The 288,358-nt window shown below is 38.8% G+C and overlaps 6 protein-coding genes and 2 pseudogenes across 8 annotated transcripts in view; 3 read left to right on the top strand and 5 right to left on the bottom strand.

Moving 5' to 3' along the window:
- LOC132097419 (opsin-5-like) overlaps positions 1–16,366 on the bottom strand; it is a 23,495-nt gene extending 7,129 nt beyond the window's left edge. Inside the window, exons 1-3 of the mRNA XM_059503120.1 lie at positions 16,150–16,366; positions 12,146–12,273; positions 9,957–10,095 (exon numbers count right to left, since the gene is read on the bottom strand). Coding sequence (XP_059359103.1) covers positions 9,957–10,095; positions 12,146–12,273; positions 16,150–16,334 — 452 coding nt within the window. The 5' untranslated portion in view covers positions 16,335–16,366. The remainder of the gene's footprint in view (positions 1–9,956; positions 10,096–12,145; positions 12,274–16,149) is intronic.
- Positions 16,367–57,434: 41,068 nt separating this feature from the next.
- On the top strand, positions 57,435–91,377 carry rasef (RAS and EF-hand domain containing). The gene is made up of 17 exons (XM_059503119.1): positions 57,435–57,846; positions 59,533–59,679; positions 61,358–61,448; positions 66,647–66,742; positions 67,618–67,695; positions 67,783–67,898; positions 68,559–68,627; positions 72,928–73,009; positions 73,194–73,264; positions 74,172–74,451; positions 83,013–83,147; positions 83,277–83,421; positions 83,508–83,589; positions 86,618–86,732; positions 88,919–89,038; positions 89,648–89,724; positions 90,868–91,377. The coding sequence occupies exons 1-17, from the start codon at positions 57,524–57,526 to the stop codon at positions 90,971–90,973; spliced, it is 2,133 nt and encodes a 710-aa protein (XP_059359102.1). The 5' UTR covers positions 57,435–57,523; the 3' UTR covers positions 90,974–91,377.
- A 4,978-nt stretch (positions 91,378–96,355) lies between these two features.
- Positions 96,356–157,853, bottom strand: LOC132097081 (FERM domain-containing protein 3-like). Its single transcript, XM_059502713.1, has 14 exons — positions 157,618–157,853; positions 134,266–134,370; positions 133,211–133,253; positions 131,694–131,772; positions 128,951–129,048; positions 128,343–128,466; positions 127,260–127,347; positions 126,959–127,047; positions 122,842–122,905; positions 110,550–110,638; positions 109,508–109,582; positions 109,354–109,422; positions 107,600–107,724; positions 96,356–98,507 (listed from the first exon to the last, which is right to left on the bottom strand). The coding sequence occupies exons 1-14, from the start codon at positions 157,720–157,722 to the stop codon at positions 97,861–97,863; spliced, it is 1,800 nt and encodes a 599-aa protein (XP_059358696.1). The 5' UTR covers positions 157,723–157,853; the 3' UTR covers positions 96,356–97,860.
- A 341-nt stretch (positions 157,854–158,194) lies between these two features.
- Positions 158,195–169,158, bottom strand: LOC132098211 (G kinase-anchoring protein 1-like; annotated as a pseudogene).
- Positions 169,159–170,144: 986 nt separating this feature from the next.
- On the bottom strand, positions 170,145–179,290 carry LOC132097416 (heterogeneous nuclear ribonucleoprotein K-like). Its single transcript, XM_059503116.1, has 16 exons — positions 179,159–179,290; positions 178,307–178,413; positions 177,515–177,612; positions 177,378–177,434; positions 176,785–176,828; positions 175,994–176,066; positions 175,729–175,842; positions 175,521–175,649; positions 173,897–174,213; positions 173,718–173,771; positions 173,552–173,594; positions 173,158–173,170; positions 172,726–172,761; positions 172,567–172,628; positions 172,322–172,491; positions 170,145–171,122 (listed from the first exon to the last, which is right to left on the bottom strand). Exons 2-16 carry the CDS (start codon positions 178,362–178,364, stop codon positions 171,092–171,094), a joined length of 1,299 nt encoding a protein of 432 aa, XP_059359099.1. The 5' UTR covers positions 178,365–178,413; positions 179,159–179,290; the 3' UTR covers positions 170,145–171,091.
- Positions 179,291–179,402: 112 nt separating this feature from the next.
- rmi1 (RMI1, RecQ mediated genome instability 1, homolog (S. cerevisiae)) lies at positions 179,403–183,755 on the top strand. 2 transcript variants are annotated; one of them, XM_059503113.1, is made up of 2 exons: positions 179,403–179,522; positions 181,969–183,755. In XM_059503113.1, exon 2 carries the CDS (start codon positions 182,000–182,002, stop codon positions 183,710–183,712), a length of 1,713 nt encoding a protein of 570 aa, XP_059359096.1. In that variant the 5' UTR covers positions 179,403–179,522; positions 181,969–181,999; the 3' UTR covers positions 183,713–183,755. The 2 variants fall into 2 exon arrangements, with proteins under 2 accessions (XP_059359096.1, XP_059359095.1); XM_059503112.1 differs by having other exon boundaries at positions 179,463–179,699.
- A 5,345-nt stretch (positions 183,756–189,100) lies between these two features.
- Positions 189,101–230,498, top strand: LOC132097415 (BDNF/NT-3 growth factors receptor-like). Of its 2 annotated transcripts, none has more exons than XM_059503114.1 (18): positions 189,101–189,883; positions 190,959–191,033; positions 191,108–191,179; positions 191,289–191,357; positions 191,700–191,842; positions 194,703–194,839; positions 195,506–195,638; positions 195,908–196,207; positions 196,323–196,343; positions 196,537–196,548; positions 196,636–196,673; positions 198,222–198,321; positions 217,385–217,570; positions 221,808–221,938; positions 222,035–222,207; positions 222,522–222,762; positions 227,361–227,519; positions 229,133–230,498. In XM_059503114.1, exons 1-18 carry the CDS (start codon positions 189,675–189,677, stop codon positions 229,316–229,318), a joined length of 2,385 nt encoding a protein of 794 aa, XP_059359097.1. In that variant the 5' UTR covers positions 189,101–189,674; the 3' UTR covers positions 229,319–230,498. The 2 variants fall into 2 exon arrangements, with proteins under 2 accessions (XP_059359097.1, XP_059359098.1); XM_059503115.1 differs by having other exon boundaries at positions 196,317–196,343.
- A 20,784-nt stretch (positions 230,499–251,282) lies between these two features.
- LOC132098210 (cytosolic carboxypeptidase 1-like) lies at positions 251,283–288,023 on the bottom strand (annotated as a pseudogene).
- Positions 288,024–288,358: the final 335 nt, after the last annotated feature.

The raw sequence follows: 288,358 nt of genomic DNA, 5'->3' as shown, positions 1-288,358 counted from the left end.
AACTCTGTCTTGTCTTGGAGTAAGTTTTGTCTTGCATCTTGTTTGGGTTCTGCCTCTTTTCCTGTGTCTGTGTGTCCTGTCTTGCAGGTGGAGGCTGCTGATTTGAAGGGTCCCGGTGGAGTACCACGACTTGTACCAGGTGTTTAGTAAGTCCCGGGCCACCTCCTTACCTCCACATAGCCCTTATGATTGTGCCATCGAGGTCCTCCCAGGAACTTCTCCGCCCAAGGGTCACTTGTTTTCCCTTTAAGGCCCTGAAAGAGAGGCCATGGACAAGTACATTAATGAATCCATTTAAAGCCGGTCTCATCTAACCTTCTTCATCTCCTGCAGGTGCCGGGTTCTTCTTTGTCAAGAAGAAGGACGGCTCCTTGCATCCTTGTATAGATTATTGAGGCCTGAATGACATCACTATTAAGAACAGGTACCCCTTGCCTCTTATGTCGTCTGCCTTTGAGCTATTGCAGGGAGCCAAGGTCTTCACCAAGCTAGACCTTCGGAATGCCTATCACCTGATTCGCATACGTGAGGGGGATGAGTGGAAGACAGCCTTCAACACACCTACGGGACACTTTGAGTACCGGGTCCTACCATTTGGTCTGACCAATGCCCCAGCTGTCTTCCAGGCCCTGGTTAACAACGTGTTGAGAGACATGGTGAATTGCTTCGTCTTTGTGTATCTTGATGATATCTTGATATTTTCCCCATCTCTGCAGGTACACACTCAGCATGTTCGCCAGGTGTTACAACGGCTGCTGGAGAACCAGTTCTATGTTAAGGCAGAGAAGTGTGTCTTCCATGCCCAGTCGGTTCTGTTCCTGGGGTTAATTGTTTCTGCGGGAGAGATCAGAGCGTACCCCTGTAAGGTAAGGGCCGTTGCCGAGTGGCCAGTTCCTGACTCTCGTAAAGCTCTGCAGCAGTTCCTTGGGTTTGCCAACTTCTATCGGCGGTTCATCTGGAACTTTGGTCAGATTGCTGCACCTTTAACGGCACTCACCTCTCCCAAGGTACCGTTCAAGTGGAATATTGGGGCACAGGAGGCCTGTTTATCTCTGCTCCTGTCTTGTCTATTCAAGACCCTGAATGTTAATTCATTGTTGAGGTGGATGCCTCTGATGTCGGTGTGGGCGCTGTCCTATCTCAGCGGTCACACAAGGATGGAAAGGTGCATCCCTCTGCCTTCTTCTCCCATCGCCTGAGTCCCCCAGAACGGAATTACGACATAGGTAATCAGGAGTTGTTGGCAGTCAGGCTGGCTTTGGGGGAGTGGCGTCACTGGTTCGAGGCTGCTGATTTGAAGGGGGTCCCGGTGGAGTACCACGACTTGTGCCAGGTGTTTAGTAAGTCCCGGGCCACCTCCTTACCTCCACATAGCCCTTATGATTGTGCCATCGAGGTCCTCCCAGGAACTTCTCCGCCCAAGGGTCACTTGTTTTCCCTTTCAGGCCCTGAAAGAGAGGCCATGGACAAGTACATTAATGAATCCATTTAAAGCCAGTCTCATCCAACCTTCTTCATCTCCTGCAGGTGCCGGGTTCTTCTTTGTCAAGAAAGGTGCATCCCTCTGCCTTCTTCTCCCATCGCCTGAGTCCCCCAGAACGGAATTACGACATAGGTAATCAGGAGTTGTTGGCAGTCAGGCTGGCTTTGGGGGAGTGACGTCACTCGGGGAGGGCGCAGCTCGGCCCTTCCTGGTCTGGACGGATCACAAAAACCTTGAGTATATCTGTTCGGCCAGGAGGCTGAGCTCCCGACTGGCTTCGAGGCTCCTTGGGAGGGGGAGGAGGAGCCAGCGGACACCATTTTGCCCAAAGAGGTGGTAGTGGCATCCCTCTCTTGGGACATCGAGATACAGTAGAGGAGGCCCTACTTAAGGGGCCTGTGCCGAAGGGGGGTCCAGCGGGTAATCTGTTTGTTCCCACCAGGTTGCCCTCTGAAGTAATCCAGTGGGGTAACTCGACCTGGCTGGTCTGTCATCCAGGAGTCCGGAGGTCGCTGGCTGCCATCCATCAGTGATTCTGGTGGCCATCCATGGGCAACGATGTCAGGCAGTTCGTGGCTGCCTGCTTGGTGTGCGCTCAGAACAAGACTTCCAATGTGCCTCCCGTTGGTCTGCTCCACCCGTTGCCCATCCCTTCTCGCCCCAGGTCACATTTGGCCATTGATTTTGTCACTGGCCTCCCAGAATCTAAGAGTAACACCATCGTTCTTATGGTGGTGGACCATTTCTCCAAGGTGGCCCATTTCATTGCCCTTTCCATGCTCCCCTCAGCCAAACAAACTGCTCAGGTGATGGTTGATCACATATTCCGGATTCATGGTCCTCCAGTCAATGTAGTCTCTCACTTATAAACAGTAACTTAAATAGCTCTCGTACTCTTTTTGCCACTGTTGAGAGACTGACAAACCCCCCCAAGTCAGATTCCCAGTGAAATGCTCTCAGACAGCAAATGCAATAAGTTTGCTTCCTTCTTTTCTGAGAAGAGCATCAATATCAGGAAGGCGATTAACACATCCTCAAGTAATGCAGAGGTCAGACAGATTCAGTCACAATATCAAAAAGATACTGTCTATTTTTGAAGCAATTGATAGCAAAATTCTGACATAGTGCAGCACCTAAAATCGTCAACCTGCTATCTTGACACACTTCCCACATCTTTTTTCAAAAGTGTGCTAAACTGTTTAGAAGCAGATCTTTTAGAAGTGGTGAATGCCTCACTTCTTTCTGTGACATTTCCAAACTCCCTGAAAACAGCAGTTGTTAAGCCCCTCCTGAAAAAGAGCAATCTTGATAACACTATTTTGAGCAATTTTAGACCAATATCTAATCTTCCTTTTCTAGGCAAAATTATAGAAAAGGTAGTTTTTAATCAGCTGAACAAATACTTAAACTCAAATGGATAACTGGACAATTTTCAATCTGGTTTTCGACTGCATCACAGCACAGAGACAGCACTAAGATAAGATAATAAATGATATTTGCTTAAATTGTGATTCTGGCAAAATATCGGTGCTGGTATTGATAGATCTCAGTGCTGCGTTTGACACTGTCGATCATAACATACTACTAGAGAGACTGGAAAACTGGGTCGGGCTTTCTGGGATGGTACTCAAATGGTTCAGGTAATACTTAGAAGAGAGAGGCTATTTTGTGAATCTAGGAGAGCATAAGTCTAAGTGTACATCCATGACATGCGAAGTCCCACAAGGGTCAATTCTTGCAACGCTATTGTTTAGCCTGTATATGCTTCCACTAAGTAAAATAATGAGAAAGAACCAAATTGCCTATCACAGCTATGCTGATGATACCCAGATTTACCTAGCCTTATCTCCAAATGAATACAGCCCCATTGACTCCCTCTGCTAATGCATTGATGAAATTAATAGTTGGATGTGCCAGAACATTCTTCAGTTAAACAAGGTTCCTCTGGGCTCCTCACCGGCCTTCCCAAAAAGACCATTAGACAGCTGCAGCTCATCCAGAACACTGCTGCCAGGATTCTGACTAGAACAAGAAAATCTGAGCATATCACACCAGTCCTCAGGTCCTTACACTGGCTTCCAGTTACATTTAGGCAGTGTTGGGAAGGTTACTTTGGAAATGTAATAGGTTACAGATTACAAGTTACCCTATTTAAAATGTAATAGTAGTGTAACTTTTTTAATTACTTTAATAAAGTAATGTAACTAATTACTTTTGAGTACATTTTGATTACTTTTATAAATTTGTAATGAATGTTAATTTGCAACTGTTAATCATCTTCAACCATTTTACACCATGCAGGTTTAACCTTACAGTAGTGCTCAATACTGTCAGACTTTCATCATTCTTCATCACCTGAATTAAGATGATCACATTTGAACACATCCACCACACAATCAGACTTTAGTACTGCCTTTTACTTAGAGATTGATCTGAAGTTCAATGCAGATTTAAAATCAAAAGAAATAGTTTATAGATACTGTTTTTGAAACCAAATCTTTGCATAACTACAGGCATATAACTGCATCTAACAATGGTTTGGGGAAAAATAGTTAATAAAAAAAATAAAAGCATATACATCAACTCAAATACGGTTATCTAATAAGCATTTGTCCTATTTTGTGTACTAAACTCCTGAAACATTGGTGTCTTTTTGAAACACTGCTGTCTCTTTGTATATGATATGATATGATGATAGTTTCTCAAAATAAGTAAAAAATGCTCATGAAGTGACTGTTCTAGAGATTAATTTCCATGAGGGGCGGACTGGGAAAAACAATAGGCTGGGAAATCTCACACTCATACACCCACAACCCATTCTGAAACATGGACAACCCTATTTTTTTTTTGGACCTGACATGAAAAAATGTGAATCCTTAGGTTGGGGGACTTGCAAAGTAATTAAGAGTTCTCTACTGAACTGCACCTTCACTTCCATTATCCATCCATCTCTCTCATGACTTTAATACTGAAGATTTTTATTTGACTTTTACCATGTTTTGTAAGTGCAATTTTGTTTTTTTGGCAAATGAATTACCACTTGTATTTATTTTTTACTACAAATTCCATAGTTAAACCACGGTTAGTGCCATACCATAGGCTACATTAATTTTCCTAAGGGTTGTGTTTTTGTATGCACTAGCTCCCCCTAAACCTATGATAAAATATGATGATTTGTCTGCTAACTTACTACTGTAACATTACAAAAGATAATAATGACGTCGTTTATACAGTATTTTGAGTGAGTGTGAGCAATGTGCTGCTGCTGCTTGACTAAGTAAACAAAGACAAAACTACAATAGCATATTTACAGATGAAACTGACCTGTACCTGAAACCCTGAACAGAAGTGTCGCTTCTCTGCTCCAGCTGTGCGCTTACACAGTTCACTCCGGTCTCTCTCTCTCGCATTGATTACTCTGAGTCTGATCCAAACCGTTCGGCGGAGGCGCGGAGAGCGCGCGAGCCCAACCATTGCCAGTCACGACTAACCGATTCATGATTTATTAGAGATTTAATTATCGAATGGCGGATTCGGAAATAATCGCTTTAGTATATTCGGCCTGCAATTATACAATAACAATATTAAAGTAGAAGGCCAAATCGTCTGCCAGGCCACCGGGAATAGTCCCGGTTCTCCCGATGTCCAGTCAGCGCCTGATTTCCACAGACACGCAGAATGTGCAGGATTCATATTCAGTCTTTTTGCGGCTTAATATTCACAGACATCAGTCCATATCGGGTTTTGATTCAAGTGTACTGACCTAATTTTGATTTATTCGTCCAAAATGTGGCATATTGCGTCCGCGTTATAGGCTGAATTCCATTTTTATGACTCGATTCTACGAATGTGTTTTCCACGTCGCGGAGATTATGGGCCATATGTTTTAGTGCAATTTGGGAAAGAAATAAGCTGTATGTGGATGTGTCTAAATATTCAAATATAATCCTCTTTGTAATCGTTACAATTTTCATAAGTAACTGTAATTTAATTACTCATTTTTTCTTAGTAACTGTAACTGATTACTGTTACATTTATTTTGTAATTAAATTACGTAACGCCGTTACATGTAACTAGTTACTTCCCAACACTGCATTTAGGATTGATTTTAAAGTACTTTTAATCATATATAGGTCACTAAATGACCTAGGACCGAAATATTTTGCAGATATGCTCACTGAATATAAACCTAACAGAGCACTCAGATCCTTAGGATTGAGTCAGTTGGAAATACCAAGGGTTCACACAAAACAAAGGGAGTCCTCCTTTAGTTACTATGCCGCCCGCAGTTGGAATCAACTTCCAGAAGAGATCAGATATGCTAAAACACTGGTCACATTTAAATCTAGACTTAAAACTCATCTGCTTAGCTGTGCATTTCTTGAATGAGCAATGTGCAATTTCCGAACTAATTGCACTGTATTTTCACTGTTTTTTTTTTTCAATGTAAAATGATTTTCTGTTTCTAACTGTTTTTAAATTCATTTTAAATAAGTACATTTTTAAATCATTTTAAAAAGTTTAAAAATTGCTTGTTTTATTTTTGTTATTTTTCTTCATGATTATTTTACTTTCTGTTATGTAAAGCACTTTGAATTACCATTGTGTACAAAATATGCTATATAAATAAACTTGCCTTACCTTACCTTGCCTAAAAACAATTGCCCCGCCCCAGACCTATGTGGATCATCTGCCATTTCATACAGTCGATTGATGACTAATATGAGGCAGAACAACAACTTACTGTGTGATGGAGCCTAGAGAATATCCCTAAAATTCAAGATATGGGGCAAAATGTTTGAAATTTTGTCTCATATTTACATCACATAGTTAAGAAATATCACACGAGCTAAGGCTAAGTGCAATAACACACTAATGCAAATGTGATATCTTATACAACAGTTCATTAAGAAGTTAATATTGTGTTATTTTAGAAACAATGTTGTCTGTTTTGTTCAATTTTGCCTACCAGAAGATAAAGACATAATCCATGTTTTGAACGAATTTGGTGAACCATTTGGCACGTTGAACCATTGGCCATAGTCGCGTAGGATTTGAAGTGGCGTTGCACAGACAAATTGGTGTATGACATCAAAGTACCGTGAGAGCGATTGAAAAGCACAAGGAGTCGTCTGTTCTCTAAGCTCATGCAGTACTTTGATGTCACACACTGGTCGGTCAGATGGTGATGACCCGCTTCAAGTCGAACAAGCCTAATGATTCAATGAACCATTCATAAAGTACCCTTTACTTCACTCCTAAATGAATCAGCCATTTGAATATGGAGCCAAAAGAGTCTCAATAAAGATAAATGCACACACTACATTCACATATGCACACATAGGATTCATACATGCACACACATGATTCATAAATACACACACAGGATACACAAATGCGCACAAAACTCACAAATGCACACACAAAATTTAAAAAGCACAGAAGATTCACAAATGCATACAAAATTCAGAAATGCACACAAAATTCAGAAATACACACACAATTCAGAAAATCAAACAACATTGACAAATGCGCTCAAGATTCACAAATGCACAGGACAAGATTCAGAAATGTATTTCTGATGCACACACACATATATCTTGATTTACAAACTGCTTGCGGTCTGTGAACTTCACTGCATTGTGTGTGCATTTTGAGACTCCCCTGACTTGGCTCGACACACAAATGCCTTTTTAAAAAAAAGGAATGATCTGCAACCAATCAGATATCTCCCTTGTTTTAGCCAATCACAAGAATGCACCCCACGTGGGGGATTGTTTACTTATAAGCCAATCCTCAGCGAACAATTCACTTTCCTCACGCAACGAACGACTCACTTACCTCAAGCAGCCGGCGACCCACTTTGCGCAGCCGGACACCCACTTTGCACAGCAGGAGACTCACTTTCCGCAGCCGGAGAGTAACTTTCCTCTCGCAGCGAACGACTCACTTTCCTCACGCAGTGAACGATTCACTTTCCTCACGAGTCACACAGCGAACGACTCACTTTCCTCACGCAAAGAGCAACTCACTTTCCTCAGCGAACGATTCACTTTCCTCACGCAGCGATCAACTCACTTTCCTAAGCGAACGACTCACTTACCTCAAGCAGCCGGCGACCCACTTTGCGCAGCCGGACACCCACTTTGCGCAGCAGGAGACTCACTTTCCGCAGCCGGAGAGTAACTTTCCTCTCGCAGCGAACGACTCACTTTCCTCACGCAGTGAACGATTCACTTTCCTCACGAGTCACGCAGCGAACGACTCACTTTCCTCACGCAGAGAGCAACTCACTTTCCTCAGCGAACGATTCACTTTCCTCACGCAGCGATCAACTCACTTTCCTAAGCGAACGACTCACTTTCCTCATGCAGCCGGAGACCCACTTTTCGCAGTCGGAGAGTCACTTTCCTCTCGCAGCAGACCACTGACTCTCTCTTCATGTAGGGACCGAATATTATAATTAAAGTGACTTCTATATTGCATCCAAAAGAATATTTCGATATATTTAAATATTCAAAAAGGTGTAAAATTTTTTTTACTTTCATTAAAATATTTCAATAAAATGAAATAATTGCCTATTGCAAATTTATGAATCTATGGTTAACTTTTTTTCTGCAGTCACTGGGCTATATGTATTGAGACATTTTTAAATTTATATTTTGTAAAAAATAATAAAAAATAAACCTGAATTGTAATCTAAACATCTGTATTTTCATACAATTTCATAAATAAGTAGGCTATAATATGCCGCACCACAGGCATATCGCGCTGTGTGAACGCGTTCATGTGATTGGCTTATAAGTAAACAATCCCCCACGTGGAGTGCGTTCTTGTGATTGGCTAAAAGAAGGGAGATATCTGATTGGTTGCAGATCATTCCCTGTTTAAAAAAAAAGCATTTGTGTGTCGAGCCAAGTCAGGGGAGTCTCAAATTTCACACACAAATGCAGTGAAGTTCACAGACCGCAAGCAGTTTGTAAATCAAGATATATTTGTGTGTGTGCATCAGAAATACATTTCTGAATCTTGTCCTGTGCATTTGTGAATCTTGAGTGCATTTGTAAATGTTGTTTGCATTTCTGAATTGTGTGTGTATTTCTGAATCTTGTGTGCATTTCTGAATTTTGTATGCATTTGTGAATCTTCTGTGCTTTTTAAATTTTGTGTGTGCATTTGTAAATTTTGTGCGCATTTGTGTGTCCTGTGTTTGTATTTATGAATCATGTGTGTGCATGTATGAATCCTGTGTGTGCATATGTGAATGTAGTGTGTGCATTTATCGAGACTCTTTTGGCTCCATATTTGAACGAATTAAACAATGAATAAATTACTTGATGACTTAATCATTAAGACATTTACCAACACCTACTGGCAGTTTTAATTTATTATTTAGAGTATCGATTCATTAAAGAAATAATTTCATATTTTCATAGTAATAATAATAAAATTAAGAAAATAAATTATTAAAGTTATAGTTCACCCAACCAAAAATGACAGATTTGTCATCAATAACTCACATGGTCCAAAAGAGTATATGTAATAAATTTAATTAAACAAAATATTTCTCGCTGAATCTACTTTTTGTAAATCTTTTGATGCTTTGCACATTGACTTTGATTTATCTTTTCAGAGTAATTTCTCCAAATTTGATGTGTGATTAATCAGATTAATTAATCACCACATCATGTAATTAATTATATCAAAATTGTTAATCGCTTACCAGCCCTTGTTTCAAGTAATTTAAACTATGATAATAGTGTATTATATTAAATGCTAACATTTACTTTTATTTTTGCAATTCATATATGTAATTTTCAATTGATAAATTATAGTTAATGTTTAAATAATTTATCAAACTGCATTAACTTACTTGTCAGAAGCTACCGCATGCTGCGGCTGACTGAAGTTTTGCCGACCGACACCATCTTGTTTTCGCTTACAATACGATCCAGCCAATCAGTCTCTAAACGTACACTTGTGTGTATTATGCAAATCTTTGTTGATGCAGTAGTTGTACCGGGTACCGACTACAGGGACGCACTCTCAAGCTCAGAGGTACACAGTGTATAGTAAAATTTCAGGGTTTTGTGATATGTAAGGGCATGCAACCAAAATTTGAGAGTGAGTTTTTGGGACTTAGAAAAATAGCATCTACTGTACATTGCCAGAATTGTACTGTAAGGACATGACCCCTGTCCCCATAAACTCAAATGTCCCTTTAATGCTGGTGCATATTCGGGTCAAAACGTTGTAAACCACAAAAATCAACACACACAAGCACTTAGAACACCTGGACAACTACAATGCCCAGACAATCATACAGAAAACCCTAGTATTGTGGCAGCGAGGTGCAGTGCCACTAATAGCATATAAATTACACACATTACCTTCAAGCTGACCTTTTGGCTTCCTTTGTCTGTTTTTCTGAGAATCTTTCAGTGCTCCCATTAACATCCTCCTAGGCACTTACCACTCTATGCAGCATGCTGTTCCGTAAGGTTCAGGGCCATAGTGACCCCAATTTGCCAAGGGACCCACAGCAAACACCATGGCATAGCACCACACCCCCACTATCATCAGACAGGCATGAGAGTAGGAGAATTTGTTACCTATTAAAGAAAGTAAAATAACACAAGCATTCAATTAGCACAAAGTACTGATCACTATTAAATGTGTTATACTGTGTTGGAGAACATTACATAACCCCCCCCCCCCGAAAATACATTTTGAAAGCAAAACATTATTATTATTATTATTTATTATTATTTTTTTTACATTTTTTTTAAACAAACCACTTCCTCTTGGCCCAATCCATCTGTTTCCCACATGTGCTTACGAGGGAAATATTTTGTACCAAGGAAGCTATACTGTGGTAAGATGAGATATCAATCAAATATCAGTCATCCTTATTCTTGTCATTTGTAAGAGTTACATTAATATTTTTTTACATTTTAAGGAGACCATAGAACATTAAAGTCATGAATAATTTTTGCCATTTTTGTTGGCAAAAACCTATATTCGAATTTGCATTTTAGCACTAGGTTAGGCCATTTTCACAGCCTCGTTGTGTGTATAGCATTGTGTTTATATTTTGCATCTTGCAAACTGTTCTAACTCAAACTTTCAGTTATTATTATTATTTTTGTATATATATTTATATATAAAAACTGAAAGAGTTGTTGGAAGCTTAACTGTTGTGACGTTCAAGTCATGCATCTGTGTTTCAGTTTGTTTATAGCCAGCCTACATTTAGATTTTTACTTCAGCCGATTGCACTTACAGTAGGCTTCAAAATTCATAAAAGTTGTGTTCATTTGTGAAGATATTCATGATGAACAAAAAAGTTCTGTAATTATCAATAAGCCAATTAAATTCTTTATGGTTTTGTCAAGGGAATCAGGCTGATGGTATCATCTGCGTTGGCCTATAAAACTATGGCTCTGCAGCACTATATAGGGCTTGTCAAAATTCAACATTTCTCTCTTTTTTATTCAAGTTTCAGAATACTAGCCTAACACATTTCTAGCTTGCTAGTTTATACTCTACATGTCTCTTACCATACACAAACATTATAAACAAATCTTCTAGTATTTGATTAAACATTACAAACCTTGACCCTACATAGACCCGTTTGATTGGATGGACCCAACTGTTTATGACACCGTGGCCAGAATGTATAAAGTAAAAAATGCTAAAATACTTTTTTTATTTAGGAAATCCTCTGTTAAGCATATATGGCAGTACACAGGCTGCATACTTATCTTGGTGAGAATTGAGAATTGTGTGCACTTTTTGGTTACTTTCAAGGGCATTTTTAGAATGTCATGCCATGCAGGGCACAAGCAAAACAGTCAAACATGCCTGTCCAGCACAAGCTTACATGGAATATGGAAAAGTAGCACAGTGGGATTTTAAAAAGGCCCCCAATAGTGCTCCCACAACAAACTATAATATACTATATTACTCTATAATTATGACATCTATCAGGTGCAGAGCTAAAGACCTATCTGGCAACTTGACCTCTAAAATAAGGCTACAACTGCATCCCAAATATGTTTACTTCTCTTCCACCTACAGAATCCGTCTGTTCACCTGTTGTCCTACTTGCCATCTTAATCTCTATTCTCAAGCACACCCACATGCTGTTAAACAGCTCCATCTAAATTGTCTCCTCTCTCCCACACACACCTTCATCTTTTCAACAGTCAGTCAAATCCGATCAGTTTCTTCTAGCCCAATGCTCAGTGTGCCTAATAGTTTGCACTATTATGCATTAAGCATTGAGCTCGGAAAAACGCAACTTTGTTCTGCTGGACACTTGTTGTAAAGCTAGAATGACAATAAAGTATTTATACTTAACCTTAATTTGAAATGCAGAAACTGACAAATCTAATGAACTCTAACGAGGCCAACTGCTCTTGTCCAGACATGAGAGTTTGACCAAAAGCAAAACGAACACTGGGCATCTAGAGCCTGATAAAAGGTAGAATATCCAATAGTCACACTGAATGCCATAAGGTAATGAATTTCCCTTTGGGGTGCATCGCAGCAGGACAGAATGGATTCATGCAGCTACATCTGATTTTTAATTAAGATATGGAGAAGGGCCAGGGTAGAAGATAAATGTATTTTGGTGTGAAAGGTGTTGAGAAACAATACCATAGTTTGGGAAGCAGACTTTGAGGCAGCAGACGGACGACAGTGCGGTGAGATTTGTCAGGCTGGATAAGCCGAAGAGGACACCACATACAGCATAGTATAAACATGTCAGCTCTCCAAACAGCCACCTGAGACAATGAGAGAGAAGCAAGTAAAGAAAGCAATGGTCAGTCATTTTTAGGTTTTCAATAAAACATATTTGTATTACAAATATGTCTCAGAAGCCAGATCTGAAATGGCTGAAAAAAAAAAAAAAAAACACTGCCTCAGAGATTTGAAGTGTGGAATCACATGCACATTGTTTTGAAAGCCGGTTAAAAAACAGTAATAACTGAATAATTTCAATTTCAGTTACCATCTAATTTCTTTTGATTGTGATTTCTGTCTTTGTGTTTGTCACAATTTGAACTGCATATTTCACAACTTCTTCTTTATTTCTCATAATTTCTCACAATAAAATTAGATTTTAGCTCAAAATATGATTTTAAATCTTTATTTTAATCATTTGAATTTTACCAATTTATTTCTTGTGATTGTGATTCTTATCTCACAATGTGATTTCATGACTATATATCACAATTGCTAATTTGTTTCTAGTTCTGAAATTATATCTCACAATATAATTTTGTATTTCACAACTCCTTTGATTGTTTTTCTCATCTCACAATGTGATTTTATGTCTTGCCATTGTGACTGTATCTCACAACTGCCATTTCAATTGCTAAATTATTTTACACAATTATGACTTTATGGGCCCTATCTTGCACCCAGCGCAATTGACTTTGTACACTGACGCAAGTATCATTCCTATTTTGCACCGGCGCAAAGCGGACTTTTCCCTCCACAGACGCACGTTGTCAAACTACAGATTGAATTTGCGCTCCCTGGGCGGGTCGGCGCAAAAAAGAAGGCGTGATCCGGCGCAAATAGTCCCTGATGCTATCTTGCAGTTCAATAAAACGTTTGCGCAACTAACCAAAAAAAACCTGGTCTAAAGTCAATGGCGCAATGCGCATGTTATCAGATGCTATTTTAAGCGCGCAATGGCCATAGTGTAGCGTGTGTGCGTGCATTCCTCTCCAGACTTCACAAGGCAATGTGATTAAGTTAGTAAAATAATTTAATTATCTTGGCATCATTATCGATGATAAATTATCTTTTGAGTCTCACATAACTCATTTAAAGAAAAAAATTAAATAAAGCTTGTTGGGATTGATGCCTTTTTATTTAGGTTGTCTTAAAAATGGTTTTGTGAATATTCCCTCTGGTCTGATAAATGTTTTACTCTCGTTTCACTTGCAAGAACCGAATTGGGAAAAATGGCATTTATGTACGCAGTTCCATTTGAATGGAATAATATATTGGCATTTTAAATATATTATTCTGCAGAGGTGGGTAGTAACGAGTTACATTTACTTCGTTACATTTACTTGAGTAATTTTTTGGGGTAACGAATACTTTTCGGAGTATATTTAAAGATGGGTAGGCCTACTTTATACTCTTACTTGAGTAAATTTTTTGGGAAAAATCTGTACTTTTACTTCGTTACTGTGGGCGACGCTCCCCTCGTTACTTTATCTTAATGCAATAAATGCATCAGTTTATTACAAACGCGCCGTCTACTTTTCTCTGGGCAATGAGCGATGCCCATTCGCGAATGATTCATTCTTTTGAGTCAATTCTGTTCAAAGGCTTGATCAAACCAATTGGCAAACGAGTGAATTGGTTCATGAATCAGTTTGAATGAGTCGTTCAGTTCCCTGCCGCACGCGCTGAGCGTCTGAAGTGGTTCACTCGGAGTTGTAACGTTTAAGAACAGAAAAAGCATTGAAAACATGGCTGGAACTGCACTGAATTGAAATCTGCAAAAGTTATATTGCTAGCGATGGAGATCCTTATTAGATGAACACCGCGTGTGCTGTCTACTGTTTAACAGGTAATAACTTGGGCTACATTCGATTACAGTACACGATACCACTGTGACATTAGTTTGTTGTACGTGTGTGGCTTATAACAGAGGGGAGTCAAGTTGAATGCAGCTTCCAAAAGACAAAAAATAGCCGATTAAGATTTTATTAATTTTAATACAATCACACTGGTGCAAGTACGTTCAGGGAGTCATATTATCAGCTGCTAAATTCAGATCTGTGATTGCTTGCTGGCGCTTAGCCAGAGATAGATGCGTTTATACAGGCTGTGCATTATAACCAATCACACATGATTCTTTTGAGCTTATTAAAGCATTGGCCAATCAGAGGCTTTCAGATGAGTCATCGCTAAAATGCCGGTGCTTCCTTCACTCGCTCACTGACTGAATACCTCTTTCTGGCGAATTCTCTCGCAGGAACAACAAAGTGCAGATGTGTGTACGAATCTTTAATTAAGATATTGATTTCACAGTGTTAACAGTTTCAGTGATTTTAATGGGAGTTTCTGAGAGTGATTGAAATCTAGACTGTCAGTGAAAATTATCTTTAATAATGTAAATGTTATTTGCTCTCTTTCTGAACAATGAAAGATTAGTAGCAATATTTATATCACATTAACTTTCAATGTTAAACTCACATTTAATATAAAGTCAGTCGTATTAAAAATATGTTATGGCATGACACCTATATATGTTACTTAAGTAAACAGACAGGGTTTTATAATAAATTACATAAATTGGAGTAAAGGCTGATGAAATATATACATTTATACACGCACACATACATTACATACATTTTATCTATATATCTAAATAAAAATAGGCTCAGTATATATGACCCAAAGTAACTAGTAACTAACTACTTGAGTAGATTTTTTATCCGATACTCTTTTACTCTTACTCAAGTAACTATTCAAGACTAGTACTTTTACTTTTACTTGAGTAAATATTTCTAGAAGTACTTTTACTTTTACTTGAGTACAGTTTTTGGGTACTCTACCCACCTCTGTTATTCTGTCACGCGAAGAAGAATCATTGATTTGCTGTTGTTTCAATCTGTAAATGCTGTCAATTCTCGGCCGACCTCTTTGAAAAATAGGCATTTTAATCTAGATTACACATTTACAAAATTATTATAGGCCCTATGCCTGTTAGACCAAAGCTTATTAGGTCGTGTTTCTCCTATCCCCATACAATGTCAGCTGTGTTTTATGGCCAGACGAGAACATCTGTCTCCTCAGCTCTGCACCGCACCTGGCGCGCGCCTTGGAAGATCCGCCGTTAAAATATCGATCCGCTATGAAATATGCGCGTCTCGTCTTAAAGGGAAGGATATATGAAGCTCTGATTGGTTTATTTCATGTTACGCCCAAACCACACCTCTGAATAATGAAGCTACTTCAGACATGCCTCTTTGAAACTTGCGTCGGGCGCAAGAGTCATTTATTCCGCCGGCATAATAGCAACAGCGCCAAAGACCCGCCCACAAAGTTACTTGCGCTTTGCGCTTGATACTTGCGTTTCAGATCGTTAAAATAGTGCCCTATATCTCAAAATATAAATGATCTCACATTGCCTTTAATTCTTGTGATTTTTATATCTCACAACTGTGACTTTTTTTGTAATTATTGCAACTTTATATCTTTTAATTGCAACTTTTTCTTGAAATGAATAACACAATGAGGACATTTTAAATTATATCGCAGAATTATGTTTTTTTTTTTTTACCCTTTATATTAAAAATGCTTCCATATGTTAATGATTCTAGTACCAGCACATAAAACAAGTCATATTCTGACTGTCATGAAAACAGCAAGGTCTAACACTGTGTCTCAACCATATGCAGCATGATACAATTTCATAAAATGCTGTACTGTTGGTTGCTAGTAGGTGTAGGTATCCTACTGAACTGCAATATCCAGCTGTATAAAATTTGTTATATTGTGGCACAGTGTTAGGCAGTTCTGCTGCAGCTTTGGTCCCGTGTCAATGAAATGACGCATCAGAGCTGCTTTAGACTGTCTCTGTTACAGGGTTGAGCATATTTTAGCACAGACTTCTTATGGCATCTGCCTACTTGTGAGCAAAGGCGGATGGAATCGCCAAGGGAAAGAGAGTAACTGTCATCCCAAGGTCACTAATAGATAAATTTATGATGAAGAATTCCGCCGGCTTGAGAGATGATCTCTTACGATACGCAACAAGGAGCAGGATGCCATTTCCCAAGAGTGACAGAATACCTAAAAAGAGAAAGAAATACATTTGGTGAACAGTCACTACCACAAGCACTCTGTTTTTCCTTGTTGTAACACCCTGCAACCCCAATTTACTGTTTTGTTATTGCTCTGACAGCTTGGCAAGACCTGAAACTGCTATGATTTATTCTGGCACGGATCTGAAGTCACCCTTTAAACTGTCAAGTGTCGTCTCGCTCTGTTTTTCAATTACCCCTGAAGTTTTGATCTAACATCGCTTGATACTTTAACGTTCACAATATAACTGTATCTCAAGCATCACATTTTGGCTAAAAACGTCCAAAATGCATAAACATAAGTGTTGCATGATTGTGTTCCAAAGAGAAACTTAAACTTAAAAAAGTCAATTTAACAGTGAGATGAAATGAAATGAAACACAACTATTTAATTGTGATGTCAAGCCATGAAGGCTACTTTGTCAGTAACGTCTAGTAAAAAAAAAAAAAAAGTAATATTTTTAAAATACATTTATATCATACTAAGTGAAAGCTATTTAAGATATACTGACAGATAACTCGAGACTTATTGATTAAAAAAATTACAATTATACTTAATTTGGCATATGACTTGTGCACAATGCACTTTTCTTAGTAATAAGTGTGTTTTAAAGTCATTTTGATGAGGATTGTATGATCTTTGAATAATATCAGACTTTAAATGCAAAATATTTAAAGTGTACCTGAAGTGTACTTGCAATGGTTCCACTTTAGCACAATAAAATATACTAAGTATATCTTTATTTGGACTTCAGCACTACTTCGGCACAATTAAAGTGCATTAAATACAAATTAGTTCCAATTTAGCAGACTTTAAGCATACCATGTTTAATATACTAAAATACAATTGCAGGACATTTTATTAATCACATAAAACTGTAATTGTAGTATACTTAGGATGAAATAAATGTATTTCAAATACATTTAAGTATCTTTGTTTTTGCACTAGGGACAGTAAACTATTCTAGACATTGGGTCATATGAGATTTTTATGACAAGACAAGGTTGGTTCAGGCTGTAAACTATCAATAATTTATGATGTTTGTAAAAAACATGTGATAATATAACATATTATATCAACATGAAAAAATCATCATGCCATTTCTCCTATCTCTTCCTCAACTTTACTGTCTATCAACTGTTGTAAGTGAATGGACTCACAGAAGGTTGTGTATAAAGAACCCATGAAGACATCGTGCTCCTTTGGGATTTTGGAAACAAAATGGGAAGTTTCCGTGGTATTTCCCATCTGCAGGTAAAAAAGAACAGAAAAGACAAGAGGTTTAGATGAACAGTCGGGAAAGGATGAGGCTAAAGCTGTGGTAGAAAAGGAACAAGTATTAAACATTCATCAGCAAGCTGAGGGTTTTCAGGGCTGAAACATGGGATTTTGTGGTTCAATGAGTTTTTTGGTGAGTCCATTACAATTGAGATTAGCAGCTCATCTCTCGGTGAAAAAAGAGCCAGATTCCCACTCGCAGCTAATGACAACATAGAAATGTCCATTTGTTTTGTGGAACATGTGAAGGAGGGAACGGGAATGGATTTGGGTTTCTTTGAGGATATGAGCAGAAAATAAACGGTCCTAGTTCAATTTGTCCACTGAAATCATTTTAGTGATGTGTTTCTGAAATGTCATTGTTATGAGTCTGGTTCTCCTCTCTGTCTCTCCTTTCCTTTTCCTCCCTCTGCTGGTCATTAACTCGCTCTTTCCCTTTCCCTCTTCAGCTGTTTCTCATTTGTAGCCTTTTCGCTGATCCTTTCCACCTGTTCCCCCTTTAATTCACTTGCTATTTAATGTCCTCTGTTTTCTTGCCAGTTGTCGGATTATTTCATCGGAGTATGATGCTGTTGGCTTTCTACAAACCCTGCTGTTTCCGTCTTGTCTGGTCACAGTCCTGTCTACAGTCAGGTTCAGGTCAGCTACACCTTATCACTGCCTATTAACCTCTCTTCTACTGTTTCCAGCCCTCCCGCTGTCGAGGATCTACCTGAGCAGCGCTCAGAGCATTGCGGCCGCCCAATACGTGGGAACGAGAGGTCAAGGCTCCGCTAGCCGGTCTCCCTGTTAACCTGCTGCATTCCTGCCGTTCACTAATTCAGAGAGAGCCCCTGACCCATTCATCGAGGACCCTCTACGGAGACCGTCCCGTGATCTATCCTTTGTTCTTAGCTATTTGCTGTTTCTGTTCTGAGTGACCTTCTCCCTGCATAACCTGCAGCAACCTGTGTTCCCGTTTTACAGAGACTTGTGTCGTCGCTCTCTCAATAAACTCTTTCATTGCACTTGGATCCTAGCTCTTCCATATTACAGAATAATCCGACCAACATGGATCCAGCTAAGGAAAGAACCATTCACACGGCTGTCGAACTGCAAGGAGCGATGTTAGGAAGACATGATGAGGAACTTACCGCTACTCGTCGTGTGGTCGAGACGCTGGCCGCTCAGCTATCTGATTTATCCTCCCAGGTTCAGCTGCTCCGGAGAGCTACTCCGCCCTCTCCTGGGACGCCTGAGACACCGGAGCCGCGTGTGAATAACCCCCCGTGCTATAGTGGAGAGCCCACTCAGTGTCGTCCGTTTCTCACGCAGTGTGAGGTGGTTTTCTCTCTCCAACCAGCTACCTATGCCCTTGAGCGAGCCCGGGTTGCCTATGTCATCTCCCTTCTGACTGGGCGTGCACGCAATTGGGGAGCAGCGGCGTGGGAGGCGAGGGCGGAATATACCATGCGTTTCGATACTTTCAAGGGAGAGATGTTGCGGGTATTCGACCGTTCGGCCCATGGTGAAGAGGCCTCCCGTCAGCTTTCCTCACTCCGTCAGGGAGGACGATCCGTGGTGGATTACTCCATAGAGTTCCGTACTCTCGCGACCACCTGCGGGTGGAACGAAACCGCCCTCACGGCTCGCTTTCTGGAGGGACTGAGCGCTCAGGTCAAGGATGAGGTCATTGCCCGCGAGCTACCTACGAGTCTCGACCAACTCATTGATCTCGCTATCCGGGTGGAGAAGAGGTTTGATCAACGTCGCCGCGTCAGAGGTGCCGACTCCACCTCCCGTTCTACGGCTGCAGCGACTTCTCCTCCCCGCTCTACTCCGGTTCCAGAGCCGATGCAGCTGGGCGGTCTGCGTATATCAGCGAAGGAGAGAGAACGGCGCCTTATCCATCGACTTTGCCTGTACTGCGGATCGGCCAGTCACTTTGTTTTGAACTGCCCCGTAAAAGCCAACGCTTGCCAGTAGAAGAGGGGGTACTGGCGAGCGCAACTTCCTTGATCTCCTCGTCCACGTCCTGCACATCCATTCCTATAACCTTGAGCTGGGCTGGTACCACCGTTTCATGCAAGGCTTTAATAGATTCTGGAGCGGAGGAGAATTTCCTCGACGAAGCTTGGGCACGTAGACAAGGTATTCCGTTGAGGAGCCGTAAGCAGACCACACCCCTTTTTGCTTTAGATGGTAGTCCTCTGCCCAGTATCGACCTTCAGTCTGTCCCGTTAGCTCTAACCGTTTCTGGTAACCATCATGAGACCCTTTCCTTCCTAATTTTTCATTCCCCTTACGCCCCGGTAGTTCTAGGCCACCCCTGGTTAGCCAGACACAATCCTCACCTCGATTGGTCTAGTAATAGTATTCTGTCATGGAACCTGTCTTGCCATGTCAATTGTCTGTTATCCGCTAATCCTTCTGTCTCTCCCATCTCTGTCTTTCAGGAGGAGCCGGCCGATTTGACTGGGGTCCCGGAGGTGTATCACGATCTGAGGGCGGTCTTTAGTCGGTCCCGGGCCACTTCTCTTCCTCCACACCGTCCCTATGATTGTAGTATTGATCTGTTGCCCGGTACTTCACCCCCTCGTGGTAGTTTGTATTCTCTAACGGGTCCAGAACGCAAAGCTCTAGAGAGTTATCTGTCAGACTCGTTAGCCGCGGGAACAATTGTCGCATCGTCTTCGCCTGCAGGTGCGGGGTTTTTCTTTGTAAAGAAAAGAGACGGCTCTCTTCGGCCCTGTATCGATTACCGGGGGCTAAACAAGATTACTGTTAAGAATCGTTATCCCCTGCCGCTTATGGCATCCGCGTTCGAGCTTTTACAGGGGGCTAGGGTCTTCACTAAGTTAGATTTGCGTAGTGCGTATCATCTGATCCGCATAAGGGAGGGGGACGAATGGAAGACCGCTTTCAATACCCCTCTTGGGCACTTTGAATATCGGGTGCTTCCATTCGGCCTCGTCAACGCACCTGCAGTCTTTCAAGCGTTTATCAACGACGTTCTGAGAGATATGCTTAACGTTTTCATCTTCGTTTATTTAGACGATATTCTGATTTTCTCGCCGTCTCTCCAGGTTCATGTCCAGCATGTTCGCCGTGTTCTCCAGCGCCTCCTGGAGAACCGTTTGTTCGTTAAGGCCGAGAACTGCACGTTTCATGCCCACACCGTCACCTTTCTTGGTTCCGTAATCTCTGCGGGGGGGATAAGCATGGACCCCGGTAAGGTACAAGCCGTTACCGAGTGGCCCATTCCTGAGTCGCGAGTCGCGTTGCAGCGTTTTCTTGGATTCGCCAATTTCTATCGGCGCTTTATACGCAATTTCAGCCAGATAGCCGCGCCCCTTACCGTTCTCACATCGAATAAGACCAGCTTTAGGTGGACTGAGTCTGCTCAGCGGGCTTTTGATCGTTTAAAGCATCTATTTACCTCCGCGCCCATTCTCATGACCCCTGATGTATCCAAACAGTTCATAGTCGAGGTTGATGCGTCTGAGACGGGCGTTGGGGGCGTTCTTTCTCAACGTTCAGACTCTGATAATAAGATTCATCCGTGCGCGTTTTTTTCTCGTCGCCTCTCGCCTGCGGAACGGAATTATGATGTGGGAGATCGTGAACTCCTGGCCATTCGTTTAGCGTTAGACCAGTGGAGACAATGGTTGGAGGGCTCTACCGTTCCGTTCATAGTCTGGACTGACCATAGAAATCTAGAGTACATTCGTTCTGCCAAGAGACTCAATGCGCGCCAGGCACGCTGGTCGTTATTTTTTGCTCGTTTCGATTTTACTATCTCCTATCGACCTGGCTCTAAGAACGTCAAACCAGACTCCTTGTCTCGTCTATTTGACCCCTCTGGCGACATCCCCACGCCCCGGGAGATAATCCCTCCGGGGCGAGTGATTGGTGCAGCTGTCTGGGGTATAGAGAGGCTCGTTAAGCGCGCACTGTCCCATTCTATTGCTCCGCGTAACGTTCCTAAAGAACTCCTTTTTGTGCCGGTTTCCGCTCGTTCGGCTGTAATTCAGTGGGCCCACTCTTCCAAATTAACTGCCCACCCCGGCGTTAGGGGCACGTTAGCTACGGTCTGTCAACGATTTTGGTGGCCCACTTTAGAACCCGATGTACGTCGCGTCGTGGCCTCTTGCGCTATTTGCGCTCAGACTAAGTCTGGTCACTCCCCGCCTGCCGGCCTCCTTAGACCACTTCCTATTCCTTCGCGTCCTTGGTCCCACATTGGCCTTGACTTTATTACCGGCCTTCCTCCCTCGGCTGGTAATACTGTTATTCTCACGGTGGTAGACCGGTTTTCCAAGTCCGCTCACTTTATACCGCTCCCTAAGCTCCCCTCTGCCAAGGAGACCGCTCAAGTACTGGTATCTCACGTTTTTAAGAATCACGGGCTTCCCTCTGACGTAGTTTCCGATAGGGGACCCCAGTTCGCGTCTCAATTCTGGAAGGAATTCTGTCGTCTGATTGGTGCGTCCGTCAGCCTCTCGTCAGGTTTTCACCCCCAAACCAACGGGCAGGCGGAGCGCACTAACCAGATAGTCGGCCGGTTGCTGCGCAGCCTGGCGTTTCGGAATCCCTCCTCGTGGGTCGAACAATTACCTTGGGCAGAATATGCTCACAATTCGCTCCCGTCCTCTGCTACTGGTCTATCGCCGTTTCACTGTTGTCTGGGATACCAACCCCCCCTGTTCTCCTCGCAAGAGACCAAGTCCAACGTTCCCTCCGTTCAGGCTTTTATTAAACGCTGTAAGGGTACATGGAGACGGGTGAGAGCATCCCTGTGTCAGTCTAGGGCTCGTACTCTAAGCAATGCTAACAAACGTCGCGTCAAGAGTCCTAGGTACGTGTGTGGTCAACGGGTGTGGCTTTCCACTACCAATTTGCCTCTCCAGGCACCGTCTCGTAAATTAGCTCCCCGTTTTATCGGACCTTTTCAGATTTCCAAGGTCATTAATCCTGTCACGGTAAAGTTGAGGCTTTCTCCTAAGCTCCGGCGCATTCACCTGGTTTTTCACGTTTCCTGCATTAAATCAGTCGTTCGCGTTCCTTCTCGTGTTTCCGTTCCTCCTATTCAGGCCGTTGGCACGTCTGTCTACACTGTACGCAAGATTCTTGATATGCGTCGTCGCGGTCGTGGCCATCAATTCTTAGTAGATTGGGAGGGTTACGGTCCTGGGGAGAGAAGCTGGGTACCCTCCCGGGACGTCCTGGATCGCTCTCTCATTGATGATTTCCTCCGGAACCGCCAGACCCCTCCCTCGGGAGTGCCAGGGGGCGCTCGTTGAGGGGGGGGCACTGTTATGAGTCTGGTTCTCCTCTCTGTCTCTCCTTTCCTTTTCCTCCCTCTGCTGGTCATTACCTCGCTCTTTCCCTTTCCCTCTTCAGCTGTTTCTCATTTGTAGCCTTTTCGCTGATCCTTTCCACCTGTTCCCCCTTTAATTCACTTGCTATTTAATGTCCTCTGTTTTCTTGCCAGTTGTCGGATTATTTCATCGGAGTATGATGCTGTTGGCTTTCTACAAACCCTGCTGTTTCCGTCTTGTCTGGTCACAGTCCTGTCTACAGTCAGGTTCAGGTCAGCTACACCTTATCACTGCCTATTAACCTCTCTTCTACTGTGTCCAGCCCTCCCGCTGTCGAGGATCTACCTGAGCAGCGCTCAGAGCATTGCGGCCGCCCAATACGTGGGAACGAGAGGTCAAGGCTCCGCTAGCCGGTCTCCCTGTTAACCTGCTGCATTCCTGCCGTTCACTAATTCAGAGAGAGCCCCTGACCCATTCATCGAGGACCCTCTACGGAGACCGTCCCGTGATCTATCCTTTGTTCTTAGCTATTTGCTGTTTCTGTTCTGAGTGACCTTCTCCCTGCATAACCTGCAGCAACCTGTGTTCCCGTTTTACAGAGACTTGTGTCGTCGCTCTCTCAATAAACTCTTTCATTGCACTTGGATCCTAGCTCTTCCATATTACAGTCATTCCTTTTTATGTAATTTCCACCACATCTCATATTATATATATATATATATATATATATATATATATATATATATATATATATATATAATATATTACAGCGATATCGTTGACTTGATTGCAAATGAATGCACAGGCACTATTTAAACTGAACAGAGATGACATCACTGAATTCAATGATGAACTGCCTTTAACTATCATTTTGCATTATTGACACACTGTTTTCCTAATTAATGTTGTTTAGTTGCTTTGATGCAATGTATTTTGTTTAAAGCACTATATAAATAAAGGTGACTTGACTTGACTATGTAATTTGTAAAAAAAAATGTAATTTTTAAAATGTAAGTAACCAGTGCTGGGTAGATTACAGAGTCCGTTACTGATTCCATATAACACAATTAAACTAGGGTTTGTGAAGGAACTGCAGCGAGTTTGTGTTTAACAAAAAAGAAGAATTAGGGAGAATCAAAATATTATGAATATTTTATTATAAAAAAACAAAGGAGGTAAAGATTTTGAGCGATAACGACTTTAAGATCAGTCTGTTTTTCTCATAAAACATTCATAAGACTTTAAATAACATACACAAATCATATGAACTATGTGTATGGCACTTTGGAGCTTGACAGTTACAACACCCTCTCGAATCCACAGATTTTATAACTTAGGCAATAAATAATGATTTGATTTGATAACCCTAATTTGAGAAGCACTGCCTTGCCTAGCTAGTACATATGAAAGAATAAAGATTAAAGGGTGAGAAACAAATATTATATGGCAGTCTGTGTGGCTTTCATGACAAAAAGAAAAAAAAAGTATTTATTTTCAATTAATCCTTTGGTTCTTATAAAAATAAACCCTTGAGACACAAGAACCCATAGATAAACAGTCAAATATGGAAAAAGCATGAAACTAAAAACAGCTATGTATAATAGATCGCCTGGGGAAATAGCTAATACAGTTTAATGGTTATTAAACCAAATATTTCACCACAGATTTGTCCAATCAGAATCAAGTGTCCAGAGTGCCGCCTTTTCCCTCTCAAAAGATAACACTTTTTTTCCACTAGAAGCTCACAGACACTTTCTTTGTTTCCTGTCCTTAAATCCTCCTGAAAACACACACATATAAACACTCATACAGTGCATATGTGTGTGAACAGCTTATTCAGAATAGAGACAGATGTTCATACAATGATATCCATTCAAAGGCAATGACCAAACTGTGCAAACGGCTTACTTTCTGGAGGCTGAAAAATGTCAACTCAGCTGTAATGAAATAGAGGAGTGATGCTTCAGCCTGTGCCTGAGGTGTAGGGACACAGCTTGCATCTCTGTCAGGATAATGAGTCACCTTTACGCAGACACAAACAGATACAAATAACAAGCACAGTTTCATCAGCATGAAGGATTATTATACTGCAAATCATTTTAGAATACTGGATTCTTGATTTGAATAGTGAACTAGAAATATTATAGAATGCTAATCATTTGTGCATTTTTATATATATATATCATTTTTGTTAAAACATTCTGTTAAGTACCCGATTTACAGTAAATGAATAAAAAGCTAAATTTGTATTTGCTGTCAAATGCACATATTGGTGGTTTATGTGTTCATAGTGCTAAACAAAGAATGACATCACTTATGTGCTGACAGCAAAATCCAGCAAAAACACACTCTGTCCAGCACTGTTTCAGTTCATGTTGGCAGAAAACATCAGTATTCTGTTTGTTTGTGTTTTTTCTCTTATATTTTATTTAATGGTTGGCTGCAGAAGGGTACCTATAATCCGACTTAAAAGTACATATTTTTTTTTAAGTAAACTGAAGACAAATGCTCTTTGTAGAATATTCGAATATTTCTTGGGAATTTCATGGAATGTTTTTTTTTTCAAAGGAAATGAGAGCCATAATTCAGCGCCATGTATAAAAACTATATGAAAGAGAGGCAGAATCTTATGTAATGTCTGTTTAAAAAATGTTCATGTAGAATTGTATCATGTATAATTTAAAGAGGAAATTGTTGTTTTTTTTTTTTGCTGTCATAATTAATTATTCTTTGTAAGTACTTTTTTTAGTCAACTTGAATTTTTGAATGTACAACATGTCCTGTAATGTGATCAGTTGATTAGTTGACTTTACTAAATAAATAGCCAGCCAAATGTCTAACTACAGTTAATTAACTCCAAATGACAGATATTTATGAATGTCTGAAATATCTTATAAAATAAATGTCTAGTTGAAGTTTGCTGAATAAAGTGTTGCAAAAGTCAATTATTTACATGTTAAAGAGGCTGAACAAGTCATTTTGTATTTAATGAATAATCTGATTCAAATGAAATAAACAAATACATGACATTTAATTAATCACATTCAATAGTGTGCGTAGTTGCAGTGTATCTTTCTGTTTCTCTCTGCTTACAGTAAATTAATTCTGGATTAAATTAAACCCATAGCCTATGCAGACACTATATAAATAATACTCTTTAATTTTTCTTCATTTACAGTTGATTGATGTGCTGTTTTATGTGTTGTCACTTTTAATACCTTGTTTTAATTCAGAGTTATTTTTATTTAAAAACTGTTGCTAACATAAACTATAACAGTATAGCATCTCCATATTGTCTTTCTTAACCAGGGACACTCAAATCTGATTAGTGAGATCGACTTTTCGAGTTTAGCTCCAGCCCAGATCAAACTCACCTACCTGTGATTTTCTAATGATCTTGAAGACAATGTTTAGCACGCTCAGGTGTGTTTGGTTAGGGTTAGAGCTACAGTAATCTCTGCAGGAAAATGGATCTCGTTGGCTCTAAAACATAATGAAATAATTTCTGCTGCATTATAATCTGACTATGATTCATGTGTCTGCATCAACATAATTTATAATAAATATTACATTTAGAATTAATTTTGATATAGTCTACTGTAATCACCATAATGTTAAATCAAAATCAATGTTCTGGCACAAACTGGCATGTCAAATTGGACCTCTTTCTATGAACTCAAATAGCAAGTTCAGTAAACATATCGGAAATGTGTTCAGGAACAATTGCACATTATAAAGAATGTCTATGGGTAATGTCAACAGTGCAGAACAAATAAAGTCAGATGAGTGTATTAATAAGTTAATAACAGCGTAATATTTTACACAGCAATAAATTCATCACAATTTTAACTAAAGATTTTACTTTTAAGCAAATTATTCATTGGCAAACAAGATATTTTTATTTTGGATTTAAATTTCATTACATAACGCCAGTATGAAGTAAATTCTGCAATCTTGGCCTCTGGCAAAGCAAAGATATTGGATTTGTGTAATAATTTATATTAAAAAGATGAGCTTCTAATATTACATAACAAGTGACAACAAAAAAGGGACATGATGAAATAATCCTAAAATGATCAAATAATCATTTATTCATATTGAAATGCAAGCTAGGGGGCTAGCAAACCCTTAACAAATCTACACATTGTTCTTTATGAAGCTAGTGTTCAAACAACTCTGTTTGATTAGGGGTTTCCCAGACTTTTTTATTTCATAGAAATGACCCTGACCCTGATTTTTGCAAAATGGTACTGCATTGCTTGAAGCATGATTCACTACACTTTCAAAGTAAATTATTGAGTGGGTCGCTCTAAATAGGGCATTTCATTTTCTTCTTCATTGTCTTCGCAACATTTTATTGTGCTGCTTGCTGTTCGTATCATGGCAGTTCGTAAATGAAGTTTCCAGTGAGTGGCACTATAAGGTTAATGCTCTGTCACATTTGAAAGTAGCGTTACACCTACATTAAACTTAACCGATAGTGGTTACAAAAGCAAATGTGAGCTAAAAATACATTTGCTGAAGCAGCTATGTGATTTTAGCTTGCTTGTACAAGGCTTTGAGCTCTTTTGTGAAGTGTTGTGACTCGAGTTTCACAGGACACATACCTGTGAAAGAGCAATGCTGTACCAGGTGAGCCACCAAAAAAGTATCTCAAATGTAAAAAAAAAAAAGCTATACGCATGGACTATAGGGAGTAAGTGACATGACATTCAGCCAAGTATGGTGACCCATACTCAGAATTTGTGCTCTGCATTTAACCCATCCAAAGTGCACACACACAGAGCAGTGAACACACAAACACACTGTGAACACACACCCGGAGCAGTGGGCAGCCATTTATGCTGCGGTGCCCGGGGAGCAGTTGGGGGTTCGATGCCTTGCTTTTTCTGAGAATGGGTCACCATGGCTGAATGTCACGTCACTTTCACTTTCACTTTCAATTAGCATATACATAATTAACTGCTACACACCACTGAACATTTCAACATCTGTAGTCCAATCATGCATTTGTATCAATGTGAAATTTTTAAACCGATCATTCTCCCTTGTTGTTTGTATTTCTTTCATTGATATTTTGCAGAATGTGTGAGTGGAGTCACTCTTTTTTTTTCAAGTCGTCACCTTTAATTATAGAGCATTTTTAACAAATACAGATTGTGTCAAAGCCATTTTACAGTATTAAATAGGAAAATAGGAACCCATTTATCCGTAGTAAACAGATTACACAATGTAAACATTACACAATGACAAGGGGTGATTTTGGATTAATGGTTATCGCTATTGCATTCATGCAGTTTAAAAAATGAATTAGTAGCTGTGTTTCCATCCACCTATTTTTATGTTCATTTTGAAATATTGCATTAAAAATTGGCTTGGAGCCTTCGGAGTCCACTCCAGAGTCTGCTCCAGTCTGGGAGCCCTCAAAATCCACTCTAGAGCCCGCTCAAGTCTGGGAGCCATCAGAGTCCTCTCCAGAACCCACTAAAATCCAAGAGTTATCAGAGTCCACTACAGAGCTTACTCCAGTCCGGGAGCCCTCCGAATTCACTCAAGAGGCTGCTCAAGTCTATGAGTTCATTCCAGAATTTGTTCCCATCTATAAGTCTGCTCCAGTTCTCCCCGATGTGGTGATTTCTGCTGCAAAACTGCCTTAGGTGGCAGCATCCACTTCAACTCTTCTCTGGGCAGTGGCGCCCACTACTGAACTCTCAGGCTGTCTTGTTCCAGCCAAGGAGACTGTTGCTGAACTTTCTGTTTATAACCTCTCTGTGCTCTTCATTGCAGTCCTGCCTGAGCCACCAGGGAGTTATCTCCCTTGTCAACTTCAGTGAGGTGGTCAATGGATGTGCCCTTGCTGACTGCCAAGGTTTTTTCTGCCCTGGTCGCCCGCCCGGGTTGCTGTTCGGCCGGAGCCTCATTGGTCAGTCCCTCCAGTCCCACCCTGGTTGTCCACTGGGGTTCCTGTTTGGCTGGAGCCTAAATGATCTGTCCCTCTGGTTCTACCCTGGTGTGCTTATGCTCTGCCCTGGACTCCTTCCCTGCCGGCCCCACACGGCCTGGCCCGCTACTCATCTCCCTGATCCACCTCCTTCTGCCTTCCTTCAGGATTTCTTTGTCTTTTGTTGGAGCGTCTGGAATCTGCTTCTTTAGGGAGGGGTTATTTCACAGTCTTTAGGTGGTGATCGCAGGACGGCCACCAGAGGGCACTCCCATGTTTGTTTGTGAGCACATGGCCCTTCTTGTTATCTCATTATTGTTTCACTTACTCCATCTGTGTCTCCCTCGTTACCTCACATTTGTCTCCCTATTTATTCTCCTTAAGTTTGCAGTCCTGTGCTTCTTCATTGTCGTATGTGGTCAGATGTGGTTGGTCTTACCGGCTACACATCAATGTGGTTGGTCTTACTCTACCGGTTACACATCAATTAAGTCTGCCATGTCCTGTCTGGGAGCCATATGTGGAGGTACCAAAGATCTTGACAAAGGTGCCATAGGGTATCATGCCCCTGAGAAAGAAAGACTAAAGGACTGGAAGTACTGGAATCATCCATCGTGACAACGACATGTCAGGACACTTGTTCTAAGGGCACTCCAGCCCATAGAAGTACTTGTTCTAAGAGCACTCCACCCTGCTCTGAAGACTGGACCATGATGAGCCAGTCATCGAGATTCCTGTAATGGTACAAGAGGCAAGACATGGGGGAGAGGGACAGCCCGATGGGGAGGACCCTGTACTGCCATGCCTGACCCTCAAACACAAGCCGTAGGAACAACCTGTGTTGAGAAATGATCAAAACATGAAAGTAAGCGTCCTTCAGGTCGATCACTGCAAACCAATCCTGGGGCTGGATGCATGTGATGAAGTGCTTCTGTATTAGCATCTTGAATGGGAGCTTGTGAAGTGTCAGATTCAAAACTCGCAGATCCAGAATTGGTCGAAGGCCACCACTGGACTGTTTTGCCACTGGAATGAATTATGCCTCAAATCATACAGCTTGTTAAGTAGAAGTGTGCACTTATATGCTATAAGTGATCTGATTTATGGTGGGTGATAAAATGGACATAAGAATCCTGTAGATTTACAAGGAGAGACCAAAATATCATAGAGACTTGTTGGTGGCCTCTTTTGACTTGAGGCAGTAAGTAACCACTCACAGAACACAGAGTGACTCCAAAGCAATGCACTAGATACCACTCAGCACTGCAAACCATCATCAACACTTTAGCATTGTGTCAATTGACTTTTGCCTGGGACATCAGCACTCAAATTTTCTTCAGACAATGTTTCCGCAGCGGTCTTATTCCCAGTGGAACGGATACATTTTCCCAGTGTTATCCAATCTCACTCAGTGTAGTAGTGCTTTGCAATGGTGAGTGGAACTACTTGTTCCGAGCCCTGGCCTACACCAAATAGGGGTGCAGGAGGCTTGCACAAGACACTGGAAGGGGCAGCACCCATGGCACTTTGGTGGGGATCCCAATTCTGAAAGGGAACGAAGGTTACCATACGTAACCAAGACCTTTAGTATTTTTTTTGTGAGCTTTTGCAATAATATGAATATTGTAGAAGTTTCTGTGTTTCTTGTGTGCCAAGACATAAGTAGGGACAAAATGTTAATAGTTGTGATGACTTCAGGAAGGCTGATGATATCACAAAGTCTAATGTATTATTGTGGGTGTTTAGCGTCTGCGCCCTTTGGGGAGAATTGCTGATGCGTGACATGGAAATCATTGCGTTAGAGTCCAGAACTTTTCATACTCAAATTTCAGAGTTCCCACTGTTGTTTTTATCAGTTTGTTATTGGTTTGTTTAAGTACAGGCTTTTTTTTTATTAAAGTAGCATTTGATCATTGTGTCTTCTTGGTACTTATAAATTGCCTTTATGTAGAAATTGATTTTATTGCTTTACCTTAAAATATTAAAATCTATCTTTGAATGTTATGTTTTCAACTATGATGAATATAAAAAGATTAATTCAGTAAACCATTCAATATTTATTGTAAAAAAAAAAAACAAGAACATAATTTTTGCTCAAATTGTGCTATAATCTAATCTTCATGAGAAGTCTTGTGTAACTGCAGCGGCATGCAGTGGGTTTGTGACATATGTACTCTGCAGCGTATCTGATCTTTCACAGACCACTGGCCAGTCAACAGGCTGGAGGGATGGATATTCATGCTAGGTTGGTCATGCAATGGCTTATTCAAGTGGGAGGGTATGGCCACTGCGCTGGACCTTTGCAATTGCTCATGTTCTTTTCATGCCACTAGAGAGGTTTTAATTTACAGTATGTTTTTGATAAACAGATATGTTTTATGTTATTACAGTTTCTCAAATGCTTTCACAAACGTTTCCTCCATGTTCCCCAATGTCTAAACACAACACCCTTTTCTAAAGCTACATAAACACAACCACACCTTCTCACTTCAAAACTCAAACTTTCACACCAAAAGAGCAGCTCGAAGCTTTCAAAAATGTAAACACATCATTACACACTACAGCAAAACAATTGAAAACACAATGCTCAATTTATGAGAAGGTTCTTTGTTTCATAACTGCCAATGCAGATTTTTAGAAACTTTACAGTAATGGATGTTCTTAGATCTCTGCAGAGGATTAGGCATTTAGATTTGTGAGTTTCATATGAAGAGTATAAATCTATAGTAAATTCTGCATGTACACTACTGTAACACAACTCAATGCAAAAACAGAATCTATTGCACACAACAGTACTCTTGAAAACATGATCAGGGTGTGAAGTTTTTTTATTTACTTTATTCACACCACACACACGCCACAATCACTGTGCGGCATCATGTCGCTGAGCTGCATCGGGCCACATCACCTCATCCACATCGCAGGCTATATTGTCTCTTGCCAGGCACCGTGGGAAAAACGCCCTGGAATGGCGAATCCATCCTTGGAAGGCCTCCACTGGGATGTCAACACAGGCCAGCTCCATTGCCCTTAGGAGGTTCTCTCTAGTTTATGGTTGTCTGTCATAAACCTTCCATCTCCACGATGAGAAGAACTCCTCTATAGGGTTCAGGAAATGGGAGTAGGGTGGCAGACAGACGTTTAAAAAGTGGTTACTGTTGGTGGTGAACCACTCTCTGATTTGTTTTGTTTTGTGGAAGCGTACATTGTCCCAAATGATCACATAAATGTGATGTGTGGGCCCAGGATGGTGTTATTGGTGGTCCAGGAGGATGTCTTTTAGCTCCTCTAGGAAGGTGAGGAGACGTTGGGTGTTGTAAGACCCAAGGACAGCATGCCGGTGGACAAGCCCCTCCAAACCCATGGCCGCACAAAGAGTAGTATTACCCCCCCCCCCGTTGGCCAGGAACCTCAGTGATGGCTCTTTGGCCAATGATGTTACGGCCTCTTTGCCTTTGTTTCTGCAGGTTGAAGCCAGCCTCATCCAGGAAGAGGTACTCACGAGGTCTGGCCATCACGTCCAACTGTAATATCCTCTGTGAAAATGTGAAAGTGCACAAGTGTTCAGAACAACAGTCAATCAGGTAGCACAGTATTGTCCAGAAGTAATGTAGGTCACTGAGCAACACAGTATGTCCACTAACTTTACTGTGAACATGGATGTAAACTTACTTGCACATAAAGTTGACATTATCGGGAATGACTTTGTCTCTGATCTCCCGAAGTCTGATGAGGTTGTTCTCACGAACCATGTAAATATGGCAACCCTCCCACCTCTATGTGGCATTCTTTCAACTCTAAAGAAAGAAACATGTGTTGTCAATTGACATGTTTTACAATACAGTAACAACTGATTTGAAACCAATAGACTACTTTCACAGGCTTGTAATATTGTATTGTGACAAAGAAAGCAATAGAGTACAATACCTGTTGTGTCATCTGAATGCCCTGATACTGGTGGCCACGATGAACCTACTCAGGTTTGGACGGACTTGTAGTCCTGCATCAGCCATTGTCATGCCATGGACAATGACATGGTCAATGACTGTTGCTAGCATCTCGTCCGTAATGATGGTGCGAGGTTGTCTTGCTCTCCCTCCTGGACCTTCTCCTCTCCCTTGTTGGCCTGCTCCTCTTCCTCCTCTGATTTGAACTCCTCTTCCTCGTTGGCCTGCTCCTCTTCCTCATTGGCCTGCTCCTCTTCTTCCATGGCCAGCTCTTCTCCATTCCTCTTCCCCTGACTCTGCCTTCATCCATTGTGTTTGTTTGGAATCTTCAGCAAACTGTGCACTCTGAACTTGCTTTTATACATGTGGTCACAGCATTAGCAACAAGTGTCTTCAAATTTGAGTCGTTGTGTGTAATGAATGACGCCAGGTGTGTTCATTGTGTTCAAATAACTGGTCATTTGGTTTAGAGGATTGGCTTTTGTGTTTTAGCATTTGAGAAAAACTGTATACACAGCAGCAGGTCAGACTGGTGCGTGCTTGCATACTATGGCTGTTTTACAAGCATACCAAGCCGACCTGCTAAAGGATAACATTACATTATATTTGATGTTATTTATGCCAAGTGTGTCTTTGACTAACTTTGAGTGTGGGCCCTGAGGGGGCACAACTCATAGCTCCTGGTCTCTCAATTGAGGTTTTGAGAGCATCCTCCAGTCCAGTGCTTCCTTTACAAGGAAACTGTATGCCTTTAAGTGGAAACTTTTCACTTCTTGGTGCGGCAACCGCCAGCTTGACTCAGTCTACTGCCCAGTTCAGTTCAGTTCTAGAGTCCTTGCAGACTCGGTTCTCCGCAGGGTTGACCAACTTCACCTTGAAGGTGTACGTGGCAGCCATAGCAGCTTACCACCCCCACTTGGTGGTCAATCTGTGGGAAGACACCCCCTGGTTACACATTTCTCCACTCCACTGGGTTGATTGCACACGTGATTCAGAGCATGTCACGCTGGAGGCATTCCCAAAACATTTTCCGATTCAGTGTCTCGTTCGCTCGGGGAACCATGGTTAAATATGTAACCTAGGGACGTTTTCAACCAACTTTGCTGAAATACGTGTTGTACAGGATCTACTGCATGTCTTCTGTCACCTCATTCAAAATTTATAATTTATTAAGAAAATGTTAATCATATTCTTACTATATCAAACTTTATGAGTCATATTTTTTTTTATATGAGACTCAACAAAAACACATATGCAAACTTTTGTTGTTGTTAATAAAGGTTCCATTCTGACTTATATTGCAGGCTTTACAGGGTTAATAATTACATAACTGAACAGTTTTATTTTCTATTTTATTTACTCCTTACAAAACTTGCCAGCACAATGCCAGGGTGTTGTGCAGTTTTTAGCATGTTGCTATGTTTCTACAGGGTTTTGGGAGGTGTCTAGGTTGATGTTTAATGGCCGACTCCAAAGTCTCTAGGGTTCCTTCATAAACTTAGAAACACTCCAGCACACCAAAAACACTAAACATGAGCAATATAAATAAGGCTTACCAACCCTGATAATTAAACCCAAATGAGGACTCAGGAGCTGTCAAAAACTTTTGGGAAAGAGTCATATAGTAAATTAATATTCCTCAGCAGTTTTTAAAAAGCTGTATAAAAACTTTTTTCAATGCGATCGCAGCTTCTTGAAACTTAGGAGCAGTGTCAGACATATACAGTTTCATACATCTTTTCGTATATATATATATGAAAAGATGTATGAAACTGGCTGCACATGTGATTAGAGAAACACACTTGTGTCAGTGAACACACCGGGCAGGTGATTCTGACCGCTCACTGCCAGCACAGATCACTTAATGGATTTGTCTTCCATTTCTACTGATTCCCCAGTATATACTTTTACCCATAACACCAGTTTTGTCCGATTTTATTGCTGATTTGAATTATGTTATTCAAATGTGAGACAAACAAACAGTTTTTAGGATTTCCATCTTTCACTATTCAGGTACCATAGGAGCTGTAGTTGCATGACTACAAGAGCTGCTACGTTTTAGTGACAGTCAATGAAAGATAATATATTTTGCAGCCAGATGGTGTAGTTATGACATCAGCCTGCTAGGGCTGACTGGACCACATTAACCTGTCAAAACTTGAGCCCTTGATATGTACTTTAAGAATAAAAGGAGGCATTCTGACCAGTTCAAATGCAGCTGCTTCAGAGATACAGCAAACAATACTTGGCAAGACTGCCCTTGAAAAAACAAAGTGCGCTTAAAGGCTTAGTTCACCTCCAGAATACAAATGTCCTGATAATTTGCTCACCACCATGTTATCCAAGATGTTCATGTCTTTCTTTCGTCAACTGAAATGAAATTAAGCTTTTTTTAAAAAACATTCCAGGATTTTTTTCCATATGGAATTCAATGTTGGCCAATGGGCTGAAGGTCCAAAGTGCCGTTTCAATGCTGCTTCAAAGAGCTCTGCACGATCCCAAGGAATAAAGGTCTTATCTAGCGCCTCAAGCACACTTGGGTTATGCAGCAGGACAATGATCCAAAAAACACCAGCAAGTCCACCTCTGAATGAATCAAGAAAAACAAGTTGAATCAGTACTTTCATGCTCAAAAACCCTCCAATGTGGCTGAATTAAAACAATTCTGCAAAGATGAGTGGGCCAAAATTTCTCCACAGCGATGTATGAGACTCAAATTGCCAGTTATCGCAAACACTTGATTGCAGTTGTTGCTGCCCAGGATGGCACAACCAGTTATTAGATTTAAGGGGCAATTACTTTTTCACATAGTGCCAGGCAGGTTTGGACAGCTTTTTTCCCTTAATAAATTAGATAACTATTTCAAAACTGCCTTTTGTATTTACTCAGGTAGCCTATGTGTAATATTAAAATTAGTTTGATGATCTGAATCTTTTAAGTGTGACAAATACGCAAAAAATTTAAATAAAAATAATAATAAAATAGAAAATAAAAAAACAGGAAGGGGGCAAACACCTTTTCACAGCACTGTTTGTAAAGCTGCTTTGCAACCGTGCAAAATTGTGAAAAGCACTATTTGAAGTTTAGTTAAATTATTGAAAAGGTAAAGTTCATTACTATACAAAGCACTGCAACATTATGAATTATTATTATAATTATTTGCAACTCAAAACATTTATTTTTACTTAAACTATTTTTATACTCAACAAGTAGAACTCAAATGCAGTGTATTGTGCAGAATTGTACATTTAATCATAACAGGTCAACAGAGGATTCAACTAAAATAAATGAGTTTTAGTTAAATATTTCATGAATGAAATTGTTTTATTTGCAAATCCCCCATTGTTACATTTGTGCTGCAGGTAAAAGTTGTGTTTGGAAACTCTTCCCTTACAGCACCTGTTAGCAGAAACAAAGTGGATGTTTCAATTCATACCTCACATTGTCTTTGGTTTGCCCAAAAAGTCTCATCTTAAAAAAAAAAAAAAAATTACACTGCATCATCTTAAAATAAATTCAGCATTCTCAGATCTTAAATACATGGTGAGACTTGTGTCTTAAGGCGAGGAGAGACTAACTTATCAAGTCCCCTTCACTGTACATACTGTAGCCTATAGACCGATGTTAAAACCACATTATTAAAATACTTAAGACACTTTTAGGGGGTGAAGGAACAAACAAATATCAATACACAGAATGTGATATTGTCTCTTGTGCCATAGTCTTAGGTGAGAACTCATACCGCAGCCTAGTTTACTTAAATGATTTGACAACGTACAATACAAACAATCCCTACAGAAATACATTATATGGCTTTCATATAGCAACAGGATCATAGGATGAGTTGCTTCATTCATCCCTTACTGTTGTTGGGCTGAGTGAGCATAGACATGTCATTGAGGTTATGAAGTGGCAAAGGCACTTTCAAAGGCTTCATCCAGTTAGTTTATATGGGTATTCATGTGTGAAAATCACTTTTAACAAGTTTCAAACATGTTGTAGATGGAATTTGATGTTTGATAAAAGCATCAAATAGCTACTTTTCGAATGTATTTTCAGTTAGTGCAGACGTCAATATATTTTTAGTATACTTAACATGAAATAAATATATTTGAAATACAATTACGTATATTTATTTTTTACTAGGGCCATGGTGTTACGTTTTGGAATTTGAACTAGTGTTGTAAGAAAAAGAACTGTGTAAACGTATATTATGTTCTAATGCGAGTGTATGTTCTCTTTTTGTGATCCACAGAAAATAACATTGCTTATTGTGCATTTGCTGTACTTAACAATTGCTCATCATGCTTATTTTGCCAGATATTTCATCAAAATTAATGCAATCATTCAACCCCACACGGATGGTGTGGGGCGATTGTGCAACAGAGTCCACTCCAGCAAAACAGAAGCATTACAAACATCAGCACTGTGTCTTCCAATTATTATCAGCACTGCTGAGTCTGGATAAGCCGAAGAAAACAACACTCTCTGTTATGCTGGAGGTGGAAGTCAGGAAAAAATAGGCAGCAGCATGATTATGATTTGTTTGTAGATCTCTACTCTTAGAGGGGGCCGTTGTTTGAAAGTCAGTAGATTTAATCTTTAACTGACTCCTTGTGCAACATAAGAATCACATCCACAGCCAAAAGCCTGTGGATATGCATCATATAACCACAGATGAAAGCTTGATTCAATTTCTTCCAAGATCATTTGGACACATAAGATATTTATTATTCAGAAAGATAGCACAAGCATGCTTGTAAAGAGTACAAAATTTCACAAAGAGAAAGAGTTTGTAATGTTTTTACATATCGAACACAACAGAACACAAACAGTATTTTTTAATATATATATATATATATATATATATATATATATATATATATATATATATATATATATATATATATATATTGAAGATTGCAGTGCAAGTCAGGGATGAAAAGAAACATTATGGCAGTATACATATATACAATCCATATGAAAATGGTTTAGTCCAAGTTTTGGGAGAGAACAGACCAAAGTTTAACTCCTTTTTCACTATAAAACATGACATCAACAGTGATTTCAAACTTGACTTCTCTACAAATACACTGCCAGTACTGTATTCCATAATGCAGTGCACATTTCCTGTTGCTAGTGAAGGGTTTGAGAAGGGACTGAAACGTTCTCATGATGTAATTTTTCAAAGTAATAAGTCACATGGCATTTACAGCTCACATTATTGGCTCACCAACTGTGTTCAGAACTGAGTGCTCATGAGCAAAGATGGCAGATTTCAAATCATTTACTTCCTGTGGGACCTGTATGCGTCAGCCAAGCAGCTGCCATTGGATTGAACGGGAATGTTAATGGCAAGATCTCTCCAGGTATTATTTAGACCTCCTTAGCTCAAAGAAACAGAGCGAAGATTTCATAGAGCCACAGTGTTTACACTCTTCAGGGAAATCAACCTACAAATAACTGTCACTGAATATTAAACTGGAAGAGGAGGTAAGATTTTAAAATATAAAGAAAACTGATTATTGTTAGTGACCATCTTTTTCTGTTATCTGTTTAGAAAATCATCAATACATTCTCACCATACGAGCTAATCTATAAATGTTTAGAAGAGTGATTATTATAACCATCTCAGCATCTTTGTGTCTGTTTCATCAGCTCCCAGGCTGTTTGGGAGGCTTGTTGCAATCAAGTCTCCCAGGTGATAATTTGCTTTTGGAGCTCTTACTGTGGCACCATAATTTCCAGTAATTGCCCTTGGTGGATCTTCCAGAGGAGAAATGCATAAATGCTACTGTGCAAAGCTCTACAGTGTTTCAGAGCACATTAACATCACCTCTGATGCACACTGCGTAGACTTCCAGAGGAAGATTTTATTGCTCAGAGGTTCCTCCTTCTCAGCTCAAGTGACTTAATTAGGATACTTTGTTAAATGAATATTAACTTTGTCTCAGTAGTAAGATAAAAATAAATGAGCCATTTGTTAGCATCTAAATGTGTAAAGCTACAATGAATGCGGAAAGCAGCTCAGTTCATTTGCAATATGCGTCAGTTCCCATTAAGATCTCTGACATTTGACTGCAGACTTTTTATCTCAGCAAACCTAAGCATAATTTAAGATGTTTTTGACATCTTTCTGAAACCACAGCAGAGACTCATGTGAGTGGAAAACAGGAGTCACTTTCCACAAATTGATTGTTCCAGTTTATTAAAGCAAAAAGGGTACAAATCTAATTTCATTTAGAGAGACTAAAATATGTTAGATAAAACAAAAAAAGGTTGTTTTGAGCCCATCCTCCCAACCCAACCCAAAATAATTATGCTATTTATTGTAATACAAAAATTTATTTTTAATGAAATTGTGACTACTAATAAACCTCATTTTGAACATTATTACATGATGAGAAATATATAATCTCATTTATTTTTCAAAATTTTACTAGCCCTAATATAAGCTAAATCTGCAACCTTGTTTCTTACAAAAAATGACAAACACATATAGACTAGAGAGAGAAAAATGCAAAGAACATTTAGTATTTTTCACACTAATTATGATTGCACAATACTATGTTATGACCAGTGACTAGTACATTTTAATGTTTGAACATGCACAACTCCATATGTATTGCTTTTCAGACATAAACTTGCTTGGCAGCGCACCTGATACAGCATTGCACTTGTGATGCGGTTATTTGAAAAATACACACAAATGCACCTAAATAAATACATGAAAACTCTCTGTCTATCTTGATTTACATTTCTGTGTTCCTCTTATTTTTCCACTTCCCCTTTTTAAATATCCCTTCATCTGCATTTAATAATCTTTCATGTTATTGTCTGTCTGCATGTCATTTAATCTTTTTAAAGGTCATCATAGTCTGTAGTCATAGTCTGAAGGTCATTTGTTTAAAATTATGAGCTACTTTCAAATGGACACATGATTTGTTTCCTCAAAAGTTCCAGAGATAATATCCTCCAATCTTTCTCTCTAATCCTGCCTAACTCCATTAATCTCTCTAGAATCTCTTCATTATTCCCACATAAACTCTAAGGGTATGTATTGTAGTGCTTATAAACAGCAGCATTGTGCACTGATTTCCTGAAGTTCTCAGTCTCATGTGGTCAGGGAGAAGAGAGCTGATCTGGGAATATGTTAAAATAGGCAAGCTGATAATTATGAAATCATGAAACTTTATCAAGGTTGGGCTGTAATTGCCTAGGATGCCCATATCAGCATTGCTAATTGCTGTAAGGATTTAACTGTTATTACGGAAAGTGTGATAACGTTCAGTCCCAGTGTTCCATGCAATCAAAATCAATCAGAATGCATTCAAAATGAAGGAAATGTATGGGTGGTCTCATAAAGTTTGTTACAGTTTGGTACAGCAACTCTTCACCACTATCTAGATTTCTAGGATTTCTGTGCATAAACGACATCAAATTTCAGGCAGACATGAAATGTCGAGTGATATGTTCATTTAAAACCATTTTAAACAACATGTTTTAAGAATTAGAAATAATGCAGTTTAATCATGTGAAAATTAATTGAGAGATTGCATGCACATTTAAGTGTGAAAAACATCCTATATGAAAAATTTAACCTAAATCTAATGTTGAAAATTAAAATGAAACTAAATAAATAAAACAGTCCACTACTCACATGCATCTAATAGTGAAAATGTTAAGACACCTTTAACCCTGACCTGTAAAACCTGATATATGAAATTACTGCATAAATAAATAAATAAATATATATATATATATATATATATATATATATATATATATACATCAGGCTTTTATTGCTCATATGATATAGAAGAATATGGAGGCCTGACTTAAGGGGCAAAAAAAAAAAAAAATAATAATAATAATAATAAAATTTAAACTAAAAATAAAAAAACATTCAGAGGCCCAAACTAAGCAAAACATGTCATTTGGTCCATATGGTGATATTTACATGACTAGAAAAGTAGGATAAAATCTTAGCTTGTCATATAAATCAATGAGATCTTTATAACAGCATAACAGACTACTTACAGGATTTTTTTTTCTTCAGCAAAAAGAGATGTACCAAAACCTGACTTTTTTTATTATGTCTTTTTTTTCTAATTTTTTTTTTTCTATAAAGGCCTTGTACTTAGTGGAAAAAAGTATAAAATATCAATCAGATGAGAGAAAGAATGCAGTAGATTGTGTATAGCAGGCTTTTAATAAAGTTTTGCTCATGTTGCTCATTAAGAGGCCTTGGAAATAGGCTTTATAGGGTTAAACATACTTTATATTCATACTTATGTTTTAAACCAGCATGGTATTTTGTTCACCATTAAGTTCTTCATCTAACATGCATGAAGCTCCTGAAAATGCACTTGACATTTAGCTGAAACGATGCTGTCAGCTAACACTACACGACTGTCCAAACACCAAAGCACATGTTTATTCAAAACAACAGAATAAGCATATTAGTGTTGCAGACTTTCTGCTCTGTCACATCTACTACTAAACACTCCAGTTCCCTTTCAGTCGGTCACGTTCTACGTTACTTCAGAAAGAGACTGACGAATGGGATCTCGCCCGAGAGCCCAATCACATTTGAGTGGTTACAAAACGAGCCAATGGTACGCAGAGTACCTTGGTCTACTGAATTTGCATTGCGAGCTCTAGCCCGCAGCGTGGATATATAAGGAGCAGCGCGAGCAGCTCGTATTCAAGCTTTCAAGCTCGTATTCATCGCTTGCTGCTTTCACCAGAGTGTTTACAAGCGGTTGGTCTGGGTTTCCTGCAGTCAGCTTCCGCATTCCCCTGAGCTTTTCAGTGCCAATGAAAGAGCTCTTTCTCTCACAAAAGAGTAACGGGTTGATTTTGTGTCTTTTTAAAGATGTCATTTCGCCCGTGTGTTTCAGGGTGCGGTCGATATATCTCTCCTCATGCCGGCCACGATCGTTGTGTCACATGTCTGGGTTTCAGCATGCTGATACTGCATTCGTGGATGACTCATGTTCTCATTGCGGGTACATGACCATCTCTGCATTAAGATCGAGACTCAATTACCTTATAGGTACAGAGTCCCCTCTGCCATACCCTGTTCTAGCTCCTCTTCTCATGAGAGGGCTACTTCAGCTGGTGGCCAGGGTGATCTGAGGGTCACCGTGTGGGCTTCCCAGACGAGCCAACCTCCTCGGGCCACACCCCTCTCACAAACGCCACAGCCAGTTGAGTTCTGGATGAGTTCCTGGACCCTCTCAGGCTCCTGACATCTCATTCGGGGCTCAGGAGGAAGACCCTATGTCAATCGCCACATCACAAGGCGGGCTTGAGTCCCCGGGAGATGAGGATTCGGCAGCGTTCACTTCACTGCTCTTGATGGGGTATGCTGGGATTCCCCCAGTGGAGTGTTCTGTTGCGATGCAACTGTGTCCTCAGAGCACCTCCGCATGGCGTGGTGGTTCCAAGCTTCCCTCCAAGGCCTGTAAGTTCTCATCTACGCAGTGGCCAAGGCTTACAGAGCAGCAGGTCAGGCCATTTCTGCTCTGTACGCCATGGCCACCCTTCAAGTCTACCAGGCCAGGCTGCTCAAAGAGTTGCACGGGAGCAGTGCTGACCCAGGGGTTTTGCAGGAGGCACGCACTGCTACCGACCTCGCTCTCCGGGCGACGAAGGTTACTGCGCACTCCTGGGTCAGGTGATGTCCACTTTGGTGGTCCAGGAGCGCCACCTATGGCTGAACCTGGCAGACATGAGGGACTCAACTCCCCGATCTCCCAGGCTGGCCTCTTCGGCAATGCAGCAGAGAATTTTGCCCAGCAGTTCTCTGCTGCCCAGAAGCAGTCTGACGCCATCCTGCCCTGGTAGCCTGCTTCTGCCCTCTGCTGCCGACGCAGCTGCCTCAGCCTTCTCATCGCCGAGGACACCCCCCTGCGGTCTCCGCCACTCCCGTGCGGCAACAGCCGTCACTCTGGCCGCAGCGAGGAGACGACTGCAGAAGGGCAGTGCAGCCTGTCTCTGCCCCTAAACCTGCCAAGCGTCAGGCCAAGTGGTATTCCTGAGACGGGTGACCCGGAGTTGGGGACGTCAGCTCATCAGGAGATGGTAGCAGGACCACTCCATCCCCCAGAGGAGGGCCGGGGGAGAACCCTTTGTTCACAAAGAGCTGTTTCCTCTACCTCCGGGTCCCAAGAGGCCACGAACGACAGTTGGCAACGTGCTTCCTCGCTGCTCTCGTTCCCCTCTCCCCTTGCCAGTTTCCATGCAAAGCTGGTCCGAAAAACGCTTCGCCTTCTCATGCCCTCTTTGCTACTTGGAGTCAGACGAGTGCCCACACTCCGCCCCACTAAGGGATGCTATGCCTCGCACACCGGGGCTGTCTACTCCACCTCACTGCCCCACTGTGGGTACGCCTGTAGTCCCCTTGACCCCGCTGGATCGGTTTCTGGGAGCCTGGCTAGAGCTTCCTAGGCCATCCTGCTGGCTCATTCGGCATGGCTACGCAATTCAGTTCGCCTGGTGTCCCCCCAGGTTTCAGGGTGTTCGCGCAACGATGGTGGGAAAGGATGCTCCTGTCATGCACGCAGAGGTCACGACCCTGCTGGCAAAGGGCGCGATAGAGCCAGTCCCTCCAGCCAACATGAAATCCGGCTCCTACAGCCCCTACTTCATAGTACCCAAGAAAACAGGTGGGTTACAGCCATTCCTGGACTTAAGTGCCTTGAACCGAGCTCTTCACAGACTCCCGTTCAAGATGTTAACGCCCAAGCGCATTTTCGAATGCATTCCTCCATTGGATTGGTTTGCAGCAATTGACCTGAAGGACGTGTACTTTCATGTCTCCATTCTTCCTCGACACAGACCATTTCTTCAGTTTTCTTTCGAGGGGCATGCATTGCAGTAGAAGGTTCTCCCATTCAGGTTGGCCCTGTTTCCCCGCGTCTTTACAAAAGTTGCGGAGGGGGCCCTAGCTCCTCTCAGGGAACAAGGTGTCCGTATCCTCAACTACCTTGATGACTGGCTGATTCTAGCTCACTCTCGAGCACGGTTGTGTGAGCACAGGGATCTGGTGCTCAGACACCTCGGCCAGCTGGGCCTTCAGGTCAACTGGGAAAAGAGCAAACTCTCCCCTGTGCAGAGCATCTCTTTTCTCGGAATGGAAATAGACTTGGTCGACATATTCGCGCGGCTTACAAATGAGCAGGCGCAGTCACTGCTGAATTGTCTGAGACAATTTGAGGGCAAGAGAGCGGTTCCACTGAAATGGTTTCAGAGGCTCCTGGGGCATATGGCATCCGCGGCGGCAGTCATACCACTCGGGTTACTCCATATGAGACCGCTTCAGCACTGGCTTCATGTCCTGAGATGGGCATGGCAACTGGGCACGTTCCGAGTGACCGTCACTCCGGCCTCCCTCCGAACGTTCACCCCGTGGTTGGACCCCTCATTTCTACGGGCTGCCGTTCCCCTAGAACCTGTGTCCAGACATGTTGTAGTGTCAACAGATGCCTCTGCCACGGGCTGGGGTGCCATGTTCAATGGGCATGCTGTGTCAGGCTCCTGGACGGGACCCCGACTTCAGTGGTATGTCAATTGCCTCGAGTTGCTTGTTCTGGATGGGTCACGGAAGGTTTAGGTACCTTGCCACCTCAGGTGGTAGCTACCATCACTTCAGCTAGAGCTGTGTCCACCCAACAGGCCTATGCTTTGAAGTGGAACCTCTTCATCACTTGGTGTTCTTCACGGCGTGAGGACCCCTGGAATTGTCCGATCGGGTCAGTGCTTTCCTTTTTTCAGGAGGGGTTGGAACGAAGGCTGTCTCCTTCCACCCTCAAGGTCTATTTGGCCGCCATTTCGGCTCACCATGACCCTGTTGAAGGTAAGTCTCTTGGGAAGCACGATCTGTCCATCAGGTTCTTGAGAGGAGCAAGAAGGCTCAGAAACTTTAGCTCTACTGAGAGCAAGGGCTCGAAAGGAGCCCTCTGCAGTGCCAATAGAACCACTGCGAGGGCTCCCTTTGAGGGCCTTCTCTTTCTATCTTTGAAAACTGCACTCCTGACGACTTTAGCGTCAGTGAAGAGGGTCGGGGACCTGCAGGCATTTTCAGTTGACGAAGCGTGCCTGGAATTCGGGCCGGCCAACTCTCACGTTATCTTGAGACCCCGGCCTGGGTACATGCCCAAAGTTCCCATCACTCCTTTTAGGGATCAGGTGGTGAGCTTACAAGCGCTGCCCCTGGAGGAGTCAGACCCAACCATGGCGCTGCTCTGTGCAGTACGTGCGCTCTGCACTTACGTAGACAGAACTCAGTGGATCTCAGAACTTAGGACCTCAGACCAGCTCTTTGTCTGTTACAGAGGCCAGCAGAGGGGAATGGATGTCTCCAAGCAGTACAGTATGTCCAGCTGGAATATGCTACCCAGTGCACTTTGTGTAAGCTATATGCCCTCACTCGTGCTGGCCTCACGACAGGGTGCTATCACTCACACGGGACACTGGAAGACAGCCATGTGGCGTTTTGTAAGGGACCCCATTCGTCAGTCTCTTTCTGACGTAACGTAGAACATGACCGATTGATGTCTCGGTTACATGAAGGAGGGAACGGAGATGTGACATCCCCTTGCCACATCGCTGTTCCACTGAATGGCCGGGTCACTGGCTCGGCTCGTCAGCGAAGACTTTAATGAGAGTTTCTGGGATTGCTCCTTATATACCCATGCTACGGGGTGGACCTCACGATGCAAATTCCGCAGACCAAGGTACTCGGCGTACCATTGGCTCGTTTTGTAACCACTCGAAGGTGATTGGGCTCTTGGGCGAGATCCCATTCGTCAGTCTCTCTCTGACTTAACGTCTCCGTTCCCTCCTTCAGGGAACGAGGGTTACATACATAATCAAGACGTTCTGAAAAATGAGCCATCAAGTTTATATCTGAAATCAGATAATTATCCTCGCTGTGCATTGGGGATTAAATGCTTATGGGATGATTCCCAATTAAAGAAGATAAAAGTCACATTCATATTTTGTGGCAGGTGCACCACAAAGGCACTATTGAAAGGAAAGGAAGCATTAGCGAATAACACAAATAATAGAAGCTTGAATCTCAGTATCCCCAGACACCCTCTCCAGATCACAGTCTGTCTGATTCCTGAGCCTTTGAATCTTTGTTATGGACTTTCTCATTTGCTCTCAAAGCACCATGCTTTGGGCTTCTCAATGAGATGCTTCGAGTTACATAACCACGCAATTATTAGTGCCAGCGCTGCATGAAACATCAGAATTGTGTCAGCGTCTCTACACTTTTGAAAATGAAGTTTCTAAAGGCGATCAAGTACAGAAACATATTAAAAAAATTCTGAATCCTGACACTCGAGTGAGAGTGTCATGGTCAAGATTAAGAAGAACTAACAGATTTAATTTGTTTCCAAAATGGGCTCTGTTTAATCCCAAACAAACCCTGAGTGAAACTATGGGAAGGTATTGACATCTTTTTTCTCTTTTTGCTTCTTTCTTGGTGTCATATTTATGTCTGACTGTGTAAATGCTGAAAAGAAGGTACTTTAATTACTAGGATTTGGAAAGAAAGTTTGAGGCTAGCATTCAAGCAAACTTATGTGAAGTTAAGTGTGTCTGTGTGTGTGTGTGTGTGTTTGTTTGTTTGTGTGTGTGTACTCAAATCCCTATAAATAATCCAAAAGGGGCATTGGCTATCTGAACAGACAGACAGACAAAAAAAAAATAGACTTAGACTGTAGAAAGAGAAAAGTCTGTTAAAATGCATGAGAAAATCTGACAAGGTCGGGGTCAGAAATTAACAGGGGTGTTAATGTGAAGAAAGAAAATGCCCCTGCATTTTTATGAAATGTGTCAATTTCTGCATTACGTTTAGATCAGCTTACATTGCATTAAAGATTTCATTGCAATTACCAACAATGAGCCTTTTTTTATTTTATAATTCCTAAATTTTATGTAGGCTATTTAAAATGACACACAATCTAATAACATTATGCATTTGTTGTGTAAATACATATAAATTAATATATATATATATTGTGACACGTGTCCCGAGCTCTCATCAGCTTCGCCCTGGAAACAGAGCAGGCACACCAGCGTGTGACCACCAGCCCCAATGCCCACGGGAGAGCACGGACCTACACTGCACCAGTGCACCCATAACCAAGACGCCGAGCACCAAACATAGCTATGTGTTCTGTGCTAGACTAACCGAGACTTGTCATGGCACTTGTATACTGTTGTTGTTCTCTTGTTGGTCTAATTGCTTCTATTGTTCTCATTTGTCACTTTGGATAATAGCGTCTGCAAAATGATTAAATGTAAAATGATTAAATGTAAACGAACCCATCTGAGAACGACTGAGAATCTTTTGCTGAAGACTGGAAGGTTTCTGTATCGATGCCCCCAAGAAGGGAGCTATAGTTCAACAGCACTGTGCCCTTGAACGGGGCACTCAGCCCAGGGTTACTCTAGGGGGCTCTTCCTTGTAATAAAGTTCATGGTGTCATACTGTGATGTCACATGCCACAGCAGAAACAACAGCAACCCTATTCAAGTGCCAATAAATTCTGTTACAGAAGTATATTTAGATTGTATATTTACAGTAAAGACATTTATAGTGTTACAAAAGGTTTTTTTTGCAGCTCCTTTGAACTTGAAAAAAAAAGAATGAGCATGGTTTCCCACAAAAACACTTGAAGTACGGCTGCAGATGGCGATCAACGAGAGTAGCCACTTGCAGTCGGGTGTGGAGTTGAAAACAGGTTAAATTAAACAGAAAGGTTAAATCCATTAAATTGGATGGGTTAAATGCAGAGCACAAATTCTGAGTATGGGTCACCATACTTGGCTGAATGTCACGTCACTTTCACACTTTTCACTTTCATGTCAAGCCGGACAAAAAATGTATTGATCAAATTTAAGTGCATAAAATGCAATATTTGTAAAATACACAGATTTTTTAGAAACATTTTTATGAGCAACAGAAACAGTTTTTACAAAACTGCTTAATACAGCTCCATATTTTCAAGAGCAAAGTTCAACATAATCATATGCTATTTAAATACTAATACAGTGGGGTAAATATGCTTTTATCAGTGTTGTATGATAAACGTGACTCAATACAACATTGCGACTACAATATAAAAATGCTTTTACCTTTCTAAAAACACAGATTTGTTTTCAGATTAACCCGAAACACACGTGATCATTGTCATGTGGTGGATCTGGCCAATCGTGCAGCAGCTGTGTCGTCATCAGCGCTCCTGCAGTCGATCTGGAGAAACTGTGGCGGCTGAGTCAGCCGGCTGCTCTCGAAATGCTCTCGTGGTACTTTGATGCCACACGTGACAGTCATGTGGCATCTGTGCCAAATCGGACAAAATTTCTAACCGGCATGCATTGCTTCAAGTCAGACTGCGATCGGTTTGCGCAGTGCTGCGTGAAGTCGAATGCACCTAATGTTGAATAAACCCCCAAACACACGTGATCGTTGTCATGCAGTGAATCTGGCCAACCGTGAAGCAGCTGTGACGTCATCAGTGCTCCTGCAGACGCTCTGGCTTGTTTGAGATTAGCAAAATCTGCGCAGAACCGATCACCGGTGATCATTGCGAGATGCATGACGGTTAGAAAAGTGTCCGAGTTACGTCGACCTTGCTCTGATGTCATGCTGTCTTGTGCCAAAAAACTCTCGCGACGGCAAGGCGGCTGTGTCGGATTGAGCAGTGGAGCACAGTTGCTCTCCACCGACTGCATTATTCAAAAGCATGATGGGAAACGACTGACTGACGACACAGCTTCATGCTCATTGACTGAGAATGTCAACTGATACATTTTCTCCTTATTCTAAGAATTAGATTACCCATTTATTTATTTATATTTACATACGAACTGAACAAAAACAAAACACTGATCCATTAAAAAAATACATGCACACATACATATATATATCTAAATGGACTGTTTGACCATTATGCCTCATCTTTGTGCGGTTTCATCTGAGAAGTGTCAAGTGTCACATGATGACAAAACAGTGGTAATTTCGATTACCCCCACTTCTCTGCGATACAAAACGCGAACGCGATCTCCTCCATTGCTGACGTTTACAGGCGACAAACAGCGAGATTCAGGAAGTGTCCAACTTCAAAGGTCTTTTTTGACCCCTCCCCTTACTGCAGAGGCGCATCTCAAACAAGCCTAATGATTTCTGAAGGATCAAGTGACACTGACGATTGGAGTAAGGAGACTGAAAATTCAGCTTTGTAACACAGGAACAAATTACATTTTAAGATACATTTGCAGTTACTTAAAAATTTTATAGTATTGCACAATATTACTGATTTACTGTACTTTTTAGCAGTTTTATTGTATTTTTTATTATTTGTGTTTTTAAAAATAAAGTTTTATTGAATTTTATACAACATTTATTCATCTTTGTTAATGTAAGTTAATGAAAATAGTTAATTGTTAGTTCATGTTAATTGTTAGTTCATTAACTAATGTTAACAAACAAATTAAGATTAATAAATGCGGTAGAAGTATTGATCATTAATCATTTGTTCATGTTAACTAAAGTAGTTAACTAATATTAACTAATGAACCTTATTGTAAAGTGTTACCAACTTTCAAAACATCTCACCAAACAAAATATTTTTAACAAATAAATAATTTTTTTAGTTTTTGTAAAGTCACACAACAGAACTTCTTGAGTGAATGTATCTAAAACACACATTTACATGTACATTCAAATACATTTTGAGTAATCTAACATAATAATATAACAATTTTACTTGTCAAACACCCACAAATGTATCCCAAAAACAATCAGCAATTTATTAGATTTTTTTGTAACACTTCAGTATATGGACCAATTCTCACTATTAACTAGTTGCTTATTGTTCATTTTGGGTTTATATAACAGACACCAACATTTACTTTTAAAATGATTAGTAATTCAGTAATATTATATTGCTTGAAATGCTATATTACTTGTAAACTCAGATGAACACTCGCATGTTGCTTGTATTTCTAAGTTAGACTCTGTTGCAATGTTGCAAACTGTATTTAGTACTGAATGGATGACAGTAGGAGAGCCAATCGAGCCAAATTCAAATTAGTCTTCTGACGTTTTACACAGGAGATTTGCTTTTCTTATAAGAGTCATCTTCACACTCAAATGGCTCTGAGTGGCTCTTGGCTATATATAAAGCGTTCAGTGTATAATGGTATAGGAGATGGTGATGCACGTCAGCAGTCAGGAAGCAGTTTGCTATCATTGTTTGTGTCACAACGTCCAGGCTTCATGCCAAAATGTCCATTCGACTGAAGGAACATGTCATGTGCAAGTCATTGCAGCAGCAAAAAAACAAAAACAAAAAAGAATTCATTGAACGAGACAAGCTACAACATTTATCTAGGGAATTAAGCACAACCTAAATGCTTTGCGATGCTGTTATAAGTAACGTCCCACACCAAAATAATTTTTGAAAGTTCAGAATCAGAAAAAGTATTATTTCACCTACTCACTCTTTATAATAACACTAGAGTAAAGATGCTGAAAATTCAGTTTTGCATCACAGAAATAAATGACATATTAGAATATATTCAACTAGAAAATTGTTATCTTAAATCATAATAATATTACTGTTTTTATGTTTGTTTTAGGTTTTTTTGAGTATGTTCTTACATGTTGGTCTATTTTAGCTTTGCACATAAAACAAATGAAGCAGATAAATGGCATCAGGCATAATATGAATTGTAATAATATTTCACAATATTTCAGATTTTACTGCATTTTTATCAAATGTATGCAATATTCAGTGCAAGAATGCACGCTTATACATTCGGAACTATTTTTACTTTGCACATAAAACAAACAAAGCAGATAAGCTCAATCAGGGAAACTCTGGAAGGTTGCATTCCAAAATTTGTCCCAGAGGAACACCGAGTGGAAAAGCCTCTGGTGAAGCATGAGATAATAACACATTCCCTGCTGCTGTGACACTCCAGGTCGGTCTTACCTTCCAGGGAGAGGCTGGATTTCCTCAGCTGCACTCATGGAGGCCAGAGGTGTTCCAGGGCAAAAGCACCAGCAGCCAAACTTCAGCAGGAGAGGCGAGATGTGTCCGTCCTCAGGCTGAGGCAGAAAGAGCGCTGGAGCTCGGAGAGACCCGGAGTGGAGCAAGCTAGCATCTGACACACACACAGACACACACTGATGGAGAAATGTGCGTACACACATGCATCCACACAGGAGTAAGGACCATTCGGACAGACAGTTGCAAAGGTGTGCTGTGCATTGGGCTGGACTCACTCATTCAGCCTGCACACACACACACACACACTCAGTTGTTTTCCCGTGCGGTGTGGAGAGTGGCTCAGTCCAGAACGCTGCCAGTCCAAGCATTGCAAAGGACAAACTGAGGTTTGTTGTCTACCTAACAGCACACTCTCGCTCTCCATTCTCCCTCCCCTCTGTATCTTTCATTTCTAGCTATATCATAAACGTCTCTCCACCTCCTATTTTCTGTCGTTCCACTTTTAAATGTCCCTCCCTTTCCTCCTGTTTCTCTGATTCACTCTGTTTTAGTTGGGTTGACAGATACTTTCCCTGTATTTGACACAATTGTCCTTTTTCTTGCTTTACTTTTATTTTCACGATTTATGTCTAAAACATAAATACTTAATACCACGTTAATCATGGGTATGAGATATAACATTTGGAACATATTCCATATATAAAACAATTACGTAAATTATTCTGTAAAAATTTTACTAAATACAAAATGAAGTCCATTACATTTCATTCCAAGTACATTATGCTAACCAAGACTGCAATTATATATAAATAATAATAATAATAATATGGTGTTTTCTGTTTGAATGTATTTTTCTGTAATTCATGTGGGGGGATCATATAATACATTTTTAACCATTTTAATTATATATATACACACACACAATATATATATATATAATTAAGTAATTTGACATTCTAACATCATTTTCATTACAACTAAGCATATTTAACCCCAACATTCTCATTAATGACAATTTTCCTGTTTGGGAACAATTATTTTTGCAATTAAAATCACCAAACATTAAGCAAATACTAACATTATCAAATACTCATACATTTTTACACATTTTTCATAATTTCAATATTGTTTTATTTACATTAAATTAATTCCAGTGAGAATTTTTTGCATCACTGTATGCTATCATTTATATATTTACTTTTATTGATTGTTTGCAATATTCTGCAGACATGTTCTTGACAGTTTTTGTGAGATTCACCCACCTCACTGGGATGTACAGGAATAAAATAAGCATGACGCCCTTGCTTCAAGTTTAGCGAGGCATCCCAGAAATTCTCTTAGGTATCGATTAAATGTTCGAGAATTGTATAATGCTATGAATCTTAACAGCACATGCATTAAAGCTTGCAAAGCTGAACAGAACCAGACATGTTTCACAGTGACATGCTCTATTTTTAACCATCACTGATGCTGTGTTCAGTTTTCATTTCAGCAGGAATGATGCATGAAATAAGACAGCTGACTCTTCTATTTTTCTTCTTTTTTGAAAAAGAAACTATCCATTTTTTTCTACATCAAACCAATGTCAGATCTGAGCTGTCCAATTTATGCTACAGCAGTGAAATGAGAACGCATTCAAAACAAGCACAAGGTTCTTTTTAAATATGGCTAGAGAATGCCTGTGTGTTTGTGCATGACCAATAAGTTCCTTTAACGAGGTTTATGTGCAGAAATGTTGTTTTGGTTTCAATGCAAATGCATAAATGAAATGTTGTTTCAGTAGTTTTCTCCAGCTGTGCTTATCACCTAATTTTCACTATTAGAGAGTTTGCTCAAGGGCAGTTTGTTCCAATGATGTTCCAGTGAACAGATCACAATATTCAACTTATTTCATGACAATTTAAATAGACTCACTGTTACTTTTAGATACTTGTACATACTTTAACATATATGTGCTTAATTATTTTTTATACTTGGGTAAATTTGACAGGCATGGAAATTGATGAGGGTTGTTTGCCTTAAAGGTTTTGTCTCCATCTGGTGTTTCAGTCATTAAACTACATCATGGCATAAGCTTTTACATGGTCTTTAAATGCATAATTTGTCTCACAATTTTCTTCATATCATGTAAATAAACAAATGCATTTTAAATTTAAATAGATTTTTAAGTAAATATTTTTTAAACATTTTGCAAGCTCAAACATTCACCCTTATACCCAGTGTGTAAAATAATATGTGGAAGTTTATAAACAACTGTAAACCAATGCGTGGTCCCAAACTGCATTGGTCCCTTACTGACAGAGATGGGAAGTAACTGATTACATGTAATACGGATTATGTAATCAGATTCCAAAAATGATGTACTCTTAATAAGTGTATATTACATGTTCTAATGTTCATAACCAGATTATAATTACTTTTTTATTGATTACACAATTTCATATTCACACGATGCCAGTAAATCATAATTAACTATAGGACAGGAAGAGCTAAATAAACTTATCACTGTATCTAAACCAACAACATGTTTATTAGATTATAATTACTTTTTTATTGATTACACAATTTCATATTCACACGATGCCAGTAAATCATAATTAACTATAGGACAGGAAGAGCTAAATAAACTTATCACTGTATCTAAACCAACAACATGTTTATTAGATCCTGTACCCACTAAATTACTAAAAGAGCTGTTACCTGTAGCCGAAGAACCGCTTCTCAATATCATTAACTCGTCGTTATCTTTAGGTCACGTCCCAAAACCATTCAAGCTGGCGGTTATCAAGCCTCTTATTAAGAAACCAAAACTAGATCCTAGTGTACTGGCAAATTATAGGCCTATTTCAAATCTTCCATTTATGTCTAAAATTTTAGAAAAAGTTGTGTCTGCTCAATTGAGCACCTTCCTGCATAAAAATGATCTGTATGAAGAATTTCAGTCAGGTTTTAGGCCCCACCATAGCACAGAAACTGCACTTGTTAAAATTACAAATGACCTGCTTCTTGCGTCAGATCAAGGCTGCATCTCATTTCTAGTCTTACTTGATCTTAGTGCTGCGTTCGACACCATAGATCATGACATACTCATAGATCGATTACAAAACTATACAGGTATTCAAGGGCAGGCTCTAAGATGGTTTAGATCCTACCTGTCCGTTCGCTACCATTTTGTTTACTTAAATGGGGTGTCATCTCATTTATCATCAGTAAAATATGGAGTGCCACAAGGATCCGTCCTAGGTCCCCTTCTATTTTCAATATACATGTTGCCCCTTGGTAATATTATTAGAAAATACGGAATAAGCTTCCACTGTTATGCTGATGATACTCAGCTATATATTTCAACGAGACCAGATGAAACTTCCCAATTATCTAAGCTAACAGAGTGTGTTAAAAATGTAAAAGATTGGATGACAAATAATTTTCTCCAATTAAATTCAGATAAGACAGAGATATTAATTATTGGACCAAAAAACACCACACAGAATCTTGTAGATTACAATCTGCAACTAGACGGATGTACTGTTACTTCCTCTACAGTCAGAAATCTGGGTGTTATATTAGACAGCAATTTGTCTTTTGAAAATCATATTTCCAATGTTACAAAAACTGCATTCTTCCATCTTAGAAACATTGCCAAGCTACGAAACATGTTATCTGTTTCTGATGCAGAAAAGCTAGTTCATGCATTCATGACCTCTAGACTGGACTATTGTAATGCACTTCTAGGTGGTTGTCCTGCTTCGTCAATAAACAAGCTACAGGTAGTCCAAAATGCAGCAGCTAGAGTCCTTACCAGGTCAAGAAAATATGATCATATTACCCCAATTTTACAGTCTCTGCACTGGCTACCTATTAAGTTCCGTATCTGTTACAAATTATCATTACTTACCTATAAGGCCCTAAATGGTTTAGCTCCTGCGTACCTAACTAGCCTTCTACCACGCTACAACCCATCACGCACCCTAAGGTCACAAAACGCTGGACTTTTGGTAGTTCCTAGGATAGCAAAGTCCACTAAAGGAGGTAGAGCTTTTTCACATTTGGCTCCCAAACTCTGGAATAGCCTTCCTGATAATGTTCGGGGTTCAGACACACTCTCTCTGTTTAAATCTAGATTAAAAACGCATCTCTTTCGCCAAGCATTCGAATAATGTATCTCTTAAATTGTGAGTGTAGTTGCATCTGCATTTTTATTCTTTAGCTTGGGTTAAACTAATTTTACTTTGTTGGATCAGCAGCTATGCTAATGATGTCTCTATCTTGTTTCTATGTTTTGCCACGGGATTTACATCCCGTGGTAACTAGGATTTACACAAGCTCCAGTCTGGATCCAGAACACCTGAGAAGAGATGATGCTGACCCTCAGAGGACCCCAGATGATCCTAACCTTGAATCAACAAACAGAACTAACAATTATTGCTACATGTGTGACTGCATCATATAATTACTATTAATTAATAATATTGATAGTTCATCATCTAGCTGACTACGTCTTGTATTATTATTATTATTTTTTATTTTCTGTAAAGTTGCTTTGTAACGATTTGTATTGTAAAAAGCGCTATACAAATACACTTGAATTGAATTGAATTGAACTGCTTCTCCCTGATTCTTTTAAATTGTCCTTTCTAAAAACCCTACTGTGTGTGTCATACCATTTAGCTTTGACTATATTCACAATCTGCAACGATCATGTGTATAAACGCATCTGAATTTGTGTGAGAAAAGCAGCTCTCAAGCAATCAGACCAAGTATGAAACAAATAATTATGTTCTTACTAAACACGGGTGATGTAGCTTTCTCGATGTCTTCATCATATATAGCGACCTTTTAAAAAGTGGTTAAGACCAGTTTAGGAAACCCTGATCTAATGTAATGTTTAAGTCATTTTAGGATGCTGAAAAATTTATTTAAATAAAAAAAAAATGATAAAAATGATTAACCCGCTGTGCTTAGTCACAGCCAATACAGCAGGTGCAAAAAGGGGGTATGCAGTATATGCAATTCATAGGGGTGCCGCAATCATTCTGTGTAAATCTTCTTTAATAAAACATTATAAATAATTATTTAAACATTATAATATTGCTATTTTTTTAATGGTTTTTAGTATTTTTAATGAGCTAAAAAATATATAATAAACTGAGTACATATTAACCGCTCACCCTTGGACACATTATTGGTACAGACAGATTCACATGACCAAAATGAATTGAGGAGGGAAACGCTCTGAGGCGCAGAACAGAAAAGAAAAAGGGGAAAAAGAACAGTGCATTAAGATAAGGGGAGCAGTATCCAAGTGAACAGAAATTGGTTAGCTCTATAAAGATTCTAAATTCACTCAACATTTAACATTGTTTAAGATGGCAAAGTGATTAACGTTAATATCGGTTCATTTCCGAGTATACGTGTGAATGGGCATTTAATTTTCATTTGAGAGGAACTGAGATTATTAACAAAGATACAAACAAGCCACCTTTCGCCGAAAATTGCAGTTTTGAATACAATTTATTATTATTATTATTATTTATTTATTTATTATTATTATATATTATTATATACTTGCCACTTAATAGGCTACTTCGGATAACAAAATGCTGAACTTTGACAATGAGGTGATTTTTAAATGTTATAATAGTAATTTTATATAATCTAAATATAAATCCAAATTCAAAGCTTGTGAAAAGAGCTGTATTACAGAGTGGAAATGGTAAATGAAAAAATGAATTATCTTCTGCTGCTATCTAGTGGTTTTAGTGCGAATATCCTGACATTCATTTCAATACTATTTGTATTTCTACCGGGTGGCAGAAATCTTCCACTTAAGCATGGCACATTGTCAATAAAATTATCTCCAAGTAAAAATAAAAAGCTGTAGATGAAATTACCTAATTAAAAAGTGAGCAATATTTCATATGTTTGAAGAAAATTAGACCTACTTACAAAAAAGAAGACAAAAAATGCATTCTACTGTGTAGAATCAGCCATCAGTTTAGTTTAGTTTATAAAGCACATTTCAAAGCAACAGAATATGCAACCAAATTCTGTACAGAGATAATGAAACAGAATTAACACACTGGATCAAAGCCTTGAAGACAAATGTAAAAATAGAAAGACCCTCAATTAAAAGAAAAAGAATAGGCTACAGATAAGTTTTAGGAAAGAAACAGAAGAGGAAGATCTTGAAAACTGAGAGGGAGACTGTCCATTTTGCCATATATTTTCATTATAACATTCAAACTAAACATATGGCTTACTGTCAGACAAAAATTACATCAGTTTGTAAACTACTAAGAGAATAAAATTGGCAAATGTGTTGCATATGGCAAACTTCATATAAAATGAATGTCAAATAAAATTAACTACTGTACCCTGCTTCGTTTCACAAATAGGCGATTTTTTTTTCTTGATTTTGTTAAACGTGAGTTTTCTTGTAGCTGCTGTAAACACTATATTATATTCTGATGTATTTTATAAGTATTTTGTAAACGCCTCGTGACGCGCCGCTGCGAACTAAACGCCTCAAACAGTTGACTGAGCTTGTTTACTTTGCGCAGTTTGTGTTAGGGGCGTTTATTTCACTCACTGAATTCTTGGAGCCAGTGAGTGCAAAAGCATGATACCACAAGGTCAACACCGTTTGAAAAGCCACTCTCATGATGTTTGCCAAGTAATAAGTCTGTGGAGCAGTCATGGGTTCTGAGGCGCAGAAGGACAGGCTCCGAGAGCTCTTCCGCGCCTGTGATGTGGATCACTCCGGACGCATCGAGAAATGGGAGTTCGTCCGAATATGCTCCGAGCTGCGCGTGCGATCCACCGAGATAGACGCGCTCTTCGCCAGACTTGACACCGACAAAGACGGCACGATCAATCTGGAGGAGTTCATGGACGGCTTTCAGGAGACACACTTGTTGAAGGACGAGGAGATGAGCAGCGAACACGCCGGGGAAAGTTTCTCAGCCGCCTGGGAGGATTTTAAATCCCGCCTCGGAGATCAGCTCAAATTCATCCCCAGGTAAAACACCTGTGCGGTATCTGTCAATTTAAATCCTGAAGGAACGCGTGAAGAAATGTGTACAGTTCCCATTAAAAATTCATTAAAATATAGACCTATCTTTAACGTTCCTAATGGCAATTCTTCAATAGGATTGCAACATAATACAAAACTTTTATTTTTATTTATATACATATATTTAAAAATGTAAGATTTTTTTTTTTTTTTTTTTTTAATGATAACATATTTTAATAATATTCCTAACTATCATCACATTAGGACATTTAAGTTTAAAGGAAATGTTTAGGATTTAAAAACTACTCCCCATTGCCTTGGGCTGTTATTATGAAAGCAGTTACTTTTTTACTTTTCCAGTTCTTATAATGATGTTTATTATCTAACAAAAGGAATGAATATGACATTTTTTGTTGGATTCCCATTGGAATTTCTATTGGAATTTGGAATCAATCGTAAAATATCTTAATGGAAAATTCCTTAGAGGAAGTTGTTACATTTTTATAGGTATTGTTCATATAAAGACAAAAACACACACCAATATTGTAACACATAAAGTCCTAATTATATATAGGGTATTACTATTTATAAATTACTATGATTGATGAAAAAACTATGATTATTTGAGTTAGACAAAATCTCTTTATCTAAGCTTGAATGTGTTGAAAAATATTATTCATTAGCAATAAAATTATACACACACCCACATGCATATACATACATATACACGTATACATATATGTAGTAAAATACTGTTTGTTAGTAATACAATTACACTATATATAAACCATTATTTATATTTATATCTTTGTTTATAAATATTATTAATGTATTATTATTATTGTTGTTGTTATTGATATTGATAAGAACATTTTCCATTACAAAGAACCTTCTGTGTAATAAAATATTTCATTTTATTTTATGTTAATGTTTATTTTAAAAGTATATGATCAGGGAAGCATCTGTTCTGTGTTTAACGGATATTTTGGGGATAGACTGAACTAATCTTATTGAACAGATCAATATTGTAGGATGAAAGATCAGTATAGCTAAAAAGTCCAAATGAAAGAGTATCACATTTCAAAACCAAAGATTGCACTGTATACAGTTACAGTATACCATATTGCAAAACTAAATATATCTGTCCTCGTTTTGTTTATCAGCCTGTGCAAATATCTACAGGTATACGGTAACACACCATTTCAGAGATACGTTAAACTGTTTTCCTAAATGCTGATAAATTGTTAAAAGAATCTTTGTTTTATTTACATTTTGAGATGAGCATGAGATGTTTAGCTGTTGTTGGGTTGATGACGGTCCACACTCAAATTAAGGTTGATGTATCTCATGAGTTGATTCTAGGCAGAGGCTTGACATGAGACACATCACCGTTGTGTCGACAGAACATTGATTAGTCCTGGGCTATCAATACCTCTCTTATTTCACTCATCTGCCATAGCATTTGATGACACGGGTGCTATTTCATAAAAGAGAACAGCAAAGTCATGAGGCTTAAACACATGGAGTTATGACCCCATCTTTTTCAGGTCATGTAGGTGATGTAAACACCATTGGGTTGAATAATGTCTGAAAAACACATGATTGTCCTTAAGCAGAACCCTGTTTTATTTAACTGTGTTTCTGTTCTAGTCGGTGGGTTTTAATGGCTTGGTGTTGTTGTAATGTGTGTAGGATTGACCAGATATCAACGCTGTACCAGAACATCAGTTTGACGGAGCCCAGAATCGTCCCTCAGTATGAAAGAGTTCTTCTCAGTTTCATCAAAGAGAGCCGAATACTGAACTCAGAAATGGAACATCTGGCTCTTGCTGTAAAGAGGTAAACAAACTCATGTATATACATACATACTGGAGTTTTTTTCAGAAATTCCTTGCAGCATGTTTTTATAATAACCATTTATTTTCGTTCTTGAGTTGCTGTATGGTAGTGACTGATTACATCTAATGTGGATTATGTAATTAGATTACATTATTACTTTACATTCAAATACTCATGATTAGACTACAATTGACTACTTTTTTATTGATTACATTACAAAATATAAAAAGGGAGCAAATTATGAATAATTTATTGATCCTTCCTAATTCTTATTTTTATCTGATTACATTTTCTTTTCAAAATCGCTTTGTTTCAGTTTTGTGTAATTGCACCGAGAGACTTGCCACTAGTCAGATGGCTATAATTAAGCTGTTATTAAGCAGCATTAACAAATTAAATATTTAATATATTTAGTGCTTTATTTTAAATTTATTATTATTATTGATGTATAATTTTGCACTTGTTGTCAACAAAGAATGAAATAAATAATCTTTTTCTTCATATTTTATATGAATGTGGTGCAAAACTATCCAATTCAAATCAATGTGCAAATCATCGTAAGTAATATAAAGTAACCAAAAGTAGTCTGATTATTAGGGATGCTCCGATCAGGATATTTGCAGCCGATACCGAGCACCGATTTCTTGTCATGGTGATCGGCCGATATCCAGATGCCGATTCTGATGCTTCAAGCTTTATATAATATATGCAATAATGTTATATAAGTAATCAAAAAATTATTCCTTATACAGTGAACATTTTAATATTCCTTTAAAATGGAGTTTATGCATAACATTATGACGTAACTAAATTATTGTTCAATACAAGTCTGAGCAGGACAAAATAAATAAATAAAACTCCTAAATAACTAATTGGAGTAGTTTGATGCAATTCATTAGGTTTAATTTAGCATTTTCCAATGTTAGAGAGAGGACGAAATAAATAGAAACATTTAAACTCGAACTTGTAAAAGTAACTGATAAGGTTTAATACTGTCCAATATAAGACTGAAGAGAGAAAAAAAAATAGAAACATTTAAACTACCGAAAGAACAAAACGGATTCATTTGATCACGGTCGATAATAGAAGAAAAAAAAAAGCATTCAGATTTTTTGTGGCTGGGTGAATACAAATATTAACTACATTTTTTTAAATATTTTTTTTATATCAGGCAGACATTGATTTTGATTTTGTGTGTGTATTCGTCTGATAGGGGAAGTTGCAGTGACAGAAACGATGAAATTCCAGATAAAGTTTGAAAGGAGTAAAGCCTGTGTTAATGCTACTGAGTCAGCACATGATCAGCGTATTATTTTACTGTTACCCCTTATGGCTCCGATGAGGTTTTGTTCCGTCCTCCACACTGTGCCACCTCACAAAATCCTAACTTAAACATATAGTTCTCCCAGAAATTAACTTCTGGCATATTGGAAAGTATGAAATTCTGTCATATTATCATACTGTGCAGTGTGCTCCAAATATGTATGACTTGCTTTCTTTTGTGGAACATTTTATTTATTTATTTATTTATTTTTGTCCATACAGTGGAAACCAGTAGTAACCAAAACTGTTTGGTTTTTCAAAAGTCGTCTTTTTTTGGTCAATGGAAGAACGAAAGTTTGGTTGTACTGGTTCATTAAGAGAATTGTGTATCATCGCTGCATATGTGTTTGTTCAGAGCCCAGGATCAGACGGCTATACAGCTGAGTGAGATGGAGGAAGAGATGGATCACCGCATCCACACTGCAGAGAGAAACACACGTCTACAGGTCAAGAGAAAACATACGACTTTAAAAAAAAAATTGTATTATTATTTATTATTGAGCATAATTTATTTTATTTATTTATTTGCAAATTAGCGAGAAACTGTTTGTACTGTGAATACTTTACCTCATAAAGTAACTGTATGTAACACCGCTTAATATTATCTCATGAGCATCGGAGAGCTTCTAAAATACATATAAATCAGGGTTCCCGCGGAGTCTTAAAAAGTCTAAAAAAGACTTAAATTCAGAAAGTTAAATTTAAGGCCTCAAAAAGCCTAAAAAACACAATTTTAGGTCTTAAATTTAATTTACCCAAGTCTTAAAATTCTTACCTTCGTTCATTTTGTTAATTGTGATCAAGCGTTGTCCGCCGAAAATAAAATATTAAAACGCCGTAGAACTAATAATAAGTTGGTTGTTTTGTTTTCTAGAAGGCTACGTGATGATGATAATCCCATTGCGTGATCACTGCAGGTATAACTCCTGTAAAGTAGGTGGCGGTATGTAACCCGCCAATAAAGTGAAGGAAGTTGGTTCACTAGCTACCTGCCCGCCGAGTTCGTGCAACGTTAAGTCAGGGCTGTCGTCGAGCGCGTAGTTTTCAAAGATCATGGGGAAGTGTGTGTTTAACATGACTTGGCTCGATAAGGGTGAGTTTTGCAGCTGGTTACAAGCTGTCCCCAGCAATAGATATGAAGCTCGCTGCAAAATATGCAAGAAGATATTACAGCTAGGGACATTGGGTGTGAAGGCGCTCGAGTCTCATGCCAAAGCGGACAAACACCCGCTTGCCATGAAAAACCTTCAGCAGAGTCAAACCATCTCACAGTTCTGTTCGGTATCCCAGCTGCCTAGGCCTACATCATTGTCGATGCCTGGTCCCTCCGGACTCCAAGGCAAAAATGTTACAGCTTCGTCGAGTTGGTCTGATCTTCGGGCTACTTTCGGATCCACTGAGACTTCAAAATCGGAGGTACTTTGGATTCTCCACACCGTGACAAAACATATGTCATATAACAGTAACGATAATATTAGTGACGTTTTCCAGGCAATGTTCCCCGATTCAAACATTGCGAAAACGTTTACGTGCGGACCGAACAAGATCGCTTATATAGCAAGATTTGGTATAGCGGACTTTATCAAGAGAGATCTAATTAACAACATTAGTGGACCGTATGTCTTGATGTTTGAAGAAAGCTTCAACTCATCCACCAAATCCAAGCAACTGGACCTCCACGTTCGTTTCTGGAGCAATGGAGAGGTGTGGTCGAGATACATGGGATCTCAGTTCATGGGACATGGGACAGCGCAGGACCTCCTGAAGCATATCGAAGTAAGTGAGATGGCCTATACTTTACTGTTAATTTGTAAGTCTGTATTTGAACTACCCCATCTAGGGAAATATGCTAAAAATGTAGAGTGCTATATTGTGTAAAATGTGCATATCGTCCTATGGTCTATATGATTTATAACATCTATGCACCATTAGAGCCTATGGAAATAGGTAGTGTTAATTTCGTCAGACGAGACGAAATATGTTCGTTAATGACCTTTTTTTCATGACTAAGACGAGACGATGGCAAGACTGCACCACTGTCCAAAAACGCTGACTAAGACACGCATTAAATTAACTATTAAATTAACACGTATTATTGTTGACGAAAAAAGACGAGACGAAAATTTTTGCATAAAATAAAAACTAAGATAAAATCTCTCTTCATTTTCGTCTACCATCGTCTCTGCTTTTTCATCAGCTGTTACACCTTTAAAAGAGTTAGGATCCCGCTTATTACATTGCTACCTACCAAATAAAACAATAATTTGACACAAAATTATGATTTAAAAGTTTATTGATTTAAAAACGATTGTATTGCTTCCACTAAAGAAAATAGTGCGCTCCGTCTCTACGGTTAGAATCATGTGTGTTAATGGCAACGTTCTGTTTTTCATGGCAACGGTGTGTTATAGTTAGCAGCGATCTGTTATCAAGAAATAAAATGGTGTGTGCGTAGAAAGAATTCGTCCACACGCCACTGCGGCTCAAATAATAATAATAAATAAATAAAAAATCCTGAGCGCAACAAGTTCACCGTCTAGGCAGGCTTTTTGTGTTAAATTATATTTCCTGTCGCTGCGCTGGCATTTATTGTACATGACAGCTTATGTCCCGATGACCGGTCCGTTGCATTAACTTACGATTAAAAGCAGTATCAATAAAGTAAAATATGTGATGTGCAGTCAAGCTCGAGTCCTAAATCAGAAATTGTAAATCATTAGCATTCAACAAAAATCATTCAACAAGTGTATTTTGTCAGGTAAATTTTGACATTTAACCAATGTTTGAGTTATGTGAAACACTTTTTTACTAAAATGTTTATCAGTAATAATCTCAATAATAATGTGTTATTTTAAAAAAAGACTACAATGTTTTTTACTAAAACTAGACTAAAAATATATTGAGTTCTTTTTTGACTAAAACTAGACTAAAACTAAAAGACTTTTAGTTGACTAAAACTTGACTAACAAAAAAAGATATGTAAATGACTAAATATGACTAAAACTAACAAGGACATTTGGCACAAGACTAAGACTAAATTAAAAATAGGTGACGAAATTAACACTAGAAATAGGCCTAATTATTTTTTCAGTCGGCATAGTTTGCACATGGGGTGAAAAAGAGTAGTGCATTCCAGATTCACATTCATATTCAGCCTGCCAGTTTTATAATATTCTTATTCAACATTCAGCTTTCAATACTGTATGTTGGTTCCATCTAAAGTCATTGGTTCCATTGAGATAATTGATAGGCTAGATAATGTAGAGGGAGGTTCAAGTATTAGCCTACTTAAATTTCTTTTAGATGCTTTGTTAAGGACTGTGGAGAGAAGCTCATCAGCCTCTCTTTAATTTCTGTTAATAATTCTGTTAATCTGCATCAGCTCCATACTAGAAGAAAGGTTGCAGTTTATGTAGCTGAATTTATACATGAATGTAATCTTTAAGCTTTTTTCTTCTTATTTTCCAAAAGGAGGCATTGCATCCTTTGGACCGCGGCAGGCTGATTTCAGTGTCCATGGATGGACCGAATGTGAATTTTAAGCTTTTGGACCTACTCCAACAGGACCATGCAGAGAAGTATGGGGGTGCACAGGTTTTAGTATACACGTTTCCTTTGTGCATTGGAACAATACAAAAATGCAGAGAGAAAAAAGACAGGAGTGCCAATATTTTTCAGTCATGACTATGCATATTTGACTGACTTATTTTCTCACACTTTTTTGTAGGTGATGCCATTGTCCAACAGTTTGAATCGTTCCTGTCTGCTGAGGCAAGGATGAAGAATTCCTTGCCTTCCAGCCATTTGAGAGACGTTTAGACACCTTCTTGCGTGAGAGATTAAGAGGTCCCTACCCTGCTGCTTGGTGTTTTTGCCAGAAGTTACTGCTCCTTTCACATGGCCAGGCCACTGTTGAAAGGGGATTTTCTATCAACAAGGAGGTGGAGACCAAAACATGCAACAGGACACAATTGTTGCACAAAGGCTCATATGTGACTTTGTTACAATGCATTGGGATGTCATTCAGGTCCCCCTTACCAAGGAACTTATGGCATCTGTGGGTGCAGCCCGGTCAAAATAAAGACTCTTTCTTGATCAAGAGCGCATCAGAAAAGAAAAGGAATCTCAGAGTCAGAAAAGAAAGCTGGCTGAGCAGTGTCTGGTGGACCTTAAGAAAAGAAAGACAAACTTAGAAGATATGTCTGCCTGTCTTGTCAGGGAGGCAGATACACTAGCAGAACAAGCTGAGGCCACGGCAGGCTCCAAGATGGCTCAGCTTCTCTCAAAGTCCAATGCCCTGAGAAGGGCACACAAAGAAAAACTTGCAGAACTGAAAGCCCTTAAAACTGAGATTGATGCTAAAGGGGATGAACTCAGACATATGTAGGGTTAGGTTGTATGTACTAGTGTTGTGTTGGGAATATGGATATCAGAAGTTCAGTATTTTCATCTGTTTTATTGCTGAGTTTCTTTGATATTTTTCTCTAAGTGTATCAATAAACACTAGAATGTTTAAGAATTTCTGGGATCATTCTAATGTTTCTATTTATGTGTCGTGTTGGTCTTAAACTTCACACATCATGGTCTTAAAAGGTCTTAAAAAGGTCTTAAATGTAACAAACTGAAACCTGCAAGAACCCTGATAAATGCAATATGCAAAATATTTATTTTATAAAACAGGTGCGGTATAGATATTTACACTCTTTACCATAATGATAAGTCACATTGTTTATCAAATTTGATACTGTTTAATAGTACTACTTTTTTGTGATCAAACACACAAGAAGACATTTATAACAAAATTACTTAATATTACACTGACAATGAATTGAGTAATCCACTTAAATACAGTACGCTTAATCTTTATTATTCTTGCAAGAAAATACAATTCTTAAAAATGAATGGGTGTATAGGGGACTATGCTGATATGAAACAAGACATTTTAATGTCTTTTGCAGGCATCCCTCAATTCATATATATATACGGTTTTCTTTTTCATCGACACAATCGAGGATGGAAATTTTAATTGATTAGATATTACTTCAGAGCTGGTATTTATTTCGTTTCTATGGATACAGCGCTCTGTTTATTGTGAGTTAGGAGTTGATATAGGCAGCTCTAAATGAAGTAGATCATGTGAGTGTCTTGGATCACATTCAAGGCTTCATTTATCCATGACATCACTTTTTAGTGCAGACAATCTTCGACAGTCCTGCATGTGTTCTTGTTCCTTATCAGAGACCCATGTTCCATGACTTATCTCGTTATGTAATGTGAAATGAACCGACTGTTTGTTTAACAGCACCTGTTCAAGTTCCTGTGAAAAGTAAAAAGCATTTCTATCCATTAGTGCACTGATATTCCTAAACATTTTGTCACCTTAATTGTCTTGATCTAATGTTTTAAACTTCTGTACAGAGCTTTTCATGTCTTATTTTAATATTTTATATAACTACGATATTTTGACTTGTTTGCAACCATGCAGTCATCGTTTCATCTTATTACAACACATTTGGAATTTTTACATCATCATGATTTGTTTTTTCAGTTTTCACTCATGATGTTACCATTTGTTTTAGAAATGTTATAAAATGCAAAGATTTATTATTTTTACCACCAGCTTATGGATTCTGTTCTGTTCTAGGAGTCTAAAAAAGCTGAGGCGACTCTGAGCAGCATGAAACACCAGTACGAGTCTCAGATATGTGAACTACAACAGAAGATACAGACTCTGCAGATGGTGACTGACTCCTACTGATTCAAAATAATAATGGGCATATATAGATTTAATCAGTATTATTCAGCAGCTTTTTCGCTTACTTACCCTCCTCCATCCCCAGCTCCTCCTTTCGCCACAATCAGGGCTCCTCGTTGAATTAGACTCCGTTTTTCTTGAACAATGTGGTGCAATTAAATATCATTAAGTACGTTAATGATATCTGCTTTGTTCTGTTTATCCTGTTGGTTTGGGGGTTATGGTCTACTAAATAATTATTCTAATAATGTTATTGTTTACTGCAGAGCTGCATTCAAATCTGTTTCATACAGTAACTGATGAACTTTGCATCACTGACATAGTTATTTAACTGAATTCAAACAATTACTGAACTACATCAAGCTGAATTGTGATGCTATTGTCATCTGAAGAGCTGCTTAAAAACTAAATTCAATTAGTTTAAAAATGTATGAGCTCTACAACATCGGCACTGTTATTGAACTTGATTGAATCAACATTAAACTGACTAAATAACAATGCTATTGTCTTATAGAGCTGATTATAGCTGAACTTAACTTGTTTAATGATTGATGAACATTTGCACTGTTATTGAACTGAATTACCTGTTATTGAATTAATATTGAACTCACTTGAGATGAATAATTCCACTATTGTCTTTGGAGCTGATTTATAGTTCATAATTGATGAACTTGCAACATTGACACTTATTGAACTAAATAAACTAAAGCTCTCAATTGTTTCATAAGTGATGAATTTGGAAATATTAACACTTTTATTTTTCTACTTTGAAACAATCTGTATTGTATGTATTTATATATATATATATATATATATATATATATATATATATATATATAATTTTTTTTGTCTTTTTTAAGATCGAAAACCAAAACAGGAGTAGCAGCCTCAAAGAGGAAACTTCAGCACTGAAACGGCAGAACAATGAGTTATTACTGGTATAGCTCCTACTTGAATCTGAATAGGTCATTAAAAATTGTGTATGATGTTATATAATGTGTTTTTGTTTTACATTCTTCTTTCAGCAAAACCAGAAGTTGAAACAGGAGCTTTTGGAGTCCCAAACTAATATTGCGTTCTTGCAGAGTGAGCTGGACTCTCTCAAGAGTGATCTCACAGACCAGAGCATCAACTTTGAACGGTACGTATGTGTGTGTTTGTTTGTCACAGTTAACTAGTTATTGATGAATATGTGATAAACCCTTTGGATTCGGATCTTCAGATCAGGAATTTTTAAGAAGCCAATCAAATATGTACTCTGAAGTAACTCAGACCGTCTCTTCTGACTCAGTCTGACACTCCCAGCTGGATGTGTAATGTCAATACCGTGTCAATAATGAAAGAACACAGACTCTCGTTCCCCTGCGTGAAGGCTCTGAGTGGCTGTAAACCGGTTTTGTGAGTGTTTGCAGTGCTGACATCATCAGAGCAGGATATCCTGGTGTCACGCGTCACACTGCACAGGAATGTCTGGACCTTGTCACCTAGTAACTACAAAACAGAGCATAGTTTACATGTATTATAATGAGTGTTACAGTGTAAAAACATAAGGAAACCCAAATATTTAATGACTGTCTACATTAGGTGAAACCAACGAAAGCTATGTTTAACAGACAGTTGAAACAGTAGAAACCTGCTTAAGAAATCAACTGAAATTGGTAACACTTTAGTCTTTTAGGCTGTTCTTTAGGCTGTTTTTTTAGCTTAAATTAATAGCATATTCTGCATGATCATAGTTTAGGTCTCTTAATCCTATATGTTCAGGTTAATCCTAAATATGTTGATCTGTGTGTTTGTACAGAGATGAGGCTCTTATGAAGTGTTTCTCTGAGGAGAGAGGTAACCTGGAGAGACAGATCGAGGTGCTTCAGTGAGTTGAACACACACAGCACGTGAAACTACTGCTACTGTAGGAACTCTTCTTGCTAACACCAGATATGCCTTAACATTGTTTTTAATTAATGCTATTTCTAAGCCATATTGAGACAGATTCACTTGCAGGTTATTTAAGAAATCAGAAAAAAAATCAAAACACATTCAAACTGGAGATGTCTCCAGGAAAGTCTGCAGTAGAAACCAGATGCACTGACATTATAAGGAATATTGAGACTTATTGAAGTTAAAAATTTAGAAAAATTAATTAATTATTTACACATCTTACAATTTTGATCAGTTCCAAATGTTTATTTATTTTTTTATTTTATTTTTTATTGCATCTCTATTTAAATTTAATAACGCATTTGTGACTTAAAGGGATATATTATCCAAAAATGAAAATTACCTTATGATTTACTCACCCTCAAGACTGTATTGTATCACTCAAAATTATATTGTAGAGAGCACTGGTGTCAAAAGTTTTTACAGTCTACTTAAGGTTCTGGGAAACACAGCAATGAGCATTTGAACAAGAAGAGAAGTTGTAGAAGAGCAAAACACTAACATAATCAAATACTGTTTTCTGATTTGTCTTTGTATTTCAGTATGCTTCACAAAGATGCATGACAATGACAGTATATGTGGCATGCATATGTTATTCAAACAGCCGTTTCAATAACAGATTTGACTTGTGAAATCTCGAAACATGACTACCCATGAACATGATTGTTATTAGCACAGTGTAAAGTGTGTAAAGTGTGAAAATGGAACAAGATGACAGGTTAACAAGTGCGAAAGCACCCAAAAATGATAATTATCCCATCATTTACTCACCCTCAAGTCATCCTAGGATTATATGACTTTCTTTTTCAGACAAATCAGTTATACAAAAAAAAAAAACATGTCCTGGCTCTTCCAAGCCTTATAATGGCAGTGAATAGATGTTGAGATTTTGAAGCCCAAAAAAGTCCATCCATCCATCATAAAAAGTGCTCCACATGGCTCTGAGGGGTTAATAAAGGCCTTGTAGCAAAGCAAAGCGATGTGTTTGTATAATAAAAATATCCATATTTAAAACTTTATAAGCCATAATCTCTTACTAACTATTGTTCATGAGAGAGTGGCGTAGCGTAAGCACTGGTGAGAAGTAAAACAAAACAAAACACCGGTCACGAATGAGAAGTACAAAACTAGGATTTGTAAAAAAAAAAACATGTCAAATAATTTCAATAAAAGCCAAGAGGAGGCTGGTTTTCCTTTGCTGTAAACAAAACTTGGTTCTTGCGAGACTAGCATTTTCTTCCTGGAGCTTACGCTACACCTACGTCATTCGCTGGAATGGAATCTCTTGTGAATGTGTGTATGACAGCGCAAACTAGAGATTATGCTTCATAAAGTTTTAAATACGGATATTTCAGATACACAAATGCACTGCTTGATTTCAGAAAGCCTTTATTAACTCTCCTGATCCATGTGGAACACTTTTTATGATGGATAGATGCACTTTTTTGGGCTTCAAAACTAAACTCTAAACTCTTAAGCTCTTTCAGTTGTTTGAATTGGGTTATACTTAAAAAATAAATCAAAATCCTTAGACTGTGGAAGGGCAAAATAATCAAATGAAGTATCATGAAGTATCAAGGCATTCACTGCCTCTATCATCTTTCCCTTAATCCCCCTCTCTCTCACTCTGCACATTGAGTTTCTCTGCAATATAAAATAAGCACTTTCAATAATCTATATTAATTATGCAGCCATCAATTGTATGTCCCAATGATCACAGTCCTACTACTGAGGACCTTATAAATCATAAAAGCACATATTTTTCTAAGAGTATAGCCAGCATGTTTAGTTTTGCTTAAACTTTAGCTGAAGGATCGTGCTCTGACTCAAAAGCTGAACTGTCCACCCTCTCTTGTTCAACAGCAGGAGCACTTGCAGCACTACTGCTACTGTTGCTTCCTTCGTCACCTTCAAAATAAATAAGTATTGTACACTAAGCTACAAATTGTAGGCTATAAATGGAAAATCAACTTCTGGTCAATTTTGGCACAAAAAAACTATACTTTCAAAAAATATATGTATATTATCATATTATTATACAACAGAGTAAAGATACAAATAAAATAAACTGACTTTCAGGGTTTTTTTAGGTAGGTCTTGCATTAGTTTTTAGGTACAGAAATTAAATAAAGTAATCAAATGTAAAACAGCATTGCATTTTGGACTATAAATGAAAGATTATTATTTATTTAACTTAAAAAAGCTTTTTAATCAAGAGTAGTGAGTGATTTCTTGGTTGTTGCTGTTGGATTAATATAAAGAGTGTCACTTTAAGAGAATGCACTGATACAGTGTATTGAACAAGAGTGAATGATTTGTAGAGGTTTTTTTTATCGCTGTTGTTGTAATGTCTGGGAATCCAGAATGCGCTTCCATCAGCAGAAACATATATTAGCTGAACCCTGTTTGTTTTACGTGTTATTTATAGTAAACGATATTACAGATGCTTTGTCAGATTTAAGTTGAACAGCGTTCCCAGCGCGTGCCGAACCGTGTGTGGTGAACTGAACGGTTCGTTTTTTTCAGTGAACTATCCCATTCCTAACTGGCGAACATGGCTGGGATTTTGCACCAATTTGCTGCGTCTGTGGCCAGGGCTTTTCTCCTTTTTATACGTTCCCTCTCTGCTCCTCCTTTGCGTTTACGGCTCCATTTTTTGCGGGATTTTCTAAGATAAAGCCTTCCTCTGGATATAGCCAATTAGGCAGTGCTTCACTGATGTTTGGTCATGTGGTGTTGTCACTTTCACTCCACGATCGCCTGATTCGTAGATTCATAAGACTGTCAATTAATTCGCAGTTGCATACCTGCCTATTGCACGTCAGCCTGATCGGCTGCACAGCGGCAGCCGGCAGACCAGAATGACCGTCAGGCCACCGGGAAATGTCCCGGTGCTCCCGATGGCCAGTCCGCCCCTGCCTAAGATGCCTTAAGGGTGAGTAAATCATGGGATAATTATCATTTTTGGGTGAACTATCGCTTTAAATGAGCTTTCACACTTGTTAACCTGTCGTCTTGTTCCATTCTCACACGGTACTGTACACAGTTTACACTGTGCTAATAACAATCATGTTCATGGGTAGTCATGTTTCAAGATTTCAGAAGTCAAATCTGTTATTGAAATGGCTGTTTGAATAACATATGCATGCCACAGTCATTCACTGTCAATGTCTTGCATCGTTGTGAAGCATACTGAAATACAAAGACAAATCAGAAAACAGTATTTGATTATGTTAGTGTTTTGCTCTTCTACAACTTCTCTTCTTGTTCAAATGCTCAGTGCTGTGTTTCCCAAAACCTTAAGTAGACTGTAAAAACTTTTGACACCAGTGCTCTCTACAATGTAATCTCAGTTAATTTACTCGTAAAACCCAGTTTTTGTCTGATTTTAGTAATCTCCACTAATTAAATGAATAAAGCACCCAGTTTGGATTGAATGAAACAATGAAACATTTTCACAACATATTTTTTGGAACTATGACAAGAAAAGAAATCCAAGGCATTTCTTCCGGTCCAAAAAAAGTTAAAAGCCTAATTTCACATTAAGGCGATCTCAGCAAAAACATAAAAAATGAATAAAACTTTGCACACTGAATGCATTTCGAACTTCAGCCTTCCTCAGGGCGTGTCATGTATAAAAATGAATGATAGGTGTAAGTATAATTAATTTTACATTGGAAGAAACCAAAAAAAGCCATTACATGGGGACATATAGCCTTGCCATTACGAAGTATAAAGGAGATAAAGAGATAGAAAGAGATACTAATAATAATAATAAATGAATAAAATAAAAAATGTAGATTTTGAAGTGTTTTAAAATGCTTAAATACAGTGAATATTCGATCATTGATGTTTCCTCATCATTAACATTATCATCATCTTTTTTGAAAGTTTTTTATTGTATTTTTGATATTTCTGAAATAGGCCTGAACACCATTAACCTAATTATGAAACTAGTCATTTCAAAGAGTGATAATGTTATAAAATATTGTGTTTTTCAAGAGATTAACACAAAGTTAACATGCATTGTGCTCCTCTCTGCTAAATGTTAAAATACTGGTTCTGGACAGATGATTATTAACTACCAGTCTAATGACAGTTTCACTCCTTCTGTAAAGATCTTTTAAATAGTAATATGTAGCCAATGCTTCATATAAGTGCGCTTTTTTTTTGTGCTTTATAGTTGTCCGATTTTGTTGCAAAATTATATTTCTGCTGTTGATCTTGTCCAGGGCAGCAAACAGAAAGCTCCATGACAGTAATGACAGTCTGCGTGCTTCGCTGGAGAACAGTCAGAGCAAGAGTAAGACTCAGGTAAGATCCTCTTGTGACAGCCTTCCTTTACTCAGATGCTGCTGTTTGAGAGAAATGTTTGCGGATCAGGTTTATACTTTGATGGCTGTGTGTGCTTTTTAAGAGGTGTGGATTAGGGTTCTAGTTTACTGTATATACATTTATGTATATCCAACAGGACAGACGTGATGTTTTTGTCTTACAGCGTGTTAGTGGGATCTCACCTGGAGTTTACATGAGCACCAGAAAGAATGTCTGTTCCTCTTATTTTGATCGGTAAGATATAAAGTTAAGCTCTACATGTACTGATATTGATCACACTTTCTAAACTCTTAGTATTAATTCAGCCCACATACTGTATATAGACTCCATTTAAAATATTTACAGATGCATCAATATTAAAAATGTGGCTAATGAAACAAGCTAACAAATAGTTTTCATATTGTATCTGATAACTGATAAATGGAACATATTAAAAATATATAATAGTTTGTCAAAAAATAAATAATATTAATAATATAAATTCTGATATTTACATATAGAAGTACTATTAAATTATTATAAATATTCTATAAATAAGTGTCTATAAATAATTTTCTATATAGTTCTTTTCTAATATTTGTAATTTATTTTATTGGTTTTCAGTTAATTTTAGTCAATTTGTTGTGTTTTTTGTCATTATTACTATTTTATTTAATAGGATTATAGTGTTTTTTTTTTTTTTTAGTTTCAGTTGTTTTAGTACTAAACATAATGAAACAACTAAACGAAAATGGGAAATCAGGGTTAACACTGACTGATGCAATAAGTAAAAAATAAATCTCACACATAATGTGTGATAATCAGTATGGTTTAACCAATATATTGTATTTAATGAAGAAGTTTGAAATATAGAAAATCAATTGATAGAATGTTTGCCATTTTAAATTGACAGTGATGTGATCATTGTAATACCTGCATACTGAATTATGATTGGTTTCTTCTTTCTTACATCTAATTAACCATGTAACATCCTTTACATGGCAAAGAAAGTGTCACATTGATTCTGACAGAAAGCCGACTCTGATGCAGGTTACCAATTACATAGAACTAAATTCTAAAATGAATGCACAACTATTTCCTCTAGGAAATGCAAATCTAGTTTCTAGTAGCTGTGTTGTTGACACATTGAATACTTCCGCAGGTGCTGTAACACATTTTCGGATGAGGACTTTGATCAGTTTGGGCTGATGGAGGATCTGCGCAGACCGAACTGTGATTCTCTGGCTCTGGCCCTGTGCGATCCCATGCGCAGACGCAGCTGTGAGGAAGACAGTCTTCCCGACAGCTGCGTGGACAGCGGCATGTCTACCCTGCGATCGAATAATGGCTACGATTACGAGCATGAGAGAACGTCCTGTCCAAGTCCTGTGCAAGCAGAGGACAGTAACACCACTGTGTCTGGAGACACTTCGGATACAGAGGTATGATGTCAGGGAATCAGACAATCTCACTTTTCTTCAGAATGGGTTTCATTTCATTCATAACATTTTACACTCTTGTTGTAAAGATGTACATTTAAGTATACTTTAGAAAGAGTACTTGTTATTTAAACAAAGTACTTTACAAGAATATATTTAAGTGTGAATTAAAAGTCATGTTTTCAGACACTTAATTGCAATGATAATTGCAAATGAATGAACATATATTATGACTTTAAATTTAGATTAAATGCAATTAGCTGATCTTTGCTTTTTTCTTAAGTACCGTATTTTTCAGACCATAAGTCGCACCTGAGTATAGGTCGCATCAGTCCAAAAATACGTCATGATGAGGAAAAAAATATATATAAGTCGCACTCGACTATAAATCGCATTCATTTAGAACCAAGAGAAAACATTACCGTCTCCAGCCGCGAGAGGGCGCTCTATGTTTTCAGTGTAGACTACAGGAGCACTGAGCAGTATAAAGCGCCCTCTCGCGGCTGGAGACGGTAATGTTTTCTATTGGTTCAGGTCTCTTTGTTCATTTCTCTTGGTTCATGTCAAATTAATTTTGATAAATAAGTCGCACCTGACTATAAGTCGCAGGACCAGCCAAACTATGAAAAAAAGTGCGACTTATAGTCCGGAAAATACGGTACATATTTATATGTGATTTATTCATTCTATTGTCTGTTGAAATATGGTTAAAGTTTACAGCTGAATGTACTGATAAGCATTTATGTTACAAAGATATACTTTAATGTAATTTCTAATGAAAAGTATGTTTTTACATAGTATTGTATACTTGTATTTATTTGCAATTATGGATTTGTAATGATGAAGATGCAATTTAGTACAATTAAAATATATTTAAAAAAGAAATGTCAAATACTACAGTTAAATTGATAATCAAGTGTGACGTGTTAGTCAACATATCTAAATAAATATAATAAGAGTCCCCATTTTAAGCACAACAAAAGATTATTTAAAAAATAATTATTTAAAATCATATTTTTTAAGGAAAACTTAAAGGGTTAGTTCACCCGAGAATTTAAATTTGTCCAATCTTCTACTCACCCTCGAAGCATTCTAGGTCTATGTGACTTTCTTCTTTCAGAATAATCCAATCGGAGTTAAATAAAAAATTGTCCTTGCTCTTCCAACCCTTTCAATGGGGATAAGCGGGTGTTTGTTGTCAGCTGTTCAGAAGATGTAAAATGAAGTGCGCGCATCTGTAATAAAACGTCCCTCACACAGCTCCGGGGTCAGCGCTGCATGGTTAGTGACGAGTCAGCAGAAGTGAGAAAAAAAGTATTATTTACATTTGAAATCGTACTCGGTTACTAAACGTAACCTCGGTTCTCTCTAGAAGAGCGAACGAGTACTGCGTCTTAGCTAAGACGCTACGGGAAAAGTCTCTTTTCACGAAATACTGAAGCAAAAAATTATCCTTAATTTTGTATTTTTGTAAAGCGCATTTGCAGCAGTACACAGCCATAGGCGAGACGGCTCGTTCGCTCATTGGCTTGTTCTGCGGCAACTGCACAGCCTATCGCTTCGCGCCCTTCTTGCCACTTCCCGCCGAAACGGGTGTGGCCCAACCTATAAAAGGAGCTCAAAAAGGCTGACTCACCTGATTTATTTCATCGCCGAAGCGAACCAGAGTGAATCGTGCGCACGGCAGAGAACGCAGTACTCGTTCGCTCTTCTAGAGAGAACCGAGGTTACGTTTAGTAACCGAGTACGTTCTCTTACGAGAGCTCTCTCGTACTGCGTCTTAACTAAGACGCTACGGGAACCCAATGTAAAACACCGTGCGCGCAGGGATCACACACCAATAAACCTGAAGCAACGCCCAGGATTTACAGTGCACAGTCACCTGAGGGACTCACAGAGAGTCCAGGACAGAAAAGGGAAAAAGCCCTCCGTCCTATATCTAGCAGCATCCGTAGATGCGGCAATATGACATAACACAGCCGAGGCAAGGCCTTACCAATGTGGCAATGCGGGTCTTACGCAATACTGCCCATATAACAGTCGGCAGCGCATAGTGCTTGTGAACTCAGAATTCCCCTCTGGGCCCTGATTCGACTATACCGACAACAGCCTTGCTTGCAAGGCGGGGACCTCCAGGTTATAGAACCTGATAAATGTAGACGGCGAAGCCCAACCTGCCGCCATACATATATCCTGCAAGGAGATCCCAGTAGACCACGCCCACGACGAGGCGACGCCTCTTGTGGAGTGTGCTCTGACGCCCAACGGGCACTGAAGGCCCCTGGAAGCGTAAGCTAACGCTATGGCATCAACTATCCATCTGGATAGAGTCTGTCTCGAAACAGCCATTCCCTTGGAACGTCCACCGAACGAGACAAACAGCTGCTCCGTCTGCCTAAAAGCAGCAGAGCGAGACACATAAGCTCTTAAAACCCTGACAGGGCAAAGAAGACTCGAGTCTCCATCCTCCCCTGACACCGGCAGGGCAGACAGGGCAATAACCTGAGCCCGAAACGGTGTTTTGAGGGATTTCGGCACATAACCGTGCCTAGGTTTGAGTATGACCCTTGAGTCATTGGGCCCAAACTCCAAGCACGACTGGCTCACCGAGAGCGCGTGCAAATCACCCACACGCTTCACAGAAGCGAGAGCCAACAAGAATACTGTCTTGAACGACAGATGCTGAAGGCTAACCGATTGGATAGGCTCAAAAGGGGGACCCTTCATGGCCTCCAAAACCACCGCGAGGTCCCACATAGGGACTGACGGAGGTCTGGGAGGATTCAGCCTCCTAGCTCCTCTGAGGAACCGGATGACTAAATCGTTCCTTCCTATTGACTGACCGGACGCCGTTTCAGAAAACGCCGCGATGGCCGCCACATAAACTTTGAGCGTGGATGGGGCTCTGCCCTTATCCAACAGCTCCTGTAGGAAGGAGAGGACCTCCGTCACCTCACAACTAAGGGGTGAATAACCTCGAGCTGTGCACCAGCTGGAGAACACCGACCACTTCGAGGCATTCAGATGTCGTGTCGACGGAGCTCTAGCCTGAGTGATGGTATTTTGCACTCCCACTGCGAGATCAGCGGGTAACCGTTGAGCGCCCACACATGGAGGGACCACAACTCCTGTTGAGGGTGCCAAATCGAGCCCCTGGCCTGCGAGAGGAGGTCCCTCCTCAACGGTACCGGCCACGGGGCGACATCTGCTAACTGCATCAAATCTGGGAACCATGGTTGGTTCTTCCAAAGAGGTGCTACAAGCAGTATTGAACATCTCGTTTCTCTCACCCGTTCTGTCACCTGCGGAAGGAGGGAGACGGGAGGGAACGCATAAAGCGGGCAGCACGGCCATCTCCGTGACAGTGCGCTTTCGTTCTTGGAAAAGAACGCGGGGCAGTGAGCGTTTTCGTGGGACGCAAAGAGGTCCACCTCCGCCATGCCAAATCTCTCCCACAACAGCCGGACTGTTTGCGGATGTAGAGACCATTCGCCCGTAGGAACATTGCCTCTGGACAGCCTGTCTGGACCCAGATTCTGCAGTCCAGGCACATGCACTGCTCTCAGCGAGCGCACGTTGCGCTGAGCGCAAACCAGGAGGCGTTCCGTCAGCCTGCACAGGTTTCGGGACCCGAGACCGCCCTGGCGATTTATGTAGGACACCACGGACATGTTGTCCGCACAGACTACGACGTGGTGATCCTTGATATGGGGACAAAAGCGCGTCAGCGCGTTCTCCACTGCCAGTGTTTCCAGGCAGTTGATATGATGGAGCTCGGGGAAGTCCCCAGGCTTACACCTGATCGGTACCAGCTGTTCGCTGTCCAAGGTGCTAGAGCCGCAACACAGCTCTGATCGACCTTGAAATGCAGCCGGCCAGACGCCCACGCTCTGGCACCCGAGCCTTCAGCCAGAACTGCAGGGGGCGCATGCGGAGCAGGCCCAGCCGCAGAACCGGAGACGCTGAGGCCATGAGACCCAGCATCTTTTGACAGTGTTTGAGCGACACGGTCGCGCCGCAGCGGAAAAAACTCGCTGCGCGCTGACTGCCCATCGCGCGCTGTGGTGACAGCCGCGCCGTCATGGAACACGAGTTCAGAACTATACCCAGAAACAGGATCGTCTGACTGGGGTTCAGCGAACTCTTCGCCCAATTGACACTGAGGCCGAACTTCTTGAGGTGATCAAGTAAAACGGCCCTGTGGTCCACGAGCTCCGCTCGTGATCGGACCAGAACGTCCAAATAATTCAGCACTCGTATGCCTCTGAGTCTGAGAGGAGTGAGCGCTGCATCCATGCACCTCGTAAACGTACGAGGAGCCACGGAGGACTGTAAACTGGTATGCCTGGCCCTCGAAGGCGAATCTCAAATATCGCCTGTGGTTTGACGCTATCTGTATTTGAAAATACGCGTCCCTCAGATCTATTGACATGAACCAGTCCCCTCTGCGAATCTGCGCGAGGAGTTTCCTGGTCGTAAGCATTTTGAAACTGCGTTTCATCAATGCCTTGTTCAGCTGTCTTAGATCCAGTATGGGCCTGAGACCCCCGTCTCTCTTGGGCACCAGAAAGTATCTGCTGTACAGCCCCCCACCTCGATTTGAGCTTGAGACACAGGCTCTACAGCCACTTTGCTCAACAGTTTTGATATTTCGGCCCGAAGTATGTGTGATACTTCTGTTTTGACCGTAGTTTCGACGTGCGCTGAAAAGCGCGGAGGGCGTTGAAAAAAACTGTAGCGAGTAGCCTCTCTTTATAATGCCTAGCACCCAATCCGAAACCCCTGGCAGCGCTGACCATGCATCTGCATGAATGGCTAAGGACTGGATGTGAAGCGCGCTCTGTTGACCGGGCAACGGCGGCGCTCGGGTGTGCTGCGCATTTGATGCGGGGAGCGCGCTGATCACAGCAGGCTGATCGCTCCTCCTCGACCCCGTCCCGGCGCTTAACCGACTGGGGGAAGTCTGAGCAGGTCCCGTGGGACTCGATATGTCTGCGAGTAACAGTGGGCTGCATATGTGCACATTTACTACTTTCAACTCGCTGTCTGCCTGTGTAGAGCGTACGTGCACGGGCCTCGTTTTTACAGAAGCCACGCGCCGTATCTGACATAGTGTATGTGGGCACTGGGGAGTGGGCACGTTTACTATATGGCGCGCTCGACCAATCTGTGTGCAGGGCTGTGCTTACACGTGGAGATGGGCACTGAGGAGTGGGCATCGTCACTGCATTTATAGCACCATCGGCCGTGGCCGGACGAGCGTGCACAGGTTTTTTTATTTTTTTTTTTTTATTTATTTTTTTTTTTAAAGAAACCAAATGACGCGTGTGACATAGCAATTGTGGTCACTGAGGGGTGGGCACGCTTACTATGCAGTGTGCGCGATCGACTTGAGTCGCTTTTATGGGCGCAGGCCCTGTGTGCAGGGCTGTGCTTACATGTGAGAATGGGCACTGAGGAGTGGGCATCGTCAATACATTTATAGCACCATCGGCCGTGGCCGGACGAACGTGCACGGGTTTCGTTTTTACAGAAACCACATGACGCGTGTGACATAGTGATTGTGGGCACTGAGGAGTGGGCACGTCTACTATGTAGTGCGCGTGATCGACTTGAGTCGCTTTTATGGGCGCGAGCCCTGTGTGAAGGGCTGTGCTTATATGTGGAGATGGGCACTGAGCAGTGGGCATCGTCACTACATTTATAGCACCATCGGCCGTGGCCGGGACACCAGAAATTACACCTTTTTCGGGAAATATCTGGGTAGCCGTGATAACGGTTTTCGTGTGCAGGCAAGCGGGCAACCGTACAGGCTTGCGCATTGCAAAAAACGCTGAAACAGTCACAATCTCTGGAACTGAAACAGCGGCGCGCTTAGGTGAGAGCCCGGCCACAGCGGAACTCGTACACCGGCGCTTCGATGAAGCAGCCATCGTGTGTAGTGCCGACGCAGCGTCATGCAGCATGCGTAGATGGCTTCCCTAGGATGGCTTCGGGGCTCCCGGCCTCACCGTAATCCTCTGCCGCTGTCCCCGCGGCGCGGGGCGACGGCCGGTAGAGCGAGAACGGGGGTCTCGAGCTGCGTTGCTGAAGCTGTTGTGATAACGGCTTTTGTGTGCAGGCAAGCGGGCAACTGTGCAGGCTTGCGCATTGCAGAAAACGCTGAGACAGTCACAATTCCTGGAACTGAAACAGCGGCGCGCTTGGGTGAGAGCTCGGCCACAGTGGAACTCGTACACCTGCGCTTCGGTGAAGCAGCCATCGTTAGTAGCGCCGACGCAGCGTCACACAGCAGGCTTTAGATGGCAACATCGCTTTTGCCGCCGTCCAGCAGAGGGCGGACAAAGGTGCGTCGTTATCGCCTGTTCCACCGGCGGAAGTGAGTGGTATTTCCTGTTTTTAGCATCATCAGTGTGGAGAATGCTAGTGAGACAGACGAACGAGTTCGTGCTGAATATGGAGCGTTCCAAGCCTTCGCCACCTCTTCGTGAAGCTCAGGAAGAAATGAGGCCGGCTTTGAGAAGTACGCTCATCCGAAAAGGAAATACCATCCAGCCGGGAACGAGAGGGGGGGCGCTGGTGCAAACCACTCGCGGCCGAGACTCATCGCGGCCAAAACGAGCATTCGCCCCGGCTCCTTCTCGATGTCAGCTCGTCTGCTGGGCTTCTGAGCAGAAGGCGCGAGATCCTCGGAGCTCGCCCAGCCCTCACTGCCCGAAGCTAGCAGAGAGCGCGTGTCCTCTTCCCCCGACGCGGCCCTGAGATCGACTTCCTCGGACGACGCGTCGGCAAACAGCGGGCGCTGCCCACCGGGAAGCGATGCAGGGGGGGACGGTGAAGCAGGGCGAACCGGCGGGCTCGGTTGAGCTGAAGACGGTTCCGGAATCCGCTGGAAGCGATGCTTTTACGGCGCCTCAGCGCAGCGGAGAATGCAGGCTCAGAGAAAAAGGCCAGGCGAGTCCTCAGAGTCACCATGGCAACAGCTCGCAGTGGGGGCATCCACCGTCAGCGAGCGCGAGTGCTGCATGATCTTCACCCAGGCAGGAGACACAGATGACGTACCGGTCTCCCTCGCTGAGTGGGGCTCTGACGAGCCGCAGGAAGGCATCTTAAAAAAGACGCAAGCTCTTTTACGAGTTTGTGTCGCAGGGCGAACACACACACACACATAAAGAACAGCTTGGATATAACAGGATTGAAAGGATATAGGCGCCGGATAGCGCAGCAGGAACGGCAGTGGAAGGCGGCGATGCCAGCAGCTTCAGAATGGCTCGTCCTGCTGATGTGCTTTCTCAGACGGCGCTTGCTTCCTCCGTGATCCAGCGATGCGTGAGCTTCGCTGAAGAGATGAAAAATCAGGTGAGTCAGCCTTTTCGAGCTCCTTTTATAGGTTGGGCCACACCCGTTTCGGCGGGAAGTGGCAAGAAGGGCGCGAAGCGCCCTTATTGTTCTGATGTTGCATCAGCCGCGCTCGATAGGCTGTGCAGTTGCCGCAGAACAAGCCAATGAGCGAACGAGCCGTCTCGCCTATGGCTGTGTACTGCTGCAAATGCGCTTTACAAAAATACAAAATTAAGGATAATTTTTTGCTTCAGTATTTCGTGAAAAGAGACTTTTCCCGTAGCGTCTTAGCTAAGACGCAGTACGAGAGAGCTCTCGTAAGAGAACTGGATATTTATCTTACAAAAATGCATGGATTCGCTACAGGGGGCCTTTATTCACCCCCGGAGCTGTGTGAGGGACATTTTATTACAGATGCACGCACTTTATTTCACGTCTTTTGAACAGTTGACAACAACATCCGCTTATCCTCAATGAAAGGCTTGGGAGAGCAAGGACAAATTGGATTATTCTGAAAGAAGAAAGTCACATAGACCTAGAATGCTTCGAGGGTGAGTAGAAGATGGACAAATTTTCATTCTCGGGTGAACAAACCCTTTAAACTTTCACATTATTACACTGTCCATTCAAGTGTGTTCAGAAACATATTCATAAATGTATGCTCTCTAGGTACACATTTTTTTCTATTATATTAATGTTATATGCAAGTAGTTTTATCATACTTTTAAGATTTTAAATACACTTCAAGTTTACATTAAGTAGGACAGAGTGTCTTGAACGTCTTAGTGAAGAAAAATAAGTAGTTTTCTACACATTCCAATTTTTTATCTCTAATAAGCAGTTTAAAAATGTGTTCTAATTGCTCTGATGGAATGAACAGAAGTCTCACACTGTTGTTACAGTAGATCTTCTTTAGCAACAAGTCAGAGGCTTTCTTCAGGTAATTTTTTGTACGACTGTGATTATTTGCTAACTTTTATAAACTTTTTTAACACTGACTCTCAAGAATAAAACCTCTTGAGGAAAAAAGCAAATATGAACAGATAGTGAATAAATCAAAGGCATTCCTCTGTATGCTTAACTTGCGATCATTTCAGTATCAGTGAGAATGGCTCAGACTCCTTGTTTAAAATAATTTGTTACATTTATATAGCGCTTTTCTGGGGTACTCAAAATGCTTTACATGAAAGGGGGAAATCTGAATAAGTTGTATGTGCTCACAGGTTCTGGAAGTGCGAGAAGAGGCTGTGATTGGGTCAGACAGCGAATCCATTCTGAGCTGGACTACATCACAACCCGCTCAGAAAAGCGATGTTACTGCATCAGGGAAGAAATGCCTCTCTGCAGTCTTCACAGAGGTACTGGATTCAAGTGCCAGAAGTATCATAAAAGCTTAAATTTGACCCACGGCATTCTAGATCCTGAACTCAAACAAATCTCAGTTCTGAAGTCTGAGAAGTCTCATACACAAATGTAAATGTGTGCAGAGAGAGCAGGATGTTGCAGTGACTCAGCCTCCATCAGAGAAAGCTTACAGGATTGTGCTGGCGGGAGACGCTGCGGTGGGAAAGTCTAGCTTCCTACTTCGCCTCTGTAAGAACGAGTTCAAAGGCAACACTAGTGCCACACTGGGTAAGACAGTGTCTTTTCTAACACTTTACCACACTTGTCTCAAATATAATCTCTTTGTGAAATTGTTTGTGTCTGTTTCCTTGCAGGGGTTGATTTCCAGATGAAAACCTTGGTGGTGGATGGTGTTCCAACAGTGCTGCAGTTATGGGACACAGCTGGACAGGAGAGGTAAGATCCCAGTGGGCAAATTCAATGGTATGAACTTTAAAGACCGTGACACACCAAACAGACATCCAAGAACATGCGTCAGTGAAATTGACTGTGTCGTTGCCTACATTTGACTGTGTCTGGACCAAATGTTGCGCTTGAACACAGCAAAAAATTAAAACAGCTAGCACCTACTGTGCATTATGTGACTGCACAAAAGGAAATATCTCTCCAGACCAGCAGATGCCAGAAGTCTGTATTCATCATTCAAAAAGGGAAACCTAAACTAACCGTTATTTAAATAAGTCTCAAGTGTCCCCATAATGTCTCTGTGAAGTTGCAGCTCAAAACACCCCACAGATAATTTATTATGTAATTTTGAAAATGCCTATTTTGAGTGGAAGCAGAAACACGCTGTTTTCTTCTCTTTAAAAATGCGAATGAACTGCTTCATTTTGTAGAATCTAGAAGGTACCTTTACAGATCGTACCTCCGATACTCTGATAAAAATATATATATGTATATATATATATATGTATATATATATATATATATATATATATATATATATATATATATATATATTATTTAAAATTACCCCTGTGAAGGTAAACAGCTGGGAAAGGAATTGCTTGTTTATATTAGATCTGTGTATCAAGTGATAGCAGTGTAATATACAGTACCTATACTGCTGTCTAAAAGCTGTTAATATGAGCCAAACAAAAAATAAAAACTGAAATCACTCACTGCTCTTGATTGAATGATTTCTGTAGCTCTAATAAGAATACATTTCTTATTTGAATGCTGCTTTTAAATGCTCTAGCATGAAGATAAACATGGTGTCTCTGCTAATACAGCAGTGTCCCTCAACAATCGTGGTTGGGGCTTGCAAAAGTCACATTTTACAGATTCTGCGAAGGGCTCTTTCTGAGACACTGCTTGTAATTTATGGGGATTAAAAGAAAGGAACAGGTGGATTTTTATCATTATAGGGTGGTTGTGTACATTCACTGCCAACACACATTTAAGTTTAAACAACATGTAAAAGTGAATTTTGCATAATAGGTGCTCTTTAAATCTTCTTTCTTCCACATTCTGATGCTCCTTTTTGACTAATTGTCTTGAACTACAGGTGCATCTCAATAAATTAGAATGTCATGGAAAAGTTAATTTATTTCAGTTATTCAACTCAAATTGTGAAATTTGTGTATTAAATAAATTCAATGCACACAGACTGAAGTAGTTTAAGTCTTTGGCTCTTTTAATTGTGATGATTTTGGCTCAAATTGAACAAAAATATACCAATTCACTATCTCAACGAATTAGATTAATTTATAAGACCAAAAAAAAAACACTTTTTAGTGAATTATTGGCCTTCTGGAAAGTATGTTCATTTACTGTACATGTACTCAATACTTAATAGGGGTAATTTTGCTTTAATTACTGTGTGGCATGGAGGTGATCAGGTTGTGGCACTGCTATAGTGGTATGGAGGCCCAGGTTTCTTTGACAGTGGCCTTCAGCTCATCTGCATTTTTTGGTCTCTTGTTTCACATTTTCCTCTTGACAATACCCCATAGATTCTCTCTGGGGTTCAGGTCTGGTGAGTTTGCTGGCCAGTCAAGCACACCAACACCATGGTCATTTAACCAACGTTTGGTGCTTTTGGCAGTGTAGGCAGGTGCCAAATCCTGCAGGGAAATGAAATCAGCATATTCATAAAGCTGGCCAGCAGAAGGAAGCATGAAGTCCTCCAAAATTTCTTGTTAAACGGGTGCAGTGACTTCAAAAAACACAATGGACCAACACCAGCAGATGACATCATCACAGACTGTGGAAGCTTAACTCTGGACTTCAAGCAACTTGGGCTATGAGCTTCTCCACCCTTCCTCCAAACTCTATGACCTTGGTTTCCAAATGAAATACAAAACTTGCTCTCATCTGAAAAGAGGACTTCAGATCACTGGATAACAGTCCAGTTCTTCTTCTCCTTAGCCCAGGTAAGATGCCTCTGACCTTGTCTGTGGTTCAGGAGTGGCTTAACAAGAGGAATACAACAACTGTAGCCAAATTCCTTGACAGGTCTGTATGCCTTGACCCCAGCCTCAGTCCAATCCTTGGGAAGTTCACTCAAATTCTTGAATCGATTTTGCTTGACAATCCTCATAAAGCTGCGGTTCTCTCGGTTGGTTGCGCATCTTTTTCTTGCGCACTTTTTCCTTCCACTCAACTTTCTGTCAACATGCTTGGATACAGCACTCTGTGAACACCCAGCTTCTTTGGGCAATGAATGTTTGTGGCTTACCCTCCTTTGGAAGGGTGTCAATGATTGTCTTCTGGACAGCTGTCAGATCAGCAGTCTTCCCCATGATTGTGTTGCCTAGTGAACCAAAGTGAGAGACCATTTTGAAGGCTCAGGAAACCTTTGCAGGTGTTTTGAGTTGATTAGCTGATTGACATGTCACCATATTCTAATTTGTTGAGATAGTGAATTGGTGGGTTTTTTGTTAAATGTGAGCCAAAATCGTCACAATTAAAATAACCAAAGACTTAAACTACTTTAAGTCTGTGTGCAATGAATTTATTTGATACACGAGTTTCACAATTTGAGTTGAATTACTGAAATAAATTAACTGTTCCATGACATTCTAATTTATTGAGATGCACCTCTATGGATGCATGCCTAAATCCACTGAATTTCTGCTATGATAAGCTGATTAGATATTTGCCTTTACAAGCAGTTGAACAGGTGTTTCTAATAAAGTGGTTTATGTGTGTGTGTGTAATGATCACAAACCCCCTGAAGTTCCACCATGAACCTCTATGGGCACAGTTGTACAGTTGACATAAAGTTGCCAAAACAGTGGCAAAATGTATTTGTGCTATTAATGTTCTTTAAATAATGTTCTGAACTGGTACTGCCACCTTGGAAAGTGCAAAAAAAACCTCAAACTCACATCACATGCACTTTATGAATACCCTAGTGTGTGCGTAAAAACAAAAGCGTACTTTGGTCTTAAGGTTGATTGCTTGGGTGTCTCTTTTATAGGTTTCGGAGCATTGCTAAGTCTTACTTCAGGAGGGCTGATGGGGTTCTCCTACTCTATGACGTCACGTGTGAGAAGAGCTTTCTGAATGTGCGCGAATGGGTCGATATCATTGAGGTATTTCCTACACAAAAACATAATTCTGCTGTGTAGACTTGACCATTATCTAATCTCTCTAGGAATAAACTAGGCCATTTTTACCTGATGCTACTATGCACTTAAGCCTGTTGATAGGCTGGACAGGCCTAGTAGTCTTAAGATAATGAGATGAATCTTGTAAACATGTCTACATAGATTTATTTTAATGTGAGAAGCAATCTCCTACATTGTGTGGAATCAGGCTTGGGGGAAACTCTGATTTCTTCTGAATATTGATTTGTTAACATTTGTGCAGCTGCACAAACCTATGGAAAATCAGCCTGTCAAACGGGCAGAGCTGACTGCCTGCAAAAGTCGAAGCTGAATACCATTTCATCAGAACGCCATTAGCAAGAAAATCTTCTCCTCACTAGACTCTGAAGAAGATAATAAGCCTTTCTGATCGTCGCAGAAGACCCCCAATAGAGAAATGGGGCATAACGACCCAGCTAATGCCAGACCTGTTATCTGAACACCAAGCTCTATGTGTCCTCACCTATGACAATAAGGACCTCATTGTGAAGTGGTCAGCTCTGGATAAGTTTAAGATAAGACGAACAGTTTCCGTAGCCAGGGCGCCACCAGCTAGCCGCATCAGACACCTGCCCCATTCTTTCCTGAAAGTTAACAATGAACTTTCTTTTCCATCTCCGCTTCTCTCACTTCCATGAAGGCTCTGAACAGAAGGGGTATGAGATGCCTCTCCTCTCAAAGAGGCATCTTTGCATTCCACACCACCGGGATGGATGCTGACAAGACAGCCTTCTTTGACTCCCCAATATTCTTCACAGGTCGCAAGCCATGCGCCACTTCCTGTCATATCTTTCTAGCTCGGCTGCTGCTTCAAATCCCCAGAGGGCTTCATTAACTCAGCAGCTTGCCTAGCCAACATCAGTGACTGCTCAGGTCCAACCTTTAGCAGAACTTGAGTTCAGACAGTGTTTCTGTAGCATCAAGCGCTTTCCATAAGGATCAGGGTTCCCGTCTAAGATAACGTTGGACCCTGAATCTCTGTAGAAGCTCTCCTGATGCTTGTATGTACCTCCCAACCCCCTGTCCAAATCTGGTGTTGGAGTGTTGTGTTATTGCCAATGCTAGATTCACCACATTAGATGCACTCGCACCCACAATATCCATTGCTGTTAAATCCACTGCTGTTCCCTTGTTCCAAGTTGTTTTTCAGTAGTCAGCTCGGCCCAAATGCAGGCTTAGCATTAGCCGGAACACTTACTGAGAATTCAGTCGCTAATGGTCTCTTTCTAAGTAGGGGCTTTCCTTCCCTTCAAAGCATTCCAGAGGATCCTAGGCCTCATGTAAGCCGCATCCTCTGTGATACCATTGGGACTGCCCCATATCCGGCCCCTGCAGTACTGGCTAAAAGCCCGTTTCCCATCCCACGCCTGGCATCTGGGATGCTTTCACCTAAAGGTGGACCATCACTGTGTCTCAGCTGTAGTCCCTTGGAAGGCTCCTTGCCTGTATCAGACAGGCATCCAATTGGGACTGACCTCCATAAGGAGGGTTGTTACGACAGATGCCTCCAAATCAAGTTGGGGGGCTTTGTGCAAGTGCAGACCATCATTCTGCTCCTGGTCCATGAAGGTAGCAATACTGTAGCGGAATCCATCACTCTGATAACTCTCCCCTCCTTAGAGGATGAGCAGGGAGCTAACTTATTTTGCCCGGTGCAGGCCCTCAGGACTTAATGTGGAGTGCTTTAGCCAATTGTGTCAGTCATAGCAAAGCAATGTGTGCTTTGGAGGCTGCTCTAAAGGGATGCTAGTTACGAAGCAAATATTATGCCGCTGGATAGTTGATGTGATAGCCCTGGCTTATGCGTCAGTGAGATCTGAGTGCCCTATTGGAGTGAAACCCCCCTCTACTAGGGGTATGGCCACCTCCTGGGCTTGGTCAAAAAAATCAACTCAGCAACTTACATTGTAACTGTTAATCATGCTTGTTCCTGTTGCTTATACTCCATCTGGCAACCCGTGGAAGCGGGGAGGAGAAACCATTTTCTTCCAATATTTTTAATTTGGACTGCAAAACTCATTTCAACCACTGGCTGTCAATATTACTTACTGCACCTTTATAGAAACATTACAATGTATGATGTTGCTGGTTCAGTTTGAATAGATACTGATTGTGATCATTTTCTGGTACAGGATGTGTCCCAGGATGACATTCCCATCATGCTTGTGGGGAACAAAACAGATCTGAGGAAGGAAGCTCTTCTGAATGGAGTTACTTGCATTCCAACCAGCTACGGAGAAAAACTGGCCATGGTTAGTGCCCAGGCTTTATCCACTGTTGCTTTCTGGTGTTCTAGGGCCTTTTTAAAACTTGAATACTTCAGTCTTTGTTCATGGTAAACTGCAAACTGCAAACTGTAAAAGCATGAGGGTAAATTATAATTTTAAATTATATATTAATTTAATTTAAATTTAAAATTATTAATTTACCCTCATGCTAACTGCAGTTTACCATGAACAAAGACTGAAGTATTCCAGTTTCAAAAAGGCCCTAGAACACCATGAACGCTCCATAACAAATAGTCTGTATGTCTAATGCTTTATATTCCTGAAGTCTAATTTGTCACACAAAACAATCATGGGCTTGGGAAGAATTGTGCTTTTTGGATATTTCTCGGATAGTGGCCTGGATTAAAAATTTCTTCTGCTTGTATTCCTTGAAACAAACGTGGGAGATTAAATGATGATGTTTTTTTTTTTTGGTTTTTTTTTAGGTGAACTTACTTTTCTGTTCTTTCAATTTTGTCTGTAGTTGTTGATTTGAATTAATCCTTCAGTTATCCAAAACATTGCCACCTACACATGAAAGAACATTTTTTTTGTTAGTATAAGGGTTAAACTGTGGCTGCTGTCTGTGTTCAGACATACAGTGCCTTATTCTGTGAGACGAGTGCAAAGGATGGATCCAACATCATTGAGGCTGTTCTTCATTTAGCCAGGTAAGCTCTGCTCCCGATTCAAAAAGAAAGTTTTAAATCTGATTTACATATTAGTCTACATCTGATTTGCAAACTGAAATAGACCAAATAAACTGAGAAGAATTTAGCAAAAATATATATAAAAAATTATAAATAAATAAATAATACATATTTTTCCCCAAAACTTTTTTTTTAAATACATATTTTTTTATGATAGTAATTTAATTTTACTGAATAATAATAATAAAACACACACACACATATATATATATATATAAGTGTGTGTGTGTGTGTGTGTGTGTGTGTGTGTGTGTGTGTGTGTGTGTGTGTGTGTGTGTGTGTAAAGCAGTGATGCAATTCATATAGTAAATATCAAGCAAAATATCAAAATATTACTTTGGACACATATTCTTGATAGCAGGTTTTGTGAGATTCACCGATAAAGAGCTTTCAGATGAACTGACTGCATACAGTATCGTTTGTAATATTAAAGCCAAGCACAAGAGGGCAGCAGTTTTATTGAGTTTATAATGCCTCGACGAAACTTTGTGAAGTGAATAATAACATGTCCCTATGACTGCCATGCCTTATTATGGTATCTTATGCAGCAAGTTTCTGTCTTCAGTTCACATGAGAAAACTTGGCATTTACCTTTGGCTGTTCAATTAAAATAATGTTTATTTAACATAATTGCTCACAGACTTTGGGCACAACCATGCATTGAAATGTTTTAATGTAAACTTTAAAAAAAATAACTTTAAATATGAACTAAATATATTAAACTTTAACAATTTTTTAGTGTATATAACAAAATTACAAATGAGAGGAATAAGCTGAATAAATTGTGTGTGTGTGTGTGTGTGTGTGTGTATGTATATATATATATATATATATATATATATATATATATATATATATATATATATATATAATGAATAATAGATTTAATTAATAAGATAAAAATACAAATAAATCAACATCAATAAGCATTTAGGGAGAGTGGAAAGGATTTATTACTCAAGACAAAACAACAACATTGCTGTGAACCTGATTTTTCCTACTGTTACCAAATTCCCAGCATTATACTTACATATTAGCATAATATTACATTTGAAAACCAAAACTGTGAATACTGGTGAATGTTTTGTCTGTCCTGCACTTCAGAGAGGTGACGAAGCATGCTGATGAGTACAAGGAACCCATATCTGTGGCCAAACTGTCTGGAAATCACAGCAAAAAGATGTCCAACCCTAATTGCTGCATGGGCTGATCCATGTTGATGTCACACGACAAGGCTTCTGCACACAGCTAATCAATTATTTAACCATTCATCTATTCAGATGGGAAATAACATTTAGCGATTTTGACTGTGCTAAGTTTTGTCCTCGGGACTGTCTCTGATTTTGTATTTTTAAATGACGAGTCACTTGTTGAAGCAGATCACTGTGTGTCATGCATTGCCTTTAACAGCCCTCAATTTCACAGCTTCTTAGTAGCATATTAGTAGCATATGGAGTGAACAGACACTCAGGCTTACAGAGCTCTGGATGCTGCATTTTGACTTTATTTATTACATGAAATCTTCCTTTAGCTTAGTGAAAAAGAATAATAGTTCTGTAATGTGTTATAGGATCATTGAAAAGGGTGTGTATGGGACTGTGTGTGTGTGTGTGTGTGTGTGTGTGTGTGTGTGTGTGTGTGTGTGTGTGTGTGTGTGTATGTGTGTGGTATTTGAAAGTTGATTGAAATAATGTGAAAAGTTTGTCAGGTAGGATATTATCATTGCTTTATGCAATTCATCACAGCAATGTTGGCTTTTTAATGCTCACTACATATGTTATGTTATATTCTATAATAAACAGCGCACACTTTTTACAATAAAAATATTTTCTTGCAGGAAAACATTTGTTAAATCAGTTAGAATGACGTGAGTAAGATTTGAATCCTAATGTCTTGTTTGTATTTCTTTTGTCATGTTGTCATTTCACTGTTATCTATCAGAAATGTTTCATTTTCATGATGGTTTAAATTTCAAATCTTAAGCAAAAATAAAAAGATTGCAATGTTTTCACTCCAGTTTTATTGTGGCAGTACTAACATATAAAACAATTATTATTATTTTTGTACATAAAAACAATCAAAAATCACTTTACAAATTTAATAAGGCGATTCCCAGTGAATCTGGGAACTGATTTTTTTTATATATATATATATATTTATACTCCCAGAGTTGTATTTTGAAATTAAATGACAGGCTGTTTTAAACTGAAACATTTATAATGCTGCTAAACATGCAAACAAAACACAATTCACATACACCGTGAAATCACCAAACACTCAAGATCTCAAACCTCAAAAAAACAACAACAACAACAAAAGAAAAAACGTACAGGCTTTTTCCAGATGTTCAGTTAGTTTGCATATTTTCTTTTTTTTATTATATTATTAGCAGTTTTTAAATAAACCCTAATAAAGATCTCAAAGTAAATGACAAGAATTGGTGAATGTTGCCGTTTTTTTTTTTTTTTTTGTCTTCCGTTAATAGACAACTGGTTTTAATCACAGCATATACAATTAAGTCAACTCTAAACTGTTATCCTTTTCCATATCATATTTCATCCTGAAAACACATTAAAAAAAAAAAAAAATTGACATTACTGTAATGAGAGCAATCGATGTTTTTGTTTCTTCTACAATGCGATTTTTACAATTTACAATTTATTTTTTAAATAAAATAGATTTTGGGGTACATAATAATCCTGATATGACATTCTTTGTAAGAATTCACCAGAAACATGACTTGCTAATGAACATTTGAAAACATGACAATTGTGTTGTTCATTCAGCAAATGCTGGGATAAAAAAAACAACTAAATAATAAAAAAAATAAAAAGTCTTTTGATTTTCCAGTTCTACCAGTGTTCAGTTTTGTATGTTTGTAGGCAAATAAATCACAGTTCTACCAAACATATAACAAAGAAATTGGTTAAATTAGTCTTGGGGTCCCATCATGCAACAGAATAGCAAGGCTATAAAAACAATAAACATAAATCCCAGTGCATAACATTTCTGAATGCTATACGAAATATGTTCACCCTCTGGCCAATTACAATGAGTTTTGACATCTATATTTTGCCACACTACGATATGTGATAAGAGATAAGGTTAATGGGCAAATTCAATCAACCTGCTGTAAAACGAATGAAGATCACAGTCTGTCTGTCACTGAAGCTCTGGCTTCCTCTAGCAGATTGATTGAATGTGGCCACTGCTTCTCTGCTTTCATCGGTCATGATAGCACACATTAAAGCATAAAGCATGACTATCTATTATTTACATTTTCCACATATGTGATGATTTTATTATAATGAAAACCACAACATTGACAGCAGCATCAGAACAAAGCATCGATGGTGTATTTCTATTATTGACTGCCTATTGAATCTATCAATAAATATGACTCAACCCTGAGCTGAAAATCCAGAGAAACCTGAACACAACACAATAGAATAAAGCCATCATGTCCTTTTCATAGTCCTATGATCATATACAAATACGACTTTTTTAAGCTAGCTGAATACACATGAAGGATGAGAATGTTTTCTTTTCACAGTATTTACAGATGTTTTACATGCAGAAGAATGGAACTCAAAGAGACCTAGTCTGTGTTTTAATGTACACATTTGTTTTTGTGGATGTTTTCACTACCGGAGAAATGTATGGACACACTTTTGCGTTAATAAAATGTTAATCATAATTAATTAGTCATTGAAACTATGAAAGAACGCAAATGGAAGTGTAGGAATTGCGTAAGTGACCAAATAACAAGGCATTAAATAAAAAATAAATCTAATTAAAATTTTCATTTTCTGTTAGTATTGGCTCTGAATTAAAATTTTACAAAGCAATTATCCATAAGACATTAGGTCAAAATTCAATTGTTTAAAATTAATAAAATATTACACCCCACTTTTCAGTGTTTCTAACTACTACATACTTCAAATTAATGAATGAATTACAAATGTACTTATTGTGTTCATGTTGTTTAGCAAAAAAACATTGTAATTATTAATAGAATTACAGAAAATAATTATATATGTATTTATATGCAGGTATTATTATTTTTTTTTAATAAAAGTGCAATGTAAAAACATGCATGTATAAAGTAAGTGCATTTTATTACATGCCTTATTAAATGTTTAATACATCGTAGTTAAAGAAACTTAATATAAACCCATAAGTAATTAATTAATAAGTTAATTGTTTGTAGGGGGAGGTTAAATATTAATATCAATGAAATATCATTATGAATCAATGTTAATAAATCTATATGAATTTTAGTTCATTACATTTACATACAAATCAAAATTAACAATTTATGACAAATCGTGACAAATTCATTTAACTGTGTCTAAGCTTTTGACTGGTAGTGTATACAGTATGATCTTTAAAAAGAAAATGTATTCATGATATATCAGAAAAAGATATATTAATTTACATTGATGAATACTGATAGAATCACAGGTGTATGCAGTATGATTCTGATTTGATGATGCACACATTGTAATGGGGATTAAATATGAGTCTATGAATATAAACCACATGATCCACAAATAACATACAATAGCAATCACATATCTACTTTGCGGTAATGTATCTATATAAATGCCTGTATGCTAATATGCATATTTGTTTTGTTTTATTTATTAATTTTTTTTATCAGAAAATAAAGATCCTTCAGTATTTGACATTCGTTCCTGAGAGCGCCACCTGCTGTTAGACATTAAATATAAGTGATCTGGGTTTATGTTGAATTGGATTTAAACTACAAATCTGTTGAGCGTGATGCATTGACAGAAATGTGTCATTAGCCCTTTTGCTATCACCTCAGCAACAGATGTGACATGACAAGTAGCTTTGTTAATTTGATTAGTTAATATGCTGCGCTGTGAACCGGCCAGTCCAGAAGACATCAGTCTCATCCTGGACCTCTGAAGGAAACACAAATGTAATCAGGTCATGTACGAGCTTTGATTTAATTAAATACGTAAAAAATGTAAATGGAGCAAGTCTTCACAGGTTCTTTAGGTTTGGTATTATGCAAAACATGTTGCAATTGCAGTATGCTAGTACAACTTGCAATTCAGAGTTTTTTTCTCAGAATTTTTAAATTTACATTTTGCAATTTTATTGTATTTTTTTTTTCCAAAAAAAATAGATGAATAAAAGTAAAATATGAAAAAGGCAATTCTGACTTCTCACAATAGCCCGTTTATATCTCACAATTCAGACTCCTTCCTCAATTTTAACGGTTTATATCTCACAATGCAGACTCTTTTCCTCAAATTTTGTGAGTTTATATCTTACAATTTAGCCTCTTTTCTTCAAATTTGTTTATATCTCAATTTAGCCTCTTTTTCTAAAAATTTTGAGTTTATATCCCACAATTCAGACTCTTTCCACAAATTTACGAGTTTATATCTCATAATGCAGACTAATTTCCTCAGATTTGTGAGTTTATATCTCACAATTGAACATCTTTTCCTCAGATTTGTTTACATCTCACCATTCAGGCTCTTTTGTTTAAATTTGTCAGTTTATATCTCATAATTTAGACTCTTTTCCTTAAATTTGCGAGTTTATATCTTACAATTTAGACTCTTTTCCTCAAATTTGCAGGTTTATATGTCACAATTTAGCCTCTTTTTCTCAAATTTGCAGGTTTATATCTCACCGTTCAGACTCTTTTCCTCAAATGTGTAATTTTAAATCTCACCATTCAGACTCTTTCCTCAAATTTTTGAGTTTATATCTCACAATTTAGCTTCTTTTCCTCAAAATTGTTTATATCTCACCATTCAGACTCTTTTCCTCAAATTTGTGAGTTTACATCTCACAATTCAGACTCTTTCCACAAATATTCGAGTTTATATCTCATAATGCAGACTAATTTCCTCAGATTTGTGAGTTTATATCTCACAATTCACTCTTTTCCTCAAATTTGCAAGTTTATATCTCAACATTCAGACATTTTTCTTTAAATTTCTAAGTTTAAATCTCACCATTCAGATTCTTTCCTCAAATTTTTTACATCTCTCCATTCAGACTCTTTCCCCAAATGTGTTTATAGCTCACAATTAAGCCTCTTTTCCTCAATTTTTCAAGTTTATGTCTCACAATTTAGACTCTTTTCCTCAAATATGTTTATATCTCACAATTCAGACTCTTTTCCTCAAATATGTTTATATCTCACAATTCAGACTCTTTTCCTCAAATTTGCGAGTTTATATCTCACAAATTAGACACTTTTCCTTAGATTGCAGAGCATGTATCTTGTAATTAAGAATTTATTTCTCAAATTTATGAGTTTATATCTCGCAATTCTGAAGTCAGGATTATGAGATATGAACTCAGAATTATGAAAAAAAAAGTCAGAAAAGGTAAAAAGTTAAATAATAATAAAATAATAATAAAAGCAAGTTGTGCAAATTAAATCTAGTTTTCCATTGACAACTTTTTGGGGCCAAATGAAAATGGTTTGTAAATTACATTTTATTAGCTGCACTTTCATTGTTTGAATACGTTCAATCATTTGACTTCCACCAAATTATATTGATACAACACTTTTTTTTTTTATATGTGTGAAATATTTGGATTTGTGGTGGTTTCGTGCATCTTCTTTAAATGTATTTTGTGTTAATGTACTATATGTTGTGAGATTGCAGTGGTTAGTTAAGAGCCTCTCAAATGTACTTGCAACCTGCTATGACATCTGCTCATGACATCTGAAAATCTGAAAAAGAAAAAAAAAAAACATTTTTATACTTTGTGCTATTCTATATAAAAACACAGCACAGCATTTTAAGGTAAATTTGTTGGTGATAAAAATATTTATACACCACCTACTTTTAGTGTAAATCAGCTTAAATAACAAAACTTAAGCTTTTTTGCTGAAAAAATATAAGTAACTGTAAGCGTCACATAAAAATTTATAAAATTTTAAAAACAGATATTGAGTTTTAACATGTATAGCTTGCCCTCTCTCTCATATCTGTGTGTGTGTTGCTCTGCAAGAGGCAGAGATTTATTCCAATACAGTGTTATGAGGTCAGAATCTGCTAGTCTTAATAGCTGTGATTTGGTTTTTAAGAAAATAAGTCTTGATTTAGGGAAGCAGGTCTGAGCTCATTACCTGTCCGTGCCTCTTCTACATTTGACGTGCATTTTTTGTGTTCTTATGGAGGTTGACTGGGTCAAAAAAAAAATCAAATAATTTGAAATTGACTTTTCACATGTGTTTATACAGGATTTCACACTTAAACCGGCATCAGGGTCCACAATTAACTTTAGAAAGCATCACATGTAAATTAAAATTGGCTTTGATGGATAAGCAAACTTTTTTGTTGCTGTTTTACAGGCCAATTTACTTAACTCATTTAAATAGTGACCATCGCTGATTATAAGTGAATCAAATCAAAGAAATACTGTACAAGACAAACTACGCTAGGAGGCCATGTGGTATAACATTTCTGCTCTTTAGCCAGCAAAACAGAAATATGAGAAACAAAGTCAAAGAGTCAATTTAAAAGAGTTGACTCTAGTAAAATAATAGAATTTTCTTTCTGAATAAAAGTATTGATTTCTTTCCAAAAAACAAAAAAAGGACTGTATATAGAGAGAAAGGGGCTTATTAATAGTCACAGGAACACCAAAAACTAAGAAAAACCTGTAAAATAAAATTAATTAAAATAAAATCTTTTATGTCCAGAAAATTCAATTACCATTGTTAATTTTGGACCCTGACTGACACTCTTTTTTTTTAAGTTTATGACAACAGGCAGATGAAATGAATGAAGATATTGAAAAAGCATACATATCCATCATTGGTGAAATGTATGATGTTCCAATGCATTTCTACCAAAGATGTGCAAGTCATACAGCTTTAATGAACCATTTAAAGGCTCGTGTTGCTGTCTGATAGACACTAGACAACTACAGCGCAAGTGCTAGGAAACTGGCTCCATTACTGCTACGAGAACGTATCGGCGTGATCTGCAAAAGATGTAAATGAATGAATCATGTGATGTAGGAGAGCAAACCTGTTCTGTCCTGTCCGTTATATCCCCGCCCCTCGTTCCCTGTATTCCCCACTGACCCTCAGTTGCCCCAGAGCTGCTCCATCAAGAGTTCCAGTTTGCAGAGGAACCAGCGACGCAGGGGGCAGTAGTACTCGTAGTGGAACTGCTCAAACTCAGGCGTCTGTCGGATGTCATGCAAGAATGAGACGTCCAGGTCCGACTCCAGCAGCACGAGCAGGAGGGGAAGCACAATCATGAGGAGACCCGTGGCCATCACCACCAGACGGGCGGCACTGCGCAGACATGCCTGTATCTGCTGCCGTCCACTCGACGGGCTGCACAGCGACTGACCCAACGCCACTCTGGCCACTTCCCTCTCAGCCTGGAGCTCCAGCTGGATCTCTGGGTCGGCGTGCAGCTCCTTCAGCAGGCGGGCGGGACTCTGGAACAGCAGGTCTAGGTCGCCCTGGCTCTCCTCCACCGGCGTGGGCACCATGCTGGCACACGGGCTGTACGCTGTGTCAGATATGGTGAGATCCGCGCACACTTCATCTTCTTGGTCTACGTGTATCTCTCTCCTTTCCTCATCCGCTCTCGTCCTGTTGGCTGCCTCGTCTTCGTGTCTGTCCAGAACGTGGTTTTCCCTCTCCTCCATCTCCACCTCCTCAGGAGTGACCGATGGTTTCAGTGGGGACAGATGAACCGAGTCTTTCAAAGCTGAGAGTCCTGCAGAGTGAACAACTGGCTTTTTTAATCACTTAAAGTTCACCCTTAAAGAGACAGTTCACACCCCCCCCCCAAAAGAAAAACACATTCTAATAATAATAATTTAATCAGAAGATATTTATTCAGTTTCTGGTCCACACTGACTTCCACATAATGGAAACATACTATGGATGTCAATGGAGACCATTAAGTGTTTGGTCACCTACATTCTTTAAAATACCCTTACCAAATTTTTTATTTTTTTTGGGCTGAACTGTCCCTTTAAGATTAATTTTTCATGGACATTTCAACATTTCCTGAAGAACATACCAGGACATTATAGCTACAAACATGCATAACATTTTCCAGCAAATTTCAGCAAAAAAATGTATATATTAAAAACGACCTTAAACAGAAAATATAGCATCTGTTCAGGTACATGTCCCCAGTGCCTAACGCTACATTTTAACATGAAATATAATGTTTAAAATCCTTCAGAAATCATTTTTATTTAGCCTTTTTGTGTACCTTCATATCCCAGCTGTGATTTAAATACATTTATTTCAAAATAAATGTATAATATTTTGGATAAAATATACATTTTAGTCATGTCCCCAGGTTTTCACTCAGTCCTGTTACCCTAACACATTCCCCTCTCTAAAAAACTGGGAAAATTCCACAAGACACATTTTCAACATAATATTGCAACATCTGGATCTTCTGAAGGCAATGAAATGATCGAAAGCATGTGGTCTTATTTTCTTTTCTGTATATTTGATGATTTTGTAATGGTGGCTGAGAGCATCATTATAAATATACTGTCCTGATACCAAAATTATTTCTTAGATGTTACTTTAATTTAAAAATGCAAATCTTTGGCGAGTTTGATGAATTAGGGAGAAACATTAAATTCTGAATAATTTATGAGAATTTGCAGTGCGTTTCTGTCTTTGGATGTGTTGTGACAATTTGCAGCACTTATACTAAGAATACTAATGATTAGTAAGAATATTTGTGATATATTAATCAGGACATTTTTTGCTTTAAAAAACTGTAAAATTAAATCCCAAAACATTTTGAATATAATGGGTTTGGCACAAAATATTTTAGTAGTTTTTATTACTATTATGATTAAGTTTTTATTAGTTTTTATTTTAAACTGTGTCATTTAATTGTGTGCTTTTGTCATTTGTATAAAGTTTTGTTTATTAAAAATTTGTATATATGTTTGTTTCAGGTAATTTTTTTATTAGTGTCAATTAAAGCTAATAACTTAAATAAAATAATTAATTTCCAGTTCATTTTAGTTAACTTTTAAGTTATGAAATGTTTATACACACAGAGAGAGAGAGAGAGAGAGAGAGAGAGAGAGAGAGAGAGAGAGAGAGAGAGAATTCAATCAAATACTTTAAAGAACATATCTAAAGATTTCACATCTACTGCTCTTCTGGTGTATATGTTGTGTGTGTGTTTATCCAGCAGTTGAGAGGCACAGCTGTAGCCTGTTCTTTGGACAAGTCTGGTCTAAATATAGACCCAGCTCCCAGACTAGTATGGATTAAGACGAGTCTCCCGGATAAGTCGTCAGTGACGTCGATCCTTCTCCATGCAACTATTCTCTAACACACACAGAGCTCTGCAATGTCCTCTGACCTAACCATCCTCTCATTTCACTGTGACATTTAACATACTGTACTGTCAAAAAATAATGCACATCTCTTCAGATAAAAACTCGATTGTTGGATGAAAAACATAAAAAAAGCCAGGATGTACCAGATTTCAAGGCATCAGCACTCACTGCCGCTTAACAGCTCCTGAAATGTAATATTAGTCAAAGTAATTGGATAATCATGAGTTCTCTATTGAACAGCGTACACAGAAACACACTGAAGTCAGTAGATGCAGACACATGGGCAAAGAGAAGATGTCACCATAGCGACACATAAAGTGCCATTTAACCCAGGGGGAGGAAACTGTCGTCACTAGCAACAGACCATCATGGCTCCCATGGCAACAGTTAGATGCAACACAAACTAAATATGAGGGAGATTCTCCTAAAGAATGTGAAAGACATAAAAGACAAAGAAAAGAGACACAGAAGTTGACATGCCCTCCCCTCCTTTTATGTGTCATCAAAGCAAAGTACAAAGAACTAGATAAATCACTCATATTAACATTAACTTTTAAAATAAATAAATAATAAAAATAATAATATCTGTAGACATAGATTGTCTTTTGGTAAAATGCTATTCTCAGCAACTAAAATAGTAAAATTTAGTAGTCATTATTTCACTCAATTGTACTATTTTAGTTGCTGAGAATAGCATTTTAGTTGATAAGAACGTCCCAAAAAAAATCCAAATATTAAGACATTTATAAATTCATATGTATCTTCATTTAACAAAAATGTAAATCTGTCCTTTTTGTGAAAACCTGACCTCCTGAAATAATAATATAATGACTAAACTAATTTACTATGATGTTGTGGTTTAGTAATTCTTTAGCGATTCATTTTGTTTCAGCGTTATGGAAAGAACATACCGTAAATGGCTACCGTCATCTGTTACACAACAGAAGAGAGAAATTCATACGGGTTTGGAACGATGGGTGAGTGAATGACATAAAACATAAAAAAATATATTTTTGACGAATGTAATATAAAATCAAAAATATAAAATGTGTCCATTTTAACAATAAAATGGACAAAAATACACATAAGACCTTTTTCAAAACATCTCTTTTCCCCCAACATTGGAATGATATGAGGTAAGTAAAGGATGACAAAATGTTCACTTTGGGATGCGTTTCAGATTGACGTAAAATTGCTATTCAATGAAATTATGTGGAAATTATCCTGCATCTAATCCATCTGTACGATCACAATTATCAGATGTAAGCGTTGGTAAATCATGATTTCTGAAGCTTCCGTACCGGTTCCTGAGATGTGGTCTCCGTGGCCGAGCAGCCGCACGTAGACGTCTCTCGCTGTGTAGTTGGCCATGCGGAGCTGCAGGTTGTGACATGTGGTGATCTTCACCTGACAGCGCATGGCATCTCCTCGCTCATCCAAACATTCATCCAGAACCTTTTCTACATCTTCCTCCCGCAAACCTTCCTCAGCAACCTTTTCACAACCCACCACACGCTCCCCCTGCTCTCCGAGAACCTCCATATCAACACCTCCCTCTCAATCCACCTCAAACTCACGGCTCCTGCTAGCTTTAGTGATGTCAAACACTGTCCCTGGCTCTTCTGGATGGGTTAAGGCTCATAGGATGGGGTCCTGCTGGCCTTTTTACTTCACCGAAGAGTGGACATGTGAACAAAGTCGGGGCATTAGGGGCCGGATCAGCCCAAATGCAGGATGAGCTATTTATACCACATCATTCATAGCACAAGGCTTTGCTAATCACAGCGTCTGATTATGGAGAAAAGATCCAGTCCAGAGTACAGTACAGCCAGCAGACATCACACGTGCCCAGTTTTGAGGCGTCCTGCTTTAAGTACATCTTCATATGTAATTTCATGATTACTTCTATTGTTTTTTAAATTGTTTAAAATGTAGTGCTTAATGTCAAGCCTAAAATATACTTTAATGTCATTGCTATTGAAACTTGTATGTCATTTATTTAAATATGCAATTAGATATTAAAGATGAGGTTGCAATTTAGTATATTTTACTTTAATTGTAATGTTTAAATAACACACTACAATTAAAGTTGTAATTAATTACTTTACATGTACTTTACCATGTCAGTAAAAAATATAAAAAGTATACATACTTAAAGCACAACAGAAGTTTATTAAAATTAAACTTTGAAGTGTACTTCTAAAGAAAAACTTTAAATTTGACATTAATTCAAAGCGCACATTTTTAAGTGTACTTAAGTGTGTTAAGAAACAACAAAAGTTGTCCCAGGCTATGCAACACTTTCTTCCTAAGTGCTTATCTTCATCTGCCTCGAGTTGCCCCAAGCCAGCGCCGACTCAGCAGCCTGGTAAAAGGCTACCCACTTCCGAAGCGACAGGGCCCCGGCCCAAAATAGTGCTGGAAAAGGGGGAGGCTAAGTCCTGCTGCGGCCGGACCAACCTCCAAATTGCCTCAGTTCACCTTCCCATCACCCCATTATGTTCCGGGTGCCCGAAGCGATGTGTTTGTTGCCTGCACAGAGCCCAACATAGTGCCCTGGCTGCACCGCTGTTACAGCGGATTCAGTAGAACACAAACATACTCAAAAAGAGAGCAAATTTCCTCTTCCACTATTTAGGAGCACCACAGTTCCTTACAGCGACTCAGTGGCCAAAACTATTTAACCTATTTCCATGCAGGCCGAGGCATGGCAGACCATCCCCGGAGTGTCAGAATGGGTGTTGAAAACAATAAAATGAGGTTACGTACTGCAGTTCGCTCGGCGGTCCCCATTATCCAACGGTGTGGTCCTATCCTCTGTGACAGGCGAGAATGTGCATGTCCTTCCCTCACAGGTAAAATCTATGCTGGCAAAAAGGGCCATAGAAGTGGTCCCCCCAGTGCAGAGCGAGTCAGGATTCTGCAGCCGGTACTTCCTCATCCCGAAAAAAGGATGGCAGTCTCAGACCCATCCTCGATTTAAGGCATCTGATCCGTGCCCTGATAAAGCACTCATCCAGAATGATAACTTTGAAGCAGATCCTCGCGCAAATACTCCCAGGGGACTGGTTCTTTTCCCTGGATTTAAAAGATACTTACTTTCACATCCAGATAGTCCCCCATCACAGGCGCTTCTGAGATTCGAACACTTTTACGAAGTGCATAGATGCGGCTCTCTCCCCTCTGAGACCCATATGAGGGCCGTAGTCTCGCCAGAGCGTGCAACATGGTCGCCACATGATCAAGGTGAGCCAACCGTGCAGTGCAACCTTGGCCCCATGGACGAGGCCCAGCTAGTACAAGCATGAGGCAGCAGTGGGGATAGTTGGCAGGTGGAAATTCATCTTCACAGATGCTTCCAAGACAGGCTGAGGAGCCCTGTGCGAAGGCCATCTGACCTTTGGTGTCTGGACGAGTACAGAACGCAAGCTCCATATCAACTGCCTGGAAATGCTGGCTGTATGTCGAGCTCTCTGCGCTTTCTTACCACTCCTGACTGCGTCCGGATCCCTGGGGTTAGCCTTTCCCCTACACGCTCTCAAGCCCCTTGGCGCCTGAACTGTAGAAGATCAACAAGATGACTGGTGTAATTACATCCCTGACTGGTCTGGGATATTTTACGTATTCGTTATAAGCCCTTCTTAAGTGCTCTGGGTGAATACCCAGTTGTCATTCCTGATAGCACAGCGTGATTGTATTGTCCCCGTAGCGTATCAGCCTAACAGCTTATGACGCAGTACGAGTGTAGTATCGAAAGGTAACATACTCGTTTACTAACGTAACCTCGGTTCCTTTAGATATGGAACGAGTACTGCATACTTTGCCATGCTATACGCAAGGACACCTCATGTCGTTGCTTCAGTCGAATAAAATCAGTTTGCCTAGGTAAAACAGCCACTTATATAGCCCGATGCCCCATCCCTTTTGGGCGGGCTTGCTCACCATAGGGTCGCACTTTTCCCCGTACTCGTTCCGTTTCTAAGGGAACCAAGGTTACGTTAGTAACCGAGTACATTTTTTACTATTTTACCTCCATTGAATGTAGTGTTGATGGAAGGTAGTAAGTAATGTGGGTAACGCTAGTCCATCAATCAGCATGTGCTTCGAAGTTGATGTTTTTTACACTATTAATAGCATTTAGCTTTTTAAGCAGGAATAAGCTGATTGGCCAAATAGTCCCTTGAGGGCTACGACACTTTTTAATTTTTAAAGTTAATTAAATTTAAAATGTTATATACTTATAACCATGCATACACACACTCCATAAAGACCTTATTTTACAAATAATAATGCAGTCAGGAGATGGTGTGATGCAATGAGTGATTTCCACATTTTTAAACATTTAAAATGCATGAATGCATATTAAAATGCATATTTTCTATCACTGTGTTTATCACTCTTGAAATGGCCTGTACACTAAATAATTTATCCATCATACTTACAAAACAATAGCAGTCTATTTATTAGGTGGTCCAAGTTGAAGTCAGTATGTATATTAATGACAATATGGGACAAATATAATGTAATTCTAATGGTGGTAGGTGCGATAATAAGGTCATTAAACGATAACTGAAACTAAATGAACATGCAATATCATTGACGAAAAAAGACAAGACTGTAGTTAAAAGAACAAAAACATTACCTAAACCTTTTTATTTTTGTTGAAAAAAGTGGTGCCAAAACATTTCAGAGTGCTGTACAAGACTCTATTATGCGAGTGTTCATGTTTGCGGTTGCCAGATATCAAGAGATCAAATCCCCCAATCAGGAATGAAAGAGCAACTTCTGACGAAATGCAAAAAGAATTTCCCTAGTGACAACAATCATTGCAATTAAATCAAAATAATATATATATATTTCATAAACATAATAAAACAATAAAAAGTCAAAGTTACATTTGACACAGGATTAAGACTGAGATTCAATTTAAAAATAGCTGACAAAATGAACACTAGCTCTTACAAGTAAATGGAAATTTTGTAAAGCCACAAATGAGATTTGAGAATCTCTTTTTTTTCTTGGGTTTTTTTTTTCAGTTTAAATCACCATCCACTTTCAAGGTATGGAAAACATCAGCTTGAACATTCTGCTAAACTTCTCTTTTAGTTTTTTTTTTTTTTTTTCAGAAGAAAGAAAGCAATTATGGAAACTAAATGTACTATTGTGGTGCACAAATACAACAACAACATGGTGTGAGACTCAAAGTCAAGTTAAATATTTCCAATGCAAAGCAGATCAGCATTAAAGCTGTCTGATTTAAAAAAAAACCTGACTCCCTACAGCAGTTAAGGCATGTCTGCAAAGATCGGAACGAGATGAAGTGATCTAATAGACACTGCGATATCTAAGAGGTGAGCCAACAAATGGTTCATATTAATCAAAAGCCATCTTGATATCACCAGCTAGAGTTGTAAATTTCAACTAAAATCCAGAAGCTTGAATTATGAATTATGCTGAAAGATTCATTGCACCAAATCGAAGCCTTTGAAGATTTTCAAGTATGAGTCACTGTTCTCAAGGGTGGAAACTAAAACAGTTTGACCCTACACTGCAGCTCAATCCCAGTGATTCGGTGCTCCACAAAAACACCAAAAGGTTTACCAAAAACAATGAAAAATAAATCACATTTCCATGACAAGTAGGTAAATGGATTTATAGTGCATTTCTCGACTTTTAGCCAGTTTAAAGTTAGTAAAATAAACTAACTGATCAATGATCAATAGTGTACAGTACTGTAAAAATTATCATAATTTAAATGGCAAAAGACTACAAATGTAATAATGCTACTGTAAAAATGGTAAAACTCTGTTTTAAGGACTAATTCTCACTATTAACTAGTTGCATATTAGCATGCATATTAATAGCATATTAACTATTTATTAGTACTTATAAAGCACATAGTAATACCTTATTCTGCATTAACATATTTTAGGTCCCTTAATCTCTACTTCATACCTAAATTTAACAACTACCTTACTAACTATTATTAAGCAGAAAATTAGGAGTTTGTTAATATTTAATGGTGAATATGTTCCCTATTCTAATAACCTGTTAATGGTTAACAGCAAGTTTGCTCAACATAAATGAATGTTATACTGCATTATTTTATATATATATATATATATATATATATATATATATATATATATATATATATATATATATATATATATATAAATTGAATGAGACATTTAATGTAATTTTGTAAAATACTTAAATTTCTTGAGTTTGGAAATTAACAATAACTAAACATCTTATAATTCACAGTAGAAAAAAAAATCTACCAACTATTTTTAAGGTTGTTGTCAGTAAAAAGTTAAAAACTGATTGTGGGCCTTCAGTAGGTTGGTAGATTACTATTAGATCAGTTAATCAAATGCATTTTTACTGTAAATTTAAGTCCAGTCTGCAAAACTTAAAATGTTGCTAGCTTCCACTATGCTAAAGTTCTAGCTTCCACAGCTGCCGGATTTTAACTGTAAATTTCACAATGTTTTATAGTGTAGTAGTGATGTCTGTTTTCAAACAGGATGAACATGGAACTTCTGAGAAGGGCCAGTGTGACATTCAGTCCTAAAAAGCCTGTACTGTCCTCTGGTAGCTGGATCTGTGGAGGGCTTAGCATTGATGAACCAGCCTCAGATCTCCTCACACGGACACCACAGCTTCATCACATCACTAGACCCCTTCATGAAACGCTCAAGTCCACTCTGCTTGAATGATTCCGGATTAAACAGCTAACTGATTCAGTTTACAGACTTCATTAAAGCAGCATCTTCCATCTTCATAATCATGTGTATTGTGTGTCATTGCTTTAACGCACCTTTGACAGCTCAAGCCTGTGCAGGCCTCGTATTAATCACTGCTAACATGCTGTCTACTGGGAGATCCACAAGTATTTTTAAAGCTCTGATTGGAGTCTCCACGGATACCAGCATCTTATCGGCTCAATCCTAACAGATCCCCGGAGAACTGAGGGTGTTATACCTGGCAACATTGTCTATTTTAAAGGTGCTCTAGGACATTTTTTTCACGCAAAATATACAAGTGATACAAAGGTGATACTTACTGGGATCACGTTAGAGCGACGGTATTTAGTTACTGATGCCGTTTGTCACCCAGGAACAATTTATTCTTTCCCATTCGGTTTGAACTTCAACAGGTCATCCTCACCATGTGTGATTGGCTGATTACAAATTTGCCTTAACGAGCAGTTGAACAAGTGTACCTAATAAAGTGGCCATAAGTAGTACCATAAACAAAATGTATGACAAAAAACTACATTTATCTGGTGAAAATGTTGGACGTCATCAGGTATTTTACCTTCTTTTAGGATAACAACAGTTTCCGAGAATAATAATGTGACTAGATCATGATCATATTTGTTAGTATTTTATTAGTATTTTTAGAAGTACTTTTCATTTGTTAAGGGGTTAAAGTTCTTTACAGTGGAGAAAGGTGTGTATGTACGCAGGCATGTTACCGTTGTCTGCAGAGGAGACTCTGTTTTCCCTGCTGGAGCTCAGTGCTGGTAGAAGAGGCTCCATGTTCATTATCAGCTGTTTATGGCTGAGAGAAGTAAAGCTTCTGCTCTGACCAAACTGAGACCTGATACAGCCATAGAAACAAACAAACAATTAATAATAATAATTAGAAAAAAAGAGTAGTTTTTAACAAAAAGATTTTGATTGATGTATATTTTTAATGTAGACTATGTAGACATGATATCATGTTCCCAATACAAGACGTTAAGGTCCAATTCTCATTATTAACTATTAACTATGATTTTTGCCTCAACAAATTCGTAATTTGCTACTTTGTAATAGTTAGTAATGTAGTTAAGTTTTGACATGCGGTCAGATTAAGGGATCTAATACATAGTCATGTAGAATAACGCATTAATATTTGATTTATAAATACTAATTAACAGCCAATATGCTAGTACTATTCAAGCTAGTTATTAATGAGAATTAGTTCTTTAAGGGCACCTATTATGCCCCTTTTTACAAGATGTAACATATGTCTGAGATGTCCCCGGAATGTGTCTCTGTGAAGCTTCAGCTCAAAATACCTCACAGATCATGTATTATATCATTTTTAAAATACCTATTTTGAGTGGAAGCAGAAACACTTGTTTTCGTGCATGTCTCTTTAAATGCAAATGAGCTGCTGCTCCCCGCTCCCTTTTCCGCAATAGTGCTGTGCCTTTACAGCTCATACCTCAGACAGTGTGTCAAAAAACATCTGTTTGGTTTTGATTATCATGTCCATTGTGCTGAAATCATGTGTTAAAGCCATGTCAGTTTAAACTTCTGCTATACATTTTTCTGAGCGCACACATCCGAAGCACGCGCAGAAAGCGGCTGTCACAAGGCATGTAAGTACTAAACTAAGTTTTCTTTCACACAATTTTATGTTAAAACACACATAAGTTAGAAAAACACCATCGGTTATATCTGTGTTTAAACAGCTGGGAAAGAAATTAAAGTGGAAATAAAAGTAATAAAATAAAAGTGTAACTGCTCTGTAGGGAACAACAACTACAGATGTAATAAGACAGCATTTCTAATCTGAATGCTGCGTTTAAATGCTCTAGCATGAAGAAAAACACGGTGGGTTGTGTACGGCTCACTCAGGGAGTCTCTGCTAATACAGCAGTGTCCATCAACGGACCGGGTCGTGGGTGGGGGTTGCAAAATGGCACACTTTAGAGATTCTGTGATCAGTAAGTTCTGAGACACTGCTTATGATTTATTGGGATTAAAAAGCGGGTGGATTTTTATCATTATAGGGTGCCAACACACATTTATGTTCAAACAACAGAATTTTGCATAATAAGTGTCCTTTAAAATAACATGTTACTTTCTTTGTTTATATTTAAACAAGTTTATTTTTCTTGCAGTCTTTTAGCCATGATGAAGGTCTGTGTGTTGAAAAAAGTATTATACTTGATAGTTTCACCTTCAGATTATTTTGACTTCTCCATTCCGTAAGTGTTGCTGGAATCACTTTGAAATACCTTTATTATTTATCGTTGTCATAGCATACATAAGAATCAAAAACAAATTCAAAAATAGTTTGTTTAATTGGAAGGATGAGAAATAAGATAAACTGGAAAAAAAAGGCTAAATATATATATTGTGGCCTTTTTAAACCATATGAACAGTATATATATATATATATATATATATATATATATATATATATATATATATATATATATATATGGAGGCTGACCTGTGTACAATAGGAGGTTCTCTCAGAATCTTTGAACTGGCTTCAATCACTTCTTTAGCCACCCGACCACTGAAATCAAACCAGAAACAATAATATTAAATATCAGCTTGTCTGACTTATGGTTTACTTCCACCAGATCACTGCCCAACCTCACCTGTAGCGAAATCTGCTTCCTTTGAAAAATATACTGCTGCTGGACACAGTCTTGATCTGACTGGACTTTGCACATCTAAATTAGAAAAAAAAAAAACAGTTTACCAAACAGTAACCAACAGTTTGCCTCTACTACATTTATATTTAAACCTGATGCAATTGCTTTTATTCTGTTGCCAAAAAATAGCAATGTTCTCATTTCTGTTTAATCCTTTTTGCTATATTTAAATCACTTCTGCAGCTTTTCTCCTACAGTGTGGCCATACCAATAAAAGCAGCTTGTGATTGACTGACTGATGTGTGTGTGTTAATATGAATAGAGTGTTGTTGTTTGACAGAGGCAGGCCTGCTGTCTGGCTGGCATTTAGGCTCTTAATTAAAGGGCTTTCAACAGTAACATAACACCCCTCACACAGAGTAAGACATCAAGGCACTTATATCAGGATCATTCTCAGCAAACCGTGCCATCTGTGTGCTGCGTTTGTCCCCATGACCTCATACTGATATAATTACCAGGATCCACAGCTTAGTCACATTATTAGAAAGATGTAAAGATGTAACTGTTAGCGTGGAATGCAAAATCTATCTCCAAAATGTATATTTCAAGCTTTCATTTCTATATCAATGATATACTTTAACAATACAATATATTCAAATACTGACATCTCCACTTGTTTTTGATGAATGATATCATAAAACATTCAAACAATGGTACTTTTGAGTCGCATTCTATATTTTATTATGTTTTAGTCTTATATTGGCCTCACTGTTGCAGTAGTCCATCAAATTAAAGTTCTAATGAAAAATAGGACTGTAAAAATACTGCCTGTAAATAATGTGGTGTGGTGTACTATATTTGCTATTAGACATTTTTGCACTGATCTAAAATGCCAAAAACATTTGTATTTAACAAAGTCATTGAGTCCTTTTTATTTAGTTTGAAAGGAACTGCATAAAAAGATTTAAAAAATGCTACTTAGATTTTCATTATGAAGAAGAGAGAGAAAGGGGGAGGGAGGGAGGGATGAAAGGACGACTCTCACTTGTAAAAAGCCTGGTTTTCCACGGCACATTTCCACAGGTGCTTGCAGGCTGCGGGTGTGGAGGTGTGGAACGTCAGAACCAGTTTCTTCTGCAGAGAGATGAAAGGAAAGAATGAATAATTGATGTGTGGAACAGCAAAGGTAGATACAATCAACTTAAGTGAACTGGGAAGGTCACAATGAGTAAGGACATAAAAAAATCTATAAATTACACGTAGATGGAATCTGAGCACAATGTCATAAATAATGAGAGACCCAAATCTGTGTGCATGTTAGTGAGAGTGATGTGTGTGCGGGCAGCAGGGCAGCTTTACCGGGAACAGAGCAGGGAATATGAGAGTTCGGATCAATATAACCTCATAACGGCACAGTCAGTCAACCGGTTAGAGATGCTTTGACTGGAACGAACACTACTGTATGTAAACCACACTTATTAACCATCGTTTACACTACAGACAGCAGTGGGTTTTACAAGGACTCACATTAGTGTAATAAATGACTTAACCACGAGAAGCTGTGCATTTGTGCACCTGTGATTTGACAAAGATTGTGGAATGTTGTTAGTCACTCACAACAACCTACTGTATGATGAAAATCTCAAAAGGCCAATAAAAGTTACATTTATTATGATTAACAGTCGCAATAAACAATTCTCCTGAGTATTATAGTTGTTAGCCAGTTAATTGAATGTTTAGATCAGTTTAATGGTGCATAAAAACTCTGATATCAGTTTTATATTTTATCACTAAGATAACAGATGGTGTTCCCTTTCAGTCAGTCACTCTCGACGCCATGTCGGTGACCGACGCAAAATGGGATATTGCTTCGATAGACCAATCTACTTCGAGTGTAAACTAAACAATTATTGCATCCAGCTGCTGCTGATCACAGCGTGAATATAAGAAGGCAGCAGGTGCAATGCATACCAGCTTTTCGCTTCAGAGCTGAGTGTTAGTATCGCTCTGCTCAACTGTGTCTGCTGTGAACTATGAGTTCAGCACGCTCTCGGAAGCTTTGTGTGTTGGCGAGACGGCGCTTCAGCAGCGGTCGTTCCTGTGTCGAGTGGATTGCACACTTCAGGCTGCACTACCCCTGTCGTGTTGCAAGCGGCCAATTCCCCTGTGCGCCTCAGCACTAAAAGAGTATTTTATAAAGAGCAAATTTCTCTAAAAGAGCTTCACCGGTGTGTCTTTTTAAAGACGACGGATCATCATTATAAGGATGCAGTTTCACCCATGCGTTTCTGGGTGCGGTCGTTACCGGGCAAATGGGTGATGGTCACGATTGCTGCCTCATGTGTCTGGGCACACTGGTTCGAGAGCGTCAACAAAGGCCCTACTCACACACCCTCTGCCAACCCGTGGAATGAGGTGAGCCCTGCACCCCACACTAGCACCACACTTCGGCCTGCTCACAAGCCGCCCGAGTTGTGTCCCGTGTTCCACCTCACTGCCCCACTGCGGGTAAGGCTGTGGTTCTGCTGGTCCCGCTTGTGCGGTTTTTAAGCACCTGGTCAGCGAACTCAGAACTAAAAATCCGAACTGATTGCACTATATTTTCACTGTTTTTTATGTAAAATCTTTTTCTAACTGTTTTTAAATTCATTTTAAGTAAATGTTTTAATCATTTTAAAAGTTTTAAAATTTCTTGTTTTATTTTTGTTATTATTTTTCTTCATGATTATTTTACTTTCTTTTATGTAAAGCACTTTGAATTACTATTGTGTATGAAATGTGCTATATAAATAAACTTGCCTTGCCTTGCCTTGCCTACCCAGCCCGTCTCGCTGGCTTATGCGGACCATCAGCCTCGGCTATGTGATTCAGTTCTCCCGGTGTCCCCCCAAATTCAGCGGTATCCGCTTCACTACAGTGAAAGTGTCCGATGCCCCTGTTTTGCGGGAAGAGATCGCAGTCCTACTGGCGAAGGACGCGATAGAGCCGGTCCCTCCAGCCGATGTGAGATTTTACAGCCCTTGCTTCATTGTACCCAAAAGAAAGTGGTGAGTTACGCCCAATCTTGGATCTGCGAGTTTTGAATCGGGCCCTTCACCGGCTACCGTTCAAGATGTTGACACAGAAATGCATTTTTGGGTGCGTCCATCCCCAAGATTGGTTTTCAGCAATCGACCTGAAGGACGCATACTTTCATGTATCCATTCTTCCGCGCCACAGACCTCTTCTGTGGTCTGCGTTCGAAGGACGGGCACTCACCGGGTCCAAGTGACACCGGCCTGTCGCCAAACCCTCACCCTGTGGTCAGAACTTGCGTTTCTCCGGGCAGGATGCCCCTAGATCAGATCTCCAGGCACGCTGTGGTTTACATGGATGCCTCCACCACCGGCTGGAGGGCCACATACGACGGGCATGCAGTCTCAGGGGTTTGGACGGGCCCGCAGCTGCAGTGGCACATCAATTGCCTAGAGTTGTTAGCAGTGAACCTTGCCTTGAACCGTCTCAATGGTCTCTTACGAGGCAAGCATGTGCTGGTCCGAACGGACAACACGGCGACCGTTGCGTACATCAACCGACAAGGTGGTCTGCGTTCCCGTCGCATGTCACAACTCGCCTGCCACCTCCTCCTTTGGAGTCGGAAGGTTCTGAGGTCACTTCGTGCCGTTCACATTCTGGGCCTGCTCAACCGTACAGCCGACGAGCTGTCTTGAGCAATGCTCCCGGGAGAATGGTGACTCCATCCCCTGACGGTCCAGCTGAGTTGGAGACATTTCGGAGTTGCTCAGGTAGACCTGATTGCTTCTCCAGAGACCTCTCACTGCCAGTTGTCCTACTCCCTGACTGAAGGAACTCTCGGCACGGACGCACTGGCACACAGCTGGCCGCAGGGCCTACACAAGTATGCGTTTCCCCCAGTGAGCCTTCTTGCACAGACACTGTGCAAAGTCCGGGAGGATGAGGAGCAAGTCTTGCTAGTGGTGCCATATTGGCCCACTCGCACCTGGTTACCCGAACTAGTGCTCCTCGCGACAGCCCCTCCTTGGCCAATTCCTCACCATTTGGCACCCGCGTCCAGACTTTTGGAAACTCCATGTCTGGTCCCTGGACGGGACACGGAGGTTCTAGGTGACCTACCCCAAGAGGTAGTAAACACCATCACTTCATCAAGAGCACCTTCTAGGAGACACGCTTACGCCTTGAAGTGGAACCTGTTTGTCGAATGGTGTTCTTCTCGCCGAGAAGACCCCCGATGATGCCCGATTGCGGTCGTGCTTTCTTTCTGCAGCAAGGGCTGGAGCGAAAGCTGTCTCCATCCACCCTCAAAGTCCAGGTTGCCGCTATTGCTGCATACCATGACCCCGTGAATGGGAAGTCTTTGGGTAAGCATGACCTCATGGTCAAGTTCCTTAGAGGGGCCGGGAGGTTAAATCCTTCCCTTCCCCCCTCTATACCCTCTTGGGACCTAACTCTAGTGCTTAAATCACTACAGCAGGGCCCATTCGAGCCTTTGCATTCAGTTGAGCTAAGTTTATTTCATTGAAAACTCTGCTCCTGCTTGCACTGGCCTCCGTCAAGAGAGTAGGGGAGCTGCATGCATTTTTGGTCGACGATTCGTGCCTAGAGTTTGGGCCGGCTGACTCCCAGGTAATCCTGAGGCCCCGGCCTGGCTACGTTCCCAGGGTTCCCTTCAAAGACCAAGTGGCGAACCTGCAAGCGCTGCCCCTGGAGGAGGCAGACCCAGCCCTGGCTTTGCTCTGTCCCGTCCAAGCATTGAGATGCTACGTAGACCGGACACAAAGCTTCAGGACCTCAGACCAGCTCTTTGTCTGTTACAGAGGCCGGAAGAAGGGGAGTGCCGTCTCTAAGCAGAGGTTGGCCCACTGGATTGTGGATGCCATAGCCCCAGCTTATCAGGCTCAGGGTGTGCCCTGCCCGTTCAGATTGCAAGCTCACCCAACTGGAAGTGGATCATCCTCCTGGGCGCTGGCTCGTGGCACCTCGCTGACAGATATTTGTAGAGTTGTGGGCTGGGTGACCCCTAACACGTTCGCTAGGTTCTATAGCCTTCGTGTAGAGCCGGTATCCTCCTGTGTTCTCACCTCAAATGGGTAGTGGCACTGAGAGGCCTCGGTTAGTGTCGGCTTGCTTAAAATGCTCCAGAGTGTCCGTACTGAAGACCCTGTTGAGATCCTCCATCACCCTAGGCAGCTGGATGTGGCGGAATGTCCGGCACCAGGCCTTTATGATGAATCCGTGAGAACTATGCGGTACTCGTATGTGTATAGTCCACGGTATATCCTTTAGAGTCCATGTTTCCCCGCCAGACTTCTGCCTTCCCAAGAGGGTTTTTAACCACCTCAAATTTATCCATATACTCCTAAACAGATGCTATATGTGTATTTGCCTCCGAGACCTCCTTCGGGAAGGATGGGGCTTCCGCAGTGTCCCTGTTCCAAGCGGAACGGGTACATTTTCCCAGTGTTATTCAATATCACCCAGTGAGGTAGTGCTTTGACAATGGTGAGTGGAACTACTTGTTCCGAGCCCCGGCCTACACCTAATAGGGGCGCAGGCGGCTCGCACAGGGCACTGGAAGAGGCAGCACCCATGGCGCTTTGGTAGATCCCATTTTGCGTCGGTCACCGATGTGGCGTCGAGAGTGACTGACTGAAAGGGAACGTCTCGATTACGTATGGTAACCCTCGTTCCCTGAAGGAGGGAACGGAGATGCCACGTCCCGTCGCCATGGTTGCTGTACCGCCGCTGAGCTGCCGGGTCTCCGGCTCGGCTCCTCAGCGAAAACCTAGTATGCATTGCACCTGCTGCCTTCTTATATGTGCATTGGCTCGTTTCGTTTACACTCGAAGTAGACTGGTCTATCGAAGCGATATCACATTTCGCGTCGGTCACCGACATGGCGTCTCCGTTCCCTCTTTCAGGGAACGAGGGTTACCATACATAACCGAGACGTTATACTGGGAATACAAGTAGAGGATGTTGTTAAGACCTTCAGATGTGACTATATTCACACACTCTCCCAAAAAATATAAAAAAGGTACAAAATCTGTCAGTGTGGCAGTACATTTTCAAAAGATACTAATATCTACCATTTAGATAGTAGTATGTACATTTAAAGTGGTAATATAATATTTTAAGGTAATAATAAGCAATCTTCAGGGGTTAATAAGGTACAGAAGTGCACCTTTTGTCACAGCTTTTGTACCTTTTTTTCTGTGAGTGATATAACACAGTTGTATATGCCTTATTGATTTTGTAAAACGGTTGCTAATATTACGGATCAAACATTTTCTTCCAAAAGGGTTTCTTCATTTCCAGGCAATTTTATGTTCCAGGGCTGATGTTTATTCAAGCAAATACATTTCAGCATTTTTAACTGGAACCTTAGAGGCTTTTTTCGATTTTAAAATCCATTACAAGTGAATTATTCTATGTTTACATTTTCCATAATGAAAAAAATGATTTAAGGGATTTTATCTCCTAAATATGATGTTATTGATGAAATGCATTAAATTATTTTTATTTCTTTAACCAGGATAAAAGTCCTGGCCTTTGCTGACATAATATAAACTAAGATGCAGTGATATACAGTAATGTTTGGGTTGCAAAGATATTTTATATTTATATTTTAATATTGTGAAATAATAATACATTTTACCATTTTCTATTGTATTATATTGTAAAATGTATTTTTTCATGCAAAGCTGAATAACTCCAACTTTACTCCAGTATTCAGTGTCACATGACCCTTCAGATATCAAAATATTATGCTGATTTGCTGCTCAAGAAACATTTATTATTATCGCTTAATATTTTTAATGGAAACCGTGAACCTTTTTTAGGATTGTTTGATGATCAGAAAATAAAAATAAAAAGAATACAGTATATATAAATAAAATAGTACTGACAAATGATTAAACACAAATAATCCAAAATAAAAAAATATATAAATATATAAATATAAATATATATAAATTGTTTAAATAATATATGTATATGTGCTGTGTACATGCATGTATATATTTCAGAATGTTATGTGTTTATATATATATATATATATATATATATATATAGACATAAATACATGCAAATATTTTCAAAATATATACTGTATGTGTGTGTATTTATATATACATAATAAATATACACAGAACACACACATTTGTTATGCAAACAAAATCTTTTATTTTGGATGCGATTAATCGTTTGATAGCACTAATATATAACAATTTAAAGATCTTTACTATCACTCTTAATTCATCCTTGCTGTACAAAAGTATGAATTTCTTTCTAACAATAGTGCACACAGAATTAAACAAAGAAATATTTCTACAATATAAATGGTTGTATATCATGTATTTTATCACCACTCAGGTGGACATGAACTGGTTTATAATGAGTCACATGTTGGATTAATAACCATGCATAAGAGGACGAAGGCTACGTCAGCGCTGTAATGAAAATGTATAGTGGGTATTGGTTTTCTGCAGGGTCGATATGCATTGGATTCCCGTTGACACGTCTGAGATTACAGTGGGGTAAATGTGCTAAACTACCAACCGAACTATGTGACAGCCTGAGCACAGCAAATATACGTTTTGGATCAAACGTCCCGGGCTGAAGCGGAGGTGAATATGTAAGTGTTAGGCCGATGTGACAGAGATATATATAAGGCCTGATAAAGTACTGTAAAAAACAGACGTGTCAGGAGAAGAATTCCATTAACCCCACGCATCGTGTAATCTAAGACTGGAATCGATAGATGGAGTCCTGAACAGAACAGTGAATCCAGAAAGAAATCAATACAAACCACTTCCAGGCCGTTTAGCATCAAACTGCTGCCCCTGCAATATACTGCTGAACACTAACACTGAGATTACGTCACATCATTAAAACAAAGCTAAATGTCAAGAGCGCTCACCCAAGCTATGACAAGAGATGGTCGACTAATCATCTGGGTTTAGGATGGGTATTCCACACTAAACTAACTGGGATTACAAACTGTGGTACACAGAGTGACGTCAGGTAGTATGTATAGCACAACCCTAAAAACATAACCCTGTTAACCAGAGCTGGGTAGTAACTGATTACATGTAATCTTGATTACATAATCAGATTACAAAAATGTAGTACACATTGTATTATATTACTGTAGATTTTAAAATGCTCAAATAATGTAATATACTGTATTTTCTTTCTGTATTCTGTACACTGTATTTCCCGTCATACTTTTTTAAATATAAAAGGTTAAAAGTTGAACACTTTTATAAGAAACACTGGATTCAGCTGTAAGCATCACAGCAATAATGAAACCAGAGATAGCAATTACATTATTTATTTATTTCATGTAGATGTCGACATTTAAGGGATTTTATTGTTACATGAGGTGGGAGATATTCTTTATAAAAATTAACAATAATGACTTTTTAACTGTAAAATTTTGTACAAACACTACGGAAAAAACTGTTAATGGGTTAATATATACAGGGAAAACTGTAAAAGATCTAACCTGGCATTTAATGTAATTTTACAGTAAAATGCTGTTAATTTTAGAAGTAAAAAAGAACAAATCAATGTATAATTTACAGTTAAAAACTGTAAACTGATATTCCCAGAATTCCTGTTAAATTTTGTTAAAATAATCATGTTTTTATATAGTTTTGTTATCAGTTATATACATTTGGGCTTTATGTTATATCTTCTGTTCTTTAATGAAAGTCTATTCCATTATTTAAGTATCATGTGTGTTACCATGATGGTGTTTTGTGTTTGCATGAATGACTCTGTGCACCTTCTATATATTAATATATACTTCTGCTTGTGGCGAAGCTACTTGTGATGAACTTTGATTCTTCATGTGGGTTTCTCTTTTACAACCTGCATTATTATGGTGGTTGTCAGTATGTTAAAGGTACAAAACAGATTTTAATAGTGTGCATTGTTGAATTTACTGGTTTACATTTCTTGTTTGTAAATTACAGCTTTAAAAAAAATTAACAGTTTTTGAACATAAATGTGTTTACAGTTTTGCTGTATTTTTTACAAAATTATTCTGGCAACCACAGCTGCCAAAATTATTTTGTGAAAACTACAGAATTTGTTTTTTTACAGTGTAACTATGAAAATTTGTTAATTTAATAAATTAAATACATTTGAATAAATAAAAGCAATGGCTCATTATTGACGCACTGGCATTTCTATTATATTTAATTTTCTTAAATATATTTTATTGCTATATGAAATATACAAATAATCTACAGGGAGCTCATTTTTATTGTCCTGATGCAAAAAAATATCCTCCATAAGCCACACAATTTGAGTTATACTTCATGTCAGGAGCGCAAATAGTGCTGGATGAGTTATATAAGAAGTCTCTAAGGTCTGTTCAAATGCCTGACTCTAAGTGAGTATATGAATATTAATTCAGAAATAATTCTGTGAGATTCGAGTAGGAGAACAGGTCAGCCGTTGCTCAACCTCCGGGGATAGTGAACAGTCTGCACTTCAACACTTCTGGGCAGAATAGTGTCTATCACAGACAGACGTGTGCACTTGTGTGTGAAATACAGTCACATGTTCGGTATAAGTAAATGCACACACATCAGTTTCAAGTGTGTGTGAACATGCAGAGAAAGACACTTCAGTGACAACAGCACACAATGATTTTCCCTGTGCACACATACAGTATAAACCCAGAGACTCTCAGGCTTGCATGGGTGGTGACCCAGACAGGCGATGATATAGTGTACAGAAAGAACCAATCACACACACAGATCTAGACATACACTTTAGTTTCATACCCATAATATAATATGCATAACTTCACAAGCAACCTAAGAAATATTTAATAGCTTTAAACCAGAGGTTCTCAACGTTTTTGACTCCAAGTCATTTGTGATTTACTGGATAAGGATTACGTGTACATAAATTATAATCTTTTTGTTCACAATATTGTAGAGACTGGCATAATTGGAAATATCTTGATTTTTTTTTAAAGCTTATTTTAATGCTTGTTTTGTCTTATTTTAAATCATTTAAGTCATGTCAAGGCCCCCTGGTTGAGAACCACTGTTTTAAACTATTTAGATCATTTTAGTATTTTTAGTATATATCTATATAAAGTTTGGCTGCACAATGTCAAGTTTTATATAATTTGAGTGTTCAATTATAACAATGTCAGTAATAAAGCAGTGCATTTAGATCCCCCACCCAAAAAAGGAGGCTTTAGTATTTATTTCAATAATGTATTGAAAAATATTTATTCCATACTTTTAAACAATATTTATTTAAAGTACTTATAAAATCTTTAGTAAAACACTCAAGAGCGGAGTAATAAAAAAGAGAAAGTAAGGAATTTAAGAAAATAACCTTCTATTGTATAAGTCTATACAGAATAATACGGCAAAAAATAAAAAAATAAAAAAATATTGTTATTCCAATCTAAATCAAAAATGAATTTATTTATTTTTTTTCATTGGAATATTCAGTAAAATACTGCATGTTTTTCATAATTGTGCAGTACTAACAGACAGTGTTGCCTGTGAAATACTCATACTCTATGTTGGGCACTACAACTAAAGACTGATTAAAATCAGAACAGATATGTGGGTGAGGAAATGTACATGTATAATTCATGAGTTCATCAATGGCCGTGATGTATATGTTTACTCACCAGCAATGGAAAAGTGCACACAGAGAAAAGAAGACAGAAGCACATGTAAAACTAGATTTAAAGCATGACACAAACAGAATGCCAGGCACAGGACGCTGAATAAAGACCTGTTCACACCTAGAACCAACTATAACAATAACTACTGCATGTTAGTGCTCACACCAATGGATGTTTTGTCTATTATAATATGCAGTTTTGTCATCTGCAGTCTTAAATGCTTGAGCTTTTCAAAGTCGTGGATTCTCACTGTCAGTAATTTTATCGTTGAACAGCTGGGGGGAAAAATCATTCTGACAGTGATTCCAAAGATATTGTTCTTTGTTATCATTATAGTTTTCATGTGGACGTCTCTATTTTCATAGAATTAGAACAATTATAAAAACGTTATACTTGTAGTTATCATTAAAATTATTGCCCTTAGTGTGAACAGGACTTAAATCTGTACTGGAAAAACAAAGCCGCTTTAATATCTGCATTAAAATGGTGAGGTTTAAGAGGCAGTTTATGTAGGGTGACCATATGTGGCTTTCTAAATTGCCTAAAATGTCTAGGTTTGGGCTTTGTTTTTCTGTTTTCATACTGTTCACAGTGTACAGTAAGGCAGGATCCACAGAGAACTGTTAAAGCAATGTATTGTACACGTACATATAATGTATGAGGACTGTAAAGAAACTTTCAGTAGTAAAACAAAGGCAAAACCAGGACAATTTTATTATTATTTGTTTTTATGAAATCCTGACTAGGACCAGAGGTGGGTAGTAACGAGTTACATTTACTTCGTTACATTTACTTGAGTAATTTTTTGGGGTAACGAATACTTTTCGGAGTATATTTAAAGATGGGTACTTTATACTCTTACTTGAGTAAATTTTTGGGGAAAAATCTGTACTTTTACTTCGTTACTGTGGGCGACGCTCCTCTCGTTACTTTATCTTAATGCAATAAATGTTATAAATGCTTCAGTTTATTCCAAACGCGCCGTCTACTTTTCTCTGGACAATGAGCGATGCTCATTCGTGAATGATTCATTCTTTTGAGTCAATTCTGTTCAAAGGCTTGATCAAACCAATTGGCAAACGAGTGAATTGGTTCATGAATCAGTTTGAATGAGTCGTTCAGTTCCCTGCCGCACGCGCTGAGCGTCTGAAGTGGTTCACTCGGAGTTGTAACGTTTAACATCAGCAGCGTTGAAAACATGGCTGGAACTGCACTGAATTGAAATCTGCAAAGGTTATTATTTGCTAGCGATGGAGATCCTTATTAGATGAACACCGCGTGTGCTGTCTACTGTTTAACAGGTAATAACTTGGGCTACATTCGATTACAGTACACGATACCACTGTGACATTAGTTTGTTGTACGTGTGTGGCTTATAACAGAGGGGAGTCAAGTTGAATGCAGCTTCCAAAAGACAAAAAATAGCCGATTAAGATTTTATTAATTTTAATACAATCACACCTGTGCAAGTACGTTCAGGGAGTCATATTATCAGCTGCTAAATTCAGATCTGTGATTGCTTGCTGGCGCTGAGCCAGAGATAGATGTGTTTATACAGCGCTGCGCATTATAACAAATCACACATGATTCTTTTGAGCTTATTAAAGCATTGGCCAATCAGAGGCTTTCAGATGAGTCATCGCTAAAATGCCGGTGCTTCCTTCACTCGCTCACTGACTGAATACCTCTTTCTGGCGAATTCTCTCGCAGGAACAACAAAGTGCAGATGTGTGTACGAATCTTTAATTAAGATATTGATTTCACAGTGTTAACAGTTTCAGTGATTTTAATGGGAGTTTCTGAGAGTGATTGAAATCTAGACTGTCAGTGAAAATGATCTTTAATAATGTAAATGTTATTTGCTCTCTTTCTGAACAATGAAAGATTAGTTGCAATATTTATATCACATTAACTTTCAATGTTAAATTCACATTTAATATAAAGTCAGTCGTATTAAAAATATGTTATGGCGTGACACCTATATCTGTTACTTAAGTAAACAGACAGGGTTTTATAATAAATTACATAAATTGGAGTAAAGGCTGATGAAATATATACATTTACACACGCACACATACATTACATACATTTTATCTATATATCTAAATAAAAATAGGCTCAGTATATATGACCCAAAGTAACTAGTAACTAACTACTTGAGTAGATTTTTTATCCGATACTCTTTTACTCTTACTCAAGTAACTATTCAAGACTAGTACTTTTACTTTTACTTGAGTAAATATTTCTAGAAGTACTTTTACTTTTACTTGAGTACAGTTTTTGGGTACTCTACCCACCTCTGACTAGGACACATGTGGGGAAAAAGAGGATGAATGGTCACCCTGTTTAATAGGCTTTATTCTTTATGAATGCTTTAAATGAATTTTCAGCTATTTATTATTGTAGAATGAAGAATAGGGGCATGGGATTGCTAATAAATATATAGGACAGTGCCAGTGAGTTTACCAAAGCTCTCAAATGAATGTAAGAAAACACTATTGAGTTTATAATGTCCTTATGATGTAATGTAAAGCATAATGATAATCTAAATGGCTTTAGGTCAGGTTTTATTGGTATTATATGGTGGGTAAATGCATTATGAACCATATGACAAAAATGAATTAGAGTTTTAAAAGATAAGGTTTCTTACCTCTCTTAGCACTCCAATAACATAAAACGTTTTCCCTTCAAACTTAAATTTGCTGACATCTGCCCTGCAAGAGTGAAGGATAGAAATGAAAGGTACAAGTGTGAGGCGTTCAGTGTAAAAGGTTGATGTCAACAGACACTCTAGGGCTACGAGAGGGAAACTCTTCAAAAGCATTCATCTGCTTGTTGACTGTGAGCTAGTGTTAACAACCGTACGGAACCTCATATATTATACAGATCAGGAGCACCCACAGACCGCTCACCCATCCGCTGATCGACTGGCCTTACATAATGTCTGTGAGTCACAGCGCACAGGCTTTAAACTGTCTGTAGGAAAACAGGTTTATTTACAAGCTCTCAAGCTGATTTTGAGGAAGAAAAGATTTTTGTTGCAATTCAATTTGCAAGGTTATTGCATCAGATCTTTAAAAGATATTCAAGACTTTCATTGACGATGCATCCTTGATATGTACAGTACAGACCAAAAGTTTGGACACACCTTCTCATTCAAAGAGTTTTCTTTATTTTCATGACTATGAAAATGGTAGAGTCACACTGAAGGCATCAAGGGCTCTTTGACCAAGAAGGAGAGTGATGGGGTGCTGCGCCAGATGACCTGGCCTCCACAGTCACCGGACCTGAACCCAATCCAGATGGTTTAGGGGTGAGCTGGACTGCAGACAGAAGACAAAAGGGCCAACAAGTGCTAAGCATCTCTCGGGGAACTCCTTCGAGACTGTTGGAAGACCATTTCAGGTGACTACCTCTTGAAGCTCATCAAGAGAATGCCAAGAGTGTGCAAAGCAGTAATCAAAGCAAAAGGTGGATACTTTGAAGAACCTAGAATATGACATATTTTCAGTTGTTTCACACTTTTTTGTTATCTATATAATTCCATATATAATTCCACATGTGTTAATTCATAGTTTTGATGCCTTCCGTGTGAATCTACAATTTTCATAGTCATGAAAATAAAGAAAAACTCTTTGAATGAGAAGGTGTGTCCAAACTTTTGGTCTGTACTGTATATACTGCATATTAAGCTTTGTTCTTAGAGTCTGATTTCAGGTTTAAGGCCTGTTTACACCAAGGAGGATAACTATAATGATAATAGCTAACATTTTCATTCCATAAGAATAGGAAATTCACACCACAGTTAACAGTGACAACACAGAGGAACAATATCGTTGGAATCACTATCAAACCTTTTTTTCAGCTTATAAACATTATAAACAAACACTGGCAGCCAATCAGATTCAACCCTAATTTAAAAGAGATCTAGCATTTAAAACAGCAGATGATAAATCTCTACAATGCACTTCACAAATAGAGCATTATCATCCACTAGTGTGGACACTAACATGGCTATAGTTATTTTTATAGTTATTGGTGTGAAAGGGCCTTAACATACAAACCCGATTCCAAAAAAGTTGGGACACTGTACAAATTGTGAGTAAAAAAGGAATGGAATAATTTACAAATCTCATAAATTTATATTTTATTCACAATAGAATGTAAATAACATATCAAATGTTGAAAGTGAGACATTTTGAAATGTCATGCCAAATATTGGCTCATTTTGGATTTCATGCTATACATTCAAAAAAAGTTGGGACAGGTAGCAATAAGAGGCCAGAAAAGTTAAATGTACATATAAGGAACAGCTGGAGGAACAATTTGCAACTTATTAGGTCAATTGGAAACATGATTGGGTATAAAAAGAGCCTCTCAGAGTGGCAGTGTCTCTCAGAAGTCAAGATGGGCAGATGATCACCAAGTCCCCCAATGCTGCAGCGAAAAATAGTGGAGCAATATCAGAAAGGGGTTTCTCAGTGAAAAAATTGCAAAGAGTTTGAAGTTATCATCATCTACAGTTCAGAGAATCTGAAAACCTGGAAAACCACACTGGATGCCCGTGATCTTCAGGCTCTTAGATGGCACAGCATCACATATAGGAATGCTACTGTAATGGAAATCACAACATGGGCTCAAGAATACTTCCAGAAAACATTGTTGGTGAACACAATCCACCGTGCCATTCGCCGTCGCCGGCTTAAACTCTATAGGTCAAAAAAGAAGCCATATCTAAACATGATCCAAAAGCACAGGTGTTTTCTCTGGGCCAAGGCTCATTTAAAATGGACTGTGGCAAAGTGGAAAACTGCACATACTGTATCAATTACAACATCATGGCTGCGTAGAAGAAGGATCCGGTTACTGAAATGGCCAGCCTTCAGTCCAGATCTTTCACCCATAGAAAACATTTGGCACATCATAAAGAGGAAGATGCAACAAAGGAGACCTAAGACAGTTGAGCAACTAGAAGCCTGTATTAGACAAGAATGGGACAACATTCCTATTCCTAAACTTGAGCAACTTGACTTCTCAGTCCCCAGATGTTTGCAGACTGTTATAAAAAGAAGAGGGGATGCCACACAGTGGTAAACATGGCCTTGTCCCAACTTTTTTGAGATGTGTTGATGCCATGAAATTTAAATTCAACTTATTTTTCCCTTAAAATGATACATTTTCTCAGTTTAAACATTTGATATGTCATCTATGTTGTATTCTGAATAAAATATTGAAATTTGAAACTTCCACATCATTGCATTGATTTTATTCACAATTTGTACAGTGTCCCAACATTTTTGGAATCGGGTTTGTACTCCTACACCAAAATTAGCAACTATCAGAATAATTATACACCAATGGAAGGGTAACTACTGTTTATTGTTTATTATTATCATTGCTTATAATGCTCAAGCTCATTTAAAGTTGGGTGGATTCTGATCAGCTGGAAATAATAATTCTGAAAGTGTTGTTTTCTGTGGTATTGTTGTTATTATTACTCACAAAATTAGAACAATTATTATAGTTTTACAGTTATAGTCATCATTATAGTTGTCATCCATGGTTACAATAAGGACTTAAAGGGATAGTTCACCAAAAGAAAAAGAAAAAAGAAAAACAATTCTGTCATTAATTACTCACCCTCATGTTGTTCCAAACTCGGTCCTGGAGGCCCGGGGTCCTGCAGAGTTTAGCTCCAACCCTAATTAAACACATCTGAAGCAGCTAATCAAGGTCTTACTAGGTATACTTGGGGCAAGTTGAAGGTAAACTCTGCAAGACACCAGCCCTCCAGGATCAAGTTTGGTGACACCTGACGTAAGAACTTCGTTCATCTTCAGAAAACAAATTAAGATATTTTTGATGAAATCCGAGAGCTTTCTGATCCTGCATACAGACAGCAAAGCAACGGAAACATTCAAGGCCCAGAAAGGTAGTAAGGACATCATTAAAATAGACCATATGACATCAGTGTTTCAACCGTGATATTATGAAGTGACAATAATACTTTTGTGCTCAAAGAAAACAAAAATAATAAAATATATTCAAAATTGTTGGAAAATAAATTCAACAATTTGTTCTCTTCCACATCAGTCTGTGACACATTTTCATTTTGTTCTCTTTGCCCAAAAGTATTCTAGTAGCTTCATAAAATTATTTTGAACCGCTGATGTCACCGGACTGGTTTACCAAAGTCCTTACTACTATTCTGGGTCTGGGAACATTTCAGTTATATTTCTGTCTATGGGAGGGTGAGAAAGCTCAAGGATTTCATCAAAAATATTTTAATTTGGGTTCTGCAGACGAATGAAGGTCTTACGGGTTTGGAACGACATGAGGGTAAGAAATTAATGAGAGAATTAAAATTTTTGGCAAACTTTTTTTTTTTTTTTTTTTTACCAGAATAAGCTACAAAGTGGAGACCAGACTTACGGTGAGATCACTTTTACTGTTGTTCACCAAACTGTTGCATACAAAATACAGTATTTCAATAAGTATCCACAAAGCCAATACAATTTTGTGCCAGGTGAAAATACTTCCCTATGGTGATTTCACAGCATGTTCAAGGATTTTTTGGATTTGTTGCATTGACCAACATAGGCCTATAGCTGATTGGTTTAAAAGTGACTTTTGTTTGAACTGTGTTTGATACACTAATGACAACAGACAGTCAGCCTTTTTTGTCTGGAAAGTAAAGTAAGTTAAGGTAGTGATGGCAAGTGAATCTGAAAAAAAGTGAAGATATATAAAAGCGATAAGATGGTTACCATTTTAAAAGGTGGATCCGCTTATTTCCCTGGAAAACCACAAACCCTCTTGCAGTGAATCCCAGAAAGGCTGTGGATCCTGTGAAATCCTGAAATCAATTAAATTAAGCTTCAGATTCATGATGTTTCAGCTACAGCTAAAATTAGTCTTTTGCATTTCATTCCTTTTTAATTTTAATTTTATTTTAACCTTTTTCTTTGTTTTTTTTTTTTTTAATTTACTAGATGTACGTTTTCTTTTTCTTTTCCAGCAGATGAAGTTCAGCTGCTTTGACAGATGTTTGTTTGGTCGAGTCAGTACCTTGCAGGGATGTGGGTCGACTCCATATGTGTCCAGTGTGTGAGCCCTCTGAAGAAGATTTAACTCGGCGAGGGCAGGACACTGTACCCTACAGAAACAAACAACTCTATCTTACAATACAATCTACAACTAGGTCACACCAAATCTTTATTACTATATACTCTAAATTATTAAGGTTACACATACAATACAGGTCAAAAGTAAAAAAAATATAATATTCATCAAAGATGTGTTAAACTGAACAAAAGTGACAGTTAAAGGGATAGTTCCCCCACAAATTAAAATTTGATGTTTATCTGCTTACCCCCAGGGCATCCAAGATGTAGGTGATTTTGTTTCTTCAGTTGAACACAAATTAAGATTTTTAACTCAAACCGCTGTGGTCTATCAGTCATATAATGGAAGTGAACGGGAATCACGGATTTGAGAGTCAAAAAAACATACACAAACAAAACCAAATTAAACCCTGCGGCTCGTGTCGATACATTGATGTGTAAAAACACAAAATGATTGGTCTGTGCAAGTAACTGAACAGTATTTTTATATGATGTCTGAACTGTCCTGAGCCTGTTCGTTCTTCTTCTTCAGCCTGCACATGAGGCGCCTTCTTTCTTCTTCTTGCTTTATGGCGGAATGCAGACTTATAAGTGCTATACCGCCATCTATCTCTCAAATGGACCATTGACACTCCTAATAGAGACTGTAGATAGAGTGTCAGTGGTCCATTTGAGAGAAACGTGGCTTTAAATCAGAGGTTAAAACGATATAAATACTGTTCTGTTTCTTGCAAACACCGATCAATTTGTGTCTTTACACATCAATCACGAGCCGCAGGGTTTAATTTCGTTTTGTTTGCATATGTTTTTTGACTCTCAAAGCCATGATTCCCATTCACTTCCATTATATAACTGAAAGACTGCAATGGTTTGAGTTAAAAATCTTCGTTTGAGTTCATTTTTGGGTGAACTATCCCTTTAAGACTTAACTATCCCTTTAAGACTTAAATTGTTAGAACAAAATATTAAGCACAACTGTTTTCTAGATTGATTATATGCTTACATTTAGTGTTTTATTTCTTCTCACCTCAGCTCATTCTGGTGGATCTCCATGATCTTGCGCTCTAGTTTGAGGGACTGTTTGGGGAAGAGCTTGAAGTCGCTGATGTATTCTACAGGATGTTCCTCAGGATCGTAGTCCCCAAGCTCAGCTAAAACAAGACAAACAAAAAATCATCAATGACCAGATGAAAAGCTGAGGAGCCAACAAGAGACTTCCATCTGTTCCTGATCTAAATAAGGTTCATATCCATTGCTGGTCGCTTTATAGGCAGGGAAATGTGTAAAGAGGATTGAAATATGACTTTTCATTAGTTAAAAAGCTTCCAGAAGAAAATGTCTCAGTAACACCATGTTATATATATTTCATTTCTTTCTTCTGGTTTTTGGAGTGAAGTATGACCCGGCCACGTTCTTGACAGCTTTCATGAGATTGATTATAATGAGATCACACTGCTTACTTTAACATGAAAGCAGCCGCAGATCAGCCGTCCTGGCTTCAGCTGTAAAGTAAACATGCTCTTTACAAATGAAACTGGAGTCTAAAATAGTACTCAAGCTTTGGTTACATCAGAAAATGTAATGAAAAGTGTAATTGACTGTAAAAGTCATCTGAAGATGAGATTGTATTCTTACCCTGTACTATACAGGCTCCAAGATACGCAGCATCAGCGAAGGGACACAACAGCCTACCATGGTACACGTCTCTCTTCAGCTGCAGGTACAGAAGATACCTGACAACAGAAACAACAGTAGAGTAGACATTTCCAAAGAATGTTAGTGTTATTTTGACATGAAACATTCACCGTGGATTATCTTTCTTTGGCTACATTCACAGAACAAGCCAGTGTCAAATTTCAATTTATTTTATTTTATTTATTTTTTTGGTAAATCCAACTTCAGATTTCAGTTCAGGATGTTCACATAACCCTTTAAATATGGCCCACATCAGACTCTGAATAAGCTCTGAGTAAGATAAATACACATCTATCCCAACATGTTTATAATAATATTATTTTATCTTCAACAAGTCTCATATTACATTTTAAAATAATATCACATTTTTATTATTCCTTATTATTATTTTAACTTTTAATTTGTTAACCACTTTTGACTCACCAAAGTAGGACTAAAAATAACACATATGCTAAAACATTTAATTTTAACACATAATTACATATATATACAATACAAATACAGTTTGCGGGGCATTTCAAGCCATTTCAGAGGTGAAGCAAGTTATCACATTTGATGAAAAATTTGATGAAAAGAACTATTGGAATAATGTGCACTCCCAAATAAATATCATCTTGACTTACGGGCTTTGCACAACAGGATTACAATGCATTGGCCAAACACTTTTTGTGCACTTGGGCATTTCTGTTTTTTTTTTAGATTCTCGCTCTTTCTAACCCACTGCACTCAAATCTCTTCTTTATATTAAGTATTAAACAGAGAAAGAGCGGGGGGGGGGGGACTATACAGTAGCTGTTTTCTATGTCAAACTGAGTTTTAACAAAAAAAAAATCTCTTGACCATCTCAATCCCTTCGTTCCTGTTTCACATGATGTTCCCATTTAACTCGGATAACCCGGGCTCCCCGTTACACTCTCACACACATACGCCTTTGCACTCTTTCAAGCTTCTGTCTGGCCACAGGAACATCCTGGTTTTGCAGCGCGCAGAGATAGAGAGGAAGATCCAGAAAAACAAATACATTTATCTTCACAGTTCAGATGGGGCACATGCACTGAGCATCATGTTGTGAGAGCAGCACTAATGAGTTAGTCACACTAACAATCTGCGAGTGTGTATGTGTGTGTTTGTGTATCTATGCAGATGTCCGTGTTTGTATGTGTGTGTTTGAGATGGAATCAAAGCTCGCTTTTGGACTGTAGCTCTCTGATAATGTTAGAGGAATATGTGACACACACTGACACTGACTGTCTATTCAGATTATTTTTGCTTCCTTTTGAGAAAAAAAAAATCCTGTTAAAATAAAACTGAGGAGTAAACATGTTTCATATTCATTTTTGGACAAATAAGGATGTCCAAAATTATGAAACGAAAAATCTAGTTAAAAACAGAAAAGTTTATGCCTAAGTAAAAAGTTTTTGACATTTTTCTAATCACGTTGGAATGGAATGGAATTTTTTTAAGTATTATTAGTTAAGTATAGAAACAATATTCTGAACTCAAACTAACCTTGTCATTGCCAAATTAACTGATATTTTTGTGTGGTTTACAGTTTGGCCTCTGTGTAGCATATTTATAGTTTATTTTAAAACTTAAATAATACATATATTAAAACATAATAATAACTTTTTTTTTTTACTTTTATAAAAGAAAGTAAGGAAAACAGGATCTAGGAGGACCACATGGCTTTTGGCTCTAACATCTAACAATAATTAAAAATAATGATGGCAAATATTTAAAACCTCATTATAAGTTTTTTCATGGTTGTCTTCATTACAAAATGGTCATCTAGATATTTTCCCCACAAAATATTAAATAGATATCCCTCATATGTTGCACTGGAACTGTCAATTTTCATCCTAAAACACCGTGCTCTCTCTCACATGTAGCTCTGGAAAGATTGATTCATTGTAATGAATCGTCTGATTCATTCTAATAAATAGTTTCATCCTAAATGCTGCTGTTCTCATATGACACTTTGAAAAGTTTGATTCATTGTAATAAAGCAATTCATCCTAAACAAGCTTTCTCATACAAAGAATCGGAAAGCCTGATTTATTGCGGAGAATTGATTCGTTCTGACAGTTCATTGTAAATAAACAGATTCCAGAAAGACTATGCAGTTCTAGTCCCAAAAGCATGTATTTTTGTATCATCATCTTCAGCTTAAAGAGGGAGTGTTTTTTTTTAATATATTGAGCATAACTGTATCTTCTCAAATTGAGTGTTGTTTCCCTAACAAGGATTGTTCATTCAAAAACCCACATTGATATATATACAGAATAATGATCCACCTATTTCACAAAGACCCACCCACCTAGAGATTTCAGTCCTCGTCACTGAATAGAGCGAGGCGAACACAATGAGATTTTGGAATATGGGCTTAATTATTCTGAAAATAATGTACAAAAAGGTACAAAAATTAGTTTCTCTTTTATTTTGCACAAGATAAGCAGCCGCAGATCAGCCGTCCTGGCTTCAGCTGTAAAGTAAACATGCTCTTTCCAAATGAAACTGGAACAATCTGCCCAGGAGGCATTTTTTAAAATGCAAATCTCTTCCAGAGGATCCTCCATCTTGTATTCTAGACTTGAGAGATTCAGCGCTGTTTATGCTGTGACTGACCCGGGTTGTTTTAATCTTATTCTAATGCCATTTGAACATTAGATCACAGTCCTGTTACCTTGTCAGCTCTTCCTTGATCTTGATCGGCTCCTGAGGGTAGAACTTCACCCTGAAGCACATAGTGTACGGCTGCTGACCTAAAAACAATCAGACGAGAGCAGAGAGAGACTCACTTGAGGGTAAGCCAGTAAATGTGAGAGAGATTATGCAGAGAACTGTAACCGAGGGCATGAGGGGAGCTAAAATGATTATATTAATCCATGAGATGAGGGAAACCCCTCTGGTGAAGAATGAAATGAAGTCTTCAAAGATAAACGTAATGAGTCTGAGAAGTTTAAAGCTTGGAGGGAAAGATTGATTTCATTGACGTCACCACGTCACTTCAGAGAATGTCTGCTTCGAAAGGTCATTTCACACTTTGTCTGCAATCCTTCTCCGTCTCTTTTCTGATTGGGAGTGACGTTTAACTTGAGTAAGGGTTGGTGACGTTAGCAATATTTCTGTGACATTTCATACGCAATACATACATTGACTATTGTAAATAGCACTGAATTTGGTTGTTCCTGTGGATACGTTTTCTACGTATATTTACGCTTTGATGTGATGTGACTGACACAGAAGATCGTAAGCTGTCGGCATACAGCTCATATTCTCCAAAATGGCGCTACACTGATGTGGAGAGACGCAGAGGAGACAAATTGTTGAATAAAGTCTATGTTTGCTTTATTCGCGGGCAGAAATTATTGTCGTAGCTTCATATCTTTATGGTTTATGGTCTGGACCTTGACAGTTTCATTTACTTGGCAGTCAATGGGACAGTCACAAGCCTCCTGGTTTTCATTCAAAATATCTTTAATTGTGTTCCGAAGACGAATTAAGCTTTTACGGGTTTGGAACAAAATTGGGGTGAGTGATTAATGACAAAATCTTCATTTTGGGGTGGAGCATTGTTTTAACTTTCATGGTGAAAGACGACCACTGGCTTAAGTCTTGCACAAAGTTTGCACATTTTTAAAACAGAAATATTTCCAATATTGCGACACACCCCCGTAACCATCCCCACACCCCCTATTGTATATTGTGCGCAAATGTGCACATCTAACGTTCCTTACACACATGATTTTAGTTTTGATTTGATCTCTTCACAAATCATGCCTCCCATTTTAATCTTGTTTTTATTTGTTGACCAAAACATCACTATTGCCATCATAATTTTTACTTTATTTAACTTATGAACACCGTTGAAATTACTGAATTTTGCCTGCGAAAATTTGCCTGAACAACCCCGTATCCCCCGGTGGAGCTGGGGAAGGTGAAGGGTTTCTGATGCACCATATAGAGTTCCAAGACAGAACTTGGTATTTTTGTTTCTAGATATGACTCTCTCCTGTACCATAAGACTGTACTATTAGCTGTGGTGTAGTGGTCAGATAATGATCTGCTAAACTATTGACCTGTGGTGCAACATTGTTTGAATTTGTGTTACAGTGCAAATGACAACAGTGACACTATGTTCACAATGTCTACTGATACAGCTGAATCTGCCACACTAAGGGCAAAAACCAAATAACTTACATTTCATCTGTTTCACGACTGGTTTGCTTGGATCCAACCAATGCTGTAAAACAACAACAAGAGAGAAATTATTGACTGCTGTGCACTGACAGCTAAAGATGGTGACAAATCAAAATTTTTATGGTAAGCACTTTGGACAATCATCCTGCTCGGGAAATGATCGTAAACAACATTCCCACTCACATTTTTCTATAACAGACATTAATATTACAACATAAATGACTGTAAATAATTCACTGCAGTGCTGCTGGGAGGTTTTCTGCTTGACTGAAGAAACATTGTCGTACATACAGTAGGGTAAAACCCCTTGGTCGGTTGTCATGGTAACTTTGTTCTGAATTTAAAGCCAGTGTGATACTTAAGGATGAAATATCTACCCTGGTGAAAGTGTGGAAACAAGCATGTTTAAGATTTGTGAGATTTTGTGCTGTAGTTTACATTAAGGTTCATCAGTTTGGATTTTATTTCCAATAAATTCTATACTTTGAATTTTCTATTCATCAACAAAATCCTGAAATCACAGTTTCTATAAGCAGAAGAAATATTTTCAACATTGATAATAATCAAATCGGTTTCCTCAGCAGAAAATCAGCATATTAAAATTATTTTTGAAGCATCATGAGTCACTGGATTGATGATGCTCAAAGTTCAGCTTTGAATAAATCACAGGAATAAATTGCATTTTTTTATATATTCAGAACAGAAAACAGCTGTTTTAAATTGCAACAATTTCACAATATTACTGTTTTTACTGTGTACCCCACATTTTGCAAAGTAGTGTACTTACTACTCAAGAGACAGGATTTAAAATTATTCACAAATAATGTTCTTACGGTAAGTTAACTTGCGCAGTTGTGTTAGTGTAATTAGTGTAAAAACTTCTGCAGGAGTTTATTTTCAGATGTTGATGCGATATTGTCTTACCTAATGCAATGATATTCATCTTAAGTATGGTTTAAATGCTTAAACAGTGTATCTGTTGAAGTTACCTAAACGTATATGTCAGTATTTGCTTACTGAATATTGAAGCCATAGAGTTGTGAATGTGTAGTTACCCTTTGTTTCTCTGGATCCACATATCTGATGCCAAAGTAATCCTTCTCCAGCAAGCTGTAGTGATTACACACATGATCCAAGAGAAACTGTCCTTTAGTGTCTCTCTGGAGAGGAAAGAAAAATCAGATGACTACAAATCAAAGCCATAATCAAATCTGAATCAATTTCAGACAGGTCATTACATCAGAGATTTGGGATAAAATTAAACAGCGAGCCAGTTCTTACGAACATATTATCATATTCACTGTTGCCTGTATAATGTCATCAATTTACAACAAGGACGAAATGCAATAACATTAGGGACAAAATATGACAAAAGTCAATTTCTTTTTAATATTATCTAATTTATTTATTGAAAGACAATTATAAAATGTAACCAGTGTAATCTGATCGATTAAGAAATGTCCTTTGAGTGATGTTTGGTTATTTTATTGCACAACACAAAATGACTTACAGACTCACAAGTTATCAATTTAAATCATTCACTGAATGAACTCAATTAATCCATCTGAGCTGTTATCGGATCAACATCTGACTCTCTCACTGAACCACAAGTATGTTTTTTTTTTTTTCTTATCAGTGCGTCATTTTCTGAAAATCTACATCAGTGAAGGAAGCTTCCAGGTAAGCTGGTTATCCTCAGCTTTGGGTCCCCCGCTCTGTTACTATGACTCGTCAGGATTGTAGTGTGTTCTCAGTGTTTTGTTGGCATGTGCGTGATTTCATGCTTACATTGTTTGTTGCAAAACTAACTCGATTAAACTATATATATATATATATATATATATATATATATATATATATATATATATATATATATATATATACAACCCGAATTCCGGAAAAGTTGGGACGTTTTTTAAATTTGAATAAAATGAAAACTAAAAGACTTTCAAATCACATGAGCCAATATTTTATTCACAATAGAACATAGATAACATAGCAAATGTTTAAACTGAGAAAGTTTACAATTTTATGCACAAAATGAGCTCATTTCAATTTTGATTTCTGCTACAGGTCTCAAAATAGTTGGGACGGGGCATGTTTACCATGGTGTAGCATCTCCTTTTCTTTTCAAAACAGTTTGAAGACGTCTGGGCATTGAGGCTATGAGTTGCTGGAGTTTTGCTGTTGGAATTTGGTCCCATTCTTGCCTTATATAGATTTCCAGCTGCTGAAGAGTTCGTGGTCGTCTTTGACGTATTTTTCGTTTAATGATGCGCCAAATGTTCTCTATAGGTGAAAGATCTGGACTGCAGGCAGGCCAGGTTAGCACCCGGACTCTTCTACGACGAAGCCATGCTGTTGTTATAGCTGCAGTATGTGGTTTTGCATTGTCCTGCTGAAATAAACAAGGCCTTCCCTGAAATAGACGTTGTTTGGAGGGAAGCATATGTTGCTCTAAAACCTTTATATACCTTTCAGCATTCACAGAGCCTTCCAAAACATGCAAGCTGCCCATACCGTATGCACTTATGCACCCCCATACCATCAGAGATGCTGGCTTTTGAACTGAACGCTGATAACATGCTGGACGGTCTCCCTCCTCTTTAGCCCGGAGGACACGGCGTCCGTGATTTCCAACAAGAATGTCAAATTTGGACTCGTCTGACCATAAAACACTATTCCACTTTGAAATAGTCCATTTTAAATGAACCTTGGCCCACAGGACACGACGGCGCTTCTGGACCATGTTCACATATGGCTTCCTTTTTGCATGATAGAGCTTTAGTTGGCATCTGCTGATGGCACGGCGGATTGTGTTTACCGACAGTGGTTTCTGAAAGTATTCCTGGGCCCATTTAGTAATGTCATTGACACAATCATGCCGATGAGTGATGCAGTGTCGTCTGAGAGCCCGAAGACCACGGGCATCCAATAAAGGTCTCCGGCCTTGTCCCTTACGCACAGAGATTTCTCCAGTTTCTCTGAATCTTTTGATGATGTTATGCACTGTAGATGATGAGATTTGCAAAGCCTTTGCAATTTGACGTTGAGGAACATTGTTCTTAAAGTTTTCCACAATTTTTTTACGCAGTCTTTCACAGATTGGAGAGCCTCTGCCCATCTTTACTTCTGAGAGACTCTGCTTCTCTAAGACAAAGCTTTTATAGCTAATCATGTTACAGACCTGATATCAATTAACTTAATTAATCACTAGATGTTCTCCCAGCTGAATCTTTTCAAAACTGCTTGCTTTTTTAGCCATTTGTTGCCCCCGTGCCAACTTTTTTTAGACCTGTAGCAGGCATTAAATTTTAAATGAGCTAATTAAGTGGATAAAAGTGTAAAATTTCTCAGTTTAAACATTTGCTACGTTATCTATGTTCTATTGTGAATAAAATATTGGCTCATGTGATTTGAAATTCCTTTAGTTTTCATTTTATTAAAATTTAAAAAACGTCCCAACTTTTCCGGAATTCGAGTTGTATATATATATTATATATATATATATATATATAAACTAAGCAAATTTCACTAAAAATTTATCTGTTCATAGACAGTGTTAAAGACGTTATTGTCAATGTGCCTAAGTGGTAAATAAAAAATAAAAAAATGTTTTTAGAAATGTATGTAAAATAAACAGCAGGAAAGAATAGGAAACAATACCTTTGTTTTCCATATAATTGTGTCGCTTACACTTAAAAGTCCTTCTCTGATTTTATTGTTCTTTGCAACATTAACTGGCAATATTTTAAAGATATTATTATTATTATTATTATTATTAATATATATATATATAATTATTATTATTATTATTAATTTATTTATTTGTTGGTTGGTATTTTGTATGGTCTATTACTGGAGTAGTGTCACTCTGTAGGGAGTTTTAACAAAAAAGGAATAAATAATAAAAAATAAAAATAAAAACATTCAGTCAATGCAGAGACATATAGAGCGGGGAATTCCACATCTCCCCCACCTCTGAATAATACGTATCATAACATAACTACGTGTAAACCGTATTTGGCGCTATTTACTCAGCATACCCGGTTGGGGAGGGGAGGTATCCAAAGTACATCAACTGGTCACTGGGGTTCCTCAGGGATCAGTTCTTGGACCCCTCCTCTTCTACATTTACACTACATCACTGGGTCCCATCATACAGGCACATGGTTCTCCTATCATTGCTATGCTGATGACACACAGCTCTATCTTTCTTTTCAACCAGATGATCCAACAGTAGCTGCATGGATCTCAGGCTGCCTGGTGGACATCATGGCATGGATGAAAGAACACCACCTACAGCTCAACCTGGCAAAGACTGAGCTTTTTGTGTTCCTTGCTGCTCCACCTCTACAGCATGATTTCACTATCCAGCTAGGTTCTTCTACAATTACCCCATCAATTTAGGACAGAATCTAATTATGACCAGCTGACCTTCGAAGACTACATTACAAAGTCTGCTCAATCTTGCAGGTTTGCATTGCACAACATCAGAAAGATCAGGCCCTTTTCTAACGGAACATGCTGCACAACTTCTTGTCCAGGCCCTTGTCATTTCTAGGCAGGACTACTGCAATGCTCTTCTGGCTGGACTTCCATCAAACCTCTTATAATAATTCAGAATGCAGCAGCATGACTGGTCTTCAACAAGCCCAAAAGAGCTCATGTAACACCTCTCTTTATCTTCTTGTACTGGCTACCGGTTGCGGCTCGCATCAAGTTCAAGACATTGAAGCTTGCATATAGAACAGCAACAGGCTCAGCACCCACCTACTTCCACTCACTATTACGAGTCTACATCCCTTCCAGAAGTCTGAGATCTGCTAGTGAGTGACATCTCGTTTTACCATCACAGAGAGGCTCAAAATCACTTTCCAGAACATTCTCGTTCACCATTCCTGGCAGTTGGAATGATCTTCCCACCCCTATCTGGAATGTTGAATCCCTGACAATCTTCAAGCGACAGCTGAAAACTCATCTCGTTTCGACCCAGCTTTAAAATCTTTCACTTTATTTATTCTTTCCCTTTCTAGCTTGTACTTATGTGAACAATGCCTGAAACTTGGTATTCCGAGCACTTCCTGTGTCTGTTTGCCTCTTTAAGAAGAATTGCTTTATCTGTTTCCCAATTGTAAGTCGTTTGGATAAAAACATCCGCAAAATGGCTAAATGTAAATATATATATAAATGTACATTTCAATAAAAAAGTCAAACATTAAATTGAATTAAATCTTTAAAACATTAAAAATACAGAAAATGTATGTTAAGGTAGTGCAAGTGTGGACAGCCACGATGCTGCACACTAGCGTTCAGTGATGATGGCTTTATGGTCTCATACAGGACAGTGTTTCTGCTCCAATGAGTAGCTCTAATGACCATCAGCGTTCTGACCTTGCTGCTATTATATGTGATGCAGGGTGCTATAGCACACTCCTGATGTGTGAAACACATCTCACTACTAGCGAGGTCTCAATGCCACAACAGAGAGGCTGGGCTGGTCATTCTACTCTTATAGTATATGAAGAAAAATATCAACATCTTTCTGAAAGCTGCAGTTAATGCATACAAAACAAGTTTGTCTTATTCTGCACATGTGAAATATAGGTCAAGCTCTACAGTGGACAGAAATAAGAAGAGATTTCTCATATCCTTGCTTGTCTCTTCTCTTACAATGAAAGACTTATTATTATTGTTATTATTTTATAGAAAGAACTACATTATTCAACTCTATTAGTAATTTTACTGTATTAGTTTGTTGCCACAATTCTAGGGTGTTATATCTAACACACCAGAACATTTACAACCAAACATTAACAACACCCTATAATTGTAACAATACACCAACATCCACTCAGAATACCAAAGCAACAAAACATCAACACCATAGAAACCACATATAAAACCCTACAATAATGACCTGTGATTGTTGGTGTGGTGCTATATGATTGTTGAGGTGTGATTGTTAGTTTGTTGCCACTATTGTAGGATGTTGTTTGTGGTTTCTATGGTGTTGCTATGTGGTTGCTAATGTGTTCTGAATAATTGTAATTATATTCAACCTTCATTAAATTATTTCAAAGTATAACCTGTTTTCCTTTTAACAAAGAAAAGTAATGTTGGTCTCTCTTGTTTTAACCATTTATGTGTGATTGCTTTACTACTGGCTGCCAAAAGCACACCCATCAGGTATTTATTATCTGCTGTAAAGTGTAAAGTGACGTGACATTCGGCCAAGTATGGTGACCCATACTCAGAATTCGTGCTCTGCTTTTAACCCATCCAAAGTGCACACACACAGAGCAGTGAACACACACACACACTGTGAACACACACCCGGAGCAGTCGGCAGCCATTTATCCTGCGGCGCCCGGGGAGCAGTTGGAGGTTCGATGCCTTGCTCAAGGGCACCTAAGTCGTGGTATTGAGGGTGGAGAGAGCATTGTACATGCACTCCCCCCACCCACAATTCCTGCCGGCCCGAGGCTCGAACTCACAACCTTTCGATTGGGAGTTCGACTCTGTAACCATTAGGCCACGACTTCCCACAAAGTGCAGTGAAGGAACCGTAGTCGGCAGGGTTGTATATTATCTACTATCTCTGGACATACGCAGCCAAATTAAACAGTTTGCTTTCTAGAGGTACTATATGTCTTTTCTAAAAATATATTTAAGAGCTTCCTGTATTTCTTTCCAGTATTCTTGAATATACTGTATAGGCATTCCCAAAATATAAGATAATGGTTTGCTTCATTACATCCACAGTTTCACCAACATTTCGAAGAAGTATTACTATATTTGGCTATTTGTACAGGTGTTTTAAATATCTAATAACATTTTTCCAACAATTTTCCTTCCAATTTAATGAACTAGTTGATTTCCATTGAATGTATTAGACCACTCTTCATCAGTACAGATTATTCCACATTCTGTCCTCCATTTCTCTTTGATATAGGTTATAGAGTGTGTTTTCAAATTGTCCAAACTCTTGTCTATCTGCTCTGAGTGATTTTAGGTGTGTTGTCACTATTGGTTTTAAGGGTGTTGGTATGTGATTATTATGGTGTTTAGATTGATTGTTGTGGTGTTGCTAAAATACAAAGGTATTCTGAGCTGTTACTTTGTTGCCACTATTTTACGGTGTTGTTTATAGTTTCTAGGGTGTTCCTATGTGGTTGCTAAGGTGTTCTGAGTGTTTGTTGGTATGTTGTCACTAGGGGTGTAACAATATACCGGTATTGATGATATTTGTGATATTCAAAGCATGAAATATCAATATTGTGTTAATTTAGGGTGTGATGATATACTGTTCTTGGCGATAACCACAATATTTAAAATGAACAGGACTTTTATGATAACCAGGTGAAAGTATTGCACCTTATCACTGACACCTGTCAAACAAGGAGAAGATGCAGTGCAGTAAGTTGCGATTGTTTTACTAGTCATGGAATTGGAAATTATATTTTTAACCTGTTAACAGTGGTTTTCGGTGTTCATATATCTAAATAAAGGGTGATTCTTTTAATAAGTAATGCGTTTTCTTTAACTTACTTGTCTATTTTTTTGTTTTTGTCTTTTTTTTGTATTTACAGGTTAAAGTATGAATTTTGATGATAATATTTATTCATCATACTGTTGAACTAGACAGTATTTTCCCACTTGTTATTTTATAGGGAGCTTCACAGATTTCTTTCTTCACAGAGAAAGCCTGAGTCTTGTGCCCTGTGTTTATCAGTATCCTAATGTTTATTGGGTAAAAAAGAAAAACTAAATAAAGTAAAAATGAATTTGACTGATAACTTTTTTTTACCCCAATGTTTCTATAGATATCGCGATATATCGTTACGGTGAATTCTTTTGACCACAATAAAACCATGGTGTGAAATATGTAATAATGTGACAGCCCTAGTTGCCACAGTTGAGGGTGTTCTCTTGACAAACTAAAAGAAGTAAAATGAAACTCCACATGTCAATCTAATAAAAAACGCTGCTTCTTACCACAGGTTGATCCACAGGTTTTTTTTTTTTTTTTTGGAACTATGCTTTTGGGAAACACTGAATTGTTAAACCTGGTTTAGAAATGTTAAATGTTATGGTTTGTTTAAATGCTAATTCTATACACCAAATGAGCACTAGTTATAATGGTGCTTGCTTTAACAAACACCTCTAATGAATGAGCATGCATGCATGATGGAGAGAGATGCAAGATGAGGAGAGGTTATTAAATATTAAGGAGTTTAACAAGATAGCGTGAAAGACAAGTTGAAACACAAAGCAACCACACTGCATTGCTGCTCTTTCTTTAACTCTCCACCTTCCAAAATCCCTCCAAGATTCACTTAGCATTAGCAATGCCTCTGTCAGCAGCTGAACAGTCTGAACAAACAGAGTTTAGGACCGTGAAAGCTTTGCCCTAGATAAAATGTTCAGTAATTAATACCCATGCCATATCAATTATAAGTGTGTCTCGCTTAGAACTAAACGTCTAATGTTTGCTAATCCAGAGTTCGCAAGGATCTGCTCATATCATTAAGCAGAAGACATGGAACATGAGCAAAACAGGGAAGAGTGTAAATTTAAATAAATCCAAGTAAACACAAAGAAAAGAAAAAGAAGATAATGGAAAAGGCAGATGTTAGCATTTTGCAGCATGCATACTTATTGGAGCACCTGACCATGTGTGAAAGACAAACCCTCTGTAGATTCCCATTAACCCCTCATTTTCTCAGAATGGTTTAGTCTGTCCTTGGCCCAAATGCATAGGAAGGACTGGTCAATGTTAAAGGCTTGGGGGTGTGGTGACGCATATACATATCTCACATAGGCAATCTTACAGGACCTACCTAATTTGGGATTCTTAAAATCTCTGCATTGTAACAAGAATCTCTACATATTTTGCTGGATGCTGTTCAAAGATCCACACATGGAATAAAATCTCATAGTATCACATTTTTCAAATAAAAAGGATGTCTGTCTGCCAGCTTATCTATAAAATTAGTGTGATTAACTTTAAAGAAGAAGAACAAAAAACAATGCAATTAAATGTACAGTATAGCTCATCCAATAATGAAAATTCTGTCTTTGCTTACGTCTATACTCTTATGAGTATGATCACTAAAGAACACAGTAGAAGATGTTTTGAGGAATCCTCATACTGTTTATATCAATTCAATTAAATGCAATGGGGGCCAAAAGATTCTAGCTCCAAAAATAAAATGGACATAAAAGAAGCGTAAAATTAATCCATGTAACTCCAGTGGTTTAATCCAACTCTTGGCGAATCACTGGTGATTTTTTTTAAGGTCTATTGTCTATTGTCAATAGTGAAGAATGAAGTACAGCTCACACAGAAGTCACTTTTAAAGCAAGCAGCTTTATTTTGGTCAATAAATTCAATTACGCTAGACCAACCAACTGCAAATGACCTCAGGAAATCTTTCACACAAAATTCCTAATCACATTCCTATTGAAATGACTGGATTTCATCCAGATTTATTGCAGATTTACTGTAAATGTGATCACACCTTTCTAAAGCAATTTATATAGGATACATTGTAAACAACTATGGAAGGGCTCAGAGAGGAGGAGAAGGGAAGGAGATATGCCGAAACTACTGACAATGGAAAACAGTAGAAGGCTGCTTTTATATCCCGGTATTAATTAGAAGATTAGATGGACATACTCCTCCCAAAATTCAATCTATCACCAAATATGTAGTAGGCCAAACATCAAACCTTATTGGTTTTTGCATGCCACATGACTTAACGTCATGATGTCATGACACAAACACCATGTAATGCTACCATCTTGTCTTTTTTAGAGCGTGAAACTTTTAGACCCCATTGACTATGGAATGGACAGAAATGGTTGAAAAATTTGTTAAATATATATATATTTTTTTTATCATGCCCAGTAGCCTGTCAATTATTTAATAAGGAATTTTCTATCATCTGAGATATTAAAGTTTGAACTACTGCCATGAGCTACTTCTTATGGACATACTGTCTTTAAAAAATGAGGTGCTCATTGCACGAGATGCTGAATTTTTTTTTTTTTTTTGTGACGTCAATATCACAGACATTTCACACTGCAGATTCTGATTCCATTTAACAGTCCTCCTGTATTGTTGTGGATCTGACCCTGATGACCTGTGCTACATTTATGGCTAATATAATGGGAGCAATCTTGAAACCATAGAAGCATTTCTCTGTTCCCTGAGTAATCCCTGAGCACAGGAAAGTGGATTCTGCTGACAACAGGTCTGAAGTGAAACTGACCTGCTGCAGTAAGATGATGCCTTTGTCCAAGTCTTTCTTCTGTTACTGTCTATATCTCATGCTCCATTAACAAATAAAAATCTAAATTTCATCATCAGCTACTTCACCTACAGTATCTTGTGTTTTGAAAGCCAAAGTGGACTAATGTTTTTGATTTTTTTCAGGATTTACAACTAGATACTAGTGCAACATAACACTCCATATTCACTGATTTACATTACATTTAATTGCCATTTTCGATTGTGCATGCAGACCTGAAGTCTGAATATGTCATTGGCTGTATGAATAATTTGTGAGTTGACATTTGCCACATTTTGCTTGCAACACATTAAGCTATTCCTGCATTAGAAAAGAGCACAATTATTAGTGCATGCAAATAAAGACAGCATGTGACTGTTTCAAAGATGTTATGGTGTCACAACGTCACTCAAAACACTGTCATTAAGGATGTTTAATAGTTAAAAATGTCAAGTTGAATACAGAAAATCATTTGTAAAAGAACATTTAGGAGGAAGTACGGATGCCACAGTGAGTGAGTCACTATTTCCAACTGATCGGCTGTGATCATTCAAGACTATTAAAGTCACGTCATGCTAGAAAAATAACCGAAGGATGTTCTATTTTAACTAACTTCAATGATTAAATTGAGTAATTAAATTTATTATTGATTAAACCTTGCATTTAAGTGTGAATGATCATTAATACTGCTTGTGAAGACAACAGGATGCTGAAAATGGTAAACGTGGTTATTTTGTTTTCAAAATGAATGAATCTGTAACAATCACAATGGTTCGTGACTGCATCATAAAACATTTAATGACAGCTTGAGTGAATTTTCATGTTGTTTTCTGGGTTCCCTCGTGAAAAAGAAGTAAACTTTAGCATATACTCTTAAAAAGATGACTTATTATGAAAATATTATACTTTAAAACAGATATACTTTATACTTTTTCAACACATAATTGAATGTTAATGTATAGTTTAAATGTATATTAAATGCAATTAGTTGAACTTTTTGACCCACCTCTTTATATTTAATAAAAAAAATACTTCTATTGTCTATGAATCTAACTATAATCTAATTTTGTGTTGTGTGTGTGTGTGTGTGTGTGAAGACTTTATTTGCAAAAACAGATAACTCAATTTTTATTAATTTGCAGAAATCATGTTTATTTATTGTTATCATGTTTATTGTGTTTTATTGTTTTTTAGGATTAAAAAAACATGATTTTTGAACATTGAAACTCATTTGAAAAATGAACTCTTAATATATAACTTTTTATTCATCAAATAATCCTGTAAAAAAGTATCATAGGTTCCAAAAAAATATTAAGCAGCACAATAGTTTCCAGCACAGATAATAAATCAGCATATTAGAATGATATATACCAAACCACGTATGAAATAAACAATATTAAAGCTTGAAATGCAGAACATCAGCTGAATGGGCTGTTCTATGGAGCGTAATATGCTTTCATTCCAGCAGAAGTGCTGTAAGTGACAGATACGAGTGTATATCAGTGTGTGTTTTTGTGTTTAACGGGTCATATATCCCCGATGGCCAAACATGCTGTTGTCTCTTAAAATATCTATTATCACACACCACACACTGTCACGCCACTGCCTTGGGCTACTGATGTACAGAGCGGGAGGAGACTTCAACACACACACACACACATGTTTGTTTTTGTGAAAAGTGGGGACATCCCATAGGCGTAATGGTTTTATACTGTACAAACTGTATATTCTATGGCCCTACACCTAACCCTAACCGGAAACTTTGTGCATTTTTACTTTCTCAAAAAAACTCATTCTGTATGGTTTATAAGCGTTTTAAAAATGGGGTTATGTCCTCATAAGAAGGGATGTAGCTATCGAATATTTTAGTAATCGAGTATTCTACCAATAAATTCCGTTGATTAATCGTGTAATCAGATAAAATGTGTTTTTGCTTAATTAAAGTGCAATATTAATTATGCAAGAGAAAATAAGACTCCTGGGTCTCTTAAAATGAACAACTAAGTTTCCTTTTTTAGAAAAAAAATTATTTTTATTTTTTAAATTCATAGAATGCAATGCATACATCAAAAATAAACATTTAATTATTACCCATTTTTTCTCTGTCTGTACTTGTACTGTGAACAATGACAAAGTTGACAGATGAATTAAGTGCATTTAAGTGCTATTCAGTTGGGGTTTTAAATAAAGCATTTTCTGAGATGCACATTAAACATTAAACACATAAAACATTAAATTTATCTTTATCTTTTTGGTAAACAAAGGGGATTTACTATAAAAAAAACATGGAAGAAATGTTGTGTGATTAAACCTTAAAAAAAATTTGATTTTTTTTTAGTAGTAGGCTATGTACATTCTGCAGAACAATGGCAGAGACAATTTATAAAAGGACTTTGACAATAGTCTTTAACAGGACTTTTATTTTGAAGGGTTGACGTACCTTTACAGTACTGTGTATGTGATGTGACGCTAGTTTTACTCAAATCAAATGGTCAAATGCTCATGAAGTGACTGTCAGAGCAGTTCTGGAGATGTTGTTCATGTGTTCACGTCCTTTTCTTAGTGAGACAGCAGACGCTAAAATCACCGCGAGCGTCACGCGCGCTTCAGTGTGTGTGATAAAGGAAGACGCGCTTTGCTCCATTCATTAAAAGAGACACAGAACATGCAGGATTCATATTTAAATAGACTGTTCCGGCTTAATATTTACAGATATTAGTCCATATCGTGATTTGATGTAAGTGCAATGACCTATTTTTGATTAATTCATTCAAAATTTGGCAAATTTGGCAAATTCCGTGCCATTCCGCGTTAAACTGTAAATTCTGTTCTTGTGACAGGATTCCGCGATTCCCTCCGCGTTTTCTGCATCGCGGAAATCATAGGGCCCTAGTTGTGGTATGCCAGCTCTATCTTCCAATGGACCCACACCATGACGTTCTCTTTACGTTTGCCTGCGCCCTCAAATCAAAACACTGCTGACTCCTTGCAGTATGCGATGTCGTACGCAGCACTTGTGTCTCCTTCCGCTTTGTGAGTGACGTAAACGCGTTGTGTCACATTAAAAAATCATTGCGAAAGAACCTGACGTGAGATTTAAAATAAATTAAAAGAGGTTTCGAGGCAGAGGAATTTGCCTCGATCATTTTTTGTAATCGAGTAACTCCAGTTACTCAAGGAATCGTTTCAGCCCTACTCATAAGTCACTCTCTCCTTGTAATACCTGTGTCATACCCATGTCATTATACAGAGTTGTGTCCTGATATGTCACAAAAACAAGAGCACACACACACATGCTTTCTATCTAAACAAGGACATATCATAGACAGTATTACATTTTTTTACTATAGACTAAACCTATATGTCGACCATTAAAAAAACCTTTTTTACCATATTTTAGGATTAAAAGGTTATAGATTTGCCACATTTCGCTTATAATTTATATAAATCACTTATAAAGTGATTAATATAAATTATAAATCACTTTCAATATCCACAAAATATTTGCGTTACCCCTTCTAAGGCCGTCTTGACCATCGAATCGACCTCCCATACGAGCGCTGAGACGACTATTTTCTCAGGTAAAATACACTCGGGAGTCACCGGGCGGGTGGAGGGATCAAAAAGACGTGACAAAGAATCGGGTTTGACATTCTTGGAACCTCGGGCGGTACGACAGAGTAAAATCAAAACGACCGAAAAAAAAGTGCCCATCGAGCCTGCCTGGAATTGAGTCTTTTGGCAGTTCTAATGTAATCTAAATTCTTGTGATCGGTCCAAACAATGAAAGGTACCCCTGATGTCACAGTGTCTGGGTTGTGTTCCCTGGGATTCCACTAGATGTCCTCCTTTCCCCACGGTGTCTGTCACTTCATTAGTCACATTCCTCACGTCCCTGCCTAATCAGTGCACCCAGCTGTCACTAGTTATCAATTATCTCACTCTGCCAATTTCCCATTAGCGTTTGTCTCTCCTTGTGTATTTAACCCAGTCTGTCTTAGTCATGGAGTCGTTGTGAATTCATGTCCGTCAATCTGTCTTGCCCGTGCCTTGTCTTCTTGTTCTGTTTATGTTTGGATGGATGTTTTGGTTTCGACCCCTGCCTGGACTGTTATTCTTTTGGATTAACCCTTTAATAAAGACTTACCTGCAATTGGTTCTATCTCCGTGGTTTCCTGTATCACCGAACGGGACAGAACGACTCCGTCACTGCAAGAACCAGCGGTATGTCTTTTTCCCGTTCCCCAGCCAAAATGGCGGAGAGGAGAACAAAGTATCTCCGGTTGACTGCCCTCCGCCAAGAGGGCAATGAGGTGGGTGCCCTGGCACAGGTGTTCTGGTCCCTGGCCGAGGGTATGGGATACAACGATGCGGCCCTGAAGGATTATTTAAACAGCGGACTGGATGATCCAGTTTCTCAGGAGGAGATGGGGCATTTAGAGACACTGGAATTCTGGGAATTCGTGTACTATTTGCAGCATAGGCTTCCGTGGGATGCCACAGCCACTCCTGTCTCTTCCGCCAAGATGGCCGCTAATCCAGCGCCGATGCCCAAGTTGGCCACCGGTCCAGAGTCCTGGCCCAAGATGGCCGCCAATCATGCGCCACCACACAAGATGGCCGCCAGCCCAGCACTACAGCACAAAATGGCCGCTAACCCAGCGCCAATGCCCAAGATGGCCACTGGTACAGAGCCACAGTCCAAGATGGCCGCCCATCCAGAGTCATGGCCCAAGATGGCCGCTAATCCAGCACCACAGCACAAGATGGCCGCTAACCCAGCGCCAATGCCCAAATTGGCCACCGATCCAGAGCCACGGTCAAAGATGGCCGCCCGTCCAGAGTCATGGCCCAAGATGGCTGTCAATCCAGCGCCACAGCACAAGATGGTCGCCAGCCCAGCACCACAGTACTGGATGGCCGCCTTTCCAGAGTCAGGACCCAAGATGGCTGCTTGCCTAGCGCCGCTGCATGGGATTACAGTCACAGCTGACCCTCCGGAGTCGAGTCAGGCTCCTGTTGACCCTCCAGAATCGAGTCAGGTTCCAGTGGACTCTCCAGAGTCGAGTCAGGTTCCAGTGAACTCTCCAGAGTCGAGTCAGGTTCCAGTGAACTCTCCAGAGTCGAGTCAGGTTCAAGTGAACTCTCCAGAGTCGAGTCAGGTTCCAGTGAACTCTCCAGAGTCGAGTAAGGTTCCAGTGAACTCTCCAGAGTCGTGTCAGGTTCCAGTGAACTCTCCAGAGTCGAGTCAGGTTCCAGTGAACTCTCCAGAGTTGAGCCAGGTTCCAGTGAACTCTCCAGAGTTGAGTCAGGTTCCAGTGAACTCTCCAGAGTTGAGTCAGGTTCCAGTGAACTCTCCAGAGTCGAGTCAGGTTCCAGTGAACTCTCCAGAGTCGAGTCAGGTTCCAGTGAACTCTCCAGAGTCGAGTCAGGTTCCAGTGGACCCTCCAGAGTTGAGTCAGGTTCCTATTGATCCTCCAGAGTCGAGACAGGTTCCGGTTGACCCTCCAGAGTCGAGTCAGGTTCCGGTTGACCTTCCAGAGTCGAGGCAGGTGCCCGTGGACTTTCCAGAGTCAAGTCAGGGTTTTGTGTACCCTCCAGAGTCAGGGCTAGTCACCGATGACCCTCCAGAGTCAGGGCTAGTCACCGATGACCCTCCAGACTCAGGGCTAGTCTCCGATGAACCTCCAGACTCAGGGCCAGTCACCGCTGACCTTCCAGATTCAGGGCTAGTCACTGATGACCTTCCAGAGCCAGGGCTAGGTACCATGGACTTCCCAGAGAAAAGGCTAGTCATCGTGGACCTTTCAGAGTCGGGTCAGGTCACTGGTGATTTTCAAGGACTGAGTCAAATCGCCGGTGATCTTCAAGGACTGAGTCAAGTCAACGGGGACCTTCATGAACAGATGCAAGTCACCAATAATCTTCATGAGCAGAGCCAGGTCAGCACCGATCTTCTGGAGTCCAGTAGAGACACCATGGGATTACCAGAGTTTCGTCCTCCCGTTGATCCGGCCGCACGGAAGTGGTGGTCTTCTGATCCGCCCTGGGGGCTTTGTGCATTGACCACAAGGATGTGGTGGTCTTCTGCTCTGCCCTGGAGGGCTTCCGCCTTGACCACAGGGGTGTGGTAGTCTTCTGCTCCGCCCTGGGGGCCTTCTGCCCTGACCACACGGTGGTGGTGGTCTTCTGCTCCGCCCTGGGGAACTCCGGCCTCGACCACAAGGATGTGGTGGTCTTCTGCTCCGCCCTGACCACACGGTTGTGGTGGTCTTCCGCTCCGCCCTGCAGGGCTTCCGCCCCGACCACACGGTTGTGGTGGTCTTCTGCCCTGCCCTGGGGGGCTTCCGCCCTGACCACACGGATGTGGTTGTCTTCTGCTCCGCCCTGGGGGGCTTCCGCCCTGACCACACGGTTGTGGTGGTCTTCTGCTCCGCCCTGGGGGGCTTCATGTTATTTTTTGCTTTTTGTTTTTGTGTTCACTCCTGTTCCTGTTCCTCTCTGTTAGCCTGGCCCTCCGTCCCTCCCCCTGAACCTCCTCCGGTCCACCTCCCTCCTGGTCTCCCTGGTTTAGGTTTACACTTCTGGTGTCTGTTCCCTGTGTTTTTTTTCCCTGTCCCTCCGTCCCTCCCCCTGAGCCTCCACCTGTCCGCCTCCCTCCTTGTCTCTGTTTTTTGTCTGTCGTGGAGCGTCTGGAAGCCGCTCCGTAGAGGGGGGGTAGTGTCACAGTGTCTGGGTTGTGTTCCCTGGGATTCCACTAGATGTCCTCCTTTCCCCACGGTGTATGTCACTTCATTAGTCACATTCCTCACGTCCCTGCCTAATCAGTGCACCCAGATGTCACTAGTTATCAATTATCTCACTCTGCCAATTTCCCATTAGCGTTTGTCTGTCCTTGTGTATTTAACCCGGTCTGTCTTAGTATGTGTCATGGAGTCGTTGTGAATTCATGTCCGTCAATCTGTCTTGCCCGTGCCTTGTCTTCTTGTTCTGTTTATGTTTGGATGGATGTTTTGGTTTCGACCCCTGCCTGGACTGTTATTCTTTTGGATTAACCCTTTAATAAAGACTTACCTTCAATTGGTTCTATCTCCGTGGTTTCCTGTATCACCGAACGTGACACCTGACCCTTCCAACCAGTGACGCCACTCCTCTAAAGCTAACAAGAAAGCAAGGCATAGGTTACAAACATGAAACAATGCTCTCACTAACACAAGACGCTAGACAAGCCAATATATAGGGATGAGTAATGAGTGACAATTGACAATTAATGGAGACGCCCACAAACTAATCAGTGCTGACGCGTAACACACAGACTTCAACCACAAAGTGCAAGACCCAGAGATTACGGTTTACCAACTGTGACACTCTCTCTCTCTCTCTCTCTCTCTCTCTCTCCCCGCCTGCTTTATCATCCCTTTTTTTCTTTCTTCAGTCATTCTTGCAAAATAATCTCATCAAAGCACATGGAGGAGGAGGATAAGAATAGCATGTGCACTATTAATAGTCTCCACCACAACACCACCTTCTCTCCTTCTTGCTCTCTGGACATTTATTGATGGAACGAGAGAGGATGAGAGATATATTTCTGCAGATGGGGCAATTTGCATTTGGTTTAATACCAAAATAGCAATGTTTAATCAATGATGACACCGCTGCATTTTAAGAACAGCATGAGCAGAATTTTCCATGTCTAAAGCTACAACACGCATCTTAATAACCCTTAGAAAAAAATACAGCGGTGGTACCATGGTACAGGGATGGTATCAGATGGTAAAGCCATGGTACGTTGATTGATATATATATATATATATTTTTTTTTTATTATTATATATATATATATATATATAATTCTAAATGATTACTATTTTCATACTCCAAAATCATATTTAATTAAAGACATGGTAATACCATGGTTTTAATTCTTGTTTGTTTTAAATCTTTTTATACCTTAAGAAATCCTTTCTTTAAACTTTACTAATGAAGGCCCAAGCACCCAAATTACGCCAGTTGAAGTAAAGTTGAAGTTCTCTAAACAACAAGTGTTTCTGGTTTATACATATATACATGTATTATCAAGAAATGAAAAATTGCTGATAATGCTAAAATTATGTTTTTACAGTGCCATATACCAAAGGATCACCATGGCATTTACAATAGTATATAGTCATTTTAAAAAACATACTTTCAAATTCTAAAGTTCCAGACATTCAATGTTATAAAAAAAATGTTGATTTCATATTTGATGTCACTTAAGGCACTGCAAATGTTGTGTGTGGCTTGATTTAGTGGGGTTTTGTCTGCGTGAGGATTCTAAAGGCATCAGTAGCACGAGTGATGCAGCAGCTACACTTGATCTGTCTTAATAATGCATCAGCGATCTGTCCTTCAGACACACACAGACACACATTTACATCTTAAACACTGAAATATGCTGATTTCTCTATCACTGGCACACTGTCTAGAACTTGACATGGTTTCATTCTGTCCAAAACAGGCAAACACAAGCAAATGTTTTTGATTAAGACCAGTACATTTCTCATGACAGAAAACTAGAACACACCGCCCCAAAAAACTCTACATTATTTCATGGATGTTTCAATTGCAATCATATAGATGTGTAAAAAAATAATAATAATAATGTATACAAGTAAATAAATAAATAGAGCTTTGCATTTTCTAAACTGCAAAAATTGTAAACATTTTTGTAAATCTAAAAATCTGTGCTGTTTTCCTTTGCAAAACCTATTGTGGTTCTAGTGGGTTGTGACCGGCTGCTAGAGTTTTCCGTGTGGTGTACTTCAGTATGTTCTACAAGGTGTTTGAGTGCTGTTGTGATTTCTATATCACTATAGAAATAGTGATTCTTGGCCAAGCAAACACAAAAAAGATATATTGCAAGTGTTGTTATAATATAAGGACTTTTAAATAATCATCAAAAAAGCCTAATTTTTCAACCCACCGATGTTTTGGTACAGTCACATACAAGTTACATACAAAAGTTCTTTATGTGATCGTTTTTTTAATTATGTTCTTGTCATGCTCATTTTCAGGTTACAGAATTTTTGGCTCCAAAATAATATTTTGGAAAAACATAAACAGTCACACAATGCTCCTAAATTGTATTTTTCGCTAAAAGAGATTATTAAAGAAATTATATAAAAGACATGGTAATGGTAGGAAAATTAGATGAATGGGGAAATTATATATTTAAAATTCCGCTTTTGAATTCGCTTACAAAAATCACACTCCCCTGATGAACTTTGTTTACAAAAAGTTCTTCTTTTAACATTGCTATTTTGTGTAGAGCTCCCTAGATTGCGTTTCATTCTTATAATTTTAACATAGTTATCAAAATAATGGCATGTGGTCCATTCACCGTGTTTTGCTCTGTCTCTTATGACTCATCTAAAGCCATATGGAAACTGAAAGAGTTCTGTTGTTCGCCACAGAATCACAGCCCTGCTAATATTCAAACCAGCGGACATTGCTTTTATACAAATGTTTAATAAACAAGTTAAAATTTAGATATTTTAATTTTACTTAATCTATCCTTCCCAAAAACAGTTGTTCCAAACAAACACAAAACAAAACTGGTGGTCACACATCTCAGAACAATTAGTAGCGGCGGTTCATTCCTAAATGAATCAGTGTAATGAAAGCATCAGTTGAGCGAATAATTCAATGACTCATTCATAAAAAGAGTGTATCGGTGAAATGTGCAAAAAGCAGCGCTGGGTAGGAACTGATTACATGTAATCTGGATTACCTAATCATATTCCAAAAGCGAAATACCTGTAGATTATATTATAGATACATATTAAAACACTCATAATCAGACTACAGTTATTTTTTTTATTCATTACATGATTGCATATGATTTACACAAAAGAAAAAAAAATCCTGCAGTTCCTTCACAAACCTTGACATATTGTAATGTTTCATGCACTTCATGTGGTTAATAATAATGAATGGAATATGTGGTCTTTCTCTTTGTATTTCGTTATCACTATGGAAGAAGATTGTGCTAAGTAAAAAGTAATCTAAAAGTAATCTGATTATATTACCTAAAATGTGTAATTTCATGGATTACTGACTACAAATTTCATGTCATGTAATTTTGAATCAGTAACGGACTACAATTTGGCTTACAATCGACCCAGAAGTGGTTAAAAGTTACGTAATCATTCCCTCTAATGCACAGACTGACCACCTTTCATCGCAATTAGCAACTGCTTTATGTTTTGGTGAACTGATGCCTAATTTGTATGAATTTGTGCACTATTATTTTGACACATTTTCATACAGTCTGCCCAGAGGGGAAAAATGGTGCACTTCCATAAAGTTCTCTTTTTTCACGCACTTATTTTGTACTTGAAATTTAAACTTAACTTAAAACTTTTTTCAACAATGCATTTAGTGTACTTCAAGTGGTAACTAAACACATTTTTTTAATACAGAGATAGTATGTTAACAGTTTTTTTTGTTAACATTTTAGTTCATATACTGTACATGATGTCTCACAATAGAAAAATAGAGAAAGTTTTCATTTTTAGCATTTTTTTTTTTTCGCGCGTGAAAATAGAGTACTTTGAGTACATTATGGAGGTACACCTGGGTGCTTTTTCCATACATTTCTGTACAAATCACATTGCATGAATTCATTCAAAATGCCACCTTGTAAAATAACTACGGTTTCTGATGAGATTGGGTTGGACTGACAGTCTATCCTGAATGAGCAAACACAGTGGAAAGTCAAAGGTGTGTGTATCAGCACTCTTCAGGCCAATCAAACTCAAGGACCAGAACAAACTGCTGACCTACACCATACACGACACAGCAGACATAAACTCTGCATTTAACTCCTCATGTAGCTGATGAAAAAGTAAGAACCGAGTGCTTATAACATGTAAAAGTGCACCGACGGAGGTGCAGCCTCTGTCAATGAGGATGGTCATGAAATATGCAGAGAAAGCCATCACAGAACAAGAAGCTATTAGAGCCACGTGGCTTTCTGAAATATTTATAAGACCAAACAGAACGCTCCTTCTTTTAGCTCAAAAGTTTATAAACACCACACCGGAGAACGAAACACAATGTATAAAAAGAGACCGGGATGCACATCAATCTTCCCGACATTGCTTCCTGTCACTTAACCTCTTCAACTTTTTACTCCTAAAGAAAAGACACTTCAGAAAAGTAGAAAGTATTTTAGCTGCTTTTACTGATCCAAGAGTAGCTTGAACCCGAGGTAGAACCATAATAAGAGGACAATTTCCTCACTTCACCATCATAGTGTTGTTTTCTGAAAATGAAAGGCAGGAAATAGATGTTCCTTCCATTAGCGCCAGCTAGACTACACATCCACATCATCATCAGTTATCATCAAACACTTACCTGTAAGCCTGCATCAGAGCTGAATTACAGTAACTACATTACAGCTGCCTCCTGGCCTTAATAGATTCAATTATATTTTTATTAGCAAAACGAAATGCAGATTTGCAGTGGATTGGATGTTTCTATTGTTTCCTAGAATGTTTTTAAAAAGAAGTGCACTGTCAAGAGTCTTTCCCAGAAACGGGTTTCCTCATTTATCTCGACTGGAACATACTGTAAAGAGCATGATGGGATGAAATTAATTGGCTGCGTCTCAAAGACTAGTGAGCCGCCTGCTCAGACAGGATTTTTGGGGACCATCAGTACATTGAGTGTTATGCAGTGCTTCCATTGGTTTTCCAAATGCAGTGCCAAAAGCTAGGTGACTAACGAGTATGTGGTCATAACTGCGTTATTCAATTCTCAAGTGCAATAACATGGGTGTTTTTTTGTTTGTTTGTTTGTTTTTTCATGCCATAGTTCCCATTGGTTTGTGAAATATACGTACGCTTGTATTCAAAGTTTCACTTAAAGTGTACTTAAAAATTTAAAAGTAGGCTATATTTAAAAAAAAAAAGAAATACTTACAGATAATGTTAATGAAACAAAAGACCACTTAAGAGTACTTAAAGAATGTACAGTTTCATAACTGTTTCTTAACAGCGCAATATGTGATAATGTCAAATTAAGAGTTTCGATTCAAAGTATATTTCAAATCATTGTTCCAATATTTTTTGCTGCACTTTAAAGTACGGTAAAGCTGTAAAGTTCTTGATCATCATTTCAACTGTAGTTTTACTTCATATTTTAAGTTCATTTATATTTAAATGTACTACACTGCAACTTCATCATGAGTCATTACAAATATATTTAAATACATGACATACAAGTTTCAACAAAAAAGACATTAACCCTCTGGAGTCTAAGGGTATTTTACATTTAGTCAGGAATTATAGTTTGGAAAAAGTCTAACTAGTAAAACGTTTACACGTTATGTGAAAACTAGTACAAGTATATAAATAAATAAAAAGAGACTTACTCATGTTTATGATCTCTGCTGAATAAAGTGCTTCATTCTGTTTTTCTGAGGAAATCCATTTCTCAAATCCTCAACCACATCACATCTTTTTGGGGTGAATTATGTGTTATTCCTCTCATCGCAAAGCAAACAGTAAAATAAAAAAAACTTGAACAGTCTCGCTGCTTTTTCTTCTGTTATGGGCGTATTCAAGCTGCGCGCTTGAGTTTGAATCTGAATAGCGCGTTCGGCGTGGGGGCGTGGTCACATTAGATATAATGAAGGGAGACATGAAAAACAGACATCGCGTTGTTTTCATATGGATTACTTTATCGGCACTAAAAGTAGACATGTCAAGCTTTCTATAGATATCTCTCTCATGTATTTTCGTTGAGTATTCACGGAGTTACAGTTCATTTAAATGACGTGTTTGTAAAAGAAGATCAGCGCAGACAAAGGCTGCAGACAGCGCACCTTGTTTGTTATCTTTATTTTATAAGTGCACAAAGTTTTGTTGTTATTATGTCTGTATCCAAAAAAAAGTAGACCCTTTACAGATTCGATTGATGTATTGCTCTTATCTGTACGATTAAAACTGAAAGTGTAATTTCAAGTTCTTTTTGGGGTTATCAGGAGAAAATGACTCAAAACGCGTATCCGCGTTAATCGACTTGATAGGGTTAAAGAATATTTTAGTTTATAAATGCAGCAGCACACTTTAACCATATTTCCAAGACAACAGAACTAATTACTAAATGACAAATAAAGTCCTACTTAAGTGAGTAAAAAAAAAAACTTTTACGTTCAACCATTGTATTTAACATTATATATATATATAATTTTAAATAACATGCAATTAATTGTCCGAAAACAGTTAAGAATAATATCACTTAAGTGCATTCCTTTAAATCGTTATGTAACTATTATTCTCATAATTATTAATTGTAGCTACTTCTTTTTGACAACTGCTTTGAAACACTGTTGCTTGGTATAAACAAAAGGGACTGTAGACTTTACAAATGAAACAGACAGTCCCCACAGCAAACTGTTGTCCATCACAGACTTTCTAAGCGATCTTTCATCACTTGGAAAAGAAAGAAAGATGATTCGGCGCATGAGACACATTTACACTCAGGAAAATAAAGCTGCTTCACGGCGAGGCCAGAGAAGAACCATCTCTTTCTTACCTTTTTATAACCTGGAGAACCTTCTTTCGGCACAAACAACCTTTTATGAAACAGAAAGGTTCTTAAAGGTGTTAAAGGATCTTGAACCACTTAAACAACAACAAAAAAAGGGTTCTTCTATCCATGGCATCGTGAAGCACCTTTATTATTAAGAAAGAGTACGTGCTGCCTTACATCATGTTCTCCCAAAACCTCCACAAAACACCGCGAATTCAATTACACAGCGTTAAAATATCCAACAGGCTTTCACCAGTTCCATTTCGCGCAGTTCTGTTATTTATAAACGAGTGAACAAATATTTCTTGTGTACAAAGAAAGTCAAGGGCGTAAACTGTTTAACAGGCGATCCAGTGATCCAGGCAAACATGACACGCGCAAACCCTGACGAAAGCGTCATCATCACTAGACGTGTTTCACCTGAACAAACCTCAAAGAGGCCAGTCCTCCAGTTTAACGCGATGCATTAATAACAAGCGCTATGTCAATTAATCGCAGTACAGAAGCGCATCGCATGTCTGGGCGCGCGCTTACCTGGATGCTGCACGCGATCTCGGAGTCGTCGAGCAGGCGAACCGTGCACCGGACCTCCTGCGCGAGGGAGGAGATGCTCGGACTCCGGAACCGAAGCATTTTCATGGCTCTGGGTCCCGCATCGCAAAGCAACAAATCGCTGTTGGTTTGGGAGAGGAGCACGGGGCGTCGGTCGCGCGTCGCTTATGTCGCCAGCGGAGAGGAGGAAAGAGAGACGTCGCGTTACGACCGGGAGAACGATCCCCCTTTTCGCTTCTCTCCCCTCCCTCCCTCCTCCCTCTCTCCCTCAATTCAATCACATCAATTCAATCACATCATGAAATGAAATGTGAAGTAGTATGCTTAGTTTTATTGTAAAATACAGGAATTTTTAGAATGTTGCTGCTGCATATTAAATAAATAATAAAAACTGATAACTTAATAATAAACGATCAGAAAGCCATGTTTTAACCACACATTTTAAGTGTGATTTTTTTTACTTAAAATAACAAGTACCAAAATAAATCGATAGGAAAAATGTCATGGAAATGTTTATATTAATATAATATAAACATCTCTTAACCAAACTACCGAGAGTGTGTGGTGTTTCAAACAGATATTAAAGACATTAGCAGCTTGACAAAGGAGCTAAAACATCCAAGCTGTCTGTCCTCTAACATGCATCTTCCTACATCCCCATCTGATGTTCTTTTACCCTTCCGGTTCCCCTGAAAAAATACAAAACAATGAATTGAGATGTGTCATGCTTGTTTTTCATTGTAGGATTTCTTAAACTGGAGCAGTATTATGTTCTTTATATTTATCCGTAGAAACATTGCTGAAACAATCTGTTTAAAATTAGACACGTCTATTTGCTGGATGATTAAATTTTATATCTTGAAATTATTGTAATGCAAAGAGAAAAGATTATTAGTGTATCTATGAAGAGTTTTAGTCAGGTTTCAGGCCCCACCATGGCACAGAAACTGCACTTATTAAAATTACAAATGACTTGCTTCTTGCGTCAGATCAAGGCTGCATCTCATTGCTAGTTTTACTTGATCTTAGTGCTGCGATCAACACTATACAGGTGCTGGTTATATAATTAGAATATCATGAAAAAGTTGATTTAGTTCACTAATTCCATTCAAAAAGTGAAACTTGTATATTATATCATTACACACAGACTGATATATTTCAAATGTTTATTTATTTGATGATTATAACTGACAACTATGGAAAAACCTAAATTCAGTATCTCAGAAAATTAGAATATTGTGAAAAGGTTCAATATTGAAGACACCTGGTGCCACACTCTAATCAGCTAATTAACTCAAAACACCTGAAAAGCCTTTAAATGGTCTCTCAGTCTAGTTCTGTAGGCTACACAATCATGGGAAAGACTGCTGACTTGACAGTTGTCCAAAAGACGACCACTGACACCTTGCACAAGGAGGGCAAGACACAAAAGGTCATTGCAAAAGAGGCTGGCTGTTCACAGAGCTCTGTGTCCAACAATTAATAGATAGTCGAAGGGAAGGAAAAGATGTGGTAGAAAAAAGTGTACAAGCAATAGGGATAACCGCACCCTGGAGAGGATTGTGAAACAAAACCCATTCAGAAATGTGGGGGAGATTCACAAAGAGTGGACTGCAGCTGGAGTCAGTGCTTCAAGAACCACTATGCACAGACGTATGCAAGACATGGGTTTCAGCTGTTGCATTCCTTGTGTCAAGCCACTCTTGAACAATCGACAGCGTCAGAAGCGTCTCGCTTCAAAAAGGACTCGACTGCTGCTGAGTGGTCCAAAGTTATGTTCTCTGATGAAAGTAAATTTTACATTTCCTTTGGATATCAGGGTCCCAGACTCTGGAGGAAGAGAGGAGAGGCACACAATCCACGTTGCTTGAGGTCCAGAGTTTCCACAGTCAGTGATGGTTTGGGGTGCCATGTCGTCTGCTGGTGTTGGTTCATTGTGTTTTCTGAGGTCCAAGGATCACTTCATGCTTCCTGCTGCTGAACACCTTTATGGAGATGCAGATTTCATTTTCAAACAGGACTTGACACCTGCACACAATGCAAAACCTCCCACTACCTGGTTTAAGGACCATGGTATCCCTGTTCTTAATTGGCCAGCAAACTCGCGTGACCTTAACCCCATAGAAAATCTATGGGATATGCCAGACCCAAGAATGCAGAAGAGCTGAAGGCCCCTATCAGAGCAACCTGGGCTCCCATAACACCTGAGCAGTGCCACAGACTCATTGACTCCATACCACATTAGGTGATAGGGTGAATCTAACAGCTAGTTTTTGGTCTTATTAATCTATTATTTGTTCCTAAGCAAATATTTTTGCCTGAGGGCAAAATTTCCTCATGTTATATGTAGCTCCAGTGCTGTATATAACGCTGCCTTTATACTTTTGACTGAATTGCCTTGCAACGTTTATGATGGCTGTTTTTGTTGTTTATTAAATATTATTTAATAAATAATATTTTATATAAATAATAGTAGTATTTAAAGGTGCACTGTGTAATTTGTGGCGGTATCTAGCGGTGAGGTTGTGAATTGCAAGCAGCGGCTCAGTCCCCGCTCACCCCTCCCTTTAGAGAAGCTACGGTGGCCGACAAGTAAAGATGTCGTTGGTAAAGACAGCAGAGAGCATGAGATTTATTTACAAAGGTAAATTAAGGAATTATATTTACTTTATTCAATAAATCGATGTTATTGCGAATGTTAATGTACTTGTTTATCATTGTATCAGTGTTTTATTTGCAAAAACAAAGTGACGAAACAGGTGCAGTAGAGCAGTTTGTCCATTTAGGGCGACTGTACAAACATGATGGTGACTTCGGTGTAAGGGGACCCGCGGTGAATGTAGATAAAAATAGCTCAATCTAAGGTAATAAAAACATAACGGTTCATTAAGAAATATCTTTATTCACCTCTGAAAACATAGTTATGTTTATTATATTGCATTTCTGTAAATAGATCGTTGTTAATATTATACGTTGCACGTTTAATAGTATTTAGTCGGGGTGCAACGATACACAGATTCGTATTGAACTGTTCTGTACGAGGCTTTCGATTCGGTACGCATTACAAAACAGACGATTTGTTCGACTAATCCTATTACATTTGGGAAAAAAAAAGCTTAAAGTGTGTAAAATATAAAGTTCATAGGCAACCTACTGTCTGCCCAGTCTGGCCCATAATCTCCATAAATGCATTTATACCACAAAATTTCAAATGCATAAGTATTTTTATAAGATTACGGTTTTAAATATTTTTGAACATACAAGTTAAAAATTTAATACTTACTAAAAAAAGGTTATACTTTATGAAACCAAACCACCAGTAGAAGATGGTAAATTACAGTTTTAATAAGCGAGTCATTAGTCATTAATTCAAACGGCTGATTCATTTAAAAACGAGGGAAGTGGCTACTGTCTTTATGAATGGGCTACTGAATCATTGACTCACTTGATTCGATCAAAAGCGTAGATTCATTCAGTATTGAAACAACGCTGTGTTGCTTGGAGACACAAAACAGTTTTGCTGTGGCTTTGATTTGAACTTGAGCAAAAAACAGTCAAAACTGTATTAGAAATTGCAAACTTTGTGTCTGTTTAACTCACATTGAAGAACTTCTACGCCGATGACATGTTTACATGTGAATGTGTGTCGTCAAAATGGACCAACTTTGAGATGAGGTGTGTTCGATTTGAAGCAGCGTTACAGAGACCGATCAGACATCAAAATACCGCAAGAATGATTTGAAAGCATGTGGAGCCTTCTGCTTTCTGTAGCTCTCGCGGAGCTCTGATGTCATACAGCGATCAGTCTGCGCATTGCTGCTTTAAGTCGAACCGAGAAAGGGACTTTGGTTGAACACACTCCTGTCTACAAGCTTGCAATTCCTTGCCCAACAACAAGAATTGGACAAAAGATTTACGTTTTTTGCCATATCTTCCAGCCCTAGCTTATGCAGATTTAAATATAAATTCTATGTCACTATAGCCCCTTTCACAATGCGATTCCAGAAAATACATGGGTAATGTTTCCCGGCAATTGTTCCCTGATCGCTAGATTTTGGTCATTTCACACTGACAGCGATTACCCGGAATCTGTGCGTGTGTTCACACACAACCCGTAAAGGTCCCGTGAGGACACGTGACATTAGGGCGTGACGTGTAATCCACAAGTTGAAAATGCTCGGAAAGTTAACTTTCACTGAAACTGGCGAATGATCTCAGCTTCAGCATGGAAAGTGAGGAACTAACTGATCTCTGCTTCATTAGAGTTTGCACATTTTTTCCTCTCTAACATTGATCTGGCTTCAAAACACCTGGTAAAAGAGTCACGCGATAACGTGCGTCATCACTACGACACACCCTTTACAGCATTGGTTCTGGCTTTTGTTCACACAGAGCTCGTTCCAATCCTGGGACGTGTTTGTGGTCACACAGAAGACGATCCGGCAATGTTCCGGCATTTTTCCAGGGACCAATGTGCAGTGTGAAAGCGGCTTATGATTGTCCCAGCAGGTTTGGGTGTATCATACCTGATGTTTCGATTGCTCTGACTGTACGCCATTCACTTTTGACCTATCTTGCTCCAGAGCTGTGTTTAATTGTGTCACCTGGAAAGACGAAACACATTTTGGTATGCACAAAATATTACAGCAACACAACTCTATGATTAAGGCCAAAGCTAGTGTATTCAGTGAATGATTGGCTGTGCAGACACACACCTGTGAGGACAGCTCTTCTTTAATGTTCTGGAGCTCCTCCACCTGCAGCAGAATTTCAGCTTCGTCCTTCACTGAATATGAATAAAGTTGAATAACTAACATATTCTGCACTCACTCTCTTCCTGTTGAAGCATTTTAAGCAGCTGAGCATTTCTGGCCTTCACTTCCTTATATCTTTCCTGGAAAATGACAATGATAATTAGTAAACACAAATATACTCTTAAATCACACCAAAGTCTGAACTCTTAATCACAGCGAGTTGTTGAGTTAGTCAAAAACACATTGCAGGAAACCATCAAACCCATCACAACAGTTATTTATCACCTTAATAACCCAAAGTTAACCAAAATGTATTTCCTTATAACAAACATTCAGACAAAACCAACAGCCTTAACAGAATCGACACCTAATTGATTCACTGCACAATTTCAGTCAGACTCAGTATCCACTAAATAACAGCACTGCAGTATCATCAGCATGTGAAACACTGTATGATGCTTCATCACAAGCAGAAATCATGAAGGGTGTATTTTTTTCAATATAAATGCATGAATATCAGTCTTGTTATTGTTAGTATTATGTTAGGTAAAAAATGTTAGCCTGAATGCACTGTCAGTCGCTTTGAATAAAAGCGCCTGCTAAATGCATAAATTTATAATTTAATTTAATTTAATGTATTTTATTGTTAATTAAAGCTAAAATATTACATCTACATCTTTTCATTTATCAGATGCTTTAATCCAAAGCAACTTGCAAATGAGGAATACAAGAAGTGATTTATCATAAGGTATGCTAGCAATACAAAGTTTCAAACATAGTCTAAAATAGAACAAGTTAAAAAGGTAGGGATATAATTATAGTAAAAGTAAAAACAGAAGGTTTTCACGGTAGGTTGTGCCGATAGACGATAGTATTGTGTGTCAGAGATATCGCCTGTGGCTGATGCCTTTGAAAATAGCAAGATGATTAGTATTATTAATATTAAGCTAATACTAAATATTAGGGCTTATGTGTTCCATGATATTTCTTTTTTTGAGTTTTCACAGTGTTGTGCTTTATGACCAATCACACACAATTATGTTGAGCTTATGAATGCAATGGCCAATCAGAGGCATTCAGATGAGTCATTGCTGAAACAGTTTTGTTGTTCAGTGCATGCACACGATGACTGAATTCAGCTCTCTCGCAAATTAAATTTTTTAATTTAATTTAAATTTAATCATGTAATTATTCAGCTTATTTAGACTAGTAATATCCAAAAGATAAAGGAAACATGCAATCAGGGTGTTTAAAAAAAAACCCTCACCTTTCAGTTCACCAACAACTCCACTGACCAGTAGCCACTGCACAATAAGCAAATCCCAGCCGGGTCCGACACTTTTTGAGGTTTCCTCGAAACATTTCCATTGTGGTCAGTGCTATTTGCAGTGCATTTCTTAATTTGCATGTGTTGTGAGGATTTGCAGTGCATTTTGTTGATGCATGTGTTGTGAGGATTTGCAGTGTTTCTTAATTTGCATGTGTTGTGAAGGATTTGCAGCGCATTTCGTTAATGCATGTGTTGTGAGGATTTGCAGCGCGTTTCGTTAATGCATGTGTTGTGAGGATTTGCAGCGCGTTTCGTTAATGCATGTGTTGTGAGGATTTGCAGCACGTTTCATTAATGCATGTGTTGTGAGGATTTGCAGCGTTTCTTAATTTGCATGTGTTGTGAAGGATTTGCATCGCGTTTCGTTAATGCATGTGTTGTGAGGATTTGCAGCGCGTTTCGTTAATGCATGTGTTGTGAGGATTTGCAGCGCGTTTCGTTAATGCATGTGTTGTGAGGATTTGCAGCGCGTTTTGTTAATGCATGTGTTGTGAGGATTTGCAGCGCGTTTCGTTAATGCATGTGTTGTGAGGATTTGCAGCGCGTTTCATTAATGCATGTGTTGTGAGGATTTGCAGCGTTTCTTAATTTGCATGTGTTGTGAGGATTTGCAGTGTTTCTTAATTTGCATGTGTTGTGAAGGATTTGCAGCGCGTTTCGTTATATGCATGTGTTGTGACATTTTGCAGCGCATTTCGTTATATGCATGTGTTGTGAGGATTTGCAGCGCTTTCGTTATATGCATGTGTTGTGATGGACTTGCAGCGCGTTTCGTTATATGCATGTGTTGTAAGATTTTGCAGTGCGTTTCGTTATATGCATGTGTTGTAAGATTTTGCAGTGCGTTTCGTTATATGCATGTGTTGTGAGATTTTGCCGCGCGTTTCGTTATATGCATGTGTTGTGCGGATTTGCAGCACTTGTGTTGTCAAACTGACGAATATGTTTTTTTTATTATTTGCTGGTGTTTTTTCAATTTGCATGTGTTTTCTTAAATTGCAGCGTGTTGAGCTCTCTCGGCCACCGTATTAAAATGTTAATGCAGTCTCCTAACTGGTTTTTCTTTGAAAGAGTTGTAATCATTACTTCTGCTAGTGGGCTGTGGCAAGTTTTATGCGTGTACTTGAGCACTTTTTAAGCTATGTAGGCAATTAAAGTTTCATTGTAATGATTTCAATGGTTTCAATCCTGCTAGATTTGCACATCGTTTGATACTGAAAGAGAGACTTAGGTCTCTGCAGAGCAAAGTGGTCGTTTATCACCTTGTGAGTGTTTTCAAACTGCTGGGTTTTTCTAAATCATGCAATCTAAATGATCCCCCTTACCCACCCCACCCCTAAACCAAACGTCACTATGATGTCCACCAATCATCTATCATGGTGTAAAAACACCCTGATCTGGTAACTCCCATTACTTTCCTGCAGAGACCTATATGTACTTGCTGAAAGATGAAGCGGTTCCTGGTATAAAAGATCCTTAGCTGAGGGCAGCCCTAATATAAAGATGACTAAATAAAAAACTTATTTATACTAAGAAAAACATTTGATTTTTCAAAGACAACATTTTTTCAAATTTAAGATATATATATTACAAATACATGTGCATCTCAATAAGTAAGAATATTAAGTTTTTTTTTTGTTTTTTTTTGTTTTTTTTTTACATTTCAAAAAGTGAAACTTTCATACATTCTAGATACTGGATTTTTATTTTACATTCATCAGCTGTAAGCTCTAATCATCAAAATTAAAAAAAATTTTTTTACAAATGTTTTAATGTATCTAGAATATATGAACATTTCACTTTTTTAAAATAAATTACAAAAAATATTTTACGTTTTCACGATATTCAAGTTTTTGCACCTGTAGGTTTCTATACATCATTATATATAATTTATTATATTATAAATATTTTATACAACCCGAATTCCGAAAAAAAGTTGGGACGTTTTTAAAATTTGAATAAAATGAAAACTAAAAGACTTTCAAATCACATGAGCCAATATTTTATTCACAATAGAACCAATATAACATAGCAAATGTTTAAACTGAGAAAGTTTACAATTTTATGCACAAAATGAGCTCATTTCAATTTTGATTTCTGCTACAGGTCTCAAAATAGTTGGGACGGGGCATGTTTACCATGGTGTAGCATCTCCTTTTCTTTTCAAAACAGTTTGAAGACGTCTGGGCATTGAGGCTATGAGTTGCTGGAGTTTTGCTGTTGGAATTTGGTCCCATTCTTGCCTTATATAGATTTCCAGCTGCTGAAGAGTTCGTGGTCGTCTTTGACGTATTTTTCGTTTAATGATGCGCCAAATGTTCTCTATAGGTGAAAGATCTGGACTGCAGGCAGGCCAGGTTAGCACCCGGACTCTTCTACGACGAAGCCATGCTGTTGTTATAGCTGCAGTATGTGGTTGTGCATTGTCCTGCTGAAATAAACAAGGCCTTCCCTGAAATAGACGTTGTTTGGAGGGAAGCATATGTTGCTCTAAAACCTTTATATACCTTTCAGCATTCACAGAGCCTTCCAAAACATGCAAGCTGCCCATACCGTATGCACTTATGCACCCCCATACCATCAGAGATGCTGGCTTTTGAACTGAACGCTGATAACATGCTGGAAGGTCTCCCTCCTCTTTAGCCCGGAGGACACGGCGTCCGTGATTTCCAACAAGAATGTCAAATTTGGACTCGTCTGACCATAAAACACTATTCCACTTTGAAATAGTCCATTTTAAATGTGCCTTGGCCCACAGGACACGACGGCGCTTCTGGACCATGTTCACATATGGCTTCCTTTTTGCATGATAGAGCTTTAGTTGGCATCTGCTGATGGCACGGCGGATTGTGTTTACCGACAGTGGTTTCTGAAAGTATTCCTGGGCCCATTTAGTAATGTCATTGACACAATCATGCCGATGAGTGATGCAGTGTCGTCTGAGAGCCCGAAGACCACGAGCATCCAATAAAGGTCTCCGGCCTTGTCCCTTACGCACAGAGATTTCTCCAGTTTCTCTGAATCTTTTGATGATGTTATGCACTGTAGATGATGAGATTTGCAAAGCCGTTGAGGAACATTGTTTTTAACGTTTTCCAAAAAAATTTTACGCAGTCTTTCACAGATTGGAGAGCCTCTGCCCATCTTTACTTCTGAGAGACTCTACTTCTCTAAGACAAAGCTTTTATAGCTAATCATGTTACAGACCTGATATCAATTAACTTAATTAATCACTAGATGTTCTCCCAGCTGAATCTTTTCAAAACTGCTTGCTTTTGTAGCCATTTGTTGCCCCCGTGCCAACTTTTTTGAGACCTGTAGCAGGCATTAGATTTTAAATGAGCTAATTAAGTGTATAAAAGTGTAAAATTTCTCAGTTTAAACATTTGCTACGTTATCTATGTTCTATTGTGAATAAAATATTGGCTCATGTGATTTGAAATTCCTTTAGTTTTCATTTTATTAAAATTTAAAAAACGTCCCAACTTTTCCGGAATTCGGGTTGTATAATGATCATAAATAATCTATAACATCATTGTTCCAAAGACAGAAATATACTTAAAAATATTATCAGGAGAACATTTAATTTTGTATTAAATTTGCAGCATCTTTTATAACTCACAATGTTTTTGAGTTGAGACTTTTCAGCCTGTGCTTGTGTGTTCATATTAATCACTCAGCTCTCTGTCAGGCTTCTTGTTCAGCTGATCTGTAACAGACAGTAACAGTGATTAATCTCTCATGATAAGAAAGCAGCGTTCTCACCCACAACACCCTCCTGCTGGAAGCCTTTCAGAGACACAGTCACTCGTTTGTCCTTCCCCTGCTGATTCTTCTACCTGTCCTTCTTTCCTCCTGCTTTAGCTTTTGGTGACGCCGTCTCTGTTCTTTCAGCATCCTTGAGAGATTATAACATCACACATTAAAGAGCATGTACTTCCTAGTTGAAAAAGATGCAAAGAAAAAAAAACACAAAAATGCAAAGAAAGCACTGAAAATATTTGATATAGTAGTTACACAATCAACTGCAATCATTATATTACACACCTCTTGACTTCTAACACCTCACCGTAACCACAAGAGGGAGTGGTGACATTTGTTAAAGAGCTACAGATGAATCTCACAAGTATGAACATGAGGCACATTGATGCTTGGACAGTTTGGAGATATGAACAGCAGGCAGAAGCTCACTTAAAGCAACTATTGCATGGCCTTAAGAAGAATTTTACTCAAATTATAGTCATTTATTTAATATATGAATGTGTAATATATTATAATTAACTTAATTTAATATATTATAACGAAGGTACTTATGGCATGTCCACCCCACTCACTTTCATTGTATGCAGTTGCATTTCTGAGTTACTATTACCCAGTTCATTTAAACTATGCTATGTACACTACCATTCAAAAGTTTGAGGTCAGTGAGATTTTCACTTGTAAAGATGTATTTTATGCTCCTAATGGTTGCACTGATAAATACAAACATACACAATCATTTGACTGTGTAATTGAACCATTTAATATATATATATATATATATATATATATATATATATATATATATATATATATATTAAAGTTACTGACTGCTTAAAATATCACAGCAAAGTCATTTTGTCAATTTTGTTATGCAAAAAATTCAATAATGCATTCAAAAGTGTAGTGTACTGTGCACTTTCTTCTGGGACTGAACTCTGAGTGTGGCGCGGGACGACACTTGATGGGCGAGTGACGGCGTGTAGAGACTCACACTAGACAATTTGCTAACTGGAAATTGCTAACGCGACGATTACAACAAAATGAAGCACTGCTTGGTAATTGGTTGGTCGAGCTAAACTGGTATTATCTAATTGTGTACTTAAATGTAACAGCTGACAGATCTTCAACCGTAGTCATTACATAGGCCTACTCTCTATCAAAGTTATCTGACACGATCAAAGTTAATTTGTTCTGACAGTTTAACTCTCTGTTCTTGTCATATTTTATTACCGTTTTCTAAACTACAGTGAATAATCTGTAATAATGTAAGAAATGTTGAAGGTGTCTGAAATTTTGGTTTGACTATATGTAGGCTCCTCGACTGGAGGTGCAAAGTCTCTTAAGATATTAGATAACTGGACCTTTTTAATGAGAAGAAAGGGTAGTTCAGAAAAAAATAAACCTGAATGGTATGAATTATATATAATATATATATTTATTAGTAAATAAAAATCTACATAAAAAACTATTGAAAACATTTTAATAAGATTTTATTACTTTTCACTTGATGGTTACACCACATGGCATTTTAGAGTAGTTAAATGTCATCTTCTCTTAGTATGATACCTTTTTATGTTGCTCAAATTCCAGTTTACTGAGCATCAAGGCCTTCTCCAGATCCGCCTCATACAAGTCACTGGTCAGCTGGGACAAAAATTTGAGAATTTGAATGCACATGACCTACATTTTAATATCTATGTTAATGTGATATTTCATTTTTTGTTCTTTTGAATAAATTTGCAAAGTTATCTGAAATCAATTCAAATCGAATAAATGCATAAGGGTAATATCTCACTAACTGATAAGAGACAAAATTCCAATTACACAAATTTCTTGTTTAAGGAGGTTTGCAAGTTGGTATCAACCATCAAAACGGTCTTCAATTCTAGGGCCTGGTGTTCAAAAAGTACACACTTTTTCAGATTTCCATGGTCTGGATTACTAGTGCTCTACGGAGGCCCTAAAGGGACATGGTGATCATTTACATCTGATCTGATAACATCCTATAGATGTATTGCAGATGAGCAAAAAAAAAAATTGTCTTGCAGATGTGAATGCAGACGTCAAATAGAAGTCTTTGTAATGTACGTGTGCTATAAAGTTCTAGGCATCACAATCAAATGTGGTTAAACATCGCAGCCCACTGTGTGCATGAAAATAAATAGGTCTTTATGATTTCTTACTGAAAAGGAATAAATCATGTGTAATACTCATCTTGTCTGTGTTCTTTAAAACCGCAGATACTGTGCTCAGATTCGCAACATGCGAATCTCCTGTAGCTTTGTTTGGAAATATTTCAGTTGTATTAAGTTTATAGAGTTGTATTTAAAATGTATGTTACTCAATACTAAAACTTTTGCAGTATGTGCCTGTTTCACCTCTATTTTAAAGAATTCATTAATGTTTAGTTTTTTTTCTTTATGCTTCCTTTTTTAGGGCCATAGAGATTCTGGTTCCATAATTTTCACAATAATTAAACACATCCCACCAAAGCAAGTAGTTTAGTGTAATGCGCAGTCTCATTCAGAAGTTAAATAGTTAAATACATTTGTCAAGTAGGCCTATACTGTCGGTATATGTTTTTAATTATAAATTAATTAGTTTGACCAGACATGATGATTTTCATTATACAGTACTGACACTATATAAAAATAATACCATGCTGGAAAAAAATGGCAAGTCCTTTATTATTTCAGACAAATGACAAACTCTACAAATGTGCCTGGTTGGAGAACTTGATACAATTTGAGTAAAAAAATAAAGATAAGAAAAATAAAACAAAGAATAGGAGCATGGGAATTATTGTCCTTCTCTGACACCAATATAGCATAAAACTTCAAATCCACTTTTTTCCTTCTCTTTAAAAAAACAAAAACAACATACAATGATTGTGGGCTTTCTTTTAGGATGGCAGACCTACAAATAAATTCCAGAGGTAGAGCAATTTCTTTTTTCCCAACACTAGATTTAAAAAACCCAGCAAAAGACAGGAGAAAAGAAATGCAAAAAAAGTACTGCGAGCCTTCAGTACCTGGTGAAAATATGATCTGTTTTTCTGAGGATAAAACATTACACACATGGAACAGAGAAAGGAAAGGGTATTCATACATCCATAGTAATCATTTTCCATCGTATCATTGGATATTTACATATCATCCTCTAATGCCATTTTAGAACGCTCAGAAAAACAAGGTGTAAAAAAAAAAAAAAAGAAAAGAAAAAAAAAGAAAGAAAGGGATATTTGTTGTGTGACTTTGTACATTCTGGATCTAGAGTTTGGAATAGTGGAAGAGTGTCAGAACTCACTAAACATTCACCCCTAAAGGGACACAACAACAATGTCCTGTTGAACAGCAGTTATCAGCTCATCCAGGATTTCTGTGAAGTGAGAGTTGGCCCATATAAAATTATTATTTATAAAAAAGAAAAAGAAAAGAAAAAGAACAATCACACAAAATCCACAATCAAGGTCAAGCAGAGGGCCCGGGCTCGTACGATGCTATGATTCATTCCTATGAAGGTGACAGACGGACGCGTCATGTGTCAGGCCATCATGTGGGGACAGGACTTGAGCTGCAGCCGGATGGACGTCCTGAGAAAGGAGGGCTGCTTAGTTCTGCCGTCCCAAGAGGTGCAGAGCACTGGAGAACAAAACACGCGAGAGAAACCATCAGTCAGCGGCAACTTTCAGCAGTCTGTACCAATACCAGCGAAGTTCTGTGGCTCTACCACAGCAGATTGGCTGATTATTAGTACTTATAAATCACATATTAATGCCTTCTTCTGCGTGACCTTTTTTAAGGTCGTTTAATCTGCCCAATACCTAAACTTACATCTAGATTCCTAACTATTAATACGCAGCAAACAGTAGTTTGAGGAAAAACTCTTAAACTAATCGAAAGTGTTACCATTTAACTTTTTGAAAAAAAAAAAAAATTAAATAAAATTATTTAGTTATTACCGCTACAACACAAGAAAACTTTAGTATTTAAGCCTTCAAATATTGTTCGATACTTGAAAAAACCATCGCAATTTCAGATTCACCTTATGGTCATCACTTCTGAAATTTTGCAGCGTGAAATGTAAAACTTATTTAAATTATGAACAGGTTATATACAGAGAGAGAAAATGATCAAAATGAAGTGAGCGACAAGAAAATCAACCTAATGTTTTCATTCCCAATGTTTTTTGTTTCTGGTTTAAAGCATAAAGTCTCTTAATTTTGTACAATTTACATTTGAAGTTCAAAAAATGCTGATTGGTTGATAAATGGATAAATAATGTTTTTTTTTTTCATAGATATGAATTTAAGGGTTTCTGCTCTGCTGAATTAAGACTTTAAGACCCACAGAAAGCCTGTTTATAATCAATGAAGCTGATTTCACTTGGGTTCAGCCACAGCACAAGTCTGCAGTCTGTCTACACTGCATAATAAATCTCTTATTTACATTGTGTTGTTATAATGAAACAACTTGCAAATGCTCAGAATGAGGGGATTCTAACTTAAAATCCTCTGATTGGCCATTGTGCTCACATGTTCAACAAACATGTCTGTGATTGGCCACAAAATCAGGGTCTGTCCAAATTCGAAGGCTCCTTCAAAAGCGGCTTCCTTCGTTTGTCAGAGTATAAAGCACACAACTGCTGGCTACCGAGATTCATTGTGCGCAGATGAGAAACATTTTTTTTTTCTTTTTTAATAGAAAATGCTGGATTACACTCTGAAATGCGAGTGTAAGGGCTTGTCACACATCTACATCTTGGAAAGTCTAGTATTGACTTGGAACTGAAGTCCCTAACTGAGCTGTGAACTGCTGAAGTCATTGAATGTGTCACACACCTGTTCTGTAACAAGTACTGAGCGTTCTGGATCTGGTCTTGGGTCCCGGTGATGGTGATGATGCGGTCCTCAGAACCCTGCAGGGGCTCGTCGATTTTGATTGAGGCTCCGGACTCATGACGAATCTGCTTGATCCTCTGACCGCCTTTACCGATGATGGATCCCGCCAGCTGACAATCATAGCACAGGGAGTTAAACACGTGTTTCATGTGAGAAGCGCATTGCATTACGAGTGATTTACTCACATCTTTAGGAATCGTGACTTGTGTGGTGATCACAGGACCTTCACTGTAACTGCTCCTTCCACCTGAGCATAAAAAGAGAGGGAAAGCGTCATAATGGGAGATTTACAATTACTACATAAAAGTCAACTGGCCATCTTTATAATATGAGGGCATACTTACCAGACTGATAAGAGGAATCCCAAGAGGAACTGTTGTCTGATTTGAGAAAAAGAAATGGTTAATAATCTTTTGTAAAGGTGAAGACGACTTGTGTAAACTGGGCCACTCTTTTGATAGTCTTTTCAATGTCAAAAAGTGTCTCAATTTAGTTGAATTCATTCAGTAAATATTTAAATCAGAAACATCATCTGTAAAATATATTTTTACAAACAAAAATGTTTAAATAATGTGCTTAGATTAATTCGCCCTTAAACAGAATGTAATAAATAAAAAGCTGGTTGCTTCACATGTTGTTCTAATGATGTGCAAGTAGCTGATACATTTTTTTCAAAGACCTTGATGAGCATAAACATGACCTAAAAGGTGTAAAAAAAAAAAAACCTGCGCTAGATAGCATTTATTTATTTAGCAAGTATTTTAAAACAAACTTACCATATCCATCATTCTGCAAAATAAGAGAGAAGAGAAATGAGAGAATCAAAAACCTCAAACACAAATGTTTACACATAGAAAAAAAATGTCTGTTTTGAGATAATATATATGTATTTTATTATTCTTCTGTGGCAAAAATGTACTTAATTTTGGCCACTGAGAATTAATTGGAAGGCTGTGGTTTACGGTTGTGATTGTTTCATGTGACTGCTGGTCAGCTGGTTGTTTGAGCACTGAAACTCATATTGCTCAGGTACACACATCAGCAAAGAGATGTAGTAGCAACATTTGGGCAACATTCATAAACATTTCAACATTAACAGATTTAGTTTTGTGAGACAAGTCTTGAAACTGAACTAAACGTAATAAAATGACAAAAAGACTGAATACTGACCATGCTGCCTCCATAACGATCATTGCGCCCTCGTCTTTCCCCACTGGAGAGAAAAAACGCAAAGCAACAATAAGCCAACATCACATCCTACTATAACAAACCCTGTTTCACGACACAAAGGCGACATAGGAAAACAAACAAATGCAGATCTAGATGAAGAACGTACTGCCGCCGTTCATCCATGTGGCCACGCTGGGAGCTGTAGGAGTACTGATCATCACTGTCAAAACAAAGAGATATACAGCACACATAAACTGTCAGTCAAAACAAATCAATACTTAATGATAAACCAAAATTACAATTCACAGCAAAACCAAAAATAGATGACATAAGTATGTGTCTCACCCTCTTCTGTGGTGCGAGGCTCCCATGGGCATGTTTCGTGGAGGACGACTCCCTCCTCTCCCCCCTCTCTGGGAAGCAGGGGGGCCCCTGCGTGGGCTCATGTCATCATAGTCTCTCCTGTTCTGCATGTGGTGGCCACCACGGCCTCCGCTGGGGGGCATCCGATCAAAGCCTCCGCCGCTGCTACGCCCCCTTGAGGAGAAGCCGCCCATAGGCCGACGTCCACGATCTTCATACATCATACTGAAGCCTCCGTAGTCATATGTTTCATCGTAAAAGTTAGGGTCGTACTGCTGAGCTCGACCTTTAATGGGAGCCTGGAGAGACAGAGAGAGAAACAGGTCTAATGACAGACAGCACTGGCAAACTAGGGGAGGGTGATATGGCAAAAATATCAGATTACAATTTTTTTTTATCATTTTTTTTTTAGGAAAATCACGATTCTTTGTGATATTAGTTTTACTATTTTGCAAGTTGTTTGAGCACTACAGCCAAACTAAAAATAAAGAATGGCGGATTTGTAGGCCAAAGTGGCCAAGAAATAAATCTTTGTCATTATCTTTATTATTAAAAAATAAGTACAAAGATACACATAATGTACTACTAAAACAAGCAGTTTTTTATTTTCAAGTAAATTGGGTGCATTTAGCAGAAGCATTCAAGAAATTGGATGAACAAATAAAACCAGAACAAAGATTGATTCCTATTAAAGCAACTGTATTAAAGTATTTCAGTCAGAGTATTGAGGTGATTTGTGTTGTTTTATTAACATTAAAGGAATAGTTCACTCAGAAATATAAATTCTGCCATCTATCTGTCAATTCTGCCATAGTGTTTTGATTTTATACCATTATTTAAACCTGAATGAGTTTCTTCCTTCTTCTGAACATAAATGCTATTTTAAAGAATGTGGAAAACCAAACAGTTGCTGGTCCACAGTGACTTCCACTGGATTTTTACCTACTATCAAATTCAATGTGGATTAGCAACTGTTAAATTTAAAAGAAATTAATACAGGTTTGGGTCAACATGTGAGTGAGTAAATAATGACAATAATTATATTTTAGAGTGAACTGTCCCTTTAATGACAAGCAGCAGCATGTTTAGTTCTGTCCCTTTAAGACCTGCACGCATCTCATATACAGGCACGCATCCGTTTTTCTCTCAACTGTTTACTTACATTTTAGACACAACCAAATGAGTCTATATGTAAACTTTGTGCTTTTGACAGTATTAGCGCAAAAGATAACTTGGTTCAGTAATCAGGTGCTGTTTAACAGGGTTTTAGACTTTTAGTGCACGTGCTATGTGTATATGCGCTCAGAAAAAGGACACGTCAGAACAGCACGTGAATGAAACGTTTAACCGGCAAGGCTTTAAAGCACATGCAAATAATGTACTTTTGTGATTGTGAATAAGCGCAGTGTCCGTGAGTGTAACCATACCGCTGATGTGAATGTATGTGGCATTGTACAGTATATGACAGAGGCGGTAGAACTGCAGCTAATAGAATATATGCTGTAGCACGATATTTCTTCAAAAGCAGATCGTGGAGACATTTTTATAGTCCACAATCAAAAAACATCACATCGCACACCCCTGTGTCAAACTGTCTGAATCAGACCTCCACAATGAGCTCCAGCATGGTTTTAATGCACTCCACCACCCGCTCCGCTTTGCCCCCCACGAGCACCACGCGGTCAGTGGACTGAGGACAGCACTCCTGAAAGAGCTTGATGGTGGTCTGGGTGCTCTGGAAGAGAGAAAGAGTTCTGATCAGCACAGGAAATTCCTAATTTGTAGTAGTTCAAATGCTCTTCTCAATGTCTCACTTCACGAAGCTCCTTAATCTTGGCGCCCTTCACTCCAATGATGCTCCCAGCTAGACTCTGATGGATGAGCAGCCTCAGTTCACAGTCAAAGTCCACACCATTATGATGTTGATACTGTCCAACCAATCAGAGAGGAGAATCAAATGTGTCATTCAAATATGATGTAACATACACACAAACATATATATTATATAAACACACATTGGTTTTTTCACAAATATTTTGGTTGTGGGGAATAAACAAACAAACAATCAAAAAACCTCACCTCTTCCAGAGTAGGTATGACCTTCAGTAATATCTCCGCTACTGTGGGAATATCGGCACTGATGCTTAGGATTCTGTCAAAGTAATGAATTGCATTCCACGAGAAGAGAGAAGAGAACCGATATTAGCAATACACACAGCCAGAAGAGTACCATCAGTGCTTTTGTTAGTGCATTTAACAATGAGGAGAGGAGACAGACCCCAAAGAGTCATGGAGTCATGCACTCCTTTGCCAAAGGATAGTGGAGAACACAGGAAAACAAAGAAAAACGAACTGAAGCTCCTTCCCGTTGCTGAAATGTCAAGATACAGGGAAGGTCAGATATGCAGTGTGACAGAGGGAGGTTAAAACTGATAGAGGCAGAGATGAACATGAATCAAGCAGGAGCTCCAGATCCAGCAGAGAAGAGCAGAGACAGATGAACAGTAAAGTTCAAAAGTCAAACACAACAATGAAATAATACAACAGACAAAAGGGAGACATGTCATTTGCACCTTCAAAAATTTCAGCCATGTATTAGCAAGAAACCTTTCAAATGAGAACATTTCCCAAAGGAACAAAAAAAGCTACTTCAGAGAATGTTTCTGTCGTTGGAGAGGGAAACAGGGTGGGAAAGGGCATCCGTACATGACAGAAAAGGCATTTGAACACAGTAAAACAGTTAATAACGGTACTCATGTTTCATGGCAGTAAGGGAGTAGTTTGTACATTAAGGATGTTAATACACTTCTGATATTGGCAGTAACAGAGCTGATATGACTTGGAGGTTGGAGTATCTGAGTGGCACGTACCGCTCGGGCCCACTGCTGTCTGGGACTGACACAGTGGCATTGTACTGCAGGGGGCGGGGCCAAGCACCCAGAGCAATCAAGCACACGGATGTCAATCAAGTAAGCCGCCCAATAGGAAGGGCACGATTATGGGTGTGGCCAACCAGGGAGTCAGGAGGTCAGGCGGCAGGTGGGCGGTACGAGTCGATCCGGGATATGGGAATTGGCCAAAAATGAACAGAAAAATAAAAACAAGGAAAAGGGGAGAGGGAGTGGAAGAGGAATACATTTTTAAATTGGAAACACTTTCAGGTGTGACTTTTCAATTCTCAATGTTGGAGGAGAATGGAGAACAGGAGAATATGTACTAGACCAGTATTCAATTGACTAAAGAGTATAACAGAATGTGGGGAATTTATGATACAAAGCATAGCTGCCTTTGTTCCACAAAATCTTTTTGTTTTTCTTGGACTGAGATGATTTTAAAGTGTTCTGTTTGCTTTAATACATATTCTAAAATATAATCCAGTTCTACAGACGTGTGAGCTCCACCTACCATAGTTTATGTGCATGGAAAGTGTGCGAACGTGTGAACTAAACGGAGGAGTACTCACATCTGTGCGCAGAGCTTTAATATACTTCCCACCCTTTCCGATCACCGCTCCGGCATTCTGGAGAAAAAGAGTTGTTCAGCATTGAGGGACAGCAAGAGGAACTAAACTCAAAAGTGACGGGAAAATCAGCTAATTACTTTGCTCTGTAGCAGAATTCGAAGCTCCACCATGTCGTCAGAATTTCGGGAGCGCTTATGAGGCTTGTCCTCCTCCATATCCTCAGCGGAACGCTTGCCTTGAATCCATTTTACATGGAAAAGTTACAGTGAAACACAAGCAGCAACAGATCTTTCTTTTGTAGTGTTATGACATTTTGATCCAAAATGACGAGGTCAACATAAAATAAAAAAACTCTAGAAAATGTATTTAGAAAACAGGGAAAATTGTCATTTCATGGAAGCTTCAACCCGATACAGCCTACTGTATCATATCATATGCAAATTTCTAAGGCCTTTAAATTATCAATAATCAGAACTTTGCTGAAAAACCTGTTTCTCACAATCTACTACACACATATTTATCTGTTCATCTCTCAATCATAATCATTGTATTATCGCATTATGGTGCTATTGTCCTGCATCGTTTTAGGAGCCATAAATTCCTGACGTATCAAACATGACACTCAACAAAGCCATATCTAAACTTTTCTCTTTAGATTTTGTCTAAAGGTTTAATAAACGGTCACAATATTCAATTTTACAGCTATTATTTCATACGTCAGGCTTTACGGGGTTAAACAAGATACTGCATGAGAAAAGTAAGAAGGGATTTTATCCAGTGGGAAGATATGGAAGAAAAATAAATAAAATCAAATTGACAATTATTATTATTATTTTACTATGCATATTTAACATGTATTACATTGGTTCCATTTAGATTTTTTGTTGCCTTCAAAGAATAAAATAATAATAATAATCCCTGGACCGTACCATTGCTCTCTTTGTTGCTGAAAGTGTCCTCTTCCTGTGGGTCATTTTCTGGATCCATTATCTCTCTACAAGTGGAGATGAACAGCCCTCTCTATCCAAATGGATGCCTGAGGGAAAACCCAGATGAAAATATGACATGGCCTAATAGGATGCTAGCCCCAAGCTTGTGCGTGTAATCATTTTTATGATATTATCAGAATGAACAGTGCTCTTTGTTTGCTGAGCGTGATTGGGACAAAACACAGGAGGAGAAAGAATTAAAGGCAACTATAATGATTTACACAAAACTAAAACTAAATGTTCTGGTAGGTGTTCTCCAACAATGTACTGAAATTCAACTCCAATAAATATTCAACTCAGCTATTTACTGCCTTGTAAAGTATTAGAAAACAAACATAGACTTGGGATGTGTCTCAAACCCTATTAGGCTGCATACCTAGACAACACTTAATGTTCAAACTCGTCTGCGATGCACAAACTACTCGCTGTTGTCTAGATATGAAGCTCGCAGTGTTTGATTACACTAAAGTTAGTATGTCAGTCGCCATCTTCCTGTTCTCGATCCGCTGCCTGACTGGCTAACGTTGATTAACAACAGAGTTTCAGTAAGCTAACGAGCTAGCACCTTAAAGTATATTTTATCATCAAGAATACTGGTATTTATTACGCCACGTGGAAAAGAAATATAGTTAAATAAGTAGAAAACACACTTCCTATAGCAACTGTGGAAGTTACAGTAACGTTAAATGATTATGGTTGCTAGTTTCCTTTAGCTAACAGCGATGAAGCTAACTTAGCTATCGCAAGAAAAAAAACTAAATGAAAATTGCGACCGTGTGCACGAAGAAGTACCTCAATAATTTAGGATTGTGAAACAGTTTGACCCGAGAGCATACTGGTTACTTGCGTAAAAACGGTGAAAGAGTTATTTTGTGTGAGGAAATGTCTCCACCGACCTGTTCCTGTGTCGTGCTCCTCTTCAACAACAGTGACGCACTAAATCTTTCTAGCCCCGCTGTCGCGCGGACCAATGAACGTGCCTCCCTCCACAAAAGATACGCACTCTGATTGGTCCAAACTCCAGCACAACCGACACTCCAGAAGTGTCGCGGACAATTATTGGTAAAAAGAAACGTCCATCTTTTAAGAACGCTTTTTATGATTGGCTAGCACGACTGCTTGGTATTTCACGACTGCAGTCTCTTTCTGATATGAGGTAAATGTGATGTTTTGTTTGCAAGTTACTCAATGAAGTGTTAAACAAGTAGTCGCTGTAAAGGAGTCACAAGAAGACCTATAGTGTGTAGGTTATGGCACCAATACACTCACTAGAACGAATTCAACGGCGTACTCAAGCTTGACACCATGCAGCCTGCACGTGAATGATTGTCTGGTGAGCTGTCTGCTTTATCTAATCATAAAAAGAGTGTAAACTGCAGAATATATCTGACTATCTATCGGTCTGTCTATCTTCTGTCTGTCCATCCATATATCTATCTATCATTGATTAATTGTCATTGTAAAATTATTGTTGCTATGTGGTTGCTAGGGTACTCAGGGTGGTTGCATGAACATGCTAGAAACATGATAACATCATGCTAGTAACTTGTTAATCATGCTAACAACATGTTAGTAACACCCTAGCAACCACCCCAGGTATCCTAACAAAACCCAAGCAACCACTCTAGGTGCCCTAACAACCGCATAGCAACATCCTAGCAATGGCCAAGGGTACCCTAACAACCACACAGCAAAACCTAGAAACAGCCTGGGTACAATAGCAACCACATAGTAACATTCTAGCAACAACCCAAAGTACCTCAACAACCGCATAACAACACCCCAGCTACCCTAGCAACTGCATAGTAACACCCTAGTAACCACCATAAGTACCTAAGCAACCGCATAGCAACACCCTAGTAATGCCTTGGGTACCTTAGCAACTGCCTAGTAAAACCCTAGCAACACCTCAGCTATCCTAGCAACCACCTAGCAACACCTTAGCAACTACCCCAGCAACCACCCCAGCTACTCTAGTAACCACATAGCAACACCCTATCAACCACCAAAAATACCCTAGCAACTACATAGCAACCTCTTAGCAACCCCCCAATACCCTAGCAAACGCATATCAGCACCCTACAACCAACCTGTGCACATAAACCTCTGCAGAGCAACAGCCTAGCACCCACCCCAAGTACCCTAGCAACCACATAGCAATACCTTAGCAACTACCCCAGGTAACCTAGAAACACCATAGTAACCACCTTGAGTGCCCTAGAAACCACCCTAGAAGCCACCCCATGTACCCCAGTGATCTGATTTTCTGTGTCTGTTCTTCTGATGGACTGTATTTGCATAAAAAAACATTCAAACTTTAATCTTTAAAACTATATGAAGTATTTCAAACTACTTCAAAGTGAAAACCTTCCTTGTCTACAAACTTTACTTTCTAGTTACACAATTGAAGATGTAATATATATATATTACAGGTGCTGGTTATATAATTAGAATATCATCAAAACGTTGATTTATTTAACTAATTCCATTCAAAAAGTGAAACTTGTATATTATGTTCATTTATTACACAGAGACTGATATATTTCAAATGTTTTTTTCTTTTAATTTTGATGATTATAACTGACAACTAAGGAAAATCCCAAATTCAGTATCTCAGAAAATTAGAATATTGTGAAAAGGTTCAATATTGAAGACACCTGGTGCCACACTCTAATCAGTTAATTAACTCAAAACACCTGCAAAGCCTTTAAATTGTCTCTCAGTCTAGTTCTGTAGGCTACACAATCATGGGGAAGACTGCTGACTTGACAGTTGTCCAAAAGACACCTTGCACAAGGAGGGCACGACACAAAAGGTCATTGCAAAAGAGGCTGGCTGTTCACAGAGCTCTGTGTTCAAACACATTAATAGAGAGGCGAAGAGAAGGAAAAGATGTGGTAGAAAAAAAGTGTACAAGCAATAGAGATAACCGCACACTGGAGAGGATTGTGAAACAAAACTCATTCAGAAATGTGGGGGAGATTCACAAAGAGTGAACTGCAGCTGGAGTCAGTGCTTCAAGAACCACTTCACACAGACGCATGCACGACATGGGTTTCAGCTGTCGCAATCCTTGTGTCAAGTCACTCTTGAACAACAGACAGCATCAGAAGTGGCTGAAGACAAAAAGCACTGGACTGCTGCTGAGTGGTCCAAATTTATGTTCTGTGATGAAAGTAAATTTTGCATTTCCTTTGGAAATCAGGGTCCCAGAGTCTGGAGGAAGAGAGGAGAGGCACACAATCCATCCACGTTGCTTGAGGTCCAGTGTAAAGTTTCCACAGTCAGTGATGGTTTGGGGTGCCATGACATCTGCTGGTGTTGGTCCACTGTGTTTTCTGAGGTCCAAGGTCAACACAGCCGTATACCAGGAATTTTAGAGCATAATATACAAGTTTCACTTTTTGAATGGAATTCGTGAAATAAATCAACTTTTTGATGATATTCTAATTATATGACCAGCACCTGTATATATATATAAAATGTATGTGTGTGTGTGTGTGTGTAAAATTTTAAACTTACAAATTACAATATTTGTTTAAAATGTTTTTACTAAATTCTTAAATCATTAATACACATCTGACTCTTTCTGTGTTTAATAGTTGAAGCTCTCGTGTCCCAGACAGTGAGAGGATGTCAGCGGGTGAAGTGCAGGTTACCCAGGCATGGCTGCATTCTCAGTGGCACATCCAGGTCCCTCATGCCTGGCTGGACGCTTGTGTGAACTGGATAAAGGAGGAAGCGGATGGCGAACCCATGCCTCAGTCGCTGCTGAATCAGCGCGTCCTGGAGCAATGGCTGCTGACTGACCTGCGAGATCTGTCCCACCCGGTGCTCCCCGAAAGAATATCCGAGGCACAGAAAATGGAACTTAACAGCTGTTACTGTCTTCAGATGGACTCCCTACTAGATGTCAGCCAGCCTGCATACACGCAACTGCAGCGTATTCGGGGCACCAACTGCTCTAATGATCAAGTCTCTGCAGCTACGCCGGAAACGCAGCGGCCGTGGGAGGCCAAGCCCACACGTATGGTGATGTTGCAGCTCACGGATGGAGTCCAGAGTCTGGAGGGTATGGAATACCGGCCCATCCCGGCTTTAAGTACCAACCTGCCACCCGGGACGAAGCTACAGCTTGTCGGTCCTATCGTCGTCCGTCTCGGGGTGTTGCTCTTGAAAGCAGAGAACGTGAAGGTGTTGGGTGGGGAGGTGGAACAGCTCTTGGAGATTTACTCCCAGAGCAGAGTGCTGTGTGGGACCCTCGGTGTGCCTGAGGAGAACCATCCACAAGGTGAGGAACCAGATGACCAGGAGCTCCTGGCCAGCATAGAGGCTCCAGTAGATCATCAGGTAGCTGACAGCGGCTATGACAGCATGGCTTCAGTAGCTTCTTTCAGACCACCTCAGTCACAACCCCGTCCTCAAGCAACGCCCATTTCCAGAGAAGACAACTGGGAAATGGATGAAATTCCAGATGATGACTTCAGAAGCATTCCAGACAATTTTGACGATGTACCGCAAAATGTGGTGGATGGTGTTCCTGAGGACTTCGATGACATCCCGTTAGAAGAGCTGGACAGTGTGATGTGCCCGATCGATTCAGAAGGCAGAGCTGATGCAATCCAGCCCACAATTGAAGAACCAAGCCTTTTAAGTTTTCGTGCTAGAACAACTCTTAACATTAGAAACTTAAATGAAGTTCCTGTCGCATCTGTTGCCAGTTCCTCTACAAATGCAGTTGAGGAGCCTACTGCAAACTTCCCCAACCAACCCAAAACTGAAGAACCAAGTCAAACTTTTCGCTCTAAAACTCTGCTTGGCACCACCAACCAAAGCAGAATCTTCAATGAAGTTCCTCAAACATCTTTTACAAGTTCCTCTAGAAACACGGCTGGATCTTCTGGTTGTGAACGAGAGACACCTACTCCACCATACCTCTGCATGCTACAGGCTGGCCACTGGCCGCCTGCCAAAGCTCAGATTTTACGACTACAAGCTTTCATTGTTACCCTCAAAGGAAATTTGCGCAGTAGTAGTGGCATGTGGAAACTCGGGGCCACCATATCTGACGGAACCGGTTACTTGGATGTGGATCTGTCTGACGCTATGCTCACCAAACTCATCGGCTACACGGCACCAGAGGCTCGAGTGCTACGGAAGGACCTGGCAAGACGCGGTGAGGTGGACCGTGGGATTCAGCACTGTCAAAGAGAGCTGGTGGATATGTGCTGTATGATGAGTGTGCAGGTGGATCAGACGGGCAGAGGAGTCGTGTTGTGTGTCAGTCCGCTCTCTGACAAGGAATGCGCTGAGATACAGAAAAGAGTGAAAGAGAGGAGGAAGTAAGCCGTACTTATTCTCTGGACTCTCATTTAACCTAATTTGACAGTGTTTGTGCTGATTCAGTCAGTGGTTTCTTAAATATTTTAGTAGAGAAACTCGTTTTGGTTCTTTCAGTCTGAGGAAAACGGCTTCTAAAGTCCTTCACTCATATCGGTTACATTGCAGAATCCACTGTGTCCTATTTTTGAAAATAGTTTTTTGTTGGATTTTTGTTGTTTTTATATTTGCATGTCTTTGAATGCGATTTAATAAATTTAAAAAGATCATTTAAACATCATTGCATTTTTGTTTTTCTTGTAGAACAATTTTCTATTTTGTGATTTCCTTGTGTTCTGAGAAGTTTAATATTAATTATTTAAATATTATATAATAATAATAATAATTATTTTAATATTATACACGTACCGTTACACCCCTAATATATATATCTCAGCTGCGTGGCATGTCCATTTTTAATTCGGCTCCCATGTTAGAGCTTGCAGACTGCCTGCGCGAGACGCGCGGAACACGCGTGCATGCTAGAAATAGAACCGACGCCTATATTTCACGCGACACGCAAGCATGTTGGAAGCGTTTCCAGGCAAAATAGAATAGGAAAATATGTTTGTCATTTTGTACACAAATACATATTAATTCATGACACTTTGATGTTTAAAAGTCTACAGGTATATTCAGATATAAATGTAATTTGAAAAATAAATGAATAATTATCAATTTTCAAATATTGCATCTGTCAAACATAGTCTATTTTGCCGTCAATACTTTTGACAGGTGCAATATGCCAGTGTGTCACCGGCCTAAGGTTTTCAAAAGGCATCACACGAGTGTGAACATCACTACAACTAGGAAAAAAACGATTGTAATTCAAACGCAGCTCCCGTCGGCATTTAAACAGACCTTTGCTCTTAATTCTGATCGGTCCAACGCAATAACAAAATCTGATCAGGTCTAAAAACTGAAACTTGATGTTGCACTTTACACTTTGGAAAAGTTATATTTTTTTAAATATGAGCAGGCCTACAAGCTGGGATTGGTAATGCTGCACTGTAATCAAAGTTATTTATTTATATTTTTCATTATATTTTATTATATGATATTGGTTTGAGACTGAGAGTATTTTATTTAGTGGAGAACTTTGCAGCAGTATTTTATTTCTTATTCTTTTTTTATTTTATATATATTTTATTAAAAAGTATTTAAAAAAAAGTGCAAACAAATTGTTAAAAAAAAGTTTATAGTCATAAACAACCTGCAGTTTAATGTTTGCATTTCTTTCCCTTACTGTACCGAAAATGAACCGAACCGTGACTTTAAAACCGAGGTACGTACCGAACCGTGATTTTTTGCGTACCGTTACACCCGTAATATATATATATAAATAAATAAATTTATTTATTTTTTCAATTAACGCAGGGGCGGAGCTATGGTTGGCACCCCCACTCACAACTGCTGCTTCTACCACTTTTTCTCTTGACAAAAAGTGCATTTATTCAGTCCCAGAATGACTGAAGACCTGGAGTGGGTCAGAAAAGGTAAAAAGAGTTGAGAGAAAATATAATGCATGTCAGATCCGGTTCACATTCAGCAGCAGCTCTTAAAGAAATAGCAGCCAAAACAACCTAATAACCAGCTGCTGTGACGTCTATTAATCAAAGGACAAAGAAAAAAAAAGAGGAAAAAATAACTTCTATAGCTTTAAAGCTTCATCTATGTTTAATTTAGAATTTAGTGTTAATTAACTTCAATTTTGCACATGGGATGCAGGAAAAAAACAGTAGGCTAAATCATGTGCACAATTTACTATTTCGTTCCCTTGATTTTATAAATTGTGCACACAGTTTACTAATTAATTTCCTTGATTTGCTTAATCGTGCACACGGTTTATAAATCGAGACAACAAATTATTAAATCTTGCGCATGATTTAGTTATTTTTTTCTTGCATGTCATGTTCGGGGCTCCGTACTATTTCATTTTCTGTATACTGTATTTCTGCTGCAGGGCACAGGTTGCTAAATATGACATTTATTATAATGGGTTTATGTGAAGATTTATGTAAAGTTCACTTAAATTAGTTTAAAATTGATAGCTTTCTATCTTAAATATTAGGGGGGCAATTTTATAAGGGAATCCGTATTGGTATCATTGATATTGGCCTTCGGTCATGAAAAAAGATGCCATATTATTTTTGTAATATTTTTGTTAATGTTAACAAATAGTAATAAATATACTTTATACATCTTTATGTTGTTTGTACGTTAATTTGAAGATTGAATGTGAAATTATATTACAATATAAAAGTTTATTTAAAAACTTTAATGTTAGGTGGGGTCAATCGCGATTTAATTTCAGAAATAAATGTGATTAATTAGTTTTATCGATTGACAGCACACTTTGTAGATAAAAGCATTTAATAAGAAAAGGTATTCTGGTCAGGCTTTGCAAAGTGTGTTACTGTACTTTACACCATCATTCGTTAATACTAAGGGCTGTGGGTTTGCAAATCATCATCCTTAATATAAGAAACGATAACAGTTTTGGTTACTTGGGCAAGCAGCTTCACATACACAGACGTCTTAAAACTTATAACAACAGGCACCAATAGATGGCAGCATTGGAATGTAATTGCTGTGTAAAATGCAACCCATCAATTGTAAGCCAATTACATGCCAAACAGACCCTTTAATGACCAAGCTAATTCCCATGTAGGCTATTCTTCCTGCTGTTTACATAAAGGTATAAAAGAAGGAAAAAATGCCCAGGAAAAGAGCCTGAACATTTCCAGACCAGAATGCAAAATGTTGACTAGGCAGGCTTTCATTATGAAGTCTTGTTTTTTGCAATCTTATACTCCATCAATTAAATCCAATCATAAAGTAGCATTGTCCTGTTCTTAATCCTATATATTCTACAGCTTTATCTCTACGGTTTATGGTCCTGGTCTAAAAATACATGAGTGTCATTAACTGAGTGCGCAGTAAATTGCCCCTTCACGAGACTCCCACTGCGCACGCACGCTCATCTCATTCACCCCTGATTTATATTCTCGCGTCGTACGTCAGTCCTGACGTCATCAGAACAAACGGGTTGCAAAAGCTGCTCTGTATGTAGTGACTCGTTTTATTGCCTCGAATTAGGCTCACTCACCCTAGGTGGCGACAAGAAGTGAGTGGTCTTTTGTGTTGTGAGACTGATGATACAAAGGGCAACATTTGTTAAACAATGTTAGCATCACAAGGCCACCAGGTGAGACACAGGGCCCACGACCGGCATTAGAAAGCAGATTGAAAATTGTTACCCATGTTCAATGGAAAAGTCCAAGCAACTCAAAAAAGTTGCCTGGCAAAATAGCTCATGAGGTTGCCCTGTGCATCATCAGCATAAAAGTTAATGACTGACCATGTGACCAAAACAAATCTTAAGATCCTTTATTAAAATTTGCTGGTCTACAAATCAACTAGCCCTGATTTTCTGCTCACCTACTGTTAAAGTGATAGCTCACCCATAAATGGGGTTATATTATGGAAGTCACTGTCTACCAGCAACTATCTGGAACAACACGAGGATGAGTAATTGATAACAACATTTTAATTTTTTGGGTGAACTTTAACTATCCCTTACAAAATAAATAAATAATCCACCCTGTGCTACCAGGTGCTTGTTCACGTGACTGACGATCTGTGTGTTTATCAAAAACGCTGATGCCCGATATGATCTCACGGCAATTCATACATATTTTATGAGGTGCCTAATTCTTCACTCGACCTCACTTGTACGAATTGGTACAATTTTTGATACATTTTATGTATTTGCTGAGTTCCCCGATTTGTATGGATTCGTACTGATGACCAACTCCAACACCGTCCATTATGGGGTCTAGACAAATCTACAAAATCAAACGAGTGAGGTGCTACATAAGCCACCTTATAAAATACACAGGGGCGGACTTTAATTCAAAAAGTCAATTTCTGCATAGAAATATTATGCCAAATAGAAGCAGAAAATCGTGCTATAAGCACTTTCATGAGATCGGGTTTGCCCACAACAATTAATTTGTTGGTTATTTTACAAATGGGAATACATGACATGGGTGGAAAAAAGAGGCTAATAAATAATTCACATATCATACAAAACTGCGTTGCGGAAATCCTTTAAATATTAAGGTATTCAGAACTGAGCAACATAAAAAAAAAAATATAGCAAGCTATAAAATTATTGGACAAAGTTTTACATAGCCCATATTAGGGGTGTAACGGTACGCAAAAATCACGGTTCGGTACATACCTCGGTTTTAAAGTCACGGTTCGGTTCATTTTTGGTACAGTAAGGGAAAGAAATGCATACATTAAACTGCAGGTTGTTTATTACTATAAACTTTTTTTTTTACAATTTGTTAACAATTTTTTTAAATACTTTTTAATAAAATATATATAAAATAAAAAAAGAATAAGAAATAAAATACTGCTGCAAAGTTCTCCACTAAATAAAATACTCTCAGTCTCAAACCAATATCATATAATGAAATATAATGAAAAATATAAATAAATAACTTTGATAACAGTGCAGCATTACTAATCCCAGCTTGTAGGCTGCTCATATTTAAAATATATATATATATAACTTTTCCAAAGTGTAAAGTGCAGCATCAACAGTTTCAGTTTTTAGACCTGCTCCGATTTCGTTATTGCATTGGACCGATCTGAATTAAGAGCAAAGGTCTGTTTAAATGATGTTTTATAACAAAGTTCGAGAGGAGCAGTCGCAGTTCATTAACTACACAAAATATAATCATTTTCATTACATGCATAACTAAACTATTTCATGGTATGGTAGGATAGGGCCTATACAGTATATTTGATGCACTGCAGGGCACTAATCCACTTCATCCAACGCTGTTTTGTTTTCATCTGTGAAGATGCTCTTGATATATATATTTAAAGCCATTTTACACGTACATGAAAAATGTAGAAACATTGGACACAACTATGGGGCACCATTGTGCAGCAGCAAGCATAAAAACAAAAAAGGAACCTCAAGGTTGATCTGGCAAAATGTGTGAAAATGTATAGGCCCCATTCCTATATTTTGCCTGGGGCCCCCAGTTCAATAATTCCCCCCCCCCCCCCCCCCCCGTGAAAATACAGGAAAATTGATTATGAGATAGTGTATCCAGACCTGCTGTCTTATCAGTTTTGTATACCTACGCGACTTTTATCAAGCTATATAGAAAATAACAAAACAGCTATACATAAAATAATACTCGTCTTCTTCTTCTTATTATTATCATTAGTAGTAGTAGTAGTAGTATTAATAGGCATAATAGAACTCTCTTAGTTATGAATCAGACTGAAGGCCATAGACAACTGAAAGACAACTGTGAGTCGGTGCACAGAAAGCACGAGAACAGTTCGTTCATTTAAAGATTCGTTAAAACGATTCATCCACGAACGAAACACAACTACTGTGCGTAAACTACATTTGACTGGCATTACCATGATCTGAGAAACACGTCTGTAAGGAGATGAAACGACCCTGATTTACGCTGATAACGAAAGCACAACATGCGTATTATCCATCATTCATCCGCCTTCAGGTCTTGGGTCTTGATGGGTGTAAGGATGCTGCTACACGTTGTCAATAATCAGTGAAGCGTTTGAATGATCTCCTCTCCTCGTCTCCTCCCCTCAGACGCGCTGCGCATCATCCAGCGCTCGCGCTCCCTCACTCCAGCGCTCGCGCTTCCCGAGAGCGCGTCTTATCTGAGCTCAGCGGACGCGTGCTATAACGCCAGCATCTCAGCCATTCATCCCAGACAGAGCGAGGCAAACGCAGACGAGAGGAGGAGAGGAATACAGACACTTCACATAGACAGAAACGCGAGACAAGGTCGACGCGGGCGCGTGTGTTTTGCGCTCTCTCCGCGCGTTGGATTGCAGGGGTCTTAAATCTGGAGGCGAGGACCCAGGGATGAGCCTGCTGTCGGGGGGCTTCGGCATGTCGGGCTGGGGCTTCGGTTGGGCTCTGCTGCTGCTGCTCGCGCTCTGGAGGCCCGGTGCCGCTTGTCCGGAGCTCTGCACGTGCACCGGCGCGCGGATCTCGTGCGTGGATGCGGAGCACAGCATTATGGCTTTCCCCATGCTACAGTCCGAGGCAGAGATGGAGAACATCACAGACATGTAAGTTGTGAAGAAGAGGTCTTAGAAGATCAGATGCATGTTATGTCTCTCAATTAACTGTTTTGTGCGCAATTGCTTTGTTTCTGTGATGTATCCGGTTATCGTACTTGAATTAGGTCTATTGTGCCAAAGTCTAATGTGTCCCTGGAGCACAAAAGCAGTCATAACTATCACGCGTATATTTGTAGTAATGGCCAACAATACATTGTATGGGTCAAAATGATCGATTTTTTTCTTTTATGCCAAAAATCATTAGGATATTAAGTAAAGATAATGTTCCAGGAGGATATTTGGTAAATTTCCCTCCGTAAATATATCAAAGCGTAATTTTTTGATTAGCAATATGCATAGCTGAGAACTCCATTTGGACAACTTTAAAGGTGATTTTCTCGATATTTAGATTTTTTTTTTTTTTTTTTTTGCACCCTCAGAATCCAGATTTTCAAATAGATGTATATCTCGCCTAAATATTGTTCTGTAACAAAACACACATCATTGTATAAAAAAAAAAAAAAAACAGCCTATAATGAGTTGTGTGCTTCTGGGTCACATTTAAAAGTGCACCTAATTATTAGTCAGTTATAACTGCTGCAATGCTGCTTCTCTTATGTGAACTGTTTTTTAAAAGTCATTTTGATTGTCTTTAATTAGGTATTTTGAAATCAGCTGCTATTTAAGTCAATAGAGCTTAAGTGCATTTGTTTAAATTTAAGCCAGCAGAACATTAACATTAACGTAATGTCAATTAGTTAACTGCTTAAGTTCATTTATTAATCGTCGTTAATGTTAGTTTCAGCATTTACTTCATTGTTAAAATCAACAGTTGTGCTTGTTAACATTAGTTAATGTACCGTGAATTAACATGAACTAATAATGAACGACATTAACATTAACAAAGATTAATAAATCCTGTAATAAATGTATTGTTCATTCAATTCGGATTGTTTACAACACACCTTGAATCAATTAATGAACTAATTAAAAAAAAATGTGAAATGTTTTGTGTGTGTGTGTGTGTGTTGGAATTAACCCTTGACGACTCTTTTAGCGAGATTGTTCTTGTTGCTGTTTACAGATACATTGCAAATCAAAGCAGCTTCAAATCCATTAATGAAAGAGATCTCGACTCGTATCGCAACCTCAGAAACCTGTGAGTATAAAGAACAGCTTTTACGTGCTTTATGTCGTGAGATGGACATTTCTGACATCCGTGTTTTCCTGCAGAACTGTAACAAACACCAAGCTGGCGTATATTTCCAGGCAGGCTTTTCAGAGCAACCCGAAACTACAATATCTGTGAGTTCTCCGGTTTTAAAAAAGCTGGATTCGTATTAACTGTATTATTCAAACTGAATTTGTTTTGTTACATGCTTTTGTCAGTGCGGATCGTTGCGTTTTTTTACAGGAATCTCAAAGAGAATAATCTGTCCAGTCTGTCCTGGAGGACATTTCGCCATTTAAACATCTCATACCTGTGAGTCTCATTTATTGAAGATATATTGGTTATTTTTGCTTTGCTTTGTTTAAGCGAATAGAAAAACAAAGAATGCAGTGAATAATGCTTGCACACAACATTTATTGGACATAAAAAAGCATTCAAAAGCAGCATTTATTCAAAAACGTTTGATTGCATTTGCAAGGTTGTTGATACATTTGTTTGCCAGTCAGTGCTGACATTCACAAATATATTGTCCGATAAACTGAAATATAATCATGCACACTGTAATGATATATGCTGATGATAATGTAGTCGGGTTTGTTCTGTTGGTGAGTGTTTATGTATGTCATGCTAAAGGTGTGTCTTTGTGTGTTGCAGGTTGCTGGCAGGCAATCCTTTGCAGTGCATATGTGAAAACGTGTGGCTGAAGCAGTGGAGAGGAGAGGAGGCCGAGGACCTGCTGTGTGTGGAGGAGGGAGGAAAGAGGACCGCACTGTCAACACTCACACTGCCCAACTGTGGTAAGAATTAGGCCCGTCAACTAAAGAGAAATGAGTAATGTGAGCAAATGTTGTGTCAAACCTAGTGCTGTTGCTCTGTATATAGTTCTGAAGGGTCCTGAAGTGTAGTTTTAACAAGCCCCCTGATCATTTCAGATCATTGAACAGTGTTTACAGCCAATTGCACCACAGATTGTTTTGTGAACCTGTTACAAAGTTCTATAGATATTGTAACCAACGTTACAGGGAGCAGCGTTAACTCATAGCTGTGCGGCACAGTGTTGTGTTTCATTAGAAAGGGTCAGAAATAGTCAGGAAAAATTATATTGTGTCTGTTTTGAAATAGACCTGAGGGAAAGAGTTAAAAAATAAAAATACAATTATGCATATCTTAATATCCACACACACACACACACACACACACACACACACACACACACACACACACACACACACACACTCACACACACTCACACACACACACACACACACACACACACACACACACACACATATATATATATATATGTGGGTTTCATGTGTGTTTATCAGTGCTATTTTAATATTTAATTTATTGGTCACATTTTATTTTAAGGGCTTTCTCGCTATTAACAAACCAATAACTACTACTTTTGTCTCAGTAAACTCCTAATTTGCTGCTTATTAATAGGTAGTTATTAAGTGTAGGTATTGGGAAGTATTATGGATGTAGAATATGGTCATGCAGCTTTATAAACAGTCAATTTGTTAATAACAGGCATGCTGGTAAGCAACTAGTTATTAGTGAGAATTGGTCGCTAAACTGAAGTATTACCGTTTTATTTATATGATATAATATTATAATTTTTTTTATTTAGTTTTTGTATTTACTTTCTCAGTTGTGTTATTTAAAAGTGTTTATTTATTTATTTTATATTTGGTTTTATTTATTTAAACTTAAGTAATTCAGTCAGATGCCAAGGCGACATTTCTTTGTCCAGACCTTAGTTTTATGACTGCGGCTTGAGACGAAAATAATTATTGATCCAAAGATCAGCCTCCAGCCAGGCCTATTTTCAGCAATACCACAGAAGGCCCTCGAGGGAGGACGAGAGGACAAGAGAGTGAGGGAGGAAAAGGGAAAAATAGAGACAGACGAGGGGGTCCCCAGAATGTAAAACACTGAGACATTTAGCACGGAGCGTCTGCTGGCCTGTGGCCAAACGCTGTCTGTCTTTGCATTGTGCTATGAAAGAAATGAGCTGCTCCAGTGAACTGTTTCAATTTACCATCTAAAGGGACTAAATTAGAGATTTTTTCCCAGTGCGGTTTAAACTAGAAAAAAAAATTGTGATGAACTATCCCTTTAAAGTAGTAGTTCACCCAACAATGAAAATGTGTTCAAAATGTACTCACCCTAAGGCCTGCCAATAGTACATATCTTTGTTTCCTTATTGGAACAGATTTGGAGAAATGTAGCATTGCATCACCTGCTCTGCAGTGAATGGGTGCCGTCAGAATGAGAGTCCATACAGCTGATAAAAACAATAATCCACACCACTCCACTCAAGTCCATCACTTAACATCTTGAGAAGCCAAAAGCTGTGTGTTTGTCAGAAAAAAATCCAAAGTCATCTCGTCTGAATCGAGAGAGAAAACAGGTTAAGCTCTGTTTTTAAGAAATATGTGGGTGGTCTTTGATGTGACAGGACAAGAAGACGGACCATGGAAGCATGGATTATGGATTTATGGATTTTGGACATGAAGCAAACGTTAAAACATCTCAATGATGGATTGGTTTCTTTCAAACAAGCAGCTTTTCACTTCACAATCTTAATTGATGGATATGAGTCATGTCAGTTACTTGTGGATTATTGTGATGTTTTTATCAGCTGTTTGGACTCTCATTCTGACGGCACCCATTCACTGCAGAAGATCCATTAGTGAACAAGTGATGGAATGCTACATTTCTCCAAATCTGTTCCAAGAAAGACACATCTTAATATTGGATGGCCTGGAGATAAAGGTTCGACGATGTAAATATAACAAGGATTATTGGAATATATTTTACAAAAATAAATAAATAAATATATATGTTTCAGTCTTTATACTTTAGAATTTCACATTTAATACTTGTGAAAGTGACTAGCTAAAACATTTTCTTATTTCTGAGTGAATGTTTTTTTAGTGTACTTGCAGCAGATTTTGGATTTTGGGTGAACTAATCCTATAGGATAAAGAGCTGTTTTAAAGAGTGAAAACAGTTTGTCTGGTCTGAACAGGCTAAAGGTCTGTGCCGTGTGTGCTGGATGTTAAAGAATCACTCCAAGATTAAGAGCATAAGAAACCATACATGATTGTTATGAAACGATCAAAGCTGCGTGACCTGCAGTTTCCTGCAGAAGCCAGCGATGCCATGGGACGCGGTGATAAGAATGTCAATTGGTGCAGCCTGGGAGCAGCTAGAGATAGAGATCTGATTTGGCTGTCTGTTCATGACAGAGCCGGTAAGAGCTGTCTGCACTCTTTGGCCTTGCATTTAGTGGGAGAACAGCGAGAACAGGGCGAGAACAGCACTCCTGTGAGGCACAAGTGATCTGACTTCTGAGCTAAAATATGAAACATGCTCTACGATTCAGTGTCGGTCTAAATAAGAAATAAAATTACAACCCAGTTTAAAAGACTTTTAGTCCAGTAATATAAATAAATATAAATATTTATTTAAAGCGATTCAGTTTCTGAGCTAAATGATCAAATACATATCTATATGTATTGCGGACTTTAAGGCATTTTTTAAATAAAACCATAGACAACAGTACTTATTAAGGAGAGTTTTTTTTCAACAGTAATTCTTGATTGGTAATTAGTGTGTAAACTGGTTTGTGGTGTTTTTTCTGTCTAGTTCTCCCTGCTGTGACTCTGAAACCCACTAAAGTGACCGTGCGGAACGGGTTCAATGTGAAGCTGGTGTGCAACACTTCAGGAACGCCCACACCGACTCTGAGCTGGACCACCTGCAAATTAAATTCAACGTACGAGGTAATTGGAACCCTCATCTCAAATTTACAAATAAACTTGAAGAAAAAGAGCCTGATTTGCGAGATTTAGACATTTTTTAACATTTCAAGAAAAACTCTGAATTGTGCGATAAAATGGTAGAAGTGTATTAATCTGAGTGTATTATTAGGGCACTAGCTTTTTAGCCCTTAGCCATTTTGATGATTAATTGTGAAAGTTATGCATTGTTAATGCCTTTCTTATTATGTGACATTAGAGTTTTACTGAGAAGATTGCTTGTAATTATTTGATCACATTTATAATATGTGAAATATGGCAACTTTTGTTGATTTTAACAGATGTTAAGGCTTTGCTTTATGGAACAGGGCACAAAAACCTTAAAGTTAATTTAAATTGTCATTTGCAAACCCTTTTCTTAATGTGGCGTAACAGAATATTCACAAAAACAACAATGCACAAATAGCTGTTGGTTAACTTTAATGGTCGACCGCCTAAGTGACGCCGACGGAAAAAGAAAGTCATTTCAGATGAGTAGCAAATGACAGCATTTTGATTAAAGACAACTATTTTTTCTTTGTAATAGCATGCCAAAATGAATTGTGCACAATAAGGTTATAAGCATTCTGTAAAGAGGGAAGAGGCTTTAAATAGAAATGACATTGGCATTGCTGTAACCCACACCTGCAGCACGAGGACTCAGGTCAGATGTCAGAGCTCAGACTCGTGAATGTCTCTTCCCTGGACAACGGATGCAAAATCACTTGCGGGTCCGAAAACATGGTTGGAGAGGCTGAGGCCTCGGTGGATCTGGACATACTGTGTAAGTCACCAAGATCATTGTTGCATGAGACTGGCATAAGTACTCATACTGGAAATCACATTTATACATTTGATTTATTTTTGTATACACACTTATTGTTTTTTGAAAAAGAAGTCTCTTATGTTTACCAAGGCTGCATTCATTTGTTTTAAAAAACAGGAATATCATGAAATATTATTGCGGTTTTCCATATGATAATTATTGAAATGCATTATTGGTTTATTATTATTAATGCTGTGTTTATCTGTGCCATTTATGTGGGATGCCAGTTCCACCTGCAATCAGCAAGCTGATGGATGCGATCTCAGACCACCACTGGTGCATTCCCTTCAGCATGTCAGGCAACCCAGAGCCGAAACTGAGCTGGTTATTAAACGACAAACCCATTGAGGAGGGCCCCTTTATCCGCACCATGATCCACGATTACTCCGAGGGCGAGTACCACGGGTGCTTACACCTGGACAGTCCCACACACATCAACAATGGAAAATACACGCTGCTGGCCAGTAATGAATTCGGAAAGGACAAAAAGGCAGTATTAGCGCATTTCATGCACGAGCCTTGGAACGGTGAGCTGAAATTTGCACGCAACCGAATCAAAACAATGACAGTAAATGTGAATGTAACAGTGTCTGAAAAGTTGCTTTGTTTGTTTTCTTTTCTATGTTTATCCATCAGAATCAGTTACTGATCCGCTGTATTATGGTGAGTCGCTTTTAAGAGTTCATCATCAAATTATAGAATAATCTCAATAGTTATCATAGTCATAGTTCACCAAAAATGTAGATTGTGACATCATTTATTTGCCATTTTAAACCCATAAGACTTATTTAGTAATTAAAAGTCATTTAAAAGTCATTAAAAAGTTTCTTTTTCTGTTTGTCTTTTTCTTTTTGAGATCCCACTACAGGTATGAACAGAACACACATGAACATGCACATTATAGATCTGTAGTCTAAAAGCACGTGTATCTTAGTGTTTCCTCTCTTTCTAACAGATGACACTCCTCTTGGACCGCCTGAGGACAAGGTCGCTGTGAGTAAAATTCAGTTATTTGTGCAGTTTCTGTTGAGTTTTTCCACGTCGGTTATGGTTGTATGTAGTATGATTTTACACTCAATGCGAAGTGGAGTGCCTAAAACCCATTATCCGGGGTAAAATCATTATTACACACACCATAAAGTAGCTTGTTCCTCTTATAAAATGACAGCAATATAACAAATGGCTCAGATTTTCTAAAATAGTTACTTTTATTAATATTAATAATTGGATTAAATTCCACTAGGCTGTTTGTGTTTGGCTAACAATGGAGCGTCTAGCCACTTTGATATGAAATGTGTGTTCAGTGGTGTACGTTTATCATCATTTTACAACCGCTTCAAATGTATTTCATCAAAATTCACAATCTAAGCTTTTAATACGTTTTATTACATCACACTTGTAAAAATGGATCCTAAAGTTAAAAAGCAAGGCAACATGATGCATTCAGATTTTGAAGTCCTTCTCAGTGTTGTCTAAATGATTATACTAAGCAACCCTACTTTGTTTTGCCAATTTGAAAATAATTTGTTCACAAAAAAAAAAAATGTCTTTTTCAGTAAAAAAAAAAAAAAATCAGTTAGTAACACAATAAGTTGATTTATTGTTTTAATTTGTGTGTGTGTGTGTATATATATATATATATATATATACACACACACACACAAACCTCAATAATGGTGACAGTCAACAAGTGTAGAAAGAAAGCCCTTTATAACTCAATGAATAACTAACAATAATTACAAAACAAGATGTTTACATAAAGTCAGCAAACAGCATCTATTCTTATCATTTTACTAATGCTGCAGTGCATTCTGGGAACTCACAAACCCTTAACATTTTTACAGCATGAAATTGTTTACTCAGAAACTGAGTTTGACAATTTGGGGGAATTATGTTGTTCTGACAAGAGTTTTTATGTAGAAAATCATGTTTCTTATAGCATTTGGTATACTGAAAAATGTTTTTTTTTTTCAATGTATAAAGAGATTTCTGTCATGACAACTCTTTGTGAATTTAGCATAAATTGGCCATTTTATTGTGTTTATTCTTTGAGGAATATATCTGCTTCAAGACCTGTACTGACAATATATCCACAGACATGCTGCTGTAAACATGTAGAAATATTGCACATGAAATAACTCCCATATATAACATAAATGAAATCACCCCGTATCAGATCTATACAGGTGGAGCTGGGGAGGTGGAGGGTCCTGAGGCACACTGCAACTGTTTCAGCAAGCATTAGTCGAGTATTTGAATGCTGAGCATCTCATTGACTGCTGATGCGAAAGAAACCAATCAGCTGCTCCATGTGAATAGACATGTGGTTATATCAGACTGAGTTAGAAACTACTGGCCAGTGCCATCTAGACTTTCATGACAAAACTTTGTATTTATTAAGCCATATGTTTATGATCTCTAAACTCCCATCCAGTTTTAAGCACAGTAAACTCTGAAAACCCATAAACTAATAACCTGTGCAAGAGAAAACTGTGCTTGAAACTTTGAATGCTGGTTGAAGACTCTTCATTCTGCTCGTAGGTGTACGTGGTCGTGGGAATTGCGGCGGTCACATTCACAGGCTTCATCTTGATGCTCGTCATTCTGAAGTTTGGACGCAACTCAAAGTTTGGAATCAAAGGTAAGCACCTCTCAGCTCTACGCGCCTCTGCCAAAGCTTCATTACGGGCTGTGGCTCTGGAAAGACGCATTGTTCTGGGCAGAATAAGTGGGTTTTCTTTTGTGATAAAGAGGAATGCTGAAGGAAGGCTGTGCTTAGACTCTAATGAGCTCTACTAATTACTAATGCACACCTAATCTACTATAACATGTTTCTCATAGAGAATAGTGCACACTAATATCGAATCATCTTTATTGACTATCGATGACTACTAAAGTGTTTTCTTTCATTCTTATTTGTCTCTGCCAATGGTTTGTGCCATGTGTCTTGACCAGATTACTTCTCAGGGAATAAACATGCTGATTGTGTTAAAGAGGTGTGACTGTTTCACTGAGTATTTTTTTTTTAGAAGATATGCACATTTTCTTGAGAAACTTATGAAAGTGCAGTTGTTGTTGTCATAATGCTAGTTGCCAAACCATTGCTGTGCAGTGCAGAAAGTGCTCTGAGAAGTTTCTGCTCTATCTTTATGGGGTTGCTAGGTTGTTTTGAGTGGTTGCTAGGTGATTACTTACTAGCCTGGTCACTAGATATGGGTTGGGTCGCTCATTTAATAGAAACCTAAGAATGTTTTTTTTTTTATTATTATTATTATTACCCATTTCATCATCCAGCAGGCAGAAATTGTAAGCTTAATCGCTAAAAGTAATTGCACTTGAAAAGTAATTGCACTTTGTCTTTAACAAATTCCACGGTTATTTGTATCTGTGATGCATGAAGATTTAAACACCAAAGTTAAATACTGTTAAGTCCAGTCATGTGAAATGTCATTGTCTATGGTCAATAGTGTTGCAATGTATAAAGCACAGCTCAAACAAATGTCACTTTCTGTTGGTCAACACAGCGAATCCACACAAAATTCCCAGATTGCATGGATTCCTAATGAAATGACTGAATTTCATCCTCCAATGACTGTATAGGCCATTTATAATTTCCCTCAAATACAAATGTAATGAAACGTTCATAGTAATGCACTGTGCTCTCTATCTGTATTAGGATTTAAGATTTATCTAGTTTGATTGATAGAGCATTATGTTCCAGCAGCGCAACCATCATGGGTCCGATCTCAGGAAACACATGTGCTGATAAAATGGATAGCTTGAATGTACTGTAAATTACTTTCCAAAAGATCTGCCAAATGCATAAACGTTCGTGCAAATTTTTTACATTTGAAATTGGAATAATGGTGGGTAAGAGGCGGTGTAAAAAGTCCACACATCATATTTAAACAAATTCCGACTGGTCTTTTTTTTTTTTTTTACTTGAACGAGTGTTTGCGTTTGTCTTGGCTCCTGACAACTTGATAGTCAGTTGGTCTGAGTGAGAGCATGTGATTGTTTTTGTGGTTTCTCTGAGAGGAAGTGTCGAGTTAGACGTCCCGAGGGGCTTATTTTCGCACAGTGGTCTTGAGTTTCTGAAAGCACCTCCTTGGTTGTCCACAAGGACAAAATACACAATTACTTACCTATATGAAGGTTTCGTACTAAATGTCTATATAGTTTTGGTTCTAATCGTGCTTTCAATGCTCTTATTTATAATTTTTCTACATTAAAATGGTATCATAAGAATCAGAATTTGAGTGTAAATGTTTTAGATTTTTGATCCCAGATTTCCAGTGTGTTTCCACTGTAGATGCACACACAAATGCAGTGTCTCACAGTAGTTTATAGAAAAGAGAGAGGAGAGGAAGTGGAGTGGGAATGGAAGGAGGTGAAATTGTAGCTCTCAGGTTCAGGAAGTGATGCTGTCTGCAAAGATGCAGTGCTTCATCTCCCTGACACACACATATACACAGAGAGAGAGAGAGTCAGCAACCTTCTGCTTATCAATGATTCAGAGGGCAGGTATCAGTTTTCTCTGGTTTGGACGAATCAAAAAAATCAATAAAGCTTGTCAAGGTCAGAAGTATCATCAGTCATGGACTCGTGGCCTTTGGTTAAAAAAACTAAAGGTGCACCTCAACCACTATCCCACAATTCTCCTCTCTCCACCATCAGACGAGAAGCTTTTTAAAGGAATGTTCCTGCAGGCGCTTTAGTACTTTGAACTCAACTTTAACTGACCAAGAATATGTTATAATATGTAATAGTATAATAATGTTATAATAATGTATTTACTGTATAATATAAGTATTTAGGGCCAGGCTTTGCATTGGGAAAAAAAAAAGTTCAAGCACACACTTTTTTTCACATACAGCCATGCAGCCACATGTGGAAGGTTTATCGTTATCGTTTTCGTGAAGTGTTGCCGGAATTAATTTTATTGGTAACCAAGAATAGCAAGTCCAACTTTCTCCACTGTAAATTCTGCCACAAAACATAACCATTACTGTGTGAGTAGATTGTGTAAAACTTAAAAATGTACAGCTATTTGTTGATATGTATAATAGTAATTGCCATGAGATTGTGTTGGCATGTACACCACTACAATATGAATTTAAAGCTAAACTAACACATTTTTATACAGAAGTCATTTAAGTGATTTAACCAAAAAAACTAACAAAAAAAAACACAAGCTGTACAATTCTGAATTTAAAGCATCTGATACACTTGCCTTATAGACTTCCATTAAGACTTGGCATTACTGTAAAATCTGTTTTTTTTTCTTGCTTTTACAAACTGAAGCACGAGTCAAAATGAATTTCTGTGATAGAGCTTACCTTCTTTTGAGTGCAGAACATTGCTTTAAGAAACGCAAAATACTAGATCACTAATCTTGTAACTGTAAAACAAACTAATATCTAGGTTCTAAATAAATAAGCTCACATGATCTTAAATGACTCAGTGTCACTGATCTATATGAGGCAGTGGATGTTGGATTTATTGAGTACAGTAGCACAGTAAAAATCCAGCCGAGTTTCTGAGTGCATTGCTGCTTCATTATTGTGAAGAGAGCATTCGATATTCAGGTGCATTCAAGCGCATGTCAGTTATGGGATGGGAAAGGTGGAAATGGCCTTTATAATGTCACTATACATTCAATAACACAATTTAACAATGATAAATGAGATGCACACTATTGTTTAAATCCAAAGATTTAGGATTTTATAATGAGACTTTTACAATGAAAGCAATTTCTGCCAAGGTTTTAGCAGTACCATGTACTATATTATTTTATTTCTTTACAAAGTTATATCCAACTTTACAGAATGACCATACATATTAGAAGCAGTGTTATTTTAGTATTATTGTTATATGATTTAATATTTAATTTCATGTAATATATAATAATTTCGTTTTGAGTTAATATTTTTGGTTTTCATTAGAATATTAGCTTAAATTATTGTTTTTTTTTTGGTGTGTGCTTTTGTCATTTTTATTAGTTTGTTTTAATATTTCTGTTTAGCGTTCATTTTTATTCCATTTGTAGTTTTAGTACGTTTAATTCTTCAGCTTATTTTTGTTCATTTCCATTGTTCATTTAAGTTATTATTATATATTTTTTAAGTTTTTAATCTCATATGAACATAACATAACGTATTTTTTTTAAAGAAAACAAGCAGTGAGTCTTATAATTATTTTTGACAGGCAAAATTTCTGTCGATTGATTGTAACATATTTAGTTTGCCTGCAATTATTCTTCTACGTTGCATGATCAAAACATTCCCTTAGCATTTATATTACTATGTGATTACAACATAGTAATTACAACATATGTAAATTATGTAAAACAAGTAAATGTATGCTTGTAATCATACATTTTAATAATTACTATATTAATAACTTGTATTATGAGTAACGGGCACTGTAAAATAAAGATTTGCCTTGTTTTTTCCCATTATTTTTCATTAAGTTCATATAAAATCAGTTTTAATGTCATTATATTGCTAGTGGTATGTTGGTCAGGAAAGGGTTAAATGGATCATTTGCCCTTATTGAGCACTATAAAAACTGTCCTTACTGAACGGCAACTTCCGGCTGTCATTCAGAGTGCATCGGCTCTTCAAGCATGTGTGTGTGTGTGTGTGTGTGTGTGTGTGTATGTGTGTGTATGTGTGTGTATGTGTGTGTGTGTGTGTGTGTGTGTGTGTGTGTGTGTGAAGAGCTTGGGGGTGGACCTGCCTTCCCACCACATGCACTGTTGCCATAGTTACAAGCGTCATAGTTACTCTGTTCCAACGGTGAATCATTCTCACAGAGCATGAATCATCATTAACTGAGATCACACGCACAGACATTCACTTGTGTAACATGCACATCACACATAAATGTACGTGTTACAGTTATATATTTGTATCAGTAAATGCAGGTACATAAGAAGGGTTGTTTGGTGAATACGCAACACTATGAATATGAATATGCTTCACATGCATGCAGGTGTATTCTGTAAACCCTTGTTTGCTTCAGGTCTTTATTACTGAGAGATCCTGTGCTGTCTTTCTCTCCAGCTAGAGATCATTGGGATAGTACAACCAAAATACATTAATAAAGCATAAAATAGTTTTCATGAAGTTGACACATAAGATGAAATCTGAAACCTGGGAAAAAGATGTACCTTTCAGTACAGATCAGTTTGTTCAGTTTTTTCCTTGTTTTAACTGACTCATGGAGCATTTTGTTATTAATGTTAAGTGTTTGCTCCATAAAATTTTAACCATTAACTCCCTCCAGGGACAATTATGCCTGTTTCAAAATGGTAAGCGTAATCTAGCTAGTGGGCACTTAAATGTCATAAATGTTATGTGACGTAATTAATATTTATGTGCTCTTCCCCAACACACAGTTTTAAGATTTCAATTTGTCCACCACAAGCAACTGTATTTTCAAGCTTTGTTCACTAAAACACTTTACAATAGGTTTGCTCCAGTTGTTAACATTAGTTAACTACAGTAGTTAACATGAACTAATGAAAAATACTAATTTATTTAATACTTATTTAATGTTCTTGGGCTAACATGAACAACCAATGAGTAGTACTTTTATTAATTAACATAAACAAGGATGAATATCTTCTATAACATTGCTAATATAAGTTAATGCATTCATTACCGTTAACTAATGAAGCTTAATAATGAACCTTAATGAACCGGATAAAAAATAATAACTATAACGTATGGCGGAAGAGCATGATATTACTGCACCGAGGTCGAAGTGCTCTTCTGCCATACGTTATAGTTATTATTTTTTATCACCATACTTACTTGTGTAACTACTCCTGTAACCGTCTTTAAACAGGGAAACATGGAAGTGTTTGATGGCTTCTAAATTCATCCCTGTTTCGATCTTAGGGAATGAATGGTGCTAAGCTAAACGCTAGCATGGCGGCACCGCACGCTACAGTGATTGAGTGCATGCACTGAGACAGGAGAGGTACGTAACAACTCGTCTAAGTTGAGGGAAGAACATTGTGGGTTATGGAAAAAACGGTCGTGTGTTCCTTTAAAGCTAAATAGAAATATAAAAACAACTGAAATTTTAAAAGAATAAAAACAGACACTTTATTTTAAGGGCCAGTTCTCGCTATTAACAAACCATTAACTAGGACTTAATAAACAGTTAGTTGTTACAGATAGTTGTAAAGTTTAGGTATTGGGTACGATATATGATCATGCAGAATATGTGCTACATAAAGTCTAATGTGTAATCATAAAAACTAATAAAAATTACTAAAATGTAAACAAAATAAATAAATAGATAAAAATAAAAGCTAGTTCAAAATTATTAACTGTATAATAATAATAATAATTTTAAATGATCAATGCCTGTTGCGTGATAGCTCTTGTTAAGTTTGCTAGCTGTTTTGTGTTATGTTGAGAAATGTAGGCTGGAATTCGGAGTGTTGTTAGTGCTTGACTAAGTTTATGAGTTTTTTGGCTCATCACTTCATTGTTTCATACTAAAGCATTAGGTCTAACTATATCCCTCGTCTGTATGTCTGCCACACTGCCTCTGCCTTTAACCTCTGCATACTAATAACATTCTAGCAGTTTGATTGACATGACGCAATCCAAAAATCTGGAACATTTTTTTCTGATTTCTTTTTATTAACTCGTTTATTATTACACATTTCAGCTGCTAATGTTCTATATATATATTTTCTGGATTCTTTTCAGATGTTTTATTGTGTTTTTCTGTCTTATTTGTTGGTTTCATTATGTTAATGTTGTGTTGTTGTTTTTTACGTTCTGTTGTGTTTTGGCTTCTTTTTAGGTTTTGTTTTATTTCACAATGTTCCCGTCGAGATTGTGACAAGATAAGAATGACTCTGGTCTCACCAGACTGAACTGGACCAAGAATTTGAGGCCGACCTCACCTGCAGCTGCCAAGCCATCTAGCCAATCATACAATAGCTCTATTTAGACAGGACAGATTCTTATTGGTTGCTGCAGAAGTATGGTTCTCTGTCTAACCCGGTCTGCAGTGGGGGAGCGGTGTGACCTGCTCTCGTACTTTTGCTGGGTGGAATAATTGAGTGAATCCATCAGTGGGTTTGGAAGCTGCTAGAATGTGTGTCAGTGGGCAAATGAACCTGCGATGCTTTAACACAGAAGCACAGATCGCACCCAAATGGAGTTGCTCATAAATGAATCATGCCAGATGGGCCTTTTTTCACCCTGCTCACACATTTAATAACCAGATAGCAAAATGACAGCTGAACCATAAAGATTCACACACACTGAAAACACACACGCATATGTGTGAAACGAGACAGTATGCTCATAACACTGATATGTAAGGGGCACAGCATCGTCTTCTACCTTTCATATTTGTTTATGGTAAAAATGCAGATAAAAGAAGTTTTTGATATTTTTTAATTTTGCATATTTGTTGGCCTATTAGTATAAACACTATTACTAAAATAATATCAGATGACACTCAGGTTATTCATCTCATTTGAGGCAGGAAATCTGATTTACCAGTTTTTAAATAGAGGATATTCTTAAAGTGATAGTACACCCAAACAAATGAAATTTGCTTAAAATTTACTCTGAAGGCATTCAAGCTATAGATAAGTTTGTTACTTCATCGGATTTGAAGAAATTTAGCATTACATCACATGTTCAACAATGGATCCTGTGCAGTGAATGGGTGCCGTCAGAATGAGAGTCCAAACAGCTGATAAAAACGTCATAATAATCTACATGTGATCTACACCACTTAGGTATTTTGAACTTCAAATCAGTCATCTATCTATAATATTGCTTTCTTCAGTGAACCAACATGTTCATGTAAGAGGAAAACAGATGACAGCGTTATTATGGTTTATCGATTCATATTTTGTCTAGAAGTGAGTGTTTAAAGTTAAAATGCATTAATGATGGACTTGTTTCTTACAAACACGTAGTTTTTCGCTTCACTAGATGTTAATTGATGGACTAGACTGGAGTGGTGTGGATTACTTGTGGATTATTGTGATGTTTTTCTCAGTTGTTTGGACTCTCATTCTGACGGCACCCATTCACTGCAGAGGATCCACTGCTGAGCAAGTGATGCAATGCTACATTTCTCCAAATCTGTTCTTATGAAGAAACAAACTCATTTACATCTTGGAAGGCCTTAGGGTGACAAAATTTTCTGCAATTTTTTTTATTTTCTTTTTTTTTAGGGGTGAACTATTCTTTTTAAGTCAGAATGAAATCACTGTTGCTTTAATTTTAAATGAAAAAAAATGTCCATCACCAGATCTTTTCACATTTCATATGGGAAGTTTTTCACAGTCAAATCTCATTTAATGCAGAAATGCATCACATTACGAAAGTTAATTGGGAAAGAATAATGTTTTAATGTTGATTTTAAATGAAAAGAACTGTATTTACATTTTGCATAACTGTTTCATTGTGTGCTTTGCAAAAAATTTATATATTGTTTTTAAGTACAAACAAAAGTTTAGACTCACTAACATAAGTGTAAACTGTAGTAAAATTTTACCTGGACACGCACAGCTGTGTTGATGTAAAATAATTTTCTGTTTGTCTTTGTTTGATTTACTGTGTTTCGTTCATTGCATTGTTATATAAAAACTCCAAGTTCATCAGGTTTGTAAAGTATGGTATATTATTATTTCTTCAAAAAGAAATTGCAAATCAAATTTAAAGTGTCTGTTTTATCAAGATCTCATGAAAACGAACAAGAGATGGTGGTGCATTTAATAAAATGCATTACTTTAAATAATGTACTGCTGCTGCTCTTATAATTTGTTTAGACGGCCAGACAGAAATGCAGTTCAAAACACACACACACACACACACACACACACACACAAAACCACCTCATGTCCCACAGTGAGGTGGAAGAACTTCCTCTTTCTCTGTGTCTCTCTCTGTGTGTGTCTCTCACACAATCACAGATGTGAAGAATGGGAGGAGTAATGCAGCATGATATCTCAGACATCTGAGCACAGAAGCAGTGATTGGCTTGAACGCAGAAACTGGAAGGTAAAGCTGGAAGCGTTTCTGCATTTTGGCATCTTGAAAGCTCCCTTGGAAAAGTGAAAAGCTCTTTTAAAATGAGCTTTTTGTCCTATTCAGTTCACTGTGAGTGGACATTTGTACAAGGTTTGACAATAACACAACCAGCCTCACCACAGTAGAGCAGTTAAAGTCGTATTTATCGTTTTGTCAGTAAAAGAGATCGGTGCTATAGATCTGGGCAGTACATCTGTGTATGTTATAAGTTGTTAGGCAGAAATTCACTGTAGCTCATGTTCAGGCTAAATGCATTAAATTGTAGGTCCTGTGTTTGTTGGCTCTACAGACAATGTGGAGGAAATTATTGCTTTGTGATGGGCTCTTTTGAATGGATAAGCAGTATTGGGAAAACTACTTTAAAGGTGATTATTTAATTTCATTTTATTTTTTTGTGAAAAAAGTACTTACAAAATATGTCTACACTACATTGACATGACCTAAGGGGGTGGTATCTTTTCAAATGCATAATTAGCAATGCTATCTCTTCTCTGCTCTTCTCTTTTGAGAAGGTGGCTTGTGCACGTTGCAGTCCTAAATGCACTTTATAAATGGCCCAAACTCAGATCAGATTGAGTTACTGAAAACAGGGGATCATGAGCTGCTCGCGTATAAAATAACATGCTGTGCTCAAAAAACAGAGAGTGCGTTTATTTGGAGACTGATCTCATGATGAAAACGTACCTTTAAAAACTTTTTACAAGACGTGAAATACATAGCGCCTTGTACTTTTCGTGACATATTCAATGTGAAATGTCCACCAAAAAGAGTATTCGTTTTTTCCCCTTAGAACCGATAAACAGATATATGGTACATTTTCTGTGTTGTGCATGTCACCGCAGTTCTGACTTGAAACGTCCGTTGAGTGGTGCTACAACTCTAATGCTCCGTGACGTTTTAAAATAACATACCATCTGCACTACACCTAAACCTACCCGATAGTATGAACAAAAGCAAATGTTCATCGTGAGTCATGTTTTTCATGGGATTTGTGCCCAAGGATTCCACATCCTAAGTCCAGTTCTGTGCCGGCTGAGCTACGCAGCAATCTTGTTACGTCCAGAAAGCGAAACATATGGAGCTGTAATTATAACTGTATACGGAAACAATTACAAGTGCTCGCCGTTTTCCCGCCTCTAGTGTTCATTTCTGTTAGAAACTGCAGTGATGTGTTCTTATTGATACGTATTCCACGTCTTGCGAAAAAAGTTCCCACATGTATGTTTTTGTCATGAGAACAATTTGTTTATTTGATGAACATTTATTTCATGCTATTTTTAAGCCTTACTTCTATTCATTGGAAAATAGCTATTTACTGCAATGCTTCCTTGGCAACTAGCTGAAATAAAATTGTATTTGATTTTATTTTATTTTATTTTTAATATATTTATATTGAATTTTAAGTAAACCAAATGTTTGTTTTGGTGTAGTTTTAGTTGTTAACTATTATAACTGCTTTAGACCTGCAGCTTCACACCGAAGAGCCAGAAGAATATGATTTTCGAAATGAGTGAGAACTGTGACAGCAGATTTGAGTGACAGAAAGTGTGTTTATAGGAAGCTTATCTTTTAATCCAATCTCCTGTATTCTGATTTCAGTCGTATAATGTGTTGTATTATGTATAAACCTGCCCATTAGCCAATCCCTGATGTCATGCATGGCAGTGTTATTTAGGTGGTTGCCATCCTCCCTTCTGTTCACAACATCTGTTCTCTCAATATGATTTCCTGAGAGCCACAGTCCCTCCACTGACCCTGTGAAAACGCCCGTCTTATGACAGATGTTTTCTTTTCTTTACCCTGAAAATATCCAAGGGGTCTCGTGTTGATTTAGAAGTTGAGACAAATCTCTCAACAACTCCGAAAAGAGGAGATGTGTAAGAGTCTCCGGAAAATTCTGTAATCTAACATTTCACCTTTGGACTATGTGGTTACCTTCGACACAGTGAAGACGCTGAGTGATGTGCTCCAGTTTAAACAACACTGAAGGTGACGACACATGCTTAGAAAAGAAAACCATTAGTACTGTCTCTAACAAGCTTGGTGTAGGGATTCTCCTGCAATATTTCTGTTTGGACAGAAGGATTGTTGATGATTTTAGCAAAGTTTGCTTTCAGATTACCCTGCTGAATTTCTGACCATCTGTGTTTTCATTGGACGTGTTCGTTCAAAGTGAAATGCTCATGAGGGAATGCGGGGCTATGTTTGGAAAAGCATACTACCATACGTTGCTTGCTATTTACTCTCTACTATGTATACTGCTTTTAGTTTTATGGATGAGTTTGGGGTTAGTAAGAATTTTTTTTTTTTTAAAGAAATGAATTCATGAATTAATCTTTTTACATTTTAATACGTTTTAAGCTTTGCAGTCATCCTGAAAAAAAGAATCACAGTTTCCACAAAAATTAAGCCACACAACTGTTCAACATTGATAATAATCAGAAATGCTTCTTGAGCAGGAAATCATCATATTATAAGGATCATGTGACACTGAAGACTGGAGTAATGATGCTGAAAATCCAGCTTTACATCACACTAATACATTTGATTGTAAAATGTACTGCAGTGGAAAACAGCTATTTAGATTGTAATAATATTTCACAATATTACAGATTTTACTGTATTTTTCACAGCCTTGGTAAGCATAAGAGACATAAAAATCATACCGATCTCAGATATTTGAATGGTAGTATACATTTGCCAACATGTGCGTCCCACAATGCAATGCATCCAGTGCCATTGTTTTCCATGTGTAATAAAGTAACCAGACGTAATATCAGCAACATATCAGCATCACTTGCTGTATTAAACATGCAGTATGGAAAGGTCATGTGATATACTTCATAGTGTTTCTCATATTGTTTTTTAAACAAATGAGGTATATACTATGCAGTATGTAGTCTGCTAGTATTTCATTGTCTGGTCACAGTCCAGGTGTTAAATATGAGTAAAATCTAATAGCAGAAAATATTTTTAGCTTTCTTATTTTAAATGAATGGGGTTTTAGGATAGATTTTCACCTCAGACCAGTGAAAAATGTGAATGAGAAAGAAGGAAAGAGAGAGTGTTTTCCATTGTCACTTGAACTTCCTGTGACCTTGGGGTCTCTAGAAGGAAGAGGAGCTGGAGTTTTAATGTCACACGAGAGGGTGAGAGCCTTTTCAGTCTTTAAAAATAGCAGCAGGCATTAAAACCGAGAAAAACAATCAATCTCTCTTATTTTTGGGAATATGATATTTTCCTGCATGTTCTGGCCTGAACGTGATTCTGAGATCGTTCAGTGCTGGGGTCCCAGTCAGGAATGCTGTGTAACCGAAATCCAATCCTGAAAACAATCCATCCCACTGCTGTCCTCTTTCAATGCTCTTTCCTTCCCCCCATCATCCGTCATTCCTTCCATCCATCCATCCATTCATCTATCTATCTCTTCTATTAACTCCTCTGATCAATAGATCACTTCCTCTCTGCTAGCGAGAAGAAAATAAGAGTTTAAGAGTGTGCATTGGCTGGGTTCCTTACCGGATAGACACACACACACACACACACACACACACACACACACAGAGCTCTCAATTCAGTCTGAGAGGATCTGTTTGTATTTTTGTCCATCTTCCGAATGTGTATCTGAACCTCCTTATTCAAAAATGTTTCACCTGTGCATGGTGAATGTTGGCATTTTATGCACTATATATTTTTTATGTATAATGTAAATATTTAATAGTTATTATTAATGTAAAATTGTAAATAATCATTAGCAGACACATATTCAAGCTGAAATGATGTCCCGGTTCTTGGCTTACTTTGACTGTATCATTGAGTTGTCGACTTAAAGGGAAAGTTCACCCAAAAATGAAAATTACCCCATTATTTACTCACCCTGAAGCCATTCAGGGTGTACATGACTTTATTCTTTCAGATGAAAACAATAGGAGTTATATTAAAACATGTCCTAGCTCTTCCAAACTTTATAATGGGAGTGAATGGGATTTAAGATCTATCCATCATAAAAAGTGCTCCACTCAGATCTGGGGTTAAAATAAATAAAAAATATCAAAATATAAAACTGTATAAACCATAATCTGTAGCTTCTGATAACTGTGCGTGGGTTCACTAAAGAGTAGCGTAATTGAGAAGTGATGAACTCGGACGTGCAGAGGAGAGAGCAAAACAAAACTCAGATTACAGATTACAGAAGTACAAAACGAGCATTTATAAAGAAAAATGTCAGAGGATTTCGATATATGCCAAGAGGTTTTCCTTTGCTGTAAACAAGACTAGCATATTCCTCCCGGTGCTTACACTACGCAGATGTCCTACATCATCCGCTCTCATGAACACGCATATGACAGTGCAAGCTAGAGATTATAAAGTTTTAAATATGGATTTTTTTTTTTTTTTACAAAAATGCTGCACTTCAAGAAGGCCTTTATTAACCCACAGAGCCATGTGGAGCACTTTTTATAATGGATGGATGCACTTTACTGGACTTCATAACCTTATACCCAATTCACTGTCATTATAAGGCTTGGAAGAGAGGAACATTTTTTTAAAGGTGTCATATGATGCTGCTAAAAAGAACATTATTTAGTGTATTTAGTGTAATGCAATGCGGTCTAAGGTTAAAAAACATAATTTTCCATATAATGCACTTTATTGTTTCTCCTCTATGCCCCACCTTCTGAAACGCATTGATTTTTTACAAAGCTCATCGTTCTGGAAAAGCGAGGTGTGCTCTGATTGGCCAGCTATCCAGTGCGTTGTGAATGCCTCAGGCGTGTGATGGAAATATTACGCTCCTACTCATACTGTGATGCCGTGTCCCAGGCCAGCAGCACGAGACTCAGTCCAGCTGCTCTGCTCGTACACATCCCTTTATTGGTTCTCTTTTAGCAGTTCAGTCAATGTACTATTAGGAGTAACTGATTAACTCTGGATATTGGTTTATTTTGCGTCAGAGGGAGTGTAAGGCATGTTTATAAACCGAATAATTTGTGGGTTAGTGCATACTGGAGACACGAACCGTTTCAAACGATTCAGTTCAATTTGGTTTGATCAGTTCACTAAGAAGATCCAGTTAAATAGAAAGTTTTGTTCGCGATCCGGACATCACTATATGAGACAAAACCAATAAAAACCATTACAAATGAGGCATTTGTTGCATCCAGTGGGGATATAATTATAGTCTTTTTACACGTTGCGTATTGCGCTGTGTAAACATGAAACCATGTCTGCATTTGCGATCTGAGAAACAACAAACAAGGGCAACTCTACACTGCTTAAAACTCGCGAATAAAGGAACTGTGAATAAAGGTTACGCCTTCTTTCCTTGCGTGAAGATTTGGGCGGTGTTATGCAAATCTTCCCACATAATGACGCAGAGATGTGTGTGTGTCTGTTTGGGGGGGGGGGGGGGGGGGGTGTTAGAACGAGCCATTTTAGGAGGTGTGGACGAGTCTTAACTTTGATAAAGAATATCTCTTTGGATTTGAGACTTTAGTCTTTGGAACTTTACAGATCTTCTTTATGCACCAAGAGCTTGTAACACTCCAGAGGAAGGAAAAATTGAAATCGCATCATATGACACCTTTAATATACCACTGATTGTATTATTTTGATAGAAAAAGATCATAAACCTAGGATGGCTTTAGGGTGAGTAAATCATGGGGTACGTTTCATTTTTGGGTGAACTATCCCTTTAAGAAGCTAAGAGAAGAGCGATATGTTTTTATGAAGTGATCAAACCAAGCAGTATTCTATTGGTTCAACATTCTGTTGTGGCACATTCACATAAAAATCTCAGTGCAAAATGTTTCTTCAGTGCAGATTCCTATTGAAATGAGAGTTTGACTCAAAAATTCATAAGGTAAATTTTAAGCAAACAATAAATCTTATTTATGACTGAATTAGTCAGTGTGGATAGATTTAGCACTTGCTTCACAAAAAATTCCTCCCCAGTCACTTATGGAAAGTAGGTGGCTTTACTGGACCACAGCCTGTCTTTTCAACAACATAAAGGCGTTGTATCCCAGATACTTTCCTTTCGCTTATTCCACATTAACTGACAATCTGGAGATTTAGTCACAGTGAACGAAAGTGAAAAAAGATGTTTTGATGCCTCATGTTTTGGGGCAAAACAACATGTAAAGGCCTTGTAAGCGCAAGGTTGGGGGTTTCGATTCCCTGGGAACGCATGATAGGTAAAAATTGATAGTCTGAATGCACTGTAAATTGCTTTGGATAAAAGTCTCTGCTAAATGGAAGTGTAATAAATATATACATGTAAATGTTCTCAAAATATATACTGTATGTGTGTGTATTTATATATACATAATAAATATACACAGTACACATACATATATTATTAGAACCAAAACTTATATTTTTGATGTGATTAATCGCAATTAATCATTTGACAGCACTAATTTATATTGAAATATATTGTTTCTCTATATACAATCAACAGCTATAATTTGTAGGTTTTTAATTAGATTCATTTGCAATGCTTCATGGGATTGTAGTTCTTTCCCTCACTAAAGCCATTATGTACCTTTGTCTTTTTGTTAGATTTTAGAATACTAATTTTTACTTCAAATAAAAGTTTGTAGTGTTGTGATTCACCTTGTATTTGATTGGTTGGTTTATGCTTTAAAAAATACTTTTTTTAAATCCCTATGGGAACAATTAATGGGAAACATACTTCAGTGCCACTAAAAAAGTGGCGGGCACTTATGCATACAAACTAAAGTGTACTTTATGCTAAAGACTATTTTGTTTAAAAAATAGACAGGTCCTGCAATATGTCTTGTCCCAAGGTTTCAATAAATCAGCTCAGTAAAGAAAACTTTGTCCAGCCATTTCATGGGGTATTTACCGTAATAACGTTAAGTGCATATTTTTTATAAGAACTGAAGCAGGGTTCACTTTAACCCAGTGTAATTGTATTAGATGTATTATCATGTTTGAATAGGACAATTGCGAGTTTAGATTCAAAGACAGCATCATGTAAATCATTGAGTGTCATGTATCTCAAGAGACCTTCAACATTCAATTAGCCCTTGAGCAGCAGAGAGGATCAATAGCTCGGCCTGAGAGTCGTCCGGCCTCGGGCTCATGCGCTGTAATGTCAGGACCCCGGTCACTTGGTCACTCCTGATTGTCTCGTCTTTCGTCTGCTGCATCTCTCTCATTATTTTGCCCTCTTCACCCTCACCAGGCTGACCCCTGTCGCTTAACTCCATTTGCAATGATTTTTGCAATGAAACAAGTACTTAAACCAAAGGTCAATCAATCAAACGCATGTAATGCCTCTGCGTGTCGATAAAATTATATAAATATACACTTTAAAATTATTTCAATTATATAAATGTGTATATATATATATATATATACTGTGACCTTCAGTAAATGTTAATTCTGGAAATCTGGATAATGGTAATGGATCAGTAATGGACTGATCAAGTAATCTGTCCAGCTCTGTATGTATGTTTATGTATATATATATATATATATATATATATATATATATATATATATATATATATACAGTACAGACCGAAAGTTTGGACACACCTTCTCATTCAAAGAGTTTTCTTTATTTTCATAACTATGATTACTGCTTTGCACACTCTTGACATTCTCTTGATGAGCTTCAAGAGGTAGTCACCTGAAATGGTCTTCCAACAGTCTTGAAGGAGTTCCCCGAGAGATGCTTAGCACTTGTTGGCCCTTTCGCCTTCTGTCTGCGGTCCAGCTCACCCCTAAACCATCTCGATTGGGTTCAGATCCGGTGACTGTGGAGGCCAGGTCATCTGGCGCAGCACCCCATCACTCTCCTTCTTGGTCAAATAGCCCTTGATGCCTTCAGTGTGACTCTACCATTTTCATAGTCATGAAAATAAAGAAAACTCTTTGAATGAGAAGGTGTGTCCAAACTTTTGGTCTGTACTATATATATAAACTTTACTGTTAGTTCAGTATATTAGAATGTTTTCTGAAGAATGTTTTCTGAAGTAAGTATTACTCACTACATAAATGCAGCATTAAAGACATTTAAAAAAATCTTACCTTTGAACAGTAATTTTATTTTATTTTATAGAAAACAAAAGAAAAAAAAAAACATATTGAAAAGCCCCATTGCAATTGGACTGTATAAGCCCTGTTGAAACGCTGCTCACCCAATCAAATTCAAGAACCAGAACTGTCTTGTTGGCAGTGGGTCCAACATTTGCTCAATTACTACAGCTATCAGTATCTTCTCCAGCTCAGATGATGCCATAATGGCTGTAAAAACGGTGTTGACGTACTCGAAAAATTGGTCATTATTTTCATAGACACTTCTGCCAGTAACAAGACGCTTGGGTTTTCTAGTAAATGCTTTAAGCTGTCGCTCGCCATCAGAGGGGTCATCGCAATTTGGCCGATCTCCAGTTTCCTGTTTTATTCTTTCAGATATCACTGAGGCTAATGCACCTACTGCTGTTATATCATTCAGCAAGCCGCTGGCTGTTTCAACCAAACCTTCTGCATCCTGAAAACCTCTGTCTTTTACTTGCTGATGAATAACGAAGTTGAAGAAGTGCAGTTGGCAATCTAAGAGGGAAGAATGAATATGATTTCAAGGTTCATTTGATTTACTCAAGCAAGACAGGTTCCTGGAGGAACAATCAGGTTTGAGGTCTTGGGTTGGAATTAGTGGCTTCAGCAATATTTTTATCAACCAATCAGTGTTTTCTCTGATTTAAGGGCTTGATCATAATCAGGATTAAGGATGGATATACTTGGTCATGTGTTTTTGCTTACAAAATAGTCACCCGTTCATGCAAAGAACAAGTTTTGGGTGTCCAAGATGCATTCAACATGAGTAGCATTCGTGTCTCAGGTGGTGGTCTGAGATGCATGGAAAACATGACTCAGTCTATCCAATTATTTCTTCTGCAGAATACAAAAGAAGATATTTTGAAGAACTTTTTTGCCCAATCAATGAGAGTCCATGCATGAGGACTGAAAACAACACTGACTTACACTGGATGTACACAAAACACCAGAGACATCTTCTTTTGTATTTTACAGAAGAACTAAAGTCAACTCGGATCATCATGAGGGTGAATAAATGACGAAAGAATCACATTTTCTGGTGAACTATCCTTTTAGGACAGCTCAACCCTTCTGTATGTCTGTTCCTCTGCCTTGTTTTCATTTGCTTCAGATGAATTGTGGCATTTGACGCCTGAGGTACACGGGGTTAAGATATTATAGCTTGATCAGAGTTTGTTGCAGAATGATCTCCTTCTTTTGCTCATTTAACTTGGGTTACTGTTGTGCAACTTAATGTGTACAAGTAGATGTTCCAAAATCAACATCCTGTGTTGTTCCTGGAACAACATTCCTATAAACCAATCATGTGCACTGATTTTATGGCTGGCGTTGTGATTGGTAGATGTCCTGTTTGTGTACAAAGACAGCCAAACCACTGAACCCAATGTAAGACACTACAGACAAAACCATTGTTTTTCTGTCACTGGCCAGATTTGACATTTTCACCTTTGCTTCCATATCTTGTCTTCTTTTCTTTTAGACTAGTGGAAAGCAAACATCCAAAATTCAAATTTAAGTGATTTTTTTCCCCCCTCAAGTATATTTTTCTGGGAATAATTCTTGATAGATGTGTTGTTAAACATTCTGTACTTCATGTAAATGGAATAACTACACCCTTGATGGCCATTCTGTTGAAGCTTTCTGATGTTTCTTTGGCACTTCAAGATGTTTAAATGTGCACTACTTGTTTCTTTTAGTTGGTTCCCTGTGTTTTATTCCAGTTACAACAGAAAACAGATTTAAAACTATGATTGATTCTGTCTGGCTGAAGACTGGATTTCGGAGCTCTTGTCTGTAGTATTTATTAGTTTATATGTTGCCTTTTGCTGTAATGACAGCAGCATTTAAGCTCCATGGACATTAACTGTGTTAACCCTGATGATCGTTCTCCAGCATGATTTGAGAATGAGCCAAAGAGCATCTTGTGCTTTAAAGGAATCCAAAACATCTAACCATCTGTACAAAAGAGTTCACATTACTTCAGTGTCTCACATTTACTAATTTGATTAGTGACCAGGAAATAGCACAGCACTGTAAAATTCGTATTCTTTTTATGTCATGAAGTTTACTCGCTTTAAATTAAGTGTTCAGAATTCTAAACCTTTCTATTTATGTCAAGTCCCACATTTGCAGTGTGTTCTCAGACTTTTGGACCCCACTGTACAAATATCCTGTCTGACAGGAAGCCCCCCACTGTTTCCATTTATGTATGAACATTTCCTTTCTGATTCTGCCAAATCATTTGACTTTAAACTGGAACATTGTCAGTCTTTTCATATCGGCATGCTGTCCCTAAGAGACCTTGTTTCGATGTTTTTAAGGAAACTTGTTATGATTTTTACTGATTTTTGTTGTTGTTTATTGTGGCTCTGAATATTACATTTTCCTTGCAAAACATGGGGACATGATGGGAAGAAAATGCCGATATGGATACAAATTGCGTTTTAATAGCAGTGTACTCTTGCCAGGGAAGAAATGTTTTAGAAACACAGTGGTTCTGAGTGCCAGTCATTGTCTTTGACACAGGTCCTTCCTCAAGCATCAGTAATGACGATGACTCTGCCAGTCCTCTTCATCATGTGTCCAACGGCTCTAACACACCCTCGTCCTCTGACATGAACTCGGATGCCGTCATCATTGGCATGACCAAGATTCCCGTCATAGAGAACCCGCAGTACTTCCGCTGCACCAGTATGCTCAAATCTGATACATGTGAGTCTCTCTCTCGGTCTCTCTATTTGTGTATTATGAAACTATATGTTATCCTAAAGACTACAAAAAGTCTGTTTAGAATATGTTCCAGTAATAATAATATATATATATATATATTTTATATTAGTGCTGTCAACTGACAAATCGTGTTTAATCGCATACAAAATAAAAGTTTTTGTTTTCAAAAGATATGTGTGTGTTTGTGTATATGTATTATGTATGCATAAATACACACATACAGATTATATTTTGAAAATATTTATAAATAAAGGTTTACTCACATTTCACTGCTAGTTATATATTCTCTATGTAATTGTGTATGTGACGAATAAAAATCTTGAATCTTAATATATAAACATAACCTATTCTTCTGAAATATATACATGCATGTGTGTGTATTTATATATACATAATAAATATACACACACACACATATATTATGTAAACAACCACTTTTATTTTGGATGCACATATATATATATATATATACTGTACACGGTCAAATCTTTAGAATAATTAAAAAAAATTATTAGAAAAGAAACAGTAGGCCTAATATTGTGGAATATCACTAAAATTTTAACTTTTTTATGTGAAAATATTTTATAATGTAAATTATTACTGTGATGGAAAAGCTGAATTTCCAGCATCATTACTCCAGTCTTCAGTGTCACATGATCCTTCAGAAATGATAATAATATGCAGATTTGCTCCTCTGCTTAATTCTGATAATTTTACTTCAGAAGTTTGGGGTAAGTAAATCAGCAGTTGATTTCTAAATCAACATATTAGAAAGATCAGATGACACTGAAGTAATGATGGTGAAAATTCTGAACAGGAAAAAATTACATTTATAAAAGAAAGAAAGAAAATTAATTAGAAGAAAATTAAGCCTGTCTTTGGAACCTTTTTTAAGAAAATATTTATTAATATGTATAATATTAAAACAGCATGAAGGCATTAAAGGCAATACATAATTTACAATTTAAATAATATACTTTTTTTTTTACATTGTAGTAATGAGCATGACCTTTTTTCACATTCTGGTAATGGGAAGTTGGATAGAAAATGTGCTAGGCATAATTTTCTTCCAGCAAAATATAATTTTTGTTAATTTATTTTAAAACTGGGAGTGATATATTCAGACATTTATTTGACAGGTTTATTCATTTGTGAACACATCTGCATACACAAACACACAGCATCATAAATATTTCTTTTCTAGCACTCTTCACTTGCCTCTCATTTTTCCGTTCACTCTGTGCTTTCCTCCTCACTCTGGTTACTTTTAATATAGGGTTATGGTGTACAGTGAGTTACTGTAGATCGATGCAGCCTCATCATCTAGCTCTCGCTAATGTAATCGGCTGACTGGCTAGTTTTTCTTCAAAAGCATTTCTTAATCACATTAAGTATAAATCTCTAAGAGCGCAGTGTCTGTTCAAAATCTTCTCTCTCACTCTCTCTCTTTATCTTTCTCTTCTCCAGCACACTAAGCACCTGATTCCTTTTGTCTTATCTCTGTACTGTCCTCACTCTCTTAAGGCACGCCTGGGATGAGAAACATCTTTTTTCCACCATATCTGAAATAATCTCTTTAGTACACCTTTTATAAAATTATGTCCAGTGGCTGGAATTACACGTCTTTTGTTTTTCATAAATGCAGCTCGCAGACACCCATTGTGTAGTAAAAACATTGAGGTGTCTATAGAATGCAAAACAAGATGTTTAGAGGAATGTTTCAGCTGTCCATGCAATAAAAGTCAATGGGGTTCAAAAGTTTCAACCACAAAAAAAGATGTAAAAGTAACAATATCCAGCAGTTTAATCCAAGAGTTCGGAAGTTTTACGATCACTTTGTATCATCTTTGAATCAAGTATGGTGACACTTCAATAATGTCAACGTTTGATGTCATCAAAGTGTTGCTATATTTAATTTGAGCTATGAGTTGGTTGATTTGAGTTAAATTCCTTAAATTCCAAATGAAAGGTGAGTCTCTACTTAACCAGGTGATGAGTTAAATCAGATCTGTTTGATTAGGTAGACAAGTGGTTACCAATCCTGGTTCTGGAGATCCTCCAACACTGCACATTTTAGATTTCTCCTTAAACAAACACACCTGATTTAACTTATCAGATCATTAGTAAAGACTTGTCCAAGATTTCAAATGTGTGTCAATATAAGAGAGACATCAAAAATGTGTGATGTTTAGGGTTTTCCAGAACCAGGATTGGGATCCACTGAGGTAGACAACCCAGTTATATCTCCAAAGCTACAGTCCTGCAGACTTGTTCTGTACTCTGCCAGGCAGGTCATATCCAATTTGGATTACTCATGTATTTATGAAATTAGTCAAGTCCTCTTAACTGTCTTAAATCCATCTGGATTTACGTAAAATATTTTTTATGACTGTGTATTTACAAGAAAAGAGAAAACTCCCATTGATGGAATATATCCGCATCACTCTGCAGAGTTTGTTAATGTTGTTTCGACAGAAGCACACCAGAGCAGTCCAGTGCCTGAGGTTGTTCATATCCCTGAGTTTCCTTTGCTGAGTCATATCATTGAGGCTGCTCTACTCTGTGAGATTCCTGCATCGGCCATCCCAGGACTACCTGTACCTGAGGCCCTTGTTCAAATTTCCTGTTCAAATTTTCTTTTCCTGATTCTCCTGTTACAGAGACCATTACTGAGTTTCATATTTTTTTTCAGGCATCTTAAGTTAAGTTCCTTCTGTTTCCTCACTTCAACACCCCACTGAGTCTCCAGCCTACAAAGTCTTCAAGACTTGGGTCTCCAGCCTGTGACACACAATTTCAAGCTCCACAGTCACTACCTAGATAAACTAAGTTTGGCTTCAATCCCATTAAACCATTTTGGGATTGAAGGTTACAGAGTTGAAGGGCAGTGCAAAATGACCATAAAGGGAGGGATAGTTCATTCCACATTTTTGTCATTGTTTACCCACTTTCATGTTGTTCCAGATGTGTACGCTCTCATTTTAATTGTGTAACATGAAAGTAGGAATTAGAACCAAATGCTCTCCAAAAAATGCTGGAAATATTTTACACTGCTGGGTTCAGATGAACCAAAAAAAAGTATTGATTAGTATTGATAAGCAAGGGCACCCAGAAATGAGCAAAATTATAGACAAGTAAAAACACTGTGTACAAAAGCACAAAAATTAATGGCAAATCAACAGTTATTCAGCTCATACGGTTAAATTAAATTGCCCTTTAAAAACAATGAACATTGTTGAAGAAATTTTTTTCTTGTGTTTAAGACCAAATTTGACCAGTTATTTCATTTTTTTTCTTACGTCAATGGAAAAACCATAAAATATTTTTTCCCTCTCCTTTTAAAGCATTTTTAGTCACTCTTCTCAAGTACCATTAAGGCTCACTACTCAAGTGACTCTGGTTTGAGAGAAAACACTCCAGTTTAAAAAGAACATGCTTCTCGCTGCATGCATTTCAAAAGTTCTCTCTTCTCTCTACCTCGATTTCTTTTCTTATTTTCAACACATATTCCTGTCATGAGTGCCACAACATGCATAGGCAAAGCAGTATCGGCACACTCCCAACCGACCACTATTGTGTTGGTGATTATGAATGATAATCCAAATTGGATCAAGTCAACAGCTTCTTTACCCAAAAGTCTCATCTCTTGATTAGTTTGTTTTTTAGAGTGTAGTCAATTTTTTGGTTTGACATCTGGTCCTATTGCACTACTCTGAGGAATTCAAACCAGCATGGGAGCCCTTTTGTGGACAGAGGTCTGAGGTTTACCTGTGCAACTTTTAGCAGCTGGCCTCAGTAACACTCACTCCCACCCAGGTCATGGCACCAATGCGGGTTACTGCACCAATGTAACTGTTCCTAGTCACATTACTCTTAGCAGGATCAAAACCAGTGTCATCCATCATTGGAGGCAGGTTTGCTAACAAGTACTTTAAAGACCACATCGTCTAGTGTCAGTTCCTAGTGAGGCTCTTGAGGACAGGGGAGTGAGGTTTACCTGTGCAGCTCTTACTCACTGACCTCAACAACACTCAGTCCCCCCTGTGTCATGGCACCAATGTGGGTCACGGCACTATTGTCTAACAAATGACTAATTAGAGTATCCTATTCAATATATGGCTCCAGAGAGTGACCAATAAATGCCAAAATATGTTGTTTCTTGTGAATCATTTTCATAAGAATAATAGAAATGTGTAATTATATTGCATTATTTCAACAGTTGTTCAGCACATTAAGAGGCACAACATTGTACTGAAGAGGGAACTTGGAGAAGGAGCGTTTGGGAAAGTGTTTCTGGCCGAATGCTACAACCTGTCCACAGAGCAGGAGAAGATCTTAGTGGCTGTCAAGGTTGGCTGTTAAATTTAGTGTTGATGTTAGCATACTAAACTTTAGGTTGCCAGTATACTCAGTGTATTTGTTCATTTTTTGTGTGTGTGGTTTTAGACTTTGAAAGAGGCCAGTGAGAATGCCAGGAAGGACTTTCATCGTGAGGCCGAGCTGTTGACCAATCTGCAACATGAACACATTGTCACATTCTATGGCATGTGTGTTGAGAGCGATCCCCTTATCATGGTGTTTGAGTACATGAAACACGGCGACCTCAACAAGTTCCTAAGGTACAGTTGCATGAGCTTGTCTGTGTGTGTTTGTATTGGAATCCAATAGTGCTTAGTCACATCTTTTCCATAATTGCTTTGTCCTTGTATGTCAATAATTACACATAATTTTTCATATATAGTTTTTCTTTACAAAGGTAATCAGCCAGTCAAAGCATAGGAATTAAATTCCTGCTAGCTAAGCAAGTTTGAACTTGTAATTGGTAAACACGTTCTCTCTGAAACAGATCTAGCAGGGTGCTTATGGCCAATCTCTTACTCTAAAATGAATGTTTATGAATTGTGGTCTGGTTTTTGTCTGTCCCCATCTTTAGGGCTCATGGTCCTGATGCAGTCCTGATGGCTGATGGACAGATGCAGCAACAGGCAGAGCTCACTCAGTCTCAGATGCTGTATATTGCGCAGCAGATCGCCGCAGGCATGGTGTATCTGGCTTCTCAGCACTTTGTTCACAGAGACCTGGCCACACGAAACTGCCTAGTTGGGGAAAATCTCCTGGTGAAGATCGGAGACTTTGGGATGTCACGAGACGTCTACAGTACAGATTACTATCGAGTAAGATTTGCATTCTAATTAGACTGCTTTTGGATTCTTAAATTACATTTGATAAATATAAATTCAAATTCCATTTATTTTTACATAATCAGCCATTACTCACATCACTCCAGTCATCCTTCAGAAATGAATGTAAATAAAATGTGGGTGTATATATATATATATATATATATATATATATATATATATATATATATAGTACAGACCAAAAGTTTGGACACACCTTCTCATTCAAAGAGTTTTCTTTATTTTCATGACTATGAATATTGTAGATTTACACTGAAGGCATCACAACTATGAATTAACACATGTGGAATTATATATGGAATTATATGCATAACAAAAAAGTGTGAAACAGCTGAAAATATGTCATATTCTAGGTTCTTTAAAGTAGCCAGCTTTTGCTTTGATTAATGCTTTGCACACTCTTGGCATTCTCTTGATGAGCTTCAAGAGGTAGTCACCTGAAATGGTCTTCCAACAGTCTTGAAGGAGTTCCCCAAGAGATGCTTAGCACTTGTTGGCCCTTTTGTCTTCTGTCTGCGGTCCAGCTCACCCCTAAACCATCTGGATTGGGTTCAGGTCCGGTGACTGTGGAGGCCAGGTCACCTGGCGCAGCACCCCATCACTCTCCTTCTTGGTCAAATTTTCATAGTCATGAAAATAAAGAAAACTCTTTGAATGAGAAGGTGTGTCCAAACCTTTGGTCTGTACTGTATATATATACATATATATATATATATATATATATATATATATATATATATATATATATATACATATATATATATATATATATATATATATATATATATATATATATATATATATATATATATATATATATATATATACATATATATATATATACATATATATATATATATATATATATATATTAGGGAAGCCTTTCACTGCCCACAGATTCAGATTTATTAATCCATTATGTTACAGTTTCATTAGTCAGAGATTAATGCTGACTTCACAAGGACACTCAAAGCCAATATTCAAGTCCTTTTCACAGTATATGTATAAATCAATATGCTTCTCGTGTTCTTTGCTAGACTCTGTCTACTGATCACTAAATACCAGCGATTCAAAAACCTTGACCCTACTGGCTCTCTTCCTGTATGGTGTCAGCAGAATCTGTGTGTGTGTGTGTGTGTCCTGATCCACTATCTCTCCCAGATTTGGAGTCAGGGAGGAAAGTGGCGTGGGAACAGGAAAGATGGGTTACTATGGCAACAGCTAGGAAAAAGAATAGAGAGCTTGCGCTGTCAGACAGAAACTGAAAAAGTCTTTAAAGATCTCTCATTAGTATTCACCCCCATATTCAGCATGAGGGCCTACCGAGAAGGAGAGGGGCCTAAGTTAGGGATAAAAAGTAAAAACCAACTGAAAGATAAAGAAATATAATGCATAGAGCGAATAAAATCAAGAAACCAAACCATGCACTTTGGAATATAAAGCATTTGAAGAGAGACTGACAATTTATTCTTTGATAGCATGATGTTCTGTTATTGTGTTTCATTCATGCATTCAGCATGAATCATCTATCCAGTGACTGAATATGGGTTGAATGAAGTTTAAAAATGCAGAGATGTGCGATTAGATAACTCTCTTCAACGAAGTTCATTTGAGTTCATTTATCTCTGAATACTGATAAATATCATGACACATCTCCATTATATTAGCCTCCATTGAGATTCAAATGCAGGTCAGTGGATGTGCGTGTGTGTGTGTACTATGTGTACGCCATGGATTAGGCCTATAGAACATCAGGGGCCCTATTTTAACAATCTGAAACGCAAGTGTCAAAGCGCAAGTAACTTTGTGGGCGGGTCTCGGCGCTGTTGCTATTTTCCCGGCGGGATAAATTGCTCTTGCGCCCGGCGCAAATCTAAAATGGGTTGGTCTTAAGTAGCTTCATTATTCATAGGTGTGGTTTGGGCGTAACGTGAAATAAACCAATCAGAGCGTCATCCAACATTCCCTTTAAAAGCAGGTGCGCAAGTTCCATTATGGAGTCGATTTTTTTTTTCCTGGTTCTTGACAGACAAACTAATTTGTCAGATGTCCGTATATACATATATGTCTTGCCACTATTGGGCAAACAGGTCTGATCCTTAATTACTACAATTAGCCTCAATAATTTGTAAGCTAGATTTATGCCTATTTTTTCACATCTTCGTGGCACACCACAATGATTTCCGTCATCTCATGTGTTAATCTTTTTTTATTGTAACAATTTATGATTTGCAAAAATAACTGTTGCATCTGTGTAGATTACATGAGCAAAGTGTATGCGCGTTGTGCACGCTATACATTATGGTCAAGCATGCGCCCTTAAAATAGCATAATGAACAACGCGCAACGCGCCACTGACTTTAGACTAGGTTTTTCTGGTCAGTGGCGCAATTGTTTAATGGAACAGCAAAATAGCACCAGGGATTGTTTGCGCCGGAACACGCCTCCTTTTTTGCGCTGAACCGCCCAGGGAGCGCAAGTTCATTCACTAGTTTAGCGACGTGCTTCTGTGGAGGGAAAAGCGCGCTTTGCGTGGGTGCAAAATAGGAATGACACATGCGTCGGTGTACAAATTCAATTGCGCTGGGTGCAAGATAGGGCCCCAGGGGTGTAGTTCTGTTTTGAAAGCTTGTTGTATAACCACAGAACTTCTTATGAAGCCACATCAGTGCATTATGACCCATATTCAGAACTTCGTAAACATAGTTGATGATCCTCATACAGTCTTTTCCACCTATGCAGTCCTTTTTAGTCTGCATATACTGCAATATGGCCACACTTAAGTTTGGGGACCGATTCTCACTATTAACTCTATTAAATATGACATTTACTTCAATAAAGTCCAAATTTGCTGCTTATTATAATAGTTAGTAAGCTATTTTTTAAGTTTAGAAAAGGGGTAGGATTCAGGGATCTAAAATATGGTCATGCAGAATAAGGCATTATTATGCAGAGCTGGGTAGATTATTTACAAATACTGATTCTGAAATAACATAACCAATTACATTACACATTTCAGGTAATATAATCACACTACTTTTTGATTTGTTTTAGATTACTTTTAAAAGATGTAAAAAAGAAAAAAATATATAAATACTGTGTTAATAATAATATAATAGTGAAATCAATAAAAAAAGTAACTGTAGTCTTAATATGAGTATTTTAAAATAAAATTAAAATAAAATTAAAAATTTGATCTAATTTCAAATACTTCATTTTTGGAATCTCAGTAGGAAATCCAGATTACATGTAATCAATTACTTACCAGCTTTGTTAATATGTGCTTTATAAGTACTAATAAACATCCAATATGCTAGTACAGTAATATGTATGCTAATAAGCAACTAGTTAATAGTGAGAATTCGTCCTAAAGTGTTAAAATTCTTTAATAAAGAATCAATATTTTGATCTTTTAATTTTAGCATGAAATCAGAATGAGCCCGGTTTACTTTCTTAATACACATTCTTAGACATATTGTGCACCATTTATCACTACACGTTATTCCATTATTTAAAGAAAAACGTCTTTATAATCTTTCATCCAAATGTTAATGTGCTCCAGTCTTCTTATGAACCAATCAGTCCAGCTTTTCATGTTTGCTTTAGCAAAGTGTTATATGATGATAATCATTCAGCTCTGTTCACTTGTACTTAATAATGTTCATACATACATACTCTTTAGAAGGCTACCAAAACCAAACCTACAGCCTTGAACTGGCCTGTAACAATATCCGGCATTGCCAGTAATTGTCCGCCTAAAACCAATTAAGAGAAATTTATACTGGTCCAAACTGGTCCAAGCTTTTTAGCAAGATGTTGTTGTGTGGATGAGCATGTGTGTGTGTGTGAGTGTGTTCGATTGCAGGGCGAAAAGGTTTCTAATAGTGCTTGTGTGATATATCATTTTTAAAGTGACCCTTCCAGTCTGTAGCTCCACTATGGGACCAGTGAAAAGCCTAAAAGCTTTTGACCTTAATATTTGATGAGTCCAGTATGTTAAACCAATTAATCTGAGACTAATCCACATACTGGACCACAATCTCATAATTAATATTTCAGAGGCAGCGCATTATAGAGAAAGCTAATAAATGAAATGATTGGTTTTGGGGTTGAGCTCCAGGCCAGACCAACTCCCCAAGCTTACAGCATCCAAATCCTGAGAGGCGCAACTTACGGCACCATCTAAGGTCCTGAACTGGAAATACTGTCAGCATTTGCCTGAGAGCTTTTTGGACTGAACAATGCTCCGATTGCAACAAAGTGTTGACTGTCTACTCTTGCTCTAAAAGTCTGTATGGATCTTATCCCTTAGCATATGTCAGATGCAGATCATTTTGTTAGAGTAGCTTGGTTTTATGTGACTTCTGTTTTGTTGATTTGAGCACACCTGGACATCTTAATGTCAAACCACAGTTTAACAAATACAATATTAAGTGCTATTTGTTTTTATATTCAATTCCATTGTTTAGACATTTATTGATTTGACAGATTCAAACTCACATCACCTTCATCCGCATCATAACTTTATTATTTGGATGACTCAATGTGCAATTATTGTTTTACATGTATAGGTTGGAGGTCATACCATGCTGCCAATCCGCTGGATGCCACCAGAAAGTATCATGTACAGGAAGTTCACCACAGAGAGTGATGTCTGGAGCTTGGGAGTGGTGCTGTGGGAGATCTTTACCTATGGGAAACAGCCCTGGTATCAGCTGTCAAATAATGAGGTACTGACACATAATAACATTTTCACACCAACACTCCTTTTTTGGGAGAAAGCCCCCTCTGCAGCACATTTATTTATTTTTTTAATTCACGAGCCAACAAGTTTGATCCAACTATTAAATTTGATACATCCTGCAGAGGGCAGCTATAATACTAATCAAACTGGGGGCAGTTGCATTAACACAGCCATGGTGGCACGACTGTCTTAAGAAGTCATTTCACTAGATTAGACAAATTAGACCAATATACCTTTTTGTAACTGAAATTAAAGTTATGACCAGTCTTGAAAAAAAAAATTAAGACTAGTCTAAGCAGTTTATTCAACTGGCCCCTGAACCAGCTAATCAGTGTCTCCATGATCACTTGAAAATAGTAGACTTCCAGGAAAAAGGTTGTCTACCCCTGCCCTCGAACACCCAGAACACCCAAACAAACAACTTGAGCACATTATCAACCATAGAGAACACAAGAGCAACCACACAGAATACATTAAAAACGAACTAGGAGACCACAGAGCAAGGTGTTCCTAAAGTACAACAGTACACAATTTTGAACCCTTCCTAAAGGGTGGTGTCCACAGAATATCATAGGATTCATAGATAATTGACTGAGTTCTTGGGCTAGACCTAACCCCTTTAAAGAGTGACATCTATCCCTCCAGGAAGAGTGCTACTTGTCTTTCTAGAAATCGGGCACATTGTTTTTGTAGAGTTAGTATTTTACTAACGGGGGCCCATATTAAGAGGGAGACAGACTGCCTTGAGTTGCCACAAAGTTCATATAAATGACAATATTATCCTATAAATTTGCCCCTAGGAAAAGGGTTAGAAAGTCATGCCCAGACCATCCTGAACACCCTTCACTCTCAAAAATGTGTGGTATCTTTTCAAAAACTACATATTTTTTGTACCTTAAGGGTCCATGTTGGTACTTTAAATGCACATATTGCACACCTAAAGTGTACATATTAGTACTTGAAGGGTATGTAGCAAAAACATAGAACACCAACTAGAAGATGCCAGAAATCACCCAGAATGCCCTATGACAGGGGTGACCAGACATACTTCTGGAGGACCACTATCCTGGAGTTTAGCTCCAACTCAAGTTAAACACACCTAAACCAGCTAAAGTTCCAGGCAGATGTACTGGAGCAATTTGGAGCCAAACTCTATTGGACTCTACACCTCTGCCCTTGGACCACAACACCATAATCTACCAGAAGTACCTTAGGAACCACTTAGAACACCTAAGCAACCCCTTAACAAGTCCTACATCCATTCAAATCTCAGATTTCTCATCAAATAGTCCATGCATTCAGTAACATAATGCAGGGGTGTCCAATCCTGTTCCTCAGATTTGAGTTCCATCCAGCTCCAACTCCCTTGCCTGGAAGTTGCTAGTTAATCAGGTGTGCTTAATTAGGGATGAAGCTACTCTGCAAGTGGCACTGCAGGAACAAATTTGGACACCCCTGACAAGTCTACACTATAAAAACGTCAAACTACTTGAGCTTTTGAAATACTCACACTTTTCCTCTTGACTTGTCTTTATAAACAATCCTCACACATTTCTGGACATTTATTTTGTTTGACCATTCACTTCTTACTCTTTGTAGGTGATTGAGTGCATCACCCAAGGTCGTGTCCTGCAGCGACCCCGGACCTGTCCAAAGGAGGTGTATGACTTGATGCTGGGATGCTGGCAGAGAGAACCACACACCCGACTCAACATTAAAGAGATCCATAACCTGCTCCTCAACCTGGCCAAGGCATCCCCAGTGTATCTGGACATCCTGGGATAAGAGCGCTCGTGCCACACATGGGACTGCAAGCGGATTCCTGAAACTGCCCCCTTCTCTATCCCACCCAAAATCTCTTTCTTCTACAGATTTAACATCTCCTTCCTTGTCCACCTCCTCGTCAACTGCACCTCTTCTCAACATAAAATGGAAATGGGATATTATCCATGTACAATAACTATGAATTATTTATTTCTGAACAAAAATGGATTGAATAGAAAAAGCAACATTGAAGTGACTATAGTTTAGTTTCCAAGAACCAAATGTTCAACCATCTTCAACATCTGGAGCAAGTTCACACGTGTAAATTCCAGTTTGGGAAAAATGCATTCTGGACTTGAGGAAGCGCATCCCTCTTAACAACAAAGGGGAAACAGAAACTCAATAAACAATGACCATTTACAAATGAACAACTTTTCTGCTCATCAAATGCCCGATACAAAGCACAGAACCTGATATGAGCATGGTGATCCACAGTGAGAAACTACGGCTGGTTAATATAGCATATTCATGCGTATTTATAGAATTGGATGTTATTAATGTAGTTTCACGGTTGAGCAACTCATGTTAAAAGCTTCTGGATGCTGACAGGATGTTGTTGCTGCTGAACTCATCTGAAATGGAGAAGTAACTCACTAAAATGTGTTTGGATCATAGGCGTTGTTTATAGTGGGACATGTCCCCACCACTTTTGCCATGTCCAATTTTGTCCCTCCAATTCCACCAATTTGGCCCACCACTTTTTGAAAAGGCTTGCAGCAGGGTCATGACAAGTGCAGTGGACTCCAATGTCAAGCATGGGTTTTTGATCTGGTAGTGATCTGGTGATTGAATTAGTTATGATGTATGATTTTTGGACATTTCTACACTTTTGACTTGAGCAGATACTCTACTACTGACTGGATTTCAATATCAATGCTTTATATTTACAAAATCATGTTCAATTATTTGTGCATAAACTTATTAATATTCATTAGCTAAGCCTTCGCCACTTGTCCTGTGTCCACCATAGAATTGACACCCATAGCCTCCAGGTTGTTGACGCCATTCGCTATTGAGGGCTAGGTGGAATCATTTGAGACGATTCTGTGCTTCAGTTCCATCCGCTTGCATTTCTTACAGGAACTTAATTACGCAGAGTGGCCGATTATGATGGTGCGGGCTAAATTACGACCTTTCTTTCTCTCTTGGACGCACTAATGTAGTACTCAAGCTTCGGGTTGTACAACTGCTATAGTGTAATATATATTTAATTACTGGACAAATGTCTCCTATTAGCAGCAACTCCCTCTAGACTTATATGCGCTATCAGTGGGGGAAAGAGGATAGACAGGAGGTGACAGGATGGAGAGAATGAGACAAGGGGAGGAAAATTATTTTAAACCGAGATAAACATGAGTCCCCTCACTAAAACCCACATTTCTTATTTATTTTATTGTACATAAATAAATATATCTATTTATCATTTTGGAGATCCTGTCCCAGCATCCTTTTTGTTTGAATTCACTATTGCACCGTCAGTCCATTCTTCCATGGTAGACTTTGCACACTAGACTCAATGCCGTGAATTTGTCAACAAAAATCTTCCAATCAATTCCGTTTTAAAGCATAAAGTCCCAAACATAATTAAAATTTGGAGTTAATTAATTAATTTATTTTCGGAATAAGAATTGTTATCTTTAAGATGTGTAACATAATTTAATATTTTATTATTATTTTTACTTTATGAAGCATTTTTGTTTTTGACTTTTGCATGTAAATGATTTTATTTTAAAATAATTATTCTTAATATTATGTATTTTTTTATACTTGGTTGGGAGTGAATATTGAGGTGGCTTCTGGGTTGATGGAATGAGATGTATTAATGAAAAAATAAGAAAACAGAAATATAACTTATTTTGGATGAACGATGAAAAAAACTCCAGGTTAGATGGTCAGGTTACATTCACAAAAAGGAAGCCTAATTCTGAATTGTGGCCATTTTTCATGATCATTAAGAACATTTTCTCCACAAATTCACAAAGAATACATAGAGTTATTTTCCTTTTTTGTGCAATTTTCATTATTCTCATTACTGTAATATAGTATTTTTTACTGTAGAACAATGCTTTTTTTATTTAAATTTGCATAATTTAATTTGCACAATATTTTACCATGACTTTTTTCCTCATTACAGTGATAGCTAGGATTTTTGTTATGTTGTATATATGGCAATGGGGCAGAATGTGTTTGATTGTCATGAAAATAATGCAAAAATGCAATTCCTTTGTTTTTCAGTGTTTTCATCATGAAACATAGGGAAAATGTTGCTTGAGATACAAATATGAGTTTCAGTGTTTCAGATTAGTCTTGCCTTACACAAAAAATCTCTGATTGTCCTGCGACAGAACAGTAAACTGTGACTGCATATCAAACACCTTCCTCTACATGTACAGAACAACTTCTGATCTTTCAGAATGTCTATAAGCTAAACTACCTTAAACAAGTATTAAAGTCAATGTGAAAGTAAAACTGACTTTCCTGTTTTGTGCACATTTTTACACACATATAAGTCATTGTGTAATTCTGAAACAACTTGCCTTTTCTGTTGATATCACCAGTCACCAATTTACTGTACATTAGTAAAATAGCTTTCAAAGGCTGTTTCATGTTGACTTTAAGTCCAAAACTGGGATATTTCCTCCCTTTTCTTAATACTTTTAAACATAGGCCTATTGACACCTGGAAAGAAGATTTCTGCAGAGTATCAAGTAGTGTGATCATTTCATTTATGGAATTATGTTTTACGTTCAGCAAGTACAATCAGATGTCCTCGTCTGTATGAGATATATGGACCAGTCAAGTTGTCCGCCAATGTATTTAATAAAAGTGTAATGTCTTACTTCATAATGAGTGTGTGTGTGGAGTTTGTTATCGTGACAGTGAGTTGTGCATATAGATTCATGTTTATAGGTTGGTCAATAGAGGTTCATACAGAGTGCTTTGACATCATGGGCCGACCATATTGACCTACAGGCACTAAAATGCTTTAATGACAGCCATGTTTTTTATGTCTTATTGGCCGCCAGTCTGAAAATCTACTTCATACAGTAACGTGATGGAGACCAGAGCAAGTTAAAAACAATTCATGATGAAATGGCACAATCTATAAAATTTATGTAACATTAGTGTTGCTGTAGTATCTGAAGCTTTAAGAGAATAAAACAAGAACTTGTTCAAATTCCCATTTCACTGATGTAGGCAGAGAGGGAAAGAAAGGAGGGACTGATCAATCGGCAGATCGATGGCTTGTTTTGACATTGTACATTAAGACCTAACTAATTGCCAGAGGGCTAAATGCTTTTAAAAACACATCCATGGCGCTCAATGCAATCACTGTGATTTTTCAAAGCATGCAGCAGAATTCTCGAAGGAATGACTGTGTGTGTGTGAGTGTGTAAACAACCACAGCTCTAAACAAACGAAGATCCTCTGATCTCACCATTTCAAACTGTTCTTGCAATTTTATATACATAATGTTTGTAGACTTATAATTCTTAGTATTGAACTATATAGAATGTCAATTGCCATGCAGGAAGGTGACCTCAAATTGTGTGGTTTGTTGAGGAGCGGTGTTACAAAATATTAGGTGATCAGTCAAATATTTTGGCCCATAATGCATTGACGTACAATAAAAACGTTGAATAAATGTACTATAATGGGATCCAAGCCATATGTAGAAATTACCACAGTTGAGTAAACCATTTAAAGAGATAGTCCACCCAAAAATGAAAATTCAGTCATAATTTACTTATGTTCGTCATGTTGTACCAAACCTGTATGATTTTGCTTCTTCTGTGGAACACAAAAGAACTAAAGAAAAATACAATTCTTCTCTCTCCCTACAATGAAAGTCAGTGGGATCCATTGCTGTTTCGGACTCCATTTTACAGACAAAATGAGTTATTGAGTTATATGAGTTTTGTTTGATTTATTTTTTCTGTTTGGATGAACTATCCTTAACAATACTCTGAAAACCACCCAGAACCAGAGTCGTTATTGTTAAGTATTAAAAATCATTTTCATTAATTGAAATAAAGCTAAAAAATAATAAATAAATAAAATAATATAATATAAATATTAAATATATATCAGAATGTTGCTTTTGCAACTAACTGAAAGAAGCTAAAGTACTAAAATTAGTACAATTGAAATGAAAATAAATAGAAATATTACCCCTCCAAAAAATAAAGAGAGACAAAAGCACATAATAAAATTACTTAATTTAAATAACTGAAAATATTAAATTCTAAAGACCATAACCACCATTGTGACTATCCATTTGAACAGACTCCACTTTCCTTTCCCTAGAAAATGTACAAAATACTATAAAAAGTATCATATTTGTTATATATCATATTTCATATATAACACGGAACAGTACCTGTAACGTTTAACAAAGGATAATTACCCAAGTTTTGTAAGGCTGAGAAAAAGAAAAAAAAAGGTTTCATCACAATTTAAAGAGAGGGCCACCTCTTTATGACAGGCCCCTCCTCTTCATTCTAAATGGATAGTTTCCACCTTGCATCCTCAGAGATATTCACTTTTAAATGCCACTTAAAACACTTTATGCAGACAACTGTGAGGTTTTGTGGTCTGTTTAAATAGTAAACACAGATCCATCCTGATGTCAGGGATTGTTTTTCTGGGAAAGTAGGGAAGATCATTTGGGATATTAGCATGTGCTGTCTATTCATCAGATTAACCACATTAGCGGCTGCTTAGTGTCAAAGTGTAGAGAGAAAACAGTTGCTGACAGCAGGCTTTGGGTACTCTGGGTCAATGTGTTTTATCTGTGCTGTGGTACTTTACCATTCTGTCTTTAACTACCACAGCCGATAGAGCATATGCTTGATTTAAGCTTTATCTCATATGATAGGTTTAAGTTGGTTTTTAAAATGGATCCTATAATATCCCTGCATGTCACACTGTGCAACATGGATCTAACAAACTTGGCTATGACATGTGTAGACTGTACGATGATGACACCATATTGACTCGTATACTACGTTCCTATAAATGAATAAGACGTAATCAGCAAGCGCTAGTGGTTAACAAACAGACCTTGATAAATCACACTTTGGCAGTTGTAGGTTTTATGTGTGCTGAATAAAGTGGAAGCTGCGAAAGAGGAAGGGATAAGAGCTTGAGGTAAGCAGTTTTATGTTTCAGTGCTCTGTCGTGTTGATTTCATGCTGTATCAAAGAACTCAATAGATACTTCCAGGCAAGTGTGTAGGAGCTGGTTGGAACTAAAACCAGCAGGATTTTGGCCCTCCAAGAGCAGGATTGGACACCTCTGGTTAACTGTGATGTGTCATGTGAATCATTTACAAAGCACTATAGCAGGGGTAGAGAACTCTGGTCCTGGAGTTTAGCTCCAACCCTGATTAAAACTCACCTCCCTGTAGCTTTCTAATAACCCTTCATTCCTTGATTAGCTTGTTCAGGTGTGTTTAATTAGGGTTGAAGTGACGTTCACCATCCCTGCACTCTAGGGCTGCATCCGAAAACTGAAAAATACTGCCTTCGGAGGATGCATTTCAAGGTTGTGAGGCATCAAGGCACGTCCAAATTCAATTTAAGCTTCAGTTCCTGTCTCCTGAGATGCCTTCATCTGGCCGATTTTTGAAGGCAGCATAGATGTATCCTTTGCTGCCTTTGATATCCCACAATCCTGTGCGTTCCATTCTGTGACAGTTAAGCCAAAAAATAAAGATGGCGTCTGAAAGTTGCGGTCTGTCAGTTTGTGTGTAAATGTATGTTTTTGATCAACAATTTCCATTTTTTATGTCATTTCTAGCGAGAAATTAAATTGCAGTAATGAAATATCCACTTAGTTATCACCAAAGGACTCTATATTTAGCTGTAGATCATTAAACCTTTACTCTGCCTCAGAAGCCTGTCCAAAATCAGTTTCATGAGGTGCCTTCGTGCAAAAACGCTGCCTGCAAAGTCATTGCCTGATACGGCAGTGAGGCAGCAAGTAAGCTGCCTACGTTTTCAGATGCATAGTAGGTTACAACAGCAGATACATTGGGAAAACATGTGAATACCAGGTGGAAGCAGCAATGCATCTCCTAGTAGGCCACCTTCCGGCAGATTTTAGCTCCAACACACCTGCCTGAAAGTTTCCAGTGATCCTAAAGACCTTCATTAGTTAAGTTCAGTGTTTAATTAGGGCTAGAGCTAAAAGGTGGTCAGTGAAAAGCAGGGATTTTCCAGTCCAGCTTCTGGAGGACCAACATCCTGCAGAAATTAGCTCCAACTTGCCAGAATGCATTGCTTGAAAGTTCCTAATAATTCTGACAACCTGAATTAGTTGGTTTAGGTGTATTTAATTAGGCCTAGAGCTAATGGCTGCGTACACGCCATGTAATTTTGAGGTTTCAACATTTAAAATGCGTTCATATCCTCATAGAAGTTGTAACAACAGCTTGTAAGATAGGATTTTTCTGAGAGCGCCTACTTGTGACTGCTGTACCACTACAGATTCATTTAGACATTGATAGTGGTGCTATAGACCAATTTGGTGTTTGCAAACAGCAAAAAAAAAAAAAAAAAAACTGTTTTCAAGTAGAAGTCTATTACGGAGTGAGTGAAAAAATTTTGGGGTGGGAGAAATTTTTTTTTTTTTTTTTTTTTTGCGTTCTCTTGCAAAACTTTTGCATTCCCTGAAGAAACTTTGTGTTCCCTCGCAAAACTTTTGCGTTCTCTCGCAAAACTTTGCATTCTCTCACAAAATTATTTACGTTCCCTCGCAAAACGTTTGCATTCTCTCGCAAAGATACAAGCTGTAAAGTAAACAGGAAGTGTATGTTCAAGCTCAGCTGGTTTAGCGAGAGAATGAAAATACCTTTTTTTTTTCACCACTATGACCCTTTAGGGGCTCCGTAGTCTATGGAAGCCATTGAATAAAAGAATAAAAAAGGCAAATCTGATTTTTTATTTAAAAGTTCTGACTTTATTCTCACAGTTCCAAGAATACATTAGAATTTTGGTAAGGAAAATCAACTCATGAATCTTTTTTCCTTCGGCTCAGAATCCCGAGTTTATATACCTGACTTCTGACTTTTTTCCTCAGAATTGACAAACTTGCTATTGTTGAGTTAAATCGAGTTATAAAAACTGAACTAAGGTCATATAAACATGCATTTGTAAAGAAAAAAAGACAGAATTGTGAGCTAAAATACATAATTGTAATGTAAAATGTTAATAGTAATAGGTTTAAAAATCATTTTGTAACTGTAGGGCTTAATACAATATGTTCCCTATGAACTGCATATTTGAATATTATGTGGACCTATTGTTTAAATCAAATGTATGCATTAAAAGTAATCATAGCAGTTTTCATCCATGGTCTGGCTGTTTAAACATCTGTGTATAGTAGATTCAAATGGTGTCTTTGACGTCAATATTATATAAATATTATTTGCAATTCGATTCTGACATCCAAAGGCACAAAAATATATATTTATTCTCATTCTATGGATTTTACCCATTTCCCTTCACTTGTTACCAGTGTTTTTCTGCCAACACTATGCGCACACAACTGCAAGTGACGTAACTGTGATGTCGAAAGAAATGCACAATTCTCAGACTGAGGACGTGAATAACTCCAAATAGAAAGCCACGTGTTGTCATCTTGAGCCTATGGTAATAACGACGTAAATTCATATAGCATCACTTTGCAGTATTAGTGGTCATACAGAAGGAGGATTGGATGATAGAGTCATTTGCTAATTCCTGTTGACTTTTTGATCAGGATCAAGATGTTATCGTGACATGGCTTCGCATGGATTTGTGTTTCATCACTAGCATTCCTTGAACTCCATGAATTAGCTGTCCATCACTAATTAAAGAAACACACACACACACAAAAAAAACAAAATTTATTCAACAATTCTTCTCCCCCCGAGTTACAACATCCACCATTTTAGAGAGTATCACAATGCATAAGCATGCTTTCCCCTAACCGTAAACAACGCAGATTACGTTCATGCGCTTTTGGGGTGAACTAACCCTTTAGTGGTATTTGTTAAGACTATGGCTGAAATGAACTTCAAATAATACCTCAAATCCCGAAGAAGCTGCTTAGAAACATCCTGGAAACCATGCAGATTAACTCCACCCCCAAAATGTAAAAATATACTTTGATAACATTACTGTGCTTGGTCTGTATTTTATTTTGACTTACATTGTTTGTGAATCTTAGTACTAACATTTTAATTAAAATGATCCTATTTCTATTTTAAATCTGAATAACTAAGCCTGGTTGTCTACATTGTATTTTTTTTTTCTGATGAAAACCAACAGCACATAATGGGTTCTTATAGTTTGAGATTGGCCTGCATATCCCCTCGTGTATCTAATGTCCATGTTCAATATTGGTCTAAATGTAAAGGATGCAATGTCACTGTTTTTCTGTAGGTCTTAGTTGGGTACCAGGTTTCCCTTCCTGTCCTTGACCTCTACCATCTTCTCATCTTTACCTCCATATATTTCTCACCGCATTCCTCATTTTTACAAGAAACTCTCTCTCTCTCTCTCTCTCTCTCTCTCTCTGTCTCTCTCATACACAAACACACACCCACCCCACCCCCGACCAGCATCTTCACAAATTAATAATTCAGAACACATAATCAGTCAATAACTTTCTTTCATATACAACTAAATAATTCACTCATCCACAAAGGACATCTGCATTTATGTGTGTGTGTGTGTGTGTGTGTGTGTGTGTGTGTGTGTGTGTGTGTTTGTGTGTATGCGCACACATTGTGGGTGAGGTAGGCTTCGTTTGTTAGAGCCGCGTCTGTTCATGTGTCTTCATGAAGCTATGAATACACTGACTATATCCTATTATAAACATCTGCAGTGGCTCAGAATAGATTGTTCTGAGAAAGGGTTTTAAATAATTTGCATATGCCATTTAGTTTCACATTTTTTTTTAAATCCTACTGATTTGTCGCCTAAACCAACAAGAGGTTGCAGTGACCAAATACAGTTACCAAATCAAGCATGGCATTAAATGTTTTATTTCAGGTGTGTCTGTTGTGTTCTCACACAAGTGTTGTTTGATAATGCAATGAGTTAGTGTTCAGTAATGCATCGAGTTTGATTGTGCTGAAAGCATTCTGTCATGCCTGACCAATGTATGTGTTCGTCTACTGGGGTCTAAAGACAGAGAAAGGAAGTAAAAACATTTGATAAGTTGATGTTACTTACTGTGTTGGTGTGATCTTTATCAAATGCAACATTTGGCGACAAGGATGGCTGATATCCCACTACCACCTCCTGTTCCTTTCCTTGCTCTACCCGGCGGGCCTCCGATCCCCTGGTCTCGCTGTTTACAGTCCTTTGAGACTTTCATTTTGGCAGTGTGGCTGACTGACGTGAGTGCAGCCCGCAAAAAAGCACTGTTACTGCATTGCTTGGGAGCTGAGGGTCAGCAAGTGCTGGGAGCTCTTGATTCGGGCACCACAAGCGATTATGACACAGCCGTGTAACTTCTGACCACACACTTTGCAGCCCCACAGAGCGCTCTCTTGCGACGTTTTCTGTTCCGCCAAAGACACCAGCTTCCCGGTGAGTCTGTGCAACAGTATGTAGCCAACTTGCGGGGATTGGCCAGCACATGCAAGTTCGGTGCGTTGCAGGATGAAATGATTCGCAACCAGTTAATTGAACATACCAACGATGCAAAAGTGCGTGAATCTCTGCCGTTAGAACCGGACAATTTATCACTGTCTCGGGCAATCATGATTGCAATAAGAATAGAGAGTGCAGCTGCATGTGCGTCGGCTCTGACTAAACAGCACACAATCGCCCCATCCCCCATGTCATCATCAACGTTACCAGAACGGCAGAACGGCACATTGGTGGCAGCAGACTCCTCTGCAGTTATGCTTCTGAGGCGCCAGCAGCGGTCTCGGCCACGCCCTCAAGCACAAACATCAAGGCCCTGTGATAACTGTGAATCTTCATCTCATCTGTCTAGAGCACAGAACTGCCCAGCCTGTGGCCAAATATGCCGCAACTGTGGTAAATGCAATCATTTTGCTTCAATCTGCTGCTCCGCTCCAGCTGTGTCAGACCAAACACCCACTATCATTCACAATGTGTACTCTGGGCCAGCCTCATTTAAAGCATGTTCAGTGCGCCTAAATGATGTGTGTATCCCACTGCTTTTGGACACTGGTGCCAGTGTGTCTCTCCTGAATATGCACACATACAGCACATTTTTTGGAGCACTGCCACTTTCGGCACCTTCTGCTTCACTCTGTGGCTATGGTGACTCAAAGATTGACTTAGTAGGTTCCCTACAAATGACTGTTGGGTATGGCAACAAGATGGTGCCCAGCTTTACCTTCCATGTTGCCCGTCACGGGGCCAACCTGATGGGTCTGGATTTGTTCTCGGCTCTTGGATTTTCTCTTGTTGACATGAAGGGAGCTGCGATCCTAACAGTCTCCACGCCCTGTTTGGACATCCCTGTTTGAAGGCTTGGGCTGCCTTACTGCTTTTGCCCATCAACCCCGCCTGGACCTTTCCATTAAACCAGTCATCCAACCACTCCGACGCATTCCCTTGGCTCTCCGTGATGGTGTCTCGGCTGAGCTTAAGCAGCTGCTGGACGTTGGCATTATTGAACCAGTGGATGCATCATCCTGGGTCTCAAACCTGGTTGTAGCTCAGAAGAAATCAGGGGCCCTACGGATGTGTGTTGACCTGCGAGTGGTGAATAAAGCGGTAATCCCAGACAGGTTTCCTCTGCCTACCTCAGAAGAGCTCATTGCTCAGTTCCATGGCTCAACCTTGTTTTCTAAACTGGATCTCGGACAGGGCTACCTACAGGTACCTCTTCACCCGGACAGCAGAAACCTCACAGCCTTTGTGACACATGCAGGCGTGTTTCGCTACACGCGTATGCCATTCGGACTCAGCTCTGCCCCCAGCTGTTTCCAAAAAATCATGGTGTCGGTGTTGGCTGGTATACCAGGGGTGGCCATTTACTTGGATGATGTGGTTATCCATGGGCCCACCCCCGAGGGTCACGATGAACGCCTCAGCAGAGTCTTTGCAGCCCTAGCTAAACAGAAACTAACCCTGAATGTGGAAAAATTAGTTTTCTCTGCACCGACTATTGAATATGTGATGCTGTGCGTGCGCTCAAGGTGCAGCTCACCACAGCCCCAGTGTTGGCCCACTTTGATATCTCCAGCCCCACCTGGGTGACCTGCGATGCATCAGCTACCGCCATAGGAGCAGTGCTGTCACAGACCCAGCAGGGTGTTGAGAAGCCCATCGCCTTTGCGTCACGGGCCCTCAATCAGACGGAGCAGCAGTACTCAGTGGGGGAACGTGAAGCATTAGCCTGCATCTGGGCCTGCGAGAGGTGGCACTTGTATCTCTATGGCCGCGCTTTCACCCTAAGGACAGTTCACCAGGCCCTGACTGCATTACTTTCCACATCAGGGACAGGCCTCCGGCCACTAAGGCTACACCACTGGTCCGACCGTCTTCGCCAGTATAACTTTGATCTGAAGTTCATCCCAGGCAGAGACAATGTCGTGGCCGATCTACTGTCCCGCTCTGCTCAGCCACACCCCACCACACACACCCACACCGACACAGACCAGGTGGAACAGGACATTGTCCAGATGTTACACACACCCCTCCAGGCCGTTGTATCATTACAAGAATTGAAGGAGGCATCGGAACATGACCCGGTCCTTTCTCAGCTCCGAGTCTATATTCTGAATGGCTGGCCTCAGGGGGTACCAGAATGGCTGGCAGCATTTTCCAGAATAAAGCAGGAACTGTCCTGCTGGAATGACACCTGTGTGGCTCGCGGCCTCTGCACAGTCATCCCCAGCTCCCTGCGTGCATGTGTCTTGGCAATGGCACATGAGGGCCACCTGGGTATTGTGAAGTTGAAGCAACGCTGCAGGGACCGGTTTTGGTGGCCAGGGATAGATAAAGACATTGAGGCCCTGGTGAAAGACTGTGCTGCCTGTCTATTGAGCGGTAAGACTGGTCACCAGGCCCCTCCACCCTTACAACCTCTTGCTTGGCCATCACAGCCCTGGGACCACCTGCAGCTAGACATATGTAGTGAGATACTGGGAGTTCCTCATCACCAACGCTTCCTAGTGGTTGTCTATGACCTGCATTCGAAACGGCCTGAGCTCATTGCCACTGGCTCTGTGACCGCTCAAGTCATAATTAACTTCCTTGACTCTCTGTTTTCCCACCTGGGCCTTCCGAACACTATCACTACTGACAATGGCCCACAGCTGATCTCAGCCGAGTTCACAACATACCTCAAAAACAAAGGTATTCATCACATTCGCACGGCATACTATCACCCCGAAGCTAATGGTGGTGTCGAACGCTTCCATCAGTCACTGAAAAAAAGTCTCAGAGCACACTTGTTCCAGGGATGGAGCTTCTTACAGGCCATCCATCACACACTGCTGCACTACAGGGCCACCCAACACTCTACGACGGGGGTCTCTCCAGCTTTTCTCATGCTTGGCCGTGAGCTCCACCTTCCCCTCGACAGGCTCAGTCCCGCACTGCCTCAGGAACCACTACCGAGAGTCAGGGACTCTGTCACTCGCCATCAGATGAGGATGAAGCAGAAATTCGATTTCTCAGCACGTGTTAAGGTCCCTGACATAAAGGCAGCAGAATGGGTCAGGGTTCGCAGGCCCCACAGAGACAACAAACTCGCTTCATATTGGTCTGCTCCTCTTCAAGTTACTCATCAGTTAGGCCCAGCCACCTTCTTGCTCAGCGACGGCACACGATGGCATGCAAGGTGCCGCAAAGTGCCGCCCCCGGCACATAAAACAGGCGTCGCACCTCAATCCACACCCCCTGCTTGGCAGGACACCCCAGCACTTCAGCTGATACCTCAGACAGTGCCTGCACAGGCTCCGGACATACCTAGCAACCTGCCAGCTGAGATGTGTGCCTGCCCATCACAGGCTGCCCAGCCTCATCCCCATGTTTCTCCACAGCCTGTCCGCATTCGTTCTCGCCCAGGGCACTTACAGGACTTTGTGTCAACATTTCATGTTTGAAACCCCGTAGGAGGGGGGGAAATGTTGTGTTCTCACACAAGTGTTGTTTGATAATGCAATGAGTTAGTGTTCAGTAATGCATCGAGTTTGATTGTGCTGAAAGCATTCTGTCATGCCTGACCAATGTATGGGTTTTTCTACTGGGGTCTGAAAACAGAGAAGGGAAGTGTAATGATAAAACACTTCCTAATCATCGGGAAGAAGGAGGCGGGAACCGGCGCACAATCAACAGAAAACTTTAATGATCAAAATAAACACAAAGCAGCGCATCAGCCCCTCACGGACGACTGATGCGCGCAAAATAAAACCAAAACACAACTAAAATCCCAGGCCTGGTCCTCTCTCGTCCTTCACTGTCGTCGCTCCAGTTTTATATCCTTCCATCTCCTCCATGGGCCTCGAGACCGGTGGGACGAACAGGTGTAGTTCATCTCCAATCACTCCCCCGGCCTCGCTCCCATGTCCCTCGGCCCCGCCCCACTCGTCACATACCCCCATCGCCCCTCGCAGGCCGGGGGGTACTCCCGAGACTGCGCTCTACTCCCCCCCCCCCTCCCTCGGGGGGGCCGCTCACGGGGACCTGCGGGAACCTGGGGGTAGGACAGACGAGGCGAGAGAAAAGGAGATGGAAGGAGGAGCGACAGAGACGAGAGAGGGGAGAGAGGAAAAAAAAATTCCGGTTCCCAGACGCACCGCTGCTCGGCCCTCCACCAGCTGGGTGATCTCCTCCGCGGTGCCTGGCGGTGGCACTGGACGGCCCTCGGCGGACGGCACGACACTCCTCCGCCGCCCGGTGGACGGCGACGGCTCCTCCGGTTTTGGGCAGCCGGCAGGAGTCCCCCGTTCCCTGCTCCTCCCCGTTCCGGCGGAGGCAGCAGGCTCCGGCCACCTGGCGAACGGCGCCGACTCCTCCGCTCCCTCACGGACGGCAGCCGTCTCTCCACATCGTGGGCGGCCGGTAGCGAGCTCGCCCGTCCCCGGCAACTCGCTCCAGTCCACCGCCTCGAGCGTCCATGGCGGCACACTCCTCGCCAGCTCGATGGCACCGCGGATTCACCACAGCGGCGAGGGATCTTCAGCAGCGCGTCCCTCCTTCTGCCGGGTTTCGGCACCACTGTAATGATAAAACACTTCCTAATCATCGGGAAGAAGGAGGCGGGAACCGGCGCACAATCAACAGAAAACTTTAATGATCAAAATAAACACAAAGCAGCGCATCAGCCCCTCACGGACGACTGATGCGTGCAAAATAAAACCAAAACACAACTAAAATCCCAGGCCTGGTCCTCTCTCGTCCTTCACTGTCGTCGCTCCAGTTTTATATCCTTCCATCTCCTCCATGGGCCTCGAGACCGGTGGGACGAACAGGTGTAGTTCATCTCCAATCACTCCCCCGGCCTCGCTCCCATGTCCCTCGGCCCCGCCCCACTCGTCACAGGAAGTAAAAAGATTCGATAAGTTGATGATACTTACTGTGTCGGTGTGATCTCTATCAAACGCAACAGTGTCCAATCCTGCTCCTGGAGGGCAACCATCTTGCGGATTAGCTCCAACACATCTGCCTTAAAAAATTCTAGTAATCCCCAAAACCTTGATTATTGACGTTGCCATGTGTTTACTTAGCATCATGGTTTTATTTCAAACAATTCATATTATACATGGTGTCCAGACTAAATCAACCACAAACTTTTAAGAGGCAGTTCACAGAAAAGAAAGCATTTTTGCTTACATTTTTTTTAGAAATGTCTGGAGATATATACTTTTAAAAGCTTAACTTCTTTTAAATTGTTCTAATATGCAGCACTGTGCAACACTTCAGTGTAATGGTCAAAGACATCCATTGAGTGGTTAGTCCTGTATCTAGAATGCTACTGTAGCAACGTTTGTAGTACAGGAAAAAGGAGTCGGGCACCGGCAAACATTCTAATAAAACTTTAATACTAAAATAAACACAAAACAGTGTAATAGCCGCTCGCAGACAACTGCCACACAAAAACACAATCAAAACACAAAATAAAACCCAGGTCTGGTCCTCTCTCATTTTTCACTGTCATACTCCTCCCTTTATCCTTCCGGAACTCCTCCGTGGGACTCGAGATTGGTGAGTGGTGTCGCTCATCTTCAATTACTCCACCAGTCTCGTTCCGTTCCCATGGCTCTCGGCCCCGCCCCATTCATCACAGCTACATTCTGCAGAGTTTACTAATTAACCCTGATCCAACACACCTGTCTGTAAAGGATTAGGGTTTGAGATTAATTTTGCAGGAAGGTAGAGATCCAGGAATTGGATTTAACACCCATGGTCTAGGGCAGGGGTAGGCAAGTTCGGTCCTAGAGAGCCGCAGACCGGCAGAGTTCAGCTTCAACCCTAATCAAACACACCTGAACAAGCTCATCAATGTGTTTAGGATCACTAAGCTACAGGAAGGTGAGTTTTTTTCAGAAGTATTTGATTATTTGCTTCACTCAGTTAACGCTTCACACTCCTGTCCAGTTGGTAGCGGTAAATGCACCTTTTAGCTGGTTTGCCAACCACCATAAAACTCAGAAAGAAGAAGAAGAGGGTTTTTTTTTCAGGATTGGAGTTGAACTCTGCAGGACTGTGACTCTCTAGGACTGAACATGCTCTAGAGCATGTTTACACAGAGAAACAATGGAAAAGCAGTGTAGTGGAATGCCAAACCACATTCTATGCAAATAGCCCCTAGATGTTTTGATTTAACCAAGATCTGTTTGCATTGTTCTACTCTATTTCTGCCAGTAACAAATTAGCAGTGATCTAGTGGGGTTAACTGGATAGGTAAGGGTTGGGCAACTCTAGTCCTTGACACCCAGTCTCCTGCAGAGTTTAGCTCCAACCCTAATCAAATGCACCTGAACAAGCTTGTCCAGGTGTGTTTGAATAGGGAAGGAGTTTAGTTTTTCAGGACAGTGGACTTCCAAGACAGGTAATGAATCCTCCTAACCTAGCATATTCAGAGGAATAATTTCAGTCAAACACAGTGCAAATTCCAAACACCTGATCCAGCTAATCGAGGTCTTAACAGGCATGCTAGAAACATTCAGGCAGATGTAAGGCAAGTTGGAGCTAAACGCAGGACACCGGCTTTCCAGGACAGAGTTTGAAGACCCCTTGAAGGTCAATGTAAAATGACTACATTTTTTAATTTTTATCCTTTTACCAGGAGCCAAGTCGAACAAAGCCAAACAAAGAATTTTACATTATTCATAAGACAATGCTTCCCCGCCAAACACAACATTTTCTGTTATTCATGAGACAATTCTTCCCTGCACAGAATTTTTCTGTTTCCATGTTTTAACTGTTATACACTAGTGGGTGCCATTATGCATCTCCTGAATGAGTCTTGAATGTGCCGATCAAAAACACAGACCAGGAAGATGCAGAAACAAATGATCTCATATGTAAGCATATGCATATGAAAAGTAATGAGATCATCAACTCTAACCACAAAAATGAAAACTACCTAATGTTACAGAGTCAAATGTCAATCCTGAAAGTGGTAAAGGCCTGTGCAAGCTTTTGGAATACTTATGGAAGTCATCTACTGCATCTTTACTTTGATAATATTACTGAATTCAGATGTAGTTTTTGATAAAAATGCGATTATCAAATTTTTTTTTTTTAATGAAACAAACCTACATTCAAGTGTCGACCAAAAAAAAAATGCTTAAAGCTGTAGTCGGTAACTTTTGGCGCTCGCGTCTGGCGGAAGAACATTGTGTGACAGATAAATACAACAAAATAAAATTATACGACTGGCATAAAAACTGTGACCTTCACGTGACCAAGATGTAACCTAGAGAATCCGGGCTTTTTTTTTTTCAAAATAAAATATCATTATGGCTCAGTGCACTTCTACCTGTTATTTGTTTTGCAAAAATCAGGGATAAGTAGCTCCGGCTGCAATGTTCTTCCGCCAGATGCGAGCACCAAAAGTTACCGACTGCAGCTTTAAAGCTAGACAAAAATAGTTTGTTCGTTTGAAAGTAGAGAGTCTGATTTTTAGTTTGATGTATTGCATGTTCAGATATTCATACAACAAAATATTCTGGGGTCCATAAAATTTTTTGTGAAAATAAGCTGGCAGTGGCTGGCAACTTTTTTCAAAAACGTTGGTGGGGAAAAGAGTTAACAAGAAAAATTGTTAGATAGCAAGCTAGCTAGCACTAGCTTTGCAAATTCTGTTTTGCAAATAGTAATAGTCATGTGGATGCTTTTATTTTGTATGAGAATGGTGTCTTTTGGCACAGATGGCTCAGCTTTAATTCCTGGTTTAAATTGTTTATGGCTTTGGACAATGTAATCAATAGGCCATATACATCTATAAAAACCATATGCAAACAATGGAGAGTGTCTCATTATAAACACTGATAAAGATCTGCACAATGAACGGAGTTACATGAAAGCCAAAGAATGGGTTTTAAATTAATAGTCAGGGGAGCATCAGATTGTGTTGACATATGCATGTCAAATGTACTGGTGTGGTTAATTAGGGGTCTGATGTGAATGCAGCTGTCTTTGAGGGCCAGCTGGGATTGAGTCTTTTGTTTCTGCGCTGTGGAAAATGAAGGGATGTTGAAAGAAAGAGGAAGTGATAGAGTTTAAAAAATGGGAGCTTTCTTTTGGCATGCCGACTGTGGATTAGCATTCTTCTGCTGCTTAAGCCACATCTCTCCCGCTCCCACTTATTCATTCTCTCATTTTACTCTTTCCTGTCTTACTGGCCACTTGTCCACAGTGTTCCTGGTTCAAAACAGGCTAAGCTTTATGGACGGCATGTTGTAGTGCCACCAGTGCTTTAAGTGGCACAAAAGAGGTGCCGGTACTCTATTATATCCTATATATATATTATTTTATTTTTATTTTTTTTGATGACTCCCCTCATCCCCTGAGGTAACAACAACTATATAGAAGGGGTTTTATATACAGCAGTCAACAGACGACCTTATAAAAAATAATAAATCCTTTTATTAGTTTGTGGATTTGCTTGAGCTAGAAAGAGCTACTGAACATAAATAAAATGTGCAAAAGGATAATGAATTTCAAACCTTAACTAAACACATTTTTAATCAAAGATCAACCGACTGTCATTACTCTTTAGTCTGCCACAAGAAACAACAACATTAAAATCATGAACTCAAATGTCATTGTAAAAAAAATAAAAAAAATAACAATGACTGTTGTAACAGTGCGTAAATCAGACCTTTCTGTAACGCTAACATTAATGAGCTTAAACTTATTTTTTGTACACAGTGCCACGAACTGTCAATCACTGCTGTACGCGTGCATCACTGTCCTCCTCGCAGTTTATTAATTAGATAAATTGATATCTAAATTCGTGCCTAGCCGCCTACGGTATTTTTTTAGAACTTAGAAAAAAGATGCTGCAGCCTGGTGGTTGCAGGACGACTCAACCACCGCTGACAGTTTTTAATGTTTATCAGACAATAACTACTCAAGATTTTGCTTTGCTATAATTATCGGGACAATTAGGGCCAGATTTGGGATTCGGGACAACAGTTTAGATTTCGGGACTGTCCCGAATTTTTCGGGACGTCTGGTCACCCTACCTAAAAGAGCTACTGCATTACTTCATTAGCTTGCGTCTGACTTGCAGCGATATTATTCAGGCTTGGTGGGGTGTCAGCCAGCGAGTTACCTGATTGTGGCCGTGTTGCTTAAGTACTCAGAATTTGAAGCCAGGAGAGCATATTAAGTATTGAACACTGTATGTGACATATTACTGAACCGAGTGTGTGCGTTTCACACACCCTCTCCGACCACGTTGAGTTGTTGCTGACAGCGATTAAAGCGACACATGCGCTTTTCACTTGTAAAACTCAAGGGTGTATGGTAGTCTCTGCTCTCGGTGGGATGAATTAGGAAGCTTGCATTGTGAAGGGGGCACTGAAAAGCGGCAGCGCAGGCAAAAGATTAAAACCTCCATTAAAACAGATGTTCAAATGAGCGTACCGGTACGCTAAATATGCTAAAAGCACGTTCTGGGCGCATGGAGAGGTGGCGGTACGCTCAAGAGCTTTATTTGGAAGTGGTGGTACTGAGTACAGGTGCGTACCGGCGCACTTGAAGCACTGAGTGCCACAGTTTGTAAAAACAAGCAAAAATAGCATTTGCACTAATGTATATACAAAAGAAGCCTATGGGCAAGGCATTTAGGAGACATCAAGAAGCCAAAATGTAAAACTTGTAATTTTGTTAAAGTTCTTACATTAATTCTTTCATACAAAACTGTGTTATTTGAGCTGTAAAGTTGTCTCAGTTAAACTTTTAACAGTAAGACTCTTCTGGGCAGATGAACATCTGTATTATAAATGTCATGGCTGTGGTTTTTCAATATGTAAAGTCTAGTTAGTTCAGGTATGAGAGGCCGTGCTTCAGTGCATTCTGTTTTATTTAATCAATTTTTATCACAGTTGGCGCAATTCCATTTTAGCATGTACTGTAAAATGTTGAAATTTTGTGATGATATTTGGAAAGTGTGTTTTTTAATTAGCTGGTCAGCCAACATGGGTGGCTGATATGATACAATTGAATGATAGCTAAAGTATTAGCTTAAATATTTATTTTGTTTTAGTTTTTTTTTTAAATGAGTGCTGCTATCAAATGATTAATCACATCCAAAATAAGTTTTTGTTTACATAATATATGTGTGTGTAATGTGTATATTTATTATGTATATATAAAAACACTAAATGTTTATTTTGGATGTGATTAATCATTTGACACCACTACTTAAAATTCATTACAATATCTGAACATAAAATGTGCTGTATCAATTTATCATAGTCTATCACAGATTTTAATGTTTAGGTGTTAAAATGTAATTAATTGCTGTGATCAAAGCTGAATTTTCAGCATCATTACTTCAGTCTTCAGTGGCACATGATCCTTCAGAATTCAGTCTAATATACTGATTTGCTGCTTAAGTAACATTTTCTATTATCAGTGTTGAAAACAAAAAGTTCAAGAATAGCATTTATTTGAAATAAATATCAGCAAGTACATTAATTTGTCCTTGCTGAATCTGTGTTAATTTAAAAAATTTAATTTAAATCCAAAATAAGTTCAACCAAAGTGCTAATTTTTCGCGAATACAAACAAGCACACTCACACACACTGCACTGCCAACATCAGAATCAAGTTTTACCTTTCTTTTCTCCCAATAAACCAATAAAACTCATAAAATAAATTAAAAGGCGACTTCCAAAAAACATGCACTAATTATACAAATGCAGAAAAATTTATATAACCATCTAAATAAAAATCCAGAAGCTCTCCCAATTAAAAAGCAAGTACAGCCACAAAATGTGCCGTGAACACGCACTCACACACACAATACTGATCTAGTACCGCAGGCCACAGGAAGCACGCAGGTGAGCATTTCTCGTGAGAATAAGAGTTGTACTGTGAGGTGTGTTGTGAGCGTGCAGCTTTGATTCTATCCTCATGCTGAAGTTAAGTGACACTGTGGTTTGTTAGATGACCATATGTCATGTTGCATCAGGATTACAGCTATACCAGCTGTTCTTAATGTAATGTGAGTCAATAAAACACCAGTATTTATGAAATGGTCATGGCCTTTTAAATATAGCACCAGAATTTTTTAATTAGAGACCATTAAGCACATAACATTTCATTTTTTGTTAAGTATAATTAATAATTTCATAGAATTTTTGATCATAGGGACTGTTACATTTTCACTTTTCAGAGTTTTAAAGGTTCTGCCATTTACTCACCCTCATGTCCTTCCAAATCTGTTTGGAAGAACATATAGTTTACTCAAAAATGAACATTTGCTGTTAATTTACTCTTACCCTGAGCCCATCCAAGATGTAGGTGACTTTTTTTTCTTCAGTGTAACATTGAAGATGTTTAGCTGAAACCGTGGTCCTTGGTGATTCATAAAATGCAAGTAATTTGCTGCTATCACTTTGAGAGTCAAAAAGCATATACAGATAACAAAAAAATAATACTCATGGCCCCTGATAATATACTGAGGTCTCATGAAGCGAAACAATTGGTTTGTGCAAGAAACTGAACATTATCCAGACTCCTTGCCTGAAGCTCTTTTAATTACAGATATTGTTGTAAGTAACGTTCAGTTTCTTGCACAGACTAATGGTTTCACTCCATAAGACCTCAATATATAGTCAGGAGCCATGAGTATTAATTTTGTGTTGCCTGCATATGCTTTTTGACTCCCTAAGTGACCGTAGCCATTGACTTGCATTTCATGAATCACCAAGGACCACGGTTTCAGCTAAAACTCTTCTTTACGGTTATACTCAAGAAAAAGTCACCTATTTCTTGAATGACCTTAGGCTGAGAAAAAAACAAACAAAAAAAAAAACCCAGCAAATTTTCATTTTTGGGTAAACTATCCCTTTAAAACTTAATTTTCATCATACAGAACAGAGAAGTGTGAACATTCTTCATAACATCTACTTTTGTTTTCCACAGAAGTTTGAAAGTTAAACAGGGTTCGAACATGAGGATGAGTAAATAATGACAAAACTTTTCCTCCATTTTAATAATGATGTGATTTCTAACATTACTAATAATGCTGTAACTTGTAAAGCATCTATAAGCATTATGGTTTCAAAAGGATCTTCTGCATTATTATCTTATGTTTTTTGTTAGAAAGCCGATTTTGAAGTTAGGTTATTCTAATTTAGGCCAACTTTGTGAACAAACGAGTTTCTATAAAGTAGGCAATTAGGCAAACACAAGTGATGTAGTACACAGGCAAATGACCAGTGAGATCAGCTAAAGCCTTATACTAAAGTAAGTCTGGTTCAATTTCTGTTAAGTGAGTCTTGGCGGCTGAACTCTGAGTCAGAATTGGGGTCCGGGGGGCATGGTTATCCTGGAGATCGGGTTCAAGATCGGGATCAATCTCGTCATTGCTTTCTGCACTGTAATCGACTTCCTCCAGGAACGCTGGCTCATCCTCTTCCAACACGTATGTGGTGGGACTGCAGGAAACACACACACACACACACACACACACACGGGCTGTCAGTTAATATATGTCAGCTAAGTATATGAGAAGTGAGATCATATCCTCAGACAGAAACAGAAAGAACTACGTATTTATTCCCATACAGTAAATCACAATTAGTCTACCTCATTTCCATTAACACTACTTTAATACTCAGTTGTGTGAGAATTTTATCTCTTCTGCAAGTGATGTTTGGAAGACAAAACTTAATGCCTTAATTTTAGGGTGTTACTGTTAATAAGGCATTCAGGGTAATTGCTAGGTGTTTTTGTTTCATTCGCCGTGTTCTCACACCTTCTGACTAACAGAGAAATCACAAAAGCATTAGTTTTAAATAAACCTAACCTGTCAAGTGTAAACATGCCCTAAGCTTTGCTCGGATGCGAGCAAGTGAAATTTGAAATTTGCCAATTTCATTTTTTTTGGGCTTCAAAATCTTGACCCCCATTCACTGCCATTAAAAAAGCTTGAAAGAGCCAGGACATTTTTTATGACTCAGATTGTATTTGTCTGGAAGGACAAAGTCATATACACCTATAATTTCTTGAGTGTAAGTAAATCATGGATTAAATTTCATTTTTGGGTGAACTATCCCTTTAATATGTTTATGGAATGTTGCATTTTCGGCAACATATTTTTTTAACCCTAACTGATGCAGTGTGAATATTTTTATTTCTTAAACAACCATGTCTGAAGACATACCCATGTAAGTATTCCAGGGTGCCAATGTCAAGATTCACGGATTGGCCAACACAGAGTCCCAAACTTAACCCCATTGAAAGTCTTTGTGATGTGCTGTAGTTGACTTTAAACTGCCTGGCCAAAAAAGTTGCAGACTCTAATATTGCATTGGACTGTCTTTAGCTTCAATAACATTATGCTTTCTTTGGGGGATTGTTTTGACAACATTATGCAACATCACAACATTAATTTCCATTAAGAGCTGCATTAATTTTTGGCCGAGATCTTGTATAGATAAAAAAGGGAGAGTTGAACCACTCTGTAAAGTCGGCTTCAGACTTTCAGTAGAGTTAAGCTCAAGACTCTACTGTGGTGGCTAAATCATATGTGAAAATGATTCCTCACGCTCACCGAATCACTAATCCACAGTTTGGGTGCAATGAATCCTGACATTGCCATCCTGAAATATGGACATGAGCACGTCTTACGACCTAGGGCCAGTTTTACTAAACACTGCAAATTAGCATTAGAGTACAATTCCATAAAAGCGCTGATGGGAAGAACACAGACGCAGCCAGATTATTTCCATAATGACTAGCACAATCTACCAAGAGCAGCGCAAATTGCCACCGGCTTTAAGACATGCTTTTTTAAGGTTTAAATAATGGAGCAAATACCAGTAATTTGACGAGTGCAAATGTTAGTAAATCTCATTGTGTGATTCATTTTAATACGCTCCTCCAGTAAAATTTGCGTTTGAAAGGGAAACTCCTACAAATGCATATTCAATAAGACCAGGCCCAAAAATAACTGTGCCCACACCTTTTCATCACTAATTCTTCACTGCATGTCTTTAGTAAATCCTGACAGTGCTATTTTTATGCCAAAAGACAGTTCGCACTGATGCAAGCTGCTAGTAAATCTGGCTCCTGGTTGTTTCTCTATAATATTCTTCCCTTTAGAAATAACTCAGAACCCCCATTCAATGTACAGTCATGGCCAAAAGGTTTGGCAGTAATTTTAACTTTTGGGAAATGGCCTGGTGTCAAGAAGGACAGCTAAAAAGAAGCCACTTCTCTCCAAGAAAAACATCAAGGACAGACTGAAATTCAGCAGGAAGTACAAGGATTGGACAGCAGAAGACAAACTGCAAATTATTTTCTCTGATGAAGCTCCCCCCTGACTGTTTGGGACATCTGGAAAATTGGTTGTTTGGAGAAGAAAAGGTGAACGCTACCATGAGTCCTGTGTTGTGTCAAAAGTGAAGCATCCTGAGACCATCCATGTGTGGGGTTGCTTTTCAACCAAAGGAGTGCACTCTCTCATAATTCTGCCCAAATACTCTGCCATGAATAAAGAATGGTATCAAAACGTCCTGCAAGAGCGATTTCTTCCAACAATCCATGAGCAACCATGTCACAAGCAAGAGTGATAAAGAAGATCATAACACTGACATTTTGGATCCGTGGCCAGGCAGCTCCCTGGATCTCAATACCATAGAGAATCTGTGGTCAGTCCTCAAAAAGGCGGGTGGACAAGCAGAAGCCCACAAATTGTAATCAACTCCGAGAACTAATAAGGCAAGAATAGATCGCCATCAGTCAGGATTTGTCACAGAAGCTAATATCCAGCATGCCAGAGCGTAAGAAAAATAATCTACAAGTACAGAAGCAGCAAACTTTGCAAAACGTTTGGCCATGACTGTAAGTCTATGGGATTCCCCATCTCTCCTCAACAAGCTGCACAATTTGCACAAACGATGCGGGACGAGTTCCGAGCCACAGTTGAATACTTTAGGCTAAAGGGTTGTTCAAATCTCTAACCGTAATTTTGAGCTATAAAAAATGGCCGGTCAATACAACAAAACCAACAAACGACTCCTGCAGGTTAGCGGTCGAAAACCTCATGTGGCGGCAGAGGACGCATTTCTTTGCATGCCTCTCTATCGGTGTCTCTCTCTCCTAACGCAATAACCTTACTAAGAGTGATGATGGTTTTATGGCTCTCTTGTTAAGCAGTTAAATGGTTTAATGTGTGGTCTGGTGGTTTGGCTGGTTTTAGTGGGTTTTTAATGGTTTTAATGGTGTGAGGGGGAAGAAACTGGATCCAAGCGAGACGGGCCGAGGGGAGGGGGGACAGACTCAAAGTGGATTAGCGGGCGTTTTGATCAGGTGATTAGATGACTATAATGAGCAGAGTGCTTCTTTCTTCACTCAAGTGCACTGAGCCCCATGTGACTGACATCTCCTCAAGTGGTGCCGGCCATTAGAAGAGGCCTGCAAGATCGTGTGTGTGTGTGTGTGTGTGTGTGTGTGTGTGTGTGTGTGTGTGTGTCCATTACAGAAATACACAAGCCGGGAGGGGCCGAAGTACATTCCCAAGAAGCTTCTAGACTCTAGAAGCTTCTGACATCATGGACATCATGGCTATTATTGTTCTGAACATTGTGGGCTCCGAGCTGCTTAATGTTGTATTGAAATTCGATATGGCAGCTGTTGTGCTGGTTCATTCGGCAGCAGAATAACAGGACGTCCTGAGCTGGATACGGTCACTGTACTGGTGATGTTGGGGATGCTGCGGGGGTCTATCAGGTCGTTCTCCGTGTCCAGCAGATGGGAGTTGTGGTTGTGGAGCTCTAAGGGGGACGTGAAGCGTCTAAGCCTAAGCAGAGCCGAACTAAAATGAGCACCCATTTCTTCTAGTTCACTTGTACCAATCTGGAGCCCCTGCAAACACACACAAACACACACACACATACAGATCACCTGTTACATGGACTATTTGTAAATGATTGGTTTGCAAAATGATATCTGGGTTCAATTTATTAACAGAGGACATGTGATTTTGTGTCCAAATTCACTCAGCATAGGGTCTCTGAGTGTATATTGTCTGGATGTGGGACATGATGAAATAAAAGAGTTTATTAAATCATATTAAATAATATCATTAGAGGAATTAATTAAATGTACATTTCAGCTCCACTATAAATACAGTATAATATATACAATTCATAACTTTTTTAATTTGTAACATTTCATTTATTTGATCACTATGCTAACACTTAATTTTAATGACCAATTCTCACTTGTTGCGTATTAGCATGCATATTACTAACATTTTATTTATTTGTTTGTTTTTCTAGAGGTCTTAAATGCGGAGATTGAGACATTATAAAAATCACTTTTTTAAAAAATCACAAATGTAATTCTTAATTCTAAAAGATTAATTCTTCTGTTAAAACTTGTGATTATTTGAACTATAAAGCTGCTTTTGTCAATTTTATTGTCATTTGGGTAAAAATCTGTAATCCATAATTCATAATGAAGGACAGCACAATAAGCACAATTTTAGTGACATGATATATATATATATATATATATATATATATATATATATATATATATATATATATATATATATACATACATACAGTAATTCATGTAATTAGAATATCAAAAAGTTGATTTATTTCACTTATTTCACTCTTTATAGAATTTTATCAATTCTATTCAAAAAGTGAAACTTGAATATTATATTCATTCATTACATTTGGGATTTTTCTTAGTTGTCAGTTATAATCATCAAAATTAAAAGAAATAAACATTTGAAATATATCAGTCTGTGTGTAATGAATGAATATAATATACAAGTTTCACTTTTTGAATGGAATTAGTGAAATAAACTTTTTGATGTGATACACGATAACTAAAACTTACATTAGTACTGTTAATTTAATTTTGTTTATATATATATATATAAACTTAAGAGAAACTAAAAACATAACCAAAAATAAACAGCCAAAATAAATAATCTTTTCCTGTAGAGTAGAAGCCGTCTTCACATAATGGACTAATCTGATCTGTCTGTGAAACTAACTAAAGTCTGTGTACTAATCGGCTGATCTCTGATGCATATTGCACACTAAACTGGAAAATACTTTCTCAATCTGCTGAAATCTATGATTGGCAGGCTGTACACAACTTCCTCAAGTAAGGGCACACAGGGTCTACTTGGAAGCAAAGCTGTTTATGATGCACTGGGTTGATTCACAGAGAGCACTAATCTCTGGATCTGCCAAAGTTTGTTGTAAATCAAATTCAATCTTTGAAAGAGTTCTGTTTGAGGTACTTAGTAGCAAGTAAACGAGACACCCACAAGCTGCTTGTTTTGTGTCTGGGAAGTAAACAGCACTTACTGTATTGCTTTTGGATTCTGATGGCAATAGTTAACCGTTTCCAAAATGTTCTGGTGATTTCTGCTAAAGCTGCTCACAGAGAATGCTGAGCCGGTATTTAATTGCTTTTTTAAATTTTGTCCCCCATGCCTATCGTTATTATTATTTATTAACTATTATTTTAACCTGCTGCTAAATGGCATGTAAAAACAAATAGCAACATGTCAGTCTGGTGGTCTCTTCCAGTTTAAAGTGGGCAATTTTTTTTGGATCAGATTTTGTCATTTAGTTTTCATCAGATATGAAACTAATTTGAAATTACTTAATGTTTAAAAGGGCAATAAAGCAAAACTTACATTCTTTTCTTTCTTTTTTTTTTTTAGCAAGCAGCAACTTATACATAAATTAAGGGACAGAAAATGAGAATACTGTAAAGGTTACATGCTGTTTCAGATTCAAACATGTAGTGGCCACATCAGCCAATATTTGATGGCTCCAACACAGGTCTGAACACACTGTTATAAAACTATAGAATACAGAGCTGCCTATTATAATTTTTTTAATGGGACAATACATTAGCTTAGCATCTAGTTATTGTAAATGTAAAGTTTGTGACTGTTATATTCACATACTGGGCAGAAAGAAGCTTCAGTCATGTTCCTTGGGTCCCGGATCGTTCACACATGGACTGGAGCACCATCTACTGTCCTCCTTCAGCATGAAAACCGTTCATTTTATATTCATCCATTTTTGAACATCATTTGTGATCCTGGATCACAAAACCAGTCATAAGGGTCAATTTTTCTAAATTTAGATGTATATATCATCATCATAAATAAGCTTTCCGTTGATGTAAGGTTTATTAGGATCTGACAATATTTGCCGAAATACAACTATTTGAAACTCTTGAAACTGAGGGTGCAAAAAAATCTTAATATTAAGACAATTGCGTTTAAAGTTGTCCAAAACAAGTTCTTAGCAATGCATATTACTAATCAAAAATTAAGTTTTGATATATTTACAGTATGAAATTTACAAAATATCTTTATGGAACATGATCTTTACTTAATATAATGATTTTTGGCAAAAGAAAAATCTATAATTTTGACCTACACAATGTATTTTTTGGCTATTGCTACAAATATACCCCAGCAACATAAGTCTAGTTTTGCGCTCCAGGGTCACATTTAATTAGAGAAACAATCAGTTTTGATAATATTAATGACATCTGTTCAGTGCTTGCTTATCAGTGGATTCTTCTGATGTCCAAAAAACATTAAAAAAAACTTTCAAAAGAAAGGGAACTTAATTTTAAGAACACCATAGAGTCCTGTCTGAACCAGGTGACTGACTCAACCTCTTGCTCCTTAAAAAAAAAAAAAAAATTATTAATTAAAAAAAAAATATATATATAAAAAAATATATATATATTACTTATACTCAGGTGTGACTTATAGTCCGAAAAATACGATATATATATATATATATATATATATATATATATATATATATATATATATATATATATATATATATATTTGTTTGTTTGTTTGTTTGTTTATTTATTTATTTATTTATTTTGTTTATTTATTTATTTATTTATTTATTTATTTATTTATTTATTTATTTGCTGCCTACTTTTCAAGCTACAGGAATATCTGATTAAATGCAAAGTAATTCATGCATTATCAGCACATCATACATATTTTTATTAGAATTAAAATGTAAAATATTTTGATCACTGCACAATCCCTTATGTTTTTTCAGTATTTCGACAGCTTAAATGTGAAGTAGGTGTGGTCAAACTTTTTCCATCATTTCTCTGATATAAGGCACACTAAGCTGATTTTAAAACAGGCAATGTGTGGAATTATTTTCACTTTATGAAGTCCAGTGATGAAGATGAAGCTGTTTTTACTTGGAGGACTGCAGAAAGTCATACAGCATTGTTCTTATTCTCCACCTTTCCAAAGGCACGTTGCATATATGGTTAAAACTCATTTGAAATGTTTTTTTTGGCCTGTTTCCACAGCATTTGCATGTGGTTACAGTGAGTTCAGTTTTCAAAGTTTCTTGTCTCTTTGCTAAGTGTTCCCACAATCTGTGAGAAATTAATTTCAATGACACTTTCTAGATTAACAGCAAGAACAATAATAGCAAGAAACATACATCACATAATCACACAAATCAAAGCCGAATTTTGAATTTGGTTAAAAGCAATCTTGTGTCATTAGAAGCAAATAATGGAACATAAGTACTGGCCAAGTTGTCTTAGCTGATTTGTGGCCTAAGAATAACCCCTCCCTTTTTTTTTTTTTTTACATTTGTACTTGCCCTGCCTATATTTTCAAGGTACATTTTTATAATATAATATAATATAATATAATATAATATAATATAATATAATATAATATAATATAATATAATATAATATAATATAATATAATATAATATAATATAATATAATATAATATAATATAATATAATATAATATGTGACTCTGGAGCACAAAATCAGTCTGAAGTTGCTGGGGTATATTTGTAGCAATAGCTAAAAATACATTGTATGGGTCAAAATTATACATTTTTCCTTTATGCCAAAAATCATTAGGATAATAAGTAAACATCATGTTCCATGAAGATATTTAGTAAATTTCCTACTGTAAATATATCAAAACTTAATTTTTGGACATATTCAAAGGCGATTTTTTCAGTACTTTGATTTTTCTGCATCCTCAGATTCCAGATTTTCAGTTGTACAGTAGCATGGCCAATTATTGTCCGATCCTAATAAACCTTACATCAATGGAAAGCTTGTCTATTCAGCTTTTAGATGATGTATAAATCTAAAATGTAAAAAATGTATAAAAGATGATGTATAAAAAAATTACACTTAAGACTGGTTTTGTCCAGTGTCACAAATAATATAATATAATATAAAAATATTTATGTAGTTACTCATGAATTCTTTTTGGTAATTTTGTACATACATTTTTCATTATTTTTATATTAAATATTTAATAGTACAATTTATTTTTTAACAATTACATTTTATTGTTTCCTAAAACACTCATTTTTGATAATAATTATTTTTTACCAGCTCATTCTAATTGATGCCTCAAACCTGCTACGAAAATTCATTCTACCAGTTATGCATTTAAATCAAAAGAATTCACAATAATGTCACAGAAAACCACATTTTTATGTTCGCAGAGTATCAAGATACATATATATTATCAATAAATCAATAAACTTAAATGTAAGTCTCATGAAAGACTTGCACTGCCCTAACCTTAACCTGACCTGAAACTCACTGACACTAACCCTTGACTTAGAGCGTTCAACTACAAAACTGCAGCTGGACAGACTGAACGCTGGAGCCATCTGAGACAGTAGCTTTGGCAGAGTAAAAAAAAACTAAAACACTTGCATTGATAACAAGCCTTCACAAGCATTCAGCTTGCGACTGTCAGACTTGACTACACTGAAGCATCTTTTGTGTTAAACAGAAGCATGGATGGATTGAAAAGGATATTTGTATATTGTAAATGTAAGATGATTTCTAGAAAAAAAAGTCTTTAGAATGGTAGCATATAAAAGCGTCAGATGTGTTTAATGTCATTAGATGTCATTAACTCAATTTAAAGCAACTTCTCTCATGTACAGCGTGTTGCTCTCTCACCAGTGGAGATCTTCCTGTAGCTCTGAGGTACTGCAGGACACTCTTGGCGTGGTAGATGGTGGGGTGCAGCTCGGCATTGGGGCTCTGCCACTGTCTGTTCAGATCCTCCCCACTCAGAGAACAACGATGACTGCAGAGTAAAAGCAAAGAAGATTGCAAATATGTTATTACAGATAAGGTGTGTGAAGAATGATTGTCCTTTCCATTATCGGTAACACTGTGTGATAACTTTCATTTATACTATTAACAAACAATACCACATTATCAATAGTTTTATTATGCAAAACCTTATCACTGCATGATCCAGTATGCCTATGAATAAAATTAATTGCACATGAATTTGGGCTGAGAAATAAATAAAAAATAGCTTTAAAAATAAATATTTTGATTCAACATAAAATTTAAGCAACTGCATGCAATGTGACCTGACGCACAGGGTGGAGTGCATTAAATGCATAAAAATTTTGACATGCTACTTTTCCCATGATTAACTTCTTTACATTAAATTGACAATAGGGATGAACCGATATGATTTTTTTGGGGCCGATACCAATTTTAAGAAACACTTATTGGCTGATACCGATATTTGTCACTTCCTCTCTTATTTGAAATTTTGCCATCAATATGGTAGTATTTTGATCATGTTTTAAATCAGCAAAGTTCAAAAACACCTGCATTTAAATTGTACTAGCAGTTTTATTGCTGCATCATCAAATAATTTTTTTATGAACATGGATTGGATCCATTTAACATTCAGCAGGCCTACATAAATACAACAGAACAAAGATACATATTAAATAAATAGTGCTTTTTAGGTAGGTTTAACAGTTTTCAGGTACATAAATAAAGTAAACAAATGTAAAATAACACTTCACTGTATAAATGAAATACAATAGGATATAAAAATATATACAAAAACTAATAAGAAGATTAATCATAAAGCCTATTACAATAAAGGATTAATTTGTAAGTTTAATTATGTATGAGATATTTGCTAAGGTGGGATTCTTATTTTGACGGGTTTTCTAGTCTACGGGGCAATATGGCTAATGAAAGAGAGAGAGAAAAAGTTTAATGTGCACTTCTTATGTTCTGTTTGGATTAGCTTTAATGGTGATTTCTTTTTTTGGAGTGAAAAATGACAAAATAAACTTAAAATAAAACCTCAGTAAAGTTTTGGTCATCATTCAGATGAGGTCCACTACACTTATGAAAGTTACAAAAGTTATTTAGTCAAGAATAGTTTGCGATCTTTTGTCTTTTGTTATTTGATTAGCTTTAAAGTGCAGACAGCAGAGCTAGGATTATGCAACAGACATTATACAGCTCAGTGCCTTCACGCAGTTGAACAAACCATTGGTTTGTTATATTGGCGTTTTCCTTACATCGCCAATATGCCGATGGTTGTAATTTGAGGAAAAATCGGCTGATAAACATTGGCGGCCAAAACATCAGGGCATCCCTAATTAAAGGCACAATATGTAATTTTTCTGCTTTAAAAATAGCAGAAATCACTATATCTATGTTATATATATATTTTTTAGTTGTGTACTTACATTATCCCAACAGTTTCCACAAACTTTCAAATTCGGAGAAAATTATAGTTTAATTAGAAGACACGGCACGTTTCTTTATTTCCGTTTTGTCGCCCGTCTATGGCGTCATATAAGCTTTGACCCCTCTAGTTTATCTAACTTCCTGCGGAACCCGGCGGAACGCCAAATACAAAGGTGAACCAAAGCAAAGAAGAGACGAAAAAGAAAAAGTAGTAGCTAGCCTTGATCGAGACTATTATATTTTATATTTATATTGTTTATATTAGTATTTATACCTCAATCAATAACTTAGTTATGGATCATGATTATGCTTTGCCTGCACGTTCTGTGAATCGCAAACGTACGGGTGAAATAAATGACCCGAGAAGGTTTTGGGACAAGAGAAGAAACAAGACACGGGTAAATATTGGAGTTGCATTTCCACGATGGAGAGAGCTTCGTGACAAGCTGAAACTACAGAGAGATGCCGAACTCGCTTGCATTCTAATAAACAGGTATGCATCCATTCAGCTAACTGTATCTATCCGTATATTTTGTGAAACGATGATGTCTTGTGTAAAACGCAGAGGGACTAGCGCTCATGTATAGTATAATGTAAATCCACATTTGTTCTATATCGAGCTGGATAAAGTAGCTTCAAATGCAGTTCACTATCTTGTTCGATATCATAGTATAAACGTAATTATAATTATTAACGAAAGGCGACCATGTTTTTTAACATAAATTACTACTAGCTAGATGGAATATTGATTTGATAGGGGTCTGATAATTCATATATCTCTCAGTTCGAAAAGACGTGTTTGTCAAAATACTAAGTTAGAATGAGTGCAGAATGTCGGGAGCAACAGAGCGCGTGTTCCAATGACAACAACTCCCATGAGCCCACGCTCTTTCCCGACGTCATCAAAGTACGTCTCATGTTATTATTTTGATTGAGTGACCCCTGGTGGCCAAAAATCCCATACTGTATGTTTAACACCCCTAGAAATTCTATAGAACTAAAAAATTAAACATGTTATTTTTAAAAATGGTTGGTGCTGCATTCAAATGATGAATGAAAGGGGTAAATACTTTAAGACTGTACTGTCAACAGTATCTCTCTATCCGTATCTCTTATAGAATCTAGTGTTCTATTTTGACATACTTTCCATTAATGACACCATCAGGGTTGAGCATGGAGATGATTTTGAAGATGTAGCTCTCTATATATTCTAGAGTGCCCTTCATCACCCAGCTAGAGTTAGTTTCTCCAGGATGTACCCGCACAGACAGAAACACCACCTGACTGCTTCCTATACACACACATTACAGCATTGCTAAGTGTGCCACACCTATACATAGAGGCTGAAATGAAAATCACATTACTGATAGCTTGCATGAGAGAATGCATGGAAGAGTGCCTGAGTGAGATGCATTGAAGAGTGCTTGAATAAGCATATGTGCAGGTACTTTTAAGAACGCACGGAAGAGTGATTTAATAAAGGTATGCGCTGGTGCATGACCGAATGCATGGGAGAGTGCATGAGATAGTGTACTGTATATGAGTGTGTTCATGGGAGGGTGTACACTCGAATATATGCACGAGTGTACGAGAGGCTGAAATGATAACAGCACTGAACCCTGTGGATGAAAGAACATGAAAGAGCATGCGATAATTCACAGGAACATGTGCACAGGAAGTGCTTAAGAAAATGGATTTCTGTGTTTATAAAAAAGGGAATTTCAGAGTGCATGGCAGCATGCTTGAGAATGTGCATGTGACAATGCATGCAAAAGGGCACAACAGTGTTCATGAGAAAGTGTGTGCTTGGAAGCGTGCATGCAATAGTGAATGTTAGAGTGTACTTTAGAATACGCATTCTAAAGGCATGAGAACATATTTAAGTGTTCATTAGGGAGTACATAGGAGTGTGAATGCAACATATTCAATAGAGAGAGTGATTTAAGTGTGCATGTGAAGGTGTATCAGAACGTATGCAAGTGATCATAGCGCATATGAGCTATGAGAGCATGCATTGGGATGCATGTGAGAGTGTTCAGGCAATTAAGTGCATGTGAGTGTGAATGAGGACATATGTGAGTGCTCCTGAGACTGAATGCATGTGGACATGTATGAAGACACACATGGGAGATCATGTGAGTGTGCATAAGGATGCATGTGAGAGTGTGTAGCTGACGCTACAAGTCCAGTGTGAACTCGTTTCCATGACTACACCGGAAGTTGTTCATGCGCAACCCCATATGACGATAAAGTTGTTTGGTAATGCAATTATAATGTGTTTTGTTTACTGTAATCCTGAGTAATAGTGTGATTTAAAACCGTTTGTTACATTGCTCTTGCTAAATTTATGAAGAAGAGAAAAGTTGGTTATTGCTAGTCACATGTTTAACCCGGAGGTATTGAGAGTAGCGCGAGAGAGGAAAGAGAGTCGTGGGTGAGAACAGCGAACTTTTAAGCTCCCGTCTATTATTCTACAGCTGGTCTACCAGGCGAACACGGTAATAATTATTGAGCTATCTTAATAACTTATTAAACACTGTTAAATCTTGTTTTCAAAAAATGTGAGACATTGTATTGTTCTGCATAAGAAATAAGAGTGTATGAATGTTGCTCTAGGTGCTTTGTGCTTGAAACTGTTTTGTTTATCTTCTAGTTTTCACGGTGTTTCATGATACTTCAGAGAAGAATAAATGTGAATGTGAACATCAGTAAGAAGCGTGGACTCATTTATGACCAGTGTAGTTAAAGTGAAAACGTGTGGCCTAACTCCATCATCCAGAGGTCTTCAGTGTGCGGCTCTGCTTCATATCCTGTGGCGAACTTCAGGTCTTCAGTGTACGGCTCTGCTTCATATCCTGTGGGGAACTTCAGGTCTTCAGTGTGCAGCTCCGCTTCATATACCGTTGTGAACTTCAGGCTTTCAGTGTGCGGCTTCATATTCTGCGGTGGACTACAGGTTTCAGCGTGTAGTCTTGCCTCATCTCCTGCAGTCTACCTCAGCCGACAGCATCCATTTCAGGTCAGACTGTACAATACTGAAATTTAAAATAAATCCTCTGGCAAAAGATGGACAGGTCCATAACAATGACATAAAAAGACTGATTGCTACGAAGTAAAAGCCTATAGTTGCTTAGGACCATGAGAAAGACATTGAGTAAGGATAAAAGTTAACTGATTGTAACGTTTTGGTTTGCACTCAGGTCTTACTATAAAGTCAATGACATTTATAAATCACAAGTGCTGGTACAATTTGAGTTTATCTGTCATTCAAGTGTCTAATTCCAAACGGGCAGTAGTACTATCCTTATGTTAAAGGTGTAACAAATTTAGCCTAATCAAAGTGCTTCATTGTCTATTTCAGTATTTCATGTGCTTGTAACTTACTTTGTCCCCCCCCCGAGTCTCAGCTAATAACCAAAAATGTCAGTTCTCAGTGAATCTCTGTCTCAGGATGGTGAGGTATCTAGGCAGATTGATTCCCTGTCTGAAGTGCAGGGCGTTTTAGATTCTAATTCTATAGCAACACAAAAAGAAAAAATAACAGATCATACTAAAAACAAGAAGTCTAAAGCGACGCTTAAGGAGCCTTCTTCAGCGGCAACACAGTTAGATGATGAACCAAGAAAATCCTCCCGTGACAGATGTCCAACACATAAAATGATAGAGCTGATAGAGCAAGAATTAATCCAAAAAGAAAGGAAATTCAACTCGGTGTATGAGAAATGGAAAACACAAGTCAAGAATGCTCGTACAAATCTGAAGCAGGCATGCTCTGAGAGTGACTTGTATGACATGATGGATGTGGTTGAGAAGCTTGAGTCTGAATTAAAAGAGTTATACGACAACATACGGCTCAAAAATGCACCAAGCCAAGAAATTCGGAGAAAAATTGATGCAAGTGTAGCGGTGACAGCTGATTTGTTGGGATTAATGAGAGTTCGCCTTATTGAGGGAGAAGAAGATTTTGATGGTGAGGCGGAAAGAGCAAGGTTACGCATGCTGCTTGACAGTGAATATGCTAAGTCCATATATGGATCCACAGTTTCCAAAGTCACCGCACTCAGCCACCGCTCCAACCGTCCTTCAGAGTCACCAAGTATTTCAGTTAAGAGAGCTGAGACAGCAGCACAGCTGGCTGCAAAGAAAGCTGAGGTTGAAAGGGAAGCTGCCATTGAAGCACAACGTCTGCAACTGAAAAAGCTAGAAAATCAAAGAGACATTGAGGTCATTGAAGCAAGGCTCAGAGTATTTACTGAGGAAGAGTCAAAAGAAAAGAGTGAGAAATGCAGTGCTCCATGCAGTGAAGGAAATGTTCCTTGTCAACTCATTCCCTCTGCAGGATGCCTGAACGAGCAAGTTACACAGAATGAAGCATCCTTAGTCCAGACATTACAGGAGTCAATGGCCCTTACTCGACTTCCATTACCAGAACCTTCCATATTCTCTGGCGACCCACTGAATTTTACAGAATGGAGCACAAGCTTCAAAGCCCTTATAGAGAGACGATGTTCAAATCCGGCGGATAGGTTGTTTTACCTACAAAGGTACGTAAGTGGAGAGGCGAGGTCTGCTCTAGAAGGAAGCTTCTACAGAAAAGATGAGGAGGCATATAAGCAAGCATGGCAGAAGCTGAATGCAAGGTATGGTCACTCCTTTGTGGTGCAGCGTGCTTTCCGAGAGAAGCTTAATAAGTGGCCAAAGATTGGTGCTAAGGAGTATGTTAAACTGAGAGAGTTTAGTGATTTTCTGCAAACATGTAGTGATGCTATGCCTCACATCAAGGGTCTTCAGGTTCTGAACGACTGCGAAGAGAATCAGAAGATGCTAGCCAAACTCCCTGATTGGATAACGTCCAGGTGGAATCGCTTTGTCACAGAGCAGCTGGATCAAGACAGAGACTATCCAAGTTTCAAAGAATTTGCTTCATTCATCTCAAAGGAAGCACGCATAGCATGCAATCCAGTGTCATCATTACATGCGCTTAGGCCTGAGGAAAAGTCGTTCAGAGAAATAAAACGTCCAAAGGCAAACACCTTCACCACTAATGTGAAAGCCTCAAACGCATCAAGCACCACAGCCAAATCCTTCAATGTTGAGGAGACCAAGTTGAGGGATGCCAATAAATCAAACAAAGGAAGCATGCCAGCTTATAACTCAAACCACAATTCAAAGGACTGTAGGAATAAAGCCATGTGTAGCATATGCAAACGACAACATCCCACTCCATTGCACGAAGACCGCCCCTCAGCAAATCAGACTTCCCTGCAAGGTGTCCAGCAAGCTGAAGAAAACACATCCTCACTATCTTGTTGTGTGAATGGAGGTGAGGGTGGGAGCACATCTATGATTGTTCCAGTATGGATCTCTTCACATGATAACCCAGAGTCTGAAACCCTAGCTTATGCTCTGTTGGACACTCAGAGTAGTCACACATTTGTGGATCAGGAACTTTGTGGAAGGTTGCATGCATCAATGGAGCCAGTAAAATTAAAGCTTTCCACTATGATGGGAAGGGATTCCATCGTGGAAAGCCAGAGAGTCAGTGGACTCAAAGTCAGAGGATTTTCTTCAGATTGCCTCCCGCCTACGCAAGGGAATTCATTCCACTTTAAGATACGTGCGCATATCCCCACATGTGAGACAGCTAATAAGTGGAAACACCTAGCAGTCATAGCCTCTGAGATGCCTCCACTAATGGATTGTGGAGTGGGACTTTTGATTGGTTATGACTGCTCCAGAGCCCTGGCTCCACGAGAGGTTTTCACTGGAGGTGACTACGAGCCTTACGCTATAAAGATGGACTTAGGGTGGAGCATCGTAGGGAGCTCACCACAGCGCGTGAATTCCAGGCATGTGACTGGGCTGTGCCATCGGATATCAGTCAGGGAGGTTCCACCTGTGACACCAGCTGCTGCTATTAAAGCCCTTGAATCTGATTTTGCAGACACCAGATCAGGAGAGAAAAGCATATCTCAAGAAGATATTCAATTTCTGCAGGTCTTAAAGGAAAGAATCCATCAGAACGAGTGCGGCCATCTTGAGATGCCCCTTCCATTTAAAGCACGTCCTCACCTCCCTGAGAATAAGAAGCTTGCCTTAATCCGCCTGAAGCATCTTAATAAGAAACTGGACAGAGATCCTAAATTTAAGGATGATTACGTGAGATTCATGGAAGGTGTCTTCAAGGATGGGGAAGCAGAGGAAGCGGACAAGCAACCAGAGTCAGGAAGTGTGTGGTACATCCCACACCAAGGCGTCTATCACCCGAAGAAGCCAGATAAGATCAGGGTGGTTTTTGACTGCTCCGCAAAGTATGCAGGCACTGCCTTAAACGATCATCTGCTAACAGGACCTGATCTTACAAACGGGCTGATTGGAGTGCTCTGCCGTTTCTGCAAACATCCCATTGCTGTTATGTGTGACGTGGAAAAAATTTTCCACAGGTTCCACGTCAACAAAGAAGACAGAGATTATCTACGCTTCCTGTGGTGGGAAAATGGGGATACAGAGTCAGAGCCTAGGGAATACCATATGAAGGTCCATCTTTTCGGAGCATCTTCCTCTCCAGGCTGTGCCAATTACGGCATGAAGCATATGGCCAGCCAAAATGAGAAAAGATACCCTGAAGCAGCTAGCTTCATCAGAAAGCACTTTTATGTGGATGACGGCCTCGTAAGCCTAGAGTCAGTCGATGGGGCAATCAAGCTGGTGAAAGAAACCCAAGCACTATGTGCTGAAGGAAAGTTGCACCTTCATAAATTCATCTCCAACAGTCGAGAGGTACTGGAGTCCATTTGTGCTTCTGAGCGTGCTGCTGAAGTGAAGAATGTGGATCTCAACTGTGATGATCTTCCAGTCCACAGAGTGCTAGGAGTCCGATGGAATGTGGAAGGTGGCGTCTTCTCCTTCAAGGTCTCACTTGATGAGAAACCAGCCACTCGACGTGGAGTTCTCTCAGTTGTGGCTTCGGTGTATGATCCATTAGGATTCTTGGCCCCATTCATCTTGCAAGGAAAGCGGGTGCTACAAGAGATGTGTCAGAAAGGCATCAGTTGGGATGAGCCACTCCCCAGCGAATTGAAGCCGAACTGGGAGAGCTGGATCAATGATCTAAGAAATCTCGACAAGATTCAGATCCCAAGATGCTTCACACCAGAGAACTTTGGAAAAGTCCTGAGAGTGGAACTGCATCACTTTTCAGATGCCAGCAGTCAAGACTATGGGCAGTGCTCCTACATCAGATTGGTGGGCGAAGAGAAGGTGCATTGCACCTTGATTATGGGCAAGGCAAGAGTCGCTCCTACCAAAATAGTCACTATACCAAGGCTAGAGTTGACTGCAGCAGTAATCTCTGCTGCTATGAGCAGTATGCTAAAAGAGGAGCTAGAGATTAAGATCGACAGATAATATTTCTGGACAGATTCTCAAGTAGTTCTTGGCTATATCAACAACGAAGCCAGAAGATTTCATGTCTTCGTGGCAAACCGTGTCCAGAGAATCCGGGAAACCACTGACCCAGGGCAGTGGTTCTATGTCGACACAGAGCACAACCCTGCCGATCACGCCTCAAGGGGCCTCCAAGTAGCAGAGCTGCTCAAGTCTATTTGGCTCACTGGACCCAAGTTCCTGTGGGAGAGAGAGGTAGTTCCAGCCCAAGGAACCTCAGAGCTACTGGTAGGAGACCCCGAGGTCAGAGCAACCCTAGTCTTGAAAACTGATGCTTCAAGGCAAGTCGATTTTCAAGAGAGACTCGCAAGGTTCTCAAAATGGTCCACAGCTGTAAAAGTCGTCGCTCGGATACAGCGGTTGGCTAAGAGGATCAAGGACACAAAGCCCCTTGATGTTGAGGAAAGGAGGAGAGCCACTCACACCCTCATCAAGCTTGCACAGAAAGATGCCTTTGAAAAGGAGTTACACATTCTCCAGACATCGGGAAAGGTGCCTTGTAACCACCAACTGTATCAGCTAGGCCCATTCCTCCAAGATGGTATAATGAGGGTGGGAGGACGTCTGAGGAAAGCATCCACACCTCTGGATCTGAGACACCCAATAATCCTCCCAAAGGATGGTGTAGTCACGCTCCTTGTCCTGGCGCACCACCATGAGAAAACACGACATCAGGGCAGAGGACAAACGTTGAATGAACTCAGGGCAAATGGTTACTGGATTATTGGTGGCAGTAAGGCAGCAGCCCAGCACATAAAGCAGTGTGTCCTGTGTAAAAGAGCCCGCGCACCTCCAGAGGAACAACTGATGGCAGACTTACCCAGAGACCGTATTGAACCCTCCCCACCGTTTACGTACTGCGGTATGGACTGTTTTGGTCCCTTCTGTACCAAGCAAGGTCGTAAGGAAAACAAGCGATACGGCCTCCTTTTCACATGTCTGAGCTCCAGAGCAGTCCACATAGAGATGTTGGATGACATGACAACCGATGCATTCATCAATGCTCTACGGTGCTTCCTAGCCATCCGTGGGGCCATCAGGCAGATCAGATCAGATCAAGGATCAAACTTTGTTGGAGCACGAAATGAAATGGAAAGAGCTCTCAAAGAATTAGACAAGGAAAGAATAGCTACATACCTGGCAGATAAACAGTGTGACTTCTGCATGAATGCACCAGCCTCGAGTCATGCCGGAGGTGCATGGGAGCGGCAGATCAGAACGGTAAGGAGTGTGCTTGGCTCAGTCCTTGCTCACAGTGCTGGAAGATTGGACGACACTTCCTTAAGAACCTTCTTTTACAGAGCTATGTTCATTGTAAACAACCGCCCTCTTACGATTGACAGTATCAGTGATCCCACCAGTATGGAGTCATTAACACCAAATCATTTGCTCACTTTGAAATCCTCTGTTCCTCTGCCCCCACCTGGTAACTTTGCTAAGGAAGACTTGTATGCCAAAAAACGTTGGAGACGGGTGCAATATCTGTCCGAGCAATTTTGGAACAGGTGGAGGAAGGAATATCTGGTCAACATCACTCTTAGACAACGATGGCATGCACCAAGGCGCAATGTGCAAGTCGGAGATATCGTCATTGTAAAGGAAGAAGAGCTCCCTCGTAATGAATGGAAACTTGCCAGCGTTCTTAAAGTACATGAAAATGATGATGGATTGGTGCGAAGAGTTACAATACAGATTGGAGAGCGCAAGTTAGGAAAAAGGGGTGAACGCCTCAACAAGCCATCCATCGTTGAGCGACCCATTCAGAAGTTAGTTATTCTCATAGAAAGCAGCTAATATTCTGCTTCATAACTCTGGTGCAGTTAGTCTCTGACCAATTCAAATTTGAAACAATTCAAACAATTCACAAATCCTTTCTGTTGTTATGAAAATATTGTTTTCTTGAACCTTTATGTAGTGAGAAAAGTGTTCTCAATTGATATTGTAACATTTAAATTTCATGTGGTGTATTCTGCATATCAACTTTATCTGGAGAGTTTATAACTGTGGATCTACCATATCTCTCAGTTTTCAGATGTTTTATGAGTGACCTTAACGTATGCTTTGAAATAACCATTGATGTGTCGGATTAATATGCACACAAATCACCAAGGTTGTATGATTTGTTATTAATTAATCAAAGGTCATTTGGTGGGAGTGTAGCTGACGCTAAGTCCAGTGTGAACTCGTTTCCATGACTACACCGGAAGTTGTTCATGCGCAACCCCATATGACGATAAAGTTGTTTGGTAATGCAATTATAATGTGTTTTGTTTACTGTAATCCTGAGTAATAGTGTGATTTAAAACAGTTTGTTACATTGCTCTTGCTAAATTTATGAAGAAGAGAAAAGTTGGTTATTGCTAGTCACATGTTTAACCCGGAAGTATTGAGAGTAGCGCGAGAGAGGAGAGAGAGTCGCGGGTGAGAACAGCGAACTTGTAAGCTCCCGTCTATTATTCTACAGCTGGTCTACCAGGCGAACACGGTAATAATTATTGAGCTTTGTTAATAACTTATTAAACACTGTTAAATCTTGTTTTCAAAAAATGTGAGACATTGTATTGTTCTGCATAAGAAATAAGAGTGTATGAATGTTGCTCTGGGTGCTTTGTGCTTGAAACTGTTTTGTTTATCTTCTAGTTTTCACGGTGTTTCATGATACTTCAGAGAAGAATAAATGTGAATGTGAACATCAGTAAGAAGCGTGGACTCATTTATGACCAGTGTAGTTAAAGAGTGTTTATGAGAGCGAGTGCATGTAAGCATGCATGAGGACATGTTATTTTTCATTAAAGAAAGCATGAGGACACATTAAAAATATTTGTGAGAGTGAGTGCATGTGAGGGTTAATGAAAGTGGATGCATGCAAGAGTGTTCATGGGAGTGTGTACAAGTACGCATGAGGACACATGAAAAAGTTTTAATGAGAGTGAGCATATGAAGCTGCATGTACAGTGCATCCGGAAAGTATTCACAGCGCTTCACTTTTTCCACATTTTTTATGTTACAGTCTTGTTCCAAAATGGATTCAATTCATTATTTTCATATTATCTTCTATAAACAATACCCCTTAATGACAAAATGAAAGAAGTTTGTTTAAAATTATTGCGAATTTATAAAAAACAAACAAACATAAAAAACAAAAGTATTCACAGCCTTTGCCATGACACTCAAAATTGAGCTCAGGTGCATCCTGTTTTCACTGATCATCCCTGAGATATTTCTCTAGTTGAGTTCAATGATCATATATGCAGATGGGAGAAACCTACAGAAGGGCAAACATCACTGCAACACTCCACCGATCTGGGCTTTACGGCAGTGCCAAACTCAATCATCTCTTCAGTGGAGACTCATGAAATCCCACTTGGAATTTGCACAAAAAAAAAACACCTAAAGGACCCTCAGACTCTGAGAAACAAGATTCTCTGGTCTGATGAACCTCAATACCAAGAACCATCCCAAAAGTAAAGTTTGCTGGTAGCAGCCTCGTGCTGTGGGGCTGTTTTTCAGCGGCAGGGACTGAGGGACTCGTCGGAGAAGAAGATATGCTCAATGCACCAAAATATTGAGATAGCCTTCAAGGGTTAGTTCACCCAAATAGCAAAATTATGTCATTAATAACCCTCATGTTGTTCCAAACCCATAAGACCTCCGTTTATCTTTGGAAAACAGTTTAAGATATTTTACATTTAGTCAAGTCAAGTCACCTTTATTTATATTAGGGCTGTCAACGAATATTCTAAATTCGAATATGTATTCGAATAGTTTAAAAAAAACGAATTTCGAAGGTGAAAATTAATAAAAAAATGTGGAAAAAAAGGCCCGCGGTAGTAGAGGCGTGGTTGTCTGCTTTGCGAGTGGGCGCGCTAGCGCGCCTGAGGGTTCAGGGACAGGTCACAGCCTCACAGGAGTCGCACTGTCTGGCACAGCATCACTGCTGAAAGTTGACGCGTCTTCATGGAAGATGCCAGCAAGTGCAGAGCCCAACTCGACCGCAGCAGAGAAAATGAGGTAAAATTTTTGACCTGCGAGATAAAGTTGTATGCAAGCTATTTAAGATACAGTTAGCAGTTAGCATACCATTCGACCACTAGCAACATGAGGTCACATCTCAAAAATGTGCACCCAAATGAGCATGGCATAATGTGTGGAACTCCAGCTAAACAGTCACGTCTTGACACTTAACGTTACTTTGCATCGCTTGCCGCAAGCACTTTGTCTGCAACACGACAAGAGGCCATAACGGATCAAATAATTTCGTTCATTTGTAAGGACATGAGACCGATCAGTATCGCGGATGGGGCACGCCTCAGGGAGTTCTGTCAAGCAATGCATCCGAGGTTTGATTATTTATCGTTTCATGTCAAGGAAAAGTTCCATGTTTACCACAGCACAGCTCGCTCGGAGCATTCAATGTCAGTTCTATATGCTGTAAAACTTCAATTAATATTAATATAATATTTGTTTCAATCACTGAATGAAGCCTGCTATATTTGGGACAACAGTCGCGACCTTAAATTGCTTGCACAAAAATTTGTTTGTTCATTTAAACCATTATGCGCAGAGAACGTGAGGGTGAGAGAGCGTGAGGTCTGCAGTCTTGGCCATTAGTTGATTTCCTTGTTTTTGTGTAGGTAATACGTTGTCATAAATGTTTAAACTTAAATAGACTATCTGTACAAGTAGTTATGTCTCTTTGTATTATTTTTGCATGTTATTGACGTAATGCGCGTCATTGACAACATGCGCTACCAGATGTTCGAATAGTTTGAATATTTGTTTATTTTGTAGAGGGAATAGAACGTCAATCGAACGTCAATTTTGAGCAATTTTGACAGCCCTAATTTATATAGCGCTTTAAACAAAATACATTGCGTCAAAGCAACTGAACAACATTCATTAGGAAAACAGTGTGTCAATAATGCAAAATGATAGTTAAAGGCAGTTCATCATTGAAATCAGTGATGTCATCTCTGTTCTGTTAATAGTGTCTGTGCATTTATTTGCAATCAAGTCAACCATATCGCTGTAGATGAAGTGACCCCAACTAAGCAAGCCAGAGGCGACAGCGGCAAGGAACCCGAAACTCCATCATTGACAGAATGGAGAAAAAAACCTTGGGAGAAACCAGGCTCAGTTGGGGGGCCAGTTCTCCTCTGACCAGACGAAACCAGTAGTTCAATTCCAGGCTGCAGCAAAGTCAGATTGTGCAGAAGAATCATCTGTTTCCTGTGGTCTTGTCCTGGTGGTCCTCTGAGACAAGGTCTTTACAGGGGATCTGTATCTGGGGCTCTAGTTGTCCTGGTCTCGGCTGTCTTTCAGGGCAGTAGAGGTCCTTTCTAGGTGCTGATCCACCATCTGGTCTGGATACGTACTGGATCCGAATGACTGCAGTGACCCTCTGATCTGGATACAGACTGGATCTGGTGGGTACGGTGACCTCGGAATAAGAGAGAAACAGACAAATATTAGCGTAGATGCCATTCTTATAATGATGTAGCAAGTACATATGGTGTTATGGGAAGAATTTCCGGTTCCGGTTTACCTAATTAATGCAGCCTAAAAATCCTTTAACAGACTTGGATATTAAAAGAATATTAGCATGTTATGTGTAAGCCAGGTTAAAGAGATGGGTCTTTAATCTAGATTTAAACTGCAAGAGTGTGTCTGCCTCCCGAACAATGTTAGGTAGGTTATTCCAGAGTTTAGGCGCCAAATAGGAAAAGGATCTGCCGCCCGCAGTTGATTTTGATATTCTAGGTATTATCAAATTGCCTGAGTTTTGAGAACGTAGCGGACATAGAGGATTATAATGTAAAAGGAGCTCATTCAAATACTGAGGTGCAAAACCATTCAGGGCTTTATAAGTAATAAGCAATATTTTAAAATCTGTACAATGTTTGATAGGGAGCCAGTGCAGTGTCGACAGGACCGGGCTAATATGGTCATACTTCCTGGTTCTAGTAAGAACTCTTGCTGCTGCATTTTGGACTAGCTGTAGTTTGTTTACTAAGCGTGCAGAACAACCACCCAATAAAGGATTACAATAATCTAACCTTGAGGTCATAAATGCATGGATTAACATTTCTGCATTTGACATTGAGAGCATAGGCCGTAATTTAGATATATTTTTGAAATGGAAAAATGCAGTTTTACAAATGCTAGAAACGTGGCTTTCTAAGGAAAGATTGCGATCAAATAGCACACCTAGGTTCCTAACTGATGACGAAGAATTGACAGAGCAACCATCAAGTCTTAGACAGTGTTCTAGGTTATTACAAGCAGAGTTTTAGGTCCTACTTGTATAATTAACACCTCTGTTTTTTTCAGAATTTAGCAGCAAGAAATTACTCGTCATCCAGTTTTTTATATCGACTATGCATTCCATTAGTTTTTCAAATTGGTGTGTTTCACCGGGCCGTGAAGAAATATAGAGCTGAGTATCATCAGCATAACAGTGAAAGCTAACACCATGTTTCCTGATGATATCTCCCAAGGGTAACATATAAAGCGTGAAGAGTAGCGGCCCTAGTACTGAGCCTTGAGGTACTCCATACTACACTTGTGATCGATATGATACATCTTCATTCACTGCTACGAACTGATGGCGGTCATATAAGTACGATTTAAACCATGCTAATGCACTTCCATTGATGTCAACAAAGTGTTCAAGTCTATTTAGTCCGAGAGTCTGACAGAAACGGTTCTTGACTTGTGAACGAGTCAGTCTATTGTTCGTTATCTGGCTTTGCTCGGTGTTCATCTTCAGTTCTCTCTTCAGAGCAGTTCAGTCAGTGTACTGTTTGAGTAAATGAATTACTTTGGGATATTGTTTTGTTTGAGTGTCAGCCACATTAAAAAAGTTAACAGCTTAAGTCATTTGCGGATTAATGCATATTGGAGACGCGAACCGTTTAAAACGATTCAGTTCGAGTTGGTGAACTGGTTCAAAAAGATCCGGTTACATTGAATGATTCGTTCGCGAACCGGATATCACTAAACTGCAGTGTTTTGAACTCTCTCACAACAGACACGGAAGAGAAGACAATGATGAATAAAGTCATAGTTTTTGCTCTTTTTGGACCAAAATGTATTTTCAATGCTTCAAAAAATTCTAACTAATTCTTCCCTCTGATGTCACATGGACTACTTTGATGATGGTGTTCTTACCTTTCTGGACATGGACTGTATACCGTTCACACAGCTTCAATGGAGGGACTGAGAGCTCTCGGACTAAATGTAAAATATCTTAAACTGTTTTCCAAAGATAAACGGAGGTCTGACGAGTTTGGAACAACATGAGGGTAAGTTATTAATGACATGATTTTGCTATTTGGGTTAACTAACCCTTTAATGAAAACACAGTCAAGAGCATTCGGTAACTGGGTAGAAGGTTTACCTTCCAACAGGACAATGACCATAAGCACAAAACAAGAGTCAATTATAGACAACTCTGTGAGTGTCCTTGAGTGGCCCAGCCAGAGCTTGGCCTTGAACCCAGTCAAATATTTCTGGAGAAACCTGAAAATTTGCGTCTGCCCCTATCCATCCTGACAGAGCTTGAGGGGTGAAGAGGCGAGGAGAAGAACAGCAGATAATTGCCAAATGATGATAATTAAAGCTTGTCGCATCATACCCAAAATTATTTGAGGCTGTAATTGGTGCCAAAGGTGCTTCAACAAAGTAGTGAGCAAAGGCTGTGAATACTTAAGTGTTAATGAAAGTGGGTGCATGTGAGCCTGCATGAAGATTTGTGTGAGAGTGTTTATATGGTGTGTGAGCTTTCAAGTGAGTGTTCATGAAAGTCAATGCATATGAGAGTGTTAGCAAGAGTGCAAGAGAATGCATGTATTTAAGAGTGTGTGTTAAGATGCTATACTGCTGTGGCTGTATGCTTATCAGTGATATTTTTGTGTGTTACATACTGAACTGGCTGATGTGATCATCGCTGGATGATCCTGGCATGGCTGTGATGGTGAGCAGTGGACAGCTGTTTCCTCCCAGAGTTTCACACAGATCATCCTGTCTTTAGTAGATCTGAGCTGTGCGCAAAGCACTCAACTTCTGCAGATGCATCTAGACAATGGAGGAACATCATCAAAATGAATCAAAATACAGTATGTAAAACAATATATTAAAAATATCATACCATATGGCCACTGATGGTATCCATTGTATGCTGGATTTCTGATGTATGCACAAATGCATGCTTACATACGGTTGTGCACAAAACCACTAGTCTACAACTCTAAAAGAACTGATGAATATTAAGGTTAAAATTGGCTACAAAAAGCATTATGATTTATGGGCTTCTATTTATTACTGTCTATCACATTAACCATGTACCTTCAACACTGAGCAGGTGTATGGGTAATGGTAAGCAAAGTAGCAAATGTCATCTTTATGCTGAAAGGTTACAGTGAAGGTCAAGGTGAAGTACGATTTCCCCTTTTGACCGCCAGCTGCAATTTGTCACGGTTGGTAAACCGTGATCTCGGGTTTTGCAGTATGTGGGTGGAGTTTGTGTGTTTCGCGTCAGCACTGATTGTTTCATGTGGGCGTCTCCGCTAATTGTTCATCGGCACCATCTACCACTCATTACCTCTCCCTATATATTGCCCTGTCTAGCGCCTTGTGTTTGTCAGAGTGTTGTTAGTTTTCCGTGTTTCATCTTCTGCCTTCTTTGTGTTTGTTTCTCATCGTTGGATTGTCCTGTCTTCCCGGAACCCCATCTACTCACCTCATCACTGGATTACACCACTTACCTTCACCGCTTGCTCCCCCGCAGTTCCTGTGTCACACTCTCCTGCTGCCAGTTCACCATTGCACTCTGGATCATCTGAGCACCTGCCTCTTCCCGGACTGTGCATCCCCCGTCAAGAATCACCAGTTCCCCTGTCTTCATGTTTGTGTACCTTCATTAAATACTGTTTAACTCGTACTTGCTTCCTTCCCTTCCTTTTACAAATTGTTACAGAACGCTCTGACCAACATGGAAGCAGCAAGCACCACTTCTCTCTCCGAATTCATCCACCACAGCATCACCCGTATGGATCAGCAGCAGGAGAGTATTGTCAACACCGGACGCGCGGTCCAAGCGCTGGTGACACAGGTGTCCGAGCTTACCCAGCAGAACCACCAGCTGACCTCTCCCGCTGTGCCACCTGCACCACCCGCACCGCCCGCCCCCCGGGACCTCTCCAATGACCACTTTCGGCCCGAACCTCGTCTTCCGGCACCAGAGAGCTACTCTTGTGAGCCAGACTTCTGCAGAACTTTCCTAAACAAGTGTCCAAGGTAGCTTTTGCTCTCACTCTACTCTCTGGCAGGGCCGGACGACTATGTTTATACTGCGGTGGCTCGGGTCATATCCTTCGTACGTGTCCGGTAAAAGAGCCAGCCTGGTAGTAAGTTTGAGGCTACTATCGGGTGGGATCTCCGCCAGGAAGTCCTCAACTACATCATCGACTCTCCTTCCGGTGAAACTGCAGTGGGACAACCACACTCACAGCTGTCACGCCCTTCTGGACTCTGGAGCCGAAGGTAATTTCATTGACACTGTCCTTGCACGTCATCTGAACCTTCCTGTCCTTCCTCTGTCCCATCAGATCCACGTCACTGCACTCAATGGCCAGGAACTGCCACACGTCACCCACACCACTGAACCTATAACCTTGCTCACCTCAGGCAATCACTCCAAAACCCTGTCATTACTCCTCATGCACTCCCCTGTAGCACCCATCGTTTTAGGTCATCCCTGGTTGGTCAAACACAATCCACAAGTGTATTGGGGTTCCAACACTGTCACCTTGTGGAGTGAAAGTTGTCATGAGTCTTGTCTGGTTTCTGCTTGTCCTGCTGTGTCTGTTTCTGTTTTTCAGAAGGAGACCATGGTTTTGTCAAACGTGCCCGCGGAGTACCTGGACCTGAAGGAAGTGTTCAGTAAGTCCCGTGCTGCTTCTCTCCCTCCGCATCGTCCCTATGACTGCGCCATAGACTTAGTTCCAGGTAAGTCTCCGCCTAAAGGCAAGCTTTACTCTCTTTCTATTTCGGAGAGGGAAGCCATGGAGAAATAAATTTCTGATTCTTTGGCATCGAGGTTCATCCGCCCTTCCTCTTCTCCAGCGGGTGCGGGATTCTTTTTTGTTGGTAAGAAGGATGGTTCTCTGCGACCTTGTATTGATTACCGAGAGCTGAACAACATCACGGTAAAGAATACCTATCCTTTGCCATTGATGTCTTCAGTGTTCGAGAGGTTACATGGAGCATCTATCTTCACAAAATTGGATTTACGTAATGCTTATCATTTGGTCCGCATCAGGAAGGGGGATGAGTGGAAAACCGCCTTTAACACCCCTAGAGGGCACTTTGAATATTTGGTGATGCCGTTCGGGCTCTCCAACTCGCCAGGGGTTTTCCAAGCACTCGTGAATGACGTGTTGAGAGACAAGGTAAATCAGTTTATATATGTTTACCTGGATGACATACTGATTTTTCTTCATCTCTCCAGGAACATGTGCAACACGTCAGACGAGTGCTCCAACGATTACTTGAGAATGGTCTTTTTGTCAAGGTGGAGAAATGCATATTCCATGCACAGTAGGTTCCCTTCCTAGGATATAACGTCTCGTCTGAGGGAATACGTATGGATCCTGACAAAGTTAAGGCTGTGATAGATTGGCCAAGTCCAGATTCCCGTAAGGCCCTACAGTGGTTTCTGGGGTTTGCCAATTTTTATCGACGTTTTATTCGTAATTTCAGCCAAGTGGTCTCGCCTCTGACCGCCTTGACCTCCCCCAGTACTCCGTTCAGGTGGTCTAATAGAGCCGAAACTGTATTTTCCAACCTCAAGAGCCGCTTCGTTTCGGCTCGCATCTTAATAGCCCCTGATCCCACACGGCAGTTCGTGGTGGAGGTCAACGCATCAGAGGTGGGAGTAGGTGCAGTTCTTTCTCAACGTGCTGCCTCAGACAACATGATGCATCCCTGCGCATTTTTCTCACATCGTTTATTTCCTGCTGAACGTAATTGTGACATTGGTAACGGAGAATTGTTGGCTGTCAAATTAGCATTAGAGGAGTGGCTTCACTGTTTTTAGGGGTCAGGGGTACCTTTCATAGTTTGGACCGATCATAAAAACTTAGAGTACATTAGAACTGCCGTTTCATGCCGTTTTCCGCCCGGGTTCCAAAAACTTCAAACCCGATTCTTTGTCACGTCTTTTTGATCCTTCCAAACGCCCGGTGACTCCCCAGTGTATTTTTCCTGAGAATATAGTCGTCTCAGCACTCGTATGAGAGGTCAAATCGAAAGTCAAGACGGCCTTGGAAAGGGTAACGCCTCCGCCCGGATGCCCACGGAATCATTTATTTGTGCCGGAGGAGTTACGGTACGACGTTATTCAGTGGGGTCACTGCTCTAATGTAGCTTGTCATCCAGGGATAAGCCACACCAAGGGTTTAGTAAAGCAACGATTCTGGTGGCCACTTATGGCCCACGACGTTCACAATTTTGTTTTGGCTTGCTCAGTTTGCGCCAGTGGTAAGTCGTCTAACCAACCTCTGGATGGGCTTCTTCAACCGCTGTCTGTCCCTTCGAGACCCTGGTCACATATCGCTCTAGATTTTGTTACCGCCCTCCCGCCTTCTAATGGGATGACGGTCGTTTTGACCACAGTGGACCGGTTCTCGAAAGCAGCACATTTCATTCCCTTGCCCAAATTACCTACAGCCAAGGAGACAGCGGTCACTGTTATTGATCACGTCTTTCGGTTACATGTTCTCCCGGTAGACGTGGTTTCTGACAGGGGATCCCAATTTATATCCAAATTTTGGAAGGAATTTTGTAAATTGTTAGGAGTGACGGTTAGTCTGTCTTCGGGTTACCACCCTCAGAGTAATGGTCAGTCTGAGCGAGCCAACCAGGATTTAGAGAGAATGTTGCGATGTCTAGTCTCCAAGAATCCTTCTTCCTGGAACAACTGTTTATGGTTGAGTACGCTCATAACTCGTTACCAGTGTCAGCCACGGGCCTTTCTCCATTTCAGTGTAGTATAGGGTACCAGCCACCTGTTTTTCCTAGTCTGGAATCTGAAGTCGCGGTCCCCTCTGCTCACGCGTTTGTCCAGCGGTGCCACCGCACCTGGACCAGAGCCCGCGAGACTCTGCTCCAAGTGAGGAAATGCACTAAGGCCAAGGCCGATCGCCACCAGTCGAAGCATCCTGTATATGTTGTGGGTCAAAAAGTGTGGCTTTCTACCAACAACATTCTGCTCCATTCCGTTTCTAATAAATTAGCTCCCAAATTTATTGGCCCGTTTCCTGTCACCAAGATCATTAGTTTGAAGACAGTCCGCCTCAAACTACCTCCGGCCTACAGGAGGATTCATCCCGCCTTCCATGTGTCCAAAATTAAGCCTGTGTTTTATTCACGCATTAATCCGCCTACCCCGGTTCCCCCACCGCCGCGGCTCGTAGCTGGGGAGCCGACTTATTCGGTTAATCGGACTCTGGACTCGAGACGGAGGGGACGAGGATTCCAGTACTTGGTGGACTGGGAAGGTTACGGTCCGGAGGAGAGGAGTAGGGTACCTGCTAGGGACATACTGGATCACTCCCTGATTGATGAATGCAATCAACAGGTAGGCCGGTCTGGGAACTCCAGGAGGCGTTCCTAGAGGGGAGGGTACGTCAGCACTGATTGTTTCATGTGGGCGTCTCTGCTAATTGTTCATCAGCACCAGCTGCCACTCATTACCTCTCCTCTTGTGTTTGTCAGAGCATTGTTAGTTTTCCGTGTCTCATGTTCTGCCTTCCTTGTGTTTGTTTCTCATCGTTGGATTGTCCTGTCTTCCCAGAACCTCATCTACTCACCTCATCACTGGATTACACCACTTACATTCACGGCTTGCTCCCCCGCAGTTCCTGTGTCACACTCTCCTGCTGCCAGTTCACCATCGCACTCTGGATCATCTGAGCACCTGCCTCTTCCCAGACTGTGCATTCCCCGTCAAGAATAACCAGTTCCCCTGTCTTCATGTTCATTGTTTGTGCACCTTCAATAAATACTGTTTAACTCGCACTTGCTTCCTTCCCTTCCTTTTACAAATCGTTACACAATTGAGCTTTGTGAGAAATGATTTCTGTGGTAGATAGGAATAGAGGTCAACTTGAATTCTTTAAAATCATAACTGTATTTCGAATGCAATATAACCGTTAATGATAATGTGTAATCATGAACATGGAAAGGACGGTCTTTACTTGTAGTAACAGATGTCTGATCCTGTTATAACCCATTGATGGCGTCCTGTACTGAGTACATGAGCTGCATGCCTGTCACACCATATATAGAAATCAGAAATCTGACAAACACTCAGATTCTAAAGCTGGATATAGATGGGTTGGTGGGTATGCAAATTGCTGAATATTCCTCAACCCCTATACATACTCTATTTTAATAAAAGAACAAATTGGTTTCCAGCTGTAGCACTATTCATAATAGTGTTAATTCTTAATAATCCAGGTTAATGGCACAGACATTTAAAGGTAACTATCGCCATTCACATCTGTGTTTGTGTACTTGAGTAGAGTACATTTCTGAACTAATGCTTGAAATGACCCACCATAATTGAATTGGCTGTTGGACTTCTCGCACTTGATTATATTGAATCGATTACGAACTCCAGGACGCATATCGCTCACCTCTAAATAAAACCACTGGAGGTAGTGATTACTATTGATATCTGAGTTCTAGATCCAGTCATACTCAAACCTGCCAATAGAAACAAGCAATACACAGGAAAAAAAGAAACGGCTTCTTTATTTTATATAAAGCGCATTTATGAAAGAAAAAGGGCTTATAAGTTAATGCTGCACATACTTTCTGACTTGTAATGCTTTCTGTAGGTTTCCAGACTCAAACTTTGAGTTGAACTTGAGAGACTCCCCGTTGTCAATTACTGGACAACTGAAAGAACATTTTTAAATTGAAGATTCAAGCATTTAAAATATCTCAAGACAATAGCCTGGGTGTGTATGAAACAATATATATATATATACACAAACACACACACTCACTGGCCACTTTATTAGGTAAACCTGTTAAATTGCTTGGTAACACAATTTGCTAATCAGCCAATCACATGGCAGCAATTCAATGCATTTAGGCATCTAGATGTGGGGAAGATGACTTGCTGAAGTTCAAACCGAGCATCAGAATGGAGAAGAAAGGGGATTTAAGTGACTATGAATGTGGAATGGTTGTTGGTGCCAGACGGGTTGATTTGAGTATTTCAAAAACCGCTGATCTACTGGGATTTTCATGCACAACCATCTCTAGGGTTTACAGAGAATGGTCCGATAAAGAGAAAGTATCCAGTGAGCGTCAGTTGTGTGGACAAAAAAGCCATGTTAATGTCAGAGGTCAGAGGAGAATGGGCAGTCTGGTTAGAGATGATAGTCAAGTCAAGTTAAGTCACCTTTATCTATATAGCGCTTTAAACAAAATACATTGCGTCAAAGCAACTGAACAACATTCATTAGGAAAACAGTGTGTCAATAATGCAAAATGATAGTTAAAGGCAGTTCATCATTGAATTCAGTGATGTCATCTCTGTTCAGTTAATAGTGTCTGTGCATTTATTTGCAATCAAGTCAACGATATCGCTGTAGATGAAGTGACCCCAACTAAGCAAGCCAGAGGCGACAGCGGCAAGGAACCGAAACTCCATCGGTGACAGAATGGAGAAAAAAACCCTGAAGCAGATGGGCTACAGCAGCAGAAGACCACACCAGGTGCCGCTCCTGTCAGATAAGAACAGGAAACAGAGGCTACAATTCACACAGGCTCACCAAAATTGGACAATAGAAGATTGGAAAAACCTTGCCTGTACAATACTCAATGCCACAATAAAAAAAATAAAAATAAAATAAAACATTGTAAATACATGTGTGAATGCAAAAACACACAAGAGCGTTTAAAAGCGGCTGTCTCAAGCAGCTAAAGAATTTAATTGCTACTTATGGTACTGTAAAAAGACCCCCCTCCCCCCGCCCCCCCCCAACCAAATACACTTTCTCATCAGACCGACACGAATGTGACCTATTTTGATCTCGAACAAAAGAGCAGTTTTCACCGAAAGGAGAGGAGTTTGCAACGTTGACCATGTTTACTGTCAAATGTATATGTGTGTGTGTGTGTGTGTGTGTGTGTGTGTGTGTGTGTGTTTGTGTGTATATATAATTATACTTTGGCAATTGATTGATAAAACACATACAGCAATAGAGTGTTTTACCTCCAGGCGGCTGGCTGTACAGCTTCGCCACCGTTCCACCAGCTGGTATGTCTAGTAGTGGATGGTGAAAGACACTTTTAATAGTAGGCAGTGGTAGGCGGTTCTTTGGAAAGCACTTCCTCATAATTAGGCTGGAGGTACTGACCAGTGGATCCAGTGTCCGGACAGGCAAGGCTCTCCTGAACACATCACAGTTATATATCTTCAAACTGTAGTGAAGCTGCCTGGCATGTTCCAATGGAAGGACAAATAAAATGAAACTTTATCCAACACTTTCATACAGTGGATGTGTTAAAAAGCATCTTTTTCCCATTGGCGTCTATGAAGGCCTTCCTGCCAAGCTTAATGTTAGTTAGTTTTTTGATGCATCGAAGAATGCTCTTGCAGATGACCACATGGCGGTGACGTGTGTCATTGCGGTGCCAATCTTGGTAGATTGTGCCGACGGGCATTTATTCCTGAAGATCACACGCAAGGAATACCTGTTATAGACATCACAACAGCACTGCAATAACGTGTTTTGTGCTGGATATATATATGTGTGTGTGTGTGTGTGTGTGTGTGTGTGTGTGTGTGTGTGAGAGAGATATTGCTCAGAAATGTTAGGGGTCGCTAAGATTTTTTTAATTTTTATGGTCAATATTTCAATATGTTGAAATATAATTTATTCCTGTGAGTCAAAGCTGTATTTTTTCAGCATCATTACTCCAGTCTTCAGTGTCACGTGGTCCTTCAGAAATCATTCTAATCTACTGATTTGTTGCTCAAAAAACATTTCTGATTTTTATTACGAATGTGGAAAACAGATGTGCTGCTTAGTGTTTTGTGGAATCATTTTATTCCATGATTTTGTTTTATTACATTTTTTTATTAGAGCTTTTACTGTCACTTTTTTTCAATGTTCAATGTTTTGTTAATGTATTCCTGCTGAATTCAAGTATTAGATGTATTGGTCACATTTTAGTTTGGAGACCAAGTCTCACTACTTACTCCAAATTTGGTGTTTAAAAAGGTAGTGGTAGTAGTTATGTTCAGGTATGGTGTAGGGTTAAGGGATCTATAATATGGTCATGCAGAATATGTGCTTAATAAGCACTAATAAACAGTCAATATGTTAATAATAGGCATGCTAATACGCAATTAGTTAATAGTGAGAATTAGTCCCTAAACTAAACGGTTACCATTTATGTAATGTAATATAATAACTCATGAATATGGTACTACAAAATGGTTATTAATTCTTGACAAATAAATAAGAAAGATAAATGGGCTAAAAAATAAAATATATTAATAATAATATACACAGTTTGTATTTTTTGTGTCTTTCATATTAACATGTTCTTGACAGTTTGGGTGAGAATCATCCACAGGCATCTTACCAGACTTCAGTATGACGCCAATGTGTCCAAGGCCACCCTGTTTGGGAAAAGATCCAATAAATTACACTAACAAATCAAACAAATCAAGTTAAGAAAATAAAATATGTGTCACCATATATTTAGGGATGAGTATCATTCTTGTAACATTGCATTGTAATTGCATTATATGATTCTCAGATCCGGTAAACATGAACACGTGACATACTTCAGCAGAGTGGTGCTCTTTTTACTGTAGGGTCCGATGATTTCGAACATGATCTCCAAAGCGCCACTCTTTCCCAGCGACACAGCATTTACCACTACAAGAAAAGACAGGTCACTTTAGTGATGCACTAAAGAAATGTATCCCTTATCGGAAATTGTAGTTCTGGGGATTATGCTTCACTAGATTCAGAGTCACATTCAGAGCCCCGTTCAGATAAGCTTTTACACCAAACTTCCTGTCTGAAGAGGAAGTGATGTCACTGGAAATGGTTCATTTGTCCATACAGGTTTGGCAAAGCTAAAACGAGTGTAGTTCTGGTTTTGTCTGTACCTTTGAGGCCGACTTTGACCAGTAGAGAGTGAATGTGAAGCATTAGTTCCTCATAGGCAGGAGGGTCTTTGCTGGAGCCCACCAGCAGCTGCAGCAGAAGGGCTGTTCCTCCCTTAGACACAAACACCCCTGTCCTGCGGCCTCCACCTACCACAACAATCACGGTAAGATCACGCCATGCTGTCCTTCACAGACACACTGTTTTGACTGAGGTGTCCTGATAAGAGCATCTTTGAGCTGATTAGAGTGTTGAAAACAAAATGACTTATTATGGAAGTCTCGGAGTGCTACTTACAAGTAAGAAAAAAAAACACTATACAGAAATTATAAAAATATAAAGCTAGTTTAGTTCTTATTTTGGTGTAATATTAATATTTTGAAGTAGCTTTTATTATTTAGCTTTAATTTATTATTATTTTTCAGTTTTAGTCATTTTTAGTTTTTAGGTTCGACCCTTTTAAAGCCATGACATATGAAAGAATCTAATAATTTCATTATCTGTAGCCAAATATTTAATCTCAAGGTATGCTTTATAGGGTTAAGTTTGGCATCTAATATTAATATCTGCTTTTACTCTATTTTTATTTGAGCTTTATTTCAGTTAACAAAATCAAATTGTAGTTTTAGTTTGAATTCACAACATCAACACTGAAACAGTCAAAAGTTCATTCAAGATAGCGAGGATATTGATAGTGGTCTGCAAATCCTGTGTATTCTGGACAAAATCAAATGGATTAGCAGCTGAAAACACTTCAACTTGAACTGAGACGAACAGATACAGGGTACCTCCAGAGATGACAGGATGGTCTTCTCTAAACATTACCAGACTACCCCATGATTCAACTGCTGAATTTAGATTAAACTGAATTAAAGGCATCATACTGAACATGTAGGCACCTGAACTAGTTCCCTTCTCGAGGACAGGCTAGTTTTTGGTTTGAACTGGTGAACTTCAGAGGACTAGACCACTAAACTAAAGACCATACAGGAGAACTTGCATTTTAGGTTTAGCATTATATGTTTAGATTTCTTTACCCTGGTATTGTATTTTTTCTAAAACATGTTTAGGCTGTCACATTCATCTCATTTTACACCTTTAAAATCCAATAGCCATGTAGCACTCAATAAATGTCTACTTGGCAGAGACCAGGGAACACAAGCAGTGAAGAGTTTTTCATGACTCGGGCCTTGAATGACTGAGATGTTTTAGTATGGAATTTAGCCAGCAAATTAAATGCAACAAAAGTGATTATTTTTTATATTTTAAATAACGTTTGTGAAAATAAAATGTCAAAATATGGGTGAAATAATGTTCCATGGTCATTCAATGAAACATATATATTTATGTAAACATACGTATTTTGACCTATATATATATATATATATATATATATATATATATATATTTAAGACACATTCTAATGAACAGAAAAAAATAAATAAAACACAGAGTAACAGCAGGGATCATAAAAAACCTGAATGCATTTCAAAACAGAGCCAAGTATAGAGTATCAAGATCAACCCGAACCTAATGGTAAGAACATGCAAATAAAATATTCAGTGTACATAGTTTGGTGATTGTCTGATTTGACGTAAAGAGGTGTGAGACATCTGTACTATGTAGTAAGCTTTGATGATGGTGTACTTTGCCTGCTGTGATGGTTTCCTGTGTTCCCAGTGCTTCCTGGGTGCAGATGTTGCTGAGTCAGCTGGAAAGACTGAATGAGGAGCCCAGAGTCTCTGATAAAGATGCCATCCCGCAGACCACAGGCAGAATCCTTCACCTTCATCCAGACCCAAGGTGACCACACACACACACACACACACGCACACTATCAAATATCTGATTTGACAATTTATCATTTCAGGGATATTTTTGTTTTTTAATTCATGGAATATCAGGAATTTTTGTATGTCCCTTTGAATTTTAGTTTCCATTTATCAAAATGTAAGTTTTCTAAAATGTTTTTATTTATTTATTTTTTTTTCGCATTTTGCGTATTGTTATGGTATTTTTCAGCACTATTTTATTGACATATTGTCGTGTCATTTTTGGACACGAAAACCTACAGAGCTCCCTACATAGACAGCCATTTTAGGGCATTATAGGCTCCTAAAGAAACTG

Source organism: Carassius carassius, chromosome 21, assembly GCF_963082965.1.
Source record: "Carassius carassius chromosome 21, fCarCar2.1, whole genome shotgun sequence".
In the NCBI taxonomy this organism is placed as follows: domain Eukaryota; kingdom Metazoa; phylum Chordata; class Actinopteri; order Cypriniformes; family Cyprinidae; genus Carassius; species Carassius carassius.
The sequence above is the reverse complement of the archived record's forward strand: the minus strand, read 5'-3'. Positions and strand labels throughout refer to the sequence as shown.

Excerpts from the sequence above, each read along its gene's own strand:
- rasef (XM_059503119.1), top strand. The coding sequence starts at position 57,524 with ATGGGTTCTGAGGCGCAGAAGGACAGGCTCCGAGAGCTCTTCCGCGCC. Across the intron at positions 66,743-67,617 it reads AGATACAGACTCTGCAGATG|ATCGAAAACCAAAACAGGAG; the intron begins GTGACTGACTCC and ends GTCTTTTTTAAG. Across the intron at positions 68,628-72,927 it reads AGACAGATCGAGGTGCTTCA|GGCAGCAAACAGAAAGCTCC; the intron begins GTGAGTTGAACA and ends GATCTTGTCCAG.
- LOC132097081 (XM_059502713.1), bottom strand. The coding sequence starts at position 157,722 with ATGAAAATGCTTCGGTTCCGGAGTCCGAGCATCTCCTCCCTCGCGCAG. Across the intron at positions 128,467-128,950 it reads TGGAGCCTGTATAGTACAGG|CTGAGCTTGGGGACTACGAT; the intron begins GTAAGAATACAA and ends GTCTTGTTTTAG. Across the intron at positions 122,906-126,958 it reads CGGATCCACCTTTTAAAATG|GGCAGATGTCAGCAAATTTA; the intron begins GTAACCATCTTA and ends TCACTCTTGCAG.
- LOC132097416 (XM_059503116.1), bottom strand. The coding sequence starts at position 178,364 with ATGGATCCAGAAAATGACCCACAGGAAGAGGACACTTTCAGCAACAAA. Across the intron at positions 173,772-173,896 it reads GCCTCGCACCACAGAAGAGG|TGATGATCAGTACTCCTACA; the intron begins GTGAGACACATA and ends TTGTTTTGACAG. Across the intron at positions 172,629-172,725 it reads GGATTCCTCTTATCAGTCTG|GTGGAAGGAGCAGTTACAGT; the intron begins GTAAGTATGCCC and ends TTTTATGCTCAG.
- rmi1 (XM_059503113.1), top strand. The coding sequence starts at position 182,000 with ATGTCAGCGGGTGAAGTGCAGGTTACCCAGGCATGGCTGCATTCTCAG.
- LOC132097415 (XM_059503115.1), top strand. The coding sequence starts at position 189,675 with ATGAGCCTGCTGTCGGGGGGCTTCGGCATGTCGGGCTGGGGCTTCGGT. Across the intron at positions 191,358-191,699 it reads CATTTAAACATCTCATACCT|GTTGCTGGCAGGCAATCCTT; the intron begins GTGAGTCTCATT and ends TGTGTGTTGCAG. Across the intron at positions 222,208-222,521 it reads GACCTCAACAAGTTCCTAAG|GGCTCATGGTCCTGATGCAG; the intron begins GTACAGTTGCAT and ends CCCCATCTTTAG.